Source organism: Cololabis saira, chromosome 20 (assembly GCF_033807715.1).
Source record: "Cololabis saira isolate AMF1-May2022 chromosome 20, fColSai1.1, whole genome shotgun sequence".
Classification (NCBI taxonomy): domain Eukaryota; kingdom Metazoa; phylum Chordata; class Actinopteri; order Beloniformes; family Belonidae; genus Cololabis; species Cololabis saira.
This window is the reverse complement of record NC_084606.1, coordinates 33,805,689-34,062,360: the sequence shown is the minus strand read 5'-3', so window position 1 is coordinate 34,062,360 and position 256,672 is coordinate 33,805,689. Positions and strand designations below refer to the sequence as shown.

Genomic DNA, 256,672 nt, shown 5'->3' with positions numbered 1-256,672 from the left:
CTAAAAAAATTTGAATATATTATGAAATCATTAAACAATTCAATCATCAAAATTATAACAAATAAAGGATTAACATATATTGCTTTGCCTGTAATGAGACTATGTACTGTAATGTACATGTATTACGCGGTCTGATAACCATCTCCCGACGAATATTTAATTCTCTGCGCATTAATGCTGCACCTTCATCAATTGTGTCTTCATCAAAAGGACATGCCATGTTCGTGACAATGGACTTCTAATATATATACTGACTCTGGTTTTAATGACAGACGGCAGAACTTCGCCAAAACTCGCCTGCTGACTGAATGAATGAGGAAATCAAATGTGCGTGCGGCTCTGAAAGAGGCGGAGACGCAGAGAAACTCCAGGTTCATTGAGATAAACCTGGTCCCGACCAGGTTAGATTCAGAGAGTCTGTTACTACGATAACTGACCGAGAGCTTAAGTTAATTCTCTTTGTGAAACAGGCTAGAGTTACTCCTCTTTCTCTGGTTTGAGTTACCTCCCTTTGTGAAACGGAAAACTCAGAGTTTCCCTCATTTCAGGGTTAACAGACTCAGAGTTTTCACTAAACCTGCTTTGTGAAACGGACCCCTGGTCTCCAAGCTCAGGGTGAAGTTAGGATTCTTCTTTCGAAACAAAGCCTGCTTCTCCCTCAGTGCCTCTCCTGGATTATGGTGATGTGTTGTATATGGATGCATCTGCCCAGTGTCTGCGGTCACTTGACACTGTGTATCATTGTGCCTTGAGATTTGTCACTGGCTGTAAACATCTTACCCACCACTGTACCTTGTATGCCAAATCCGCTTGGGCATCTTTATATGTACGCAGGCGTAGGCATTGGTTGCGCATTATTTATAAAACCCTTCTTGGATTGGTCCCTGCTTACCTATGTACATATCTCCATAGAAGCCAAAGCCATTATGGCCTGCGCTCACATGATGCTTTGCACTTCATTATTCCGCGTGTTCGCACTGAGCTGGGAAAAAGAGCTTTTAAATTCGCTGCCCCCTTTGCTTGGAACTCCTTTCAGAAAGACTTTAAACTGACTGACCTGGGCCGCTCGGTGGGCAGTGGGTTAAGCAGCGGCTCATATACTGAGGCTACAGTCCTCCTGCAGCGGTCGCAGGTTTGAATCCCGGCCTGCGCACCTTTACTGCATGTCATCCCCGATCTCTCTCTCTACCCCCTTTCATATCTGCAGCTTGAATAAAGGGCCACTAGAGCCCAAGAAAAATCTTTAAAAAAAAAAAAAACTGACTGACCTGATATCCTTCAATGACTTTGGTTCGATCTTGAAGGACCTAGAGCGTGAAAGCATTGGACAGTGTCTCTGTACCTGATGGTAGTTATGTCTTCCTCAACATCTGCACTTTATATGATTGATGTGGTTACCTACTGTTAACTGGCTGTGACCTCCCATGCATCTGCACTTTATAAAACGTTGTTTTATCATTTTATTGCTACTTTGTTCCTCTGTTATTGTTTTGTATTCTGTCTTTTAACCTTGTGATTTTATTTGTTTTGACGTGCGCTGCTGCCTTCCTGGCCAGGTCACCCTTGTGAAAGACATCCTTGATCTCAATGGGCTACTACCTGGTTAAATAAAGGTTAAATAAAGGTTAAATAAAATAAAAACTTCTCTCAACTGGACATGTGCACGAAGATAAGCATTAGACTACGGCTTATAAATGTTGAGAAATTAGTCAGGTACAAAGTACTTTGTAGTGGAGGAGGACTGATAACGACCTTTATGAGGTTGTTGAGCTTGACCTTTTTCCTCACGTCACGTTTCTGCATCGTGATTTCATGCGGCTGGTTGGTGGTCTCACCTTGGCCCTCAGATCCGCGATGGTTTCGAAGTGCTTGCTGTAGTCGCTCCCCTCCATCGGGCCACTCTTCTCGATGGCCTCCCTGATATTGATCTCCAGCATATCGTTGGCCTTCTCTAGCGTCTTCACCTTCTCCAGGTAGCTGGACAGGCGGTCGTTCAGATGCTGCATGACGATCTTCTCATTCCCGATGGTCATGGCGGGCCTAGTCATACCGCCGGGCTGGTAGTCGTAGAAGCCGGCGCCGGCGCCCAGGCCGATGCCGCTGCGTTGGCCGTAGGACGTGGTAGACATCCGGATGCTGTTGCCGACCTGGCCGACGTCGGAGGCGGGGTAGATCTTGATGTCGCCGCTGCTGAAGCCGCGGCAGTAGGAGCGGCAATCGCCTTGATCGTCCCTGAAGCCGCCTACATTGTAGCTCTTCGAAGGTCGGTTCTGTAACCGGGGGGAGGCGGAGACGGTCCTGATGGTGTGGCTTGTCGACTTACAATTCATGGTGAAGGAAGTTGTGCTGGTCTATCAGAGGAGGACGTGTTGGAGCTGAGACTGGAAGACTGGGTGACTGGTTGACCCAGGACGAGTTCAAGTTCTTATATACGACGCTGGAGACCAGCACTCCTCCCTGCCACTCCTCTCCTATCTATATTGCATTCTCACCTTTACCCCGTCTGCTTAGACATTAGATAATCGATTGGTCAAAAGGCACAAAAAGGTGTGGTGACGCCTTCATTTAGAAGGGGGGGGACGACTCTGTTTTAGAAAGGTCAAATAATTGGAGGACAGATAATCGCAGTAGCCTAGTCGTGATTCAGTTTTAGAGACCTGGGGCCTCATGTACAAAGAGTGCATGGATTTCAACGTGAATACATGCGTGGAATTCTTGCGTATGCAAAAAAAATTCAGATTCTCAAAACTGCGTTTCTTTGAATATCTTTGAACATCACAATCAACGTGGAGCACACATGTCGGAGCACAAAATCCGCCCTGTCTCCTCCCTCAAGTAAATATATTTGAATATGATAATGAAGATAATTATCCATTAAAAACCACTCATGTTAACAAGGTACTTGCAAAAACAAGTAAAACAAATAAAAAAAACATCGGCTGTGAGCTGGAGACAGTCCTGTCAAAAGTTGAGGCCTGGAAAAAATAATTTATTTGGGGGCATTTCTTCCGATTTAAGCTGCATTGCATTATGGGTAATGTTGTTCTTTGCTTTGTGTTGCATTCCGTGAAGAGTTGTGGTTTTATTATGATCGTAAGGATTTGTGAATGTTATTGGCCCGGTTTCCCAGATCAGTTAAGTAGCTCTTAACAGCGAAAGACTTCTTTCAAACCTTCTTAAGGAGCCTGTGAAAGAAAATCGCGTTTCCCAGAGTTGCTCTTAGCTTAAGAATCTCTTTCATTAAGAAGGAAATGAAAGATGCTGCTGACCCAGTCTTTCCAACCATCTTAGTGAACAAAGACTCACAGATCCAGCCGCGTCAGGCAAATCAATATCACACAAAGCAATGAGATATTAAAACAATGCAGCCCGCACAAATTTTGATTTATTTTATACTTTAGATTTATATTGTTTAGCATTCATTGGTGACAGCAAAGGGGGAAAAAAAAGAAAAATAAGGAATAACAAGTGTGTTCCTGTATATGTTTTATGCATTACGCAAAAATAAAAGGATCATCATTTACCATAATTTGTCTGCACACATCCCACATCTGCGTGCACATATGAGATAATGTACCACACTGAAAAATGCTTCAGGGCACATCAAAAACACATCCAGCCTCCCTCCAAACTTGCCACATTTAACACATCAGGCAACTGACAGGTGTAATTGAGTTCAGTTGGAACCTCATTAAGGGAGACTTTATCCACTGCTCCATAAAAAGGCGTTGCAAAATCACATGTGTGAGATACCATGGCTGCTATAGCATATTCTCGCTGCAAATCAACCGCGTCGCCATACGCCGTCGCAAAGTCACGGTTCCGTTGTATCCATCGTTCATCGGGGGGGCTGCGCCTGTCACCTGCCAAGAGTTGTGGTGTCATCGTAGTCACCGCCATGGCTGTGCGCACTGGAGCAGATGAGCCGCCTCCCTTGGATGAGGACGAGGATTCTGAAGACGACGATGCCCGACCTCTGGTCCCCGGACCTCCGGTCCCTGGACCTCCGAACGATGCCCGAGCAGCACTCCACCAAGCCGGTCTCCACAGAGGACAGGAGCTCATCGACCTGTTTTTCTGATTTCACTTCCCTTTCACCAGTCACCAAGCAGTCAGCTGAGCACCAACCAACTCCCCTAATCCCCAAACATTAAGAAAAAAAAAACAGCAATAAACCCACTATCACCACACCACCCATAACTGTCTAAAAACTACTAAACTCCGCCACTAACTTTCAAGAATACTTTATTGCTGCAATGTTTCAGTGTTTTTTCAGTGCTTTGAAGGTGTAGCATTGGACATTAAAGCGAAGTATTCTTGAAAGTGTTCGGGAGTTTACATGTGGTTTTGGCTGGAAGAGGCGCGTGTGTCATGCGTAAAGCGTACATTACGCACACACTTATCCATGGCCTGAGTACTCTTGGAGTAAATTAATAAAATGGTCAATTCACAGGGACCCTCTGTGTAATTTTGAAACCCCTATGAATCACACATTACAAGGGGATACTAACTAACTAACTGGGTTAGTAAGGCGGGAAGGAAACTGGCGTGATCCCTTACCACCGGTACCTCTATCGTTCTGTTTCCCACTCAGGAGCCAGTGTGTGGAACGAAATCCACCACACTCGCTTTAAGCTTTAGATGGGGAAAACTGAGCACAAACTTCTTCGGTAGTGAGGGAACACGTTATATATGAGTACACTTACATGGGCCCGTAACAATATAATACAAATGTAACGGCCGTCGGTCCGCTTGAGACTGTCAGTGCGTTACACAGTAATAAGCGAACAAAACAGCAAACACACTATTTTCACATAGGGAGTGGCCTCCGTCTATTATGTAAATTCCATTGTTACATCCCCTCTAGTGATCCGGAGGAGTGCTGGGTGTAGCAGCCCAAATCTTATGTCGGGAAGCACGGACTTTGGCTGTGCATGTAGTGAAACCCGGGAAAATGGAGATAGTTAAATCCTTCACCTTGATCTGCCGCTGGGTGGTCCTAGCACTTTGTACGATGTCGGCAGTCTGTATAATAGTGTAAACGTGCTTTTATGGGACGAGGGCGCTTGCCAGATTTTAGCTTCGGCTGTAGGGATCGATGGTCGTCCACCACTGGCTCTTTTCTCAAGCTGAAAGCATCCTTCAGTAGGCTGGAAACTGCGGTCACGAAAAAGTGTAATAGAAGCGCAAATTCTGGGGCTGTTAATGCACTGTCTCTGCACGCAGGTGCTCTGGTTCATTAAATATCTCTAGCACTGGAAGGCCAGTTGTGCTGGAAACAGTGGGGCAAAATCTTTATGAACACCTTGGATTGGGCCGGAGCTTCGGGAGCTGCGTGCTGGCTTGCGGTCCCCACCCCTGGTCATCCCGTTGCTGGCCCCCCCTTCTCCTCCCTTTTCTCTCTTTTGTCCTGCAGGTGGTCGTGGGTGGCTTGTAGCTTGCATTACGGAGCACAAGTCTTTCCCTGACCCTGCACCCCAACCTGGGACTTGCTGATTGGGCCGGAGCTTCGGGAGCTGCGTGCTGGCCTGCGGTCCCCACCCCTGGTCATCCCGTTGCTGCTTCCACCTGCCTGCTGTGCTGTTGCCGTCCCTGACCCACCAGTCTGGCCCTCGGCAGGAGGGTCCCCCCTGATGAGCCTGGTCCTGCTCAAGGTTTCTTCCCTCCTAAAGGGGAGTTTTTCCTTGCCACTGTTTGGCTTAAGGTTTTTCTCCCACTAGGGGAGTTTTTACCTGCCATTGTTTATGTAATAACTGCTCGGGGGTCATGTTCTGGGTATGGGTCTCTGTAAAGCGTCTAGAGACAACTCTGTTGTATTAGACGCTATATAAATAAAATTGAATTGAATTGAATTGATTTGTAGAACAGGGTACCTCCACTTGCGTTGACAACCACCATTTTTTCAATACACCTTTTATTTGCTCTATAACAGTCTGAGTGCCTGTGTAGGTGTCTGGCAATAAAATAAAGTTGATGTAACCTACTGACATTTTGGGTAACACAATCTTGGAGTTTAAATATACAAAATGTCCATATATTAAGATGTTATATTTCTCATTTGTACCAATGTTTAAAAAAAAACATGTCTGAAAGTTATCAGAATGTTTTGACATTTGCAGCCCATAAAAGACAATGTAAAATCTGAGAAAGACCAGCAAATATTTGTGTGCAGTCCTTATTTACAGAAGATTCACATGGTTGCAAGCAGTAACAGATTGTTGTACCAATAAAAGTTTCAGATTTACTAATATTTTCATCAACGGCAAAATACATGTAAAATTTACTTTGCAAAGCAGTTTACACAGCAATTCAATCTGCTCATGTTTCACAAATGAAGCTGATGAGGCGTTCAGAACCGTGCTGCAGCATCTGTGCCCACAGTTACTTTTAAGAACTGAGACAGCTTTTAATATATTTTGCTGAGGCTGAATTTTAAAATTAAAGGTTACTCAAACCTTTTTTACTCAAAATAAGGAAGAAACTCTTCAGAATCCTCTCATAGACATGAAGTGTGATGATTTTATTAGCTGCACCTGTGCTCTGACAAATCCCAGTGACTTGATTCACACCTGCATGCACCTGTGTAGCTGCTGATCAGTTGTAAAGGAAATGGGCTCATAAGAGCTGGTGTGCAAGACAATGTCACATGGTCCCTGTTTGGTCAGGACCAAGTGCTTCAGTTGAGCTTGTGTTGGTTACTAAGTGTAGTTTGCTAGCAGTGGGCTAGCTTTAGACACTGACAACACATTAGCAGCTATGGCTTACAAGTTTAGCTTTGGGTATGTTGTGATTATTTGTGACCGTCAAAGCAGATTATTCCACAGCTAGTTAATATTTGTCACCTGTTCCTCTGTTACAGTGTGGTATTTATCCTGTCTATGTGGTCAGTTGCAAGATGTGGTGATCTTTTGGAAGGTTGGTAAACATCTGTGGTGTAAAATAATTTAGTAGAAAGACTTAGTTATAGAACTTATTTGTCCTCAGGAGTTCTTCAAATGGAGTGTCATGATCGTTACTTCATGATAGCTGTTGATCTCGCCGTCACTGGAGAAGATCCTCACTTTGAGGCTGTTGGTGAGTCACAATTTGTGAAGGCATTGTTATATTCTTGATGTAATGATTCTCGAGGTGCTTAACTTGTGACGTGCTCTCAGACAGGACAGGTGTGTACGCCCTCACTGCACCATATGCAGCAGCGTGTGGCTACACCCTCAGCGTTCTGACTTTCCTGGGCCTTGTGGAGCTCAGAGCCTCTTACTTCAGCTGTCACACAGAAAAGGAAGTACGTATAAACATGGAGATGCATTAATTTTGGCAGCCTTGTGTAGTTGGCCAGAAAACCTCCTCTATGCTTCTATTGACAGGATGATGGGTACACATTCAGTTTTAACCTGATCACAACCCTTAATGGGGAGGACACCCGCTTTGGATTGAACAGGACCTGTTTTCCCCAACTCCCCTGGTCTCCCAGGGAGGTTTCTTGTGAGGTCAACTACATGGAAGTAAGTTTGGGGGATAACCATCAAACTTTAATGTGCCAGTTCATGAGTGTCTTAACATGGTCTTCTCTGCAGGTTTCTGTGCAGGGTGAAGTTGGGTGCTTTGCAGGGATGAGTGACTGGAACCTTCTCAGACCTGTATGTATCAATTCCATTTCGTGAAGACTTTAAGTCTTTATAGGGCAATCAAAGATTTCAGTTGTAAAGATATCTGGATGGTATTGCAGCTTAAGATTTGGTTACCATTGTATGTTTACTGAAGTTACCCTTCCCCATCAGATGAGCAGCTCCTCCTCAGACTGGCAGGTGATCTTTCAAAAACCAGATGAGCAGGTGTTGCCCATGAACTTGTCTAAGGCTTATGAGCAGGGTTACATTTTTGACATGAAGCATGAGCGGATCGTATTTCGTACACCGTATGGACAACCTGACTCGTACAGTACTGAGGTAAAATGTCCAGTGTTTTACTATGGGCCAAGCATCAGTTTCAAATGGGCTTGAAGTAATATGTCTGTGCAGGTGAATGGTGTTCCAGTAGAGGTGGTCCATGCCAGTGTGTTCTCCAGACAAAGCTGGGTTGTCCTCATGGTTGATCTAGTGGCTGCTTGCTCTACATGTACGTGACCCTGATTCTAGCTGAGCTTGTGCAACCCCAGTTTTCTTCATGAAGATGTGAACTTTTCTGAACAGATGAAGCTTCACACGATGGTGGCTACATGACATGGGAGACCCCAGAAGCTCTGTATCCCAGTCTTGGTGGCTCACAGATCAGTGTGGGACTAAATGGTGACATTGTGGAGCAGGCAGCTACAGAGCAGAGAGGCTTCATCATGAAGAAACACAACACCACAATCCACATTGGTATCCCATATAATGCTGAGGGAGGGTACAAGAAGGTAATGGAGGTGACGTGTAGCTGTTACACCTGTCTAACCTCCCCTTCAATCTTTTTCCTCAATGCTGTCCATGTGTTTCAGAGCTTTGTGAAGGGTGCCATCTTCGAGTTCTACATCTTCCATTTCTACTTCAAGCAAGTGTTGATAGATGAAGATTACAAAGAGACCGTTATCAGATGTCACAGGATTGTGGTTACTCCGCTACTGCCCTGTGAGCTTGTCATTGAAGACAAAACCATCCTGGAAGAGGGAATTTTCACCATCTACCTTGGGCATATCCCTGTAGATGTGGCGTTGACCTCAGTCCAGTTGAATGGGAATGACTTTAGTGTGCCCTTCAGCAATGAAAGCATCGTCCTCACAGAAGCAGCTGAACCAAACAACACCCACAGCTACACTCTGAAGGTGCCCTTTGACGACCCAGTTGTCGTACAGGAGGTAACTGTCTTTGGACACTTATGCTGTGACATCCTTTTGCTATCATGCTGGTTCACCCTATGTCCCCTCTCAGTTCTCCAGGGAACATGCAGCTATGTTGCACAAGCTGGACATCAACTACACGCTGACTGTGCCTGGAAGTGAATCTTACTACCACACAGCATCATCTGTGGCACTACTGGATGTCTGTAAGTCTTGAGCCTGTATTTAAAGATGGCTGCTCTAGTTATGGCTTTACCCATTAATCACCATGCTGTATTGGATAGCTCCTCCGGCCTTTGAAAGCAACTGCACATCGTCTGGCATCAGCTTCAAGCTTGACTACCGGCCTTTTGACTACCTGTGGGAGATCAGCATCGGTTCTGACCTGCTAACGTCAGCACTGGCGGCTGAGCGTGGCTACATCATGACCAACAATAGCCAGAGGCTGCTGCTTGATGTTCCCCTCTTCACTCGTGGCTATGAATACAGGGTGAGGGCAATAGACCTGCAAGGTGTGTGCCCTCATTGCTGATAGAAATTAAATGAGGTGGGTTTTTTTTTTTTTGCAGAATCTTACTTTGGAGAGCTTCCTTGGCACATTTGAGATCCTTATGAGGGATGGAGAGACATCAGCGATCCAGGCATCCAGTGTCAAGACATGTTCTTTCCCATCCAGAGAATTCATCAGTAAGGATATACTGTAGTTTGTGCAATGAGGTAGGGACCTTGCAGGTAGGTCACAGAGGCTTAAATTGATCTTCTCTGCAGTGTGCTCCACTGATGGGACGATGACTGTGGTGGCTGACCTGTCCACAATCATCCCAAGTGGACGGATCCCAGCAAGTTTCCACCTCAGAAACGAACACTGTCAAGCCAAAGAAAGTAATGGTAGCAGGGTGCTCTTCTCTTTCCCAGTCAACAGCTGTGGTGCCGTAGTCAAGGTAGGGCTTGTCCAAAATGCAAATGAACATGAGCGTTCTTTGTTTCACGTGGCCTCAACTAGGCTCTCCACTTTTTCCAGCTTATCAAGGGCAATGTGACATACCATAATAAGATTTTCTACAGCCTCAACACGATTGCTTTTGCTTCTGAGAATGTTACTGAGGGGTATGTACTCGCTTGCAAGTTCTTAAGCTGGTTCTGTTTTGCAAAATGATGCTGCTTAATGTCTTGCAGGGTGACTGTACAGTGCACATATCCTCTGGCTGGTCTCCACCGCCTGTTCTCGGTATACACATTTGAATCTGACATGGAAGGTGTTGGCACCATCACCCACAATGTGCAGCCCACAGCAGGTACTGTGTTCTTGCCCTGTGCCTCACCCATATTGGGATGCAATATAACTGGCCTTCTCTCCCAGGGCCACCAAGTCCTGAGCCCACTACAGAACTTCAGACAACAGCTTCTCCCCAAAGAACTAGAATGCCCGTCATGCACCTGCCTGCTTACTTCCCAGCAACTCGCTACATCAAGGTCTCAAGAGTTTATAATCCTGGTGGTCCTTCTGGGAAAGGTGAGCATTTACAGTTTAGCTTTGAGATGTTTACAGTTTAGCTTTGACATGTTTGTGCTCTATTAACCCTTGTTTCTGTCCCTCGCAGGCACTAAAGGACACATGCAAGTTAAGAAAACTACTGTCCTGGGTTGAGTGGGAGACTTGACTTTTAAATAGAACTGAAGAATTTAATAAAGCTGGTTTTTCTTAAAGTTGTTGGCCTGGTGTGTATTTTGTAGGATAGACACTGCCTAACTATTGACCAACTGGACTCAAAACAGACTTGTGCACTACGGCGGTATAGACCACGATAATTCCCTTTGGTCGGCCTCCCTGCATGCTCGGTTAAACCTCTCCTGCAGCACGTCTGGTCTTCAAGCAGCCCAAGAGAGCTCCATGTCACTCACTGTTCTCTCTCTGCACTGGCTTCCAGTTGCAGCGCGTATCAAGTTCGAAGCTCTGCTTCTGGCTTATCAAACAATTATCCATATGGATCCTTCTTGTTGTGCCACAAAAAGGGAGTGGTGGTTCAGTTATCAATTGTCTTACCATAGTTAATAAAGATGACTTATCGAAACGGGGCACCACCTGACTTGATCAGGAAATACTAAACAGCAAAATCAGTCTCAAAGTGGCTGTTATTCCATACGTGCCAGCCTGTTGCCAGGGCTGGTGTTACAGAATAACAGTAAGGAGTCCGGGCACAGACCTTTGCAACCGGCTCCTGCTTGTCTTCATCAGAGTTATGATCAGCCCGTGAAAGATGGCTGGAGATTCCAACGTGGCATGAATCAGTTGCTAGACTTTCCTCCTCCATTGTTCCCCAATGTGGAATGACCTACCATACCAGTATGTAAATGTAAATGCCTCATTACTCGACATTTGAGAACACGGCATGCACTTATGCACAGATATGATGCTGAATTTTAAGGGAAGTTTATTTGTATAACATAATTCAAAGTGCTTTAGACAAGTTTTTATTTTAATCAAGATAAAAATCAAGTCACAGTGGAGGTTAGAGTTTTACTTGAATGCAGCTGAGAACAGGTGAGTCTTCAACCTGGATCTAAATACTCAGTACGTTTACATGTACTAACAGTCAATCGAATTGTTGCCTTAATCCAACTGAGATTGACATTTTTAAAAGCCATGTATACACCTTAGCTGGGCTGTAGTTGAACCGAACTAAAGCTCTTGAGATTGAGCTTTTAATGCCAGATAATGCGGTCCTAATTCGAGTTATTTCGGCACGTATACGCAACCCACGCTTATCCAAGTTAGTGACTGCCCCGAGACGCCCCCTTCTGAGAGTAACATAGCGAAAGCCAGAATATCAACACATTAGGTAAAGAACGGGAAGAATGCCAACGCAAAAGTTCCTGTGGCGCCACCTAGTACGGCATAGTCGAACGCACCTTACTCAATAGATTTTCTTACGCTTGGATTGCTTGGGAACTCCGGTTTAATCCTTGGGTAGATTGTTGCCAATAGCTGTATTTAGATGTGCATGTAACCACACTGAACATTTCAGCTGATCTAAGGCTTTCTGGGAGTTGTTCCAGACATGTGGGGCATAGAAACTGAATGCAGCTTCTCCATGTCTGGTTCTGACTCTGGGAACTGATAAAAAAAAACCTGATTCAGATGACCTGAGGGGTCTGGAAGGTTCATACTGGGTGAAAAAGTAACTGATTTTAAAACCTAGTCTTGCTGTATAAAGGGACTAGGTCAGAAAGGGAAAAAAATCCCTAGCACTAGCATGGCAGCGCTTGTGTCCAACTGGACTCACAGCAGTCTGACCAGCACTTATCCATGCTGTATCCTCCTGTGTGATTTTCTTGTGGTCTCTCAGATGTAAGCACTTTGGATAAAAACATCTGCTAAATGACAGTAGTAGGTCTTACACTAGCTGCTGTAATACTTCAATCCTTCCCAAGGGTTGGATCCTGTTTTGACCCAACAAGAAATTGGTGGTTGGTTGCTAGCCCATACCTGGTACTCACATGGGGCAAATGATGCCCTTTGGGAAAAACTCCATCTGTAGTGCGTTGCTGTTTTTGTGAAGTTGGGGGGAAAAAGGTGGAGGCTTGTCTCAATGTAGGAGGGAGAAAACCAAGTGATAAAGATTCAACATAAAAAGAGAGAAGTAATGGAGTAAGTTTGGCCTGAAAAGCTTTAAAAGATTTGACCGGAAACCTGGTCGGGTCCTGGGGCTTTATTATTTTGCATACTTTGCAGAGCTGAGTAGACTAATTAATCAGATCTAGGTTTATGAAAGGAAAGTTAAGTCCATCTAAAACGCCTGAACCTGTTTTGGCCTTTGTAAAACGGATGAAGCCAGGATGAACTGATGGTGCTATGTCAAGCCTGGATTTATCTCTTATCCTGGATTCCTACTTTTAAAGCCATCTGGTCCTGCAAGATTTCAAAATGAAAAAACCTCACTGCTGAAGATGGATGAATCAAGTTTCCAGCTGTTTTTTGGGTGTCATTACGATGTGGTTGTGCTGAAATACTAGTTAAACATTATCCATTATCGCATTACATAAGTGGTTCGTCTTTGAATGGTTTTCCCCTGCCTTAATCTATTTTTTTCAACAATGGTATCATTCTTCTAAGTTTGTCCGTCTTCAACTTTGAGATTTTCTTTCTATCATTGTTTTGAAGAGAAGTCTCACAGTACGGGATATGGAGTTACGCTTATTGGAAAAACACTGTTCAATGGAAATTACCCCCTGTAGCGCTGTCTTTATCGCACAATTTTCTTTTGCAAAAAAGTGTAATGGAAAAGCAACTACTGAGGGTGTTTAACTGGCTCTGCAGGCAGGTGCTCTGGTTCATTAAGAATCTCTAGCACTGAAAGACTTATATACAAAATGTTCATGTATTAAGATATTAATCCTTTAACCACAGGTTTTCAAAGTTGCAGTAATTAAACCTTTACTTAAAAAACCTTCTCTGTTGACCCAGACATCTTAGCTAATTATAGACCAATTTCCAACCTTCCATTTGTATCTAAAATTCTGGAAAAGGTAGTTTCAAGCCACTTATGTGACTATTTGTATAGAAATGATCTGTTTGAAGTCTTTCAGTCAGGGTTCAGAATGCATCATAGCACAGATACAGCACTGGTTCGAGTCACGAATTACATTCTTATGGGCTCAGATAAGGGATTAGTGTCCATACTGGTTCTACTGGACCTCAGATAAGGGATTAGTGTCCATACTGGTTCTACTGGACCTCAGTGCTGCTTTTGACACTGTAGATCATGGCATCTTACTGCACAGGTTAGAGCATGTTCTTGGGATTAAAGGGACAGCTCTACGTTGGTTTAAATCATCTATCTGACAGGTTCCAGTTTGTTCATGTGCATGAAGTTTCTTCAGAACAGTCTCTTATGGTGTTCCGCAGGGTTCAGTGCTAGGGCCAATCTTGTTCAGTTTATACATGCAGCCATTGGGAAGTATAATCCAGAATCACGGCATACACTTTCATTGTTATGCTGATTATACGCAGCTCTATTTGTCTATGAAGCCGGATGAAACAGAACCGTTAGTTAAACTTCAGGCATGTCTTAGGAACATCAAGGACTGGATGGATGTCAGGAAATTTCTTGCTTCTAAATTCAGATAAAACAGAGGTTATCATTCTTGGTCCAGAGCATTTTAGGAAGGGATTAGATGGTGTTGCGATGGCTTCCAGGGCAACTGTGAGAAACCTTGGTGTTGTTTTCGATCAGGATTTGTCGTTTAAACCATATGTTAATCAGGTTTGTAAAATAGCATTTTTCCATCTCCGTAATATTGCAAAGATTAGGAAAATCCTCTCGCAGAGTGATGCAGAAAAACTAGTTCATGCGTTTGTATCTTCTAGACTAGATTACTGTAATGTGTTATTAGTAGGGTGTCCAAGTAATTTGCTGAATAGGCTCCAGCTGATCCAAAATGCAGCAGCGCCAGTGCTGACAGGAATCAGCCGGAGAGACCACGTCTCTCCAGTGTTAGCGTCGCTCCATTGGTTACCTGTAAAATTCAGAATCCAATTTAAAATGTTATTAAATGCGTATAAAGCCCAAAACGGCTTAGCTCCGCATTATTTGCAAGACCTGATAGTGCCATATGTTCCTGGCAGAGCTCTCCATTCTCGGAGAGCTCTGCCAACTACTCGTAGTTCCTAGAGTATCCAAATGTAGATTTGGAGGGCGGGCGTTCTGCTATCAGGCACCAGTACTATGGAACCAACTTCCAATCTGGGTTAAGGAGGCTGACACCACCTCCACCTTTAAAACTAAACTTAAAACCTTTCTGTTTAGTAAAGCCTATAGTTAGTGTTAAATAAACCTCTAGCTGGTGTTGGTAAATCTCTAGGTAGTGTAAACTCTAGTGTCTTAGAGTCAGTAGTCATAGTTGCAGCTATAGAACAAGACTATAATAGTTAGTCTCAAATATAGCCCCGTGGTAGATATGCTGCTATAGGCCTATGCTGCAGGGGGGGCACCGACATGATCCACTGGGCTCTCACCCTTCTTCTCCTCTCCTCTTCCCTTCCTCTCTTGTCCATTTCCATTTTTATTTACCATAAGTATCTCATAGCCATCATTTTTGTCCATCATTCCTGTAGTTTCTTGTGCCCTTTTTTTTTCTCTTTTGTGCATGTTTGCAGGCCGGAGCTTCTGGAGCTGCGTGCTTGCCGGCCGCCCCCCCTATGATCATCCCGCTGCTGCTTCCACCTGCCTGCTGTGTGATGCAGGCAGGGGGGTCCCCCCCTTATTAGCCTGGTCCTGATCAAGGTTTCTTCCCTCCTAAAGGGGAGTTTTTCTTGCCACTGTTTGGCTTAAGGCTTTACTCCCACTAGGGGAGTTTTTACCTGCCATTGTTTTTGTAATAATGCTCGGGGGTTTATGTTCATGTTCTGGGTCTCTGGAAAGCGTCTAGAGACAACATCTGTTGTATTACCGTACACGCTATACAAATAAAATTGAATTGAATTGAATATTATATTTCTAATTTTGTTCTAATGTTTTAAAAAAAAACATGTCTGAAAGTTATCAGAATGTTTTGATATTTGCAGCCCATAAAAGACAATGTAAGAAGAAAGACCACCAATATTTCTGTGCAGTCCTCATATACAGAAGATCCACATGGTTGGAGGCAGGGACAGATTGTTGTACAAATAAAAGTTTCAGATTTACTAATATTTTCATCAACGGCAAAACACATGTAAAATTGACTCTGCAAAGTAGTTTATGCAGAAGATTCAATCTGCTCATGTTTCACAAATGAAGCTGATGAGGCGTTCAGAACCGTGCTGCGGCATCTGTGCCCAGAGTTACTTTTAAGAACTGAGACATCTTTCAATATATTTTGCTGAGGCTGAATTGTAAAATGAAAGGTTACTCAACCGTTTTTTTCTCCAAATAAGGAAGAAACTCTTCAAGGTCCTCTCATAGACATGAAGTGTGATGATTTTATTAGCTGCACCTGTGCTCTGACAAATCCCAGTGCCTGAATTCACACCAGCATGCACCTGTGTAGCTGCTGGTCAGATGTAAAGGAAATGGGCTCATAAGAGCTGGTGTGTAAGACAATGTCACATGGTCCCTGTTTGGTCAGGACCAAGTTTGTCAGTTGAGCTTGTGTTGGTTACTAAGTGTAGTTTGCTAGCAGCTGGGCTAGCTTTAGACACTGACCACACATCAGCAGCTATGGCTTACAAGTTTAGCTTTGGGTATGTTGTGATGATTTGTGACCGTCAAAGCAGATTATTCCACAGCTAGTTAATGATATTTGTTCCTCTGTTACAGTGTGGTATTTATCGTGTCTATGTGGTCAGTTGCAAGATGTGGTGATTTTGCAGAAGGTTGGTAAACATCTGTGGTGTAAAATAACTTAGTAGAGTTCTTAGTTATAGAACTTATCTGTCCTCAGCAGTTCTTCAAATGGAGTGTCATGATCGTTACTTCATGATGGCTGTTGATCTCGCCATCACTGGAGAAGATCCGCACTTTGAGGCTGTTGGTGAGTCACAATTTGTGATGATCTTGATGTAACTGGAGAGGTGCTTAACTTGTGACGTGCTCTCAGACAGGACAGGTGTGTATGCCCTCACTGCACAGTATGCAGCAGCGTGTGGCTACACCCTCAGCATTCTGACTTTCCTGGGCCTTGTGGAGCTCAGAGCCTCTTACTTCAGCTGTCACACAGAAAAGGAAGTATGTATAAACATGGAGATGCATTAATTTTGGCAGCCTCGTGAAGTTGGCCAGAAAACCTCCTATAATTCTATTGACAGGATGATGGGTACACATTCAGTTTTAACCTGATCACAACTCTTAATGGGGAGGACACCAGCTTTGGATTGAACAGGACCTGTTTTCCACAACTCCCCTGGTCTCCCAGGGAGGTTTCCTGTGAGGTCAACTACATGGAAGTAAGTTTGGGGGATAACCATCAAACTTTAATGTGCCAGTTCATGAGTGTCTTAACATGGTCTTCTCTGCAGGTTTCTGTGCAGGGTGAAGTTGGGTGCTTTGCAGGGATGAGTGACTGGAACCTTCTCAGACCTGTATGTATCAATTGCACTATGTGAAGACATTAACTCTTTATAGGGCACTCAAAAAGATTGCCGTTGTAAATATATCTAGATGGTATTGCAGCTTAAGACTTGTATGTTTACTGAAATTGCCTTTCCCCAACAGATGAGCAGCTCCTCCTCAGACTGGCAAGTGATCTTTCAAAAACCAGATGAGCAGGTGTTGCCCATGAACTTGTCTAAGGCTTATGAGCAGGGTTACATTTTTGACATGAAGCATGAGCGGATCGTATTTCGTACACCGTATGGACAACCTGACTCGTACAGCACTGAGGTAAAATGGCGAGTGTCTTACTATTGGCTAAGCATCAGTTTTGACTAGGAATTATATAATGCATCTATCCAGGTGAATGGTGTTCCAGTAGAGGTGGTCCATGCCAGTGTGTTCTCCAGACAAAGCTGGGTTGTCCTCATGGTTGACCTAGTGGCTGCTTGCTCTACATGTACGTGACCCTGATTCTAGCTGAGCTTGTGCAACTCCAGTTTTCTTCATGAAGATGTGAACTTGCTTTCTGAACAGATGAGGCATCACACGATGGTGGCTACATGGCATGGGAGACCCCAGAAGCTCTGTATCCCAGTCTTGGTGGCTCACAGATCAGTGTTGGACTTAATGGTGATGATGTGGAGCAGGCAGTTGCAGACCAGAGTGGCTTCATCACAGAGAAGCGCAACACCACAATCCACATTGGTATCCCATATAATGCTGAGGGAGGGTACAGGAAGGTGAGGTAGAACCATGGAAACTTAAACGGGAACCAGACGATGGCCCACCACTTTGTCCCCAACTGCTGTTCCTGTTTTAAGCTGTACATGTGTTTCAGAGCTTTGTGAAGGGTGCCATCTTCGAGTTCTACATCTTCCATTTCTACTTCAAGCAAGTGTTGGTGGATGAAGATTACAAGGAGACCGTGATCAGATGTCACAGGATAGTAGTTACTCCACTACTGCTGTGTGAGATTGTCAGTAAAGACAAAACTGTCCTGGAAGAGGGCATTTTCACCATCTACCTTGGGCATATCCCTGTAGATGTGGAGTTGTCCTCAGTCCAATTAAATGGAAATGACTTCAGTGTGCCCTTCAGCAATGATGGCATCATCCTCACAGAAGCAGCTGAACCCAACAACACCCACAGCTACACTCTGAATGTGCCCTTTGACGACCCAGTTGTCATACAGGAGGTAACTGTCTTTGGACACTTGTCCTGTGACATCCTTTTGCTATCATGCTGGTTCACCCTATATCCCCTCTCAGTTCTCCAGGGAACATGCAGCCATGTTGCACAAGCTGGACATCAACTACATGCTGACTATGCCTGGAAGTGAACCTTACTATCACACAGCATCATCTGTGGCACTACTGGATGTCTGTAAGTCTTGAGCCTGTATTTAAAGATGCCTTGTTGTAGTTATTTACCAGGTACTCACACTACTGTATTTGATAGCTCCTCCAGTCTTTGAAAGCAACTGCACATCATCTGGCATCAGCTTCAAGCTTGACTACCGGCCTTTTGACTACCTGTGGGAGATCAGCATTGGTTCTGACCTGCTAACGTCAGCACTGGCGGCTGAGCGTGGCTACATCATGACCAACAATAGCCAGCGGCTGCTACTTGATGTTCCACTCTTCACTCGTGGCTATGAATACAGGGTGAGGGCAATAGACCTTGGGGGTGTGTGCACTGTTTTCTCATGAAAGGTGAGAGGTGTAGTGTTTTTGGTTTTTTCAAATTATTTTTAGCATGTCACTTTGGAGGGCTTCCTCGGCACATTTGAGATCCTTATGAGGGATGGAGAGACATCAGAGGTCCAGGCATCCAGTGTCAAGACATGTTCTTTCCCATCCAGAGAATTAATAAGTAAGGACGTTTGTGCAATGAGGTAGGGCCCTGGCATATAGTCTAAGGAGGCTTAAATGAATCTTCCTTCCAAATTTTGCAGTGTGTTCAGCTAATGGGTGGATGACTGTGGTGGCTGACCTATCCACAATCATTCCAAGTGGGCAGATCTCAGCAACTTTCCACCTCAGAAACAAACTCTGCCAACCCAATGATGTCAATGGCACTATGGTGCTCTTCTCTTTCCCAATAAACAGCTGTGGTGCCATAGTAAAGGTAACATATCAATGTTATATTTTGTGTGAATTTCAATAGTTTGCCTCATGATTGGTGTATGCACCTTCTCAGCTCAAGAATGGCAACATTGCCTATCGAAACAAGATTTTGTTCAGCCCCAACACAAACCACTTTGACTCTGGCAATGATACAGGGGGGTATGTACCCCGCTCCCATTTTGCTCCAAGTTTTACCTAAACTTTCTGTCTTGTAGTAAAAAAAAAAAAAATTCTCCCCCCTTGCTGTGTGTGTTTTTTGCAGGGTGACTGTACAGTGCACATATCCTCTGGCTAGTCTCCACCGCCTGTTCTCTGTATACACATTTGAATCTGACATGGAAGGTGTTGGCACCATCATCCACACTGTGCAGCCCACAGCAGGTACTGTGATCTTACCCTGGGCCTCACCCATATTGGGATGCAATATAACTAACTTGCTACACCAAGGGTTCATAATGTTGGTGGTCCTTCTAGGAAAGTGAGTTTTTACAGTTTACCTAAGATGTTTGGGCTCTATTAACCTTGTTTATGTCCCTTGCAGGCACTAAAGAACACATGCAAGTTAAGGAACCTGCTGTCCTGGTATGAGAGAGACTTGGCTTTTAAATAGAAGAATTTAATAAAGCTTTTTTCTTAAGGTTGTTGGCCTGGTGTGTTTTTAGGGTAGACATAATGCTATGGGGACTGCGGTGCGTGGCATTTTAAACACTCCTGGTGTAAAATGCAATGTTTGCAGCTGTCCAAACCAAGCTCTTCCCAGCATTGCATAATTTTGTAATCCACTGCTTCTTTGACAACCATGGGGAAAAACTGCAACCAAGGACCAGTTCTGGTCACTGGCAATGTCTGACTCTGGAAGCCAAGTTGCCACGGGTAAAAAGACATCCCAGTCTGGAATGAAGACCTAATGGAGAAGTTGTGGTAAACTCTTGGTCTTTGTAAATCTGAGGTGTTGAACCACCCTTTGCACAAAAATTTGCCACCCACAATATAAAACGGTACATTTCATAACTTAATGTCGCAGGCACACACATCAGCCACTTTATCCAGTACACCTGATCACTTCTCAATAATAAAAGTTGCGGGTTTTTTTTGTTTTTTTTCCCAAAGATATAATCCTGAACCAGTGGCGTAGCCAGAAAAGAGACTTTGGGTGTGCACCAGCAAAGACTGGGTGTGCCAAATTTTTTTTTTCAACAACTAGATGTTACACCTCCACAAACATTCAAAAAGCATGTATATCCAACATTAACAGTGCAAAACATATCCACATGTTGTGTGTGCTCAATATATAATAAGTAATAACCACACTTTAAAGGAGCCGTCTGTAAGAAATGGCCAAAACTGGTACTGCAGTCACTTTCAAAATATTGTTGAGCGGCGTGTACCCTCCCCCTCCTCCCCCCGACCAGAGGTTGCCAGGTAGGCTGCAGAATGCAGCAGGAACGTAGGCTGCCATGGCTGCGATAATTAGAGTCGAGCTGGAAACCCGGATGCTGAAACAATACTGACTTGGTGATTGGGAGTGAGTGGAGGGTGGAGCTTCAGAAACAATACTGACTTGGTGATTGGGAGATAGGTGGAGGGTGGAGCTTCAGAAACAATACTGACTTGGTGATTGGGAGATAGGTGGAGGGTGGAGCTTCAGGCCAAAACAAAAAATGACAAACATCAGTTGAGGGCTGCAACTCCTTTTTAAACTGGAATATCCTGGCTTGAGTGCTGTTGTCAGTGACAAGTATTTGAAATGAACATGATTTTTAAATGTCTGACATATCGGGGTCATTTTATGATTAGTTTTATTATTGCTCTTACATACAGCTCCTTTAAGCATGTCCTAAAAAAAAACATCACAAAAACATAACCACACACACACATAGCTGCCCAATGAAGCAAACATAGTGAAATATAACACTCATGCACTCAGAGCCATAACGTATCCACATTACGCATGATCAACAAAGCTATTTAACCAGAGGCAGTGGCAGTGGCAAGTTTCTTTCTGCAAGGAGCAGTCAATCACTCGAGTCAACACACTTCTCCAGGGTGCCTTTTCAGGGGCCATGGCTCTCTGCAATTCACTAACAATAGTTATACCTAGGCGTAAGCGAGATACCAATTCTTTCCACATAACATAAGATATGCATTTATGTGATAACCATTGGTTTCCTGATGCTTCAGTGTTTTTGAAAGACACCAAACCTCACCAAAAGGCATGTGTCAGCAACTAGCTTCACCAAAAAGTTTACATGCAAAACAATAAACTCTGTTAGTACTTTTTTGAGTACAATAACCAATCCCGCTCCAGTTTCTTTCCATTGGACTGTACACGAAAACACTTTGGAAAAACACCTTTTACTCTTATCTGATCTTGAATTTGGCCCATCACAACATTTCTGTGGGCCATTCTCAACTATGTACTGTCTCAATGAGTCCCTCATTTCGTGCAGTGAAGGCCATTCAGATGGATCTAAGGCCTTGTCCCGGCTCTCTCCTCTGCACCTCTCTGTGTTCCAGCTCCTCTTCATCATCATCATCTGCACCTCTCTGTTCTTCTCCCTCATCTTCAACTCTCTGTTCCACATTCCTCTCTGTGGTGATTGACTTGCCATGTCCGCCTGCACTAATTTTCCCAAAAGGACAGGTTGGTCAGCAGAAATTCAAACCATACTGGGCATCTAGGTTTTTGTGCAACAAGCATTTTTAATAGCTTTGAACAAATTGCAAATCTTGCTTATGCAATTTTTCAATATAAATCATATTTAGATATTAATCACTTAGTATCAAGTGGCTCTTCCTACACTTCCACCTAATATTAGACCACCAACCTGTTGGCTTCCCCTGCCTGTCCTGATTCTTTCTCTCTCTTCCTCTCTTCTTTTTTTCTACCTCTCCATAAAGTTACCGTCAATCCAAAACACTCGCGCCCCAGCGCGTGCTCGAGGGGGCGCGCATTGGAGCTGTAGCCTCATACTAGTGTGTGTGTGTCGGGGAGGAGAGAGGGGGGGTGGAGGAGCAGAGGGAGAAGGTCCTCGCTGCAGCACCGCGGAAGGGGGCGGTGCGTCGGACATCACAGGGGCGGGGCGTAGGACATCACAGGGGATGGATGGATTGTTTTTTAAATGTTTTTTAAATGTTAAAACATTTTAAAAACTCTGTGGAAAGTGTGTGGGGAGCTTTTGGGCGGAAAAGTTGCAACTGAACCTAGTACCCCTCGCTGCAGCACCGCGGAAGGGGGCGGGGCGTCGGACATCACAGGGGCGGGGCGTCGGACATCACAGGGGCGGGGCGTGATATCAAAATGACACAGCACCATCTGGTGACCATTTCCAAGAATTACAAATGCAAATTTATATTCAAAGTCATCATTATACAGATGAATCTCAGAAAATAAGAATACCGTGCAAAAGTTAATTTGTTTCAGTAATTAAACTCAAAAGGTGACACTAATATATATATACTCATAATATGCAAAGATAGATATTATATAAGATTATAAAACATACTTGTAATATAATTATTATGTTTAATATTACATAATTATAATAAAAATATATAGATTGTCATTGGGTATTGAGTGTGATGAGTAGGCTAGCACTAAAAATCATTGGTAGTAATGATTCCATATATACAAATTACATTTTTTCAACAAACAAAAGAGGGACAAGGACAACAAAAGCAGGTGTTTTGTGTTAATGTGTTTATTCATTCAGCGAGTCAGCAGTGAGGAGACGCTGCCCAGAGAGTTGGAAAACTCAAGAGATGACTCCATTTATACCAGTGGCTCACAGTGAATTCAGTAGCAGGACTTCAGTTCAGTTGCAACTTTTCCGCCCAAAAGCTCCCCACACACTTTCCACAGAGTTTTTAAAATGTTTTAACATTTAAAAAACATTTAAAAAACAATCCATCCATCCCCTGTGATGTCCGACGCCCCGCCCCCTTCCGCGGTGCTGCAGCGAGGGGTACTAGAGCAGAGGGGCGCCTAATCAATGACGTGCTGCTGTTATTAATCATATAAATTAAGCCGGGCATACACTGTGCGATTATCGGCTCGTTTTGAGCCGATTTTCCAGTCGTGCGACTTTTTTTTGATCGGGCCCGATTTTGACCCAATCGTTGCTCGTGCCTCGTGCAGTGTACGTGGGGTAACGACGAGAGATTAACACCTCACGACGAGCTCCCGATCACAAATCGTGAGGTCGCAAGAAAATCCAGCATGTTTGAAATCCAGGTCGCTCCTCGTGAAGGCATCGCACAGTTGAAGCCGTGCTGCGACCAGATTTACCTCATCCTTTCACAGAGAGCATGCGCAATCTCTGATGTCACCTCAAAAACTATTATTTGTAGTTTAAGTGTTGCAAATTCACACTGCAACATGTTTTAATAGCAGAAAAAGACCGCATTTCCACGTTCGGTGCGTGTCGCCGCGTACCCTGAGCCGTAGGCTCTGCGTTGGTGTAACGCGGAACCATAAATCAGCCTTCAGTGTGTGCGCTGTCTGCTGTAGGCCGTCAGGTCACCCACCTTTTCGTTTCATCTCGTTCCCACCTCCTGCGTGTAAATTCTTTTCACTTTAAAAAAAAGAGCTATTTATGTTAAGCATAGGATAAAAGTTTGAACTCGGATTTTTGGGAAGTATTTTCAAGATCGTTATTTTAATAGCGGGACTATTTCCAGCGGCGCCTGTGTCAAGGAGCGCTTCGGACGCGTCACGTGATCGTGCTGGACCAATAACAGCGGCCCCTGATGTAAACAAACCTGACGTCATACAATGTGCGCAACCTCGTCTTCCAAAATATGTAGAAAAATACAATATAATGAGCCAAAAAGTGCACAAAAATGACTAAAACAGTGTTATATGATGCCACAATGAAGATGAATTATAAACTAAAGTGAAATAATAAAAATCGCCCATAATGTGATTTCGTTTTTATAATTGTGCTGTACTGTTCGGAACAACTCTTTTTTCTCTTCTCATTTTGCTGGGACGTCGGGTTCCTCCGCGAGACACAACTTTTTGCAATAGTATACGGCTGCAGACCCGGAGGCAGCAGATCTGAGCAGCAGATCTGAACCGCAGTTCTAGACGTCACAGAGCCCCCTACTGGATGACTGTAGAACTGCAACTAGTAGAACTGCACTGCAACTAAATCAGCGTTCCACCTTAATAAATATATGAAGATTTAATTGATAATGAGGCATGGAGCTTAAATATGAAGATTTAATTGATAATGAGGCTCAATATATGAAGATTTAATTGATAATGAGGATGGAGCTTATAATTAAAGAACTTACTTCCAGGGTAAACGGCAGGGATTCGTAGCTCATTCAGCACTATTTCAGATGTCATTTGTAGAGCATAGGTCTTTGCTGGAAGGCTCTTTTTTTTGTGGCAAGAGATTTAGATCACAGGCAACACCAGTAGGTGCAGTTAAGACTGTTATCAAATTAAGGTGAAATTTTAAATTATTTCTTTAAATCATGAATGAGGCAATATAAAAAAATTAGTCTTTACTTGTTTTTAGCCTAATGACAATAAATATATATTTAAACACTGAGCAACCATAAACATCATAGATAATGTCGTGATTGAGGCTTGGTATTTTACCATGTCTCTGCAGGACTGTTATATGCACAGAATTATAAAGGTGTTGCAATTGCGTGAATATGAAAAGAGACTGGGACAGAGAAGATGACAACTGTCTTGCCACTGACAGAGAGGACTAAGATGTGGCGTTTAGTGGGATATATTACAGAGAAGATGACAACTGTCTTGAACAAAACTTGAACAGCATTGATCAAACCCACTACAACATAGTGTATTTGGGTGTCAAGTCCTCACTTTTGTTGTAGTAATTGTTAAAAAAAGAAATAAAGAAATAAAAACACTTTGATATACTGAAATGGTAAGTATGGTAGTATTAAGTCCAAAATTCCCAAACAGAACAATATAACATTTATTTAACAATATAACTTGGGGTAAACAATTGTCTCATCTTGATTAAATGTACAGTATATAATATATATTCAGTGCAGGTGCAGTCACATCCCACATTAAGGAGATCTGCAGAGAAAAAAAACAGCTGAAAAAACACTCAGGTGGTTGGTGCCTGGGGGGTGGTGGTGGTTGGTGGGACTGTAGGGTTGGAACCTGGTTTCTTCTTGCACCAATGTATATGTTTAATAAAATCGTCTTTCCGTTTTATTGTTGAACTGCAGTATGGACAGTGATAATGCAGCTGCGGCCGACATCCCAGTCCACATCTGTGAATGGTGTATTCTTAAACATAAGCACATAGATATAAATATTATTATATAATCAGTTTTCCATTACAAATTGTCACTTAAAAATACAAATCCTGCATCAACAATGAAGTTCCAGCATGCACTATATGCACACACACAGGGAGAATGTTTTCAAACTTTACCTTCATGGCTAACAGCTCTGTTAAAATGAAGATCCATGTGTATCTGACATTTGTTCAACGGGGAGGGGTAGTAAACTGTAGGGCTGCAGAATGGACAGTGGTAGTTATTGCAGCATGATGTGCATCTGTGAAGTTGGGGCAAGGCCCTTCCTTTCTGGATTGTTATGTGTACCTAAAAAAGAGTGTTCAATTAGTCCAAGTTAATATTTTTACACTGTTTTACAGACAAAACTGGGCCAAAACCTAATAACGGACAAATATACATTTTCATCTTATGCACTGGATTAGCTAAATTTCTGTCCACAAAATATCTAAATATAGGCTATATAGTGATATAAATGTGAATAGTTATATAAACACACATAATGTATAATATGAATAAAAAGATAAGTTAAGATATTTCTTCAATTGTCCCACAATGGGGAAATCCACAGTTACAGCAGCAACTGCACAGTTGATTGAAGAGTAGCAATAACAAACAATATATGAACAATGAATTATTGGGACGAAAAAAATAACAACCCTAACAATAATAGTAAAAATATATGATCAATATAATAACCATGACATTATTTACAAGATTAATCTTGGTAATGATTGGTAATATACCAGAGATCATGTTCTTATTGCACATAATAAATGAAACATATATATTGCAGACAATAGAAATTGTGTTCTCTGTCAAATTTAACTTAACAATATAGTTTGTGGATCATGTTAGGCATTTCACTGATTGATTAAATCACTTTTGCAGATCAATTAAGTGCCAATATATCTTGAAAAGAATACACAAAAAATGTGATTCACGGTAATAGACGAATCCGGCGAAACCCGGAAGTCGAGCGGGCCGCCATTACTGCGGTGGCGGCTCCGCTCCTCCGCTCCAGCCCATAGACATATATACGTATGGATCTATTACTCCGCTCCCTGCCAGGCTCTCTTAATGTATTTGTATCATCGGAAAACTCCTGTCCCGTCACGTGCATTTGTTTTGATAGTGAATGAAGACGGGACGGACTGTCAAAACCACTTTTCTGTTTCACCAAGTGAACAGACGGAACGCAAAAAAAAGATGTTAAACTGCTGGAAAGGAACTGGAATTTACCTGGATACCTTAAACAAGGAAGCCAGGGAGCGGTATATGGAGAAAATAATGATTATTAACGGTTTGATCCATATGAAATCACTACTAGTGGAGCTCCGATGAGGATTTACTGCCGCAGTTCTGCACAACCCACGTCTTACTACCTTGTTTAGTGTTTGACAGCTGCTTTGGTAGATGTTTGACTCGCCATGTGTTTCAATAAATTAGTATAATAGTACAACATACAGTACATCTTTTTTATTACTCTTACTTCTCTTTTCTTTTTTTTTATGCTGAAGAGGCTCCGAGACATGAGCAATATTTTTGTTTTCCTCGTGAGATTATTTTTTTCTTCTGCAGCTACAAATAGAGTTAATATTTTTTCCTCAACAAACTAGTTTTATCTGCAGATTGGGGTTATGTATGCATGTATTCTGTATCATCCGGAGCTGAGATAGTTCTGCCCTTCAATTAGAGACCTGTAATTGCGTTTTTTTTCGTCATCGGACGCCAGGCGATCAATAAAATATTATTGGATACCTAAAATTAAACAAAACATACACAGGTAATATTTAATTGTGCAGACATGCCTCGTAAGGAGAGGAGGTGGAGAGAGCTATATTACAGTGTTTAATCATACACTCCCTTATCTCCCTATTCCTCTATTCTTTCCTGCTTATCGCTCAAACAAATCATTATTTATAAATTAACATCAGCATTAATTTAAGATACCTTCATTATTTATGGAAGGCCACTGTCTAACATCATCAATCCAGCTATAATGATGCTGTAGAGCGTCATGTTACAATAACAGCGCTGCGGTGGCAGATTGTCACCTGCCACCGCAGCAATGGCGCCGCCGCAAGATGGCGGCGCACACAAACCGGTCGCCGGATTAGTCTATACTCACACTCCGGTCGTCATCCATCTTGAGAAAAGGAGAAAAGAGCACGCTGATGGAAAAAAACGAGAAGTCTCGATCTGAACTGTTGATTTAGTTGCAGTTATAAAGTAATCCAGTAGGGGGCTCTGTGACGTCTAGAACTGCGGTTCAGATCTGCTGCTCAGATCTGCTGCCTCCGGGTCTGCAGCCATACCCTTCTCACTTTTTGCGGTATGTGTCCATCGTTATGTCTAAAAATGATGCGCAGTGACCACCCAACCAGAAACGGTACAGATATTTTGGGATTTTTTAAATATATAAAAAAATAAAATTATAAAAAAAATAAAGGATCCCATAACCTTTGATCAGGTGGGCAGGACGCACGTTTGGGCTGGAACAGCCTACCCGTGCCCCAGAACCGGCCTCGAGTTCCAGTACACAGAGGTCCGACGGGAGGATTATGATCGTATAGTGTCAGCAGACGGGTCGCATCCGAGCATCGGCTCGTACAGTGTGAGAACATAAATCGTGGGCTCTGAACTTTTGAACTCCGCGATCTAGTCATGCAGTGTGAGATGGGGCAGTCTCATACGATTCAAAATATCGCACAGTGTATTCCCGACAAACGCTGTTAATACAGAAAATGCACACTTCAAATCAAAATTTTCTGGTTTTAAAAGGAGTAACCCAGGGGTCATATTCGAGTTTTTAAAAACCCGAATATGAGCAAATTTCGGTTATTCAAAGGGGTTATTGGTGTTTACATGTTGCTAATATTTGGGTTTTAAAAGGGTTATTGACTGCATTTAAACGCAGTCAATGAGCTGACTACCATAACTGGAAACATACCTTACCCCCTGACCTGACTCCATCCCAAATAAATCAATAAAAACAAACATTTCAGCTACGGGAAAAGCTAGGGATGCTTCCTTCCACCCTGCCTGCCACATCTTTCTTTTTTAATGACCTCACACATTCCAAAACACACATATTCAAAATGAAGAAAACCAGATAAATTTGACCGGGATGGAGGAGGGCTGGCTGTTCGGGCCTTGTTCTGCCTGGGGGGGGGTCCAGGGTCGTCGGTGTGTGTCGGATGTCAGATCCTCGCCTGCAGTGGGGACATCAAGGGGTATATGTGAGGCTGAGGCTCACGCATCTGGTGCAGGATTTGGTGCTTGTGGTGGCCCTGGGGGTAATTTCTTGCGGTGGTGTGGTGGCTTGTTGCGGTCTAATCCATCCTGGTGTGTGGGGCAGTGCCGCACATCTGTCATGGTGTCACCTTAGGTTGCACCTTTTTGTTTGTCGCTTAGATCTTATAGATTTGCATCCATCTCTTAAACTTATCTATTCATCACTCATGTTTATGTTGACCAGTCTTACTGCAACACATTTCAACACTAAGAAAAACATTACAGCTGTCATAACAGTCTTCCTTTCGTGTTTCGCTTTAATATGGAATCCAAATAGAATGTTAGAGTAGGCTAACAATTCTATTTAGCCTAGTCTAAGTCATTATCCAAGGCATGGATAATGGTTTTTACCAAGTCATAGTACTAACATATGCAGACAGCTTTACTTTGGGAAAAAAATTTATAAAACAATTCCTCATCCCTGGTTACCAGTGCTCATACCTATGCCCCAACACCTTCCAGGATGTTTAGCCAAACAGCTACTTAGCTGTGCCCATTTGGCTCATGGCCAAATTGGAGGCATAGCTGTGGAACAGGTAAGATGGAGCTACAGTAGTCATCGTCAGAGAGCCTTAAGAGTGGCATCTGAAACATTGGGATGGACAGAGGCGAAAAATCTGTTAAAAATTGAAAAATGTTATGGCAAGTCGTTTAGCCATTTTAATTTGGTTTAGTAGTTAAGGTATCTGATGTAAGGTTGCAGCTTCCAAACATTTTAACTTCCAGATCAAAGCCAACCAGGTGCAGTTCCTAGACTGAGCACAAAATAAAACCACACACCAAGTTAAAGGACAAGCTTTGTTAAATTCAGAGTTCTATTTAAAAGTGAAGTCCCCCCACCCTCAACCCAGGGCAGCAGTTTCCTTAACTTGCATGTGTCCTTTAGTACCTACAAGGGACAGAAACAAGGGTTAATAGAGCACAAACATCTCAAAGTTGAACTGTAAATTCTCACCTTTTCCAGAAGGACCACCAGGATTATAAACCCTTGAGACCTTGATGTAACGAGGGAAGTAAGCAGGCAGGTGCATGACGGGCATTCTAGTTCTTTGGGGAGAAGCTGTTGTCTGTTCTGTAGTGGGCTCAGGACTTGGTGGCCCTGGGAGAGAAGGCCAGTTATATTGCATCCCAATATGGGTGAGGCACAGGGCAAGATCACAGTACCTGCTGTAGGCTTCACATTGTGGGTGACGGTGCCAACGCCTCCCATGTCATTTATTTTTATTTCAGTAACTTACTGATTACATTCTTTCCTTTTATTATTTTTTGATAACTTGATTACATGATTGATGCCTAAACAAAGGAATTTCTCAGCTTCCCAGTCAATCCATAAATTAAAAAATCAACAGTCAAAAATCCCGATAGGCTCTCTAATAATAGCATTAAAAAGCATTAAATTAATTTCTAATATGATTGATTGTCAGTTGGTTCAACCAATGGCTAACCACTATCACCTTCTCATCCATAATTGTCATGCAACCACACTAGCTAAGTGTGATTAAGGTCACATTAAACTGATAATGTACTGTAAACAACAATGCAAAAAAATTGGATTTCGGTAAAAATATCGGTAAAAACCTACAGTGTGAACGTGGCCAGAGTCTTCAAGCATTTAAGAATCCTCAGTTAATACCACAAGCTTCATGTCCACTGGGAAAATTTTAATATGAGATATATCCTTTAATGTGAATCTGAAAATGACATAGAAAGTTGCAGATCCGAAGTCTATCTTTTTGTACCCAATAAGTCACTGCTGTTTCGATTCAAAGCAGACGAATAGAAAGAAAATATAATCATTTTAGCAGTAATGCTACTGACACACAGTGCTAATTTACAATGGGCAGCACCTGTGTAGCTGCTGGTGGGTTGGTTAATGAGGGAATGTGCTCATAAAAGCTGGTGTGTAAGACTGTGCTACATGGTGCCTGTCTGGTCAGGAACAAGTGCTTTACTTGAGCTTGTGGTGGTCAGTAGCTGTAGTTTGCTAGCATCTAGACTAGCTTTAGACACTGGCTACACATCAGCAGCTATGGCTTTCAAGTTTAGCTTTGGGTATGTTGTCATTTGCATGTTGTAAAAGGAAAAAAAAGACACAAAAGAATATTGATTAATCTTTGTCATGCTTGTTTTACTCTAGTCTGACTTTACTCTTGTCTGTGTGGTCAACTGCTGAATGTGACTTCAATGTAGAAGGTAAGTTTAAAAAAAAAAAAAATAAATTTTTGCAGAGCTGAAAAAAACTAGTGGGTATCCTACGTACTGTGTCTTATTTATTTTAACCATGACAGAAGAACTTCAAATGGAGTGTCATGATCGTTACTTCATGGTAGCCGTTGATATTGCTGTTGCTGGAGAAGATCCTCGCTTTGAGGCTGTTGGTGAGTCCTTGTGGAAACCACAAGCCGTGGGGAGTATTTACAGCCGCTTGTGTGACATAATGGGGCTTCTATACCTGTGACGTGCTTTCAGACAGGACAGGTGTGTATGTCCTCACTGAGTCGTATGCAGCAGAATGTGGCTATACACTCGGTGTTCTTCCCTTCCTGGGTCTTGTGGAGCTCAGAGCCTCTTACTTCAGCTGTCACACAGAAAAGGAGGTATGTTTTGTGTATGTAGTTTTTAAAACCTCCACCCCAGCTTAACTGCTGATGCTAACACCACATTCTCTTTTACACACTTGCCCCTTTAGGATGATGGGTACACATTCAGTTTTAATCTGCTCACAACCCTTAATGGAGAGGAAACGCACTATGCATTGAAAAGGACCTGTGTTCCCCAACTTCCCTGGTCTATCAGAGAAGTTTCTTGTGAGGTCAATTACATGGAAGTAAGTTTGGGGAGGAGACAAAAGTTTAACATGTCAGTTTTGTTTCTTAACGCATGTTCTTTGCAGGTGTCTGTGGAGGGTGACATTGGCTGCCATTCTGGGATGAGTGATGACTGGAATTCTCTTAAGCCTGTATGTTCCCTCGCCTCAACTCTCTTCTCATTGGTGTCCACCAATTGAAGACTTGTCAAACACTCTTCTCTAGGTGTATAGCTCATCCACATCAGATTGGCAGGTGATCCTTCAAAGTCCAGATGAGCAGCTGCCACCCATGAACTTCTCTGAGGCCCGTGAACGTGGCTATGTGTTTGCTGTGACGGATGAGCGAATTGTGTTTCGTACACCATATGGACAACATGACTCGTACACCACTGAGGTAACATTACGATGGCTTGCTGGCAATGTTTAAGCCCTAACCTGGGTTTGAGTAATGTGTCTGTGCAGGTGAATGGTGTTCCGGTAGAGGTGGTCCATGCCAGTGTGTTCTCCAGACAAAGCTGGGTTGTCCTCATGGTTGACCTAGTGGCTGCTTGCTCTACATGTAAGTGACCCCTGTCTCTTAGCTGAGCTTGTGCAACTCCAGTTTTCTTCATGAAGATGTGAACATGATTTCTGAACAGATGAGGCATCACATGATGGTGGCTACATGACATGGGAGACCCCAGAAGCTCTGTACCCCAGTCTTGGTGGCTCACAGATCAGTGTTGGACTTAATGGTGATGATGTGGAGCAGGCAGTTGCAGACCAGAGTGGCTTCATCACAGAGAAGCGCAACACCACAATCCACATTGGTGTTCCCTATAATGCAAAGGGAGGGTACAGGAAGGTGAGGTAGAACCATGGAAACACCTCGCCAACTTGGCCTTAACTTCTAGCCTAAAACCTGGCAATGTGTTTCAGAGCTTTGTGAAGGGTGCCATCTTTGAGTTCTACGTCTTCAATTTCTACTTCAAGCAAGTGTTGATGGATGAGGATTACAAGGAGACCGTGATCAGATGTCACAGGATTGTGGTTACTCCACTACTGCCGTGTGAGCTTGTCATTGAAGACAAAACTGTCCTGGAAGAGGGAATTTTCACCATCTACCTTGGGCATATCCCTGTAGATGTGGACTTGACCTCAGTCCAGTTGAATGGGCATGACTTTAGTGTGCCCTTCAGCAATGATGGCATCATCCTCACAAAAGCAACTGAACCCAACAACACCCACAGCTACACTCTGAAGGTGCCCTTTGACGACCCAGTTGTCATACAGGAGGTAACTGTCTTTGGACACTTGTGCTGTGACATCCTTTTGCTATCATGCTGGTTCACCCTATATCCCCTCTCAGTTCTCCAGGGAACATGCAGCTATGTTGCACACGCTGGACATCAACTACATGCTGACTATGCCTGGAAGTGAACCTTACTACCACACAGCATCATCTGTGGCACTACTGGATGTCTGTAAGTCTTGAGCCTGTATTTGAAGATGCCTTGTTCTAGTTATTTACCAGGTACTCACACTGCTGTATTGGATAGCTCCTCCAGCCTTTGAAAGCAACTGCACATCATCTTGCATCAGCTTCAAGCTTGACTACCGGCCTTTTGACTACCTGTGGGAGATCAGCATTGGTTCTGACCTGCTAACGTCAGCACTGGCGGCTGAGCGTGGCTACATCATGACCAACAATAGCCAGAGGCTGCTGCTTGATGTTCCACTCTTCACTCGTGGCTATGAATACAGGGTGAGAACATTTGGGGTCTCAGTCTGCACCCCATCCGCCCCCAGCTCATGCCACTGTTTGTCTTGCAGGATGTTACTTTGGAGGGGTTTCTTGGTACATTTGAGATCCTTGTGAGGAACCATGTGACATCAGAGGTCCAAGCATCCAGTGTCAAGAAATGTCACTTCAGTTCCAGAGAACTAATTTGTAAGAGTTTCTTGCTTCAAGCAAGTTGAATCTGTCAAAGTGTGTGTGTGCGCTTACACCACCTCTCCAAATTCTGTAGTGTGTTCCACTGATGGAAGGATGACTGTGGTAGCTGACTTGTCTACAATCATCCCAACTGGGCAGACTCCAGCAACCTTCCACCTCAGGAATGAACACTGTCAACCCAAAGAAATCAGTGGTGCTGCAGTGCTCTTCTCTTTTCCAGTCAACAGCTGTGGAGCCATAGTCAAGGTAATGCCATGCAGAGTTAAAATTACATGGAACTTGTGTTCTACCTGGCCTTCCAATTTGTTTTTTTTTAAAATAAAGCTCATCAAGGAAAATGTGACGTATCAAAACAAGATTTTCTACAGCTCTGACGACAACTTTGCTTCTGACAATGCTACAGAGGGGTATGTACTTCCAACCAGTCTTTCAGGATGGCTGGCTTTGAGTCCAACAAAATTATCTTTTTTAAATCCCTGTGTAGGGTGACTGTACAGTGCACATATCCTCTGGCTGGTCTCAACCGTCTCTTCTCCGTGTATACATTTGAGTCTGACACGGAAGGCTTTGGCAGCATCATGCACACTGTGCAGCCCACAACAGGTACAGTGGGTTCTTGGCCAGGTGGTAAGTGCCAATCCTATTGGAGTGTATTGTAGGATTCCTAATGGGTTTCGGTCTTTCAGGTCCAAGTCCCACTGCGCCCACTACAAGACATCAGACCACAGCTGCTACCCAAAGAACTAGACTGGTATACATGCCTGCCTACCACCCAACTGCTCGCTACATCAAGGTCTCAAGTGGTCATAAACTTGCTGCTGCCAGGGGTCATAAACTTGCTGCTGCCAGGAAAGGTGACGGTTCAAGCCTGATGTATCTGTAAGATGGCTGGATCATTACTGACTTGCATTTCCATATATTTACAGGGACTAATGGATATGTTCAAGAAAAGACTTTCTCTTAAGGCTTCCCCCTTTGTTGGTTGTGTGTATTTTTTAAATGTACAAAATTTAATAAATCTTGTTCTTGACATTGCAATTGTGCAGGTTCTTAACTACTGTGCTCTAAAGAAAATGGGGTTGGGGGGGCAGCAGCAGGAAAAGTGCAAAAGTTGTCTATGTAAAGTGCAAGAAATGCACTCTATTTCCAAAAAGCTATCCCAGACATCAAGACCAGAATCTTATTAATGTTAATGAAGCACTCAAACAGAAAATGCTGAGGGTTGTCTGTGTGCAGTGAGTGCATGGAGCATTGTGAACTAAGTCTGGAGAGCTGGCTCTCAGGTTTAGCATCAACTCGAGGAAACGGGATGGTCTTGGACATGATGTACAATCAGAACACTTCCTGAAAGTGGTCAAAAGAGGGGTCATTTAAATATTCACTGACGCCAAGGTGTACAATACAGCAGCCATTTAAGCGCTTGGGAGTGTGTTTTCTGGATAAATCATTTTGTTGCAATGATAGTACTGGACCTCAATCACAAATGCATGTTTATATTCCTTACTCACATTGCACGCCACTGGGTTACTGCGCCCTCTACTGGAAAAGAACTGGTATTGCTGTTGCATAGGGGACAAGATTATAAAAATATGCATATGTTGACAAACTCGGATTCCTTTTACAATAACCAGTGTGAAACCTGGTGAAGTTTGAGGAAGCACTTTCACAGCTTCACCCCTTCAATTTTTTTTTTTTTTTTTTTTTTATTCTTGGGTGTACAAACTATTCAGTGCACGGGGTTTCTCCAGGGAACTAAGAAGGGTGTCGCACTTTACTAACTTTTCCCTTCCCGAAGTGAGTGACGATGCAGGGACGTGAAAACCCGTTATTGGTAAGTTGATACCTGTTCGTTTTATTAACTTTAAACGTGCAGTCAGATGCGTGTTATATAGCGTTTTAATTCACTTCTGCCAGAGACCCGAGCAGACGGTCCTGCCTAACATCTCCAGCAGGACGCTCCTCCATCCCTCCTTCATGTCTCTGTTCACGCACACAGGCTGCACGCATGACCAAGGCAGCCAAACAGGTGTGCCACTTTCCTGTGTTTTATTGGTTTTAAGGGTTTATTTTAAAATAAGGTACATGTCACGGCTCATTTTCTCTTTAGTCCGTCCACTCATTCCCGCAGAAGTCTTCTACAGTGACCCTCTTGGCTGCAGGAGGATCCCTAATAAACTCACTGGAATGAGGGTAGGCTTTCAAACATTCATTCAGAAAATATTTCCTATGGAAAAACTCTAACATGGATGGGATGAAACTGGGTTAAATGGTCATTGACTTTTAGAAATCCATCTTGATAAACAGAACTGACTCAAACACAAAGCCAGTTAATACTGATTAAACCCTGCACTCATATTTAGATATTTTTTAAGTTCACATTATATAAAATGGGCCTAAAGGACTCAATCACAACAACCAACAGGATCAAAAGTGCAGCACTGTCCAGCAGCTTAATTATTACAATATACTATATATATATATATATATATATATGTATATACAGGACTGTCTCAGAAAATTAGAATATTGTGATAAAGTTCTTTTCTGTAATGCAATTTAAAAAAAACCAATGTTATACATTCTGGATTCATTACAAATCAACGGAAATATTGCAAGCCTTTTATTATTTTAATATTGCTGATTATGGTTTACAGTTTAAGATTATAATATTCTAATTTTTTGAGATAGGATATTTGAGTTTTCTTAAACTAAGCCATGATCAACAATATTAAAATAAAAAGATGGCAATATTTCAGTTGATTTGTAATGAATCCAGAATGTATGACATTTTTGTTTTTGTAATACATACTGGAAAATAATGTGCAATATCATCCACTACAATTATGTAAATATCCGTCTGTTATCTTATTTGTATACCAGTATTTTTTATTATGTATATCAGTACTGTTTATAGTGTGTCATACTCTGTTATTATTATTGTATTATTATTTCTATTGATGCCTCTTGTTTTGCACTATCCCCTTTGCTGCTGTACACTGCGAATTTCCCCGCTGTGGGACTAATAAAGGAATATCTTATCTTATCTTGTAATTGCATTACAGAAAATCACAATATTCTAATTTTCTGAGACAGTCCTGTAGCTCAAGTTTGTATTTTCACACGGAGGTACTTTTTATGCAAAGGCGTCACACTTGTTTAAGTAAATCCTCTCTTTCAATCAGGAATCTGATTGCTCCAGGCTTAACACTCCACGGCCCATCATGTCCACTTCCTTAGTCTCCCCAAATTGTCCAGACCCATTCAGATTGGGACCGTACCCAACCAGAGACCTGGGCAGCTCCACCTGGAGGACGCACACCAGAAACCCTCCGCCGCGTCCAAAGAGGGTTATCCTTCAGCTTTCGGAAGAGGAGGACCAGGCTGTTTCCAACCTGCTGAAACTGCATCACCAAGAGGTCCCACAAACTCATCACATGATCTCTACTGCACAGATGGACCAGGACAGTGATCCAAATGACTCCCACTCAGATAAAGAAGCAAACAAGCACGTCTGGACTGGCCACCAGAATCTGAAGGAGTTGCATCAGGGAAGAGGCTGGTCAGGAGTAGAGCTTGAGGTGGCTAAGACTCTATCAAGTGGTTTTAACCAGAACCAGGACTTGCCCAGAACCCCAAAACAGTGTCAGTCCCCTACATCTCCACTAATGCACCAAAGCACTGCAACACCAGATGAATGTGAAACCTTACAGTATCAGCATAACTGACTTGTTGTGGCTGCACCCGAAATGGCTCCCCCTCCACGCATTTTAGCTGTGTCAGGGGAAAAAGCAGAGATTTGGTCTGAGGAGAACAGGATTGGATGCCAGTGGAGAATAAGCTTGATCACCACCTTCAGTTTCCTTGAATGTAAAGATGAGAAGCAGATCAACTGAATCAATGTGCACTGATTCGGAGGGAGATGCTTCAGAGCCTCAAGGATGTGGTAACTTTTGATATTTTGCAGTGATTGTGTTAAAACCGTGTATACAGGACTGTCTCAGAAAATTGGAATATTGTGATAAAGTTTATTTTCTGTAATGCAATTAAAAGAAACAAAAATGTCATACATTCTGGATTCATTTCAAATCAACTGAAATATTGCAAGCCTTTTATTATTTTAATATTGCTGATTATGGCTTACAGTTTAAGATTCAAATTCCCAGAATATTCTAATTTTTTGAGATAGAATATTTGAGTTTTCTTAAGCTGTAAGCCATGATCAGCAATATTAAAATAATAAAAGTCTTGTAATATTTCAGTTGATTTGTAATGAATCCAGAATGTATGACGTTTTTGTAATTGCATTACAGAAAATCACAATATTCTAATTTTCTGAGACAGTCCTGTATGTTAATGGAAACCACAGGTTGAGTAAATTGTTTCAGTTTTAAGTTAAAATGTTGACCTTCTTTTACAAAGAAACAGCAGACTAAGAAGACAAAGGACTTTTATTAAAATGACTACCACTGTTTAGGAGAGAGCATCCTCTCTTAATTTACAAGATATTGTACATTTACAGTGCATCCACAAGGAGTATTGATTGATCACAAGCTCCAGGGGGAGCTAGAGCGTCGTTTTTTTTTTGTTTTTTTTTTTTAATACAATGGCTCCTGACATAAATAAACACTATCTGTAAAACACAATGGCCCGGCCTACCTTTACTTCACTTCCAAAGCTCTTGTGCTTTCACATAGAAGTGTGTAGTTTGAGTTCAGTCAAAGGCACTTCCTGATTGAATGTAGACAGCTTCATTTTCTTGTGGGATTAAGCGAAGTATCCGTACAAATTCCTGCTCTTCTCTCTTCCTGGCAACTCCGGTGAAACTCCACAGGTTGTTTGCGTGGCAGGTATGACAGGACCTGCAGAATTACTGTGGTGCCAGACGTGTTTACAGTAACTCCCGACTCTTAGGAATGACATTTGAACGTTCTGCCCGCGCGGTGACTACCATGATTGGCATGTGGCTTTGGCAGTTTCTCAGACGTGATGAAAGGGAACACAGTTTCCTTCAGCAGTAAAAAGGTCTGTTGCCAATTCCTGAGGATCCTGAAGATCCTGAACTCCAAAGAGTTTTAGTTGACTGCTATAAATAAGCAATGATTTACATGATGTCTCATGATAGTCACCTGTATCTCAGTTATTTCCTGGATGCTAGAAACAAGTGCTGAATAATCTGTGTTGAATTGTCTTTGCAGCAGTTATTCAGTGTAAACATTTCCATAATTCTGCAGATCCTACTGCAGGGTGCGTGTCTTGATGTTGGTGACCCAACCAGCAGCCTGGATGACCCTGTAGCGTTCTCGGAGGTTTCTCCTCCTCACATGCTCGTTGGTGATCTCTATGACGTTTGCAATGGGGAACCAGCCCTTCTGGCCGTCAGACAGGCGAGTCCCCTCATACCAGCCTTCAGGGGGGCAAAAAAAAGGGGGTGAGGGGGCAGGGGGCGAAGGACAAACAAGGGAAGAGTGGAGGTTTCTGTGTGGTTCATGCATTAAAGTAAAAAATAACTCAATATACTGCTAAATTGACGGGATGTGGAGTGATGCAGGATTCATCAACAGAATCAAGGGAGGAAGCATGCCGATACAAAATCATGTCAGTAAACATGGCTTTCTTTTTAATTGGAAACCTGTCTTACTGTACATTTTACACCATCTTAATCTGTACAGATGAGACTGTCAATAAATGTTGCAAGTAGAATCAGTATTGACTCGGAAACGTCTCCATTCTTCTGTGAAATCCCTTTTCACACATTCTTACCTTCATTGGTTTTGCGGATGATGTTGACGATCTCGGAGGGCTCCAGGGTGAGCTCATCTGTTTGCTGGGCCAAGTACTGATCCACACACTGCACCTGAGGGCAGTCTGAGACACACTTTACTGTCAGCATGTATGAACATACAACACGGTATCTAGTCCACGGGCCAGAGCCAGAAATTTCACTTGTCAGCACCACTCAAGGTGACCAAACTTGCTTATGATTTTTGAAAAGATCCATGTCTGTAGATGATATTCTGGTACAATAACCTTCCTGAGTGGCAGCTGGATCAGAGTTATCAGCTCATGAAGTTCAGAAAATTACATTTTAGATGCTGCTGCATATCCTGGTTTAGACTCATGTACAGGAAATCTGTCAATGTTTCACTATATTGTCTTTGGTATCATTTTAAACGGGACCTTTTAAGCATTCATTCAAGCTAAGATGTGAATCTTTCTGACCAACATAGAGGTCACTGCAGCTCTTTAAACTCTAAACAACACACATTTTGACAATTTTCGCCTAAATGATATACTATATTTTAGCCCTGTGTCATCTAGGAACAACAGAGACATAAAATACAAAAACTGGAATACTCACAGGACCATAAGGATTCAGGAAATGTATAATATCCCCCTACTATATCATTGTTACAGGTCATTGTGAGCCTTAAACTAGAAGAGCATCATTAGGCTCCTATGAAACTATAACAGCCACTAATGTCACAAACTGGTCTTTATCTGCAAATACACGACATAAAGGACATAACGATGAGATAAGGAACCAGCTTAGTTTTATAAACAGAACACAAAATACAAAAAATACAAAAAAAATAAATACAAAAACTGGAATACTCACAGGACCATAAGGATTCAGGAAATGTATAATATACCCAATTTAGAATCATCAATGAACCTGAAGGGGCTGGTAACTTCATGAGATGATAACTCTGATCCAGCTGCCACTCAGGAAAGGTTATCAGACCAAAATATCATCTACAGACATGGATCTTTTCAAAAATCATAAGTAAGTTTGGTCACCTTGAGTGGTGCTGATATCTAGTCTGGCCCATGGACTAATCTGTTTGTGGGCAGTGTGTGCGCTCCTCACCCCAGTCCTCGTAAATCACTTCATCGTCATTTCCTTCGATGTTGGTTGGATTGGGGAAAGCTGCCAACCACCTGTCCATGTCAGACCTGTAGACAGAAACCAGCTTTGAGTGCATAAGTAAACCAGGCCTCGTATTAACGACACATCCTTGAGACATGGGAGGATGTCACGTTACATTTTTAATTCAAGTTTGTTTAAGATCGTGGTTTAAGTAATCCTCTCAAACTGACACCCAAAGACCGATGTGAGTGTCTCCTTTGGTGGTAATTGTTTGGGTATCTAGGGGAGGAAAAAATGCAGAAAACTACTCTAGGGATACAAGTAAATGTACAAAAGTTTGAGCAGGCCTTCCCCAGATCCCACTCTCTTTTTTTTTCTCATGTTTCTTTATTGGGTAGTCGATGTAATGCATATTACACAATAAACATTTTTAAAAGGTTTCTACAAATTACCCCGTTTTATATTTTACCACACACACACACACACACACACACACACACAAAGTAAATAAATAAAGACAAAACTTAACATAACAAACCCCCCAAAACACACACACACTATAAAATACATAATTATAAACAAGTCCCAAAGTAAGTACCAATTACCAATCAAACTCTGACTGAAGACAATAATAGGAAAAATAAAGTAATAAAATAAAATACAGGACACACAAAACAACAAAAATAATTAAAAAAAATGAAATGAAATAAATAGAAAATAATAAAAAATAAAATAAACAGACATAAGAGGAACCCTAAATAAAAATAGAATAGAAATGGTTAGCAATATCATACTTCCCTATAATTACATTAAATCAAATTAAATTAATCTTCCAAGGATGCCAAAGAATTAACAAGAGAAAGAATAGGTTCCCAAATATGAGAAAACTTATCAGAGCAACCCCTAATACCGTATTTAATTTTCTCTAAATATAAAAAGGACATCAGGTCTTTCAACCAAGAATTGGGATCCCATTCTCTTTGGAGAAACAATCCTGACCCAAAGGATCTGCTGCGGACATCTAACTCTCAAATAGATAATGCTTTATCCATCACAACACTAATCACAGCTGGGGGACACAATGTCAGGCCAGTTAGTGTACTGTATGCGCAGAGCTTTGCAACTACTCACTGGGACGGAGCTTTGAGGAGCCGCTCCATCATGCGACCCTGGTGGTTTTCCAGCAGGGTGAGGTTGAAGCAGTGCTCGTACGGACAGCTGCCGGTCCCCTCTTCATCTAACGGCTTCGCCTGCACCAGAGAGCGATGTGCGTGGTCCAGCACCACAAAACGCTCTGCACTGTTCACCACCAAAGAAATAAATAACAGAATGTAAAATGCAGTTGCAAAGTACGGGTGAAATAAAATGTACCTAAGGGAATTCATGAGAAATGTGTTGTAAGTTCTGTGTTTTCTCTGTCCCCCTGCCCGTAACCCAGGGGGTATCACTTCCTCTCACATTTCAGGAAGCTGGGATTCATTTGGTTAGTTGTGACATTAGGACCCAGTTTTGTTTGTGGTCACATGCTTCACTCTTTAGGCTGTATTATGACAGCTTGCTGGAGGACACAGCTGGGAACATTGTTCAAAACATCTGGCTTTAATGTCAGTTGTTGAGCCGCAGCAGAAACACTGAATGGAACAATCCCTCCCTCCCATCCCCTGATCATGCCAAACAAGGATAATGATAAAAGTGGACTTTTGAATGTGAAGTTTATTGTATAATTTAAAGGATAAACCTGTCTTACACAATAGAGTAAAAGGAGAAAGCTTTTATATGCATGTGTTGATTTACGGGCCTTTAATGTTTCCTCTGGCTCATCAAAGACTGTGTTTCCATGCATCAATAACCCTTTTAAAACCCGAATATTAGCAATAACCTGAATTTGCACGGCCATGTAAACACCAATAACTCCTTTGAATAACATATTCCGGTTTTTAAAAACCCCAATATGACCCCTGGGTTACTCCTTTTAAAACCTGAATATTTGGTCATGTAAACGCCAAACGGAATATCCCCATCAAACGGAACATGAATTTGTTTTCTGCTCATGTTCTGTTCACAAGGAATCCTGGTCTTTTGAGTCCAGGAAGTTCTTATAAACACGGAGAAACACAAGACCAGGAGGAGACTAATCACTTCATAAATGTAATGAAGGATATGAACATTTCTGCATTTGTAGACGGTAGAAAGTACCGGGATAGAAGATTTACAAGAAGTGAGCGGAAAGTTGCGCAAAGCAGCATTTGTTTTGGATTTGGATACAGGAAGAAGAAGCAGAAATGACGGGAATTGCGTCATGACGTTCTCCGCGCATCGCTGGTTTGATCCAGATATCCCAAATGATTAATTACCATGTAAACGGAATATTCCCAATGTTTCATTAACCGGAATATTAGCAATAACCCGAATTTTGACTGCATGTAAACTTAGTCAAAGACTACTGTCTTCCTTTAGTAATAATTCTTGATTTTGAATAGCAATGTGAATTGAAAACAATAAAATGATTCATATTAATAACTATGGTTTATGCCATTGTGGTATATAATGTTAAGTGGTGATATGACTCAGTATTAATGTTTATAATGCATGATCCGTGCATCCATCCAGTTTCTATCTATAATAATCTATAATGAGCCTATCCCAGCTCATTACAGGCGAGAGGCAGTGATTCACCCTGGACAGGTCTATAATGCATGATGCACATTTTTAATTGATTAATTTTTTTAAATAATGATAATACATCGATTGTGCCTACCCCTTCTTGGCAGCAATGATGAGCAGATCATTGAAAAGGAAGAAGTAAACCGGAGTGAACTTCCCCCTCATGTTGAACAGAGTAGCTCCTTTGGACATTTCCTGGAGCTCCCCCTTCTTCTCCAGGTATCGGTTTGTGGAGATGATTGGAATGGCCTGTTGAGGAGAAGGCAAGAGTTGTCTACCACTTTCAAAATGAACAGATTGCACAAATCAAATACTGCTTTCACATGATCAAACGTCCACGTTCCAGCTTACCTTGAGCTTGTCAAACTCCAGCGTTTTAGAGACATGAATCAACTCCTCCATCTGCCTCATTTTTCCAACCTCGGTGTTACACTCGTCAATGATCTGTGAACGAGTTAAAACAGAAGAAAAATCAAACTCTCCCTCATGCTGCTCTCAGTGAGCTGAAACATTCACAATAACAGAGCTCATTCAGCAGGAAATCTGTCACTCAGACAACAGCTCACATCATTCCTGGGTTATGTGGAACACTTGAGGGTCAAATTATGATGAGTGGCCTGCAGAAAGGATGATGAAGAGTGAGAGGTGTTTACCTTCGAAACAGAATCCAAAGCCTTGGAGGCAATCTGCTCCTCCTTTGTCCCCTCTTTTGTTCTTTTCAGGATGTTCTGAAAGCACAAACAACACCTGTCTTTTTCTGCAACATTGCTGCGGTACATACAGGACTGTCTCAGAAAATTAGAATATTGTGATAAAGTCCTTTATTTTCTGTAATGCAAAAATGTCATACATTCTGGATTCATTACAAATCAACTGAAATATTTCAAGCCTTTTATTATTTTAATATTGCTGATCATGGCTTACAGTTTAAGAAAACTCAAATATCCTATCTCAAAAAATTAGAATATTCTGGGAATCTTAATCTTAAACTGTAAGCCATAATCAGCCATATTAAAGTAATAAAAGGCTGGAAATATTTCAGTTGATTTGTAATGAATCCAGAATGTATGACATTTTTGTTTTTTTAATTGCATTACAGAAAATAAAGAACTTTATTACAATATTCAAATTTTCTGAGACAGTCCTGTATTTGCATCTGGATGCAAACCAGGTCGTAAAGTTGAGCCAAAGTCCATAAATGTACTTATAAGTGAGAATGTAGAGATGAGTGTGCGAGGAAAAGATTACACTTGAAAGAGGATGTTCAACACAGTCACATGCTGTGATGAACTCATATTACTTTCAATTGCCATAAGATGGAAAAGTCAAACAACACTTCTGCACTGGCCTTTTGTGAGAAACCTAGGGGTGGAGGGGGCTTAAAAAATCTACTTAATAGCTGTCATCCTCCAGTAACATTCCTGCAGTTTCACTAGAAGCAAACATGCATATTTTTACTTTGCTGATAAAATACAGTACCTGCAAAGTGAGTAAAAAACCTTTAATTGCACGTTCAGTTCAGTCTGATAGCCATTCTTACTTGACCATGCCCCCAGGAGGGACTAAAATTAGGGGGATCCAATAAGTGTTCATTCTGATTAATTATTTACAGGTATATTTAGTGTGTTATGTTTTTTTATCGCTTAATCTATTATTTATTCTCTAATTTTACTTTTTCTGTTTGCGAGTTGCCTTTATTTTCAAATCTGTGTTTGTGCTGTGTGCTTGTTGTGGACAGGTATGGGGGGGGGGGGGGTGAGTAGCGGAATAGAGAGGTGATAATGGAGGAGCATGTGAAAGTTGTGGGTCAGGTGAATGGAGAATTCACATTTCTAAAATGCCCCAATGGCACCTTTGATAAAGGTAGAGTGATATGTCTTTGTGGAAAGGACTTTGCTCACCACCGAAGCAGCTCAAGTTTAACCACATAAATGCAAAGCACCCGGTCGCGGGTGCAGCCGCAGATAACGTTAGCAGCAACGATGTTGCCACAGCAACGATGTTGCCACAGCAACGCTCTTCTCCAACTACACTGGAGGAGAGAACCTCACGCATGCTCACGTCTGTGACCGAGAGGCTGGCGAATGTTTTGGCCAGTGGATGTAAATGGCTAGGACTGCATCTGTTCAAGTCTGTTAAAAAAATAAATAAATTACTTTTTTTTTTTGTTATATATCAATCTTTTGATCTGCCAGAATAATGTAATGAATTTAAAGGAAAACACTTCAAGTTGAGGGCTTTTCTCAGCAATGTTTAGGTGAGATAAAAAAATAGTTGAATTAGATAAATTAATTAAGATCTTAATTGTAAATATTATCCGTTTTGTTATGTTTACTATTTTCTTTCTCTTGTACATTACAAATTTTTCTACAAATTTTTCTCTTTTTTATTATTTAGCTATTTATTGGTTATTTCTATTTTAATTTTTTGTATAAACCATTGAGCGTGTGTGTGTTTGGCTGCTGCACGATTGAACGATTGACGATTGAATTTCTCCTCTGGGAGATCAATAAAGTCTTCTATTCTTCTATTCTATTCTATTCTATTCTAATTAATTAATCGCTCAATTTTTTTAATCACTTGACAGCACTAACTAAAATATTATTTTTACACAAATACTTTTGACTTAGAGTCAATGTGCATGCACAACTTTCTCACAAATGCATAAAGAGAGCCGCTGCTCAGGTTTTCCACCTTGATAACTAGCAGGCTGGGTTACATTTTAATATTCCTAGTAACCTTCGTCCAAAGAGACTTCTGTCTTGAAATTCAGTATCTCATTAATCAACATTCATTTTATTATAGTCACCCGTCTCAAATTAAAATATTTAATATATGGCTTAATAATTGAAAACTTTTTTCTAATGACCTTAATCCTCGTTGTTCAACTCTTTTGATGTATCCCACTGTAGCTTATTAAGCAATGCCGTGCATGTTTCTGAGCTTTCTACGTGCCGGGGACATTAAAATGACTCTGGCAGGCTGCCATCTTTGCTTTGATGTGGAAAAACATCCACAGCTTGGAAATGAAGCTGAAAATACATTTCTTCAGATGGATTTTCCCTTTCTCCATCTGAGCAATACCCTGAGAACAATTTGTTAAGTGTATTTGAAAGACGTTCTAGTTTCTTTTTCTCATGTGGCCAGTATGGATGCTGATACACGGCGGGGATCAACTGCATATAGATCAGAAACAGAACTGGGAGTGTGTTTTCCTTCGTTCAATCTTCCAGTTGTATTTGGCAGCAAAACTGACAAAAATGAGTAAAGATGCACACCTCAATAAGCATTTTGATGCGTGTTATTCGCTGGAAGGGCAGCAATAGGAAGGACATGAAAGGCAGCCGCTGGCACTGAGGTGACTCTTGGAGACGAGTGATGACTGCAGCAAACTGTGAGTTGTTCTTCCTGCAGAGGCACAGATTACGTTATCATCTTTATCATCATTTATATGTTCTCTTAAGTGAGCACAGTCAAGACAGACTGCATTCCATAGTCTCCCAAAGTGTTATCTGCTCCTCTTTCTTACATGAGTGTCGTATATATCTTGTCCTGGTAGATCTGGTTCCGGACGTAGTCGATGTAGGCGGGGAAGTTGTGCTGGGCGTGGTACTGGATAATATCGCAAATGTCAGAGAAGACGTGGTCCTTGAATATACGGTCCTCCAGGTCTCTCAAGAACCTGCAGCATCCAACGGAAAATATTTGTGTTCAAGTCAAAAGTAATATCCCCATTTCCCTTTTCCCTCATATATCCTCATTCGTCCTGCTGCCACTTCTCACCTCTCGCTGACCTCGCGCACCCTCAGGATGTTGGAGAAGAGGGTTTTCCTGTCTCTGATGATCATTGTCTCCTCCAGCTCCCTGTTCTCCAGGAAGTGTTCGGTCAGAACGTGCAGGGATCGCAGGTAAGAGGCCTCAGAGGTCAGCACCTCAAACATACTCTAGGAGAGACAAGAGTGTGGGATACATTTTACACATAAAGTAGTAAGAAATACAAACATTTTCCTCTTTATCACATTTAAGTATCACAACCTTTACTTAAAGGTATAGTCAGTAATGTTGGAGAGCTAGCAAGATTTGAAAGTGGCACCTCCTCTAAGCCCCGCCCCCTCATCTAAGCGCCGCCCCTCCTCCCCCTCCCGTCAGCACTCCGTCCAAAGCCACGCCCCCACAAACTTTGGGGAACACGCATTTACAGGAGTCCAGTTTTCCAGGACATTTTGGACAGCACATTTTCAACAAAACTACCCCATGTCTCATTCACCTGTAAGCGAGGCCGGTTTTAGGGGGGGGCAGGGGTGAGCTATGCCCTCCCAAACGTGCGTCCTGCCCACCCAATCAAAGTTATGGGGATCCTTAATTTTTTTATAATTAAATTTTTTTATAAATATAAAAAAATATCACAGAATATCTGTACCGTTTCTGATTGGGTGGGCTCTGCGCATCATTTTTAGACACAAGAGGGCCGATACCGCAAAAGTTGTGTCTCAGCGGAGTGACCCGACATCCCAGCAAAATGAGAAACAGAGAAGTTCAGAACAGCACACAGAGCACACACTGAAGGCCGATTTATGGTTCCGCGTTACACCAACGCAGAATGGTGCGCGTTGCCGCGTACCCTACGCCGTAGGCTACGCTGTACCCTACGGCGTAGCCGTGGCAACAGAGCCTGCACGGCACCGCGGCGCACCGCCACCTGCACCGGCGCTCTCCGCCCTCGCCGGGATGGAGACGCCTCCATCCCCACCCCCAGACCCCCAATAGTGGACAACCTGCACCGCAGAATCGCACTTTGGCTTTCTTTTTTCAGCCTTTTTAGCAGGGCGAGCCGTTACATTCGACGCGACGAGTGTGCGCATGGGACAGAGGGGGCGTGGGCGGGACTTAAAAGGAAGGCATCTGATTGGTTCTTTCCCCCCTGCCAATCCTATGGTGCTCTGACCAATCCGTGCCATTCGGTGCGCAAAAAACAGATTGGTCAGAGTTTTTACAGGATTAAAGCTGTCAGAGAGGTCGGATGTTTTTCTTTCCTTTTTCTGAACACATTATTCACTGGCTACTCTCAGGATGGAAGGACCATTTCACCCAGTATAACAATAAATGTTTTTGAATACGATTACAGACTATACCTTTAAAAGAAGTTGTTCCACTCTTACTAATGTTGGAGACTTAAAACCGTAACTGTAAAAGCTTTTATAAAGTCCATTTAGGGTGAATCAATATAAAGCTACAGCAGTAAATTATATACGGCAGTTAGACAAGAGTGCACTTTAATCCACATAAAAGGTCACATTATCAACTTAAAATGCGATTTAAAAATTGATCCTGCATCTCTTGTTTCTCCTTTCTGCCTTATTGATTTCTCTTGATGGAACTTTCCCCTGCACATTTATTTCTGTCTCTTCACCTCCTGGTACTTGCACTGTTCGGGGGTGAGCTGCTCCAGCACTCCGCTGTCCCGCACCGTCGGCAGCTCCTGCCACAAGGTGCTCTGGCCTGACGGCGGCAAAGTGTTTCCAGCCGCCAGCCCGGATCCGTTCCCCTGGCGACGGGCCGTCCAGTCCATGGCATAATCCACGCTGGTTTTGCTGATGTTGCGGCAAACTGTCTGCCGACGGATCTCCTTTGTGATGACGGTGGCCCGGTACGTCTGGTAGAGCGGCTCTGAGGGGAAACGAGTGAAAACATTCCTGAAACCTGTGTATGTGGCCACTGAACATGCTGCTCCCAACCAGAGGTGGGTAGAGGAGCCAAAAATTGTACTCAAGTAAAAGTACTGTTACTTCAGAATAATATGACTCAAGTAAAAGTAAAAAGTAGTCATCCAAATAATTACTTGAGTAAAAGTAAAAAAGTACTTTGTGAAAAAACTACTCAAGTACTGAGTAACTGTTGAGTAACGTCTGATTTATTTTTTTTAACACAACCATTCAAACAGACAAAAGTACAAAACAATCATCTTTCGGCAAATTAAATTAATAAAATTAATTAAAATTAATAAAAAATAGCTTAAAGTAAAATAATCTTAAAGTAAATTCAAGTACTTTAATAAATAATAAAATAAATATAATAATAACAGAATAAAAAAATAAATTAAGCACAAGTAGCACAAAATTTCAAGCATTTGTACTTTTCTTTTTTAACCAGGCAGAACTAGAACAAACATGAACTCATAGAAACTCTGTGTGTGTTTGAGTCTGTGTAAATGTGACAAAACATGCAAAAACAAACATTTTTCCCAAAGAATCACCCAGTGATGTCATGAGATTGACGCGTACGCGGATAAAAGGGATACAATAAAAGTAACAGCTCAACGTAGCCTAATGTAGTGGAGTAAGAGGAACAGTTTCTTCTTCACAAATCTACTCAAGTAAAAGTAAAAATTATAGTGATTCAAAACTACTCCTAAAAGTACAAAAATTCCCAAAACTTACTCAAGTAAATGTAACAGAGTAAATGTAACTCGTTACTACCCCCCTCTGCTCCCAACATATGAGACAGAACGCTACATGGAATTGAAAGTGCAAACGTCACATGTGTATTTATAGAATAACAACCACAATGCGGTTCTGATGAGTTGATGCTACTAATATGTCACGTATGGGTGTGGTTTAGGTAGCAGATTATGTTGTTCTCTAATTGCAGGGTTGATGGTTCTTCACATGCACAAGAGTACATGGGTAACAAAGTGTGCACATCTAACACACCTATGTCCTGCCCTATTGAACGGATCACTGTGACACTGAGCTGGCAATGTTTTATCTTACCGTTCTGCAGGCGGGCGTCCAAAAGGAACGCAATCTCCCTTTTGAGAGAGTTTCTACTCATTGGAGACCTGAAACGGGATTGAGAAGTAAGGCACGACACAGTTAGTGATCTTTGATGCTCCCAGAAACATCTACAGCAGGGGTGTCAAATGTGCGGCCCGAGAGAGATTTTCATGCGGCCCGCGAGAAGTTTCCAACGCAAAAAAACAAAATGTTAACTTACTAAAAAGGAAGGCATAAATAATTGAATGAATCGCAGCACATCCGATAATATATTTCTTCTACAAATCCATCGTTATTCCACAAAGAGAGCAGTTTTCAACATTTTTTTAGTTTTCTAGAATGCATTTGCAGATTTTATTTCTTTTTAGACGGTCGTTTATTTTTATTAACTGACTACTATTATATATTTTCGCAGGAAAAATATCACTGCTAAAAAAGATGATAGAAGATATTTATTCGGAGAATTTCAGTTTTGAATACCAGGATAGTTACAAAGTAAAACAGTTAAAAGAGAAGTGCTGACTTTTTCGGCACACTGGCGTAAATATACACGCCAATTTTTAAAAATAAATACATTTAATTGTACTGGAAAAATCTCTAAATCACAAAGAAACACTTTCGGATGTAATAAGAAAGATTTTGCTTTTAATTAAATTACCTAAAAAAAAAAGCAAAATATAAAAAAAACATACTTGTTTCTGTTTATCTTTGTAAAATTATATTAAAAGTATCTTACATAATTTGAAAAAAAAACGAGAAATTTCAAGAAAAGATCCTGAAGAAATATATTTTACATAGAGTGTAAACAAAGTGCATATTTCCTTTAAAATTAACTAAACTGATATTGGATTAGATAACAATAGTAAAAAAAATAATTTTTTTTTAAATTTGTTCCCACCGTTTTTGTTATTTTGAGCGGGCGGCCCGCGAGAAAAAAATTTGGCCCGCCAAGCAAAATGAGTTTGACACCCCTGATCTACAGCAACTTCAAGGATTGGACAAGTCATGCCAAATGAACATGTTAAATCAACACAGTCTGTTGTAGCCTAAAGCCTCTAAACTTAAACAAAATATTTCTCTGGGATTTTATAATTTTAGTAAACAGGATCTTTTTTTTTTTACACACGAGCATTTTACAAGGTAATGCTGATTGATGACAGAAAATGTAAAAATATTGAATTCATTAAATAAAGTGACTGCTCACATGTCCGTGTCTTCTTTCTCTCCATCATTCTCTCCATTCTCCTCTTCTATTTAAAAAAAAAGAAAAGTAGGCAGGTCATATTTGACATTTTTGAAGTATATTAACACACCAATCGTTAATATACCGTATTTTCTGGACCATAAGCCGCATCCGCTCTATTTCTAAAAAAAATAATAAAAAAGATATACAAGCTGCAGATATTTATGTTGTTATATTAGATATTTACTACATGTACAGAAGGATTTTGAACTGTAAATGATGTACATGTTTGTACCTAAATAGTTCCTTTCCTAACAGGGTCTTTTAACACGGCAGCAACTTTGCTGATTAAAACGGGACAGAACCAAGAGAAAATAACCACTATTTATTTATCTATTTATCTGTTTGAAATCTGCTTCTACTTCTATCTGCTAAAGAAGAAGTAGCGTATTCTTCTTTGCATTTATTTTGTCTTAGTTTTGATTCTAATTCCGGTTAGAGCCAGGGTTATAATAGTTTTGAATTTTTCATTTTAGTTTAGTTTTATTTCGTTTTGACTTTTTCTCCTTCAATTCAGTTAGTTTTAATTTGTTTTTAGTGTGGGTTTGCTAGTTTTTATTAGTTTTTATTTTTTCAAAAATGCTTAGTTTTAGTTTAGTTTTTATAAGTCTTAGTTTTATTTTTAGTTTTGACGTCACGGACCGTGAGGCGTTTAGGTGCCTTAGCTGCCAGTTGGAGATAAACGGCCAGAGCGGAATAAATTGATCATACCAAGAGGCTTATATTGACAAGGACGAAAACGGAGGAAATTATATCTATAATTATTATAATAATACTATAAAGTTTGTTTTAGTTAGTTTTCTAAACACGCAATATAGTTTCAGTTAGTTATCGTTTTTGTCTTTTAATTTTCGTTTTTATTTAGTTCAGTTAACGAAATTGTTTTTTAAATTTTAGTTTTCGTTATTTCGTTCGTTTTCGTGAACGATAATAACTCTGGTTAGAGCGCCCCGAGCGGTGGAAGAAAAACCCACAGAATAGAACCTTTGTATAAGCCGCACGGTTGAAAACCTATGAAAAAAGTAGCGGCTTATAGTCCAGAAAATACGGTAATTGAGCGCTGTGTAAAAACCTTTTCTCTGAGAGAGGAATTGCAGCGAGGCAGCGCTGAGCCTCCGTGGATCCGTCTTTGGTGGTGGAGGCGGGGGTCTGTTGGGCCCGAGGGGGATGCTGGAGGGCGGAGAGATGGTTCGTTGGGGGCTCAGCGTGCTGGTGGTGGAGCTGCTGGGAGAGGAGGATAGCAGGGAGCGCCGCTCCTCCACTGCGGGCGGGGAGACCGGCGCCCCGCCCTGGTGCGTCGGCGTGAGGCTGCGGCTGTCCGTGATTATGGGGATCCTCGGCGGGATGGCGGGCGGAAGGTCGTCGGGGCTCGAGATGGAATTTGTGACGTCCTCAAACTCAGATGCGGGGTCTGAGACGCTGGAGGAAAGTTTACTCCGACGTGTCGGTTTTCGTATTTTTATTTTCGGAGTATCCAGCTGCTCCTTGGACTGAGGTTTGCTTTTGCTAGCAGAAAAGTCCACCGCTGGAAGGGTGATCTCATAAATATCTTCTTCATCTTGGGAGAACTGGCGGACTGGTGGTGATCGTCCACGTTTTGGAGGAACGGGGGGAGATTGACAGCGAGAGATGGCAAGGGAGGTGAGGACAGAGTGAGGACCTGGGTCTGATCGCCTCCTGTGACCCTCAGCCAGCAACACATTTAAAGACTGATGGAACTCTGGCTTTCCCTTTTTCTCATCAAGCAAAGAAGTACTGTCCATCTCATTCCCCCCCTCACTGCCGCTTTCGCCTCCTTGATCAGCCGTCTCCCACTCCTCCCCCTCTTCCCCGTCCTCCGGCTCTTCTACATCACCCTGCTCTCCATCTTCTGAATTCACGGGTACCCATATTAGTTTCATGCCGGGGCGCTGGCGGTGACACAGGCAGCTGCAGCTCGGGTTGCAGTAAGGACTGAGGGGGCCGTCCGGACTGTATTCAGCCTCCACTTCACCTACGCCAGTCAGATGAACCTCCACTTCCTTTCCATCAGGGGCTGCATCAAAAAGAGAAGATAAACTGTAATGTTTCTCCCCAACTCATCTTCCCTTGTTTGAACTACGTTAATGGGTGTGAACAGTACTCGAGTTGTAAAAAGAAATCAGGGGGATGGTGGATTTTATCATATGGGGACAGATAATTTGTGCTGATTATAAATAATATAATATATTACAAATAATAGCTGTGACCAAAACACCTGCAGAAATACTGCAGGAATGACATAGCAGCAGTTAAATGCAGCCTTCTGTAAGCTTTAAATATCCACTGGGCTTACATCTAATACAGGACTGTCTCCGAAAATTAGAATATTGTGATTTTCTGTAATGCAATTACGAAAAAAAAAAGTCATACATTCTGGATTCATTACAAATCAACTGAAATATTGCAAGCCTTTTATTATTTTAATATTGCTGATCATGGGTCACAGCTTAAGGAATCTTAATCTTAAACTGTAAGCCATAATCAGCAATATTAAAATAATAAAAGGCTTGCAATATTTCAGTTGATTTGTAATGAATCCAGAATGTATGACATTTTTGTCTTTTTAATTGCATTACAGAAAATAAAGAACTTTATCACAATATTCTAATACAGTATATTTCTAGTACATCAAAACACAAAAATAAAAAACAGTTTTCTGAACTTATAAATATGCCTCTGTCCTTCACAGGATAAGTAAAACAACTCAAAATCTTCAAAAGAATATTTGTCTTATTTCTAGTTAAAATGTCTCATTTTAGTAAGAAAATCCCATTACACTTAAAACAAGACTCATCCCTGGAAAAAACAACAATTTTCACCTGTTTAAAGTAGATTTTCACTTAAAATAAGTAGAAAAATCTGCCAGTGGAACAAGATTTTTTTGCTTGTAATAAGAAGATAAATCTTGTCCCACTGGCAGATTTTCCTACTTATTTCAAGTGAAAATTGACTTGAAACAGGTGAAAATTGTCAAATAAGTTATTTTTCTGGTGATGACTCTAAATGTTGAAATAGCAGTAAAACCACATTCATTGATGAAATGACATAAGGGATGGAAAGGGGGGATGGCAGTTTTACAGGGGGGATGATTTTTACCGTTTTTGTTTCAGGGGGGATGCCATCCCCCCTCATCCCCCCTCAACTCCAGTACTGGGTGTAAATGAGTTGTTTCCCAGCATGCACGTGCACAGACAGGGCAGATCCCTTTTATAAAGAGCTCGTTTTGCTCACAACAGCTCCACATGTTGTTCTTTGAACTCAGCAAATCATCGTAATGTAAATATACCCTGATGTATATTATAAGTTGTTTCTTTAAATGTTTATGGGATGTTTGCAGCGTTTGTTTGCAAGAAAAATCGAACATTGACAAAAGGAAATGGAAAAGATGAAGTTGAAGAAGATAGAAAGCAGTGAATAAGGATGAAAGTAAAATAGATTTTACATTATTTTATTTTTTTTCTTGTTGGAAAACCTGATCAGGACCAGATATTTTTATGTTATTATGTCTCGATGAATGAATACCTCAGAACTGAAAGATTGGTGACTTTTCTGCAGGATGATACAGAATCTATTGCCCTGCACAAAACCTTTCTGTTTCTAATGTGGAACTAAAACAAGGGAAGTTAAAGTATGTGTAATTGAGATGGGAATATCCACCAACGTATGAATTATGACAAAAAATAAACTGTCGCCCTTCTTGGGTTTCTTTTTGTTGATGCAGGACAAAGCTGATCATTGTCACGCAGAAGCCGTGTGCATGAACTAAAGATCCAATCCAAACTATAGCTTACAACTGTTAACTTCATCAAGATGATTTCAGAAATAAGTTTTATTTCATTTAAAAAATGTGTTTTCATGCATCTTGATGTCCAGCTCTGCCACAAGATTGTTTAAAATATAATCTAGGTGCGATGAACCTGAAAAACTTGAATGTCATACCGATCAGTGTCATTTCTAACTGCAAGTCAACATGTCGAGTCTTTTGAGCTGCTGCTTTGAAAATCTCATGAAACCATTGCATGAGAATACAATATCATCTGATAACAAAGCTCTGAATTGCATTTTAACCGTAGCTTTAACATTTTCATTTTCATTTTCAAGAAATCCTCTGACATATGATGCTTAATGTAACAAGATATATTATTATCACGAAACACAAACCTAACTCGAATCTGTGCATCTTTAAAAATATTTGGCTCGATTTTTCTCAACTTTATTTAGCTCTTATAGTTCATTTTTTGTGTGAAATTTGTCCATTTTGTCTGCACCATGATTATGCAAAAACTGGTTACGAGTTTTGAAAGATAATGGAGAACTGGAGTAAATGAAAACCCCATCAGAACTGCTGGGAATCTGGGCCATTTTCTAGAAAAGGACATTGGCTTAGACAGAGGATGCACTCTTTGACTGTCTTCTTTCTATTTTAAAACTTACTATCATGAAAAAAATGTAATTTCCAGAAAAAATAATAGGGTTCATACACATTTTAACCAACACATTTACATGACTTTTCCATGACTTGGCAGCCAGTTTCCATGACTATACATGACCTCTAAAACATCAATGTATGAATGAAATATAGTAATAAAACTATGTTAAAAGTCACCACAGTAGAGATCTAATGACAATTATGGTTTTATACAAAATAAACATGTTTAAACTAACACTGATATATACCAGCACTAGAAATGGGCGATATTTTACCGTTCACGATAAACCGTCAAAAAAATTCCCCACGGTAAGAATTTGTCATCTCGCGGTAAAAAAACGATGAAAGAAAGAAAGAAAGAAAGAAAGAAAGAAAGAAAGAAAGAAAGAAAGAAAGAAAGAAAGAAAGAAAGAAAGAAAGAAAGATAAATTCCCGTTGATGAGGTTTTTGTGTAACAAACATGGCGGATCTGAGTAATTACAGTTTTGCAGTACAGGTGTAACTCATTTAATTGGTTTTTATTAATTAAATTTAATTGGTGTAGTTTAGTAGCATTTAGTATCTTTTAGAGCAGTGATTTGGGGGCTCCAAAGACTGAATGTGGTGATATATTTATAGTTAAAAAGATGGAGTTGAATTGGTATTTTTTTTAACGTCATTTTTATCATTATCGGGATAAATGCCAGAAATTATCGTGATACATTTTTTAGTCCATACCGCGCATCCCTAACCAGCACTATGTTGTAGAACATGTTGTATAGTAATCTAATATAACTTTAATAACTGTAATAATAACCGATCTGCATGATGCGCAAGATGCTCGGCACGTCACACGTGAGAACACGCAAGACTTTTCTATACGAAATATTTATTGATCAATTTCAAATCTTACCTTATAGGCTGTTATTACTAAATGTTATCATTAAGTGAGAAAAATAAATGCCATGACTTTTCCAAAACTTTTCCAGGCCTTGAAAATGACATTTTCAAATTCCATGACTTTTCCAGGTTTTTTCAAAACGTATGAACCCTGTACGATCTTGAATGACAGTCCAAGTTTTAGCGTCAACTGTACCTGATCGACCTCCTTCCACGTTCAGGCTGTCACCTTCGTCTCCTCCCAGACTGTCCGTGTGTTTCTTGGGGATGCGGCTGCGTTTCTTGGGGAGCGGGGGTGCCTGCTCTGGCCCGGCCAGTAGGGGCAGGCTGGGGCGGCCCGGCTTGGGCTTTATCGTGGGTGCCCTTTTGAACTTCTTACTCTCTGCTGTGCCATTAGCCGTCTGCTCTCCTGCTTCGCAGGACTCCTGCTTGCTAAACCTGTCCACTATCTTCTTGACCTTTCCTCCAGAAGGGCCTGAAGTGCAGCTCCCGTCTGCAGGGAGAGGCGATGGTTTGGGAGCAATCTCCGGCCTGGGCTTGACCTCGGGCTTGAGGGGTGAAGGAGAGGTGGAGCCTTCTTGGACAGACATGTTAGCGGGAGGACGCCTTTTCTTATTTTGTGTTTCGCTCTCCACCTCAGCTAGTCACAAGCAAGACTTTGAGGACGGGCGGCAATGCAAGCATGCCATCCTCACCTGATAAGCAAACAGAAAGGAAAACATTTTTTTTTAAACATGCCACTGAAATAAACTTTTATATCTACAAAATACACATTACATCACTGAGTACAACCAGTAATAATGTGACAGACTTTGATCTCTGAGCTATAAATCCTTTGCCGGTAATGAACTTTACACTTGAAGGACCCCCCTCCTTTCCACTCAGGACATTTCAACATAACAAACATTATACTATGAATCCATCTTTATTACCTGGAGCTGATACAGCATTTGCTAAATCCATCTCTGGCTGCAGATGGTCCATTTTTCTAAGTCAGGTTCCCTCATCTCTTTGTACAAAACCTTACACCATTTATGATTGTGTTGATTCATTTATTCATTTAAAGGCCGTGCTATGTCTTTTATATTTGATATAAAAATGTCTCAAAGCTCTGTTTAGGTTGTACATGAACTGTAAATTAGCAATCGTAAACTGTTTCATTTTCTTCTTTTGTTCATCATACCAAACACTCCATTGGGTGGATTTAATCAGTTTCAGCATGGTAGTGAATTTAAAATAATTAACTACATGATTGATTAAATTAAATGATTAATTCATCTTGATTTCCCTTAAGTGGACAAAACGATTTTGACTTTACATTTTGATTTACTTGTTTAGACTCATTTTGAACAGTAAACAATTCAAAAGTTTAAAAATGGGGTTTAAAAGTTTACGGATTTAACTTTAAAAATAATACCTGTTTGAGTTAGTTGAATTTATTTGAACTTTTTTTTTTTGTAAATACCTGTACATATTGTATTTTCATTGTTAAAGGAGCTTGAGGCCGGATTGAGGCAGGATTTATGAAAGAAATCCGTATACGTTTTAAGTTTTCTAGTAATAATGTCAGATGAAGCGTTCCAAACCCAAACGAATGAGCCCTCTAGTGTATCTCTCCGTTGCCTTGAACAGGCTGTGTGCTGCAAAATGTGCTGCAAAATGTGCTGCAATTCGGGCCCAAATTTCCCGCGCTGGGCTGCGGATGTGACGTCACATGACGCTGCATGCACGTTCTCCCCGTTCTCCCGTGCAGGCTTCACTGTTGGCTGCAGTACCCCCAACGGCCGTCGTGGTGAAGGGTGGCGCTAGAGAGTCTCATTTCTTAAAAGGAGCCTCATGCTCCTTTAACACTTATTTCTTTGTTTTCGAAGGTTAACAACCTGATTACTATTTGAAGATCAACTGAATAGAAACCAACCAAGCCTAAAAGTTGGATAAATAAAGTTGATCAATTGGAAATCCGAGTTGTCCTGGTGTCCTTTTCGGAGTCAACTAAGTGGAACTTGACACTTTTCTTATGTTATGTAACATTCTGTCATTCATGGGATTATATGATACACGGTTGTTCAGTACAGTTAATAGTTAACAACAGTTTCAATAGAAGTGCGGTTTAACAACCACTCCACCCTCTACTGTCCTGCGCTGACAGGATGAATAACTTTAAATGCTGCAGGAATGTGCACCACCACATCCCTCTTGGGTTGATATACAAGTTTGATGTTGAGGTGTTTTGTTGCAGATAATCATAATAAATCTTCCACATGCGTTACTAAACTTAAATGAGTCTGTAATGGTTTACTTAGGGGACCCTAAACTGTTAAGCTTGGTCAGTCATAGCCATATACTTGGAGTGAATTCTCTCTAATGAAATGTGTCTGGTATCCCTCTCATCCTTCCACTGGTGCACACCGTACCAAACCAATCGCAATGGTGCACGGGTGGGCTTTATATGATAATTCATATAGGAGTCATCAAAGAGCAACAATAAAACTAAACAAAAAACTTTAAGATGCATGCAGAACTGCTTAGAAGACGTTGAATAAACAAGTTTCTACTAGAGCTGCTCCTCCCCTGCTCTCCATTTTTGATGCCTTTTCCTCATACTTGTCTGGTTGTCGTCTGGCTGTGACACATGCTTTGTTTCTCTAAGCTATTTGTTTTTGTTTTGTGTTTTTAAGCCTGTGGTATTGCCCATGAAAATCAAAGTCAAATCCATATGAACCTTGAAGAAGAAAAGGATTAGGATGGCCGGCCGGGTTAAAAATGTTGCACTCAAACACAGAAACCCTAAACTGTTCATGCTGGCGATTCAATCTGCACAGATTAAAGTCTTTTAAAGTGAAACACAGAAATGTCAATACTTTGAGCGCTCTTGTAATTTACTCTGAGAAGCCACACCAAACTCTCCTCACTGTACAACCATGTCTGCAAATAGAAGCATGATGACAATAATGGGATCCCTGAAGTTTCCACTCGGGCTGGATGGCCAAATGGCCACGCTGCAAATTCTCCTCACCATATGTTTATTTGATGCGTCTGCAGCAGCTGATGTAATACCAACCCATATCAGAGTAAGCCATCCCCTCAGTCGTGAAGAACGAGGTTTCTCAGCTCTGCTTTGTGAGATTCTTTGTTAAATACATGTAACATGGGGCTGCAAACATTTAAGATACTATAGATATTATAGCACTTGACAGAGGCAGCAACGGCGACGACGCTCCCTGAGGCTGATGTCACCCAATCACACTACAATGTTGATCTTTATTCTATCATTAGTCCCCAAACATTACCGAAGTTTGATCAACAGAGTACTGTTTCATTCATAAATGCAGGCTGATCTTCTTCCTCGCAAAGTTCAACCAAATTCCTAGGAAGCCATTAGGAAACTGATAAAAAAAAAATGTATTGACAGTAGGATTGGGCGATATTTTACCGTTCACGATATACCGTCAAAAAAATTCCCCACGGTAAGAATTTGTCGTACAACGTACGTGAAGGAAGGAAGGAAGGAAGGAAGGAAGGAAGGAAGGAAGGAAGGAAGAAAAAAATGAGCCAGAAAGAAAGAAAGAAAGAAAGAAAGAAAGAAAGAAAGAAATGAGCCAGAAAGAAAGAAAGAAAGAAAGAAAGAAAGAAAGAAAGAAAGAAAGAAAGAAAGAAAGAAATGAGCCAGAAAGAAAGAATGAAAGAAAGAAAGAAAGAAAGAAAGAAAGAAAGAAAGAAAGAAAGAAAGAAATGAGCCAGAAAGAAAGAAAGAAAGAAAGAAAGAAAGAAAGAAAGAAAGAAAGAAAGAAATGAGCCAGAAAGAAAGAAAGAAAGAAAGAAAGAAAGAAAGAAAGAAATGAGCCAGAATGAAAGAAAGAAAGAAAGAAAGAAAGAAATGAGCCAGAAAGAAAGAAAGAAAGAAAGAAAGAAAGAAAGAAAGAAAGAAAGAAAGAAATGAGCCAGAAAGAAAGAAAGAAAGAAAGAAAGAAAGAAAGAAAGAAATGAGCCAGAAAGAAAGAAAGAAAGAAAGAAAGAAAGAAAGAAAGAAAGAAAGAAAGAAAGAAAGAAAGAAAGAAAGAAAGAAAGAAAGAATGAGCCAGAATGAAAGAAAGAAATGAGCCAGAAAGAAAGAAAGAAAGAAAGAAATGAGCCAGAAAGAAAGAAAGAAAGAAAGAAAGAAATGAGCCAGAAAGAAAGAAAGAAAGAAAGAAAGAAAGAAAGAAAGAAAGAAATGAGCCAGAAAGAAAGAAAGAAAGAAAGAAAGAAAGAAATGAGCCAGAATGAAAGAAAGAAAGAAAGAAAGAAAGAAAGAAAGAAAGAAATGAGCCAGAAAGAAAGAAAGAAAGAAAGAAAGAAAGAAAGAAAGAAAGAAAGAAATGAGCCAGAAAGAAAGAAAGAAAGAAAGAAAGAAAGAAAGAAAGAAAGAAAGAAAGAAAGAAAGAAAGAAAGAAAGAAATGAGCCAGAAAGAAAGAAAGAAAGAAAGAAAGAAAGAAAGAAAGAAATGAGCCAGAAAGAAAGAAAGAAAGAAAGAAAGAAATGAGCCAGAATGAAAGAAAGAAATGAGCCAGAAAGAAAGAAAGAAAGAAAGAAAGAAATGAGCCAGAATGAAAGAAAGAAAGAAAGAAAGAAAGAAAGAAATGAGCCAGAAAGAAAGAAAGAAAGAAAGAAAGAAAGAAAGAAAGAAAGAAAGAAATGAGCCAGAAAGAAAGAAAGAAAGAAAGAAAGAAAGAAATGAGCCAGAAAGAAAGAAAGAAAGAAAGAAAGAAAGAAAAAGAAAGAAAGAAAGAAAGAAAGAAATGAGCCAGAAAGATAGAAAGAAAGAAAGAAAGAAATGAGCCAGAAAGAAAGAAAGAAAGAAAGAAAGAAAGAAAGAAAGAAAGAAAGAAAGAAAGAAAGAAAGAAAGAAAGAAAGAAAGAAAGAAAGAAAGAAAGAAAGAAAGAAAGAAAGAAAGAAAGAAAGATAAATTCCGGTTGATACGTGTTTGTGTAACAAACATGGAGGATCTGAGTCATTCCAGTTTTTGCAGTACAGGTGTAACTCATTTAATTGGTTTTTATTAATTAAATGTAATTGGTGTAGTTTAGTAGCATTTAGCATCTTTTAGAGCAGTGTTTTGGGGGCTCCAAAGACTGAATGTGGTGATAGATTTATAGTTACAAAGGTGGAGTTGAATTGGTATTTTTTTTTATCGTCATTTTTATCATTATCGGGATAAATGCCAGAAATGATCGTGATAAATGTATTAGTCCATACCGCCCATCCCTAATTGACAGGAGATATTAAGCATTGCAGCCATAAAACCATTTGAACAGATTCCTGACTAGAAAACAGCCGGGATTGGAAAAAGGCGCGACCAGTAACTGAAAAGAACTGCACCAGCTGGTCAGACCAGTTTCCACGGACGCACATACAACTAATAAAGAGGCCGACAGAGATTCACATTTCAGACCGATAGGGAAATGCCTCTGGGCTGCAACACAGATTTGTAGAAAAGACTTCTTAAATAACACAATTGTGGAGAACTTCATGAAACGTACTCTCAGACATCAGGAAACACAACTCGAGTGCAGCGGTGGGTGACGCAGGTCTCTCAAGGTTTCAGTTTTGTCCTTCTGGTTATTGTGGACTGACATATAAATTCCCAGCATAAATCCTCTGATCATGTGTCAATGCACTTTAAAAGAGCTGCTTGAGGTTGCACCCCCCCCCCCCCAAACACACTCTCTTTCAGCCATCCCAACCAGACTTCATCTCTTTTGTCTCCTCTACTCTATTGACCTCTTTAGTTCAATAGCTGTATTCTCGTGTTTACAAGTGATCTGGACCCTGAACACACTCGGACTGGGTCAGTGGGCCACTCATCCATCTCTGTTGTAGTATTTGGGTTGATACATCCAATATTAAGGTACGGTGCAATGCCTTAAACCACAACAGCTTCAGAACAATACACAAGTGCTTAAGGAGACCATTAACACAATGCCCTGTGTTAGGAATGGGCGATAAAATTCCCCACGGTAAGAATTTGTCATCTCGTGGTAAAAACGATAAATTCCCGTTGATGACGTTTTTGTGTAAAGCTGATTTATGGTTCTGTGTTAAATCCACGCACAACGTACGTGAAGGAAGGAAGGAAGGAAGGAAGGAAGGAAGGAAGGAAGGAAGGAAGGAAGGAAGGAAGGAAGGAAGGAAGGAAGGAAGGAAGGAAGGAAGGAAGGAAGGAAGGAAGGAAAGAAAGAAAGAAAGAGGAAGGTAGAAAAGAGGAAGGGAGGAAGGAAGGAGAGAGCAGGAGGAAATAAGGAAGGAAGGAAGGAAGGAAGGAAGGAAGGAAGGAAGGAAGGAAGGAAGGAAGGAAGGAAGGAAGAAAAGAGGAAGGGAGGAAGGAAGGAGAGAGCAGGAGGAAGGAAGGAAGGAAGGAAGGAAGGAAGGAAGGAAGGAAGGAAGGAAGGAAGGAAGGAAGGAAGGAAAGAGGAAGGGAGGACGGAAGGAAGGAGAGAGCAGGAGGAAAGAAGGAAGGAAGGAAGGAAGGAAGGAAGGAAGGAAAGAAAGGGGAAGGTAGAAAAGAGGAAGGAAGGAAGGAAGGAAGGAAGGAAGGAAGGAAGGAAGGAAGGAAGGAAGGAAGGAAGGAAGGAAGGAAGGAAGGAAGGAAGGAAGGAAGGAAGGAAGGGGAAGGGAGAAAATAAGGAAAGAAGGAAGGGAGAAAAGAGGAAGGGAAGAAGGAAGGAGAGAGCTGGAGGAAATAAGGAAGGAAGGAAGGGAGGAAATGAGCCAGAAAGAAAGAAAGAAAGAAAGAAAGAAAGAAAGAAAGAAAGAAAGAAAGAAAGAAAGAAAGAAAGAAAGAAAGAAAGAAAGAAAGAAAGAAAGAAAGAAAGAAAGAAAGAAAGAAAGAAGGATAAATTCCCATTGATGAGGTGTTTGTGTAACAAACATGGCAGATCTGAGTCATTCCAGTTTTGCAGTACAGATGTACTAATTTAATTGGTTTTAATCGATTCAATTTAATTGGTGTAGTTTAGTAGTATTTAGTATCTTTTAGAGCAGTGATTTGGGGGCTCCAAAGACTGAATGTGGTGATAGATTTATAGTTGAAAAGGTGGAGTTGAATTGGTATTTTTTTATCGTCATTTTTATGTTAGTTATCTGGATAAATGCCAGGAATTATGGTGATACATTTTTTAGTCCATACCGCCCATCCCTAATCTGGACCCTGAACACACTCGGACTGGGTCAGTGGGCCACTCATTCATCTCTGTCGTAGTATTTGGGTTGATACATCCAATATTAAGGTATGGTGCAATGCCTTAAACCACAACAGGTTCAGAACAATACACAAGTGCTTAAGGAGACCATTAACACAATGCCCTGTGTGTTTGTGTTTGCATGTGTGTGTGTGCAGTGGGTTGTGTCTCCTTTGGAGTCTAATGGCTTTACTGTGTGTACATAATAAAGGGAGAAAGGCTTTCAGAGTGCTACTATCAAACAGTGCAACCCATGTGATGACTGTGCGAGCTCCACGCTGGCCAGGAAGGCGGAAGAGGAATCTCAGGAAGATGGAAAAGGCATGAGTACACAAGGGAAGGAAATACATGGAAAAGGTGGATACACTGATGATGACGTGGGTGGTCCTAGAAGGAGATTTTCAGATGTTGATTAAGTCTAAATATAATGGGTTTGCAATGACATGGCACATTTAAGGCATCAAAAGCACCCAGGGATTTCTACCCTGTTGGGAAGTATGACGTTAAAGGTACATAGCACATTTATAAAAACCATAAACGGATTAAAATCAAAAGGATGTTATATTAATGTAATGTATCACAGTAATAACTGTTTTTTTAATGTAAAATAACTCCCACTGAAGCACTTCATAAATAGAATAATATATTTTATTAAAACAAAAGTCTGTATAATTTTTTTATTTTGTAATTTTCTTTTTTCTAAATGTCTCAATGAGGAACAGGTGCTCCAGCTCCACCAGTTTGACCCGCTAAACTGTCGGTCATTAACTTTTACTTCTTCAACACATGAAATACAAACTTACCAGCATAAAGCAGACATATCCTGCGTGATTCTTTCCGGCGTTTGGGCTTGAAGTCCCAAGACACTGCACTTGCCAAGTAATAATGCCTCAGAGTTGAACTGGTCCTACATGAGTAAACTTTAAACTTTAGTTATCGCGATGGTATAAGGAGAAAAATAACAGGAGAAAAATTGAAGTATCCAGTAAAACAAAAAAAAGGTTCAATTCCTACTGTGTGACAGGGTTGTTGTGTGTGTACCCATCACCCCTCCGTTGTTGCTGGTCTTTGTTACAGCAGCAGCAGCAGCAGCAGCTGAGCTGGGAGAGAGGGGGGGGGAGGAGCCACGGGGGGGTCCCTGAGGTGACGTCACTAATCACCCGGCAGCATCCAGCTTCCGCTTGGTTGATTTCAAAATAAAAGAACTCAACTGGTCAACTGCATGCGTGTGGTTTTCTATAAAATGTTCTGGAAAATCACTGCCCTGGATTTGTGTTTACTGCTTGCAAAAAGAGTCATAGCACCAGTACTGGAGTTGAGGGGGTATGAGGGGGGATGGCATCCCCCCCTGAAATAAAAACGGTCCAAATCATCCCCCCTGTAAAACTGCCATCCCCCCTTTCCATCCCTTATGTCATTTCATCAATGAATGTGGTTTTACTGTTATTTCAACATTTAGAGTCATCACCAGAAAAATAACTTATTTGACAATTTTTACCTGTTTCAAGTACATTTTCACTTGAAATAAGTAGGACAATCTGCCAGTGGGACAAGATTTATCTTCTCATTACAAGTAAAAAAATCTTGTTCCACTGGCAGATGTTTTTACTTATTTCAAGTGAAAATCTTTTTTTTACTAAAATGAGACATTTTAACTAGAAATAAGACAAATATTCTTGTTAAGATTTTGAGTTTTTGCAGTGATCCATTTTACTTATCCTGTGAAGGACAGAGTCATATTGATAAGTTCAGAAAAGTGTTTTTTATTGTTGTGTTTTGATGTATTTGATGTAAGCCCAGTGGATATTTAAAGCTTACAGAAGGCTGCATTTAACTGCTGCTATGTCATTCCTGCAGTATTTCTGCAGCTGTTTTGGTCAGTGCTATTATTTGTGATATATTATATTATTTGTAATCAGCACAAATTATCTGTCCCCATATGATAAAATCCACCATCCCCCCTGATTCTTTTTACAACTCGAGTACTGCATAGCACTCTCATGGAAGAGTACCAATAAACCAAAATTCAATAACTGGATTGAGGAATTGTCTACAACTTTACCTATGGAAAAGATCACTTATATTATAAAGGGCAAACTATCATTGTTTCAAAACATTTGTGTGTGGATTTAAGCGGTGTGGGGAGTGGGGTGGATGAGGCGTAGATACTAGTGATCCTCTGCAGGGTTTAAAATCATTTCCTTTCTTTTGATACTTGATTTCTTTATTGTGTGAATTGTATATTTGAGTTTATATTTCTGAATTAAGCACAACTGTGAAATACTTTGGGCTTACCCTTGGAAAACAGAGAAACGTTTGTTGTTTTGATTTGTGTTACTTTTTTGTTTTGTTTGGGGTGTTATTCATTTATTTTTTTCTTTCTTTTTCTTTTTCATTTTCTCATTTAAACCTAAATTGAGTGTTGCTTTATGATATCTCATAAATATCTGAGTTGTAAGGAAATATGATTCGATTGCTGGACAATAATTCAGCGGCCCTTGATGTTTTCTTTTATGTAAGAGCACTCTTATTTTTGTGTCATTGGAAAGATTTTGAAAACCAAATAAAGATATTGTTGAAAAAAAATGTTATGGAAAAAAAGGGAGAAAGTATCCAGCTATGAAAGGTGTTATCAAATTCCTTAGCCATGACATTAATACAATTAAATTAACTTATTATTTTTAGTGTGGAATGTGAGAATGAATTAATAATTGGGACCGACCTCCCATCTATCCAGGACCTGTACCGGTCCAGGACCAGGAAACGGGGCAGGTAGCATCTCTGCAGACCCCTCACACCCAGGACCAGGACCAGGACCAGGACCAGGACCAGGACCAGGACCAGGACCAGGACCAGGACCAGGACCAGGACCAGGAAACGGGCAGGTAACATCTCTGCAGACCCCTCACACCCAGTCTGTTTGCAGAGGTGTCAAGTAACGAAGTACAAATACTTTGTTACCTTACTTAAGTAGATATTTTGGTTATCTATACTTCACTGGAGTAATTATTTTTCAGACGACTTTTTACTTTTACTCCTTACATTTTCACACAATTATCTGTCCTTTTTACTCCTTACATTTTAAAAACAGCCTCATTACTCTATTTCATTTTGGCCTTTAATAAAAAACTATCCAGTTAAATTGCTCCATCCGGATAGAGTGAATTTGGTTGTGGTTGTTTCAGATGTTCTTGTCCAGTTTTGTTCTTACATCCGTTCCCTCAGATTCCTGCAACTAAACTTGGATGTACATTCCAATAAAGGTTAGGATAAATGATAACATGCCTCTGAAGTTTGACTTTTTGCACCATTACAATACTTATAGGCAACTAGTCATCATATCTGCTGCTCTCTGAAACACATGTTAATGCTCAATAGTACACATATATGGTTCTTTAATATATTTGCATTATACTAAGATACATTCATTTTCAATGGCTTTTGTCCTTAATGGCTTTTTCCCCCTTACATTACTTTTACTTTTATACTTTAAGTAGTTTTGAAACCAGTACTTTTATACTTTTACTTGAGTAAAAAACTTGAGTTGATACTTCAACTTCTACAGGAGTATTTTTAAACTCTAGTATCTATACTTCTACCTGAGTAATGAATGTGAATACTGAAGACACCTCTGCACTGCAGTGAGCATTTGGATTATTGAAAATTGATTCAAATTTGACAGTCATTTTTCATATTTTCAGCCGTTCTAAAATTGCTACTTTTAAATATGAAGAAGTAATAAACAAACATCTAAATGTGTTCTCATGTTCTCTCAAGTTATTTGACACATAGGCCTACTGTCAGAGCAAAAATATCCATACTCACAAAATTAAAAAACTAAAACAACAAACGATGACAACATAGAAACAAAAACAACAAAACTTAATTTTGTACTGTGTCTTATTATAATCAAAATGACTGAAATTTTTAGGGTAAAACATGCAGGAACATGCAAAAATGTTTAATTGGTCTGCAGATTCTTCAGGCTATTATTTTGAAAGCCCGGTTATTATATTTCCGTCCATTTCTATGTTTTTATTGTAAACTTTGGTCATCAAATCCACTTAGACCATAAAAGCGAAGATAATCCTCTAGTTATTTGAGTTGTTGTTTTGTGTCCCTCATAGCATGTGGCACAACAGGAGGTGTCCCGTTGTGTGTCGTCTGTTCACAGTCTTACTTTGTCTCCCCTACCCATAATGTTTTATTGGCACGTAGTGAGCATTTAATACAAAAATTAATTATTTTCGGGCTACATTAAGGATATAAATGAGAGATGTTTTGAGAGATATAAAAAAATAATTAATTAAGGATGTAAAAGCAGACTTAAACTTTATATAAATATACACAATATATAAATAGTTTGGGAAATCAACAATTTATCAACATTTCCCACATTTGCTTACTTTTAGCCTAAAACTTTTTATCCATTGTATAATTTGACTTAAATTTTAAATCTTCATAGCAGAAGATGGACCATGTCATAACCGAAATTTCAATTAACTACTGAGTCTGAAACATCACTGTATCATTTTACCATAAACCAAGTTTCTTGCAAAACTATAATGTTTTATAATTAATATAAAACATATGTAATATAATGACTGCAAAAGCCAACTTTGACTAATATATGTATAGGTACAGTGGACTAAGATAAAAGTTTAGACCAGCTGTCATTTCGAGTTATTTTCAAAAATTTGGACTTTACATCACATCTTTTTACTTCAGTGAACGACACTTTATTTAAATAACGTTTTTTCCTCATATCTTATCATAAATATATTACAATGCATACTTCCTTTTTCCATTTGCAGGAATATTAGCGCATATTAGTGAAAATATATGATGAGCCTTCTGGCCATTATGAATGAGAAGTAGTGAAACATCACTGTATCATTTTACCATAAGTTTCTTGTAAAACTATAATGTTTTATAATTTTGACTGCAAAAGTCAACTTTGACTAATATATGTTTGGGTAATGACAACTAAGATAAAAGTTTGACTTATGTTTGAAATTAATTAAATCAAAATGTAATTAAACAGAACTTAAAATTATAATTACTCTGCTTTATTTCTGCTTTATCATAAATATATTACAATGCATAATTCCTTTTTCCATTTGCAGGAATATTAGCGCATATTAGTGAAAATATATGATGAGCCTTCTGGCCATTATGAATGAGAAGTAGATCCGGTCAGTTTGATGACTGTGAGGAGCAGCGACAGTTTTGTTATCTCTCGATACATGGTCAAACTTTCAGATAATAGAAAACGTGTCAGGGCACAAACTCCAATTATTTCCGGCTACATATTACTTCTAAGTGAGAATAGTGAGAACGATAGCGCGAGGATCTATTTCACTCGCCTTCCGCGCAAAGATACTGCGGCATTTGCTTTCTACTTTGAGGCCGCGGTGCGGGGCGGTATCGCTCCGCGGGCGGAGGAAACGCTGCTCGACCAATCACGTGTGTGTTTACACCATCACCTGTCAAACACACCTCTGCTACATTTCTCTCTGAAAGGTAGGATTTATCCATCGATTCCATCCTCTCTTTTTGTTATTCAGACTTAAACACAGCGGATGCTGCAAGAACGGGGCTGCAGAGGCGCTAAAAGCCAGTGAGATAGGAGGAGGAGAGAGATAAAGAGCAGCGGAGGGGTTAGCACCCCGGGAGCTAACGGGCTAGAGCTGGTTATCAGGCTGGTAGGCTTGTTTTTTAGCCGATTATCGGGAAGTCCTTGCGCCTAATCATCTCTTGCTGAGGTCGGTGTTAGCTTAGAGACCGACGGACTGGACGACGGGATGAAAGTGCGTGTGTGTTTAGCAGCAGCCGTCTGGACCAGTCTGTATCACACACAGCAGCCTTTAGGATCAATCCTCGCATAAAACACGGGGTTTCTCATTCATCTGCTGGGAATTAGACCTGGACGGTCTAATGGTAATACCTGCCAAGTGTGCATGTAATTACTCGACCCCAGGTTCCCTTTCCTGGCTGCTCTTACTCCAGTGATTAGTTAACCAAGATTGTATCAGGAGATAATGACCCTAAATTATCTGATGTTTACTATTTCAAGGCCATGGAAGAAATTAATCCGTAGGAATAAAGCAGAGTAATTATAATTTTAAGTTCTATTTAATTACATTTTAATTTAATTAATTTCAAACATAAGTCAAACTTTTATCTTAGTTGTATTTACCTAAACATTACCTAAACATTTGCAATCAAAATTATAAAACATTATAGTTTTGCAAGAAACTTATGTTAAAATGATACAGTGATGTTTCACTACTTCTCATTCATAATGGCCAGAAGGCTCATCATATATTTTCACTAATATGCGCTAATATTCCTGCAAATGGAAAAAGGAATGATGCATTGTAATATATTCATGTTAAGATATGAGGAAAAAACGTTATTTAAATAAAGTGTCATTCACTGAAGTAAAAAGATGTGATGTAAAGTCAAAATTTTTGAAAATAACTCGAAATGAAAGCGGGTCTAAACTTTTATCTTAGTCCACTGTACCTATAAATATATTAGTCAAAGTTGGCTTTTGCATTCATTATATTACATATGTTTTATATTAATTATAAAACATTATAGTTTTGCAAGAAACTTTGTTTATGGTAAAATGATACAGTGATGTTTCAGACTCTGTGGTTGTATAGAATTGAAATTTCGGTTATGGCATGGTCCATCTTCTTAAAGATTTAAAATTTAAGTCAAATTATACAATGGCTAAAAGTAAGGGGTGCTGGTTAAGTGCCCCCCGCCCCCCACAGTGATAATCCTGTAATGTAAAGATGATCCACTATAAGAGAATGCATGACTCTTAAAATGTGTTGCTGTTGAGGGAGGAAGTGAAGCCAATTGTTCTCAAAATATATCAACACTAATTATGCTTGCACAACATCCAGAATTAACTGTTGGATTAAAGTATCGTTAGTCGAGTTATATTTGATTCAGACGTAGTTACGTTTGTTTGTCGTCTGTAGTGAAGTACACACCGACTAGTCACGGCAGTGATACTTGATTATCTTGTTAGATTGCAAATCTTAAGCAGGAAATAAACAATAATTTCTAAAAAATGTTACGTCACGAGCTGACAAAAACGGTCGAGAAAAAGAATTTGACGGATTTTGACAAGGTGGCAGATTGTTATGATGAGTCGGAGCATCTTAGGTCAGCAGAATTTACCTATGAGAAGTTTTACCTGTCATTGTAAGTCACCCATCTTTACATCACAATGTTTAATAACAATGGACAGTGTAGACTAAGAACGGGGGAATTCAGATTGTTTTATCTCTTTGGTAACTAAAATAAACACCACAGCTCCAGTCTATGTTTTCTGCTTCTGACATTCTGCTACTCGAAGTTTGTGTTTGTAGCCGTTCTCTGTTCAGGTGACAGAGACACCGGAGTTAGATTTGAGTCATTAAGTTGAGCTGTCAGCTGAAGGACGGCATCTGTCATGCAAACGAGACACATGGTGAAACTTATCCTCTGCAGAGGAAGTTATCCCGGCCCGCTGCAGAACGGACAGCCTGCCACGGCTCGGTGATGCTGAGTTTGCACCTTCTGAACTGCACCTAATGTATCACTTTTATTTATTTATTTTGGCTATTCCTCTGTTAGATTATCCTTGTTGACTCAGAGCTTTTCAAGACTATACATTTACCTTTTTTTTTTAATTTCTTTTCCTTTTCCTTTTCCTTTTCTTTGATGTTAAACAAAAAAAATATTCTTAGTATTTTTTTCTGGCAGAACAAAAATGCAGTATTGTCTGTTTACTCTGGCCCTTTTGAATCTGGTAAATACCTTTCTGAGTAGACACATTTTTCTTTGAAAAATGTTGCAAGAAAATGTCTTTAAGTGCCTAGAAAAGCGCTATACAAATAAAATGCATTATTATTATTATAGCTGCTATACTGAGTCACACAAATATGGCGTGTGTAACAATTTTATGTCAATACAATGTTCTCAAACAAAAGCGGTTCCAGAAGTGGCGCAATTGTCATCTGTAGATGTACTTGATTGTATTGCATTTGAGCGTATTGTACAAGCGATGGAGGAAAAAGAAGAAGAAACTTATGAGTTTTTTGTTTGTTTCTCTCTCACTTTTTTTTGCGCTGCAGTGCATTATTTGGTTACATTCCCCTCAAATTTCTGCGGCTGCTGGATTTGTATATAAATCAGAAGTGGGATGATTGTGAGAGAGCTTTGCAGGGAGGAGGCTGGGAGAGGAGGGGAGTGAATCGTACTCACACGGTAAAAGGTGTGCAGCGGTGTGGATGTTTACGGGGTTAACTCAGCCTCCGTGCTGAAGAGCTCTTTGATTCACAGTGTTCACTTTCAGTCTCTTTGTTTTCCTCCCGTGCACGCAGGAGCTGAAACGCACACTCACACTGAAGCGCCCACGGTAGCCGCTAACTGGACGGACTCTCTGGTAATTGACCTTTTGCAGGTAAGCCTGAGCTCACTTTGCATTTTATAGTACATGCACACAAGGCTACTTCTGCTTTCTTGGTTCTTACACAACTTAAACGTATCGTTGCTGGTTCTATTTGAGACTTGAGCTTTCGTCATGTCCCCTTTTGATGTGCCATCTTGTTGTTGTGGTGAAAGCATAGGTTTTTGGTAAGGGTTAGGTCACATCATCTACCATCTCAGTCTGCATTTTCAATCAGGGCTGCTCGTGAGTGGAACTTCATACCAACTGAGATTAGAAACCAATCAAATTATGCTTCTTTTAAATTTTATCTAAAAAAGTGGTTAATTAGTGGCCAAGGCTGTCAACATTAAATTTTAGTGCTTAATTTTCCTGGCTCGCTGCCCTGCCTGTCGGTGTTTAACTGATGTCACCTGTCATGTTGCATATTAGTTTGTCTAGTTACACTGTTGCTTTTTGTGCATGGCTTTTTATTCTGTGTTTAGTGCTTTTGTCTTGTTTGTTTTTGGCCTGTTAGTGTGTTACTGTGTCTCGTGTTATTAATGTTGATGTTACTGTCGCTGCTTCATGTTGTTTCTGTTTTTGTTTGTAGCAATTGTCTGTTGTTGAGCTTATGTTAACCTGTGTGTGTGTGTATTTTACCTTAGTTTCTTACCTTTTAATCTATATTCTTATAAAGTCTTTTTATTTGGAAATGTTTTATTGATTGTATCTTAATAATTTTTCTTTTAGGTTGACTATTTTACACCAGTCCAGGGACAGCAGATGCAAAATAGCCTTTTTGGCTAATTCTGGCACATTTTACATTTGTTTAAATGTGTTATTAATGTGCATTGTCCCTGTTATCTAAACCTTTAATTAAATAAATAAATACCAGTGGAAATGTGTATTCCAGTTCTGAAATGATTGCTTTTCCAGAGGAATATTTACTGCTGGACCGCTTCCCAGACTGTAGATAATAATACAAAGTCACTGCTGTGCTTAACTGTCACACAGTAAAGGGATAGATTTACATGCATGATGGTGATTGAGGAAAAACAACCTGTATGTCAAAGATATTCAAGCCAAAATATTGTGCAGTATAATTTAAGACAACTCAGCAATTAAAAAACATTTTTTTTTTAAATTTAGTTATTCATCCTACAATTAGCCATCATACATGACTGTTTGTTGAACATTTTTTTTTATTTTATTTTTTAAACATGCTGTTAAAGGAGCGCTCGAGGATATGCAGGTTTCATTTCATGCATTGAGCTCCTCAGGGAAAAGTGGGTTGATCTATTGTTTTTATACGAGCAGCGATGGCGAATCACAAGAATGTCAGCAGGTTGTTTTTAGCCTCGGACGCGCTCCCGGTGTTTGACTTGTGATCAAAACCGTCCCCGAGGCTTTGTGGCATGGTGTGTTTTTCTGAGGCTTGTAGGGTGTTAATTGGAGCACCTCAGGTGTAGCTCACAGCACTGGTGCAGTGTTGCAATGCCACAGAGGCAGCGTTTTTCTTCAGGGGCTTGCAGAAAGCAATCCTACAGAGGCGCACGGCGCTTTCAAGGGACGGGAGAAGAGAAAATAAACTTTCTTTGTCAGTGGCCTTTGTGTTGTCTTGCAGTTATAGTGTCAAGTTTATTGATCTGAAAGCATGTGCAGACACTAATTAGCTCATCGGACTGGTTGTAAATGAACCTTTCTTTTCTGACTAATTTCTTTGTTTTAGTCGAATAGTGGAATAAGACTTTAACCATGAGCTCAGTGGCAGTGTTGACTCCAGAGAGCTTTGCCGAGCACCGCAGCGGTCTCAAGGATCAGAACTTAACAGGTAATTTCATTTATTCCAATTTTATATATATTTTTATAACATATAATTCTGAAGTAGAAAACTTTTAGCACACCAGATTAGGGCTGGGTATCGATTCAAATGTCAAGAATCGATTCGATTCCGATTCTTAATATTCAGAATCGATCATGATTCGATCCGATATTGATTTGGCTTAGTGTTATTTAAAATGTTTTTTGAGCTGTTGCCTGAATTATATGACTGTAAAATAACTAGTGAAATAATAATTTCACAATAATTATTGTGAAATAACTAAGAAATAAATAACTCAAACAGGCCTTTCAATATCCCTTTAAAGTGCAAAAAAGAAAGAAATTGCAACAGTTCATGCAGTAAACAAATCATTTTAGCTTATTTAATTTATTCTGTCACCACGCACACATATTGCCATGAAGCATCTGGCATTTTTCAGAAGTGTCATGACAAACTGTGTGTCCGACTACTGGGATTAAAGTTCACCTGGCGAAAATAATGGGGGAAAAAAGAAAAAATCTTTTGACATAAGAATCGATTTTTAGGAATTAATATGAAAATCGATTTAGAATCGGAAAATCGATTTTTTTTCAACACAGGCCTACACCAGATATGTAGAAAGGTGCGTCGGAGGAGGAAAGCTGCAGCCAGTTTTAAAAAGAAAACTCCTGCACACCTTATTCTCACCGTAGTTGTGTTTATTGGGCCAACGTTTCGGTCATAGACCTTTTTCAAGGCATCAAAAAAATGCCTTGAAAAAGGTCTATGACCGAAACGTCGGCCCAATAAACACGAGTACGGTGAGAAGAAGGTGTGCGGGAGTTTTCTTTTTATAACATATAATTCTACAATAGAATTCTCTCTTCGTATTCTATATAATCCTTTCCTCTTAGAGTTGTTTTTTGCCCGCTCACCTTTACCTTCTTTTGTCTTTCTCTTCATTCTCATCTTGGCCTCGCTGGAGCAGGCTGCGTCCCAGAAGATGAGGCCTACATCCCCACCTATCTGGAGGCCTTCCCTCCGCTGCCGGAGAAGGGGGCACCCGGGGAGAAGACCGGGGAGCCGGCGTCTGCGTGGGGCAGCAAGATCAGGCCCATCAAAGCCTCTGTTATCACCCAGGTCCACAAGCCGCTGTAGCAAAGATGCAGAGATTTTCACCTTTTGATTGATATTACCAGTACTCGAGTTGTAAAAAAAAAAATCAGGGGGGATGGTGGATTTTATCATATGGGGACAGATAATTTGTGCTGATTAGAAATAATATAATATATTACAAATAATAGCAGTGACCAAAACACCTGCAGAAATACTGCAGGAATGACATAGCAGCAGTTAAATGCAGCCTTCTGTAAGCTTTAGATATCCACTGGACTTACATCAAATACATCAAAACAACAATAAAAAACACTTTTCTGAACTTATCAATATGACTCTGTCCTTCACAGGATAAGTAGCATGGATCACTGCAAAAACTCAAAATCTTAACAAGAATATTTGTCTTATTTCTAGTTAAAATGTCTCATTTTAGTAAAAAAAATCTCATTACACTTAAAACAAGACTCATCATTGGAAAAAACAACAATTTTCACCTGTTTCAAGTAGATTTTCAGTTAAAATAAGTAGAAAAATCTGCCAGTGGAACAAGATTTTTCTTTGCTTGTAATGAGAAGATAAATCTTGTCCCACTGGCAGATTTTTCTACTTATTTCAAGTGAAAATTTACTTGAAACAGGTGAAAATGGTCAAATAAGTTATTTTTCTGGTGTTATTTTTCTGGTGATGACTCTAAATGTTGAAATAGCAGTAAAACCACATTCATTGATGAAACGACATAAGGGATGGAAAGGGGGGGTGGCAGTTTTACAGGGGGGATGATTTGGACCGTTTTTATTTCAGGAGGGATGCCATCCCCCCTCATCCCCCCTCAACTCCAGTACTGGTTGTTACACTAAAACATACCTTTTTTATTTTCATTCTCTCACTCACTCTTTTTTTCTTTTTCTTTCTTTTATTGTGTCAAATGTTAACAACCTCCATCCAGGTGTTCCACGTGCCCCTGGAGGAGCGGCGCTACAAGGACAACAGTCAGTTTGGAGAGGGAGAGGAGGCCAAAGTGTGCCTGGACATCATGCAGAGAACCGGTGCACACATTGAGCTGTCCCTCGCTAAGGACCAGGGTCTGTCCATCATGGTCACCGGCAAGCTGGACTCCGTCATGAAGGCTCGCAAGGAAATTGTAGCTCGCCTGCAGACACAGGTATGATTTCTTCTTTCTTTTCTGGCAATCTACATTTCCAGTGTGCAGGTGGGCAAACTAATACATTATTTTCAGTTAGTATTTCCAAACATAGCACTCGATGTCTAGTTAGGAGACTGTATGGAGTTCCTTATATAGTCTTTAGTGTCCTTCGACTTGGAGCAGACTAGACGCAGGAGACTGCAATCAAAGATCTGCAGCCCTGAAATGTCCTGAAACATAAAAAATATGTATTTAAAAAAAAAAGAAGTGTTTTTTTAAATATTCTGCTCAGTTTCAAAATAAATGTCTTATGATAGCGCAGTAACGATATGTTTACATGCTTTTTTTTTTTTTTTTTTCTTAAAAGGTTTTTTGTGGCACTAGGGGCCTTTTATTTAGGAAGTAGGTAGACAGGAAACAGGTAGGGGGGGCATTGCAGTATAGAGCGACAGGCCGGGACTCGAACCTGGAAAAGATTTGTTTCACTTTACCCAGTTCGGAAATTGCCAGTATATTGCCATTATTTTCTTCTTTTTAGAACTTGAAAGCTTTCTTTTTAATTTTTACTGCCTTTTTTATTTCCCTTATTTTTCAGGGAACTTTTCCTTTTCGGTGTTAACAAAACAATTAACACTGGCCAAAGATGTATATCTTAGTTTAATGTTTATGAGGAAGACTCCTAAGGAAAGGAAGGTTTTTTTCTGGAAACATTATATTTTCTCAGCCTCCAAAAAACTAGAACAATACTGAATCACAGTTTGTTAAGTAGAAACTGTTTTTTTTTAGTGTAAGCTTTTGACTTTGCTTTGCTTTGCTTGTGACTTAACTAGTTCGCATGAAGCTTGGTGGTTGGTGGTTGGGGACTGTAGTCTCGCAGCAACACGGTTCCTGGTTTCTGTGGGCAGTTTGCATGTTCTCCGGCTTCCACTAACGGTTCAAAAACATGCACGTAGGTGATTTTAAATTGCACATGGGAATGCATGCGAGTGTGCATTTTCTTTTAGTCCATATGTGTGGCCATGCGACAAACAGGTGACTCTTCCAAGGTTTACCCCGGCCTTTCCCCCAGAGCGAGCTGGGATATGCTCCAGCAGACTCCGGGACCGTAATTAGGAATAAGCAGTACTGGAGTTGAGGGGGGATGAGGGGGGATGGCATCTCCCCCTGAAATAAAAACAGTCAAAATCATCCCTCCTGTAAAACTGCCATCCCATATGTCATTTCATCAATGAATGTGGTTTTACTGCTATTTCAACATTTAGAGTCATCACCAGAAAAATAACACCAGAAAAAATAACTTATTTGACAATTTTCACCTGTTTCAAGTAAATTTTCACTTGAAATAAGTAGAAAAATCTGCCATTGGGACAAGATTTATCTTCTTGTTACAATCAAAAAAAATCTTGTTCCACTGGCAGATTTTTCTACTTATTTCAAGTGAAAATCTACTTGAAACAGGTGAAAATTGGTGTTTTTTCCAGTGATGGAACACTCGTTTTAAGTGTAATGAGATTTCTTTTTACTAAAATGAAGCATTTTAACTAGAAGTTTAGAAAAGTGTTTTTTATAGTTGTGTTTTGATGTATTTGATGTAAGCCCAGTGGATATTTAAAGCTTACAGAAGGCTGCATTTAACTGCTGCTATGTCATTCCTGCAGTATTTCTGCAGGTGTTTTGGTCACTGCTATTATTTGTAATATATTATATTATTTGTAATCAGCACAAATTATCTTTCCCCATATGATTAAATCCACCATCCCCCCTGATTTTCTTTTACAACTCAAGTACTGGGAATAAGGGAGTATAGCTAATGGAAGGATGGATGGAGGTTGTGTGTCTTAATAATGTTGATAAAATTCATGTCTTGCTACAGGTTTGATAATCTAAGAATACTAACTCAAGAATCTCCCAAAAATATCCCCTGCAGTTGAACTCTGAACGAATATCATCCAGATTTGTGATGCACTAAAACCTGTGGGAAATATAAATAACAGAAATGTAAATCTCACTCGTCAAAATGTAATATCGCAGAGGTTAATATTTGAAGGTAACTCAACCCAGGAGTACTCAGGAGTACTCGCTGCGGTTTGAAAAATCCAGTGTGCTGGCAGGTCAGCTAAGGACAAAAAGTTGAGTTAAAAATGTCTGTCAGCTCCCAGGAGTGTCCTTTCAAGGCTTCAGCAACAAACATGCTGATTTCCACTTCGGTTTGTGCACTGAGGCGGACCTGCTTAGCTGAGCTGCAGTTATTGATACAACTGTGCAGAAAAACATTATGTCCTCTTTGCACAGTTGAATGCTTTTCATTTTTTTTTCTCTTTTTTTTATGCCAAGTGAGAACTTGCATATTTGTGCATTTTTTTTTATATAACCTTTTACTGTGGTGCCTGAACTGTGTGTAGGTTTTAAATAATGCTTGTCAGGTCACGGTAATAAGCCCTCAATCAGCTCATTACTGGCTAATGCCACTAAAACTAATGCAGTTTCCCCTAAAACCCCTCCTGGCTCTCTCCTCAGGCATCGGCCACGGTCACCATCCCCAAGGAGCACCATCGTTTTGTCATCGGTAAAAACGGGGAGAAGCTGCAGGAGCTGGAGCTAAAGACTGCCACTAAGATTGCTATTCCCCGACCTGACGACCCCAGCACCAACATCCGTATCACTGGAACCAAGGAGGGCATCGAGAAGGCTCGCCATGAAATCCTTCTGATCTCGGCTGAGCAGGTCAGTCAGCAGGAGGATTGGTTTTCTAAAGCCGATTCAGTTTTCATCCCAAGTGCCAATCCATTCATTAAACATTTATTGGGCCATGTAATATTTCAGCAGCGTTTTTTCTAACATACAGGTGACATTAGCAGAGCAGTTACTGCTGCACTACTCTGATGTAGGGCTGGGCGATATGGACCAAAAGTCATATATTATATATATTATTTTCTAGCTGAATGGCGATACTCGATATATATCGATATTTTTTCTGTGCCATAATTGGGGTTTCCCCCAAAGCATTATAGCATAGCATCTCTGTTAGCTTCATTTTTTTCTGAGGCAAACCCTTAAAAAAACAGTCAGTTTTAATACAAAGCCTCGTGCCAAATGTCACACAGGTTCCTTTATTAACAGAGGTCTGCACAATATCAAAATGTATAAAACAAATGAAATAAAAATAAACTGCCTGCATATATAGAATAAAAATGCTTCTTGAATAAAATAAAACAAACATCCCTTTCCTGCATAACAATTAAATTAAAATACACTGTGCAATGAATACAATGTAGACAGTAACAGGCAGACTTTTCCACTGAGGTTGACAGTTGTGCAAATAACAAAACATTTGTGCAAATCTCAAATAAAACATTCAAGTCTATTTGTCACAAAATAAGCTACATCAAAATCATAAAAAAAAATAAATAAAAAAAATTAAATCGATATAAACGATATTGTCTCGTACCATATCGCGTTTGAAAATATATCGATATATATTAAAATCTCAATATATCGCCCTAACTCTGATGTCACTGCTCGTTTTGCCTATAGCGAATGTTAATTTAGTGAAACTCCAAACTTGAGGTTCATGTGCTTCTTTAGTGAATACACAATGCAAAAAGCAGTGGATGCAACTGCCAGTGAGCTTCTTTCTTTCTTTCTTTTTTCTAAATCGTACCTCAATGGAGTCTTATTATTTAGTTTTAGCAGCTTGTGGAAAAACAGCAATGCAGCATTTCTTATCTTTGTGCTCCACAACTAAGGATTATTTTCTATCAATATGGACCGATTTTGAAGTTATAGCAAAAGTCTTGAATCCTTATGTTTAATTAGGAGGATTGATTAAAGGATTGTGTAGGAGCTATTTGTCACTTTTGTATTATTTAATTCATTTATTATTTAGTTAGTTTTTGTGGTTTAGTTTTGGGAATACACTTTTAATTTGTTTATGATATTTAGTATTGATTAAGTTTATTTTGTTACTTAACCATGTTTTATTTTGAAAGTACTGGGTAGCTGGAGCGCACCAGGTGAGATTATATATATGGGTTGGCAGACACAGGTGAGCCAGGCACCTGGGAGGGCAGATGGTTTTTTACCAGGGCAAGAGAGGCGTCAAAGATCTTTGCTCGTTTGTTTGCCAGGAAAATAAACCATTGGAAACTTTATTTTTGCCTGGACAATGGACTTTCTGTATCCTGCGTAAATCCACTCCCTAGGTGTCTCAGTGGCCGTTTGATTATTATAGTTTGATACGTTGAGTTGAATATTTTGATTTATTTATTTACTTTGTTATAATTCACCTGGAGGACAAATAGCCACTACATCAAGTAAAAAACCCACCCTAAAGTGAAGATTTGGCGGATGAAATCTCTGGAACCTTGGATGTTGGATTGATGATCTATGAAAGAGGATTATTGGGCTGGAAAACGCTTTTCGTTTGGAGAGTCAATGGCCGACGGACATCTCACGAAACTACTCAAACAGCATCGGTGAGCAAAGGAATACAAACGGGCTGTATTGGAAAACGGCTTCACTATTGGAGTGTTTGGATTGTCGTTTCTTTGCACTGGATGTTTATTGGGAGCTTTGGAAGTTTGGACGACCCGCGTGTGCTGCGCAATACTACTATCGCATGGTAAGCCACGCCTCTTTTCATTCATAAAGCTCTGATGCGGAGCCGCGTGCCATAAAAGATATCCTTGTGTGAGTACTGCAAGTCAAAGTGTGGAAATTCAAGGATTGAAAAGGATTTGATTTGGAAAAATGTCAGAGGCTGCATCTAAAGAAAATGACTCTGCGTCTGTGCTCTCAAAAAGGAGTGTAAAGTTTACATTAAAGGGTCTGACATTTTATTTAAAGACATGCCAAGAAAAAAGGTCTTTGAAATGCAAGCAGGTTAAAAGGAGCATGGATAAAATGTGTGATTTGATGGTATCCATTGATAATGTGAAGTCGGTGCAAGCCCAGCTGAGTAAATGCATTACATGCTTTGAGGAAGCTAAAGATATGCATGAAGCCATTCTGAATCTGAATTTGCCAGAGGATGAAGTTGAACGGCAAAATACATATTTTCATGCAAAAGGTTTTGAGTTTTCAAATTTCATTGAGAAAGTAAAATGTTGGTTATCTGATGCTGGTTATCCATATGTGCAATCAAATGATGCTGCAGAACCTTCTGGTAACTCGAGTGTGGCTTCTGATGAGATTAATCCCGAAGACAGCGTTTCAAATGTTTCATGTCAAGAGGAAAAGCGTTCCAGAGCACATTCTAAGTCATCTAAGGCATCATCTACATCATCTGCAAGAATACAGGCAGAAGCAGACAAAGCAGCACTTATGGAGCGTATGGCTGCATTAGAAAGGAAACACGCGTTGGAAGCCAAAGAGGAAGAACTCAGAAAGGAGAAAGAACTGTTCACTTTGGAAACCGAACTTGCTGCCGCTAATGCAAAGCTGAATGTGTTGGAAATCAATTCAAAATGTGGCTCTAAAGGCTCGGACGCAATGAACTCATATTACAACAGGAACTTGACTGGTGCTCGAGAAACACGTCCGCTGAATATTCACGCGGATGATTTTGTTCCACAAAAGGATGCTGCAAATAACAGTCAAAGTAAAGCTCACAGGGAGGCTCGGGCTGTCACTGTCAGACCTGTAGATGCAACAACAACGCAAACTGACGTCAGGCCATCACTCACAACCAACACCCAAGTGAATGTCAGGCCTGGACCAGCAGCAACGACACAAGACACTGGCCCAGTAATAAGTCAAACTCAAACAACACAAATGTTTCCAAACACTTTTAATCTACCCCACAACAATAACCCCAGCATTGATATTATGGACATTATGCAAAGGCAAAATGATATCACTGCACTGTTGGTTCAGCAAAATTTAACATCTGCTTTGCCTGTGAGAAATATTCCTGTGTTTGATGGTGACCCTCTTCAGTTTAATTCCTTCATGAGATCTTTTGAAAACTGTGTAGAAGGAAAAACTAACAATGCCAGTGATTGCTTGTCGTTTTTGGAACAGTACACCAGGGGACCACCAAGAGACCTTATCAGGAGCTGTCAGCATTTGCCCCCAAGCGTGGGTTATCAGAGGGCCAAATTCCTGCTGATGGAGCATTTTGGCAATGAACATAAAATCGCTTCTGCTTACATGGAAAAAATTCTGAATTGGCCCCCCATTAAAACAGAGGATGTACCAGCACTGCAATCTTTTTCCCTGTTTCTTCGAGGTTGCTCCAACTTAACACAGCAGATAATGTACATGAAGGAGTTGGATATGCCCTCCAATCTCATAATCATTGTGATGAAGCTTCCTTACAAGCTACGGGAGAAGTGGAGGAGCGTTGCATGTGATCTGCAGGAGCAAAATGGATGTAGAGTAATGTTCACTGACCTCGTGACATTTGTGGAAAAACAAGTCAAAATCCTCTCTGACCCATTTTTTGGTAATATTCAAGATCTGTCACCTGTCAGCCGCAGCAAAGCCCCCAATGCCAGTCACACAAAGCAAAGGAGAAATGGAAGCGCTTTTGCCACCAGTGTCTGCGCAGTAAAGGAAAACAACAAGATCGACATGGACAGTAACATCAAGTCTTCCTCTGCCCAAAACTATAGCAAATGTTGTCTATTTTGCAAACTTAACAGTCACTCTCTGGATAAATGCTCACAGTTCAAGTTAAAGATGCATCGGGACAAGATAAGTTTCATACAGGAAAATGGAATTTGTTTTGGTTGCCTGAGAGTTGGTCACAGAAGCAAAGACTGCAGGAGTCGTTTGGTCTGTATTGTGTGTAACCAGAAGCATCCATCAGTCCTTCACATTCAGGAAAAGGATAAAGGTACATCCTTAAAGGACGCACAAGCTGTGAGCTCTCCACCGAGTGTTTCACATGGATCTTCTCAGACATGTGGAGCTATAGGGGCCGGTGATGAGGATGATGCTGTCTTCTCCATTGTTGCAGTAAAGGTGAAATGTCAGATGAGCAATGAGGTTGTGCGAACTTATGCTTTTTTGGATCCTGGGAGTTCAGGTACATTTTGCACTGTCAGTCTGGCAAGGAGACTGGGCCTGAGAGGCAAACCAGCCAAATTTTTACTGAGAACCATGGCACAGAAGAAAATTGTGAGCACCACTGTTTTGTCTGGTGTGGAAGTGTCTGGCATGGACGTGGACGATTTTATTGAGTTACCAAATGTTATGACTCAAGAGACTATGCCAGTATCAAGACTTAACATTCCACAGCAAGAAGATATTGCGAAATGGTCTTATCTGAGGAACATAAAACTTCACCATCTGGATGCAGAGGTGGATCTGCTCATTGGGACAGACGCTCCTAAAGTGATGGAACCCTGGGAGCTGATTAACAGCCAGAGTGAAGGACCATACGCAGTCAGAACCAGAGTTGGCTGGGTAATTAATGGACCACTACGCAGTGGAAAAAGCAGTGGAGTCAAGATGGGCTGTTCCGTCGTCACGACGAATCGTATCTCTGTGGAACATCTGGAAGAGATGCTCATCAGTCACCATGATTTCAGTGAAAAGACATCAGTGGAACGAGAAGATGATCCTGCGTTACCAAACAATCGCTGTGTGGCAAAGCAGCGGCTTCAAGGCCTGAAGAGGAAAATTGAGAAAGATGTCAAGTACAAGGAGGAGTACACTTCATTTCTCAGTGGCATGTTGGATCAAGGTTATGCTGAGTTGGTACCCACGGAACAGCTGGAACAAGATGATGGAAAAGTGTGCTACATTCCCCATCACGGAGTACATCACCCTACCAAAGGAAAGTTGAGAGTTGTATTTGACTGTGGGGCCATGTATAAAGGAACTTCACTGAACCAGCATCTGTTGCAGGGACCAGACTTAACCAACTCTCTGACGGATGTTGGTCAGTGGAAGTATGTGAGCACGAAGATCAATCCTGCGGATGAAGAATCACGTGGATTGACTGTTGACGACCTTCTTACAAATGGAAGATGGATTAAAGGCCCAGAGTTCCTCCGTTTGTCAGCGAGTGAGTGGCCTGTGCCTGATTTTGAGCCAGCTTCGATTCCTGCTGACGACCCAGAGGATCCTGGATGATGGGCCGAGTTCTGAGTACCAAGTCTGAAGGGCAAAGGATTGGTCCGTTCTGTGTGCCTTCAAACTAAGACCAGTGTTTTGGAGCGGCCTGTAACGAAGATCTGCCTGCTCCTGGAGGCCACGGCTTAGGATCATGGACATTATTCTCTCTTTCTCCCTTACTTCTCTATCCTCTGTCTGGTTGTTTCGTTTACAGTATTCCAGAAGAAGACGGAAGAATCACCTCCCGTTAGAGTTAGGGAGAGATAAAGAAAATAGCTCCTTTTAGAAATTAATGTAATTGTGAGTTTACACTTTCCTCAATTAGGGGCCGGAGTGTAGGAGCTATTTGTCACTTTTGTATTATTTAATTCATTTATTATTTAGTTAGTTTTTGTGGTTTAGTTTTGGGAATACACTTTTAATTTGTTTATGATATTTAGTATTGATTAAGTTTATTTTGTTACTTAACCATGTTTTATTTTGAAAGTACTGGGTAGCTGGAGCGCACCAGGTGAGATTATATATATGGGTTGGCAGACACAGGTGAGCCAGGCACCTGGGAGGGCAGATGGTTTTTTACCAGGGCAAGAGAGGCGTCAAAGATCTTTGCTCGTTTGTTTGCCAGGAAAATAAACCATTGGAAACTTTATTTTTGCCTGGACAATGGACTTTCTGTATCCTGCGTAAATCCACTCCCTAGGTGTCTCAGTGGCCGTTTGATTATTATAGTTTGATACGTTGAGTTGAATATTTTGATTTATTTATTTACTTTGTTATAATTCACCTGGAGGACAAATAGCCACTACAGATTGTGTGGATCCAATACAAGTCTAGCTTAAAAGGAATCCTAACTAATGAGAGAAATTATAATCTACTAAAATACGTTGCTAAAACCACATGAAATGTATACCGTAGTAAAAAAAAACTCAGTTGCACAATGCATTCTGGGTGGATTATATCACCTGGACACGCTTTTACTGGTTAGCAGTATTGATCAAATGCCACATGCTCCTGCTTTTGGTTGCAGTATCCAGTTAAAAGGCGTCAGGGGAAATACAGCAAGTCGTCACAGTTTTTTTTTTTAAATGACAGAAAGAGCGAAGACGCTTTCCTAAAAAACTGCAGCTGTGGTCTTCCTGCAAATCAATGCTGACGTGTAAGAGCGCACTAGTGTCGAATTTTGTAATACGGTCCTATAATAAAATGCTGTCTCTATGATTATGCCCCAGTCTGTTTCCATGTATATCAGTCAGACAACTGAGAAGCGTAACCCAAACTGCAGCTCTGGTGATCCTGCTCATTGTGGTACGTACTAGTTTACAGGGTGAACAGCTGAGTGCTCTGTTTCCTGTGGCAGAGGTGCATAATCCAGGGCCATAAAGTAAAAACGCTGCCATGTTTCTGGATCAGCCCGTACATTTAGAACAGGGGTTTTCACTAAGGACCAGAGGTGTCTTCAGTATTCACATTCATTACTCAGGTAGAAGTATAGATACTAGAGTTTAAAAATACTCCTGTAGAAGTTGAAGTATCAACTCAAGTTTTTTACTCAAGTAAAAGTATAAAAGTACTGGTTTCAAAACTACTTAAAGTATAAAAGTAAAAGTAATGTAAGAGGAAAAAAAGCCATTAAGGACAAAAGCCTTTGAAAATGAATGCATCTTAGTATAATGTAAATATATTAAAGAAGCATATATGTGTACTATTGAGCATTAACATGTGTTTCAGAGAGCAGGAGATATGATGACTAGTTGCCTATAAGTATTGTAATGGTGCAAAAAGTCAAACTTCAGAGGCATGTTATCATTTATCCTAACCTTTATTGGAATGTACATCCAAGTTTAGTTGCAGGAATCTGAGGGAACGGATGTAAGAACAAAACTGGACAAGAACATCTGAAACAACCACAACCAAATTCACTCTATCCGGATGGAGCAATTTAACTGGATAGTTTTTATTAAAGGCCGTAATGAAATAGAGTAACGAGGCTGTTTTTAAAATGTAAGGAGTAAAAAGTACAGATAATTGCGTGAAAATGTAAGGAGTAAAAGTAAAAAGTCGTCTGAAAAATAATTACTCCAGTGAAGTATAGATAACCAAAATTTCTACTTAAGTAAGGTAACAAAGTATTTGTACTTCGTTACTTGACACCTCTGCTAACGACCTACCATCTACCTGCAGAGGAGCTGGTTTAGTGATTAGTTGGAACAACTGCTGGACAGGATTTTTACTTTATGCCACCTGGATTATACACCTCTGCGTGTGACACAACCGTATCCAAAACCCTGAGTCTGAGTCATTTCCATGAAACCTTGAAATCCAGAATGGAGTACAAAAACAACAAAACAAAACCTCCAGTTGCATCGCAAACGAGCAATTAGTACCAGAATTAAGAATCCATTGTTATTATCTGTTTTGTTGTGGATATCTGAACAAATATAATAGCAGTGATACATGTTTTTATTAGTTTTATCAATTACGTGCTTCGTAGCTCCAAAGGAGATATTTCTACAAGGGGGAGGAGTTAGCATCTCAACTTTCCTCCCTCTTCTGTAGATTTTGCCTCTTGAAATTGGTGTTGCACTTTTTTTGCCACCCATTTCAAAGGTACAGAAAATCTGGCACGATTGGAAGTTAGATGGAGACATAGATGAGGAAGGTGGATAATTTTACTGCAATCTGGTTCTGTGACATCATAATACTCTGCACATCTCGATCGCTCTGTTTTTTTCCCCCCGACCCTGAAACAAATTTGCAAAGCTGTGTCATCTCTTGGTCTTTAAGTTGGTTGCCTCTTGTGAGATACAAATATATGCACTCAACACATTATTTTTAGGGTTGGGCAACGATTAAAATTTTTAATCGCAATTAATCGCATGATTTTCCTGATTAATCGTGATTAATCACATTGTATATGCAAAATCAAATAATAAATTCAAAAGTTGTGTAAAGAGCACTTTTATTTATAAAGAACGAAAGTGCCATAACATTTGTTGTGCAAACATCTCAGCAAACATCAGCACTTGTCAGTAACACATATTTAGTGTAAAAATGTCAAATAAAATATAGCTTATTGCCACTGCCAGGGCTTTAATGTCATCCTGTTTTTTTATGAAAAATAAAAAAAGTCTACCAACAAAATCCTAATCCACAATCATGACATTAAAACAGGCAATTTCTGAGGAAACAGCAGAAACGTTTAACAGGGAGCAGCATTATTGTCTATATTCAGCACCAAATGTCCCTGTTGGAAAGTGTGAAGCACAAAAAAAAAAATCACTATTGAAATTTGCTTTACAGGGGTTGAATCCGCTGTCTGGGAGAACTTTAAAATTAAAATGTCCATGTAACCGTTCCGTAATTTTACCGCTCTCATGTCTGTTTTAGCTTTTCCGCATGTTTTTCCGCCAACTCTCTTCCGGTTCCGCAGCAGCTGGCAAAAGACTTTTCAAAACAAAAGCATGTGAGCAACATGCGTTAATGCGCGGTAAAATAAATGATGGCGTTAATAAATGAATGAGTTAACGCGATAACGCGTTAACTTGCCCAACCCTAATTATTTTATTATTTTTTTTATAATTCATCCTCCTTAATGAGCTGCCAACTAAAATGATAAAAAGAGGACGCTGCATCACATGTCAGTATTGATTTTTCTTTGCCTGTTGTATTACCTCTAATCATGGCATCATTGAGAAAACTACTGTATGAATCCCTTCCCCGTTTTCCAACTCACCCACCGGACAGGACAAGCGGGCCGTGGAGCGTCTGTCCCTGGAGAAAGCCTTCCACCCCTTCATCGCCGGCGCCCACAACAGGCTGGTCCAGGAGCTTAACCAGGAGACCGGCGCTCGCATCAGCATCCCCCCGCCCAGCCTGCCAAAGGATGAAATTGTCATCACCGGGGAGAAGGAGGCCGTCGCTCTGGCAGTCAACCGCATCCGAGCCATCTACGACGACAAGGTGAGCTTTAAAACAAAGACTTCTCTCAATTTGTTGTACTCCTCACCCGTTTACTGTTTAATTTAGCTTTTTTATCATAGCTTTTTTTTTTTTTTAAACCCTACTGTCCACTCTTTTGTTTCAGTAAACGCTAAAAACATATTCAGTCTATTTCAGAAGTTAATTAGGAATTGACCAAAATGGCAAAAAAAGAAATGCAAACAACCAATGAAAGGTAGTTAGGCCTCATTTGTTTACAGGACTGTCTCAGAAAATTAGAATATTGTGATTTTCTGTAATTCTGCAATTACAAAAACAAAAATGTCATACATTGTGGATTCATTACAAAGCAACTGAAATATTGCAAGCCTTTTATTATTTTAATATTGCTGATCATGGCTTACAGCTTAAGAAAACTCAAATATCCTATCTCAAAGAATTAGAATATTCTGGGAATCTTAATCTTAAACTGTAAACCATAATCAGCAATATTAAAATAATAAAAGGCTTGCAATATTTCAGTTGATTTGTAATGAATCCAGAATGTATGACATTTTTGTTTTTTTAATTGCATTACAGAAAATAAAGAACTTTATCACAATATTCTAATTTTCTGAGACAGTCCTGTACATTCCAGCTGTTTTCATTCAGGTGTCCTTCCACAGACACCCAGGGTTTGCTTCGTGTTGAGACAAGAGCTGTTATTTATCAAATCATTTACATTGCTGCAATGGTTTTATTTTATGGTGTAGCATGCACAAATGGTAATAAAAAGAAATATATATTAGATGGAAGGCTATAATACAGAGAAATGGTGTGTGCGTTTGATGTGCTGCTTTCACTGGCAAAATAGAGATGATGCAGAGAGGAAATTGGATTGCGCAAGAAAACAACAGGATGAGGAATCTAATTTAATTTAGTGCGTAATAGTGACGCACAAAACCAATTTTATCCTCTCGTGTCTTCAGCCATAGTCGCCCTCCTTTGCTTTTTTGCTCACTTCTTCCCCTCAGATATCCTCTTTTCCTTCTGCTAAAGTCTTTCTAGTCAGGCAATTCACCTTTCTCTTTGCTGTTGTATTCCCATCTATCGGTTTTCTTTTCTCCCTCCTCATCCCACTGTCCTTCCCCCCCCAACCATCTCTCCGTGCAATCTCATCAATTATAATTCTGTTTTCCACTCTGCAGAAGAGGAAAACCACGACTATTTCTGTGGAGGTGAAAAAGTCTCAGCACAAGTACATCATCGGTCCGAAGGGAAACACCCTGCAGGAGATCCTGGAGGCCACCGGAGTGTCGGTGGAAATGCCTCCTCTCGACTCCATTTCAGAAACAATTATCCTGAGAGGGGAGCCCGACAAACTGGGACCTGCACTCACGCAGGTCTATGCCAAGGTGAGGAGGGAAACAAGGTGCTAAATCATCTGGTCCAAACTGCCAATTTGGGACTTTAATGCCCAGCAGCGTGGACGCTCACATCGTTATCATTTAAACTGTAAACATCTACATCATATTATAGAAAAGGAGCTTGTTTCCAAGCGTTAAATGAAAACACTTTCACATAATCTTAAGTATGATTGATGCGTTATTGCTTTCTAAACCTTTAGAGCGGGGGAAAGGAATGGCTTGTAAAACTTTAGCTACCTTAAGGCAGTATCTCCACGAGACATGCTTTTAAATTGTACTCCACAAGGACGGAGTAGAAATAACTGCCGAGAGGCACAGCTATACACCCAGCATTTTTTTTTAAACAACACTCCCTTTTTGTGCAACAACTTTGAGGGCTGTTTTTCTCAGATAACCAGCATTTGGGGGGGGGTCGGGTCTTCATCTTGGTTGTTGTTTATTGAGATCCCCATTAGCTGCAGCAGAAACTGAAGCTGTTCTTGCTGGGGTCTTAACAAAATAATGCAATACAAAAGAAAACAAATAGAGAAAATAACTTAAAAAATAAAAAAATACAGAATAGGAGCAAGAAGAAAAATATATATACTGTATAAATATACAAAATCAAGATATTTTAAGATCAAGACAAGAACAGAAACCAAGTCAACTATATCATCCCCACATATACCTAATATATACATATATATAAATATCTATTATATAATACCCTATCATATCTGATATTCCAAGTCAATTCTAGAATAGAATAGAATAGAAGACTTTATTGATCTCCCAGAGGAGAAATTCAGTCGTGCAGCAGCCAGAACACACACACGCTCAAACGGTTTATACAAAAAATTTAAAATAGAAATAACCAATAAATAGTTAAATAATAAAAAAGAGCAATATAAAAAGTAGAAAAAGAGTATGTACAAGAGAAAAAAAAATAATAAACACCAAAAAAACGGATAATATTTACAAAATATTTACAAATATTTTCAAAAATATGTGAGGTATTTAGCAGTTATTGCACTTACAAAGAGACAGGCTTATTGCACACGGGTGGCTACAATTCTACATTATATTCACACACACACACATATATATATATATATATATATATATATATATATATATATACTCATACTCATATGTACCTATTATATAATAACACTATTATGCAATAATACCATTATATCTCATGTACCGTAACCAAAACAATCATATTACATACACAACTCTATTCCATACCGAAACCATTACTTGGATAGATGCTCTTTAAGTATATTCTGAATTGATTATTGTTAACAGAGAGTTTTACATGATTGGGTAAAGAATTCCATTCTTTCATTCCTCTATACAGGACTGTACGTTTGTAACGTTGGTAACCAGGAACATGCATGAAAAGCCTTTTCTCGCGGTGTTTATCTCCCCTGAGCTGCCTGCCACGTAAGACGGGAGGAAAAGTAAACAAAAAGAGAGAAAATTGTTGGAGCAGATCTTTTAGACGCTAACCGTTGATGGCTACATTGATCTCTGGAAGTGGAACCACGAATCCTCTGAAAGAAGTCATACGTCCACTTTCAACTCTCCATCAGGCCTGGAGCCAGGCTCCTTCTAATGCTACATTTCAACTCAATCATATTGATTTTATCGCTTTGACAACATCCTTGTAATGTGGTTGTCAGACTGAGCTGTAACAAGCTCATCCACTGAAAATACCAGGGCAGGCCTCTTCTGTTTGGTACTAATGGTGGAAAAAGAAATATGACAAATATATGCAACATAAAAAGGAAATGATTCCTCTTAATCTCCCTTCTGTGTATGGAGCGACACTTAAATGCCCCTTCTCCCCTGGACTGGTTTTGGAGCCAATTCAGAGCTTTACCTGTATGTTTTTGTTTTTTTAAAACAGGACATCTTTTATAGCTCTCATGTTAAGTGTGAGTTGAAAAAGATCAACCGTCCTTCCAGATATGTTCACATTTCTTTTCTTTTTTTTATCAGTCTTTTTATTAGTTTTTTAACATTATAACAGGAACATACAGTCAAACAGAAAAGAGAAACAAAAACAAACAAAAAAGACAACAAGAAAAATAACCCCCAAAAACCAGACGTAAAAAAAATAATGAAATAACATTATTGCCAGATAATTGTCAGACACAGGGCCAATATAAATGAAAATGAATGAAAACCTTTACATTATATTGTCAGCATCCATACCCTCCACAAAGTTCAGGAAAGGCTGCCAGATCCTATAAAATGTCTCAGTGGATCCCCGAACAGTGTACTTGATCTTTTCCAGTTTGAGATGAGCCATGACTTCCCTGATCCAGTGATTAGATGATGGTGGAGCAGAGTTTTTCCATTTAAACAAAATCAGTCTCCGAGCCAGGAGGGAACAAAAGGCCATCATGTTGGTTTCCCGCTGCATAAAATATGTTCACATTTCTATCTTTATCATTGGAAAGCAGCGCCAGAGGCGCCCGCTATGACCAAATTACACGCAGTAATCAGCTCCATCGTTACAGACTGACACTTGTCAGACTGAATAGACTTGTGAGAGTGAGTTAAAGGAAACCTTGTTTAAACTGTGTGTGTTTTTTTCCGTCTCTGCAGGCTAAGAGCGTGATGGTCGTGGAGGTCAGTGCTCCAGCTTGGCTGCATCGCTTCATCATTGGCAAGAAAGGGCAGAACATCGGGCGAATCACGCAGCAGCTGCCACGAGTAAGGAAACACTGCGGGGATGATGATGCCAGCTAGAAGCCACAAATTACATAGATCACAAATTAATGCCTCTCCCTGGACCAGAAGTATAAAATATGTGCTTTCAGTATACTGGATAAGTATCAATAGCAGTGTGAGGTCTTTGGCATCTTTAGGAAATAGGACCAATGAAAGAGACAATTATGCTGTAAAAAAAAATTGGCAAAAGGAGTTTGCAGTTTGGCATCATTTGAGAGGTGATTTGATAAACGGGGATAAAGAGGGAAGTCTCTGACTCTGCTGTGTTTGTGCGTGTTTGCAGGTTCACATCGAGTTTACGGACGGTGAGGATTGCATCAGTCTGGAAGGGCCAACGGAGGAGGTGGAGCAGGCCCAGGCCCAGATACAGGAGATCATCAAGGACCTGGTCGGTACCACGCTCTCTCCGTCCGTTCTTCCTCTCTCTCACACACATAAACATTTAGTTTAGTTTTAGTTTAGTTTTATTTAGCACATACAATAAAAATAACATCACACAAATAAGTGCAGTTAAAAGAAACGCCATAAACCAGTAGGCTTATGAGGAGCCCCCACCTAATAACATTTTACAATATAGTTATGAGGATACAAAATCATAAAATAAAAATAAATAATACATCATAAAAATTGCATGCAGAACATGAATGAAAATAAAAAATTACTGTTGACCTATAAATACATGATCATGAAAATATGAATATTATGCTATAACTACCCTCTACTGCCCTTATTTTTAACAGCTTGTGCTTTTTATTATTTTACTTCTTTTCTTATCATCTTATTCAATCGTATTTGTTATTCACTGTCTAATTATGTCTTGCTGCTTTTAATGTCAATGTAAAGCACTTTGAATTACCTTGTGTTGAATTGTGCTATATAAATAAATTTGCCTTGCCTTCAACAAGTGGCAACACAGAATATGAAGTACAAAAGAAACATTAACAGTGGGAAAAGCAAGAGCTTTCTTGGCTACACTGTTGAATTAAATGTTCTCTTGAGCAACTTCTGAGGATGTATAGGGACCTACAAGTGTTTGCAATCTGGTACCAACTATTCCAGACTTTGACACCTCTATAACTAAACAAAAATGGGCTTCTAGATTCCAGATATTTAGGCGGATGTAGGGCGAGGGCCTGCCGTGTTGAGTAGGAATGAAATTGAGAGTTTGTAGCAAAGTACTCTCACACACACAAACATTGACAGTTACATCCCTGAACCCTTACTTTTACACAACAACACACTATGTGATTTAGTTTTAATGTGCGGAGGAACATTTTTTCCTGTCGTAATATTTCAAACCACCCGAACAAGAACAAGAGCAGAGTCTGTAAAGTTTTAGCACACTGGCTGTTTTTCCAGAAGAACATAAGGTTTTAGGGGGCTGCTGTCAGAAAGTGCACATGTTTTCAAAGCTTGCATCTTTTTTTTTTCTTTTTTTTTTCCCCCAATATTTTGTGGCTCTAGTGGCCTTTATTCAAAGTGTAGACAGGAAGGGACTAGATCAGGGGTCGGCAACCCAAAATGTTGAAAGAGCCATATTGGACCAAAAACACAAAAAATAAATATGTCTGGAGCCGCAAAAAATGAAAAGTCTTGTATAAGCCTTAGAATGAAGGAAACAGATGCTGCATGTATCTTTATTAGTTATAACTGGGGGAAGATTTTTTTTTTTTCATTATGCACAAGTCGAAATGTCGAGAAAAAAGTTGAAATGTCAAGATTAATGTTGAAGTACAATCTTGAGAAAAAAGTTGAAATGTCAAGAAAAAAGTCAAAATGTGCAGGGTTTTGAGCTCTGAACTTTTACTTATGTAAGGCTGGTGTAGAGTTAAGCCTTATCTTCTTAAATGAAACCTTTTTCTGGTCGTGAATAGGATAAACACGGGGACAACTTGTGCTGAGTTCCAGTGTACTTTAATGTCCCTCAACAGTGTAGGATTTTAGAACATCAACACAGCACCTAGTGCCGTACTGTGGCGTATCACTCCGCCCAATCTAAAACAGACTAATCACTACAGATAAACTGACTAGTGTCATTATAGTCCCTGATTTACATCAGAATATAAAGAATATATTTATAAAATAATGAACCCTGAATTACCAAAATAACCTTCTTAACAAAAATAAATCTCCTCTTACACTTATAAGGTGAGCATGAATCAATCTTTTTTATGGTGTAAAATTGTATGTATTTATTTACTTTTATTTATTTATTTAATTTTAGTTATGTCAAGAAAAAAGTCAAAATGTCGAGAAAAAAGTCAGAATTTCGTGAAAAAAGTCGAAATGTCGAGATTAATGTTGAACTACAATCTCGAGAAAAAAGTCGAAATTTCAAGAAAAAAGTAGAAATGTCGAGATTAAAAAGGAAAGGAAAAAGGGAGAAAAAAAGGAAAAAAGTAGAGAAAAAAGAAATTAAAGAGAAAACATAAAAAAAGAAGAAAAAAGGAAAAGAAGAAAAAAAGGAAAAAAAAGGTCAAACATTTTTGAAAAAGCTCCAGGGAGCCACTAGGGCGGCGCTAAAGAAAGCCGCGGGTTGCCGAGCCCTGGGCTAGAGAGAGAGAGAATGGAGACGACATGCAGCAAAGGGCGCAGTCCGGGACTCAAACCTGCGACCTCTGCAGGAGGACTGTAGCCGCAGTACATGGGCCGCTTGCTTAAACCACTGTGCCACACAGCGGCCCAAAGCTTGCATCTTAAATGGATAAGTGAGAATATCACCGTCTGCAGTACAATAATAGACAACTATAAGGGGGTGAGCATTAAATAAGGTGATATAAATCGCAGCTTATGTGTTTCAAGGGAGTTGGATACTTCCACCCAAATAAACTTTGTTGCATCTGAGTTGGAAGTTGATCCCCATTAAGTCTGAAAGTTAAAGACCCTCGGAAAACTGAGACACTGGAGAAAAAAGAAAACAAGCCCACAAGAGAGTTGCACATTTGATAAGTGCTGTATTGTTTAAAACTGTTTCCGAACACAGTAAGACATTTCTCTGTGTGCAGCTGGTGAGGATGGACTACACTGAAGTCATGATTGATCAGCGTTTCCACAGACACCTCATTGGAAAGAACGGAGCCAACAGTGAGTAGATTTGTTTTTCTGCAGATTATAACAGAAAATCTTTGCTGGGGTTAAAAGTTTGAGTGCCGGAGCAACCGATCATACTGAAACGCGCGGCTGAATTGTGATGAACTTGGATGCATTTTTGCCTTTTCCACCTACAGAATTTGTCATATCTTTGTTCCAGCATCAAATAATGGTAATCATTCATAGTAAAGCTGTTATCTTTGATTTAATGCAGACTCAATTAGATAAAAGCAGGGACTGGCCACATTCTCCACATTGATAACACATTAGTGACAATAATCAGTTATAGAGGACTTCAGGCGACATAGTAGCATATCCGTCATCAGACAGTACACGCTGATCTACAGGACTGTCTCCGAAAATTAGAATATTGTGATAAAGTTCTTTATTTTCTGTAATGCAATTTAAAAAAAAAAAAAAAAAAAAAAAAAATGTCATACATTCTGGATTCATTACAAATCAACTGAAATATTGCAAGCCTTTTATTATTTTAATATTGCTGATCATGGCTTACAGTTTAAGATTAAGATTCCCAGAATATTCAAATTTTTTTGAAATAGGATATTTGAGTTTTCTTAAGCTGTAAACCATGATCAGCAATATTAAAATAATAAAAGGCTTGCAATATTTCAGTTGATTTGTAATGAATCCAGAATGTATGACATTTTTGCATTACAGAAAATAAAGGACTTTATCGCAATATTCAAATTTTTTGAGACAGTCCTGTATATAAATATTTAGTTGCTGTTTGTTTCTAGAGTAAGTCAAAAGTGTAAGAAATGACTTGTTACAAATATTTTGATGCATATTTATCATCACAAAACGTTTAAAAGGGATTGTTTCCACGTCCAGCAGCAGTAGGACCTGCATGATGCTGAAGTTACTGATGCATCTTTGAAGACAAACCAACCTCTTTCCCCCTTTTCTTCCTCTTCTGTCGCGCCAAATCCTTGGACTTCACCCTACAGTTAATCGTATCAAGGAGCAGTACAAAGTGTCGGTGAGGATCCCCCAGGACTCGGAGAGGAGCGGCCTGGTCCGCATCGAGGGAGACCCTAAAGGAGTGCAGCTGGCGCGGAGAGAGCTCATCGAGATGGTCCAGAGAATGGTGAGAACGGGGTCAAAGTTCACCTTCAGCCTGTTGTCGCTGTCGACACAAACTAAGGGATGTTCTTTTTGGTCATTTTACGTACGTGTTGTTCACATTTCTAGGAAAATGAACGCACCAAAGACTTGATTGTGGATCAGAAGTTCCATCGAACAATCATCGGACAGAAGGGAGAAAAGATCAAGGAAGTCCGGGACAAGTTTCCGGAGGTGAGACATCGTCCTGACAGATTATTAGGGCCCGAGCACTGACAGTGCGAAGGCCCTATTGTATCTGGAGGAAATGTTATCCTCGTTTTTTTTTTCCCGATGAAATGAGGGCCTTTTTTTCCCCCTAAACGTGCCCCAAATGTCACTAAATTTTAAATCGAACAGGAAGTTGGCTATTTTGAATTAATCGTGTAATTTTGGCGCAATTTATGCCATTTTCACGTGTCATACTTTAACGAACTCCTCCTAGCAGGATCGTCCGTTTGACATACAACTCTCTCAGGAGACACAAAAGACGTTAACGATGAAAAATTATCAAAATCGTGAGTTTACGTGAAATAGCGTGGCCGCAGCGCCACGTCAAACTTCAACGTTAAACAGGAAGTGATACTAGTAGCTGATTGGTCCATATTTAATAGTTCCTACTTTCTGCCATAACTTTTAAATGGTTTGACATAAAGAGTTGTGGGTGGTGTCATCTGACTTGGTTTTGAGTCCTTGACCATAATTTGTGCAAATTAGCCCAGCCCCTTCTTCTGATTGGTCGATATTTGATAGTTCCTACTTTCTGCCATAACTTTTGAATGGTTTGACATAAAGAGTCATGGGTGGTGTCATCGGACTTAGTTTAGAGTCCTTGACTTTTATTGGTGAAAATTGCACGCGCGAGGGCCCGTTCATCGCTGCTTGCAGCTTTAATTTCTCTTTACTATTACTGCGAAATGATTTAGTTTGACTAATTCTTATTTTCCTGGATTTTAGGTCATCATCAATTTCCCTGACCCGGCGCAGAAGAGCGATATCGTCCAGCTGAGAGGGCCAAAGAACGAGGTGGAGAAATGTGCAAAGTTCCTCCAGAAAATCATCGCAGAGCTGGTAGGACTCGCCACTTCCTGTTCCCGTCTCGTCGACCGTCTCCGTCTCTCTGTGCACGGCTCTCACCGCATCTTTCTCCCTTTCGTAGATTGAGAACAGCTTCTCCCTCTCCGTCCCCATCTTCAAGCAGTTTCACAAGAACATCATTGGAAAGGGCGGAGCAAACATAAAAAAGGTCAGACTTTTAAAATGTCATTAAAGCATTGACGGTACATCTAAGCTTCCATTATGTGTGCGACACAAAATAATAAATGTCTATGCCACCAGATCCGCGAGGAGACGAACACAAAGATCGACCTGCCAACAGAAAACAGTAACTCCGAGATGATCGTCATCACGGGCAAGAAGAGCAACTGTGAGGCTGCCAGAGATCGAGTTCTTGCCATCCAGAGAGAACTGGTGAGACAACTAACGGCCCGAGAGCTTGCTAATTTGTTGAACGCTTGCAAATTTATTATTCTGAGTCTCTGTATCTTGTCATGGATTCAGGCCAACATCAAGGAGGCAGAAGTGGCCATCCCGGCCAAGCTGCACAACTCTCTGATCGGCTCCAAGGGCTGCCTGGTGCGGTCCATCATGGAGGACTGCGGTGGCGTCCACATCCACTTCCCCTCAGAGGGTTCCGGCTCGGACAAGGTCACGATCAGAGGTCCCGCCGGGGAAGTGGAGAAAGCCAAGAAACAGCTGCTGCAGCTGGCCGAAGAGAAGGTTGGATAACGGTTACTGGGGATGGATTTATTGGGGAAACAGTGACTTGTCCTCATTTAGAAGTGGGTTAATGCAGCGGTCCCCAACCCCCGGGCCCCGGCCCGGTACCGGGTCGTGGGTCATCTGGTACCGGGCCACACAGAGAGAAAAGATCATTTCTGTAGCATCCCCTGATGATGGTTGACTCTCAAACTGATGGTTTTTATTCCTTGGATGTAAATACACTGCAAACACACCGTAAGAGCTATAAAGGAATACAATAAAATTAGTCTTTCTAGATTCATATAAGTTTCATTTAACTTAAATACAGACCGACACGGCTGCTGCTCGCAGCTACCGTTAACCACAATACATGAGTAACCATGGCAACCAAACTCAAGCTGGACAGAAATACGCCATAAAATTTGCAAAGAAAACAAATCCTCATCAGCAGGTGCTTTTTGTGTCAGTTAGGCTCCACTTTAGCATTCCCGACACTAGTTTAGTCTTTCAGACACACTTTCTACTGCCGTTAAACTTTTACCATTAAAGTCCGAAGCGCCGGATGTTTACAAGGTCTCGGTGAGACGCCTTCAAAATAAGAGCGCTAAATATCGGTCTCCTTAATATATAACAAATAAAATAAAAGCCTGGCTTTAAATAACGTTAATGAGAAAACAAACATAATAAAACATTGATAGAAATACTTATAATTTACAATTTCCATTTTTATTTTATTTTTTCGAAAATTACGTTTTATTATTATTATTATTATTATTATTATTGTTAATATTATTATTAATAATATTATTACAGTTTTATCACAGTTTTTAATGCCGATCTCATTTTATTTAGTTTCACAGCCGTGAAAATATTGTCAGACATTAAACCGCTCCGCGGTTCAGAAAAGGTTGGGGACCACTGGGTTAATGGACAGCACAAAATACTCACATCCCTTTCCTGCTCTGTCTCTGTCTTTCCTTCCTTCCTTCCTACACCCTTTAGCAAGTCAACAACTTCACTGTGGAGCTACAGGCCAAACCAGAGTACCACAAGTTCCTGATTGGACGCGGCGGGGCCAACATTCGGCGTGTTCGGGACAGGACGGGGGCTCGCATCATCTTCCCGTCACCCGATGACACAGAGCAGGAGCTGATCACCATCGTAGGGAAAGAGGAAGCCGTTCGGCAGGCTCAAAAAGAGCTGGAACTTCTGGTCAAAAACCTGGTAACTTCCTCCACACTGGATATACTGTTATTTTATTATTTCTTTTGATCTGTTACTTTTAGTCCGCTGTAGGAGATCCTTCCTGCCCGCAGCTATAACCGTCTGCAAGGACTTAAATACTGAATCTTACATCCTGACACATAATTTCCCTTCTGGGGTAAATCCTAAAATCATGTTACTTTTTTTTTTTTGAGGGTTATTTTTTACAGAAACGTAATACAGAAGCATTCACTTGAGAAAAAAAAAATCTGCTCTGTTTTTCTGAATTAACGAGATTATTATCTCAAAATTCTGAGAAAAGTTTTAATGAAAAAAAAATAATTCTGCTCTGTTTTTCTGAATTAACGAGATAATTATCTCAGAATTCCGAGAAAAGTTTTAATGAAAAAAAAAAAAAGATCTGCTGTTTTTTGAATTAACGACATAATTATCTCAGAATTCTGAGAAAAGTTTTAATGAAAAAAAATAATCCTCCTCTGTTTTTCTGAATTAACCAGATACCTCACAACTTACAAGAAGCTGTCATTCAATGAGAGCTGGATTTCATGGAAGCAAACATGTCCCGCCTGTCCAGTTTAATCCAGTTTTATTTTGATTTCGGTTTGAAACATTGGGAGATACTCTTGTCTTTAAGTTATATAGATGGTATTGTTAGATACCATAGTTATTAATTTGTCGACTTTGCACAGGCACCTCAGGACTTTGAGGTTGTTCAGACGGAAAGACGGAAAATGTTCTCAGAATTCTGAGATAATTATCTCGTTAATTCAGAAAAACAGAGCAGATTTTTTTTTCTCAAGTGAATGCAATACGCTTCTGTAATTTTTCAACGGTTGGCTTTTTTCTCTTCTTTTAAAACTTATTTCATTTATCAAATATGTAGTGTAAGCCTGAGGATATAAAACTCTAGACACCAAGAAGCAAAAGACCTCACCAGGTTTTTAAATCTTACTCAAGGTTGTAATTTTGAGTATATGTAACTCATATTCATGGCCAAGCCCCGAAGGAAGTCCTTTTCTCTACTTGAATAATCTCCTCTGATTGCAGTGTTGTTCCTCTCTTCCAGGATGACGTGGTGGAGGACAGCATGGAGGTGGATGTTCGCCACCACCGCCACTTCGTGTGCCGGAGAGGTCAGGTCCTGCGGGAGCTGGCAGAGGAGTACGGCGGCGTGGCCGTGAGTTTCCCTCGCACGGGAGCCAACAGCCAGAAGGTCACGCTGAAAGGAGCAAAAGACTGCGTCGACGCGGCAAAGAAACGGATCCAGGAGATCATAGAGGACCTGGTTAGAGACATAAGAGTTTTTACCCTTTTAGAGGGGTTACCCCTGGCGAGATATATCCCCTGTACAGATCAATAGCTGCACTCGAAAGTACATTTAAGTTAAAAAATTGAGCCATATTTAAGGTTTTAGAAATTGAGTTCACATCAAAACCTACAGTGTGTGTATATATATTATTTATAAGAACTGACTTTCGTGTGTAAAAAAAGGGCATGAGAAAAATGAATATATTGTATTGTGTTCAATGATTTAACTACTTGTAATGATGTGAATAGTCCTCCTAATAAAGATGTGTGTTGTCTGGAGCAGGAGTCTCAGGTGAGCATGGAGGTGGCCATCCCTCAGCGCTACCACCGCGCCATCATGGGACCTAAAGGCTGCCGCATCCAGCAAATCACCAGGGAGCACGAGGTCCAGATCAAGTTCCCTGAGAGAGACGACGGCACTGCAGGTTAGAAACAACACACAACATGCAGAAGACGTGCAGCTGCAGCTACAACACTAATGCTGTTATTATGTTGCTGCAATATACATGTATGTACAGGACTGTCTCAGAAAATTAGAATATTGTGATAAAGTTCTTTATTTTCTGTAATGCAATTAAAAAAAAAACAAAAATGTCATACATTCTGGATTCATTACAAATCAACTGAAATATTGCAAGCCTTTTATTATTTTAATATTTCTGATTATGGCTTACAGTTTAAGATTAAGATTCCCAGAATATTGTTTTGAGATAGGATATTTGAGTTTTCTTTAATGAATCCAGAATGTATGACATTTTTGTTTTTTTAATTGCATTATAGAAAATCACAATATTCTAATTTTCTGAGACAGTCCTGTGTATATATATAGATATTTGAACGATTATCGGTTCAGATTAAAATAAATGTTATCCTCCTACAAGCCAGTTTAATCGATAAATCTTGCCTAATTACTAGATGGTGGTCATCTAGTGGTCAATTCTTTTGTATCATTGAGAAAAGTCAATGCAATTGTTTCTCTTGTTTTTTTTCATCTAATTTCTGTGGTAAACTTGCAGGTCAGGAGCCTGGACAGCAGGAGAACGGTGAAGTCATTCCAGAGGCAGAGTTTGTTCCCCGCAAATGTGACACCATCACCATCTCTGGACGGGCAGAGAAGTGTGAACTGGCTAAAGCAGCCCTCCTGGTACAGACGCTTTTAGATCAGCTGAGACTCCGGAATTAACTCTCACCATCTTTCTAATGTCTTTTGTCTCTCTGACATCGTCCTCCTGCAGGCTTTGGTTCCCATAACGGAGGATGTTGAAGTGTCTTATGAGCTGCATCGCTACATCATCGGTCAGAAGGGCAGTGGAATCAGGAAGATGATGGAAGAATATGAGGTTTGCAGGCACTTTAGTTATTTTGTGATATCTGCTCATAAAATGATTTTTTTTTTTTTCAAATCAGTGGTTACCGGTTACTGTCTATGTTGTGGTTACAATCAACTAGTTCAGGGGTCGGCAACCCGCGGCTCTAGAGCCACATACAGCTCTTTAGCGCCGCCCTAGTGGCTCCTGGAGCTTTTTCAAAAATGTTTGACCTTTATTATCATTTTTTTCTTCTTTTTTTTCTCTTTTTTTTTCTTCTTTTTTCTTTTTTTCTCTTTTTTTCTTCCTTTTTCCTTTCCTTTTTAATCTCGACATTTCGACTTTTTTCTCGAAATTTTAACTTTTTTCTCGAGATTTTGACTTTTTTCTTGACATTTCGACTTTTTACACGAAATTTTGACTATTTCCTCGACATTTCGACTTGTTTCTCGACATTTCGACATTTTTCTCGACATTTCGACTTCTTTCTCGACATTTCGACTTTTTTCACGAAATTTTGACTATTTCCTCGACATTTCGACTTTTTTCTCGACATTTCGACTTTTTTCTCGAAATTTCAACTTTTTTCTCAAGATTGTACTTTAACATTAATCTCGACATTTCGACTTTTTTCTCGAAGTGCATAATGAAAAAAAAATCTTCCCCCAGTTATAACTAATATAAATACATGCAGCATGTGTTGCCTTCATTCTAAGGCTGATACAAGACTTTTCATTTTTTGCGGCTCCAGACATATTTGTTTTTTGTGTTTTTGATCCAATATGGCTCTTTCAACATTTTGGGTTGCCGACCCCTGAACTATTTTTTTTTTCTTTTAAGAAAAAGGGAAATGAACATGCTGAGTGTGCGTGTGTGCAGGTGAACATCTGGGTGCCGCAGCCGGAGAAACAGCTGGATGTGATCAAGGTCACAGGTCTGGTGGCCCATGTGGAGCGAGCCAAACAGGGTCTGCTGGAGAGAGTGAAAGAGCTGCAGGCCGAGCAGGAGGACAGGGTAAAAACACACCACCAGACGCACACGGCCACCATGGTTTCACATCAGGTTTTTACATGCTTTTTTTTGTAATGTTAAAATCATCCGGGTCTATTTTCTGTACCTCCCATTATTTCTGCTGGGTGAGGTCAAAGGTGGAGGAGCTAAGATGTTTCTAGGACTCTTCAGGACAGGAATCTCTGATGTTCCCAGAATTTGCCAGAGCCATTTTCTTATTTTTGGAGGGTTGGAGCAGGAACCCTCTCCGGGTCGGGGATCAGATCAGATCCTGGCCGGGGAGAGGAAGTCCCTGCTTAGGCTCACGACCTGACCTCGGATAACCCCAAGATGGATGGACCAAGTGCTTCCTTTGTACCTTTTGTTGTTATGTTGCTGTCATTTTGGGATCGCTACATACAGGGTGCGATTTGCCGGTGGGGATGGTGGGGATCCCCCCTCTGGTTTACACGTCCTACTCTCTGCTGAATTATTTTTATCCTCGGTGGGGACAAAATGTATCCCCCCCACCCAAAGTATTTTCACCATTACATCGTAATTATTAACAGTTAAGTAATAACAAACCAAAATACACAGAGTCCGTGTTCATTCTGCTTGTGCTGTGATTTTGATACCGGGAGCGAGTCAGAGGCATCCCGCCCACAGAAAGCACTTTTATTTTGAAAACCAACCTGATTTTCTTGCATTCCAAAAGTCCAACTTCCGGCCCGCCAAAATAAAAGATACAGTCAGTATAATGAATGAAAAAATTAAAAGAATCCAGAGCAGCATATCCTCATATTTTACAGGATCACAAGCAAAAATCCAGAGAAAAAATGCGACAGAAGATGAAACCAGATGTGACATTGCTGATGGGATGGTGGACAGCAGCATCTCCCCGGCTGAGGAGAGCTCCCATGTTTTCTGTTAAACTGATATCAAGAAAGAATTAAAACAATATTAATTTTGTTTATTTATTTTTATTTAGCACATTTAAAAACAATATTAGGAGAAAATATTTCTGTAAATGCAGTGGTTCAGTTCATGTTCAAAATAGGCCTACCGCCTACGTTATGTAGCTTAAGTGTAAGGTTTACACAAGAAACAAGTTTTCATATAGTCTATACTGTTGGGTGGTAATTTTTCTGAAAAAAAAATGTTTCTCAAAATGATCCCCCCTTCTGGTTTTTTCACAAATCGCAGCCCGGCTACATCTATCACCACTGTTTCCCTCGGGAGTTTGTCAACCACTACGATATCCCGTTGGTTCGTCATCACCAGTGCATTAGTCTGGATCTGGAAGTCCCACAGGAACTTTGCTCTTTCATTTTCCTGTTTTTTAATCTCGACTTCGGTACTCGCAACCCATAATGCCCTTGTACTCTACTGGTTATTGTATTCAATCTACCTGTCTGCTATCTACAACCTGCCTTTATGTGCTGTGTTGTCTCAGGACCTTCTCTGAACACCTGGGGCCTCATGTACAAAGAGTGAGTGGATTTCAACGTGAATCCGTGCGTGGAATTCTTTGTACAAAAAAATTCAGATGTTCAAAACTGTGCGTACGTCCGAATCCACGCAGGTTCCTTTGAACATCCTAATCAGCGTGGATTTGAGCACACATGCAGGAGCACAACACTCCGCCCTGTCTCCTCCCTCAAATACATACATTTGAATATGATAATTAAGATAATTATCCATTAAAAACCGCTCATCTCAACAAGAAATTTGCAAAAACAGGTAAAACAAATTAAAAAAAACATCGGCTTGAGCTGGAGACAGTCCTGTCAAAAGTTGAGGCCTGGAAAAAATAATTTATTTGGGGCATTTCTTCCGATTTCAGCTGCATTGCATTATGGGTATTGTTGTTCTTTACTTTGTGTTGCGTTCCGTGAAGAGTTGTGGTTTTATTATGATCGTAAGGGTTTGTGAATGTTTATGGGCAGCGTTAGTGCATCATTACACCCTGCTTTTCTTGTTTGTATTTTATGGTCGTGAACTTATTGTTGACGTCACGTTTCCTCATATTCTGCACTTCACTGCATCACCAGTGAGTGTCGCCAACGGACCAAACCTCAGAAAAGTGCGTACACCGGACATGATATGTGCGTGAAAGACCGCAACTTTCTACGTTCAAATCATTATATATCCGACCGTGAGCGTAGAAAGTGGCGTACGCACGTTTTCTGTGCGCTGCACGTGTTGTACATGAGGCCCCTGGAATCTTGTCTGGTTCCCTTTATTGCTGTTGTACTCAGGAGTTATGATCTGGGTCTCAGTGCTTTCACTACTGGTGGTACATGCCGAGTAGGGACATTTCTTTTTCGTCTTCCTCTTTGGGCCTTTGTCGTCTGAAACATTTGTTTGACAGCTAAAGGCTAGGATTCCTCTTCACAATGAGCTCAGAGTCGGCATGCATCGCTCTTCTGTGTCAGCTGCAGTCCTGGCAGAGTAAAAAAGTGTTGTTTCAGTCCAACAAATTCAAGTAAGGGTTGATTTTAAAAGATGTTGGAGCATCATAGCGGCTCGTGTCACCAATTTCCAAACCGATCTTTATTGAAGTGACATTCTAGCATGCCTTTCTTATTCTTTTGCATTCAAGATGATGATCAATGAGCAGTGTGTAAACGGTAAAGATGACATGGCTGTGACTCTCTCATCTCAGGTTCTGCGCAGTTTCAAGGTTACAATGTCTGTGGATCCCAAGTTTCATCCCAAGATTATTGGTCGCAAAGGAGCCGTCATTTCTCAGATCAGAAAAGACCACGATGTCAGTATCCAGTTCCCCGACAAAGGAGACGAGCAGCAGGTGTGTTTCACACACACACACACACACACACACACACACACACACACACACACACACACACACTCACACGAAAAAAAAATCTTTAGTATTTTCTTTAACCCTTGTGCTGTCTTTGGGTCAAGGAAGGAGGAAGAGAAGAAGGAAGGAAGGAAGGAAGGAAGGAAGGAAGGAAGGAAGGAAGGAAGGAAGGAAGGAAGGAAGGAAGGAAGGAAGGAAGGAAGGAAGGAAGGAAGGAAGGAAGGAAGGAAGGAAGGAAGGAAGGAAGGAAGGAAGGAAGGAAGGAAGGAAGGAAGGAAGGAAGGAAGGAAGGAAGGGAAGAAGGAAGGAAGGAAGGGAAGAAGGAAGGAGAGAGCAGGAGGAAGGAAGGAAGGGAAGAAGGAAGGAGAGAGCAGGAGGAAAGAAGGAAGGAAGGAAGGAAGGAAGGAAGGGAGAAAAGAAGGAAGGATGGAAGGAAGGAAGGAGAGAGCAGGAGGAAAGAAGGAAGGAAGGAAGGAAGGAAGGAAGGAAGGAAGGAAGGAAGGAAGGAAGGAAGGAAGGAAGGAAGGAAGGAAGGAAGGAAGGAAGGAAGGGAGGGAGAAAAGAAGGAAGGATGGAAGGAAGGGAAGAAGGAAGGAAGGGAAGAAGGCAGGAGAGAAGGAAGGAAGGAAGGAAGGAAGGAAGGAAGGAAGGAAGGAAGGAAGGAAGGAAGGAAGGAAGGAAGGAAGGAAGGAAGGAAGGAAGGAAGGAAGGAAGGAAGGAAGGAAGGAAGGAAGGAGAGAGCAGGAGGAAAGAAGGAAGGAAGGAAGGGAGAAAGAGAGCAGGAGGAAGGAAGGAAAGAAGGAAGGAAGGAAGGAAGGAAGGAAGGAGAGAGCAGGAGGAAAGAAGGAAGGAGAATTAGGTCATTTTGACCCGAAGACAGTACGAGGGTTAATGTTCTAAGTTTTCTGTTTCCTTCCCTTTCACCATCATCCACTTCATGTGTAATCCACCACTAGTCTGAATGAACCATAACCTTCACATTCATGTTTGTTGGTCTTCCGTCTCCTCCCAGGATCTGATCGTGATCCTGGGCTACGAGCGTAACGTAGAAGAGGCCCGTCAGACCGTCCAGCTGCTGGTGGCCGAGCTGCAGGAGATGGTGAGCCAGGACGTTCATCTGGACCCCAGAACTCACGCTCGCATCATCGGCGCCCGCGGCAAAGCCATCCGCAAACTCATGGAGGAGTTCAAGGTTGGACGTCACGCTGAATCTCAACCACTGACGCTTTTACGACGGAGGATAAAACCCATACTCATGTCAATCTGCCCTCCTGTTATCCAGGTGGATATCCGGTTCCCTCAGCCGGGATCTGACGAGCCCGACAAGGTGACGGTAACGGGTCTTCCTGACACGGTCAACGCTGCTATTGATCACCTGCTCAACCTGGAGGAGGAATATGTGAGTTCACAAGTTACAGTCTTCTAGTAATTACAGCGTTACAGCCAATGTTAACTGATCAACTGGACTAGGGTTGTCCCGATCAGGATTTTTTAGCTCCCGATCCGATCCCGACCACTTCAGTTTGAGTATCTGCCCATCCCGATTTTTTCCGATCCGATCACTTTTTTTGGATCCCAATACATTTACGATACTTTTTCCAGACCAGATACATTTTGGCAATGAATAAAAAAAAAAAGAGGACTAAAACTAAATGATCCCAAGTTTCTTTTCTTGTCCATTGGAGAACAACATGGACATATATTTCAACAAAGCTTATCAGCACTGGTGCCACAAAATGTAAAAACATGAAATTGTAAACTAAAACAAAAAGTGCAGAATAGTGCAATAACAAAAATAAATAAATTTAACTTCAAAAGAGGTAGTTGAATGTACGGAAGAGTATTAGGGCCAGGCAAGAGAAAAAAAAATTGAGAGTGGAAGATTTATTTTACTGTGCATTTTGAGAAAAAAGTCGAAATTTCGTGAATAAAGTCGAAAAATTTCGCCTTTTTTCTCAACATTTCAACTTTATTCACGAAATTTTGACTTTTTTCTCAACATTTTGACTTTTTTCTCGACATTTTGACTTTTTTCTCGAAATTGTACTTCAACATTGATCTCAACTTTTTTCTCAACATTTCAACTTTTTTCTCGACATTTCGACTTTTTTCTCAACATTTCAGCTTTTTTCTTGAAATTTCGACTTTTTTCTCAACATTTTGACTTTTTTCTCGAAATTGTACTTCAACATTAATCTCGACTTTTCAACTTTTTTCTCGACATTTCGACTTTTTTCTGCATAGTGCATAATGAAAAAAAAATCTTCCTCCTCTAAAATATTATTTTTATTTTTCTCCTGCCCGGCCCTAATACTCTTCCGTACGAATTACATCCAGTCAAAGTCACAAACACAAGAAAATTAAAATACTTTTTGGCTTAACCTTGGTGCAACATTCTGAATGGCATGAAATGAATAGCAGCAGCTTAATGCAACATGAACATATATAACATTTCACAATTCAAACATGTAAACCATGTTATTTTCGCTTACTGGCCGGAAGTGACGTTAAATGCAACGATAAATAAAACGATTTAATATATATTAAAAACATTAATAACTAGGTATGTCCCGATACTTTTTCTGGCCGATACCGATGTTTTGAAAATGCCATGATCGGGCCAACACTAAACTGGACACATTTTGATAGTGATAGATTTATAATCTTTGCTTTTTATATGCCTATATTTACAGATTATTTTACAGTATGTTGTTTCCAAGCAACACTTTACAAATGAAAATGCAAATCAGTCAATTGCAGACAGTTTTTACTTGAATTGATGAAGAAAAAGCCCAGATTTGCCTCTAAAACCTCTTTTTAGAGAATGGTTTAACTACTTTTCCTGCCCTGAAAATTGGGTTGAACACCCTCAAACTAAAGCAGGAAGTTTCCATTTTAACCTTGTGTTAATAATTACAATTGAAGCTGAAAATGGCAAATGGTTTCGATTTCGATGTTAAAATCCTATGTGGAGAGAATATGCAGAAAAGAAAAAAACCCTGTAGCGCTGTTGAAAGAGCAGCTTTCCTCTCGTCTCCCGCCTCTCTCTTAGATGCTCAGCGTGACGGAGACGGAGACCTTGGCAGCGTACATGAAGCCTCCGTCTCGTTACGGAGGGGGAGGCGGAGCAGGAGGGGAGGACAGCAGCGGGGGTCCGGCTAAGGGCTTTGTGGTGCGGGATGCCCCCTGGAACGCTTCAGGGAACAAGGTGGGATGTTCTGAATTTAAAAAAAAAAATATTATTTCATTTTTTTCACCCCTGATTTATTAATGTTTTGGAAAAAAAATAAGGATAGCGCTCCAAAGCAACATGAAAATATGTTAGGCATATTTATTAGGTTACTTAGGTTTGTTGAAGAGAGAGGTTATATAAGGTTATAGTCAGTACTGGAGTTGAGGGGGGGTGAGGGGGGATGGGGGGGGATCCCCCTGAAATAAAAACGGTCCAAATCATCCCCCCTGTAAAACTGCCATCCCCCCTTTCCATCCCTTATGTCATTTCATCAATGAATGTGTTTTTTTGTTGTTTTTTTTATACTTTTTATTTTGTCTCTTTCAAGTTATACAGAAAGGAAAGAGGAAAAAAAACAATAATAATAAAAATAAAAAATGATAGTAACAATCATAACATAACCTGGGGGAGATGTAATATTTTGCCATTCTTTTCTTTCCCTTCTTTAAGGGCATGGCTGGGATTTGACCTTAAATGTAGACAATTTTTGCCACTTTTGAGCAAAATCCCTTCCTCTAATTCTCAAACAAAAAGTCAATTTTTCCATGGCGTATATTTCTTCAACCATGTCTAGCCATTGTTTCAGCACTGGGGGATCACTTCTCATCCAGAGTCTTGTCAGAATGAATGTGGTTTTACTGCTATTTCAACATTTAGAGTCATCACCAGAAAAATAACACCAGAAAAATAACTTATTTGACAATTTTCACCTGTTTCAAGTAGATTTTTACTTGAAATAAGTAGCAAAATCTTCTTATTACAAGCAAAAAAAATCTTGTTCCACTGGCAGATTTTTCTACTTATTTCAAGTGAAAATCTACTTGAAACAGGTGAAAATTGGTGTTTTTTCCAGTGATGGAACAATTGTTTTAAGTGTAATGAGATTTCTTTTTTAATAAAATGAGACATTTTAACTAGAAGTTCAGAAAAGTGTTTTTTATTGTTGTGTTTTGATGTATTTGATGTAAGCCCAGTGGATATTTAAAGCTTACAGAAGGCTGCATTTAACTGCTGCTATGTCATTCCTGCAGTATTTCTGCAGCTGTTTTGGTCACTGCTATTATTTGTAATATATTATATTATTTGTAATCAGCACAAATTATCTGTCCCCATATGATCAAATCCACCATCCCCCTGATTTTTTTTTTTTTTTTTTTTTTTACAACTCGAGTACTGCTTATAAGATGAATCTTGTCTGTTCCAGGCTCCGGACATGAGCAGCGCAGAGGATTTCCCCACATTTGGGACAGGCGTGGCTCCGAAGCAAACGTCGGCCTGGGGCCCCAAGAAGTTCTGAAGCCGTTCGTGTGAAGAAAAACAAAACAAAAGAAACAAACAAAAAAAAAAATCCGTCCGTTAGGTAGATTGAGAGACAAAAACAGATCTTGAATCAAATTGCTGCTCGCCTTCCTCCTCTTTCTCCTCCTCGTCTCTTCAGTGTCCCTTTTGTCTCTTATTTGTACTGCTCTCCCACAACCAGCCACAAAGAATTCTGGGAGAAGTATCCCTCTGTTTTTTTTGTGTTTTTTTTATCCGTCTTGCTCCAGGTCCTTCTTCTTCTTCTCCTTGGAGTGGGGGAAAAAACCGAACAATGAGTCGTCTCTTCATAGTATTGCTGTACTGCTGTGCCCTTTGGTCGCAACCATCTCTGCCGGCCTCACCGAAGCATTTCAGAAATCATCCATTTTCCTCCTCAGACTGCCAAAACTGTCCCCTCAAACCCGATCACCTCACTGCATTACATAAGGAATATTTCAGTTGTTCAGAGTCTGCTGAATCAGGGAAGTAGAGCCAGAGACGACGGGGGAAATCTGAAGCGTGACGCTTTCAGGAAGGTTTAGGGGCGCCGATCCAGTTATGACAGCTAATTTATGGATTTTTAAGCTTAAAAATGTGAAAGTGAGTCTGTTTTTATAGTGTAAGAATAGTTTTGAAACAAAAAAAAAAAAAACCATCTCTCAAGGTTCTTTTCCTGTGGTTTATACAAGGTGGTTTTTCATTGGTTCACCTTTTCCTGTCACTTTTGCGCAGCAGGCGAGGTAACGAACTGTGTTTGTGCAACGAGAGTGGGTTAAAGAAAAGCTTTTTCACCCACTAGTGTTTTCTAGAAACACTTTTTAAAATGTATTTCCAAGCTGGGAATAAAAGCAGCTGCTGTAGTCAACTTTGTTTTTAACTCATGATAACTTGAAAAGATGTGGAAGTCCTGCTATGAAGGTTGTTTTGTTTTTGTTTTATTTATTCAAAAAGGAGCCATTTTATTTCAACTACTGTGATCATTTTGTTTTTATAAAAGCACTCACTGTAGCTTTGCAACGTTACGTTTGAGAGTGAATGCCGTGCAACAGGGTTTGGGATCATGTGTTACGTCCAAGTGTATAAAAAACCTTTTGCTATTTTTTTAAATGTGGGATTTTTTTTGTCGTTGTTGGTTTATGGAATACTTGACAGATTGTGTATGTATATATTTGTGTGTGTGTGCGTGCGTGTGGAAGTTAAGATGTATATTTGAATGAAGCTGAACCAAACTTTTACATCATCTTTGTCCATTTGTCTCTTGTCGGAGCTTTTTCTCAGAGCTCATGTAGAGGTTTCTACCTCTTCAGTTTGTCGTTCAAAGTTGCTGCTTAACATCTGATCTTTCCTGTCCAAAAAGAAGCTCACGGTCAAAGAGCCTTACTTTAGGTTTTCTCCTTGTTAATGATTTTTTGTAGCAAAAAACCTGGAATGCTCCTAATCCCTTTACTGAGTCTGAGAATTAACTTGTGTCCTGTTACTACCTTGTACAAATTGCCCCCCGATCTCAGTCAGTTCAGCTAAACCTGCTTTGTGCCTGGAGTTTCAAAGGAGGAGCAGCTGAACGCTGGCAAATATCCCCAGTAGCTTTCCTTGTGGGGATTAGATGAGAAGATCAATCAAAGGAGCATACACTTTAAAGTGCGGGGGGGAATTAAAGTGGGTATGTTATGCTAATTTACAGCCATCTTAGATTTTTGATAACCCTCCCATTCACAGCTATTTTTACTGAACCTACCGAACAAGTCGTAGTGGGGATTAATGCGATGATTCCTGCAGGAGCAGCCAAGAGACACCTGCAAAAACTCCAAATCTTACCAGGAATGTTTGTCTCATTTTTAGTCAAAAAATCTCATTACACTTAAAACAAGAGTCATTACCAGAATAATTACTTGTTATTTGACAATTTTCACCTGTTTCAAGTAAATTTTCACTTGAAATAAGTAGAAAAATCTGCCAGTGGGACAAGATTTATCTTCTTATTACAAGCAAAAAAATCTTGTTCCACTGGCAGATTTTTCTACTTATTTCAAGTGAAAATCTACTTGAAACAGGTGAAAATTGTTGTTTTTTCAAGTGATGAGTCTTGTTTTAAGAGTGATGAGATTTTTTTTACTAAAATGAGACATTTGAACTAGAAATAAGACAAATATTCTTGTTAAGATTTTGAGTTTTTGCAGTTTGATACCTGCAGAATTGCTAATAACACCTTTGGTCAACAAGGTTTTACTTTAGAAGTCATTCACTGGTGTTGCCGGTCCATTATACAGCATCTTAGACGTCTTTTGTTGATACTAATTCAATTTTATTTATCTAGCGCAGGGGTCGGCAACCCGCGGCTCTAGAGTCGCTCTTTAGCGGCGTCCTAGTGGCTCCTGGAGCTTTTTCAAAAATGTTTGACCTTTTTTATCCTTTATTTCTTTTTTTCTCTTTTTTTTCTTCTTTTTTCTCTTTTTTTCTTCCCTTTTCCTTTCCTTTTTAATCTCGACATTTTGATTTTTTTCTCGACATTTTGACTTTTTTCTCGACATTTCGACTTTTTTCTTGACATTTCGACTTTTTTCTCAACATTTCAACCTTTTTTTTCTTTTCTTCCCTTTTTTTCTCTTTTTTTTCTTTTTTCTTCCTTTTTCCTTTCCTTTTTTGATTTCGACATTTCGACTTTTTTCACGAAATTCTGACTGTTTCCTCGACATTTCGACTTTGTTCTCAACATTTTGACTTTTATCGACATTTCTACTTTATTCTCGAAATTTCAACTTTTTTCTCGACATTTTGACTTTTTTCTCAAGATTGTACTTCAACATTAATCTTGACATTTCAACTTTTTTCTCGAAATTTCAACTTTTTTCTTGAAAATTTTGACTTTTCTCGACATTTCCACTTTTTTGCCGACATTTCGCCTTTCGCCATTTGCCTTCATTCTAAGGCTTAAACATACAAGACTTTTCATTTTTTGCGGCTCCAGACATGTTTGTTTTTTGTGTTTTTGGTCCAACATTTTGGGTTGCCGACCCCTGCTCTAGCGTCTATTACAACAGAAGTTTTCTCTAGGCGCTTTCCAGAGGCCCTGAACATCTCATTGTCGCTCTTACTGCGCCCCATGGATTATGATTGGCTGAACGCTTAACTAATAGTGAACAGAGGCACTTTCTTCTGTATCCATTGACGCCCCCCAGAAATCAAGGTCAAATTCAGAGGAGTCAGACTAGTTTTTATTGAAGAAGAAAAGAATGAGGATGGCTGTGTTGGTCTGGTATCATTTCAAGCTTTGGCCTGGGTGCAGAAGATGAGAAGATTCTAACACAGGCAGCAGCCGTTTTGTCGTTTTTAAATGTCTTCTGACTGGTTGAATATCTGTAGGAATGTGCACTGCTTAGAGATCATGACCTCAAGTGGAAATTCTTCTCTACCTCACCCCAGACAAAGTCAGCAATCCTGCACATTTTTTGCAACCTACGGTCTGCAAGACTAAATGTTTACCTAGTTTCTTCAGCCAGTGGATGATCATTTATTGCTATAACTTTGTAGATTAGTCGAACATATTGAAAACCCTAATATGTTCCAACCAAGAGTGCTGAAGTATCTTTATCATTATCATGCCGTAGTCAGTCACAGACATGGTTGTGGTTTTGGTTTGGAAATGTGTGTTCACGATGGTGAAGGAGGAGCTCGCTCCTTTTCATTGATGTTTTGTTCAAATATCCACAAATGTAGTAATTCGTGAGCTTTATAGGTTTTGGCAGGTGTATCTCTTCAGTGTTCAGACGTGGCACTGATCTTCTCATCTAACTAGAAAACAATCAATTATTTACAGAAAATGATATTAAAGGGCAAGGCAGGAGTCATCAGAAAAGCAACAATATACAAATAATAATAAAAGAAAACCTCAGGGTCCAATTTATGAGTCAAAACTGGTGCAAAAATAAGTCCATACTGTTGAAGACGTAGGATAAGTAACTAAAGACTGACTATGCAACCCAACAGGATCACAGCACAGCTCATCTTTGGTACATTAACATACCCAGCTACTGTTCTGGTACCATTTCTACTCACTTTCCTAGTCTTATTGGCTGAAATCTTGGCAATTTCACAATATGTAGTGTGTGTGTGCGTGTGTGTGAGTGTGTGTTAATATGGAAAGACAAAGCTGCCCTTAAAGCAGTCACTATTTCTGTAAACAGCTATGAAAAAATCCCATTATTGGCCTTAATGAGTTATTATTCTACAACATTTTGAGCCAGTTGTGATTGAGTGCAACACTGCAATAACATGTCAGTGACCAGACCTTTCTTTTTCCTACTTTAAATAAAATCCAAAAGAAAAAACTTAAGACTTTCAGTAGGTTTGGTCTTTCTTCTTCTTTTTTTTTTTTTTTTTTTTAAAGGAGCTTGAGGCCGGATTGTGGCAAGATTTATGAAAAAAATCCGTATACATTTTAAGTTTTCTAGTAATAATGTCAGATGAAGCGTTCCAAACCTCCTTTTCCTTGAACAGGCTGTGTGCTGCAAAATGTGCTGCAATTCGGTCCCGAATTTCCCGCGCTGTCCTGTGGATTTGACGTCACATGACGCTGCATGCACGTTCTCCCCGTTCTCCCGTGCCGGCTTCACTGTTGGCTGCAGTACCCCCGACGGCCGTCGTGGTGAAGGGTGGCGCTAGAGAGTCTCATTTCTTAAAAGGAGCCTCATGCTCCTTTAAATAAAAAAAAAGCATCAACATAAAACCACACATCCTTCTGTGCATACTGTCGTTTTATTTTTTATAAATCCGGAAGATATGATTTGTTATGTAACAGCCTGTACAAAGCAACATACAGAAAAAAAAAAAAAAATCAAATAAAACAAAAATAAACAAATTAAAGTGTACAAAGCAGCACTGGGATGTAAATAACCCACGAAATAATATTTTTCACATTTTTATTTTCTTCCTCCTCTGCCAAAAAAATGACTGATCTCCCATCAGTGAAATCACAGCTGCTTTCAGAAGATTGAGCTTCTCTAGCTGTAATGTTTGAGTTTGACTCATGAAAACTGTGCCTTGAGAGGGGTTTTATGTTCTGTAGCAGGTTCAGCGAAGTAGAGCGATGGAAAGCTGTTCACATACAACCAGAGTCCATGTGTGTGACAGAATAAAACCCCCACGTATAAACATTTTGACATTTGTAAAATAAAATATGGAGTAAAAGAAGTGCAGAGCCATAATTAATAACATTCATATGTAAACACCAGCGCGGGTCGTGGGATGCAAATACAACTCACTAGTGATTGAGTAACTCCTCGCTGTCGGCCGCCGAGATCCTGATGAAGGTGACGGTTCAATGGACCGGGATGGAGCTACATGTGAATGGAGTGTAAACCAAAGACACACACATATATATATTTTTTTTTATATATATATATAATAAAATATATATATATATATATATATATATATATAATAAAATATATATATATATATATATATATATATATATAATAAAATATATATATATATATATATATAATAAAAAAAAAAAAAATATATATATATATATATATATATATATAAATATAAATATAAATAATACAATATATATATATATATATATATATATATATATATATTGTATTATTTATATATATATATATATATATATATATATATAAATAATACAATATATATATATATATATATATATATATATAAATAATACAATATATATATATATATATATATATATATATATATATATATATATATATATATATATAAAATTAAATATATATATATATATATATAAAATAAAATATATATATATAATAAAATATATATATATATATATAATAAAATATATATATATATATATAATAAAAAATATATATATATATATATATTTTTTTTTTTATATATATATATATATATACATATATATATATACACATATATATGTCTATGGTTAAAACCATGATGAAAAGCTGGATTTCAGATGGTGTGGAGAAATACTTGCACCTTTTTGTCCTCAGTTCACTTCTAAAACGAAAGTTAGATATCTTGGGGAAGGGGGGGGGGGGGGGTGACATATTTTCATTTAAATACTTGGACTGTTACCACACTTGTAATAGCTATAGTCCATGGTCCAGACCAGATATCAGCACCACTCAAGGTGACCAAACTTGCTTATGATTCTTGAAAAGATCCATGTCTGTAGATGACATTCTGGTATGAAAACCTTCCTGAGGCAGCTGGATCAGAGTTATCAGCTCATGAAGTTCAGAAAATTACATTTTAGATGCTGCTGCATATCCTGGTTTAGACTCATGTACAGGAAATCTGTTAATGTTTCACAATATTGTCTTTGGTATCATTTGAAGCATTCATTCAAGCTAAGATGTGAATCTTTATGGCCAACATAGAGGTCACTGCAGCTCTTTAAACTAGAAATACAAGTGAAGAGGGAAAACTCAGGTATTCACACATATTGTGTTGAAGGACAAGGTGTTTCTTCAAGCAAATGAAATGTGGTGTTTATAATTTAATTAAGCTGCTTATAATAGAGGGTTTAGTGAAGACGGGTCATTTTGACCCGGAGGACACAGGGTGTGCTGTATACAGAAAATGAGGGTGAGGAGGGTTAAACTCTAAACAATGCACATTTTTACACAATTTTCACCTAAATGATATACTATATTTTATCCCTGTGTCATCTAGGAACAACAGAGACACAAAATACAAAACTAGAATACTCACAGGACCATAAGGATTCAGGAAATGTATCACATCTTAGCTTGAATGAATGCTTCAAAGGTCTCCTTTAAAATGATACCAAAGACAATATAGTGAAACATTAACAGATATCCTGTACATGAGTCTAAACCAGGATATGCAGCAGCATCTAAAATGTAATTTTCTGAACTTCATGAGCTGATAACTATGATCCAGCTGCCACTCAGGAAGGTTATTATACCAAAAATATCATCTACAGACATGGATCTTTTCAAAAATCATAAGTTTTGTCACCTTGAGTGGTGCTGACAAGTTACATTTTGGGCTCTGGCCCCTGGAATACTAAGAGAAAAGCCAACGCCTGCCTTTAAAAATACTTCAAATGGGAGAAGGAAACATTAAGCCCTGCACTCAAAAGCAACGACGCTTTGGCGCGAGACTGCACCATGTTGCTAGGCAACCAGGAACGTTTCCACTACCAATAACTACTTAAATAACTCTCTTTGGGGGTAGCTTTATGTGGGGTTTCAACAAATAATGTGATATTTTAGTTGGCTGACAGACGTAATCGTTACTTACGAGTCAGTTAAGTAAGCGTTTCACCCGTTTACGGCGCTCCCACCACGTCACTGTCCCATCGCCCCAGACGCATCCAGATGGTTCCCATAGAAACGAGGAAAGGGCATAAATATGCACATTCCTATTTCTCAACCCTAGTTTTTTTTCCTTTCTTTTAAATGTATAAACTGTTAATTTAAAACAGTTAAAGTAAGGCATAGGTGTCACTTTTCTGCATCAGTTTTTACTGTCCTTCTCTCCTCTAAGGTAGCTGTTTGTGTGAGGGGTAGACGACCAGCCGGCGCAGCTTTGCTTCAGATTTAAAGTATAAATGTAGGAGTGGCTTAATCTTCAGAGCAAGAATTAGAACATGTGGATGAAGTAAAATTTGCCTATCATCATCTGGCAGCATTACAAAATTCCCTAAAAGGTGCTGTATCATTTTCCACTCCAGTTTACCCCCCGTGTTTAAAGCTTTAAAAGTGTTTTTTTCTCTATTTGACAAAATGAGTTAAGGGATGCTGAGACGGAAAAGAAAAGCAAGTTGAAGTGATGATTCAGACGGGTGATGTGTAGACATGAAGTGGGCAGCGACATACAGTGGTACATGTGTAAACATTCCCCCTCCAGTTTTTAAAATCTCCCCCTGAAAACAAGTCACAGTCACATTACACTCTAAAGTTCATTCTCAAATTTAAATGTCTGTTTTTTTTTCTTTTTTTAAATATCGTCTGAACATTGTCCCTCGTAATTTTTTTCTTTTTTTCTTCTTAAAACCACGTTTCGATAACTTTTAAATATCAGTTTGGTAACGTGCAGATTGGTAAGAAATAGCCTCTTCCAAAAACGAAAATAAACACTGACGAGACCAGAAGTGGTAAGAATTAAAGTAAGTGCCAAAAAGAATAAGAAAGAGGGTGAAAGAAGGGAAGTTGATTGGAAAATGAGAACTAAACGTGGCTTTAAAAATAATAAAAAAAAAGAAAAACAACCTTCATGTCATCACCAAATGTGTCATGTCAATGAAAAGATTAAATCGCCCACTAGTGTCCAAACATAAAGTGCAGGCAGTGTGTGTTCGCTGAAACTGCCGATGCCCCTGGCCGTTAAAAGAGTCCAAGAGCAAACAGCCAAAACAAAAAAAACAAAAATGCTGAATTGTCAACAATCCACAGTAGGACCAGCTGGATTCCAGAGGAGTCTTTCACTCAAGGCATGGGTTGGATTTGGTTATCAGTTTCGTTAAAGTATGAGAAGTGCCGGATGAGCCCTTCTTAGTCCACCCTTATGCCTCCTGTGTTGCTTTCGTTCACTCCACCCGAACGAGCAGTCCGTAGAGCAGCGTGCCGCCCTGCTCCTTCGTGATCCACTCGATCTCTGAGTTGCTGAACCGAGGGTCCGGGGACTCGCTGTGGCCGAGCGAGTGAGGTCCCACCTTGTAGGAGCCTGGACGCACGCACACCTGGAACCCCACCTGAGCCTGGTGACAGCGGTGAGAACGGGGGTCCTGAAATCTGTTGGAAGAGAAAAAACTGTCAGTGACTACGTTTCCATGCAGTCAGAATTCGGGTTATTGCTAATATTCCGGTTACTGAAACATTGGAATATTCAGTATACATGGTAATTAATCATTCGTGATATCTGGATCAAACCAGCGACGCGCGGAGAACGTGATGACGCAATTACCGCCATTTCCGCTTCTTCTTCCTGTATCCAAATCCAAAACAAATGCTGCTTCGAGCAACTTTTCGCTCACCTTCTTGTAAATCTCGCTATCCCTGTACTTTCTACCGCAGGGGTGTCAAACTCATTTTGCTTGGCGGGCCAGATTTGGCCAATTTTTTTCTCGCACGCTCAAAATAACAAAAACGGTGCAAAATTTATTTTTCTAATTCTTTTTTTTTTTACTATTGTTATCTAATCCAATATCAGTTTAGTTAATTTTAAAGGAAATATGCACTTTGTTTACACTCTAATTTTGTAAAATATATTTCTTCAGGATCTTTTCTTGAAATTTCTCGTTTTTTTTTCAAATAATGTAAGATACTTTTAATATCATTTTACAAAGATAAACAGAAACAAGTGTGTTTTTTTTATATTTCGCTTTTTTATAGGAAATTTAATTAAAAGCAAAATCTTTCTTATTACATCCGAGAGTGTTTCTTTGTGATTTAGAGATTTTTCCAGTACAATTAAGTGTATTTATTTGTAAAAATTGGCGCGGATATTTACGCCAGTGTGCCAAAAAAGTCAGCACTTCTCTTTTAACTGTTTTACTTTGTCACTATCCTCGTATTCAAAACTGAAATTCTCTGAATAAATATCTTCTATCATCTTTTTTAGCAGTGATATTTTTCCTGCGAAAATATATAATAGTAGTCAGTTAATAAAAATAAACGACCGTCTACAAATAAATAAAATCGGCAAATGCATTCTAGAAAACTAAAAAAATTTTGAAAAACTGCTCTCTTTGTGGAATAACGGTGGATTTGTAGAAGAAATATATTATCGGATATGCTGCGATTCATGGCAATTATTTATGCCTTCCTTTTTAGTAAATTAACATTTGGTTTTTTTGCGTTGGAAACTTCTCGCGGGCCGCACATTTGACACCCCTGTTCTACCGTCTACAAATGCCAAAATGTTCATATCCTTCATTGAATTTATGAAGTGATTAGTCTCCTCCTGGTCTTGGTTTCTCCGTGTTTAGAAGAACTTCCTGGACTCAAAAGACCAGGATTCCTTGTGAACAGAGCATGTGCAGAAAACAAATTCATGTTCCGTTTGATGGGGATATTCCGTTTGGTGTTTACATGACCCAATATTCGGGTTTTAGAACTAGTAACCCAGGGGTCATATACAGGTTTTTAAAAACCGGAATATGAGCACATTCTGGTTATTCAAAGGGGTTATTGGTGTTTACATGGCCGTGCAAATTCGGGTTATTGCCAATATTCGGGTTTTAAAAGGGTTATTGATGCATGGAAACGCAGTCAGTGTGTGCTCTCTCCAGCCTCACTGTTTGTTTCCACTCTGATAGATTACAGCACTGGTCTCCAACCTTTTCTGTACCAGGACCGGTTTAATGTCAATTTTCACGGCCCAATCTAAAGGTGTAACTGATAAAACCTAAATAAAATGACAAGATCGGCATTAAAAACTGGGGTATTTTCTCTATAGTAATAATGATAATAATAATAAAACATCATTTTCGAAAAAATAAAATAAAATTATGGAAATTGTAAATTACCTTTAATATGAGTAAATGTGTTTTTATGTTTGTTTTCTCATTAATGTTATTTAAAGCCAGGCTTTTATTTTTATTTGTTATATACAGGACTGTCTCAGAAAATTAGAACATTGTGATAAACTCCTTTATTTTCTGTAATGCAATTAAAAAAAACAAAAATGTCATAAATTCTGGATTCATTACAAATCAACTGAAATATTGCAAGCCTTTTATTATTTTAATATTGCTGATCATGGTTTACAGCTTAAGAAAACTCTAATATCCTATCTCAAAAAATTTGAATATTCTGGGAATCTTAATCTTAAACTGTAAACCATAATCAGCAATATTAAAATAATAAAAGGCTTGCAATATTTCAGTTGATTTGTAATGAATCCAGAATGTATGACATTTTTGTTTTTTTTAATTGCATTACAGAAAATAAAGAACTTTATCACAATATTCTAATTTTCTGAGACAGTCCTGTATTAAGGAGACCGATATTTAGCGCTCTTATTTTGAAGGCGTCTCACCGAGACCTTGTAAACATCCGGCGCTTCGGACTTTAATGGTAAAAGTTTAACGGCAGTAGAAAGTTAGTCTGAAAGACTAAACTAGTGTCAGGAATGCTAAAGTGGAGCCTAACTGACACAAAAAGCACCTGCTGATGAGGATTTGTTTTCTTTGCAAACTTTATGCCGTATTTATGTCCAGCTTGAGTTTGGTTGCCATGGTTACTCATGTATTGTGGTTAACGGTAGCCGAGCAGCTGCGTCGGTCTGTATTGAAGTTAAATGAAACTTATATGAATGTAGAAAGACTAACTCTATTTTATTTTATTCCTTTATAGCTCTTACGGTGTGTGTGCAGTGTATTTACTGTATTTACATCCAAGGAATAAAAACATTGTGAACCATCAGTTTGAGAGTCAACCATCATCAGTCGGTGATTCTACAGAAATTATTTTTTTCTCTCTGGATTACATGATAGCATGCATAAAATGAAAAACAGACGTACTGCACTTTGGGAGCAAAGAGCTCCAGCCCAGAGTAGCGCATGGTGGGGGAGAGCCGCACTCGGGGGACCTCCCTCCCGGGGGTGCTGTTCTCTTCTGGCTCGCTGTAGCCGTTCGGCCCCTCGGCCTTCACCGGAGACACGGAGAAGATTGACGACGTACCTGCAAACAGAGAGGGAGTCAAATTATTGAGATTTATCTTTAACTGTAGTCTTAAAACAAAATACAGCAAAAAAAATGATGAAACAGACAACACAATGTGTGTGACGATGCATTTTCATAAAAGGAAAGAAAAGAGGTGAGGAGTGATTTCTGTACCGGGGAGGAGCTGACTGTGGTCCAGTGTGCGTCGCAGGGATCCAACGCTGGTGCCGTGATACGCAATGTGCCATTTCTTTAGTGCATTAGAAACCTCACAGTGGGACTTGATCCTGCGCACAAAGAAAAAAAAAACTGAATTACAGCCAAACGTGCAGCACAGAAGGCCGAGCAGATGCTCGGCTGCCGCAGCAGATCAGCACGGCACACATATTGATTTGGGATCGGTTTTACATCAGATTAACAACTGGCTCCAAATTATTTGATAGGATTCATCTATTTTATACACCCAATGTTGCATCATGGCGCAACTTTGCAATGGACCGGTGCAGAGTGATGTATGCAGTTCCACTCTGAGCTAGTTTCATCATTTATGTGTGCCTTAGTAGCAAGAGACAACCCAGGTGGAAATTCAAGGTTACTACTGGCTGGTTGCTGGAAGACTGCGAGAGCCAGACGGTGCATTGTAAAAGCAAATAAATATTCCTCCAAGTGAAACTGAAACCGATACGTCAGTAAGAAAATAAAGTCTTTTGTGCTGCATAAATCCTGGTAGCATTAGAGCAGGGATATTCAACTTGCGGCCCCCTGGTCATATTTCATACCTAGTTATTCATGTTTTTTATATATATTAAATCGTTTTATATATCGTTGCATTTAATGTCGCTTCCGGCCGCCGGTTTACATATCGCATTTTGTTAATTAATAAAAGTTTAAGATGCTTGGTAGCCTTTTCAGTTGGTTAAGGATTAATTGGACAGTGTTTGTACATGTTAATCTCTGCTAGAGATGTTTTTTACTACTTCACATTTTTTGCCAGTTTTGCACAGTGATAATGTTTGTCACATTATTTGTTATTAACCTCCGTGTATAGAGGACTTGTTTACATCATTAGACTTCTAGGATTGGCCGGAAATTTTTTTTCATTTGAATCTCTAAATGAAGACTTTGCATTTCAAATAGAACTTCTAAACCTCCTATAATTTCATGCGATTGTTTTGTTTTGCTGATATAATGCACAGATGTGTCATAAATAAAGGAGTTTATGGTTAATATTTTGGTTGCTTATTTATAACATCAAACTGGCTACTATGGACTGAAATGCTTGTGCTCAATGTTTAATATAATATTCAAATAAGGAAATCTTGGTGGAAAGTGGTGCTTTGTCATTATGGCGTGTTTTATTAAAAGTAGGTCCATATTAACTTCATTAAGTTTGCACAATGCATGGTTTCAAAAATAATATTTCTTTATCTGAATATTATATATTAAACATTTACAATGACTAAATCTGGAGACAATTAATACATAATTCATATATAAACTAGACAGATATTCTCCTGCTCATTCCTGAGCACAAATTTATTATATATACATAAATCTTCATCTTTGAGTGCAAAATACATTTTGAAAACCCCCAAATTTTCCGCCTGTGTGCTTTGTGCGCACACGCAGTGCGGCCCTCTCCATACAGTCTTTTTGCAGATGTGGCCCCCGGCCTAATCTAGTTGAAGACCCCTGACTTAGAGGCTCATTTAGATGTTCGCTGACATGTCTGGTGAGCTACTCTGTAAAAGTTACCTTCCGCTTTAATATTTCATATCCTTAGCTTTTTCAGCTTTACTTTAGCTAAAGTATCAATACCAGAGTTATTATCGTTCACGACAACGAACGAAATAATGAAAACTAAAATTGAAAAAACAATTTCGTTAACTGAACTAAATAAAAACGAAAATTAAAAGACAAAAACGATAACTAACTGAAACTATATTGCGTGTTTAGAAAACTAACTAAAACGAACTGAAATGATAGATATAATTTCCTCCGTTTTCGTCCCTGTCAATATAAGCCTCTTGGTATGATTCATTTATTCCGCTCTGGCCGTTTATCTCCAACTGGCAGCTACGGCACCTGAACGCCTCACGGTCCGTGACGTCAAAACTAAAACTAATAAAAATTAAACTAAAACTAAGCATTTTTGAAAATATAAAAACTAATAAAAACTAGCAAACCCACACTAAAAACTAATTAAAACTAACTGAATTGAAGGAGAAAAAGTCAAAACGAAATAAAACCAAACTAAAATGAAAAATTAAAAACTATTATAACCCTGATCAATACATGTACCACTGATTTGATGAAGAGCTGCTGGTAAAACAGGTGTTTTTCTGATTTCTCCGAGCCGCCCACTTTTTAGCTTCCACACTTTCTTGCTGCTCATCTCCAGCAGGGAGGCCGTGGTCTCACCTGAGGGCGAAGCGGCACCATCCGAAGGGCAGGGCGTAGTCCCGGGGCGGTTCTCCCCTCTTGTAATACGCCTCGTCGCCCCGGAGCTTGTGACAGGACTCACAATAGCACAGGTTGTACTTTGCATCTTCGTTGAAGTAGCCATCTTCATGAACAACATTTGACAAGAAATAAGAGGGTTGCATGTCGATGGGAGACTTGCTGCAGAAAAGATGAGCCGGAGACGCGAGGACTCACCGGGCAGCGTGAGCAGGTCCTTGAAGCGGGAGCACAGCGCCTGGTACTCGCAGGTCTTGTTGGGGTTGACCTCTGGAGGGGGTGTCCAGCACACGCTCTCTTTGATTCCTGCTTGTGCAGACCAAGTTTTAAAAAAAAAACCATCTCAAGCCTCTGAAGACAGCAGTAGAATTGAAAATGAACAACAAAAAAACCTGATTTCACTTCATACCGTCAACCATGTCTGCCTTTTCCATATCTCCCTGACAGCGGGTTTCACCGCTCTCTGCACCCACAGCTGGCACGTTGTTGGTTACTATAGTAACCTGCAGTCATGACAACGTTTTATTAGTGCAATATCACCTTGTGTATCAATGCAGAGTGAGGTAAAGGGCCAGTCCCAATCCCCCCCTAGTCCTACTTTTCAGTCCTACCCCTACATTTTGCACGTTCTCGTGAGGGTAGTGGTGTCTTAATTCCTCTTTGCATGTAGGGGTAGTGGAAATAACGAGGGCTAGTGTGTACGAATCTAGCCCTTCACAGCGAGGGATTTCAGATGCTGACTAGCCGACGGAGGACCAGAAAAATTTCCCAGAATGCTTTTCGTCATTTGCGGACTGAATCAAACAAAAAAACATGGCGGACATTTCTTATTTTTTAGTGAATAAAATCAATATTTTGAGTTAGTTTCTGCATAAAAATGCGTTTTGATTACATTTCTAGCGAGAAATATATATTTTACTTTTTTTTTTAATTTTTAATTTATTTATTAACATACAGTGCAAACAACGACAAAAGACGACATCAGTTTGTGTGTGTGTGTGTGTGTGTGTGTGTGTGTGTGTGTAAATAAGGTGATGAAAGTAGATACATAAATTGACAATATTAATTCGAGAGTAAATAAGTTAAACAAATAAATAATTATCATATAGAGTGGTGTAGCACGATATAATATAAATATAGCATAATAAGATAGTAATACCCTAATATAACATAATTTTTATAAAATATTATAACATATAACCAAATGATATCACCATACCATTATATATAACAATATAATAATACTATAGTTTAACATCCCATGAGATTTCATAACTTAATATAATAATACACTATGAAACAATATATATTTTATTTACATATATATTTTACTTTCATAATATTCACTTAGTGAATGTACATAATCACTCGTTTGGTCGTTGTTGCGTTGTTTTTTCAGATCTCGCCAGAATAAAGGCTGATTTATGGTTCCGCGTTACACCAACGCAGAGCCTACGGCGTAACCTACGCCGTAGGCTCTGCGTCGATTTAACACAGAACCATAAATCAGCTCCCGAGCCGGCAGGCTGTTCATCCCAAAAACATCGGATCAAATTTCTTAACAGGCGTTATTTGGATAAACTGAGCCCAGTAGGGCCCAAAAATAAAATCTCGATTTTTTTCTCTCAAAATCCGATTTTCGATTACGATTATTTTGTGAATTGACAAAAGGCAAAGAAATGATTTCAAATATGCCGTTTTTATTATTGAACATTTGCCCCATTGGGCTTTAAGTGCAAACTTTGCTCTTATTAAACCAAAAATGAATGAATAAAGGGCAAAACTCTGTAAAATAAGTTGAAAAAAAGTTTTAAAAAATATAATAAAATATAAAGTTTTATTTGCTAAATCAGCAAATCAGCACTTGCAAACATACAGTAAGTTATATTTCCAATTAAATAAAACAAGACATTTTCTAATTAAACTAAACTGGGTCTTTGCATGCTAAATAATAATGCAACCCATGAAGGAGGTAGAGGTGTGTAATGTCAGTCATTACATTTGCTATTGACATTTGCAAGTTTTTTGCAAGGAACACGAGCCGGTCTACCGCATCTGGCTTGAGGGATGCCCGGTGGCATGTTCCAACGCCCCCTCCTACACTAAAGAGCCTCTCCCATGGGGCACTTGTCGCAGGTATTGAGAGGTATTTCCATCAATCATTAATATGGTATCAATCATTAATATGTGTGCAGACAAGGTAAAAATAAATAAATAAATAAATAAATAAATAAATAAATAAATAAATAAAAAGTCAAAAATCGATTTTACGATTTTCACGTTTTAACATCGTTCCAATTACATAATCGCGATTACGATTTAAAATCGATTAATCGAACAGCCCTAGAGCCCAGGTTGAGGATCTTAACGGTTACTTTTACGCCTGAAAAAATATTAAACTTAATAAAGTGGCATATTAACAGCGCTACAGCTGAAATTAAAACAGCTTTTATCTCTGGGCTTCCTGATATGGTGTGACGTATGTGCAAACGTAACTACGCAGTCGCTTACGTACCCGAACGTAAACCACGCAGTGACGTAGCAAGTGGTGTCCCAATCCCTAGGGAACATTACAAGGGCCCTACGGGTTTGTGGCTTCATTTTTAGGGCTAGTGGTAGAAAGTAGGGGGTGTATTGGGATTGGCCCAAAGCCTGGCTTCATTTATAGTTTAAGTTCTTCTAAAAATCTTCCAGAAAAACCAGCCGTCTGCACTGACCTGTTCACACTGGCCGTAGAGGTCGATGAAGAGGTAGCAGGGGGAAGGGATGTCCTGCGCAGCCACTCCCTGGTCCATGCCGTTGACGTAGAGGTGAAGACAGCTGTTGGCGTCCACCAGCAGACCCAACACTGTCCCCTCTGGGCAAGTATCAAGGTTAGGACCGTAGTTCTCACATATCTGAAGGCGAGAGATGTAAAGTGTTGGAAAGAGAGAAAGATGTCAGTACAGTTTAAAGGAGGAGTGAAGCAACAGAGGACGTATTTCTAGCTGGAAGGCGATTACAAAAGGGAGAGATCAATAACTGAAGGAGGTGGGAAGACAGTTTGTCCGTCTTGTGAGACAGAAATCAATAAGGTTTCCGACACGGCTGACTGATGTATGCTTGTACTTTTAGGGAGTTGTGGAAGACGGAGTCTCGCTGCAGCAGCCAGGCCGAGCGTTTCAGACAGCACGCTGTTGAGGGGAAGTTGAGCCGGTCCGGGGAGTGGCCGATCACCCCCAACGACAGCGACGACGTCCACGACGGGTTCAGACGGTCAATCTGAAACTAATGCCAGAAAACACAAGTCAACAGGGTGCTGAAAAGATGGAAATAATGATGTCTGAGCGTGTGTGGTACGTCGAAACTAACTTCTACACTGCAAAAACTCAAAATCTTAACAAGAATATTTGTCTTATTTCTAGTTAAAATGTCTAATTTTTAGACAAAATAAAATTCATTACACTTAAAACAAGACTCGTCACTGGAAACAAAACAACAATTTTCACCTGTTTCAAGTAAATTTTCACTTAAAATAAGTAGAAAAATCTGCCAGTGGAACAAGATGTCTTTGCTTGTAATGAGAAGATAAAGATTTTTCTACTTATTTCAAGTGAAAATGTACTTGAAACAGGTGAAAATGGTCAACTTTTCAGCTTTTATGTCTGTACACTGCAAAAACTCAAAATCTTACCAGGAATATTTGTCTTATGTCTAGTTAAAATGTCAAATTTTTAGTCAAAAAATCTGTTTACACTTAAAACGAAAATAAAAAAAATAACTTATTTGACAATTTTCACCTGTTTCAAGTAAATTTTCAGGGCAATCTGCCAGTGGGACAAGATTTATCTTCTCATTACAAGCAAAACAATATTGTTCCACTGGCAGATTTTTCTACTTATTTTAAGTGAAAATCTACTTGAAACAGGTGAAAAAAAATGTTGTTTTTTCTGGTGATGACTCTTGTTTTAAGTGTAATGAGATTTTTTGACTAAAAATTAGACATTTTAACTAGAAATAAGACAAATATTCCTGGTAAGATTTTGAGTTTTTACAGTGTACAGACATAAAAGCTGATAAGTTGACAATTTTCACCTATTTCAAGTAAATTTTCACTTGAAATAAGTAGAAAAATCTGCCAGATTTTGAGTTTTTGCAGTGTACAGACATAAAAGCTGCGATGAGCGACATAAACCAGCCCCTCCCAAACATGACAGTTACCTGAAACAGCTGCTGGCGAGCCAGCGGCTGGGCGGTGACCAGCAGACCCTGGTTGTAGCTCGACACTCGGGCTGCTGTCAGGTTCTGATTGGACAGCTGGATGTTTTTCCCATGGTTCTCCAGGAAGGCCATGGTCGTAGGCACCAGAGCGCACGGCTCGCTCTCAACCTGCACGCAGCAACGGGGGACGTCAACATTTCCTCTCAAACACCAAATTCTACAATCATCGACTGTTTTGAGTAAAGGTACACTAATCTCACGATACGATACACGATATTGAGGTCACAATAACGATACAATATTATATTATAGCAGTATTTTTTTAACAACCTTGAATGAGGAACATATGACTGGAAAAAATGGTCTTTTATTTGAAAGACACAAAATACAAAACAATGCTGCATGTTTGCCCTATTGTTACAGTTTGTAATGCTTTATAACTGTTTAAGTTTTAAAGAGAAAGCCAGGCCAACCATTTTCCACAAACTGAACTAAAAGTAAATGTCAGGTTTGCATTATGCATCTTCAGTTTCATACAAGTACAAATATTTAGCCACAAACTGAATAGTTTCTCTCATGTATGATTTGACTTTTTTCTTTTCCAGAAATTTAACAAGTAAAATTAAATAAATAAATAAAAGTAAATAAATACATACAATTTTACATCATCAAAAAGATTGATTCATGATCACCTTATAAGTGTAAGAGGAGATTTATTTTTGTTAAGAAGGTTATTTTGGTAATTCAGGGTTGATTATTTTATAAATATATTCTTTATATTCTGATGTAAATCAGGGACTATAATGACACTAGTCAGTTTATCTGTAGTGATTAGTCTGTTTTAGATTGGGCGGAGTGATACGCCACAGTACGGCACTAGGTGCTGTGTTGATGTTCTAAAATCCTACACTGTTGAGGGACATTAAAGTACACTGGAACTCAGCAGAAGTTGTCCCCGTGTTTATCCTACTCACGACCCCAAAAAGTTTTAATTTAATAAGGTAAGGCTTAACTCTACACCAGACTTAAAAGTTCAGAGCTCAAAACCCCCAAGAGTCCCGTGATCGGGACCAAAACGGTACTAGTTTCTTCTGAGAGGAGGAAGATTTTGGTCCGCGGGTCGAGGCGCGGTCGGCACGTATCGTGACGTTTTTGTAGCGCAAAATTTCGTGGCACGATATAATGTTATACCCCTAGTTTTGAGTGTAGTACCTCTCTGATGGGGCTGACGTCCTCTTCTCCTTCGCTGCAACTCTCCGAGGAGAGCGACGGAGCCTTCAGGCTCTCCGTGTCCTCCATCAGCGATGAGCTGACGATGGAGACGGCAGTTATCCGTCCGTACAGGTCCAAAACCGCATAAACATTCTGCAAGCAGCAAGAAAGAGGCAGTGCTGACTGGTAGACACAGAACTGTGCTCTCCTGCAGCATTTTGGAGCGTGCGTGACGGTGCATACCTTGGCTACCGCGGTAGCGGCCGGTCCCATGTCTTCCCCGTCGATGAAGATGTGCATCGTGTCATCGTTGCACCTTTTCACACCCACGCGGTTCCCAACCTGGAAAAACATGTTCAGTCTTAATGCTCCCTGCCTGACGTCGACTCACACTTTCACACACTGAAAGTCAGTTAATACCAGCACTGGAGTTGAGGGGGGATGAGGGGGATGGCATCCCCCCTGAAATAAAAACAGTCAAAATCATCCCCCCCTGAAATAAAAACGGTCAAAATCCTCCCCCCTGTAAAACTGCCATCCCCCCTTTCCATCCCTTATGTCATTTCATCAATGAATGTGGTTTTACTGCTATTTCAACATTTAGAGTCATCACCAGAAAAATAACACCAGAAAAATAACTTATTTGACAATTTTCACCTGTTTCAAGTAAATTTTCACTTGAAATAAGGAAAATCTGCCAGTGGGACAAGATTTATCTTCTTATTACAAGCAAAAAAATCTTGTTCCACTGGCAGATTTTTCTACTTATTTTAAGTGAAAATCTACTTGAAACAGGTGAAAATTGTTGTTTTTTTCCAGTGACGAGTCTTGTTTTAAGTGTAATGAGATTTTTTTTACTAAAATTAGACATTTTAACTAGAAATAAGACAAATATTCTTGTTAAGATTTTGAGTTTTTGCAGTGATCCATTTTACTTATCCTGTGAAGGACAGAGTCATATTGATAAGTTCAGAAAACTGTTTTTAATTGTTGTGTTTTGATGTATTTGATGTAAGCCCAGTGGATATTTAAAGCTTACAAAAGGCTGCATTTAACTGCTGCTATGTCATTCCTGCAGTATTTCTGCAGGTGTTTTGGTCACTGCTATTATTTGTAATATATTATATTATTTGTACAAATTATCTGTCCCCATATGATACAATCCACCATCCCCCCTGATTTCTTTTTACAACTCAAGTACTGATTAATACAGAGTAGTAACGTCAAGGTCAAGGTCATGTGATGTGAAGATGGAAATTCTTTCCACTGGCTACTAGATTCTGAAAAAAAAATGTTCCTCTTAACTTATATTAAAATATAAACTAGTCAGTTATATGTACCAAATGCTAAAGTTCACTGTTATTGCTTTGACTACATTTTTCTCTGTATCTCAGCATCATTAATTGTCCGTGAAATGATGTGCAACAGATTTTAAAAGGTCATTTTCAATTTCATAAGACTAAAAGGAGATCTTCCACAAAGACAGATTCCCTACTGAACTTCGTTTGCACTCTTTAACGATCTAAAAACAGATTGTGTCACTGCGTGACTAGCTGAAGCACCGTTCGTATCATGTTTAAAATGCTGCAACTCAGCTAGTGTCTCTTTAAGTGCCACTCAAAGGGCTCAGCTTCTTTTAGAAGATCAAAACCAGTTATACAAGACATACAGCTGCTGATTCTATCTACGGAGAGGGCAAAATGCAAATGTGTTGCATGGTGATGTACAGAAGGGCTGAACTACATACAAAACATTGGTGACATATGCAACCCCTTGGTATGGACTTGTTGCTTTCCAAACATTTAATATGCGAATTAACCCGTATAGCATAGTAAATGTATGGAAAACCTCTTATAAAAAAAAAAAAAAAAAATTGAAAAAAGAAAGAAAAAAGGGGGGGAAATCTTCACTACATACTGGGCCTGTGTTGAAAAAAATCGATTTCCCAATTATAAATCGATTCTCATATTAATTCCTAAAAATCGATTCATATGTCTAAAGATCGATTATTTTTTGGGGGGGGGGGTTTTATTCATTTTTTTTTCCTTTTTCTTTTATTTATTTATGTATTTTTTTTTTCATCATTACATTACAACTTTTGTTATTTTTTTGTTTATCCCCAAAAAAGGAATGTTTTGTTGGACACGAGAATAACTGGTGCCATGTTTTTGCCTTTAAATATGTTTAAAGGTATGAAAACATTAAAGTGTTAGGTTATAATTGCATAAATTGTCTATATTTCATTACTTTATATACTGTCTTGGGGTTACATTTGCAAAAAATGCTAAAAACCAAATGCTCAAAAATTAAAAACTAGGCTCTATGGCATTTTACTGCACAGGTTAGAGCATGTTGTTGGGATTAAAGGGACAGCTCTACGTTGGTTTAAATCATATCTATCTGACAGGTTCCAGTTTGTTCATGTACATGAGGTTTCTTCAGAACAGTCAAGGGTCTGTTATGGTGTTCCGCAGGGTTCAGTGCTAGGGCCAATCTTGTTCAGTTTATACATGCAGCCATTGGGAAGTATAATCCAGAATCACGGCATACACTTTCATTGCTATGCTGATGATACGCAGCTCTACTTGTCTATGAAGCCGGATGAAACAGAACCGTTAGTTAAACTTCAGGCATGTCTTAGGGACATCAAGGACTGGATGTCCAGAAATTTCCTGCTTCTAAATTCAGATAAAACAGAGGTTATCATTCTTGGTCCAGAGCATCTTAGGAAGGGATTAGATGGTGTTGCGATGGCTTCCAGTGCAACTGTGAGAAACCTTGGTGTTATTTTCGATCAGGATTTGTCGTTTAAACCATATGTCAATCAGGTTTGTAAAATAGCCTTTTTCCATCTCCGTAATATTGCAAAGATTAGGAAAATCCTCTCGCAGAGTGATGCAGAAAAACTAGTTCATGCGTTTGTATCTTCTAGACTAGATTACTGTAATGTGTTGTTAGCAGGATGTCCAAGTAATTTGCTGAATAGGCTCCAGCTGATCCAAAATGCAGCAGCACGAGTACTGACAGGAATTAGCAGGAGAGACCACGTCTCTCCAGTGTTAGCGTCGCTCCATTGGTTACCCGTAAAATTCAGAATCCAATTTAAAATTTCATTACTTGCGTATAAAGCCCAAAACGGCTTAGCTCCGCATTATTTGCAAGACCTGATAGTGCCTTATGTTCCTGTCAGAGCTCTCCGTTCTCAGAGTGCAGGTTTACTTGTAGTTCCTAGAGTATCTAAATGTAGATTTGGAGGGCGGGCGTTCTGCTATCAGGCACCACTACTATGGAACCAACTTCCAATCTGGGTTAAGGGGGCTGACACCACCTCCACCTTTAAAACTAAACTTAAAACATTTCTGTTTAGTAAAGCCTATAGTTAGTGTTTAGTAAACCTCTAGCTGGTGTTGGTAAATCTCTAGGTAGTGTAAACTTTAGTGTGTCAGAGTCGCTCCTGTAGTTTCTTGTGCTGGCCCCCCCTTCTCCTCCCTTTTCTCTCTTTTGTCCATGTTGCAGCATCCTTTGCCGGACACCGGAACCTGCAGGTGGTCGTGGGTGGCTTGTAGCTTGCATTACGGAGCACAAGTCTTTCCCCGACCCTGCACCCCAAACTGGGACTTGCTGATTGGGCCGGAGCTTCGGGAGCTGCATGCTGGCCTGCGGTCCCCACCCCTGGTCATCCCGTTGCTGGCCCCCCCCCCTCTCCTCCCTTTTCTCTCTTTTGTCCTGCAGGTGGTCGTGGGTGGCTTGTAGCTTGCATTACGGAGCACAAGTCTTTCCCCGACCCTGCACCCCAACCTGGGACTTGCTGATTGGGCCGGAGCTTCGGGAGCTGCGTGCTGGCCTGCGGTCCCCACCCCCGGTCATCCCGTTGCTGCTTCCACCTGCCTGCTGTGCTGTTGCCGTCCCTGACCCACCAGTCTGGCCCTCGGCAGGAGTGTCCCCCCTTATGAGCCTGGTCCTGCTCAAGGTTTCTTCCCTCCTAAAGGGGAGTTTTTCCTTGCCACTGTTTGGCTTAAGGTTTTTCTCCCACTAGGGGAGTTTTTACCTGCCATTGTTTATGTAATAACTGCTCGGGGGTCATGTTCTGGGCATGGGTCTCTGTAAAGCGTCTAGAGACAACTCTGTTGTATTAGACGCTATATAAATAAAATTGAATTGAATTGAATTGAATTAAAAACCAAAATAGACCGAAAATGGAACAAATAAAAACAGAATGTGGGAAAAAATAAAACCGATTTCATCCGTCTCTGTTTCCTCCCTGGATCTGTTTGGTAATTCTGACCCACGATGTTTCTGAAAGCAGTTCTATCAGCATTCTGGGAGCTGATTGGTCCTTACAGCATCATTAGCTGCAATACTTGCTGTTTAATCCCAATATAATACTAGTATTCATATGTTGCAGAACTACAGTCATATAATTCATGCAACAGCTCAAAAAACTGTTTTAATAACACTAACCCAAATCAATATTGGAATCAAATCGGATCTTGATAATCGATTCTGAATCTTAAGAATCGGAATCGAATCGATTCTTGACATTTGAATCGATCCCCAGCCCTACTACATACTGGACAAAAGTGCTAAGGGCTGGTCCTTACATTTTCAAGATTTTGATTTTGATGAGTTTTAAATTATAACAGACTCTTAAAAGATGAAAATTTGAGACTGAAGGATGAAATCTGGTCAAAAAAACATTACAACGCCAGATCACATGCCAACATTTGACAGGTTTTTGCTTCTGAGGAAGCCTTTTAGCCAAATCTAACAGGTGACTCCTGACGCGTTCATCCCCGACCTCAGGGCAGGAGTGCAACTCACCATGAGCCGGTCCAGCGAGCAGCCGTAGTTCTGCCGCTGCAGGACGCCGTTGCGACGGACCTCGGCGCCGCAGAGCAGCCAGGTGACCTTGGTGCGGAGCTGCGGGAGTGTGGGGGAGAGGCCCGACAGCGGGCAGGACGGCAGGTCCGGAGGAGCCATGGTGGTCAGGCCGATGTGCAGCGAACCGCACCACTGCTCGTCCACCTCGTCCACCCTCACCTGGAAAAGCAGAGACGCACGCGTGAGAGGGAAAGCACCATGGTACTCAGTACTGGAGTTGAGGGGGGATGAGGGGGGATGGCATCCCCCCTGAAATAAAAACGGTCCAAATCATCCCTCCTGTAAAACTGCCATCCCCCCTTTCTATCCCTTATGTCATTTCATCAATGAATGTGGTTTTACTGCTATTTCAACATTTAGAGTCATCACCAGAAAAATAACTTATTTGACAATTTTCACCTGTTTCAATTAAATTTTCACTTGAAATAAGTAGAAAAATCTGCCAGTGGGACAAGATTTATCTTCTTATTACAAGCAAAGCACTGGCAGATTTTTCTACTTATTTCAAGTGAAAATCTACTTGAAACAGGTGAAAATTGTTGTTTTTTCCAGTGATGAGTCTTGTTTTAAGTGTAATGAGATTTTTTTTTTACTAAAATGAGACATTTTAACAAATAAATAAAATAAATAAAACAAATATTCTTGTTAAGATTGTGAGTTTTTGCAGTGATCCATGTTACTTATCCTGTGAAGGACAGAGTCATATAAACTGTTTTTTATTGTTGTGTTTTGATGTATTTGATGTAAGCCCAGTGGATATTTAAAGCTTACAGAAGGCTGCATTTAACTGCTGCTATGTCATTCCTGCAGTATTTCTGCAGGTGTTTTGGTCACTGCTATTATTTGTAATATATTATATTATTTGTAATCAGCACAAATTATCTGTCCCCATATGATAAAATCCACCATCCCCCCTGATTTTTTTTTTTACAACTTGAGTACTGTACATTTTCAGGTGTGAACCTTTACATACCTCAAACAACTCATCGGCTCGGAGTTCCTTCCCGCTGAATACGATGCCGTGAGCGTAACCTCCGACTCTGACGGCCTGGCAGCCCTCGCCGAGTAGCACCACGTTTTTACCGTGTTTGTTGTGGAGCCGATGGGCAACGCCAGCGACTACAGACACAGCCAGGGGGAGAAATACTCATCAGAACCACGGACAACATTGGGCCAGTCCCAATCCCCCCCTAGTCCTACTTTTCATCCCTACCCCTAAATTTTGCACGTTCCCGTGAGGGTAGTGGTGTCCCAATTCCTCTTTGCATGTAGGGCTAGTGGGCATATCGAGGGCTAGTGTGTGTGAATCTAGCCCTTCACAGCGAGGGATTTCAGATGTTGACTCACTGACCGAGGGACTGAGAAAATTTCCCAGAATGCTTTACGTCATCATTTGCAGACTGAATCAAACAAAAAAACATGGCGGACATTTCTTATTTTTTAGTGAATAAAATCAATATTTTGAGTTAGTTTCTGCATAAAAATGCATTTTGATTAAATTTCTAGCGGGAAATATATATTTTACTTTCATAATATTCACTCAGTGAATGTACATAATCACTCGCTTGCCCGTTGTTGCGAAGTCTTTTCAGATCTCGCCAGAATAAAGGCTGATTTATGGTTCCGCGTTACACCAACGCAGAGCCTACGGCGTAGGTTCTGCGTCAATTTAACGCGGAACCATAAATCAGTTCCCGAGCCGGCGGCTCTTCTCATCCCCGAAAATATCGGATCAAATTTCTTAACAGGCGTTATTTGGATAAACTGAGCCCAGGTTGGGGATCTTAACGGTTACTTTTACACCTGAAAAAATATTAAAACTTAATAAAGTGGCGTATTAACAGCGCTACAGCGGAAATTAAAACAGCTTCTAGCTCTGGGCTTCCTGATATGGTGTGACGTTTGTGCAAACGTAACTACGCAGTCGCTTATGTACCCGAACGTAGCAAGTGGTGTCCCAATCCCTAGGGAACATTACAAGGCCCTACCCAAGTGGCTTCATTTTAGGGCTAGTGGTAGAAAGTCGGGGGTGTATTGGGATTGGCCCATTGGCTACAGGAAATACCTAATGTTTCCCCAGACATGTACCTGGCGAGTGGATTGGGAAGCTCTTCTCGGTGATGTTGCTGGTACACAGGCTGTTGTCTAGCGGGCCGGAGGAGCTGGTGATGGACACCTGAACACACTGGCCGTACAGGTCGATCACAGCAAACACCTCTGGAAGAGACACACGCAGACACGCACGTTGAACCGGACGCTCGTAGATCAGGATGTGACGAGTCTGCTCCGGGACGCTCCCGTACCTGGTGGGAGGCCCGAGCAGGCCACGCCCTGATCCACACCGTTGATGTAATAGTGCAGGTCGCCGCTGGCCGAACGCATCATGCCGATCCGGGAGCCCGTGGTCAGAGAGTCCAGGTCACAGCCGTAATTGTTGCGCATTGTGTTGCCGTCCTGCATGATGGCGGTGCCACTGTGGCGAAAGAAATTTCATTCAAATTTAGACGAACATTTTGCAGCAGCAACTATTCTTGAGCATCATCTCACCGTTACCTCTCTAGAACAGATTATTGGCTTCATAAAATATAAAAAGTGCTACACTTTTCATCTGGGGCTTTAAGTAAAATGGATAAATTATGAAAGAGTTCATACTGTAAAACTATTTAGTTAAGAAATAAATCTTTGAAGCATTAATACCTCAGCATCCACGTGTCATAATCGATATCAGTCATAGTGTTTGGAAACTCAAGCTCTTCTGGTCTGATGGCCGTCACTCCTGGACGCACACACGTCAGGAGAGACGGTTAATGTGGAGTTTAAGAGAATGATGTTGCAGCTACATGTAGAGCAACGCTGAGAAAACAGCTGGTTTCTAAGTGGACACGAGACAAACCTGCTTCTATTGAACCTGACCAGCGGTCCACCATCTTCTGAATGACGATTTCAAACAGCTCCCCATCCCGAAGGCACCTGCATCACGGGAATTACAGGTTCAAATAGGAAAAACTGATTCTAACTGTTTTAAGTCAGGGGAGTCCAATGCTGGTCCTTGAGGGCCGCTGTCCTGCGTGTTCTAGACGTTTCCCCGCTCAAACACTCCTGATCGGATCACTATCGTTGCTCAGTAGTCTGGTGGTTAGGAATGGGCGATATTTTACCCTTCACGATAAACCGTCAAAAAAATTCCCCACGGTAAGAATTTGTCATCTCGTGGTAAAAACGATAAATTCCCGTTGATGATGTTTTTGTGTAAAACTGATTTATGGTTCTGTGTTAAATCCACGCACAACGTGAAGGAAGGAAGGAAGGAAGGAAGGAAGGAAGGAAGGAAGGAAGGAAGGAAGGAAGGAAGGAAGGAAGGAAGGAAGGAAGGAAGGAAGGAAGGAAGGATATGAGCTTGAAAGAAAGAAAGAAAGAAAGAAAGAAAGAAAGAAAGAAAGAAAGAAAGAAAGAAAGAAATGAGCCAGAAAAAGAAAGAAAGAAAGAAAGAAAGAAAGAAAGAAAGAAAGAAAGAAAGAAAGAAAGAAATGAGCCAGAAAAAAAGAAAGAAAGAAAGAAAGAAATGAGCCAGAAAGAAAGAAAGAAAGAAAGAAATGAGCCAGAAAGAAAGAATGAAATGAGGCAGAAAGAAAGAAAGAAAGAAAGAAAGAAAGAAAGAAAGAAAGAAAGAAATGAGCCAGAAAGAAAGAATGAAAGAAATGAGGCAGAAAGAAAGAAAGAAAGAAAGAAAGAAAGAAAGAAATGAGGCAGAAAGAAAGAAAGGAGCCAGAAAGAAAGAAAGAAAGAAAGAAAGAAATGAGCCAGAAAGAAAGAAAGAAATGAGGCAGAAAGAAAGAAAGAAATGAGGCAGAAAGAAAGAAAGAAAGAAAGAAAGAAAGAAAGAAAGAAAGAAAGAAAGAAAGAAAGAAAGAAATGAGCCAGAAAGAAAGAAAGAAATGAGGCAGAAAGAAAGAAAGAAAGAAATGAGGCAGAAAGAAAGAAAGAAATGAGGCAGAAAGAAAGAAAGAAAGAAAGAAAGAAAGAAAGAAATGAGGCAGAAAGAAAGAAAGAAAGAAAGAAAGAAAGAAAGAAATGAGCCAGAAAGAAAGAAAGAAATGAGGCAGAAAGAAAGAAAGAAAGAAAGAAAGAAAGAAAGAAATGAGGCAGAAAGAAAGAAAGAAAGAAAGAAATGAGCAAGAAAGAAAGAAAGAAAGAAAGAAAGAAAGAAAGAAAGAAAGAAAGAAAGAAAGAAAGAAAGAAAGAAAGAAAGAAAGAAAGAAAGAAAGAAAGAAAGAAAGAAAGAAAGAAAGAAAGAAAGAAGAATAAATTCCTGTTGATACGTGTTTGTGTAACAAACATGGCGGATCTGAGTCATTCCAGTTTTGTAGTACAGGTGTAACTTATTTAATTGGTTTTTATCAATTTAATTGGTGTAGTTTAGTAGCATTTAGTATTTTTTAGAGCAGTGTTTTGGGGGCTCCAAAGACTGAATGTGGAGATAGATTTATAGTTACAAAGGTGGAGTTGAATTGGTATTTTTTTTATCGCCATTTTTATCGTTATCGGGATAAATGCCAGAAAAGATGGTGATACATTTTTTAGTCCATACCGCCCATCCCTACTGGTGGTTTGAGTTTGGGAAACATCTAAAACACGCAGGCCCTGGCCCTCAAGGACACCCCTGGTTTAAGCAGTTAATCAGGATAGATGAACTTTAGACCTGCTTGTTAGTCCATCTGTAAAAACCTTGTTGTTACCAAGGATTTAGTTTGTGTTTGGAGTTTCTTTGAAGTAAATTTTGATACAAATAAAAATCTGCAGTGGACTTAATTCAATGTCAATTTGATCCTCAAACTGCTCCTCTGCTAATGTTCTGTTCTTGAGAAGGTCGACTGTCTGACATCCACATGTTCATTAACCCCCGTTAATATGCTAGTAACTGTGTTTGATTATCAGCATTTATTTCAACTTCAAGTTACTTTATCGTCGCTGCGTTTCACCTGTTGGAAATGACGATGGCGTCGTTAAACTCGCTCCGGCAGTTCTGTCGCAGTGCGGTGCGCCCCCCGTTGGTGATGACGGCGTTGGTGCCGTGCAGCTGGTGGAAACGCAGGTCGGTGGTGGTGGCGGCCCCGGCCGCGGAGCAGGGGCTCCCCGGGGACATGGCCGTGGGGCCGTCCGAGCTGTCCTCTGGAAGAGGCGGGAGGTCTGGAGCAGAGGAGAGAGGGCGTGAACGCGGTGCTCAGACCTCCCTCCGGAGCTCTGATCTCAGGGTTGCTGCTCTGGCTCTCACCCATGTCGTCCATGATGGTGGCTTGCGCCGCCTGACCGTAGAGGTCGACCACGGCGTAGACGCTGGGGGGGACGTTCCAGGCCGCCGGGCCCTGCGCCACACCGTTCACAAAGAAGTGGAGGCTGCAGTCCTCTTTCCTCACCACCCCGACCGTGTCGCCTGCCTGCAGGCGGAGAAGTGGAGGGAACGGGTTGAAAACTCACAGAGCATAACGAGCAGGGGCGGGCGTTTTTACAAGACCTGATAGTGCCTTATGTTCCTGGCAGAGCTCTCCGTTCTCAGAGTGCAGGTTTACTCGTAGTTCCTAGAGTAACTAAATGTAGATTTGGAGGGCGGGCGTTCTGCTATCAGGCACCATTACTATGGAACCAACTTCCAATCTGGGTTAAGGAGGCTGACACCACCTCCACCTTTAAAACTAAACTTAAAACCTTTCTGTTTAGTAAAGCCTATAGTTAGTGTTTAGTAAACCTCTAGCTGGTGTTGGTAAATCTCTAGGTAGTGTAAACTCTAGTGCAGGGGTCGGCAACCCAAAATGTTGAAAGAGCCGTATTGGACCAAAAACACAAAAAACAAATATGTCTGGAGCCGCAAAAAATGAAAAGTCTTGTATCAGCCTTAGAATGAAGACAACACATGCTGCATGTTTTTATATTAGTTAGAACTGGGGGAGATTTATTTTTTCATTATGCACTTTGAAAAAAAAAAGTTGAAATTTCGAGAAAAAAGTCGAAATGTCAAGATTAATATTGAAGTACAATCTTGAGAAAAAAGTCGAAATGTTGAGCTTAATGTTGAAGTACAATCTCGAGAAAAAAGTCTAAATGTCGAGGAAATAGACAAAAATTAAATGAAAAAAGTAAAAATTTCGAGAAAAAAGTCTAAATGTTGAGATTGAAAAGGAAAAGAAAAAGGAAGAAAAAAAGAGAAAAAAAGGGAAAAAAAAAGAAGAAAAAAGGGGAAAAAAAAGGTTAAACATTTTTGAAAAAGCTCCAGGAGCCACCAGGGCGGCGCTAAAGAGCCGCGGGTTGCCGACCCCTGCTCTAGTGTGTTAGAGTCAGCAGTCATAGTTGCAGCTATAGAACAAAACTATAATAGTTAGTCTCAAATATAGCTTCGCGGTAGATATACTGTTATAGGCTTATGCTGCAGGGGGCACCGACATGATCCGCTGGGCGGTGCCTCTCACCCTTCTTCTCCTCTCCTTTTCCCCTCCTCTCTTCTCCATTACCATTTTTATTTATTATAAATATCTCATAGCTATCATTTTTATCCATCGTTCCTGTAGTTTCTTGTGCTAGCCCCCTTTTTTCTCTTTTGTGCATGTTTGCAGGCTGGAGCTTCGGGAGCTGCCTGCTGGCCTGTGGTTCCCCCCCTCTGGTCATCCCGTTGCTGCTTCCACCTGCCTGCTGTGCTGTTGACGTCCCCGACCCCCAGTCTGGCCCTCAGCAGGAGGGTCCCCCCTGATGAGCCTGGTCCTGCTCAAGGTTTCTTCCCTCCTAAAGGGGAGTTTTTCCTTGCCACTGTTTGGCTTAAGGTTTTTCTCCCACTAGGGGAGTTTTTACCTGCCATTGTTTATGTAATAACTGCTCGGGGGTTTATGTTCTGCGTCTAGAGACAACATCTGTTGTATTAGATGCTATACAAATAAAATTGAATTGAATTGAGCAAAACAACAAAACAAAGAAAAAAAAAAGCACTTACTTTAAGGCGATCCAGGTTGTGTCCATACTCATCCAGTATTGTCGTTCCATTGTGCATCACACCATTCCCCGTCATCATCCACGTCCCTGGAAAACACCCCTGTACGGATCAGACCTCTTGATAGAAGGGAAAGAAACATCTACAAAGCTGTTTGACGTTAACTTACCTGAGCGCAAGTTGGTCATGGTGGAGGGAAGCTGCAGGAAGGCAGGATTGTGCGTCGTAACACCGATTTCAATGGAGCCAGCCCACTTGTCAACCATTTTATCAATGCGAACCTGGAATACCTCGTTGGAGCGCAGAGGCCGGCTGCTCAGGACCACGCCGTGGTTAAAGTCATCAGTCGCGCTGCAGAGAACACCACTGTTAACCCGTATAACTAGTTCAAATGCCAGAAGACGTGCTTAATATTCTCTAAATCTGCTTTCATGCAAAGTACGGTGATGTAAATCTGTGTCTGATTGTGACTTCTGATTTGCATTTAAAGTGAATTTTCCTGGAAAGTGTTTCCATCCAGTCAGATTTCTGATTATAACCAGGAAAAGAAATGGCTCACTGTGGCCGCAGCGCTGTCCTGCCGTCACAAATGATGGCGGCCTTCTGACCGCAGTTGGGGTGAAAGAGCAAGCGGTCGGGGGCCTCGCTGTCCGGAGTGATGGAGAGGGAGGGCCGGGATCGGCCCACGTCGGGAGACAGAGCCCTCATGATGGCGTTGTTACGTCTGAGGCGGTCGCTGTGGTTGTGGTTGTGGACGATGGTGACTTTGACGGCCATGCCGTAGAGGTCAACTACCCCGTAGACGACGCCGGGGGTCTGGGCCGCTGCTACACCTGGAAACAGACATGAAGTGGTTGGGAACAGAAGTCCAGGTACTTCAATGGTGCAACATTAATGACGGCATCCAATCTTTCTGCGTGCTGATTGGTTAGTTCAGGGATATTCAACTTGCGGCCCGCCAGAAGCTTTTATGTGGCCCCTGGTCATATTTAAAAAAAAAAAGGGGGGGGAAGTAGTGTTGTCCCGATCGATCGGCCGCCCGATCGTCGGCAGCCGGCGTCACTTCCGGCCGGCAAGCGAAACTAACATGGTTTACATATCGCATTTTGTTAATTAATAAAAGTTTCAGATGCTTGATAGCCTTTTCAGTTGGTTAATGATTCATTGGACAGTGTTTGTGCATGTTAATCTCTGCTAGAGATGTTTTTTACTACTTCAGATTTTTTGCCAGTGTTGCACAGTGATAATGTTTGTCACATTATTTGTTATTAACCTCCGTTTATAGAGGACTTGTTTACATCATTAGGCTTCTAGGATTGACCTGAAATCTTTTTCATTTGAATCTCTTAATGAGGAATGACTTTGCATTTCAGACGGACTTCTAAACCTCCTATAATTTCATGTGATTGTTTTGTTTTGCTGATATAATGCACAGATGTGTCATAAATAAAGGAGCTTATGGTTAATATTTTCGTTCCTTATTTATAACATCAAACTGGCTACTATGGACTGAAATGCTTGTGCTCAATACTTAATATAATATTCAAATAAGGAAATCTTGGTGGAAAGCGGTGCTTTGTCATTATGGCGTGTTTTATTAAAAGTAGGTCAATATCAACTTCATTAAGTTTGCACAATGCATGGTTTCAAAATGAACTTGCATTCAAAATAATATTTCTTTATCTGAATATTATATTTAACATTCACAATGACTAAATCTGGAGACAATCAATACATAATTATTATGTAAACTAGACAAGATATTCTCCTGTTCATTCCTGTGCACAAATGTATTATATATACATAAATCTTCATCTTTGAGTGCAAAATACACTTTGAAAACCCCCAAATTTTCCGCCACGCAGTGCGGCCCTCTCCATACAGTCTTTTGCAGATGTGGCCCCCTGTCTAATCCAGTTGAATATCCCTGGGTTAGTTGCTTCTTCGTCCCTCACAAATGTACACAGCACACACACGTTAGACCCCAGGACGATGCACCTCACCTTGATCGATGCCGTTGATGTAGAAGTGGAGCGCACCGCTGGCTTTTCGCATTAACCCGATGTGATCCCCTTCCTACGATTGGACGACAAAAAAAACATAAAAACGCAATTAGTCCACAGTCCGGGACAAACTGCGACGCGTGTGTCTGCTCAGCCACTGACCTGAAGTTCATCCAGGCTGAATTCACAGTATTCCCTGCGGGTCCCTTTCCCGTTTGTTAGTATCCCACAGCCACTCATCATGATTGTACCTGGTAAGGAAGCCGGAGAAACATCATTTAGCCTCGTTTGAGGTTTTGTTTAACACAAGCTCTCTGTGTTTTCAGACGTAGGTCACCTGAGCGCAGATTGGTCATTGTTGCAGGATAGTCCAGGTTGTTGGGGTTGTGTGTGGTCACGCCGATCTCGATGGAGCCCGACCACTTGTCAACCAGCTTATCGATGCGGATCTGAATATAGAGAAGTCCCCGATTAGGTCGTCAGTCCAAACCCCCGTGCACGCTCACTTTAACCGACAATTAGTTTAGTTTTAGTTTATTTATTTAGCAAAATAAGACAAATTAAACAAAAAATGAAAAACAATGAAATAATATGCAAGGAAAGGAAGACGCCTGGTGGTTTATATAGAATCCTTTCCATATATGACTAAAAAACAAAAACAAAAGCTACACACGGGGGAGTAAAAAAACAAAAAAAACACAAAAGAAAATGTAACTCAGATCAAATAATGAACATTACAAAGATGAAACAATAAGAAAGTTCTTTAAATGTTTTTTGAATATTGGCAAGGATGGTGATGATTTAAGAGATTTATTGAGTGAATTCCACAAGTGGGGGCCTCTGTAAATGATGAAAGATTGATGTTTCCATGTTCTACAAAACGGTCAATTAAAATCATCTTTGTGCCTTGTGGCACAAGAATGAATATCGGAATTAACACAAAAGAAATTATGAAAAGAAGAAGGAAGATCTTGTATATAATTTTCAATTTTGAACGTAAATAAACATGTTTGAAAAATGTTAATTTTATTGACGGATAATAATGAATATTTAATGAAAAGGGGAGCAGATGGCTCATATCTGTTTGCGTGTGATATCATTCTCAGAAACCTTTTTTGAATTATCAATAATTTATCAATATATGTTGAATGTGTCGAAGCACAAACAATGTTGCAGTAATTAAGATGAGGGAAGATTAAGCTATAATAGAGTTAAATGAGAGGAAGGAAGAACAAAAGGACAAACTTTTTTCTCAAAATACCAATTACTGTCATGAATCTGCGTTTCTGGATGAACGGGCGGCGAAGTGAAATGGTGCAAATACCTCAAACATTTCGTTGTGTCGAAGCGGCCGGTTTGTCATCACGACGCCGTTGTTGAACTCGTCCAGCGGTCTTCGTCGCTCCGCCGTTTTGTTGTTGTTGCTCAGTTTGATCAGCGTGCCGCACTTTTCGTGGAACAGCAGGGCATCGTTGGTGGTCATGCCCCCTGTCCCAGGTCCCAGTCCCACCCCTCCGTTCCCAGCGGGGCTGTTTGAATTCCCCCCATCTCCACCAGTACCACCCCCTCCTCCTCCTACTGCCTCTCCTCCTCCTCCTCCTTCTCCTGAGACGTTGTCCCCGTTTGTTGCTCCTCCTCCAGTGCTGCCCCCCCTGCCGTTTCTGGGGGAGGAATCAGTTCCCAAAGTTCCTCCTTCTCCTCCTCCTTCCACGCCGCCGCCGCCTCCTCCTCCGCCGTCTTCCCCTCCGCCCTCATCCTCGGAGCGATAAAAGGATACTATTGCATTGTTGAAGACGTCGAAGAGCTGGTGCTCCGTCAGAACTGGGAGAGACGGGGCAGGAAGAATCGTTAGCGGTGCCGCTCATGCTGCCTATCGTAATATCTGGGACGGCTCTTCTTACCGGTCTCGGGTTCAAGGTTGTTGGGGAACTTGTCGGGTCTGCTGTGATTGCAGCTAAGGTCAGGCACTGGTAGAGTCAAAATGAGATGGAAACAAATGTAAAACTCCCAGACAAAGATTTTGAATAAACAAAAACTAACAGGATTGAAAAGGATTGTAGCACCCTATAATGTACTAATTTCCTGAAAATGTAATAACGCCTGAAAATGTGATAAAATTTGCACTTAACTCAAAAATGTAATAAAATCCAATAATGTAATAACTTCACCAATAATGTAATAAAATATCCTGACTGATATTGTAATAACATTTTTACCGATAATGTAATACCTTATTACATTATTGGGAATTTATTACATTTTCAGGTGGGTCTTTTTTTTTCTCCCAAAACTGATAATGTAATACTTGACAGATAATGTAATATATAGGCTATGTTCATTTTCAGTCCTGAGTTCTACATTTTGTGTTTTAAGTATCTAAGAATGTTATATACGCTGGATTGAAACACCAGAATGACTATTGGGTTAAATTGCAGACTTTGAGTACCAAGTAATAAATTCCCAATAATGTAATAAGGTATTACATTATCGGTAAAAATGTTATTACAATATCTGTCAGGATATTTTATTACATTATTGGGGAAGTTATTTCATTATTGGGTTTTATTACATGTTTGATTGAGTTAAGTGCAAATTTGATTACATTTTCAGGTGTTATTACATTTTCAGGAAATTATTACATTATAGGGTGTAGAGCTGGGGATCGATTCAAATGTCAAGAATCAATTCGATTCCGATTCTTAAGATTCAGAATCGATTATCACCATTTGATTCGATTTGATATTGATTTGGGTTAGTGTTGCCTGGATTATATGACTGTAAAATAACTATTGAAATAATAATTTCACAATAATTATTGTGAAATAACTAAGAAATAAATAACTCAAATAGGCATTTCAATATCCATTTAAAGTGCAAAAAAAGAAAGAAATTGCAACAGCTCAAGCAGTGAACAAATTATTTTAGCTTGTCTGATTTATTCTGTCACCAGACACACAGCTTGCCATGAAGCACCCGGCATTTTTCAGGTATTTCATGACAAACCGTGTCCGATAACAGAGAAACCAAACAAGCTATAGTAAATATAGATAATATGAACTTCATTGAACTAATAACATTTAGAAATTTAAGATGAAATGTCCAGCATTTTCTCTAAAGAAAAGTTCATTTAGTTCAGGAGTTTTCAAAACTACTGGGACTACTGGGATTAAAGTTCACCAGGCAAAAATGTAATGATGAAAAAAAAAAAAAAAAAAAAAAAAAAAAAAAAAAAAATTTCATCAAAAAAAAAAAATTCGATCTTTAGACATACAAATCAATTTTTAGGAATTAATGTGAGAATCGATTTAGAATCAGAAAATCGATTTTTTTCAACACAGGCTTAATAGGGTGCTACAAGGATCCTTACCTTCGACGCCATTCATCATTTCATTCATTGCTGCCACATTCATCAGCGCTGCAATCCCCCCATCTTCCCGACCTCCGTGTACTATGACTTCTTCCTCCTCCTCTTCCTCCTCCTCCTCGTCGTCCTCCTCCTCCTCCTCGTCCTGCTCTATTGTCTCTCTCTCCCTCTCTGCAGAGGCCGGCGGCGGCGGCTCACAGCTGACCACCGTCACTTGAGTGCACTTGCCGTAGAGATCGACCACGGCCCAGAGTTTGTGCGGCAGGCCGCTGGCGGCGGCTCCGCAGTCCTGCCCATTCACCCAGAGGTGCAGCTCCCCGCGCGAGCTGCGCTGGATGCCCACGCGGTCGCCCTCTGCTAGCTGGTCAAGGTCGCGGCCGTACTCCTCCAACACGGAGCGGCCGTCTCGCAGCACGGAGCAGCCCGACACGATCCAGGAGCCCCCTTTAAGGCCCGTGGCGCTGCTGGGGAAATCCAGGCCCGCGGGGTCCAACGCTGTCACGCCAATTTCTATTGAACCGCTCCACGAGTTCACCTGGCAGGAAAAAAGGACAGATGTATGTGATTTATGTCACCAATGAGCATCTAATATTTCAAAAGGGATCACGTTAAAAAAATGTGCTTGAGAGCAATTTTTCAGGAGCCTTAAAGGGGACCTATTAGGGATGGGCGGTATGGACTAATACATTTATCACGATCATTTCTGGCATTTATCCCGATAACGATAAAAATGACGATAGAAAAAATACCAATTCAACTCCACCTTTGTAACTATAAATCTATCACCACATTCAGTCTTTGGAGCCCCCAAATCACTGCTCTAAAAGATACTAAATGCTACTAAACTACACCAATTAAATTGAATTAATAAAAACCAATTAAATGAGTTACATCTGTACTGAAAAACTGGAATGACTCAGATCCGCCATGTTTGTTACACAAACACGTATCAACGGGAATTTATCCTTCCTTCCTTCCTTCCTTCCTTCCTTCCTTCCTTCCTTCCTTCCTTCCTTCCTTCCTTCCTTCCTTCCTTCCTTCCTTCCTTCCTTCCTTCCTTCCTTCCTTCCTTCCTTCCTTCCTTCCTTCCTTCCTTCCTTCCTTCCTTCCTTCCTTCCTTCCTTCCTTCCTTCCTTCCTTCCTTCCTTCCTTCCTTCCTTCCTTCCTTCCTTCCTTCCTTCCTTCCTTCCTTCCTTCCTTCACGTACGTTGTGCGTGGATTTAACACAGAACCATAAATCAGCTTTACAAAAAAACGTAATCAACGGGAATTTATCGTTTTTACAGCGAGATGATAAATTCTTATTGTGGGGAATTTTTTTGACGGTAAATCGTGAACGGTAAAATATCGCCCATTCCTAGGACCTATTATGGCATCTAATACCTATTTTAAACAGGCCTTGAATGTCTTAAAAACAAGCTTTTGATTGTTTTTGCTAAATAAATTAGAAATTCAGCCTCTGAGCCATGTCTTTAACTTCCCATGCTCTAACCTCATTATCTATGCAGGATTCTGAGTGGGCGGGGCTATGATAATGAGGCTCTGTGCTGATTGGCTGCCTGAATGACGCGATACACCGCTACCAAAAAATGTCAGAAGCTCCGGCCGGTGGAGTAAGTTGTGGGCGTGGTTTCACGCATCGCTCCCGTCGTTACGTAACGACGGGAGCAGAATCTTATTGGCTCGTAGATCCACATCACACTGGACGGCTCATCCGGGCGGCTGTACAGACACTGCAGAATTTAGTTGCTTTCCTCCTTCTCTGAGTTGCTGAGGGGAGACCACTTTATATATGTAAAAGCAAGAAAAAACTGTTTTTCATAATAGTAAATAATAAATGACTATCAACTAACATTTCAACACACCATAACCCCCTTCACTTTGTTGAAACCATCCAAACGTCAATCCTCCAAGTGAGAACCACAAAATACCCATTTAGTTCAACGACTTTCACCGTAAGATGATGGTCTGGCGAGCAAATTGCGGACTCAGCAGTGCGTGAAGCTCTCACACCAGGTAGACCAGGGGTCGGCAACCCGCATGCTCTATAGCCGCATGCGGCTCTTTAGCGCCGCCCTAGTGGCTCCTGGAGCTTTTTCAAAAAATTTTAACCTTTTTTTTCTTCTTCTTTTTTTTACCTTTTTTTCTTCTTTTTTCTTCCTTTTTCCTTTCCTTTTTAATCTCAACATTTCAACTTTTTTCCCGAAATTTTGACATTTTTCTCAACGTTTCGACTTTTTTCTCAAGATTGTACTTCAACATTAATCTTGACATTTCAACTTTTTTCTTGAAATTTCGACTTTTTTCTCGAAAATTCAGACTTTTTACTCGACATTTCGACTTTTTTCTCGACATTTCGACTTTCGACACTTGCCTTCATTCTAAGGCTTATACAAGACTTTTCATTTTTTGCAGCTCCAGACATATTTGTTTTTTGTGTTTTTGGTCCAATATGGCTCTTTCAACATTTTGGGTTGACGACCCCTGAGGTAGACGTTCAAAACCAGACTCAACTCCGGCTGCTGCTCACTGTAAAGTTTACCAGCACACCTAAGAGACACGAGGCACAAAAAGTATCCACCAGGATGATCATTTCTACGCTGAAAGTAAACACTGAACCAGTTGCCTTGGAAACAGAGCTCCTTCACAAACCTGAAGTTATCAGACCCGAGTCTTATACTCACAGTTCCCTCTTCGTTCCTGCAACTCTCATTCTTTCTCTAGTCCGTCCTTCCTCCGGCAACACTCGTATCGGCGTTATCCTAACAGCCAGTTAAAAGTGAACACCAGCTGGCCGCTGTGCTAGTGCCGTTTCTAAATAATCCAGGCCTTAACCAAGATGGAGCTGCTAATCCCTAAAACCAGCAGCTCTGAACTGAGATATAAAGACATAGCTGAATAAGCCTTGTGTGTCTGAGATCATCTCACAGACGTTTCATTAGAATATCAAGAAATCAGGTCCAAAAAAAAATGTTTAAAAACCCAAAACACTGTTATTTATGAATATGAATACAATACAGGACTGTCTCAGAAAATTAGAATATTGTGATAAAGTTATTTATTTTCTGTAATGCAATTAAAAAAACAAAAAGGTCATACATTCTGGATTCATTACAAATCAACTGAAATATTGCAAGCCTTTTATTATTTTAATATTCCTGATTATGGCTTACAGTTTAAGATTAAGATTCCCAGAATATTCTAATTTTTTGAGATAGGATATTTGAGTTTTCTTAAGCTGTAAGCCATGATCAGCAATATTATTATTAATAATTAATAGTACGATTATTATTATTATTTTAATATTATATTATTATTATAATATAATAATAATATATTATAATATTATTATATTATTATAATGGGAATTTGGGACTAATAAAGGAATATCTTATCTTATCTTATCTTATTAAAATAATAAAAGGCTTGCAATATTTCAGTTGATTTGTAATGAATCCAAAATGTATGACGTTTTTGTAATTGCATTACAGAAAATCACAATATTCTAATTTTCTGAGACAGCCCTGTATACTGAAAACACGCATCAATAATACATCCAGGGAGAGACAACAGAAAAATGAAAAGAAAGAAAAATCAGCTGTCAGCAGCTGCCGCTGTGATCATGAAAGGACTCGTGTGGACGTGTTAACGCTCTGATGTGGGAGCTGGAGTTAAAATGTTGTAGGTCTGAGCTAAAAACTGCAGCGAGATCCAAACAAAGTTATTTTTAGCGATTCTGCCTGCCCAGGGAGCACTATGCACGCCTTTGAAAACAAAAAAAGGACACTGAATGCAGCAAAAAATAGAAAATGTGTATCTGTGTTAACGATTAGCTGCCAGAATTACTTGCAGTGACTGTTGGTAAAAGCAAGGAGCAGAAAAAAATAAATAAATTCAATTACTCGTCAGCAGTTGGGCTCTTTAAAGACCAAAGTACAGCCGCTGTATCATCACTTCTGTAACATCAGCATCCACCCTTCCAAATTGGGAAATTACAAATGCATTGATCCTGTTCTATATTTAGACCGAGCAAGTAGTAAGACTAAAAGCAAGACGTCCTGATGCCATCACAGCCAAATGTGATTAAATAATAGCATTGGTATAAACAGGGGTCCACATAGCGGGTCCTGCAGGTTTAAGATGTTTCCCTGCTTCCACACACACGTGTCTTTAACACTTTCCAGACCTTGATGAGCTGCTGATGATGACGCTTGATTAGAATCAGGTGTGTTGAAACAGGGAAACATCTAAAACCTGCAGGACATCTATGTACTATAGAGATGGGCGGTAGTGTCCGACCGATCAGCCTTTTTTTCGATTATTTCGATCACAGATTAGGGGGAAATCAAAAAGACCGATAGCCGATATCAGCCGATACGATTATTACCCTTTTTTACCTTTTTGGGAGAAAACAAATTTCAATACAAGAATTCATTTAAATGAATGGTGAGCAATTTATTGCTTTAACTAGGAAGGACAGCAATATTCACTTTGCACGGCTCACACATCAAAAGTGCAAATTATGGAACATCAAACAAAACAAGCAGCATTTCAGTTATTAAAAATAACATTAAGTGAATTTTCTCTTTACATAAAATAAAAAAGCTGCCTATAAAAAATAACAAATTAAGAGGAATAACAGCCTCAATTTTAGAACAGTCAGGCACAATACTCCCAATTCCCAGACCCAAACCACAGCAAGTGCCTACTTGGAGGTAGAAACAGTAAGCTAACTAGTACACATGACAAACAACCAAACAGTACAGGTTGTGAAAATGGCTACACACGTTGTTTTTTTAAGTGCAAATATTTACTTAAGTTTACTTAAGTTTGAGCATGTTGAACATTCTTAATACAAAAAGAAAATGCAGTATTTCAGTAAATTTCTTAATTTTTCTTTAAAAAATTTTTTTTTTTCGATTTTTTTTTGGGGGGGGGGGGGGGGCCGATACAGATTATTAATAAAATTATGAATATCGAATTCATTCATTCACTAATGGGCGGTATGGACTAAAGAATTTATCATGATAATTTCTGGCATTTATCCTGATAACGATAAAAAAAGAAATACCAATTCAACTCCATCTACAGTATAAATCTCGCTCTCAGATCCGCCTTCCGCCATGTTTGTTACACAAAAACGTCATCAACGGGAATCTTTTTCCTTCCTTCCTTCCTTCCTTCCTTCCTTCCTTGCTTCCTTGCTTCCTTCCTTGCTTCCTTGCTTCCTTGCTTCCTTCCTTCCTTCCTTCCTTCCTTCCTTCCTTCCTTCCTTCCTTCCTTCCTTCGGGAATTTTTTTGACGGTTAATCGTGGAACGGTAAAATATCACCCATTCTATTCTAATAAAGCTCATTAAGATAATCATTTTGAAATATGATTTATGAAACACCAATGAAGGCTGCAGGCACAAGTTGGTGTGCAAGAGATATCTATAACTTTACAAAAGAAAAAAGCTGCCCAAGTGCTTTACTGTACGCGATTAATGAACCAGTGCTCACAAAAAAAACATGCAATCTTCACCTCAAGGATCAAATCTTCCACCAAAATTCCACCAGACTCCGTTTCCTCCATCACAAAGCTGTTTCACAGGAAAATATTTGATGCGTTTGCACAACATTGGACTCGTATCACCTTACGAGCAGCACAAGATCCATTTCTCTCCCAGAAACACTGAGGTCACCATGAGCCGACAACTATGTGATACTCTATTGATTTCCAAGGATGAACTATTTTCTCATCATAGCTGTTTAAGATCCAGGATTGTGGACGAGAGGCTGCAGAGTCGAGATTCACAAGATCTTGCTCAGGGACCCTTCGGCAACGCGGGGACCGAGAGTTCATGTCCCACCACTGATAGTTGATCTCGTGGCTCGCTGCACTCTGCCATAAGAAAGGGGCATCAGATGAAAAACTACGAAGGAATTAGATAAAACTCGTTACACGATCCGTCTGTAACCACCGAAGCCTTCAAAAAGGGACGCTGAAGTCCAAGCAGCTCCTGAGATGTTTGCACGCATCTTCTTGCATCTGAATGATTTCTCCAGGGTGGTATTATTTCACAAATGCAGCCAGCCTCCTCTCCTTCATCCGTTGCTCCTCGGCTACCCTGCCAGCAGCGATGTAAGGCACTGTGCTACGACCGCCCATGAATCTGGGTTAACAGATTTAGTAGTAGAAGACCGTGCCACCGTGTGGAGGACAGACACACATCTCCTTCCCTCCCTCCTTTATGCAACCTGCCTGTGGGTGTTTGCTTCTCAGCCTCTCACTCTCCCTGCTCAGACAACTGGATGATGTCAAGAAGAGTCACTGAGCTGAGCAGCTTTTAAAAATGATGAAAAACTCATATTACTCACATTAATTTACGAGGAACGTATGAGAAACAAGGCTAAGCTGAGGCTGAGCTCTAAGCCCTTAATTCAATAAGATGCCACAGCTAGGACTGAAATAGTTTACACAGTTTTGCATCATTTGCAAGTTAATTAAGGATTTAATAACACAACTGATGTCCAATAGAAATAAATCAGCTGTTGAAGTGAGCCACGAGAGAGCACTGCACTCCTTTAAAGATTCAACTACTGATACGTTATCTACTTCAGAGATGCATTATGGTCCATATAATATGTTTAATTCACAAAAGCTTTTTTACCCCCTAACAGTTCATAACGGTAAAATGTTCCATGTAGCAGCATCAGCATGAAACTATAATACCGTTAACAGCCTCTCATCTTTTAAAACCAACATTACCATTTAAACATGCTGGATTTGAAACTTTTGGTTTTTTTTTTGTTTTTTTCCAGACCACAACAGCTAGACAACACTTTCTAAAACTAATCAAAGAGTCTGTTTGCACCAAGCAGTGCAGTTGGTACACAAATATCCGTTTCCACGGTTAAACCTTGTGCACTGTAACTGTGACGGCTTTTGGGACCGTTCCGCTGGAGTACCAAAACCAAAACCAATGCTACGGTACACGTGGAATGGATCTAGAAACGCTGTCAGAGAACCGTGTCCTCCCTGTGACGTGGATAAATACAAAACGCACAAATTTGAAGTTTTTTCTCAAACAAACTTCAGCTTCTACTCGCCAATAAGAAAGAATGGATGCCCTTGGACGTCACCCTCTTCTTCCTTACGTTTACTGACTAGAAACACCATGTCCCATGGGTCTGATGTCACGCTGTTAAGCTACAGTCGTCCCTCAAACACTCCTGGTGGTGGAAACACAAGCCTGATCAGTTCTGTTGTTCCAGACTGTACTGTACCGTACCAACCCAACCTGAGCGGCACCATTGTTTTGAAGATGTAGATAACACATTTTTTTGCTGAATTAACATCGGAAAAAGAAACTATTAAAAACAGAGCAGTTTTAAGCCGAGGACACATCAACCCGACGTTGCCCGCTGTCGGCCGACCGCTGTGTCGCCTCGCGTCGCCTGTGTCGGGCTGGGTCGGGCTCAAAAAGAAGCACTAGACACACCGCAAAGACGACACCCAACGGCCGACTAGCACGTACGTTTTGCTCAGTCTGCGTTTCAATTTGCTGTGATGTTTTCGGAGAAGAGCCGCCGGTCCGGGGCGCAGCAGCAGCAGCTCACGTACAGACGTGATCGCCAGGTCAACCTGCCGTCGTCCCGGGGAGAAACCTGCAGCTCTGTGGAGAATTACTGCTGGCTGATAATAGATGAAATCTAACAGTTGTAGCTACGCCTGTTAAGAAATTTGCTCCGAAAATTTCGGGATTTCTGCCTGCCGGCTCGGGAGCTGATTTATGGTTCCACGTTAAATCGACACAGAGCCTACGGCGTAGGGTACGGCGTACGCCGCGCGTTGCCGCGTAACCTACGCCGTAGGCTCTGCGTTGGTGTAACGCAGAACCATAAATCAGCGTTTATTCTGGCGAGGTTTGAAAAAGACTTCGCAACAACGGGAAAGCTAGTGATTATATACATTCACTGAGTGAATGTTATGAAAGTAAAATATATATTTCTCGCTAAAAATGTAATCAAAACGCATATTTATGCAGAAACTAACTCAAAATATTGATTTTATTCACTAAAAAAATAAGAAATGTCCGCCATGTTTTTTTTTTTTTATTCAGTCCGCAAATGACGACGAAAAGCCTTCTGGGAAATTCTGGGAACAGCCAATCACAGAGTGAGCTGTTTGACCGACCGCCGACGCCGATTTGTCATGTCGAATCGGCTGAAAAGCTGCCGACGGGCGGCCGACGGGCGGCCGACGGGCGGCCGACCTGTGGCGACGTGCGGGACACACCGGGGAAACTAGCCCAACAGACGCACCGACGCTCATCGACGGCCCGAAGGCCGACAGTCGGTTGTCAGATGGTGTCAGTTGCTGTGTCAGGGCCTTTAGAGTTGTATTTCTCACCTGGGAAAACCACCACAGCTGCAGATGTTCCATTACCAACAGGTGTGGGGAGTATCTGAGAGTACTTCCGATACTGGTATCAGAAATACTCTGATTAATATTCCTTCAAATGTAATTGGAGCTAATGTTTTAACAAGAAAAAAAATGTTTGTACTGCTTTAAAAATTGTGATCGTACAAATAAAAATAACAAACTGTGCATTGTTTTTCCGACAAAAATATATTCTTTCTGCTGCATCTCTTCATGTTCCACAGGGCCATTTATTCTTCCTGGTTTATATAGACACCCCAAACAAATCAGTCCTCTACTTGTAGTGACCTTTATCGCCAATAAATTCCTTAATTTCCTCTGTTGTGTTCGTTTCCCAACTTCCCCTGTAGCTTGGAGACTGTCGGCCATCAGCAGACAGGATTTGCAGTCGAGCCAGTGGCTGCTCCGTGATGGAAAAAGTATTGATTTTCAAGCGCTCGTGATAAAGTGTGATGCCGTTTATGACGACTCTTATCAGACAGAGAGTGCCATAAGGGATGCATCATCATTTACATAAAGTGGGCAGGTGCCATTAAGATGTTTAGCTTTACTGGCACACGTGCCGCTCGGCTGCCGCCCGGTAGCATCTCTGAACAGCCTCTCTTCAAGTCTTGGCTCGGAACACTGTCATTTTAAGAATGCGCGTGGCCCGGCTGACATTGGCACAGTCCGCAGAGCTGCCATGTTGTTGACGAGCCCTGTTGGGTGGCAGACTGCAGAGGTGGAAGCCTTTACAAACGGAGAAGCTTTTTCCACACCGACGCTGTCATGGTTTTACTATAACACTGGGAGTAAAAGTAAAAGAAACGTCCGTCCGTCCATCCATCCCTCTATCATTGCTCTAAACTGTAATTAAACAGGAAGCAAGGTAAACCTTGGACAGATGGCCAACAAGGCCACGCAGAAACAAACAAATACACTCGTACTTATCGCCAAGGTTCAAACAAGGCACACCATCCAGCAACCTATGTAAGTAAGGTATATTGGCTTTAACAGACATTAATAAGTTATATATCAGTTTGATGACTGCACGGACAAATTTATGTTAATAATTCCACCAAATTGGGTCTATATGTGGTATCTTTCAGGGCATTTTTTGATTGAATTTTGCATGATGGTATAAAAGTATCTTATTTATAGTTTGTGTTCGTATCAGAAGCATTAAGATTTAGAAATATGCATCACTTGTTTGGAGAGTTACAACTATAAGAAGACTTGCATTTAAACAGCTGATGTAAATGTGCAACACACTCGGTGCGTCTGAAATGCCATACTAAAAAGTATACTTAAGTTCGGCACACTTTTGAGTAAATATCAGTAGTATGCATTAATTGGGACGTACTATTAAGAGCGTACACGTCACTTCCTGCCGTTGGGAGGAAGTGACGTGTCACAGCAGCAGTAGCAGCTGTTACCATGGTAACAGCAGCAGTATCAGCACCGCTCCGCTATTTCCCGTTTATTCTGGCCTAAATCAGATGACATTATATAATATTATTATTTATGAACATTATAATATTATTATTATATAATAATATTATTATACTTAATATTATACTTATAACATATACGTATCACTTAGCAACCAAACGCTGCTGCATTGCATTGTGGGAAGTTTCTGCTCGGCTAGTGTCCATCAATCCACACTAAAAAATTTCTCCGGAATGAGTAATGATAGAGCATACTATTGAGTACGTTCTAATGTTTCGGACGCACTAAAAAAATCTCACATACTCATTTTGCATACTCATTAGGGTGGAAGTGTGGGATTTCGGACTCAGCCACTGTATTTGACAAATAAAATCGTAGCTGAACTCAGAGATTTCTCACAAAAAAAAAGAAAAAATAAATTAAAGAAAATAAGATCAACCAGATTACCTCTCTGTAGACCATGGACAACCAAAACAACGTGATATGAATAAATAAACTATGGGAAATAATTTAGATTGGAGTCAGAAACTGATACCTGGCTTGATTTCCCTTATCTTAGTCTGAACATTATAATCACCTCGAAACAATCAATATTTGTAGTAATTAATGAGTAATAATGTGAGTTTTTCTTGCCACTGTTTGGCTTAAGGCTTTTCTCCCACTAGGGGAGTTTTTACCTGCCATTGTTAATAATTGCTCGGGGTTTTATGTTCTGAGTGTCTGGAAAGATCCTAGAGACAACTTCTGTTGTATTAGACGCTATACAAATAAAATAAATTGAAAATTGAAATCTGGCTGATGAAGGGGGTCAAACTCTGGACATTATGCAGGACAAGGGCCAGGGAAGCAGCTCTGGTACCATCAGCAGTGGTTCCTGAAGGCGCCATCACTGGTACCAGCAGTGGTGCGTTCAGGCACCACTGCTGGTACCATCACTGGTACCATCATTGGTTCCTGAACGCACCACTGCTGGTACCATCATTGGTTCCTGAACGCACCACTGCTGGTACCATCACTGGAACCATCATTGGTTCCTGAACGCACCACTGGTACCATCACTGGAACCAGCAGTGGTTCCTGAACGCACCACTGCTGGTACCATCACTGGAACCAGCAGTGGTTCCTGAACGCACCACTGCTGGTACCATCACTGGTACCATCATTGGTTCCTGAACGCACCACTGCTGGTACCATCACTGGAACCAGCAGTGGTTCCTGAACGCACCACTGCTGGTACCATCACTGGAACCAGCAATGGTGCGTTCAGGAACCACTGATGGAACCATCACTGGAACCAGCGGTGGTGCGTTCAGGAACCACTGATGGAACCATCACTGGAACCAGCAGTGGTGCGTTCAGGAACCGCTGCCAGGGAGCTGACAAGCCGCGACTGCTCGTAAACAAAACCCCCCTGAGCTCCATTAGAGAGAGAACCGGACCCTGCCATGCAGATATGACACCAGCTCCAGCAGCAGCTCCTCCTCGGGAGCAGACTAGTCTCCTGCAGCCCCCGGCGGGTAGGTTTCCGTCCTGTTTCACCTCTGTTTCCCCCGCTAGGAGCGCAGCTCCTGCTGCCTTCACGGCCGCGGCCAGCGGGCCCGCAGCTTGTTTACCTTCTTGTCGATGCGCACGGTGAAGACATCCCGGTCCCGCAGCGGCTCTTTGCTCAGCACCAGGCCGTGGTTGAACTCCTGCACTGGCTGGTTGCGCCGGGCGGTCCGGTTGGAGTTGGACAGGCCGATCAGCTTTCCGCTGCGCGGATGCAGCTCCGCCGCCATGTTCCTGGGCGGCCAGTGATCACGACACTCGCCCGCGGTTTGCGACACTGACGTCACGGACAGGCAGGTTTTCTGTTTATTTTTATTTTTTTTAAGTCTTCTTTTCCCCTTTTAACCATAGGATCGCGGTAGTTACAGTGACTACGTAAAAAATACCGAAATATTAATATTTATTTAGTCACCTCTATGGCTTGACGATGTGATGACGTCATTCATTAACCATCATTTAACGTGATCTCTGATCCTCCACTAGAGGGCGCAATTTAATCACTGAATCCCTCAGTCCGAGCGTAAATGACCTTAATAACGCTGTCCTTACAAACACAAGTGAAGTAATTATTTCACTTCCTCTCTTTTTTAAATTTACATCTAAAGTTTATCACTAAATCTGCCTATTACTTAGTAGTTATAGCCAGTACTCGAGTTGTAAAAGAAAATCAGGGGGGATGGTGGAGTTTATCATATGGGGACAGATAATTTGTGCTGATTACAAATAATATAATATATTACAAATAATAGCACTGACCAAAACACCTGCAGAAATACTGCAGGAATGACATAGCAGCAGTTAAATGAAGCCTTCTGTAAGCTTTAAATATCCACTGGGCTTACATCAAATACATCAAAACACAACAATAAAAAACACTTTTCGGAACTTATCAATATGACTCTGTCCTTCACAGGATAAGTAAAATGGATCACTGCAAAAACTCACAATCTTAACAAGAATATTTGTCTTATTTCTAGTTAAAATGTCTCATTTTAGTAAAAAAAATCTCATTACACTTAAAACAAGACTCATCACTGGAAAAAACAACAATTTTCACCTGTTTCAAGTAGATTTTCACTTGAAATAAGTAGAAAAATCTGCCAGTGGAACAAGATTTTTTTGCTTGTAATAAGAAGATAAATCTTGTCCCACTAGCAGATTTTCCTACTTATTTCAAGGGAAAATGTACTTGAAACAGGTGAAAATTGTCAAATAAGTTATTTTTCTGGTGATGACTCTAAATGTTGAAATAGCAGTAAAACCACATTCATTGATGAAATGACATAAGGGATGGAAAGGGGGGATGGCAGTTTTACAGGGGGGATGATTTGGACCGTTTTTATTTCAGGGGGGGGTGCCATCCCCCCTCATCCCCCCTCATCCCCCCTCATCCCCCCTCATCTCCAGTACTGGTTATAGCCTGAGATCAAATGATGCTATCCTGTTGTCCATATCAAGTCTTCAGCTGTTCTGCCCCACTTGCTTGGAATATCCTCCAAAAAGACCTGAAGCTAAACACATTAGTGTCCTTGTCTGATTTTAAAGCTCTTACAAATGCATTTTTAAATTACTCTGTTGGTACATGTCACTGTCCTTAAGTATTGTAACTTATTTACTGGCACTGTTTTGTGATGTATTTTGCATTGTCCTTCTATTTCTGTTATTGTTGATTTGTTGTTTTGTCTGTAACTTTTAAGGCTGCCATTTTTGGCCAGGTCTCCCTTGAAAAAGAGATCCTCGATCTCAATGGGACTAACCTGGTAAAATAAAGGTAAAATTAAAAAAAAATTACCACCTAAAAAACATTGCAAGAATTAAGAGGTTTCTGTCTAAACAAGACATGGAAAAACTTATTCATGCATTCATTTTCAGTAGGTTGGATTATTGCAATGGCATCTTTACAGGCCTGAACAAGAAATCAATCAGGCAGCTGCAGCTGATCCAGAACGCTGATCCAGAGTCCTTACAAACACCAGGAAACTGGACCATATTACACCGGTCATGAAATCACTACACTGGCTTCCAGTGAGTCAAAGGATAGAGTTTAAAATCTTACTGCTGGTCTACAAAGACCTGAATGGTCTTGGACCAAAATACATGGTTGATCTGTTAGTTCCTATGAAGCTCCCAGACCCCTGAGCTTCATCTGGATCTGTTAGTTCCTATGAAGCTCCCAGACCCCTGAGGTTCATCTGGATCTGGTTTGTTGTGGTTCCAGAACCAGAACCAACCAAGGTGAGGCAGCGTTCAGTTATTCTGACTAGAATATTGCTCCAATAAAGCAGGTCTCATAATTTTATTTTGAACACTGCCAAAACTCAAAAGCTTATGAAGATTTTAACTTAAAACTTAACTAGAACTTAAAATTTGCTTGACACAAATGAAAGTTCAATTGAAACACGTGGGAAAAACACTTAACCTTTTAAGTTATGTGTATTATCAGGTGCAATGGCATTTTTAGGTTAGAAATAAGAAAACTTCTCGGTAAGATCCTTAGTTTTTTGAGTGAAGGCAGTGAGAGAACAAATTGTAATGTTCAAACAAATCCTGTTTCTGATTTGTATTTTTCTTTATTTTTTATAATTTATTTATTGTTCTGACAGCTCAGGTCCCTTTTAAACAAAGTATACCTCTTTTGTGCACTTTATTTTTATATATTTGGCAGATGTAAAGCATACATGTGTATGTTTTCTGTGTTAGTCCATTTAGTTTTTTTTTTTTTTTAAATCAATACTTTAAAAGCTCAGGGATGTTCAAGGAGCAACCTGTTTGTGAACTTTCTGAAGATTATCTGCACTGGGAATTTGCACTGTCAGTTCTGTTTTCAAATAAATGGTTGGAATTTAACGTTTTTTTTTTTGTTTTTTTTTATCCGATTCATCGATTAATCAAAAAAATAATCAACAGATTAATCGATTATTAAAATAATCGTTAGTTGCAGCCCTAGTGCTATACAAATAAACTTGCCTTTCCTTAATAAGAGTAGAATACATTAGCAATTCATCAATTTTCATCAATAACAAATTGTTATTGGAAACATTGCATTTGTTTTTATCAAGGTTACAATGTCTGACGTGAATCTGTACATTCTGTCACATTGGGAGACTTAAATATATACCTTTAAGTATATTATGATTTTGGGAGTGAATTATATTACTACTACTACTACTTTAGCAGATGCTTTTATCCAAAGCGACTTACATCTGAGAGAACAAACACACTATATCGCCCGGGGAGCAATTAGGGTTAAAGGCCAAAGATGGTTCATCTCGGTTGCCATTCCGGGGGCTTGAACCTGGTCCTCCTTTATGCATATTTCTGAGGTTAATTGCTCCAATGATCTCAGTTGACTTTGCATTGAGTAGTTTAAACGTTGGTGGACTGATGGATGGAAAAATATATTATGCATGAAACAATTTTTTGGTCTCCTCAGCTTTTGCTCTTTTGGCGTATTTAATGACCTCTCCAAACACACGTGTCTCATACAGTTTACTATGTTTTAACATTGTATTGATATGTCACCCGGGCCCACAGGCAGCGAAGTAAAGGCATCAACTTCCAGCATCCAATCCGTGTACGGTGATTGTGTGCCTTAGTTGTTTATGCAGGGCAGCTGTGAGAGGAAACTGACATGTGTTTCACAGCTAAATCCAGATCCAAATCTCTTCCTTGGACTTGGATCTTCTCCAGACATCCTGTCAAGAAATGGGAGCCGACACTATCTTCACCGTCACCTGAAAGTGAAAAAGAGGAAGAAGAAAGTATTTGTTTTCCCCTTTTTCTGTCTGCAACAAACTTAGGTGTTAGTCATGGTTTCAGTGTCTGTTGTCATCTACTATTGCTCTGAAAAACATGTTTTTTTTTCTTTTACTGCTGTAACACTTGGAATTGTAAATATAATTAAAGCTGCAAGCAGCGATGAACGGGCCCTCGCGCGTGCAATTTGCACCAATTATGGTCAAGGACTCAATACCGAGTCCGATGACACCACCCATGACTCTTTATGTCAAACCATTCAAAAGTTATGGTTAAGAAAAGTATTCTAGGGGGCGCTGTTGAGCCATTTTGCCGCGCCCATTAATGCAAACCATGAAATATCAAATTTATCACCAGGCCTGGCTTGCATGCAGAATTTGGTGACTTTTGGGGAACTATCAAATATGGACCAATCAGATGAAGGGAGGGTGCGCTTTTTGGCGTCTAGCGTCGCCACGGTAACACTTTTGAAAGAGAAAAGTAATGCGCATAGTGGCAGGATGGAGACGCACATTTTGATGTATAACACACCTGGGTGCACGTTACGGTTCGGGCCGTATTAATTGCCGAAGGAATGGCATAAATTGCGCCAAAATTACACGATTAATTCAAAATGTTCAAAATGGCCGACTTCCTGTTCGGTTTTGGCCATGGCGCCAAGAGACTTTTCTTTAAGTTGTGACATGATACAGGTGTGTACCGATTTTCGTTCATGTACGTCAAACCGTATTGTGGGGCTTGAGGCACAAAGTTTTTTCTGTCTGAACCAACCAGATGAAGGGTGAGCGCGCTTTTTGGCGTCTAGCGTCACCATGGTAACACTTTTGAAAGAGAAAAGTAATGCGTGTTGTCCATGGATCTATTATAAAACTGGATGGGAAATTGAAAATGGCCGCCCATTCATTTCAATGCATTCTGCTCAGCCAGCGCATACGCCGAAAAAATCTCTGACTTCCGGGTTTACTTCCGCATACAGCAGCCCATAGAGCATGCGCAGTTGAGTCACCTCCCATGATGCTCTGGGGCCTCCCATCATGCCCCGGGGCAATGACACGAATATTAATATAATATGTATTAATATAATATATGAATTAATGTATATTGTTACATGTATAGTATTACATATATTATTAATGTATTAATATAATATAATTACATAATATATATTAATATAAACATCCGTGGAATGCACGGACACGGCTGTGACGTCAGCCGTGACGTCACGCCCAGAAAGAGACTTTTCTTTGACTTTTCTGGCCGTTATAAAACATTTTTGACGGATATAAAGTCCATGAATTAAAAATATAGAATACAAAGATTAGTAATTGCCGGTGATTACAGCTGGAGGTTCCTGTGAACAGTTTTAGAGGCTTCTCTTTTACTATTGCGGTCTATGGGAAAAAAGCTTTCTGGGCCACATGGGATTTTTTGTTGTAGTACCGCGGCTGGCCACTGGGAAAAATCGGCGCGCCTTCTGACTGCCAGACCCGGGGGCTGGTGTTGTCGCAGGATGGAGACGCACATTTTGATGTATAACACACCTGGGTGCACGTTACGGTTCGGGCCGTATTAATTGCCGAAGGAATGGCATAAATTTCGCCAAAATGACACGATTAATTCAAAATAGCCGACTTCCGGTTCGGTTTTGGCCATGGCGCCAAGAGACTTTTCTTTAAGTTGCGCCATGATACAGGTGTGTACCGATTTTCGTGCATGTAGGTCAAACCATATCGTGGGGCTTGAGGCACAAAGTTTTCCGGGGGGCGCTGTTGAGCCATTTTGCCACCAGCTTCTCAAAAAATATTCAAGAATGCACACATAAACACTACTCTTACCCAGCAGACCTCCAATGGCGAGACGACCGCCTGTCCATGTTGCCAAGTAACCGGGGTGGCTCGCTGGACTGACAGGTAACGTAATAGTTTTTGATTCATCTTCATCTTGATGCACTTTGAGTAAATCCTTCAGGAAGGTAATCAGCACTCTGTTGAAAGTGTTTTTCACAACAATTTTTTCTTCCCTAAAAGTGAGTTCAACCTCCTGAAAGTCAGAAAAGAGAGACATGGTAAATACATAAAGGTCTCCCATCTGAATTTTCATGGAACACAGTTGTTGTAAGCTCTGACGCGAGGCTTTATGCAGTTGTAGAGCAGTTTGAGGCAGATGCAGATTCAATTTGACCTGTGACAGATTTACGTGCATACCTTTGTGTTATTATTGGCTACGACGGTAAACATCAGTTCTTCCTTTGAAGGTTTGATGCTCAGAACGGTTCCGTCCATCAGACTGAAGTCGCCCCATAATTCAATCCTGAATCCAAGATCTTCCTTGACTGCGAACGCTGCAAACAGACAAAACAAATCATGAGATTACTAAAGCCGTGAGTGTAAAGCACCTGGGTTTATTGCTTATTAACATGTTAAATCTTATAACAGATTACTGATGGCGCAACAGTAATGAAACAAAATATTGCTAGCCAACGTTTCCTGTCATGCAAAAATGAGCAATCCGTACCAGTTGGAAGAGCAAGTGACGTTAACACTTCCATGCATTGTATAACTTAGTCCTGCATCCCCACCTGAGGTGTTGAAAATGGCAAATCCAGTGCCGGGGAAGAAGCTGCCAGGTTTAATGTTTTGATAGCAGGGCCACAACACCTCTGCTGCCGCCTCCCAGGGGACGCTGAGGTTCAGCCAGCTCCCTCCCCTCACGCAGCCGTCCATCTGCGGCTCAAACTGCAGCAGGGAACGCAACGAAGCATTCAGAGGACTAAATCGTGACTGGAGACAGAATCTTTAAAGCTCTAACAACAATAATCCTCATTTTCTGTAAATGCCAGAGGTGTCAAGTAACGAAGTACAAATACTTCGTTAGCTTACTTAAGTAGAAATTCTGGTTATCTATACTTCACTGGAGTAATTATTTTTCAGACGACTTTTTACTTTTACTCCTTAAATTTTCACACAATTATCTGTACTTTTTACTCCTTACATTTTAAAAACAGCCTCGTTACTCTATTTCATTTCGGCCTTTAAATAAAACTATCCAGTTAAATTGCTCCATCCGGATAGAGTGAATTTGGTTGTGGTTGTTTCAGATGTTCTTGTCCAGTTTTGTTCTTACATCCGTTCCCTCAGATTCCTGCAACTAAACTTGGATGTACATTCCAATAAAGGTTAGGATAAATGATAACAGGCCTCTGAAGTTTGACTTTTTGCACCATTACAATACTTATAGGCAACTAGTCATCATATCTCCTGCTCTCTGAAACACATGTTAATGCTCAATAGTACACATGTATGGTTCTTTAATATATTTGCATTATACTAAGATGCATTCATTTTCAATCACTTTTGTCCTTAAGGGTTTTTTTCCCCCTTAAATTACTTTTATACTTTAAGTAGTTTTGAAACCAGTACTTTTATACTTTTACTTGAGTAAAAAACTTGAGTTGATACTTCAACTTCTACAGGAGTATTTTTAAACTCTAGTATCTATACTTCTACCTGAGTAATGAATGTGAATACTGAAGACACCCCTAGTAAATGCAGATGCAAAAGGAAATAAAATTAAATACGACTGGCCAATGTGGGTGAATGATCTCAATCAATCAGTGTAAAAGTGTTGCAGGGTGGACAAACACAGGGCACCTGAACAATCATCTGGTCTGTGTGGATCAGGATCCCACCCAGGGCCAGGCGTAGTTGTCCATAAAGCACCTCCTCCATCTGGTTGGACTGCATCCCCACCACCAGCCCTGGTGAGCCGTCCACCTCCAGGGTCACAAACTTCCCCTGGTTGCTCACTTCCAGCTTAAAGTTGCATCAAGAAAAACAAACAACACCATTGTGTTTTTCGAGATAATATAAAATATATAAAAGAATTGAGTTTTTCCTTTTTTTCTATAGTTGCACTATAGTGATGTCCTGGCTTCAGGAAATGTTCTTGTTACCGAGATGGGGCTGGACTCACAGTGTGCCATTTCCCGTCGTTGAGCTTGGGCCCACCCGCCACACTGACAAGCACATCTTCTTTGCGGATCTGCATCAGGGGGAATCCATCTTTAAGGGATAAAACAAACCAGTCCGCTCCATTTTTGGTGTCTCCGTAGAAAACTACACCTTCAGGGTCAAACGTCCGGAACTGGAAGGAAGACTTGATACTGTGTGGACAGAATAACGGTACAGCAGGAAAGTCAAGTCATTTTAATTCATGTTAATTTATATAATTTATATATATATATATATATATATGCACATATGCATATATAAATATAAATATAAATATATATATCCAGTACTGGAGTTGAGGGGGGATGAGGGGGGATGGCATCCCTCCTGAAATAAAAACGGTCCAAATCATCCCCCCTGTAAAACTGCCATCCCCCCTTTCCATCCCTTATGTCATTTCATCAATGAATGTGGTTTTACTGCTATTTCAACATTTAGAGTCATCACCAGAAAAATAACTCACGCCGGTGGAACAATATTGTTTTGCTCGTAATAAGAAGATAAATCTTGTCCCACTGGCAGATTTTCCTACCTATTTCAAGTGAAAATTTACTTGAAACAGGTGAAAATTGTCAAATAAGTTATTTTTCTGGTTTTGACTTGTTTTAAGTGTAATGAGATTTTTTTACTAAAAATTAGACAATTTAACTAGAAATAAGACAAATATTCCTGGTAAGATTTTGAGTTTTTGCAGTGTACAGACATAAAAGCTGAAAAGTTGGCAATTTTCACCTGTTTCAAGTACATTTTCACTTGAAATAAGTAGAAAAATCTGCCAGTGGGACAAGATTTATCTTCTCATTACAAGCAAAAAAAACCTTGTTCCACTGGCAGATTTTTCTACTTATTTCAAGTGAAAATCTACTTGAAACAGGTGAAAATTGTTGTTTTTTCCAGTGATGAGTCTTGTTTTAAGTGTAATGAATTTTTTTTACTTAAATGAGACATTTTAACTAGAAATAAGACAAATATTCTTATTAAGATTTTGAGTTTTTGCAGTGATCCATTTTACTTATCCTGTGAAGGACAGAGTCATATTGATAAGTTCAGAAAAGTGTTTTTTATTGTTGTGTTTTGATGTATTTGATGTAAGTCCAGTGGATATTTAAAGTTTACAGAAGGCTGCATTTAACTGCTGCTATGTCATTCCTGCAGTATTTCTGCAGGTGTTTTGGTCACTGCTATTATTTGTAATATATTATATTATTTGTAATCAGCACAAATGATCTGTCCCAGTATGATAAAATCCACCATCCCCCTGATTTTTTTTACAACTCGAGTACTGTATATATATATATATATGTATATATATATATATATATATATATATATATATATATATATATATATATATATATATATATATATATATATATATAGTTTTGTACTCTTGTTCTGGACCGATGTAGCCCAAAAGTACTGTTTAATATTCACACTGGCCTTTCAGCATCAGGTGGACCAAAAGACGAAACATGAGAAACATAAGAAACCTGACTGGACAGATTTTTTAGTCCATCTGAAAGTGGATCAAAGTCCAAAACCTTTCCGCAGGGTACCGATTCACTTGTTAGGCGTGTAACCTGCTTTAGGTAGCAGTGTTCACTCAGAAGGAAACTGCCCCGGAGGCTGAGCTGGTAACTGGTGGTTATAGAGCTCATTTAGATCTCTGAAGAACAGATTAATGATTTATTTCAAAACTTCAGAATTTCTCTTTGCAGAGAAAAGATTTCCCAAGTGTGCACATGTTCCCTTTTCCCACAGATTTTCTGCAGAAGTTTTTCAAAGGGGCATTGAAACGGGCCTGCTCACCTCCTGATCTCGGTGAGGTTGACCCGTGTGTGCATCAGCGGCCTCCACGGCTCTCTGTGCTGACCCAGGTGGACGGTGGAGTCGCCGGAGACTTCCTTCTACAACAACGTGATAATGCACTCATTTAACAGTACGCCATTAGCTCTTCATTATGCACCGTGCAGATTCATTGAACGCAGCCTTTTGTATTTCGCAGTCAGATATCTTGATTGGGGTAGTGGTTCAAAGCGTATTGATCCGACTTTAAGCATAATTACTGCGTAACAGAGGAAGTGTGGTCAAATTCTTAGGCAGTAATGAAGCGCAAAATCAATTGTAATGGCACTTAAGTATTGCAAATACTTGTGTGGCATTAAAATATGAATTTAATGGTAAAAAAAAAAAAAATCAGTTTGGGAAGAACAGCTGTAGGGCTGATTTGTCCACAAACGGAGCAAAGTCCGAGGTCTCAATTGGCATCTGAATTCTGCACGGGACAAGTTGCTTTTTCACTTTTTAAGTTTTCATGCTGCATTTTAGGAAAAACCCTTGTTAAGTTAGATATCTCCAAATTAAATGGCCCAAATTCTCCAATTAGAAGAAATAATACATGTAAAAGAAACTATGTATGCAAGTTATTAGATTTATTAACTTGTATTTGTCACTTCACTGCAAAACTGCAGTGAAAATAGTTCATATTGGAACATCTGAAAATGTGCTTATACTCTTTATAACCTATAACAGTGTTTCCCAACCCTGGTCCTCGCGGCCCACTGTCCTGCATGTTTTAGATGTTTCCTGCTCCAGCACACCGTGATACAAGTGGCTGTGTCATCAACAGAGTTGTGCAGGCCTGGATGACAAGCTAATGAGGACCATTAATTAGAATCAGGTGTGATGATAAAGGGAAACATCTAAAACATGCAGGACAGGGGCCTTGAGCAGAGGTGTCAAGTAACAAAGTACAAATACTTCGTTACCTTACTTAAGTAGAAATTTTGGTTATCTATACTTTACTGGAGTAATTATTTTTCAGACTACTTTTTACTTTTACTCCTTACATTTTCACGCAATTATCTGTACTTTTTACTCCTTACATTTTAAAAACAGCCTCGTTACTCTATTTCATTTCGGCCTTTAATAAAAACTATCCAGTTAAATTGCTCCATCCGGATAGAGTGAATTTGGTTGTGGTTGTTTCAGATGTTCTTGTCCAGTTTTGTTCTTACATCCGTTCCCTCAGATTCCTGCAACTAAACTTGGATGTACATTCCAATAAAGGTTAGGATAAATGATAACATGCCTCTGAAGTTTGACTTTTTGCACCATTACAATACTTATAGGCAACTAGTCATCATATCTGCTGCTCTCTGAAACACATGTTAATGCTCAATAGTACCAGAGCTGGATAGTAACGACTTACATTTACTCCGTTACATTTACTTGAGTAAGTTTTGGGAAATGTTGTACTTTTAGGAGTAGTTTTCAATCACTATACTTTTTACTTTTACTTGAGTAGATTTGTGAAGAAGAAACTGTTCCTCTTACTCCGCTACATTAGGTTACGTTGAGCTGTTACTTTTCTTTTATCCCTTTTATCCACGTACACGTCAATCTCATGACATCACTGGGTGATTCTTTGGGAAAAATGTTTGTTTTTGCATGTTTTGTCACATTTACACAGACTCAAACACACACAGAGTTTCTATGAGTTCATGTTTGTTCTAGTTCTGCCTGGTTAAAAAAGAAAAGTATAAAGCCTTGAAATTTTGTGCTACTTGTGCTTAATTAATTTTTTTATTCTGTTATTTTATTTATTTTATTGTTTATTAAAGTACTTTAATTTCCGTTAAGCTTTGTGCTATTTTTTATTTTTTATTCATTTTAATTTATTTTATTATTTTATTGATTTAATTTGCCTGAAGATGATTGTTTTGTACTTTTGTCTGTTTGAATGGTTGTGTTAAAAAAATTAATCAGACGTTACTCAACAGTTACTCAGTACTTGAGTAGTTTTTTCACCAAGTACTTTTTTACTTTTACTCAAGTAATTATTTGGATGACTACTTTTTACTTCTACTTGAGTCATATTATTCTGAAGTAACAGTACTTTTACTTGAGTACAGTTTTTGGCTCCTCTACCCACCTCTGAATAGTACACATATATGGTTCTTTAATATATTTGCATTATACTAAGATGCATTCATTTTCAATGGCCTTTGGCCTTAATGGCTTTTTTCCCCCTTACATTACTTTTAGTTTTATACTTTAAGTAGTTTTGAAACCAGTACTTTTATACTTTTACTTGAGTAAAAAACTTGAGTTGATACTTCAACTTCTACAGGAGTATTTTTAAACTCTAGTATCTATACTTCTACCTGAGTAATGAATGTGAATACTGAAGACACCTCTGGCCTTGAGGACCAGGGTTGGGAAACACTGACCTATAAAAATCATATAGATTCACAAATGCTCATTTTGCAGCACGATGTAGAGCGTTCACCTACCTTATCCCGCCCGTTCCCCTGGCCCTCGGCTCTCCACGGCAGTAAGATCACAGCGAGGAGCAGTCCACCTGCCGCTGCTTTCCAAAACACGGCCATCCTTCGGCGCGTTCACCCACCCAGGCCTCCCAGCGTGCACTCTCCCGAGCCCTTGGGTGGTCCGGGTTTTCTTAAGGCGTCAACGGTGTAGATGAGGAGCAGGGAGAGAGATATTCTGCCCCCAGAGTGTGTGTGGAGCGTAGGTGTGAGCTGGCACACCGTTCTGGGGTCCAGAGGGCAAGTGGAGCATGGTCAGCGCGGGTTATTGATCCCTGGGAGGAAGTGCTCCATGGCTGCGGGGCTGTGACTGATGGGGTGTTTGTGAAAACGTAGGTGGGTGGAAGAAACACGGTGGGCAGTGGGAAAACAAGAAAATAGACGCAAGAAAAGAGTGAAAGGAAGATGAATCTACCTCAGTGTGCTTCTTTTCACATTTTCTATTGATTTCAATTAAAAGGATCTAAAATCAGTCTGTCAGTAAGGCACGTTCATGGATATTTATGTAGCAGTGACAGGACTGTAGGCCGGGTCAATGGCCCGGCCAGAGTACTGCTGTTTACCCATGACACAGGAACCTTGATTCACCGCTGCTGGCTGTGAGTCAGCAGGCATGTGTGTGTGTGTTTGTGTGTGTACTTCAGATAAACAGGAGAAAGAAACAAGAACTGTGCTTCAAGTCCCAGAGCTCTCTTTCTCTTGGGTTGGCTGCGTTCCCCCCCGACATGATCTCCTTCCAGGAAGGCGGGGATGACTGGGAAATACGGGGAAAAGAGCATCGCGCACATACACGCAGGAAGAGGCTGCAATCTGTTAATCAGCTGCCGAAGGATTAGGAGTTAATCTGAAATGTCAAATCAAACCAGAACATGAAATTGCTCTTACTCCTTTGTGCACCCTCGCAGCGGGACGTCTATTAATGGATTTCTTATTTCGCCGAGTGTCACAATAGGTGACGCTGCAGGTGTAAATGATAGGAATATTGACGGATGCGTTCCGTTTGTGTTCCCGTTCTGTGTACTCTGGCCTGCTGTGACACTTGAACAGAAAAAGAGCTTTCATTGACGGTGTTAGCAGCCTCTGTGCTTTTCCTGTGACGAAAGGTCACAAATTACTGCTTCGCTTGGCCTTAAAATTGAATGATCTATTTATATTTGCAGCCCTTCACATCAAAGTATTTAAAATACCCCTTAATCTTTTTTCCCCCACTATTCACATCTCATGTTTAATGCTTCGAGAGGTGAATTAAATTACAATCATTTTTAACGTCTACAGAATAAATTTGTGTTACATCATTTAAATTTAAAAAAAGCAACTTTTTTCTCGAGTGCAAATTTTCAGTCACCAAACTGATGGTTCCTGTTTAAACCACAGAGTGTCACTAGTGGGAACGTGCGTTGCCAGTGAGGAGGTCAGTTCCTAATTCTGCCCGGAAAAAAACTTTAATCAGCCTCAGGTTTATTCATCATGAGGAGTGCTGTTTATTTGATGTTATCTTTTATCAAAATTGGAGAGCAAACATGAGGACTTTGGCTACAGATACATGAAAAGCATAATGAAAGACATTTTTTGAGGTGGAAATTAAAATATATCACTTTGTCATTGACAAAAAAGTTGAAATGCAGTCATTTGAAAACAATTTAAAAGCCCCAGACTTGATATTACACTGCAAAAACTCAAAATCTTACCAGGAATATTTGTCTTATTTCTAATTAAAATGTCTCATTTTTAGTCAAAAAAATCTCATTACACTTAAAACAAGAGTCATTACCAGAAAAAATAACTTATTTGACAATTTTCACCTGTTTCAAATACATTTTCACTTGAAATAAGTAGAAAAATCTGCCAGTGGGACAAGATTTATCTTCTCATTACAAGCAAAAAAATCTTGTTCCACTGGCAGATTTTCTACTTATTTTAAGTGAAAATCTACTTGAAACAGGTGAAAATTGTTGTGTTTTCCAGTGAGTTTTTGCAGTGTACAAAGGGAGAAGATCAGATTGGGAAAAATTGAAATTTTGCTCTTTGGGATTTTTTCTTTTTTTTTTTTTTACATGTCAGAATAAAAAAAGAGGATGGAAATATATATAATATATATATATATATATATATATATATATATATATATATATATATATTATATATAAATGCTGAAAATCTCACAACCAACAAGGTTAGTATGCACAGTATTGGTGACATGATTGTTTGTAAATTGAGCCTCCTCTTACAGAACAGGTTTGCGAGTCAGCGTAAAAGACGTGACCTTCATGTCCTCACGGTTGTAACAACAAACATGGAACAAGCGAAGGTTCAGATCCAGCATTTGTGATGGTGCGAGAATAGATGACACATGACGCTCTGACGCTGTGAAAACTACATTAACACTGAATGATGTCTGATGTCTGTCTAGGTTTTGGAGAAACATAAACTGCCTATATGATTTAATTTTTTTATTTGCACAAGATACTAAACCACAGTGTGATTAAGAACTGGAAAACATTTCAGATTGAAATGAACCGAAATGTATCCAAAACGCTTCAGGAGTGTTTTTAAAAGAGGAAGTGATGTAACATGGGGATAAAGATGTAAAAAAAATGTAAATGATGGAACTATACTGTAGCAGCTCACTAAATATTAATGTACAGGAGAACATCACAGCGTAAAGTCTCGGCATTCAACAACTTTGACACATGCTTTATACGAGGAACTGTTTCACAACTTGTAAAGATACAGAACATTAAAAAAATAAATAAAAAAGAGAAAGAAACCAGACAAGAGCGGATTTAATTGGGTCATCAGGTTAATACTTTATTTTGTTTGCAGCAAAGAGAAAGAAAGGGAGATAGAAACAAGGAGAGAAGGAGACGAGAAGAATGTTGGAAAAGGAGACTACAGACTTTGGGAGAGCTGTGGCTACAAGCCTTTGTATCAAATCTAAAGACAAAGTCATCAGGCAACATTAAAACATCTTTTAAAAATAACATTAACATATTCTGTGGGCTCTATATGGCACAGTATTACCCTAGACATGTACACAATACCAAAACAGTTTAGCCACACTCCTACATCTATTAACATCTCCATAGCAAACAAAGCCATGAAATCTATCTCCGAGTCGTACTTTTTATTTCTCAAGAAAACACTCTTATACTGAAATTTCTTATGCCATAACAAGGCACCTTAACAGTTGAAATCTGGCAGATCCGCATCTCACTATAGATAATTATTTAAATATCAAAGCAGAGGCACATTCATTTGAACTAAAACATACAGTAAATAGTTGTATATTACCACCAGATTCCAGTCCAGTCACTACAATATGTCGATTTTGCATGCTTTTGGTCTGTATGACAACCATAATGGCAAAGTATGGCATAAGAAATGGTCCAAAAACATTGACATGTCATCTACAGGAATGGCTTGAGAGAGTGTACTGGAGACAGCGAGGCTTCTTTTTTTTCTCTTTTTCTTTTTTCTTTAACACAGAAACTAACCCACAGAAACATGTCCACCCACCCCCGAAAAAAAAAACAAAGAGGAAAAAAAAAAACAAAAATAAAAAAAAAAAAAAAAAAGAAAACAGGTGGCCCATGTAACTGCCAAGGGATACTCTGCTCAGGCAGATTTATTTTGGTTTTTCCTATTCACGCAATCACTCACTCTTACACGTATATCCCAAACACGCAAAAGGCTTGTAACCACACCCGAGGGGATGCTTATGTGCCCCTGCAGCCAGTCACGCTCGGATTTAACACCCCTGCCAGAACGGAAAGGTGCCCCAGTACCATCACACACATGCGCGCACACACGGAAACACATGTAGTTCATTCAGAGGAGGTGCAGCAAGCCAGAGTACGCTTGAGGGAAATGGGACAATTAAACAGCTCCTAAATGTGACACATAGATGTGGCTGCTAATTTTGAGTTGTTGTTGTAGTTGGTATTTTTTTTTATTTTCCTTTTTTTTTTTAAATTTTGTTTTTTTTTCTTTTCTTGTTTTTTTTTTTTTTTGTTTAACAGTAACAAATGAAATTTTACAGAGATATGGAAGATTAAAAGACCTGAAACTATAAAAGGAAATAAAAGAAAAGCTGTGTGCACAATGCCAGATTTGCTGAGGATATAAACGGTTAGGTTAGTGTTGCACATGCTTTGTGGATACAGAACCCAAGTTTACTGACATGTTCCTAGAACTACTGTATATATGCTTACCAGACGTTATATGGTTCTTTAACAAGCTATTTGTGTCAAAACAAACGAACAAACAAAAAAAAAGAACTGAAACCAACTCTACCATTAATGCAGCTGTACTTCATTAACCTCATGACTAAATTTACATTCATATATTTAAATTTACTCCCCTCCCTCTTTTCACTGACCCCATTTCCATCTGGTAAGAGGGATAAACAACAAAAGCAACAACATAGTTTAACAAAACAGTCATAAAGACAACATTAGACACAACAAAAAGGACCCAGGAGGGCATCTGAAAGGTTTCGGCCCACCGCTTTGGCTGTTAAGCTCAGCCTTTTCCTATCTCTTGGTAAATGATACCGGGCAGAACGGGAAACGGATCAGACTTTTCCCCCAAACTTTCCCTCATTTGTGGATTTTTTTTCTCCTTTTTTTTATTTTTTAAATTTTCATCTAAAGCATAATTTCTGTGGAGCCATCTGATTCAGAGTCCAACAGTTTGTCCCCATATATTTCTTTTTGTATCCAAAATGACTAAATACCCTGAAAACGATTTTCTTTTTCCATCTTTGCTGTTTGCCTTCTTCTTCCTGGCTTAGGAAATGGGGCCTTGTCCTCTTCCAATTTGAGAGGAAAAAGCTAAACAAATGAAGGCTGACTTTAAAAAAAACTTCTTTTCCTTTTTTTTTCTATTTCAAAGGAAATGAGATGAAAAATGGAAGTGCAATGGTCTACCAGCCTTTAATTCTTACCCAGTGGCCAGCTACATTTCACAGCAGCTACATATGTCCTCTTTAAGTGACCATTACTTTTCTATTTTGTGCACAAAAGGTATAAACTATGGTGAATGCTATACAGTTTCTACAGTATCATCTGACCACAAAGATGCCAGGTTTGTCAACACTTAATGGAGCGCAGATGATCTGTCATTGTCATACACACATCCGCTCACAGATCTGACTTCTTAATGATTTGGATATGAAGACTCACTTCTAAATGCACTTCTACACTTTGACCTAAAGTAGCTTTTCCAACTGCAGTAGGAATCCTGTGTGCCTCTCATGGAATGATCTAGACATTCACGCGCATATTCAGTCGCTCGCAGACACAGACACACACTTCACGCTTACGCAGAGACACCCAGCTTAAACCTATCGCTGCATCCACATATCCCTAACATACATGTGCATGTACATGCTCATATACAACCTTCATGGACAATATGACAACAGGATGCACCTGCTCATCCCTTGCTAATACAAAAATACTCAACGTTTGAGTTGCTTAATGCTCCACTTCCAACTGTGTTGAGTGAGGACTCCGGCCTCATCCCTTATCCAAGCCCTCACAAGCCTTCCCTGAAGAGCGTTTATCCTCGTTATGCATGGACTATAAAGGGAAGTAGACTGAACTAATTTTTTCACAAAACGCACACCCTGTTAACAGTTGTTATTCTTATATTACAGAGTAGTATAATGAGTCAGATAGGAAGATTAACCTAGCTCTAGAACTACACCACACTACAGGAAGACAGGAAAGATGCGGAGAAAGAAGAGCTGGAGTAAAGACGAGGGAGCAGTGAGTCGTCACTACAACGTTGGCTTCTCCTCCCCGTTTCTTTACTCCTTCTCCTCCCTTTCCATCTACTCCTGTAATGTCTAGCGCTGATCTCTGGAGAATAAAAAGGGATGAGGGGGATAGGGGATACTGTGCAAGCATACTGAGTGAGCCAGTGAGCATGCACCCCTTTCCTTTCTCAGCCGAAACAGACGAGGCTGTCCCTTTTTGAACTAGACTCTTCATAGTGCATTTGTGTCCTACTGTTTGCTGCTGTTGTCTTGTTGCTTTTTGCTGCTGCCGCTGCTGCTGCTGTAGAGGCTGGGATTTGCCGAGAGGGGGTGAGGAGCTGCGCCCATGTAGGGCCCAGGCGTGGCTGCGTAGTTGAAGATGGCAGGGAGGAACGGCAGAGGCTCCACCTTGTCCCCCCGAGGTCCCATCATGTTCAGAGCCACAGGAAGTGCTGCCAAGTTATAGGGATAGGCCAGAAGCTGGGGCCCGTAGAACAGCTGGTAAGGGTCCGGATAGAAAGGCAGCTTGGCCAGATCGCCGCCGTTGGGTACTATCACTTTCCCCAGCGGGTCGAAGGGAAGGGCCCCCGGCGGATACGAGGAGATGAGAAGGTTCTCGTCCTGCTTCTTGGCGGTGCGGTAGCCGTCCGGCACGATGAGCGGAAGTGGGTAATCCTGGGCAGGGTAGCCGACTAAGGTGGCATCCCGTTCCTGCAATTCTCTGGAAGAAACGGTGTCCTGGTGGTCTGGCTCAGGCGGCTGGGGGGCCCGGGGGAGAAGCAGCGCGTGTGCAGAGGGGCGGTCGGCAGCACCAGCTGCTCCAGTGGGTTGTGTCAGCCTGTCATGTCCTTGTGAACTGGAGTGAACCTGCCGGCTGGCTTGAGCTAACAGTCCAATGGTTGAGGGGGACTGGCAGGGGGTCTTTGGAGTCTGCCTGTGTGAAGAGGATCCATTCATAGTGGTTTGAGGGGGAATATGCTGGGGAGACGGTACGGGACTCAAGGGCTCCTCTTTAGGAACCAGGAGTCCAATCTGGTCTTGCGGGGTGTGAGCAACTCTACTGATTTGCTGAGCTCTTGCCATCTCCTTTTCACGTTCTTTTTCAATTTCTTTGTTCCTCTCCTGTTCCCTCTGTCTTTCGAGCTCCCTCTCCGCTTCTCTTTGCCTCTCTATCTCCCTCTCTCGAGCGAGCATGGAGGACATGGTCAGGTCTTGTGCTTCGTTGGGAGAGGGACTCCTGGACAGGGACTGGACTCGGAGATCTTGGACCACGGTTGACTCCTTGTAACCCAAATGTAGATACGCGCCACTCCCACTCTGCCTCTCTCTGTCCATAATGACCCCTTCTCGTCTCAGGAACTCCCCTTCGGAGATGGGAGCCGTTGTCATGGAAACAGGAGGAGCAGCGGTGGTTATTCTGGTCTGTGATGTCATGGGCACATTTGGAGAGGTGTTGGCGGATGTCACAAAGTGCAAAGGGCTGGATATTCTGTGAATCTGGCTGTCTAAGTTCTTTTTGCCAGGGGTGCGGTAGTCAAGACAGTCAGGTCCATTCATGACTAACACACTCTGGAGAGTGGGGTGTGTGGCAGGTACGATTTCAGGTTTCGTTGGTGTAAGGTTAACGGAAATATCTAATGGAGGGTCTGCAATATTTGGTCTGGGCTCCGTCTCCGGAGCTGGATGTGTGTATTCTGTTAGTTCAGGTTTTTCACTGGAATCTGGCGTCAGATGTTCATCTGTGATTTCACTTAAACGGTTTTCGTGCTGCTGTGATGTCAAACATTCACCACTGCTGGGCGGCTCTGGTGCTGAATAGCTGATAACTGAAACAGAGAGTGCACTAGGAATCTGTCCTTTATCCGTCTCCGAATCTTTGCTAAGATTGTTCACAAATGTCTCTGATGTTTTTGGCTCTCGGTCATTGTCTTCCTTTTCCCTCTCTGGAGAACTGCTCAGCTCATGGCGCCGGATATGACGAGTTAGTGCCGAAGATGTCTTGCACACCTTGTGGCACTGTGGACAGGTGTGTCGCGAAAGCGCCCTTCTGCTTAGTGGACTCGGACTGCAGTTATTCACTCCTAAGCCTCCTTGTCCCCCTTTATCTTCATCGTATTTTGAGAGCTCAGGCACAGATTTGGTACCAGCCCCTAAGATTTGTTCACCCCCTTTAAGGGCGACCGAGGTTGCCTCAGTAGGCTTAGGATGCTTGGCTTTCTGGTGGTCTTCCAACTTGTCCCTTGACGGAAAAGTGGCTCGACAGAAGAGGCACACAAACTCGAGCAGATGGTTCAGTTCATGTTTGTCTCGCTTCCTGGGGCTTGAGAACCAGCAGCCACACGTACTACACTCTGCTGCGTTACCGTTAGTCCAAGGCCGCGGCTTTATTCCTGTGTGTGCCACTGAGGTAGACAGAGAGGGTTTTCGAGAGTGCACAGGTGGGGTGGAAACTTCGCGCCTGTCCTCTTTAACCTGTTTTTCAGAATCTTTGTGTTTCTCCTTTAAAGGTGCTGAAAAGGGATCTTTCTTTTTCTCTTCTTGTTTATCTTTGTTAGTTTTTAAGAGTTTCTCGGCGTCCTCAGCTGTTCTGTCGTCGTCCTCATCTTGCGATTTCTCCGTTTGCTTATGCAGGATGTTTTTAAGTCTCTCTGCCCTCTTCTTCAGTCGGATGGAGCGTTTGTACTTAAGTTTCCGTTGCCATATCTTCACCCTTTGTAGATGCGCTTGGGCCTTTCTTTTAGGCTTGTAAGAGTAGTAAGGTCGCCATAAATTATCCTCTAGGTCGTTGTCGCTGTCCTGCTCACGCACTTCCTTACGGAAGTAGTACTCCCTCACTTTATGGGGGAATTTGGTTCTCTTTTTTCTGCCCTGCTCCTCCTCCTCCTCCTCATCCTCGTCGTCCTCCTCCTCTTCCTCCTCTTCTTCCTCCTCCTCCTTTTCCTCTTCCTCCTCCTCCTCCTCCTCCTCCTCACAGTCTCCTGTTTCCTTATCATCCTCTGTTTCGTGGCTGGCCCGGCTGTGGAGGCGGTTTTTGTGGCGATGGTGGTGAGACTGAGATTGGCGGGGTTCCTTGGCTTCCCGCCCGGATGATTTTTCACTGTGTTTGATTTTCGGAGGAGACAGGCCATTGTCTCTCCTAAGGTCTGTCTCAGAGATGCTGCGCTTCACTATGGCCTCCTCACCAATGCGGACAGTAATCTGGCACAGTGGCCCTGCCTCTTTGACCTGCGACCCCACGGATGCTGACAGCTGCTTTGAGATTGAGATATTACTCTTGCTGTGGGACTTGCGTGATTTGTGAAATAATCTGCCTGGGTCTGTTTCCTGTCTGCCTCTTGAACCCTCCTCTGTCGTATCCGAACTGTCTCTTGACCTCTTTTTATAATTCTCTGTACTATCCCTTTGCTTTTTGATTGGACGAGGACTGCCCTTGAGTAAAGTCTGATTGTAATTTGTTTCAGGGGACGGGCTGTTCACTGGGCTTTTTTCGCTACCAGAGGTAACCTGGTTGCTATGCACAATGACAGAGGATGACACTGCTGTTCCATGCACTATGACGGAGGGTTTTGCATGGCCGTAGGTTATCACGGAAGTCATGCTTGTCTCTGTCCCTCTACCATTCTTCGGGGTTTTGGTTTTGCTGTTATTCGATATTTTGAAGCTGCCACTACTTCTCCCCTGTTCTGACTCTAGGACCTCGCTTTCACGTTTTCTAACTTGGGACGCATCGGTCAGCGGGAGGTGTGTCAAGGCAGAGAGGTCCCTGTGCTCAGCAGCGATAGAAACAGGAAAACCGTCAGGGAAGGCATCGGGATCTGGCTTTACACCCTGAGGGGGGGCTCCTGCGATGAGGCTTTCTAGGTCCCCTGGGCCCAAAGCACAACCCAGGCCGGGGAGGGAGAGGGAAGGTGTTTCAGCTGATGGCAGGAGAAGGCCATTGTGCAAGCTGTCACTGTAGGTCTTGTAGGGTCTCTTCTGGGAGCGCATGGGGAGAAGGCGGTAGAGCTTGAGGGCATTAGCTTTCTGCTTATAGCCCCCATTAGCTGTCTTTTCACTGGAGATGAGACTCGGATTAATCCCGTGAATGGTCTTTTGGTGAGTTTTTAGATTGTAGTAGGTGGCGAAGGCGTCCCAACAGAAGATGCACTGGTATCGCCGCTCTCCCGTGTGCCACACCTCGTGCTTTGTGCGGTACTCGGCCAGGGCAAAAACCTTGTCGCAATAATGACATGGATATTTGCGCCGCCACGAATGTACGTTAGAATGACGCTTCAGGCTGGACAAGGTCATGTAGGAGCGCTCGCACACGGAGCAGAAGTAAATGACATTGCCATCCACCACCTTCACAAAATGGTTCTCATCACCCGCCAGCAGCTCTGTGCCTGCTGCATCATCACCTTGGATACGGGCCAGGAGGCTTCGTGCTTTCTTCCCAGGCCGCGCCTTACTGCTGTCTGTTTCTCCCACAATCACTCCTCCTTCCACTCTCACCTCACCCTCCTCCAGTGGCTCCTCCTTTGGCTGCACGGAGAGAGAAGGAGGGCACAGGCTGCTGGGGGACAGGCCTGCCACCCTGCAGGAGGCCTCGTGGGATTGCAGTCTCTTGCTGTGAATGAACACTTTGCCACAGTAGCGGCAGCTGAGGGCGCGGCTGCCACGATGCAGCCGCATGTGGACTGTGAGGGAGGAGGCTGAGCTGAAGAGACGATGGCACACCCCGCAAATCAGCTCCGGCTTCAGGTTGTTGGTAGGGGAGTAGGAGGAAGAGTGGGGGGGTGCGGTGAGACCCTCGGAAGGAGGGGGAGGCGGTGGAGGTAAGGGAGGAGGGAGATGGAGGGTGGGAGGATGAAGACTCGGTCTGTGGGGGCTTCCCGCTTTCCCAGCTGGCCTTCCTGTCAGCTTCTCTCTCCTCTCTGCATCCCCGCCTCTCTGATAGGCTGACGTGCCCAGACTGAAGAGAATCTGAGCAGTCTGAGAGGGCGACGCTGTACCGTTGGCCATCCTGTGCCTCTCGTCCCATTCGTCTCCGCCAAAAGTTCCCCCCAAAGGTCCACCGGAGGTTCTCTGGGGCGACCTGTGAATCTGAGTCTCTGAATTAAGTTTGGGGCATTTAAGAGGAGGCGGAGATTTGATATCCTTCCTAATGAATGCAGGGACAGTCATGGGAGAGGAGGAGGAGGGCGAAGTGGACGGAGAGCTGTCGTGCCTTGGGGGTTTAAAGGGTCTGTGCTTTACATCTGTGGTGGCATCCAGTTTCCACAGCGAGCCCTTGTCTGAGCTCTTGGAGGATTGTCGCCGACGGTGGGGGGAGCGGGAGGGCGAGGAAGAGCTGTGACAGTGGTTCGGTGAGGTCAGAGACGTTGGGAGCGGGGCCGCGCTAAGTGGGAAGCTTAGGGTGATTTTTGCATTCTTAGGTCCATCGCCCATTTCCTCCAGTTTGTCCTCCAATGTGGCGTCTCCACGGCTTCCGAGCCTTTTTCCCTTCATGTCCAGCCGTTCCGCTTCCTCGTTCTCCTCCTCTGCAGACTGAAAGGCCACAGCGGTCTTACCCAGGGCGCACGAACCCGCAGGTGGATGTAGATGCGATGAGGCCGGGTGAAGGGGGTTGAGAGCCACCGGCGGCAGAGACGGGGAAGACAAAGGCGACGGCCGCTGACTTTGGTGGAGTGTGGCGTCGTTAGCTGCGATACTTGATGGGTCGCTGAGGGGTGGCAGGCCGGTAGCCAGGTGTTGCTCTCTCAGATGTGGTTGGATAAGGCCCGCATGGTGGGGGTCCCACACCTTCTCACCGGACACCATGACCTGCCCCTGAAATCTGAAGAAAAAAAGCCAGAAAGAGACAATTATTACAAACATCCACAATAAAGGGAACCACGTGTACATTTGCATTAAAAAATCAATTGAATAACCGACCAGCGCTCATAACTTTTGCACAAAGCCGTTTTGACCCTGAGGGAATGCTTTTGGGAAACGGCAAAGCAAACTAAATGCCCGAGCAATGCTGAACTCCAACAGCTCCGCCAGGAATGGTGAGAGAGAGGAGGGAGAGGGCAGGGGGAAGGAATGAATCCGCAGCGGTGCTGGTTTAGATTTCAGCGTGCCAAAGCCAAGCTTTCAGAAACGCATTCCAGAGATCCATCTCACTCGGCTGTGACACAACATTCCCTTTGCCTAATTGGAAGACGTTAAGATTTAATCAAGATTCCCTTCAGAAAAAAGAGTGCTGACTTAGATCTGTGGTCCTAACACACATAAAAATAGTCCCGCTCGCCCACTGTTTGAACAAGAGCCTTTTTAGTCGTTTCTGGCAGAGCCTAAAATGTGCCAGGCATGATTCTACCCATTTATTCGTGAAGGTGGTGGGAGGGAAAGAAGTGAAGGGAAGAAGGGAGGGATATTGCATGCATGTGCACAGAGACGGGGGTATTTTTCGGCACTTTGCATCTGTTACAATCTCACCTAAGCTGTAGGAGACGAGCGAGACTCTCCTCATTTCCATTCTGATTCGGCTGGTGCGTTAGCGGAGGCCGCGCCGGTGTAATTTCACGTAGCAAAGCTGCAGTCGCACGTAAAAAAAAAAAAAGAGTCCGCCTGGTTCTATCCTTTGAAATGGGCCCGATTTGTTTAGCCCGACGGATCGGGGGGGGAGAAGAGCGGAGACGCTATAAGGCCATAATGATGCGACAAGAAGAAAAATCCTCAGTCATGCTTTTCTGCCTTCGTTTTCAGGCAGCAAGGCAGCCAGGAAGGCAGGCCGCTGTAAAATTCCACAGGCGGCCCTGAACAGGCAGAAACTAGGTCAGCACTGTTATTGCAGAGGAAAGAGGAGGGAGAGAGAGTGCGAGAGGGAGAAAGAGGGCGAGGAACAGGGAGTGTGAAAGGGTGACAGAAAGAGAAAGAGGGTGAGGGTTAGTGAGGGAGCAGAGACAGGGGGCACTGAAACAGGAACAGTCAGACACACCACGCTGTCAGACAGACAGACAGACGGACGGGAGCTGCACATACTGCACATACTGCACATGCACTGTTCGTACCATCTCACCGGCTTGCAAGCCACACAGGTATAAACAAAGTAGTTCAACATGGACGGGCTCGTTTGTAAATGATATTCAAAGCTGGAAGGTGAATCTGAGGGCAGCAGAGGGGTCTGCTACTGGACTGCAGCTGGACTGATGTATCGCCAACAAGGGCAGAACACAAGCGACTCTTCATCACAGACTCATTGCATAAAGCAGTTCCTTCTTACGCAAGATCTATTTGTAAAACCGAGCTAAGTCTCACTAGGTTCGGTGCATTTTTCTGTTCAGTATCGACACAGGCCTTCATTGTCGCCGACATCTGCTGTGTGTGATAGATGCTGGGTAGGAAATCCCTCACGACCAGCGCCGTCCCTGGAAGGTGAAACACCGAGACAAGATGCCGAGGCTAAAAAATTTTACATTCTCATCTGATGCTTGTTCCGCGGACAGGAAAATACGTATGACGCCCCCTCGTTTTTTTCTCTTTATCTCCCTGTGACGCACAGAGCCACTGCACAGGCAGAGGCTGCACGACACGCTGTCTGACTGTGACAGCCTGCTTTTAGCACGCTTCAGATGTACCGGATTTACTCACATACACGTAGAACATGCAGAAAACACGCTTAAAACCTCTTTCTCTTTTGTGCAAACGAACGAACGCGCGCATTTATCTGTGGGTTCGACTCACAGCCACACAAATGCAAAGAAATAAAAAAAAATAAACAGTCGCCCTGTTCTCCGCGACGTCTCTGCAACAGGATGTTCTGCACAAATAAACACGGCGGTTGGTTTACGAAGTGTGCATCTATTAAAGCTTGTGGCTCTGCAAAATGGCATAACACGAGCAGGTGCTCAGCTGGTGCAGGACAAATTACAAACTAGACTCATGTAAATAAAGTACATCATGCCAAACTTGTTAGCTTTCATATGACAGGCCCTTCGCTGACGGGGTGCTGGAACAGAGGCACACATTTAGCACTCACTGATTTGATTTGTATATTAAATCAAAAGGTAAACATGAGGAAAAAGTGACCTCTGCCAACTTTTAATTATTTCAACTCTCAGTCAAAACTTCTTAAATCATAAAGAAAAATAAAACAAATATTCCGATAAGTCTTTCTTTTTCAGCACAGGTTAATTTGTTTTTACTGATAATTACTCTTTTGGACTGAAAATATCTATTTTGGCTAATTAATATTTAAATGTTTGGATTTTTAAACGTATTAAAAAGTTATGATTTCCCGCTGAGATACACTGCAAAAAACCCTCCAGAAATAGGCCTAATATTCCTAACTATAGTCAAAATGGTCTTATTTTAAGAAAAAATATCTAAGAAAAATGATCTTGACTATCTTTAAAACTAACAAAACAGTCTAATTTCCTTGTAACAAGGCAATCTAATTTCCTTCTAAATACTTTTTTTGCAGTGTATCTCTCCACTGGATCCTTAGACCTGAATCTGCGGCCACTAAAGCCGCCGGAGTGCAATATAGCGGCCTTAAACAGAGAATCTGTCACCAGGAGCGCCGTCGCTGGACTTTCAGAACAGAGAGCAGGACACTGGAGGAGTTTGGCTGGTACGCCAGCTCAAGGCCTTGAACTAGACATTGAGCAATCTGTTTATTCCTCACAGAAAAATGGTGCTTTGTTGAAACGCTGTTCCGAGTCTTTTTCTTTTTTTGGCATTTTTCCATCTCAAAAGGGAATTGTGCAGAAGTCGAACCGCAGGGATCGTGTTTTTCTTTGGTACTTCAAAGAGTTGTGTACTAAGACAAACTGTTTTGAACTGGTTTGTCCAATACTTCTTATAACAGGATTAATGACCTGATAATAGCAAATTATATGTTAATATGGTTTCAAAGCCTCTTAATGTGCTTCACTATAAATATCTAACACGTGTCTATTACTCATTATAACATTTCAAATAGATTACTGCTCCAAGGACTAAATCACATCTACTGCTTTTATTTTCACAATTTTATCCATCTTTGTACTCAAAAGAAAGAATCTCCTGAGGTCTTGCAAAACAGGATCTCTACAAGAAAATATGGCGCTGCAAAGAGCGTTGGCACCGCAGCAGTCACCGTCTGCAAACGAGCCAGCAGTCCAGTGATGATCTTAATCACTTTATTTTAAGTTGAAAGTGAAACAGTTTTTTTTTCTTCACATGTGCAGCTCGGTGCTTTTGATCAAAAAGTACGTAGCAAAACACTGAACCGCTGCGATCAGACGCAGACTCCACTTTCTCAGCTTCGCCAGCTTCACAGTACAAAGTCTGTGCGGTGTCGGACCGGGGCCCCCAGTGAGAAAAGGAGCAGGTAACTGGCTGCAAATCAAGTGGTCAAGTCGGCATTATGTTCTGCCTCCTGAACGCTCTAACCAGGCGCCACCCTGGCCTAAACCAAACAGAGCATTTCCAGCCGTGAGGACATGTCTGACATGAACAATCACCTGCTATGTGCTACAGGTGAAGAGAAAAAAAAAAAAACTTCAAATGAAGTCTGGATCTGAGTTTTCTGACATCTTGACACACAGCCGACGTGTCTTCATGTATCACGCACTGCTGACGAACCCGGCTAAATTGAACGCTGGGAGGGGTGGGGGGGTAGGGTGTTCATAGCAGAACCAAGCAACGGTTTTGCAGAAAAGAAATATTTCTTATTGGAATTTTTTTCAGTAATTTTACAAATTTATACAGTGAAGATGTTATAACATCCATATATTCATTTAATTAAATATTTTGGCAGTTAAATAATAGTTAAGTGTAATAATAGGTATTTTTAGTCGACATTAGTGTACGTAAAATACCAGCAAAGGCCTCTTGGGAAGAGTTTTTGGTCGTTTTTACTTCCTGTTTGAGGGAATGATGTTATAACTTCTTTATTATCCACCATTTATTAACTTAATTAAATAATTTCGCAGTTAAATAATAGTTAAGTGTAATAATAGGCATATTTAGTCGACGTTAGATCCGTCAAATACCAGCAAAGGCCTCTTGGGAAGAGTTTTTGGTCATTTTTACTTCCTGTTTGATGGAATGATGTTATAACGTCTTTATTATCCACCATTTATTAACTTAATTAAATAATTTTGCAGGTAAATAATAGTTAAGTGTAATAATAGGCATATTTAGTCGACGTTAGTATCCGTCAAATACCAGCAAAAGCCCTTTGGGAAGAGTTTTTAGTCGTTTTTACTCCCTGTTGGACACCTCGTTTTGAAACCATGAGTTAGGGAGACGATGTCAGAGTAAAAGTGCCTGGTTGAAAGGCGTTAAGGGGAGGGGGTGGTTGGGTCCTCAGCCTTCCAGCAGGTGAGCCAGCGGCAAGGAACATTTGGGAAGAGGGAGGTGTTAGCTGGGCTTTCTCTCTACCGGGAAACCAGAAGGGCCCAACTATCAGGGCAGCAGTTTATGTGTATGGACAACTCTACGTATGTGTGTGTGTGTGTGTGTGTGCCTGTGATTGTGGGTGTGTAGCTTGGAGTGGGGGGGGGGGGGGGGTTGTTAGCAACAGCAGCAACTGAACTCTTCACAACCCCCAGGCCAAGAGAGCGTGTTGGAGCCAGCCAGATGGGATAGAAGGAGGGAGGAGGTGAGGGGAAGTTGGTATGGGCCGAGGAGTGGTTGTGGTGGCTGAGGTGGCGTGAGCGGGGGATGCAAGGGGACTTCAAACACATCTATCTCATGCTCACATTTTATGGTTTCCTTGTCTTTCAGATCCCCCCGTCAGAGTGACAAGCTCCCTGCACTCGATTGGTGTGTGAACCGTTGTGTCGTGGTGCGTTTGAATGGCGGGCCACACACCAGCAACCCTGCCCATGTCTAAAACGATGTACTCTGCACGCTCCGTTAGCGCTCGGCTCGGCACCTAACTCCCATAATTCCGCTCGCTGCAACAGAGTCACGAGAGCCGCGAGAGGACACATTTAAACCCCATAAGAAAATAAAGAAAAGAAAAGAAAAAAAAAAAACAACAACAACATCACACTGGAGAGCAGCGGCACAATACCGGTGACCTTTTTGAGGTAATTTCCCCCAAATCATTTTCAATTTACGCCTGTGCTCTCCACTGAAGGAGGCATGAAAGCTCGCTGGAACTCGCAGTCTCGGACGAGGGAAAAACATTTAGTACGAGCAAAGCCGACGCAAAAGTGTGACAACGGTCACCGTGAACTGAAAGTACAACTGTGGTAGGGGAGAGAAGCGGAGAGCTGCAGCAGCTTCCTTAATGTGTCTGCATCCTTTACGCTTGGAACAAAAAGACTTGTAATCAGAGTCAACCAACTCAAAAGGTGACAAGTGTCACGACTTCCATGTCCCGGGGAAATAAATCCCCCCAAAAAAGTACATATTTTTATATAATCTCAAATAAATACCTAAATGAAATTGCTATGCCAACATCATCTTTTTTTGTCACCTCCGCGTGATGAGACGCTATACTTCCTCCGGTCTGACCTATGACCCCCAACCCTATGGAAGCGCAGGTCATATTTTCCGTACGCGGAGCAGAGGCAGCTGGCATCCCTGGAAACCAGGAATGTGGAGTAGCTGGCAGCAGATGCTCGGCTGTTTTGAAAAAGAAATAAAAGGCTTCAGGCGGCAACAACAGGGTTCGGGACGCGAACGTGCCCCCTCCGTTGCTGCACACGAGGAAACCAGCGGAAAAACAACAGGCTGGTAAAATGGAGGACAAACTGGCCCCAAAACTGAAATAAGAGACGGAACCGGGGCGATGGGAGCGGGGATGTTTTCAACCCCGCCGATATTTAACTTTTCTCCTCCCGACACACTTCCTCTGATGTTGTTGGTGTAAGTTCACAGGCAGCGGAGGGGGCGGAGGGGAGGGGGGTGGGGGGGGGGCGACTGGCCCACCATTTTTAGAAGACGAATCTTAAAATCCAAAACAAACCTCCCGTCATGTCCATCGCATGTTCCCCGTGCGTGCACGCCGCCGTCGCCCCCCCCCTCCCGCCGTCGCCCTCCCTCCCATCCCACCTGCGGTAAATCACCAAGACGCAAGAGGCTTTGATAAATTAAAAGTTTCATCACAATCTCGGAACGAGTCATCGCTCTTGAAAAAGAACTGCGTGGTGCGTCAGCAACAGAGGGGAGGATGAGGGAGACGAGGCCTATTACTGGTACACACACACACACACACACACACACGCACGCACGCACAGACAGACTCGCCACACGCACACACACCAGCATACACACTCATAAATGCGCTTCCACAAACACACAGAGCATATATACACGCACTCAACAACACTCACACCCCCCGACACGCGCAGAGTAAAATAAAAACCTTTTCCTCCTCTTCATGCACGGAGCCACCGCCGCCTCAGCAGAGGAGTGGAGCAGAAAAACAAGCAGGAGAAAACGACAGAATTCAGCCTCTCGTCCTCCTAATTCTCTCGGTCTCTCAGGACGGCAAGCATACAAGAGAACGTACCTCGGAAAACCTCCTGCTGCATCTCTGCTGCGATGTGTTCTCTCCCCTCACACTCCCTCTCTCCCCCTCGGTCTGTGTGTGCGCACGTCTAGAGTGTGTGTGAGGGGAGAGGGAGAGCACAGGGAGAGGCGGTGCACCGACACACACATGCACACACATACAGGCAGCAGTGTGTGAAGACAGAGGGCAGGAGCGATTCTCACACTCGAACTTGCTCGCTCTCCTTCACTCACTCCCCTTTTCTTGCTCTCCGTCTGTCTTTCTCTTCTCTCGCACCAGTTTTTGCCTCAGAAACACGATTCTTGGTGTTTTTGCTCTTTTTTTTTTTCCGGCAAGTGAATCCCCCCCCACACCCCCACCAGCCCCTGCACTCCCTCCACTGACACCCCCACTGAATCCAATCTTCTTTTTATTTGGAAGTGTTGTTCCCCTCTCTCTGACACGCACATTCGCACATGCACACACACACACACACACACACACACACACACACACACACACACACACAGACACTACTTTATATACACAAAGCCCAGTGATAGGGAAAGGGAGGGAGAGGCAGAGGGAGACAGAGTGGGAGAGCAAGCAAGCAAGAGGACGCCATTTAAGCAGTTTGTTACGAGCGCTGCAAGTCCCCAAAATGGCTGAAAACAAACAGGAACCACGCCAACTCAAAAAACCTGGGCACAAGGACAGACCGACCGACCGACCGACAGACAGACAGCGAGGGGAGTGAGAGAGGAGTGAGCAGAGGAGACAGCGGGAAAGTGAGACAGGGAGAGGACAAACTGGCGGGCAGTCAAATGGCGGATGGAAGCACTCTGCGAAACAAGTGAAGTTGGTGGAAAATTGGAGGCATTAAAAAGGGACGCTCCGGCAGTTTTAGCGCTGCACTTCGATAAAAAAGTTTCAGCCTTGACGAGAGCTGCGTTATAAAAAGACCGGTGAAAGTCCATCCCACAGAGGGCCAAGACGCCCTGACTCACAAGTCCCTGTTTTGGCTCGGGCTTTAGACAGCAAACACCGGACTCCACACTTCCTGTAGCTGGCCTGATACCCGCTCATTACCATGTGTCTTAAAACAATGTGTCCAATGGGCACGGGCAGAGGACTGACGACAAGCCCAAGCCAAGGCGTGGCTTCTGGCTGCCAGGGACACGCTTCCTCGTGGACTCCCAAACCCCACAAACACGGGAACATGGCTGCACGTATGTGGCATCTACACATTATTTCATGCTCCGGCACACGAGTCCAGCGGCTCTCTAGTGCAGCGGCCTCCGACTCCAGTCCTCGAAGGCCGCGGTCCTGCGTGTTTTAGACGTTTCCCTGCTTCAACACACCCCGATACAAACGACTGCGTGATTAACAGACTTGTTCAGACCTTGAAGACAAGCCGATGGTGATCCATTAATTTGAATCATGTGTGTCGACGGAAGGAAACATCTAAAAAACGCGCGGGACGGCGGGCGGCCCTCAAGAACTGAAGGTCAAGACAACCGGTCTGGTAACTGATTAATCAAAATTTGAATCGCATCCCGTCCGAGGTCAGCACGACTCCGGAAACCTGAGACATTTCCAGACGCAAGCCCCGGAAGATTCCAGCGAACGTGCTGAAAATCTGGTCCAGACTTTCTCCACAGTTGTTGAGAAGATACCGCCCCTAAGAGATGGAGCTTCTCAGCTAGAGCAGGTTTCCTGCAGCTGGAAACACTCTTGAACTGTGTTGAACGCAGGGACCATTGTGAATACATCACTGCGTTGTCTTTACAGTAAATTGAGAGTAGTTGGTGAGGCTCCCTGACGACTGTTTCTGTGTTGATATCAATAACATGTGTATTTGAAGATCAGCAGCATGAGGAAAGCAACATAAAAGGTGGACAGAGTACGAAGCAGCAGATCTTAGCAGGGGACGGTAACAGCGTGGTGATGCGTCACTCTGCACAACTACGTAAAACTTCATTGGTCCCTAAATTAGTCTCATAACATAATATTGTCACTAAAATTTACATATGAAACCAACAAATAGGCAACTATTGATGCCAATTAATCTGTGTGTGTGGGGCGGGGTAATTATTGTAGACAACTGTGATAAAACCTAGAGCAAGAAAAAGTTGGGGCAAATGTATTTCTTTACTGTCAGAATCTGCAGGATTTCTCCAAACAGTTAATCAGATATCGTCCAAATGAAGCTGCCGTGACTGCGTGCATCTGCTTGTTCATGTGACTTTGGTGTCGTTACGTCTGACCGTTCTAAAAGTCTTTCAAAACGAGACGCCAACACTTTCAGTTGCCACCAGATTAATGGTAAGCAGCACACGTCTGAAAGGGGCTTAAGTAGCATAATGAGCAGAATGCCTTGTTAAAAAAAAAAGAGTGTGGGGGGGGGGGGAGACGTGGGCCGTGGAGCAGGGCCGGGACACTCATCACCTGTCCAGACCCTTAGCTAAAAGGGTTCAAGTGCTACCGGTGACGGTGTCGCTTATGTCAATTAACTGCTTTCAGGTCGGTGGGTTTATTTCAGGCCGCGCCGGAGCGGCTGAGGGATCCCGGTCTGTTCATGCAGAGCGGCTTCGACATTGCCCGCCCCTGCCGCCGCCGTCGTTTTTCTGATTCAATTGTTTCCTGCCAAACGCTTCACAACAAAAAAGCCCCCGCCATCCTGGCTGCTCGTGGCCGCGGATGTCACGATCAGTGGAAATTCCATATATCTCAGCCACGAGTCACACCGCAGGCTCAGACCAGGAAGCGTCCGCTCAGCTGACGTGAGAGCAGCGAATACCAGCCCAAGAATGTTCGAGTCCTGTTGTGCTACAGCAACACCACACTTCCCACTGTCCTTTTGAGTGGGGACTGCCCCGTCCACACTGCCCCCCCCCCCCAGCAACTCTCCCACAAGTACACACCAACTGAACCTTGACGCCAGCAACCTGCCCTCCACCTACCCCCCCCCCCCCCCTTTGCCCTTTCCCTCTCTCCCTGTCTTTCATCACTCTCCCTCTCACCCTCCTCATTGTACGTTGCCACTCTGGTCTCCATGGGAACTGCTCTGGGATTGGGTGTTGTTCCTGTGACCTCTTTGGCTCGTGGAGTTGGACAAACTTTTCTTTTTTTTTTCTTTTTTTTCTTCTTCCCGCCTGGCCGTCCTCTCTTATGCGCTCCTGCACGTCTTCAAAGCACGCACGGTTGAGTGTGAATGAGAAAAATGAAAACTGGAAGTAAAACTATGTCGGTGCAAAGCAAAACGGTTTTCTCGGGTGTGTGAAACGTGTGCGTTTGTGTGTGTGTGTATCGCAGGCGGGCAGCCGCCCAGTCCACACATGTGCGCCGGCATTGTTCCTCGGCTGCAGCCAGCCACCAATTCCGCATTCGGAGACACCCCGTCGTCCATCTATGCCTATTCACTGATGTTTGGCTAAATGTGGTCACAGCTTTTCATGCTGTGCTATTAACAGGAGGATGTAGGAACTAAAGAAACCATCTTGGTGGAAACTCTTAGCCATTATCTCATCAAAACTTACTTAACCGTTTTTTCATGGCAGAAAGAAAAGAAAAACACTTGCAAAAATCGGAGTTAAAGTGTGGGAAAGTCACGAGGTTCGTATAAAGACTGTAGCCTAAATAGATTTATCTGCAAGATTAAAATTGATTCGATTTATCTAAAAGGTTATGTCCAGAGGACAGGTTTATGGGTTCATCGCCCCGACTGAGCACCTATGATGAACGGCGTTCTGGAGTAGAGACGATCACTTTACGCAGACAAACTCCTAACTAACTCGGGCTATTAAAGGACCTTGCAGGGTTTGCTCATTGGTTTGCCATGCGGAAAAGATTTTCATAAGAGGTTCCTTGTTTGAGTCTCAACATCTGATATCACATAGACATGTACATTTGAGGACATTTTAATCCACGTGGGCAGTAACAGTGGTCCAGTCTACAAACAGTCACAATGCAGCATTCAAATAACTTAAAAGAGCAACTCTCAGACTGCAGTTTTCACTAAAGCATTACATTTATACCTTAAATGTCGTAGATGCCAGTGCCTACATTTGCAAAACACTCAGAGATGTTCATACTCACTCTTCCAAATAGATTTGAATGACTAAAAAACCTGAAATGCATATGTTCAGACATGCGTTTTAGAAGGATGAAGGCAAGTAACCCGAGAACACCCACGCAGGTGAAACGTAAACGCAAGCCAGAAAGGCCCCAACAGTTGTCTGAACAATTGTCAGTAAGGCCTCAGTGCTCACGACCGAGCCTCTGCCACGATTAATACATCTTCATTGCATCCTTATATGCAGAAAAACGGGTTCTTGAAATTATTTTTTTCCGTCCATCATTATAAGACGTCATATGATGGGTTTTTCCCATCCGTGCAATGTTTTGCAGAGTGCAGTAGGAGGTGGTAGCTAGCCGAAGCGGTTTGCCATGTGGTGAGCTGATCTACTTGCTAACTTTACCTCAGATTTATCATCATGATTAATTTCTGGGTTTTTGTCCCAGTTAGATGCAACATATCATGACTACGAGCTCCTGCTTTTGTTCCTCGTAGCGTGTCTGCACTTTCTTTGATGTTTAGTCTAAAACGTGGCTACACTTGGTGGTAATTTCAAAGAGGAGATAAAAGAAAGTCTCAGATAGGAAGCCTCTGTTTGGTTTCAGGTACTGCAAAGTCAGTCACACATGCGGCTTTATGACAATACAAACTATTAATCATTAGCGGTTCTCAAACTCTCGATGAACCTCAAGTGGCTCTTTAAAAAGTAACATGAGAATATTTACAACTATAAAACTGTATGTTAAACATATGATGTTTTTTTTCCAGCAACATGATAAATATCACAATGACTCAAGCTCTAATGCAACTTCAGCTTTTTTGGGGGTTTTATGCCTCAGTTAACGTGTTGGATAAATTGTTAATACAGAGTTTTAGCTCTTGTAAGGGAGATAATTAGGTTATAGTAAATCTTACAAGATTTAACCCAGAAATATCTTTTACACAATAAACCACGTGCAGTGCCTTTGTGGTTTTATTTGTTTTTTTTTTAACATGAAAATGAAATGCATTAAAAAAAGCTTGCAGAACGGCCTTGTGGCATTTAGATTGATTTCCTTATTATGCCTCTACTCTTCATAACACACAGACACACACACACACAGCAGATAGTGTCAGTGGAGCCAGTGAGGCCAGTTGAAATGAAAGTTAACACTCTTTAAGATATGATACGAACGACCCTCATTACTGACAGTTCAGATAAAACCATCACAAGTGGGAGGACAGTGAGGGAGAAAACACACAACCACCTGCTTAACAAGCTGGACCTGTACACGCACGCACGCACGCACGCACGCACGCACGCACGCACGCACGCACGCACGCACGCACGCACGCACGCACGCACGCACGCACGCACGCACGCACACACAATAATGCATGTAATAGTGCCTTTAAAGTCTTGTTGACCACACTTTTATGTAGACAAACGCTATCCCTTGAATGTTTCAGATTCATCGAATGTAAAGTGCATTATAAATTAAATTCATTATTATTATTATTATTTCCACCACATATATACATTTTGACCAATTTGCACAACTTTTAGGCTTAATTTTTTTATCACTTCCCTTATGTATTATAATCCCTGTTACATATAGGCTGCGCCCTCTAAGAGCTGTCGATATTGGGTAATGCCCCCGCACATGCAGTCTTGAATAAATCTTTAGCGCCTTGTGCATCGCAGTGGCCTCAATGATGTCCACCCACATGAATGTGTCATTTACAGGCTTGTGCAGACCTTGATGACAGGCTCATGGTAAGTCTTACATTTGAATCGGGTGTGTCGAAGCAGGAAAAGATGTAAAACAGGCATGAAAGCAGCTCTCGAGGAGCGGACCTGGACAACACTGGCCCACACGGAGTATAAATACACTGACTGACAAGAGTTCTGCTTCCGTTTTTTCTTCAGCATCGAGTCCTTAAAAGCAAGAATCAAAGCAAAGAGATCTACCCACTGTCCGTATCTTTCCCTCCTGCAAAACAGGATGCATTATGGACTTTGACCTCCACCCTTACTCTGACTGCCTGTCTTGGCCATGAACTCATCGACCTTGCCCTAACACCTAAGGCTGCGTGCCCTCACTGTGCAAATCTCCCTCAGGTGGAGAAGCCGCGTCATGCAGCTGCTGTTGGAGGACGGTGGTGACGTCAACTCCTGGACGAGGCGAGACAACTCCTTGGAGGCAGGCAGAGGTGCTGGACATCTCAGATCCTCCCAGCCCAGAGAGTGAAGCCCATGTAGGGAAAAAGCCCCCCCCCCCCCCGACTCTGCTCCCTCCATTGCAGCTCCTAGTTCTCCGGGGCAGAGGCCCGACTGGCCCCACCGGTCTCAGCCGAGGAGAAGCCAGGCTAACTGGGAGCAAGACTTGGTGTTTTCATTTACTGTGCAGGTGCACTTAAGAGAGGACATTGCGATGCACAAGGCGCAACAGTATTCCTCGGGACTGAATATGCGTGACGAGATTACCCAAGAGCAACAGCTCTTAGATTGCAAGCCGTTTTCATCGAAGAAGCTTTGCATCACTTGATTGATCACTGCATCAATGCATCACTTGATGCATTGTTTATTTTGCAGATGGTAAATATCATCTGAGGCAAACTGACAGCACGTTCACAAATCGATAAAGCTATTTATGTTACTTATCCAATGTTTATGCCTCTTACTTGATAGGAAGTATTGTTTAAACGTCACAATCAGAGCAACCACAGCGAAGAGCGTCACAGTGAAATTATATATATATATATATATATATATAACAGTACAGACCAAAAGTTTGGACACAACTTTTGGTCCGTACTGTATATACAGGACTGTCTCAGAAAATTAGAATATTGTGATAAAGTTCTTTATTTTCTGTAATGCAATTTAAAAAAAAAAAAAAAAAGATGTCATACATTCTGGATTAATTACAAATCAACTGAAATATTGCAAGCCTTTTATATTTTAATATTGCTGATCATGGCTTACAGAAAACTCAAATATCCTATCTCAAAATATTAGAATATTCTGGGAATCTTAATCTTAAACTGTAAGCCATAATCAGCAATATTAAAATAATAAAAGGCTTGCAATATTTCAGTTGATTTGTAATGAATCCAGAATGTATGACATTTTTGTTTTTTAATTGCATTACAGAAAATAAAAAACTTTATCACAATATTCTAATTTTCTGAGACAGTCCTGTATATACACAAATATATATAATCTATTCCTCTCTCCTTAGATGAAACAATTTTATCAGGACTCTGAATAAATACACTGCTTATAGCAACTCTAAAGAAACATAATGGATTTCTGCAGAAACTTTTTGACTACAATCAAAGCAGTACAAGGTGCCTTTAATTTAATAAGGTCTCAAACCGGCTGTACTGACCTGCAGTCTGGGCTTTGCTGCTCCAGCAAAAACGCTGCATGATTCAGCCGTGTCGTAGCTGACAAGGAAGGAAAAGTTCACCATCCCCCGCCAGTTCCCAAAACGCGCAGCCACACCTGCAGTCAGGCTGTTTTAGTTTGAGTGCACTGAAGCATTGGATGTGTTAAATCCTTCCCAAGCACAGTTTCTCTCCCATGCATATTACACATCAAACTTCCAATCCAGGGTATATAATGTGGAGGTTCTTCTGTCCCCTCCTTTGCACGGGTGTATCCTAAAAGCATGTTCAAGTGTTAGTAAACATCCTCAAGTCATCTCAAGGAAGGGATGACTAACCTGCTCTCCAGCTGACTTGGACCGAGATCAAAGTGGGAAGTCAAACAACATTGGAGGAGTTCAAATGTCGGTGGCTTCTTAAAGAGGAAGCGGCAGCTTTTACGAGGCGGACGCAGCTCGAGTCATGTGTCTGTGGCCTGGCTGCGCCGAGACAGACGCATGAGGGGACGGAAACGCACGGTGACACTAGGCGACTGACACTTGCTTTGCAAGAGCGCGGAGAGCAGAGCAGATGTTTACATGTGACGTCTGACGGGCGCGGGGGTTGCGTCCCTCCGCGTTGTCTCGCAGACGCAGCAGGGTGTTGTGAGTAACTTGAGCACCGGTCGGTGGTGGGGGGGGGGGGGGGGGGGGCGGGGGGGGGGGGCGTGCTGGAGCTTGTCCTCAGCTCACACTTGGCTGCTGTTTACTAAAAAACCTATATCAGCCCAGTGACGTGGAGCAGGAAATCTAGGAAACTAATAGATGCCAGGCTCATGCTTCTGGTCTTATATCTTAATATATTATATCTTAAGTGTTATGTAATAATATAGGATTAAAAAAACAAAATGATCATAGTAAATATAAATAATTTATGTGGAAGATAAAAAGCTTTTTTTAACAGAGGTGTCAAGTAACGAAGTACAAATACTTCGTTACCTTACTTAAGTAGAAATTTTGGTTATCTATACTTCACTGGAGTAATTATTTTTCAGACGACTTTTTACTTTTACTCCTTACATTTTCACGCAATTATCTGTACTTTTTACTCCTTACATTTTAAAAACAGCCTCGTTACTCTATTTCATTTCGGCCTTTAAAAAAAACTATCCAGTTAAATTGCTCCATCCGGATAGAGTGAATTTGGTTGTGGTTGTTTCAGATGTTCTTGTCCAGTTTTGTTCTTACATCCGTTCCCTCAGATTCCTGCAACTAAACTTGGATGTACATTCCAATAAAGGTTAGGATAAATGATAACATGCCTCTGAAGTTTGACTTTTTGCACCATTACAATACTTATAGGCAACTAGTCATCATATCTGCTGCTCTCTGAAACACATGTTAATGCTCAATAGTACACATATATGCTTCTTTAATATATTTGCATTCATTTTCAATGGCTTTTGTCCTTAATGGCTTTTCCCCCCCTTACATTACTTTTACTTTTATACTTTAAGTAGTTTTGAAACCAGTACTTTTATACTTTTACTTGAGTAAAAAACTTGAGTTGATACTTCAACTTCTACTAGTATTTTTAAACTCTAGTATCTATACTTCTACCTGAGTAATGAATGTGAATACTGAAGACACCTCTGCTTTTTAAGAAAAGCTCATCCAGATGTGTATTTGGAGCTGGGTAGAGTAGCCAAAAGTTGTACTCAAGTAAAAGTACTGTTACTTCAGAATAATATGACTCAAGTAGAAGTAAAAAGTAGTCATCCAAATAATTACTTGAGTAAAAGTAAAAAAAAGTACTTGGTGAAAAAACTACTCAAGTACTGAGTAACTGTTGAGTAACGTCGGATTTATTTTTTTAACACGACCATTCAAACAGACAAAAGTACAAAATAATCATCTTCAGGCAAATTAAATGAATAAAATAAATTAAAATTAATAAAAAATAGCTTAAATTAAAATAATCTTAAAGTAACTTCAAGTACTTTAATAAATAATAAAATAAATAAAATAAATAACATAGAATAAAAAAATAAATTAAGCACAAGTAGCACAAAATGTCAAGCCTTTGTACTTTTCTTTTTTAACCAGGCAGAACTAGAACAAACATGAACTCATAGAAACTCTGTGTGTTTGAGTCTGTGTAAATGTGACAAAACATGCAATAACAAACATTTTTCCCCAAAGAATCACCCAGTGATGTCATGAGATTGACGTGTACGTGGATAAAAGGAATAAAAGAAAAGTAACAGCTCAACGTAGCCTAATGTAGCGGAGTAAGAGGAACAGTTTCTTCTTCACAAATCTACTCAAGTAAAAGTAAAAAGTATAGTGATTCAAAACTACTCCTAAAAGTACAACATTTCCCAAAATTTACTCAAGTAAATGTAACAGAGTAAATGTAACTCGTTACTACCCACCTCTGATTTGGACGCAAGTCAAGTGAAAGTGGGATCATCTTCTCATTACTGCTTAGTGAAACTGTCATACTCGCATAAAGCATTACGATTTGTTTGGATGAATATTTATCATATACAGACCAATGTGGGTTAACTAAAAATTGTCAGATGGCTAGAGCAATACCTCAAACAAATCACTTTCATTTCCTCTTATAGGATTTACACACGGAAATGATCAGATCAGTGTTTGTTTTTATCTTTTTTGTGTGTGTGTGTTTGTTTTTTTGAGGCAGTCACATGAACACCACAACCCATGAATGTTTAGTTTTTTCTTTCTTTACTTTCACTTCTTGCATGCATCAGGTTGTATTTAAGGAAGAACATTATTAGCCACCTAAAGACATGGAAGAGTATTCATTTGCTTTGTCAGATGTGCTGTGAGAATTTATTCTATTTCACTTAAACGGTCCAAAAGATTATTATTTAGTTACTGTTAATAATTTGCAGGTGTCATAACTTTCAATCTCCCACGGTAAACTAGAGTGCAGGGACACAGTTGAAGAAAAAGAAAATTGCATTTGATCACATGTCGTTGCTCCTGTTTATAATGCGTTTACTATTGGCAAATCACGCTGTTCCCTGATGCTCAAGCATTGACATTATTCCTTTGCTTGTTGCACTTCTGACTGTTATTTTTCCTGTCTTTTAAAAGGAAGTTTATCATAACAAAAAAAAAAAAATGCCAGGCTCATCAGAGATAATTTGCTTATTTTCTACTTTAAACTATATTTAGGATTACACCTGATTATTTTTTTCATTGATAAATCACATCCTCTCCTGACATATTGCAGGAGTGGTAAAAAGAGGTGGATGTGAAAGTATTTTACACTAAGTTCAGAAGAAAGATGACTTTTTGTTAAAGATATTTATGTACTTTGCACACTTACTTATATTGAACTTTTACTTCACTTATACTTTTATTGTATATTGTTAAAAATGTTTTAGTAGATTGTTTATCTCTTCTATACAGGGTATGTTGTAATATTTTTGCTGCTGTGACAAGTGAATTTCCCTGTTGTGGGATCAATAAAGTAGAATCTAATCTGATCTTAGTTGAAATTTGAGCGTATATAACTTAGTATCTAGCGTGTAAATCATAAAATTATATCATTTGTTTTCCAGTAGATGTTAACCGATGAAAACAATGCAACGCAGCAGGCATTAAATAAATGTATTTTAGATATAAAAGCAGGTTCAGAAATGTGTTTTTTTAATTATTTTATTGAGAATAAAAACATTTTAAAAGGATACATTTTTTTATTCATGAATGACTGGGTAAGCTTAATTTAAAAGGGGAAAAAAAAGAATTCCCTCTACTGATTTACATTTAACCTGAATCCAGAATCAAACAAATACTCAAAGGCATAACAAAAGTAAGAAAATAATTGGTGATCAGAGACATATTTTGAGACCTTAAGAAAACAAGATGAATTAGAGTTGTGTTGAGATCCCAAAGTAATTTTTTTTTTTTTAATACGACTGCACAAAAACGAAGCAGGAAGATTTTTCAGCATTTTAAACCAGATTTTAAAAGGAAACTTTAAAAATTGGGAATGCATGAAAATTGGGAGAGGAGCCAACTAACTGAACACTGCATTGCTCCTCTACTGCAAGATGGGCCTGAAACACACACACACACACACACACTCACAGGCCTTCATCAGCAGATGTCCTCGACCTGCAATGTATGAAGGTTGCAAATATGTCCCATCAGCATAATGAAAAAACAGGGATTTTTTTTTCCCTCCAGATATTTCAGAGGAGATGCTTGATAGCGTAGCCGAGTTAGAACTAGGTGATGGATTTAACTCAAGAGGCGACGTGTCAAATGACACAAACCGAGTTTCATCCCCTGACGTCTGACAGGCCTACTTTATCATCGCAGACGCGGTGAGCTATAACAAGCGTGTTTGTCTGAGGGTTAGAACGCTGCTGAGTCACACAAACTCTCTGTGGGTGCGTGAGAGACGACATGTTGGCCGGTTCGGCGGCCGGCAACGTAGGAGCCGCAGCTGGCCCCTCGGTTTTTAAAAAACGAGTTGGAAGCGTGTTGGAGCCACTGGCAAAAAATATGGTTTTGTAACAGGAAAGAAAACAGCCGAGCAGGAGAGGAAGGGAAGGTTTGGGAGCGCAGACGTTTCCAAAAGGAGACGAGAAAGGATAGGTGGAAAATTATCTGGGAGGGGTGCTTGATATGGCGTGGACTGGAGGAGGGTGGAAGGTGGGGTGGACGGCTGGTTTTTCCACTGCCTGACAGAGAGGGAAGGAGAGAAGGAGAGACAGAGAACAGCTAAATCAAATTAATTAGCTCCTCCATCTCCAGGCAGCTACTCAGGCATGTTGAACTGGCAAGGGGAGACGGTAGGCATAAGAGAACGGGAGAAAGCATGATAGGACACTGTGGAGAGCTGAAAAGCCTGCTGTGTATGTGCGCCATTCAGGAGGACAGACAGCCGAGGGGAGGGGGGGAAGAATTCTCTGATAAGCATGAGGGTTGTTTTGCTGGAGCTGCAGCTCAGCCATGAGGAGGAGGAGGAGGAGGAAGTGGCTACATGTTGGCTGAGGGTCGCTGTGCTTCTGGGCGATGGTACTTCCTGTTTCTAGACAGCCTGTGTTTTGAGGGCACTGTAAACAACCCTGCTTTTCTGCGTGCCTCTTTAAATAGCACACAGGCGCTTCACTAAGAACAGCCCGGAAAGACAAGCAAAGCTCGCAAAGGAAGAAAAAAAAAAAAAAGGAAGGAACTGAGAGATAAAAAGGGCATATGTGTTATGACAAAACTGTAAACAAGAATCTTGTCATAAATCACGAAACTGCTGCACTGACATCAGAGGGAAACGGCAAAAAGGAAAGCAGGGAAATGAGGACGTAGGGCAGATGGTCAGAGCATCACGATGGGGGAAACATCAGAGCAAACTCAATAAAAAACACGAGTACTGAGATATGTCCGGGAGAGGGTCATTGGAGACAACATGTGGCCATCTCAGAGGCGCACTGAGAGGGGAGGAGGAAATGGAATAAAAATGAAAAGATGAGAAAATGGAAGAGGGGGTCAGAGAAAGCACAGAGAGCGCTCGAGTTGTCCAGGCAGTCAGAGAAACATTTATTCAAGGGGAGGAAAAGTTTTGTCTGTATAGAAGGAGGTAAATATGTCAGCTTATTCGCAATGACAAGCATAAAAAAACGAAGCTTCCCCGGTTGCTTTATGAAAGCGACGTGAATGATAGTGGAAAAAGCGGGTGTATGGGAAAAGGGGCACATGAAAGACACTGCCAGGGGTTAAAGCCTTAGAAGAAGAGAGCACAGCACAGCTCAGAGCAGCAGCGTTGCCCAGACGAGAGTTGGCTGCACTATGAGAGCCCAAGATTAGCACTAAGCCGATTGCAGCGCGACGTGGGATCAGGAGCAATTAATTTAGCACCCAGATAGTTCCAGGAAGGGTCTGAAAGAACCTCGCCGAAAAATAGAGATAACCCACAAAAAAAACCTGCTATTTCTAATGTCGTCCAACACTAACTCACTTAACATTCCTACCTTCGTCTTCTATTTTCTGCAAAAAAAAAAGAGTGGCCTAAACAAGAATCCTTGCATAAAAGACAGTAGCTGAGAACATGGAAGGCTTCAAAGAGTGTTTGGACAATGAAGGGAAGGATGAAAGAAAGATGAAGATGCTTGGCAGGGGCTGACATCAGCCAAAACAAACATCCAAAGAACAGGACATTCTCTTGTGGACAAAAATGGGCTGGCCTGTTCCAACGAGCTCCCAGAGCAAGCCTCCCACCCTGCGTCACCCAGCTTTTATTGCAAATGGCATTCTGGTGCATAACTTAAATGGAAATATACCCTTTGAAAGGATTTCTGATTGTAAGATATAGACACATAAAATTCATAACTGAACAAAACTCACGTTTTGGTCTTTTTTTCCGCCTTTAAATTACGGCATATATGAGTTAAGATACTGAATGTGAACATATTTTGACAGGAGGACGTCCCTTAGTCTTTTTCTCAAGCTCATGAGATATGTGGAACGCTTTTACGGTTTATCTAAAAGGCTCTGTTATACCTGTTCATTTAGGTTTTTTTTGTTTTAAATTATGCATGGTTTCTGATGGGCAGTCCTTTTGAAAGGGTAGTTTATTCATCTACTACATCTAGTAAAGTCTTGCTAAAGTTTCACCTTCTTGCTTATGAATTGGATTGAAAAATGAATGTCTGCTCCTCCTACCATGCTCTGCATCTGCTCGCCTGCCTCTCTCCCTCCCTGCTCGGTGACTTTATTGTGCTTCAAAGCAGCTCCTCCTCCTCCGACTTTTCACCAGCCCATGAAAACACACACAGGCTGTCGGGCTGACATCACCAGACAAGAGCTCCCCCTAGATCCGTGAATCCTCTACAAGAGAGAGACACATGGCACTGCACCGACACCAGCCAACAACCATCTAATACAAACGGATGTAAAAAAAGAAATATTTTTAAAATTAAAATGAATTAGTCTTTGCATGAACGCACACTTATTCTTCACTGATATACTGTCTCTAAAAGAAGACATGACATGTCTAAGGTGTCCGTCACCAATCATCATCCAGTCTTAAGAAATCATACAATACTTCTTAAACTGGATAATCTGTTAAAGTTAAACAATTGAGGGTTTTTTCTTCACTTTTATACAATTCAGACAAGAAAATATGCCTAATAAAATTGCCAAAGAAAATTAATTGCAATAACTGTAAACATGCCAGTTGTCAAAACTAAATGCATCATTTTCTATACAGTTTAAGCTAAATTTTAAATATGAAAATTACTATAAATTAAACTTTAAGGTTTCCTTGGTGCTTGCAAACATCAAGCAAACTATATGAAGTTCAAAATTAACTCTTAAACATTTATTAAAGTAGGAAGAGTCCACATAGATCACATATTGTGACAATACATTCAAGTGCATTAAAAAGGCCTACATAAAAACACTTATCAAAAAGATTCACATGCAAATTACCATTATGAAAATTAAGTTCCAAGACTTCTCTTGGAAAAATTATTGTTCTGAATATTTTATCTGAACTATATAGAACTGATATCTAATAGATGCATTAAGCACATTTTAGCAGTATGATGTTAACCAGTGTTTGATCGTCATTACCGTTTTCTGAGTAAAAACAAATCTCTGATGTAATTTTAGAGATGAAATTTTCTAACTGGAAAAATATAAGCTACAACTATGCATATATATATATATATATATATATATATATATATTTATTTATTTTTTTATAAAAAAATATATATATATATATGTATACACATGCATACAAGAAGGTGCAATATTTCCAAAGGTACTTGCAGCCGTTGTACTGACACTTTGTGGGTATACTTTGGAGGCAGTGCAGCAACAAGTATATTTCACAACTGTTGTCACCTGCTTGAATTCCCCTGAGCTTACATACCTGACACCAGCAGGCCTCTGCACCGACCACCTTTGAGCAGTAGAGGGGGTGTTTGGAAACCTCCTGGGTCTGAATCGAAAATATAGTTGTGCAATATAGCGGCCATTCTCCCTGCAAACCAGAGGAGGGAGCCAACTGGTCAACAAGGAATCCTTTGTATAGTCATGGTATGGCATGGTACACGTTAGAACAAAGTGATTTACTGTCACACTGGTCTTTGCATTTCATATGGCAGCCAGGTTATGAATGCATCAATTGTTGAAACACCTTGTACAGAACATGGTCCGGCTACATATGGATATTTTAAGATGTGTCATGTTACTTCACATATTCAATTGTGCTTTTGTTATTGGAACCTCCTAAAAAAATGACATAAATAAAACAAACATGGGACTCTGAGTTAACACTTTTCTGTCCCATTTAGAAACATTAACATGCATATCGTATTTTAATTTGGATCTGATGACGAAAAGGGGGGAGAAAAATGCAGTTGATCTCCAAAGCATTAAACACATGTCCCATCATGTTTCTTTAGTGTCTTTATTTCAACAAAAGGCTGTTAACAAGTGTATTACAAACGTGACAATGTGCACAACAGCAGTTAAGACAAAATACTAAACCAAACTGAGATTATGCAGTCACAACAATGAGGAAATTCAATGGATTTTTATTTCTACTTCCTTTTTAGAAGAATGAGTGCAGAATACACTTTTATACACACACAGTTGTTTCAGTACCTTATAGCAAACAAACTGCCACTACTTTACCATAAAAACTATGATTTACAGTTTACAAAATAGCTTAAATTGAAAGATTATGTGTGTTTATATATATAGAAGATAGATAGATAAGTATTATATATAGATATATAGATAGTAGTAGTAGTATAATAGCTATAGATATATATATGATCCAGAGACAGCCAAATGTTTAGTCTCTTACTTTACTAACAGTACATTGCATAACAAGCAAAAGGCATTTCCTACTCATCACAACTAATACTATTACTGTACAGTCAAACTAATACCTAATCTAGCACCTACTACAGTGATAATCTGGTTTTCTTTTAGTTAGTTATGTGGGAACACAGCCCCAAACTGATTAGTCGTTTCCAATAAAAATGTCAACATGTCTCTACTTAGCAAACAAAATGGCTTCGAGTTTCTATCTGAATCTGAAGGACCTGAAACTGTGGGAGCAGATTTCCGCGCAGATTCGACGTTTTATCGACTATTAAGTACACGTGGGCGGATTACAATACGTACCTGGTTCTGTGTGGTTCTGCCTCTGACCTGGGCCGTTTGTTCGGCTCGTTAAAGCCGTATAGTTAGTCAGAGGGAATAATCCCGGGTCCATCATCTTTCGTCTTCACAACAAGGAGCTGAGCGCCGAGCGCCGCCATGTTGGCTGCTAGCGGCGAGCTGGCGAGCAGCGCTTACCTGAAACCCGGCTTCCCCTCGCTCCAGACCGCTATAAAAGTGCTCTAAAGACGACACAAGTGCTGGTTAACACAAGCAGTTAGTTAGTTTTCTGTGGATAAACCGTATAAACGGTACAGGGATTACTCTAGACCATTTTGAGCACCAAGATGTTTTTACAAGCCGAATAAAATACAACCACTCGTAAAATATGTGTGTGATATAACTAATATGGACACATTGGCAACGAAACAGGAGGAAACGTAACAAAAATACTTGTTACACCAGTGGATGTTAAGCTACAAGAAAATCAAACACCATAAAAATAACTTAATAAATACATAACCGGCCGATCTGTGAGTGAATCGTAAAAATAACATTTTTAGTTATATTTAAGTAGGTTTCGAATGACATGAATCGTCCATTAGTGAAAATGAGCCGCCAAAACCGGCTCATTTTCAGTCCTCTGTTGAAACGTGGCCTGGAAAAGTGTTGTCCATTAAAGAGGAAAAAAAGGGAGAAAAACATTGAAAACAGGGTTGCGAGTAGACAACACAGTCCGAGGAAAGATCCAAACCCAACATCTTCTCAAAATGGTCAAAATCCGTCCAAAAAGAATCGTGAAATAAAGATCGGAGGCTTCCCCCGGAATTTCCTGAGCCGCATGCCGAAAATCCAGCCGGTCGGTCGGCCACCCGCAGCACTCAAGGTCGATGCTTGCAATTCAGTTCCAGAAATCCAAAAAGGTATTCAAGTAAAAACCAAAAAAACTATTGTGTATTATAAATAGCGGCGAAATATTCCGGAGTACAAAGTTTTGAGATTAAATCAATATGTTTTTTGACTATTTTCCCCAGTTTCATCCATGGTTTGACCAGGCCTCAGCTCGGAGGCTCTTTTCTTAGAGCACAGGCTGATCCGGAGCGAGACGAACCAGGGAAGAGATTTTTTTTTATTTTTGCTCTGAGGGAAGAAAGTTACATCGGCCATACTCGGCAAACATCGGAATCAGGGTGGGTTTTGTTGAAAATATTCCAATAAGGGTAATTCCTTCACTGCCATTGGCTGTCTCTTTCGCAACACTACATATTAATATCGACAAAGGCCAATCCGGAGAGTTTGGATTGAATATTTATAGTTTTCATGCAAAATATATCAAGTCCCGCCTACTGATTTTCAGCAGAGCCAATGAGAATCAGCTAAGATTAAATCAACGTACGCCTTTAGCTGTGATTGGTCGACGGAGTCGACGTGCGCTCTGATGGGCTGTGCGTCAAGCCGAATTAATTATTTATATATCTGCCTTGAATGGCCAATGAGAGTTTTACTACGGGTTTCTATGTCCCACCTACCGGAGAGTCGGTCCCTGTCTTTCTGAGTGGGAAACCCCGTAGTAGGCACACTGTCTATAAAAGCAAGCGTTGGGCACTTCAACGCTCAGAAGCGCTCAGAGCGCTCCAGAGTACAGATCAAAAAAGGGGAGGGGGACAGAAGGAGTTTAGTGTGAGTGGGTCCAAAACGTAAAAATATCAACTCTAGAGGCAAGCGACAGTTGAGGTCCCTGGAATATCGCCTTCGGAGACTCTCCGGTCACCGTTGGCGGCCTGACCAGAGTCGTGGTGACCAATTTCAAGGCTGTTCCTGCTCACAAAGCAGCGTGCAGAGGAAGGACGCGTCTCTTTGAATAGACGGGATGCACGGACCGCCCTCCGGTGACAGCGCATGCCCACTGCGCACGATCAAGAGAGTTCAGTTCGGCATCATCAGCCCAGATGAGCTTGTAGGTTTCTGTTCGGGGGGTGGGATATTTTAAACTCATTTTACCGACGGATCACACATTTCTCTAAGAGTTACCGGTTAATCGAGTAGTGTAACATGTAAGGCAAAGACATGGTTCTGTTTGCAACTGAGAAGCATTGCTGTTAGCCTAGCCTAGCTAGTTGTTTCAGGCTGGAGCTTGAGCTAACTAGCATGTTGCAGTAACTTCTGAAACTTAAAGCACAACATTTTAGAATAGGATACATGCGATCACATGAATTAAACTCATTATTTATCCATGCAATGTGACATTTAGGGCCATTAGAAGGTTCAAGTTTTGGTTACTCGACTTATTTTTGTGGTCATTACGTGTTGCATTTCATTATGTGTCTCGATGTGCATATGATCTTTTTTCGTACAATGAATTAATAAAAACTAACTTAATAAAAACTAACTAATACATTCAGAAATCCATGTTTTAATTATTTTGAAAATACTTAAATTCAATTTAAGAATAAATACTTACTTAAATTAGTGTATGTTTATAGTAAAACTTAGCTTACAGAAAGTCATTTTGCCCACAATCAACAGTTGATTTGACATTTTGATTTGTTAAATGAAATATTTATGACTGATCTGTCGTGGTTTATTGTAAATATGATAATTTGGGAAACTAAATCAGTTATTCATCTCCCATCTGCACTATTAAATGGTATACTTTAATCAGGCATTGGCCTACATTGTTTTTCTCTCCAGAAACGGATGTCGGTTACAGAAGGGGGGATTAAATACCCCGAGACGACGGAAGGAGGACGCCCGAAACTTGGGGGCCTTATGGACCCAAGACAAGGCGTTATCGAACGCAGTGGGAGATGTCAGACATGTGCAGGTACATCATCCTGTTACCATTTGTTGATATAAGTTGCTCTGGGACCATTGTCTTTATCTGAGGTTATTGACTCGTTATTTCTTTTTTCCATTTGTCCCTTTAGGTAACATGACAGAATGCCCGGGCCACTTCGGGCACATAGAACTGGCAAAGCCAGTGTTTCATGTCGGCTTCGTAAATAAGATTATGAAGGTCCTTCGATGTGTCTGCTTCTTTTGCTCCAAGCTATTAGTGGATTCAGTAAGTAATTCCATCAAAATATAATACATGCTAGGGCTGGGCGATATGGACCAAAATTAATATCTCGATATTTTCTAGCTGAATGGCGATACTCGATATATATCGATATTTTTTCTGTGCCATAATTGGGGTTTCCCCCAAAGCATTATAGCATAGCATCTCTGTTAGCTTCATTTTTTTCTGAGGCAAACCCTTAAAAAAACAGTCAGTTTTAATACAAAGCCTCGTGCCAAATATCACACGGGTACATTTATTAACAGAGGTCTGCACAATATCAAAATGTATAAAACTAATGAAATAAAAATAAACTGCCCGCATATATAGAATAAAAATGCTTCTTGAATAAAATAAAACAAAATCCCTTTCCTGCATAACAATTAAATTAAAATACACTGTGCAATTAATACAATGTAGACAGTAACAGGCAGACTTTTCCACTGAGGTTGACAGTTGTGCAAATAACAAAACATTTGTTCAAATCTCAAATAAAACATTCAAGTCAATTTGTCACAAAATAAGCTATATCAAAATCATTAAAAAAAAAAAAAGAAGCTATATCGATATAAACGATATTCTCTCGTACCATATCGCGTTTGAAAATATATCGATATATATTAAAATCTCAATATATCGCCCAGCCCTAATACATGCTTATTAAAACTGTATATCATGAATATCCAATTGCAGCTCCTCTGTTGCTTTTTTTTTTTAACTTGATGCTTACATTTTTCAATTATGCTTACCTTCAGAACAATCCCAAGATCAAGGACATTCTGATAAAATCTAAAGGGCAACCTCGGAAGCGTTTAACCCATGTCTATGAGCTGTGCAAGGGCAAAAATATCTGTGAAGGAGGGGAGGAAATGGACAACAAATTTGGAATGGAGCAGCAGGAAACTGAGGAGGACATCACCAAGGAGAAGGTATTTACATGGGTTCCCCTTTTTGTCAGTTGAAGTGTCAGCATTGCAGCCGTGGGAAGGCTAATCAAATTTTCTCACATTCAACTCTTAACACAGGGCCATGGTGGCTGTGGACGCTACCAGCCACGCATCAGACGCTCCGGCTTGGAGCTGTACGCCGAGTGGAAGCATGTTAACGAGGATTCACAGGAGAAGAAAATCTTGCTGAGTCCCGAGCGCGTGCATGAGATCTTCAAGCGCATCTCTGATGAGGAAGACGTCATCTTGGGCATGGACCCCAAGTTTGCCCGACCAGAATGGATGATTGTAACCGTGTTGCCTGTGCCTCCGCTGGCTGTGAGACCTGCTGTTGTCATGCAGGGCTCTGCTCGCAACCAGGTAAAGTAATATCCTCCCATACTGAGTGCTTTATGTTTTAATTATGCTATTTCTCTGTGTGTAAAATACACGTTTTGTGTATAATAAGATATCGATGGCTGACTTTTTTTTTTTTTCCATCTCTTCTGTTTCAAAGGATGATTTGACCCACAAGTTGGCTGACATTGTGAAGATCAACAACCAGCTGAGAAGAAATGAACAGAGTGGTGCGGCCGCCCACGTCATTGCTGAAGATGTGAAGCTGCTTCAGTTTCACGTGGCGACTATGATCGACAATGAACTGCCAGGCTTGCCAAGGGTATGTTTAATCGTAGATTTAAGTTTTCTTCTCCTAGTGGGAGCTACGTGTAAGCTGTGACAACTGCTAATTATTCTCTGCTTTCTCAGGCAATGCAAAAGTCCGGCCGCCCTCTAAAATCCATAAAGCAGCGCCTAAAGGGAAAGGAGGGGCGAGTGAGAGGTAACCTGATGGGCAAACGTGTGGACTTCTCAGCTCGAACCGTCATCACCCCCGACCCCAACCTCCACATCGACCAAGTCGGCGTACCGCGATCCATCGCAGCCAACATGACCTTCCCAGAAATAGTGACACCCTTTAATATTGACAGGTAATGGGTTGACAAAGCAACGTTTTTCTAATTTGTTATAATGTATGTTTTTAATGGCGCTCATAAATTTCAAACTGCAGTGTAAACTAATTTATTTTTATGAAATTTATCAGGTTGCAAGAGCTGGTACGAAGAGGCAACAGCCAGTATCCTGGGGCCAAATATATCATCCGTGACAACGGAGACAGAATCGACCTCCGGTTCCACCCCAAACCAAGTGATCTTCATCTACAAATTGGTTACAAGGTAAGATAAAAAATATAGAATAAAGTGTGTTTCTATAATAAAAAGCAGAGGTGTCTTCAGAAGGTGTCAGTAGAAGTATAGATACTAGAGTTTAAAAATACTCCTGTAGAAGTTGAAGTATCAACTCAAGTTTTTTACTCAAGTAAAAGTATAAAAGTACTGGTTTCAAAACTACTTAAAATATAAAAGTAAAAGTAATGTAAGGGGGAAAAAAGCCATTAAGGACAAAAGCCATTGAAAATGAATGCATCTTAGTATAATGTAAATATATTAAAGAAGCATATATGTGTACTATTGAGCATTAACATGTGTTTCAGAGAGCATAAGATATGATGACTAGCTGCCTATAAGTATTGTAATGGTGCAAAAAGTCAAACTTCAGAGACATGTTATCATTTATCCTAACCTTTATTGGAATGTACATCCAAGTTTAGTTGCAGGAATCTGAGGGAACGGATGTAAGAACAAAACTGGACAAGAACATCTGAAACAACCACAACCAAATTCAGGCCCCGTTTACACGTAGCCGGGTATTTACAAAAACGGAGGCGTTTTCATGCGTTTTGGCCGTTCGTTTACACGTAAACGCAGCTCAAAGCCCCCAAAAACGATCATTTCTGAAAACTCCGGCCAAAGTGGAGATTTTCAAAAACTCCGTTTTCCCGTTTGCGTCTAAACGGAGGAAAACGGAGGAAAACGGAGATTTAAGCTTCAGAACGTCACATTATGCACCAGAAACTCACCAGCGTCATGTGTGCGACCTGTGTTTACAATTAGTTTGGCCACCGTCAATATTTTCTTGTATTTTACCTGTTTAATATTCTAAAGTCACACTTAAAAGTAACTCCCCCCCGTCCAGCCTCCTGCTCATTCAAGCCTGTGAGCGCGTCAGCCAGCAGCATGAAGCCTGAATTACGGTTCCGCGTTAAATCGACGGCGTAGGGTACGCGGCGACGCGCAAGGTACGTGCGCGTCGCCGCGTACCCTACGCCGTAGGTTCTGCGTTAATGTAACGCGGAACCATAAATCAGCCTTAACTGGAAGTTACACACGCGTCATTTGTTGATGTTTTTCCAGGATTCTGATTGGCTTGCATGACGTTAAGAGCGTTTTCATGCGGGTCCGTGTAAACGAGGATTTTTTTGAAAACGTAGAGGGGAAAATATCCGTTTTTGTAAATACCCGGCTACGTGTAAACGTGGCCTCACTCTATCCGGATGGAGCAATTTAACTGGATAGTTTTTATGAAAGGCCCAAATGAAATAGAGGCTGTTTTTAAAATGTAAGGAGTAAAAAGTACAGATAATTGCGTGAAAATGTAAGGAGTAAAAGTAAAAAGTCGTCTGAAAAATAATTACTCCAGTGAAGTATAGATAACAAAAATTTGTACTTAAGTAAGGTAACAAAGTATTTGTACTTCGTTACTTGACACCTCTGATAAAATGAAATGTCGTGTCTGACATTGCCTTTTGCTCTTTTAGGTGGAAAGACACATGTGCGACGGCGACATTGTCATCTTCAACCGACAGCCTACACTACATAAAATGTCTATGATGGGGCACAGAGTTCGGATTCTGCCCTGGTCAACATTTCGACTCAACCTCAGGTACCAGCTTCAGACCTCACTGGCTTTTATTGACTGTTACTTATAAATTGACAGCAATTTTAGTGTGAACTAACTTTAGTGTGATGGATGCAATGTTTATGTAATAACTGAGGGTAAGATTTATGTCTTTAATTTTGTCTGAAATCCCTTACGTGTCATATAAAATCCCAGTTTTTAGTCTGGATATTACTAGGCTTAATGCCAGCCCTCATCACTGTTTCATTGTCTTTTTCTATCTAATTAAATGTCATAAATGTGATGTATCATCTCTAATACCCCTTCCTTTTATCTGTATCCAGTGTCACCACCCCTTACAATGCTGACTTTGACGGGGATGAGATGAACCTCCACCTGCCTCAGTCCCTGGAGACGAGGGCAGAGATTCAGGAGCTGGCCATGGTGCCGCGTATGATCGTCACTCCCCAGTCCAACAGACCCGTCATGGGTATCGTGCAGGATACACTCACAGCTGTCCGTAAATTCACAAAGAGAGATGTGTTCTTAGAAAGGGTAAGGAGGTTGTGACGACACCAGCAGATGTTGTATTTCCTTGTACAGCACAGTCTCAGAAAATTAGAATATTGTGATAAAGTTCTTTATTTTCTGTAATGCAATTATCTATCGTTACAAATCAACTGAAATATTGCAAGCCTTTTATTATTTTGATATTGCTGATCATGGCTTACAGTTTAAGATTAAGATTCCCAGAATATTCAAATTTTTTGAGATAGGATATTTGAGTTTTCTTAAGCTGTAAACCATGATCAGCAATATTAAAATAATAAAAGGCTTGCAATATTTCAGTTGATTTGTAATGAATCCAGAATGTATGACATTTTTGCATTACAGAAAATAAAGGACTTTATCACAATATTCTAATTTTCTGAGACAGTCCGGTATAGAGGTCCATTAAATTCTCAGTAACGTTACATTTCTTGTGGATTTCCCCACCATCACAGGGTGAAGTGATGAACCTCCTTATGTTCCTCTCCACTTGGGATGGGAAAATGCCCCAGCCCGCTATCCTCAAACCCCGTCCTTTGTGGACAGGAAAGCAGGTGTTCAGTCTCATCATTCCAGGGCACATTAATGTGATCCGCACACACAGCACCCACCCCGACGAGGAGGACAGCGGGCCGTACAAACACATCTCACCAGGCGACACCAAGGTACAGACCCACCTTTTTTTTTTTATATGTGTAGATTAAAGGAAATTGATTTACAAAGTTTTTAACGTGAACACGAATCCTCTCGTAGGTCATAGTGGAGGACGGAGAGTTGATCATGGGAATCCTGTGTAAGAAATCTCTGGGAACCTCAGCTGGATCCCTCGTCCACATTTCCTACTTGGAGATGGGACACGACATCACCAGACTCTTCTATTCCAACATTCAGACGGTGGTCAACAACTGGCTGCTCATCGAGGGTAAGAAATCTGAAGTGAAAATAACTTAATGGCTGTATGAACATCAGACAATGTATCAGATGGGGATGAATGTATGCACGTGTGTAAATATGAACATCTTGATGCTGTTAAGCCAGATAGGCCATGCAGGAGAAAAAATATTTTGAGAGGGGAAGATTTTTTTTTATTGTGCACTTCGAGAAAAAAAGTCGAAATGTCGAGAATAAAGTTGAAATTTCGCCTTTTTTTTCAACGTTTCAACTTTATTCACGAAATTTAGGCTTTTTTTCTCAACATTTAGACTTTTTTCTCAATTATATTTCAACATTAATATCGACATTTCGACTTTTTTCTCAGCATTTCGACTTTTTTCTTGAAATTATACTTCAACATTAATCTCTGCATTTCGACTTTTTTCACAACATTTCAACTTTTTTCTCTATTTCGACTTTTTTCTCAACATTTCAACTTTATTCACAAAATTTTGACTTTTTTCTCAACAATTCGACTTTTTTCTTGAAATTGTACTTCAACATTAATCTCGACATTTCGACTTTTTTCTCAAAGTGCATAATGAAAATAAAATCTTCCTCCTCTAAAATATTTTTTTTTCCCTCCTGTCTGGCCCTAATACTCTTCCGTACTTTCTTTCTCTAATATATATATATATATATATATATATATTTATTATTATTATTATTATTATTATTATTATTATTTATTTATTTATTTTTTTTCATGTAGTTTTGTTTTTTCAAATCTTGCACTATGGCGGGACGTTGACATTGTGTTAAAAGGGTAGACAAAATAAGCTTGGGCTTCAGTCTACACCTTTTGGTCCTTGCTTGATCTACATGCAAAAAACTTTGTATTGACTACTGACTTCTACAACGTGACCAAATAAACATATCAAACAAACAAGCTGATTGTTGTTTAAAAATGCCTTTGTTGATTATTCTTGACTCAAATGTTGTTTTTTTTTTGTTGTCAATAGGTCATTCTATCGGTATTGGAGACTCCATTGCTGATGCCAAGACATATCTCGACATTCAGAATACCATCAAAAAAGCCAAACAGGATGTGATAGAAGTAAGAAATATTTAGTTTATTCACAAACATCTCTGGAAGCACATGATTATTTAAGTAATGGTAGGAAAAGTTTTATATTTCTCTGCTTTTTATCCGTCAGGTCATTGAAAAAGCTCACAACAACGAGCTGGAGCCAACTCCCGGTAACACGCTGAGGCAGACCTTTGAAAACCAGGTGAATCGTATCCTCAACGATGCTCGTGACAAAACGGGATCCTCTGCCCAGAAATCGCTCTCTGAGTACAACAACTTCAAGTCCATGGTGGTGGCCGGGTCCAAGGGCTCAAAGATTAACATCTCGCAGGTTAGCCTCCTCCTTTTATCTTTACACAAGATCAAACCTGAGTCTGAGCTAGGGCTGGGCGATATGGACCAAAAGTCATATCTCGATATTTTCTATCTAAAAGGCGACACTCGATATATATCGATATTTTTTCTGTGACATAATTGGGGTTTCCCCCAAAGCATTATAGCATAGCATCTCTGTTAGCATCTCTGTTAGCTTCATTTTTTTCTGAGGCAGTCAGAAAAAAGAAACAGTCAGTTTTTTTTTGTTTTTTTTTTTAAATCAATAGCCAAAGTAACAATGGTACATACATCTTCATAACTATTTCGAAGAAAGAAAAAAAACAATAGAAAGATCACTACATTCAGTGACCGTAGTGTACCTAGTATCACTAAAAGAAAATCACAAGTCAAAGATTTTTTTCCCCTTTTTTTTTAACCCCTCCAACATAAAAATAAAATAAAAATAAATGGATATAAAATTATAGCAGGATAAGAATTAATTACGCAACAGTCAGTTTTAATACAAAGCCACGCGCCAAATGTCACACAGGTACCTTTATTAACAGAGGTCTGCACAATATCAAAATGTATAAAACAAATGAAATAAAAATAAACTGCCTGGCCTGAATATATAGAATAAAAATGCTTCTTGAATAAAATAAAACAAGTTTCCCTTTCCTGCATAACAATTAAATTAAAATAACAAAACATTTGGTCAAATCTCAAATAAAACATGAAAACAGATATTGCATCTCTTTGAGCAAATCTCAAATAATTACAACAAGTCAACTACTGTACATTTTACAGATTTTGTGCCAGGAAAACTAACCTGTCAACACTGTCAGGTTTCAGAACACAAAGGTACTTTTTGCCAGCGCGAAGGGTCAGTGTTGATGTACAGTCAATTTGTCACAAAATAAGCTTTATCGATATAAACGATATGGTCTCGTACCATATCTCGTTTGAAAATATATCGATATATATTAAAATCTGGATATATCGCCCAGCCCTGGTCTGAGTTGACATCGCCTGACTCCATCTCTGTCTGTCGTGCAGGTCATTGCTGTGGTGGGGCAGCAGAACGTGGAGGGTAAACGAATCCCTTTCGGCTTCAAACACCGAACGCTGCCTCACTTCATCAAGGATGACTACGGCCCTGAGAGCAGAGGCTTCGTGGAGAACTCCTACCTGGCCGGACTGACACCCACAGAGTTCTTCTTCCACGCCATGGGAGGCAGAGAGGGTCTGATCGACACAGCTGTCAAGACAGCTGAGACTGGTAAGCGCAGACTTCAGCAACATGGACAAAGAGTGCAGAGTAGGGCTGCAACTAAAGATTATTTTAATAATCGATTAATTGATGAAAAAAAAAAAGCATTAAATTCCAACCATTCGAAAACAGAACTGACAGTGCAAATTCACAGTGCAGATAATCTTCAGAAAGTTCACAAACAGGTTGCTCCTTGAACATCCCTGAGCTTTTAGAGTATTGATAAAAAAAAAAAAACTAAATGGACTAACACAGAAAACATACACATGTATGCTTTACATCTGTCAAATATATAAAAATAAAGTGCACAAAAGAGGTATACTTTGTTTAAAAGGGACCTGAGCTGTCAGAACAATAAATACATTATAAAAAATAAAGAAAAATACAAATCAAAAACAGGATTTGTTTGAACATTACAATTTGTTCTCTCACTGCCTTCACTCAAAAAACTAAGGATCTTACCAAGAAGTTTTCTTATTTCTAACCTAAAAATGCCATTACACCTGATAACACACATAACTTAAAAGGTTAGGTGTTTTTCCCACGTGTTTCAATTGAACTTTCATTTGTGTCAAGCAAATTTTAAGTTCTACTTAAGTTTTAAGTTAAAGTCTTGATAAGATTTTGAGTTTTGGCAGTGTTCAAAATAAAATTATGAGACCTGCTGTATTGGAGCACATTTTCTTTTAGTTAAAACTGTAGCGGGAACAGATGTTTAGAGGAACCTATGTATGTACCGGGTTAGAGGGGGAACATATAGGAGAACGGACCACAAGAATATAGCGTGGATTAAAAATAAAAGTTAAGCACTGAGCTACATGTGTCAACGCTTTTAATAATCGATTTTTATCGATTTTATCCATTCGTTGTTGCAGCCCTAGTGCAGAGTACATTTTATTGAGAATTGTTATCGGACAGGACACGAAGACATTTCCGTCTTTTACTTCCAGGTTATATCCAGCGTCGTCTGATCAAATCTATGGAGTCGGTGATGGTGAAATATGACGCCACAGTGAGAAACTCCATCAACCAGGTGGTGCAGCTGCGTTACGGCGAGGACGGTCTGGCTGGAGAGAATGTGGAGTTCCAGAATCTGGCTACGTTGAAACCTTCGCACAAGGCTTTTGAGAAGAAGTAAGCATCGCGCCGAGATGCCGCACGAACACCGTGGTTTTTTTTTTTTTTTTCTCCTTCGAATCAGCAGTTCAACCAACCTCGTCTGATCTGTCCAGGTTCAAGTTCGACTGCACAAATGAGCGAGCGCTGAGGCGGATCCTGCAGGAGGACGTGGTGAAAGACGTGCAGACAAACGCGCACGTGCAGAGCGTTCTTGAGAGGGAGTTTGAGAAGATGAGGGAGGACAGGGACATCCTGCGAGCCATTTTCCCCACCGGGGACAGCAAGGTGTGTGTGAGAAGTCAAAAATACACACACATTTCTGCACTTGCATATATGTAAAACCTGAAACAGAAAGACTTTGACAGGTCAAAACAAGTCTAGTGTTTGGTTGCTCCTGCCTTAGGTTCATTTTTCACATTTTTCAGGGAGAGGGAGTTAATAGCTGACTGATTAAAGGGTTGCACAAGTTCAATAGTTTGCAGTGTGGGTGCAATTGTTTTATTTTTTAGAAATAACAGCTCTCTTTAGCGGACAGTATGCAGTGCTTTGTGAAGATGGTCATGTAAAGTAAATGACAGCTCCGCAGAGATGGGTAGAGGAGCCAAAAATTCTACTCAAGTAAAAGTACTGTTACTTCAGAATAATATGACTCAAGTAGAAGTAAAAAGTAGTCACCCAAATAATTACTTGAGTAAAAGTAAAAAAGTACTTGGTGAAAAAACTACTCAAGTACTGAGTAACTGTTGAGTAATGTCTGATTTATTTATTTAACACAACCATTCAAACAGACAAAAGTACAAAATAATCATCTTCAGGCAAATTAAATCAATAAAATTAATTAAAATGAATAAAAATAGCTTAAATTAAAATAAACTTAAAGTAAATTCAAGTACTTTAATAAATAATAACATAATAAAAAAATAAATTAAGCACAAGTAGCACAAAATGTCAAGCCTTTGTACTTTTCTTTTTTAACCAGAACTAGAACAAGCCCATGAACTCATAGAAACTCTGTGTGTGTTTGAGTGTGTAAATGTCACAAAACAAAAACAAAGATTCTTCCCAAAGAATCACCCAGTGATGTCATGAGATTGACGCGTACGCGGATAAAAGAAAAGTAACAGCTCAACGTAGCCTAATGTAGCGGAGTAAGAGGAACAGTTTCTTCTTCACAAATCTACTCAAAGTAAAAGTAAAAAGTATAGTGATTCAAAACTACTCCTAAAAGTACAACATTTCCCAAAACGTACTCAAGTAAATGTAACGGAGTAAATGTAACTCGTTACTACCCAGCTCTGCAGCTCCGTCCCTCAGTGCTCACTGCTTGCAATTCTCCTTTTCGCCTGCAGGTGGTGCTGCCATGCAACCTGGCCAGGATGATCTGGAACGCTCAGAAGATCTTCCGAATCAACATACGAACCCCGACAGACCTGAATCCTCTAAGGGTGGTGGAGGGTAAGCGCAAAATGATCAGGAGCCGTGCTTCTTTATGAGAGAAAAGTCACTCACTCAGTTTGTAGTTAAAAGGTCATGACCCGACCTCAGATGTCGCACAAAAGGCACAGTCATTAGCGAGGCTTTACGTAGCAAGCACAGGTCAATTTAAGTCTGGTTTTGCTGCCGATGGATTATCACTAACGGCTCTGACAGAGGCGGTGATTACATGTTCCTCACTATCTGAAGCGCTACGTGACTGTCAACACGTGTTGTTTTTGTTCGTCCCCAGGTGTTCACGACCTTAGTAAGAAGCTGGTGATTGTGAACGGTGAGGATCCTCTAAGCAGGCAGGCCCAGGAGAACGCCACGCTGCTCTTTAACATCCACCTGCGCTCCACTCTGTGCTCTAAACGGATGACGGAGGAGTTCCGCCTTTCCACCGAAGCCTTCGACTGGCTGCTGGGAGAGATAGAGACCAAATTCAACCAATCCATTGTATGTTTAGCACATGTGTTTAAGAGTTGTATCCGTTTTGTTTGAGGTAAATGTTTAATAAAAGACCTGCGTCTCTCCTCCAGGCTCACCCAGGTGAAATGGTTGGCGCCCTCGCAGCTCAGTCGCTGGGAGAACCAGCCACTCAGATGACACTGAACACTTTCCACTACGCCGGTGTGTCGGCCAAGAACGTAACGCTTGGTGTTCCTCGTCTAAAGGAGTTGATCAACATTTCAAAGAGGCCTAAGACCCCCTCGCTGACAGTCTTCCTGCTGGGTCAGGCGGCACGAGACGCCGAGAGGGCCAAGGACATCCTTTGTCGACTGGAGCACACCACACTGCGCAAAGTGAGTCAAGTTCCTTCACAGTTTTTAAGTGAATCCACTTGTCATTAGGAATGGGCGATATTTTACCGTTCACAATATATCGTCCAAAAAATTCCCCACGGTAAGAATTTGTCATCTCGCGGAAAAAACAAATTATCGTTGATGACGTTTTTGTGTAAAACTGATTTATGGTTCTGTGTTAAATCCACGCACAACGTACGTGAAGGAAGGAAGGAAGGAAGGAAGGAAGGAAGGAAGGAAGGAAGGAAGGAAGGAAGGAAGGAAGGAAGGAAGGAAGGAAGGAAGGAAGGAAGGAAGGAAGGAAGGAAGGAAGGAAGGAAGGAAGGAAGGAAGGAAGGAAGGAAGGAAGGAAGGAAGGAAGGAAGGAAGGAAGGAAGGAAGGAAGGAAGGAAGGAAGGAAGGAAGGAAGGAAGGAAGGAAGGAAGGAAGGAAGGAAGGAAGGAAGGAAGGAAGGAAGGAAGGAAGGAAGGAAGGAAGGAAGGAAGGAAGGAAGGAAGGAAGGAAGGAAGGAAGGAAGGAAGGAAGGAAGGAAGGAAGGAAGGAAGGAAGGAAGTGGGCCTGAAGGAAGGAAATGGGCCTGAAGGAAGGAAATGGGCCTGAAGGAAGGAAATGGGCCTGAAGGAAGGAAATGGGCCTGAAGGAAGGAAATGGGCCTGAAGGAAGGAAATGGGCCTGAAGGAAGGAAATGGGCCTGAAGGAAGGAAATGGGCCTGAAGGAAGGAAATGGGCCTGAAGGAAGGAAATGGGCCTGAAGGAAGGAAATGGGCCTGAAGGAAGGAAATGGGCCTGAAGGAAGGAAATGGGCCTGAAGGAAGGAAATGGGCCTGAAGGAAGGAAATGGGCCTGAAGGAAGGAAATGGGCCTGAAGGAAGGAAATGGGCCTGAAGGAAGGAAATGGGCCTGAAGGAAGGAAATGGGCCTGAAGGAAGGAAATGGGCCTGAAGGAAGGAAATGGGCCTGAAGGAAGGAAATGGGCCTGAAGGAAGGAAATGGGCCTGAAGGAAGGAAATGGGCCTGAAGGAAGGAAATGGGCCTGAAGGAAGGAAATGGGCCTGAAGGAAGGAAATGGGCCTGAAGGAAGGAAATGGGCCTGAAGGAAGGAAATGGGCCTGAAGGAAGGAAATGGGCCTGAAGGAAGGAAATGGGCCTGAAGGAAGGAAATGGGCCTGAAGGAAGGAAATGGGCCTGAAGGAAGGAAATGGGCCTGAAGGAAGGAAATGGGCCTGAAGGAAGGAAATGGGCCTGAAGGAAGGAAATGGGCCTGAAGGAAGGAAATGGGCCTGAAGGAAGGAAATGGGCCTGAAGGAAGGAAATGGGCCTGAAGGAAGGAAATGGGCCTGAAGGAAGGAAATGGGCCTGAAGGAAGGAAATGGGCCTGAAGGAAGGAAATGGGCCTGAAGGAAGGAAATGGGCCTGAAGGAAGGAAATGGGCCTGAAGGAAGGAAATGGGCCTGAAGGAAGGAAATGGGCCTGAAGGAAGGAAATGGGCCTGAAGGAAGGAAATGGGCCTGAAGGAAGGAAATGGGCCTGAAGGAAGGAAATGGGCCTGAAGGAAGGAAATGGGCCTGAAGGAAGGAAATGGGCCTGAAGGAAGGAAGGAAGGAAATGGGCCTGAAGGAAGGAAGGAAGGAAATGGGCCTGAAGGAAGGAAGGAAGGAAGGAAGGAAGGAAGGAAGGAAGGAAGGAAGGAAGGAAGGAAGGAAATGAGCCTGAAGGAAGGAAGGAAATGGGCCTGAAGGAAGGAAGGAAGGAAACGGGCCTGAAGGAAGGAAGGAAGGAAGGAAGGAAATGGGCCTGAAGGAAGGAAGGAAGGAAATGGGCCGGAAGGAAGGAAGGAAGGAAGGAAGGAAGGAAGGAAGGAAGGAAGGAAGGAAGGAAGGAAGGAAGGAAGGAAGGAAGGAAGGAAGGAAGGAAGGAAGGAAGGAAGGAAGGAAGGAAGGAAGGATATGAGCCTGAAGGAAGGAAGGAAGGATATGAGCCTGAAGGAAGGAAGGAAGGAAATGAGCCTGAAGGAAGGAAGGAAGGAAATGAGCCTGAAGGAAGGAAGGAAGGAAGGATATGAGCCTGAAGGAAGGAAGGAAGGAAGGAAGGATATGAGCCTGAAGGAAGGAAGGAAGGAAGGAAGGATATGAGCCTGAAGGAAGGAAGGAAGGAAGGAAGGAAGGATATGAGCCTGAAGGAAGGAAGGAAGGATATGAGCCTGAAGGAAGGAAGGAAGGATATGAGCCTGAAGGAAGGAAGGAAGGATATGAGCCTGAAGGAAGGAAGGAAGGATATGAGCCTGAAGGAAGGAAGGAAGGATATGAGCCTGAAGGAAGGAAGGAAGGATATGAGCCTGAAGGAAGGAAGGAAGGAAGGAAGGAAGGAAGGAAGGAAGGAAGGAAGGAAGGAAGGAAGGAAGGAAGGAAGGAAGGAAGGAAGGAAGGAAGGAAGGAAGGAAGGAAGGAAGGAAGGAAGGAAGGAAGGAAGGAAGGAAATAAATAAATGAGCCTGAAGGAAGGAAGGAAGGAAGGAAGGAAGGAAGGAAGGAAGTGAGCCTGAAGGAAGGAAGGAAGGAAGGAAATGAGCCTGAAGGAAAGAAGGAAGGAAGGAAATGAGCCTGAAGGAAAGAAGGAAGGAAATTAGCTTGAAGGAAGGAAGGAAGGAAGGAAGGAAGGAAGGAAGGAAGGAAGGAAGGAAATGGGAAGGAAGGAAGGAAATGGGAAGGAAGGAAATGGGAAGGAAGGAAATGGGAAGGAAGGAAATGAGCCTGAAGGAAAGAAGGAAGGAAATGAGCCTGAAGGAAAGAAGGAAGGAAATGAGCCTGAAGGAAAGAAGGAAGGAAATGAGCCTGAAGGAAAGAAGGAAGGAAATGAGCCTGAAGGAAAGAAGGAAGGAAATGAGCCTGAAGGAAAGAAGGAAGGAAATGAGCCTGAAGGAAAGAAGGAAGGAAATGAGCCTGAAATTTTTTTTATCGTAATTTCGAATTTACGTTATCGGGATAATGCCAGAAATTATTGTGATACATTTTTTAGTCCATACCGCCCATCCCTACTTGTCATACTTACGGTATTAAATCAAAATGACCCCTTTTTTCCAAGGTGACCGCCAACACTGCCATCTACTACGACCCTAACCCGCAAAACACGGTCGTGGCCGAGGACCAGGAGTGGGTCAACGTCTACTACGAGATGCCCGACTTTGACGTGACGCGAATTTCACCGTGGCTGCTGCGTATCGAGCTGGACCGCAAGCACATGACCGATCGCAAACTGACCATGGAGCAAATTGCAGAGAAGATAAACGCTGGTGGGTGATTGTAACAGTTGTATTCATGGTTTTACTTACAGAAAGGACTGTCTCTTCCCCTGATTAACACTGAGGTTTCCTTCCAAGGTTTTGGAGATGACCTGAACTGCATCTTCAACGACGACAATGCCGAGAAGCTTGTGCTGCGAATCCGGATCATGAACAGCGACGAGAACAAGTTCCAAGAAGTGAGCGGCGGGGATGTGTTCAGTGACGCGTGTGCGCTGTGGTCTGTTTTCATTTCCATTTACAAGAAACCTTTTGCTTGTCCAGGATGAAGAGGTGGTGGACAAAATGGACGACGACGTGTTCTTGAGGTGCATCGAGTCCAACATGCTGACGGACATGACCCTGCAGGGCATTGAGCAGATCAGCAAGGTAATGGAGAGAATGTGAACACGTGCTGGGACTGCTGGTGTTCACCAGTTAGAGGACCTGGCTGATGTGTGCGACGTCTCCCTCCTGCAGGTGTACATGCATCTGCCTCAGACGGACAACAAGAAGAAGATCATCATCACCGAGGACGGAGAGTTCAAGGCGCTCCAGGAGTGGATTCTGGAGACGGACGGAGTGAGCCTCATGAGGGTCCTCAGTGAGAAGGATGTGGATCCAGTCAGAACAACCTCCAACGACATCGTGGAGATCTTCACGGTACAAAAGAATTTACTTCTTTTTTTTTTTTTTTCTTTCCAGCTGTGAATTATATTTTTCCTGTAAATGCTATAAAACCTCATGTGCTGTGAAGGTCTTGGGGATTGAAGCTGTGCGAAAGGCGCTGGAGAGGGAGTTGTACCACGTCATCTCCTTTGATGGTTCCTACGTCAACTACCGTCACTTGGCGCTGCTCTGTGACACCATGACCTGCCGCGGTCACCTGATGGCCATCACACGTCACGGCATCAACCGGCAAGACACCGGACCGCTCATGAAATGTTCCTTTGAGGAGACGGTACAAGGATTATTTTTATCTTTTCCTTCAAATCATAAATCGTTATTTCTCTGCTGTTATTTTTAGCAAACAGACTTTTTTTTTTTTTTTTTTTGAAAGAGGGGACTATCCTGTTTCTGATGTCTCTGTTTCCTGTTTTCTGGTTCCCAGGTGGATGTGTTGATGGAGGCGTCGTCCCACGGCGAGAGCGACCCCATGAAGGGCGTGTCTGAAAACATCATGCTCGGCCAGCTAGCGCCAGCAGGAACGGGCTGTTTTGATCTGCTGCTGGATGCTGAGAAGTGCAAATACGGGATGGAGATCCCCACCAACATACCTGGCATCAGTGTGGCTGGACGTGAGTGGAGGCGAAACACGTTGAATCTGATGAAAGCTTAATTTGTATAGTACAGGGGTCGGCAACCCGCGGCTCTAGAGCCACATGTGGCTCTTTAGCGCCGCCCTAGTGGCTCCTGGAGCTTTTTCAAAAATGTTTGACCTTTTTATCTTCTTTTTTTCCTTTTTTTTCTCTTTTTTTCTTCCTTTTTCCTTTCCTTTTTAATCTCAACATTTCGACTTTTTTATCGACACTTCGACTTTTTTCTCGAAATTCTGACTATTTCCTTGACATTCCGATTTTTTTCTCAAAATTTTGACTTTTTTCTCAACATTTCGACTTTTTTCTCAACATTTCGACTTTTTTCTCAACATTTCGACTTTTTTCTCGACATTTCACAGTTCGCCATTTGCCTTTATTCTAATACAAGACTTTTCATATTTTTGCGGCTCCAGACATATTTGTTTTTTGTGTTTTTGGTCCAATATGCCTCTTTCAACATTTTGGGTTGCCGACCCCTGGTATAGTAGATATGGTGCAGGTATGTGGATTTATTTTATTTAACCCCTTTTTTTTTTTTCTTTAAACAGCCACAGGAATGTTCTTTGGCTCAGTGCCGAGTCCCATGAGCGGCATGTCCCCTGCCATGACTCCCTGGAATACGGGAGCCACCCCGGCCTATGGCGCCTGGTCGCCCAGCGTCGGTGAGTGTGTACACCAGCATTGCCTTGTTGTTTATTTCTTTCCAGCCGCTTACATTTGTCACCTCTATTTTTGTGTCTCCAGGAAGCGGCATGACGCCCGGAGCTGCAGGCTTCTCGCCCAGTGCTGCATCAGACGCCAGCGGCTTCTCTCCGGGTTACTCCCCAGCCTGGTCTCCCACCCCTGGGTCTCCAGGGTCTCCGGGACCCGTCAGCCCCTACATCCCATCTCCAGGTTAGAAACATGTCTAACACACTGCAGAGGCTAAGGATCTTACCGTGTCCGTGTACTTCGCGGCCATCCGTTTTTTGTTTTGAAATTACAAAATAAAAATGGAGAAATAATCCGTTTCCCATATTTTGTTTTGATAATAAAAAACGGAAAACGGATCGTTATCCATTATCCGTTATCAGATTTCATTAATGTGTTTGAAAATCGAAATTGGGAATTAAAACAGCGAGTGGAAAACTCTTTTCTCTATTTCCTATTCGTTTCCAAGTATACTGAAAACAAGGATTGGACAAATGGGGGGATTGCACATGCGCAGTAGTAAATGAAGAAAGTTGTTTCTGGTTCTTTTGTTGATCTGATTGAAAATTAACAGTTTTCGATTTTTTTTAATGTTGAAACAGAAAATAAATCAAATATGAAACCTGGGAGTGAAACATGACTTTAATCTGTAATCTGTCTTCACTCCGTCATGAAACTGCAGTGATGTTGTGAAAGTCCGTTCAGCTGCAGCGTAAAAAAAAAACAGCGTCCAATCAATAACATGTACTGAACTCTAACATACAGCACCCCCCCCCGTTGGAAATGAATAGGAAACAGAGAAAAGAGTTTTCCACTTGCTGTTTTAATTCCCAATTACGATTTTCAAACACATCAATGATAACGGATAACGGATTATGGATAACGATCCATTTTCAATTAATTTCAATTAAATTTTATTTATATACTGTTTAATACAACAGATGTTGTCTCTAGACGCTTTCCAGAGATCCAGGACATGAACATAAACATAAATATAATTATAAATATAAACATAAACATAAATACCCGAGCAATTATTACTTAAACAATGGCAGGTAAAAACTCCCATAGTGGGAGAAAAGCCTTAAGCCAAACAGTGGCCAGAACGCAGCTCCCGGGGCTCCGGCCTGCAAACATGCACAAAAAAGAGATAAGGGGGGCCAGCACAAGAAACTACAGGAGCGATGGACAAAACGATAGCTATGAGACATTTATAAAAATGGAAATGGAAAAGAGAGGAAGGGAAAGGGAGAGGAGAAGAAGGGTGAGAGGCACCGCCCAGTGGATCATGTCGGTGCCCCCCTGCAGCATAAGCCTATAGACGAATCCGGCGAAACCCGGAAGTCGAGCGGGCCGCCATTACTGCGGTGGCGGCTCCGCTCCTCCGCTCCAACCCATAGACATATATACGTATGGATCTATTACTCCGCTCCCTGCCAGGCTCTCTTAATGTATTTGTATCATCGGAACACTCCTGTCCCGTCACGTGCATTTGTTTTGATAGTGAATGAAGACGGGACGGACTTTCAAAACTACTTTTCTGTTTCACCAAGTGAACAGACGGAACGCAAAAAAAGATGTTAAACTGCTGGAAAGGAACTGGAATTTACCTGGATACCTTAAACAAGGAAGCCAGGGAGCGGTATATGGAGAAAATAATGATTATTAACGGTTTGGATCCATATGAAATCCCTAAAGAATGGAGCTCCGATGAGGATTTACTGCCGCAGTTCTGCACAACCCACGTCTTACTACCTTGTTTAGTGTTTGGCAGCTGCTTTGGTAAATGTTTGACTCGCCATGTGTTTCAATAAATTAGTATAATATAACAACATACAGTAGCCTACATCTTTTTTATTACTCTTACTTCTCTTTTCTTTTTTTTTATGCTGAAGAGGCTCCGATGGCGTGAGCAATATTTTTCTTTTCCTTGTGAGATTATTTTTTTCTTCTGCAGCTACAAATAGAGTTGATATTTTTTCCTCAACAAACTAGTTTTATCTGCAGATTGGGGTTATGTATGTATGTATTCTGTATCATCGGGAGCTGAGATAGTTCTGCCCTTCAATTAGAGACCTGTAATTGCGTTTTTTTTCGTCATCGGACGCCAGGCGATCAATAAAATATTCTTGGATACCTAAAATAAAACAAAACATAAACAGGTAATATTTAATTGTGCAGACGTGCCTCGTAAGGAGAGGAGGTGGAGAGAGCTATATTACAGTGTTTAATCATACACTCCCTTATCTCCCTATTCCTCTCTTCTTTCCTGCTTATCGCTCAAACAAATCATTATTTATAAATTAACATCAGCATTAATTTAAGATACCTTCATTATTTATGGAAGGCCACTGTCTAACATCATCAATCCAGCTATAATGATGCTGTAGAGCGTCAGGTTACAATAACAGCGCTGCGGTGGCAGATTGACACCTGCCACCGCAGCAATGGCGCCGCCGCAAGATGGCGGCGCACACAAACCGGTCGCCGGATTCGTCTATAGCAGCATATCTACCACGAAGCTATATTTGAGACTAACTATTATAGTCTTGTTCTAAAGCTGCAACTATGACTACTGACTCTTACACACTAGAGTTTACACTACCTAGAGATTTACCAACACCAGCTAAAGGTTTACTAAACACTATCTATAGGCTTTACTAAACAGAAAGGTTTTAAGTTTAGTTTTTTAAAGGTGGAGGTGGTGTCAGCCTCCTTAACCCAGATTGGAAGTTGGTTCCATAGTAATGGTGCCTGATAGCAGAACGCCCACCCTCCAAATCTACATTTAGATACTCTAGGAACTACGAGTAAACCTGCACTCTGAGAGCGGAGAGCTCTGCCAGGAACATAAGGCACTATCAGGTCTTGTAAATACTGCGGAGCTGAGCCGTTTTGGGCTTTATATGCAAGTAATAACATTTTAAATTGGATTCTGAATTTTTTTGTTTTTGTTTTTTCTTATCAAAACAAAAGATGGGAAACTGATTATTTTGGATTATTTTGTCATTTCAAAACAAAAAACGGATGGCCGTACATCGGAGTACACGGACCCTACAGTTTGCTCCTGGTCTTGTTTGATTGATGAGATGTGATATTACGGTTCTGATCCTTTCTTTCTTTGTGAAAGTTGAAATCAAACATAATGACAAATGCATTTCGAGAAGAGAAGGGTGTTAAAACTATCTTGGAGGCTTTTTGGGACTTATTTTTATTGGTTTTAAGTTCGAACATCGAGTAAATCATCACAACGCCTCAGTTTTTTATTCGTTTATTCTTTGTTGTTTGTCATTCTGTTAAATGCTGGTATTTTACCCCTGTTTTTTGTTTTTTTCTCCTCAGGTGGCGCAATGTCACCCAACTATTCTCCCACGTCTCCGGCCTACGAGCCACGCTCCCCGGGCGGCTACACTCCCCAGAGCCCCGGCTACTCGCCCACCTCCCCCTCGTACTCCCCCACCTCCCCCTCTTACTCCCCCACCAGCCCCAACTACAGCCCCACGTCTCCTTCCTACTCGCCCACCTCGCCCAGTTACTCCCCGACGTCTCCTTCCTACTCGCCCACATCCCCCTCCTACTCCCCCACCTCCCCGTCCTACTCCCCCACCTCCCCGTCCTACTCCCCGACGTCTCCCTCCTACTCCCCCACCTCGCCGAGCTACAGCCCCACGTCCCCGAGCTACAGCCCCACCTCGCCCAGCTACTCGCCCACCTCCCCCTCCTACTCGCCCACCTCTCCGTCGTACTCCCCCACGTCTCCGTCCTACTCCCCCACCTCCCCGTCCTACTCCCCCACCTCCCCCTCCTACTCCCCGACCAGTCCCAGCTACAGCCCCACGTCGCCCAACTACACTCCGACGTCGCCTAGCTACTCCCCCACCTCCCCCTCCTACTCTCCAACATCCCCCTCTTACTCCCCGACCTCCCCCAACTACACCCCAACCAGCCCAAACTACTCCCCCACCTCCCCCTCGTACTCCCCCACCTCTCCGTCCTACTCCCCCTCCAGTCCGCGGTACACCCCGCAGTCGCCGACCTACACCCCCAGCTCGCCCTCGTACAGCCCCAGCTCCCCGTCCTACTCCCCCACCTCTCCCAAATACACCCCCACCTCGCCGTCGTACAGCCCCAGTTCCCCGGAGTACACCCCCACCTCCCCCAAATACTCCCCCACCTCACCAAAGTACTCCCCGACCTCGCCCAAGTACTCGCCCACGTCTCCCACGTACTCCCCGACCACTCCCAAGTACAGCCCCACCTCTCCCACCTACTCCCCCACTTCCCCCACCTACACCCCCACCTCCCCCAAATACTCCCCCACGTCCCCCACCTACTCTCCCACTTCGCCCAAGTACTCCCCCACGTCCCCCACGTACTCGCCCACTAGTCCCAAAGGCTCCACGTACAGCCCCACGTCCCCGGGCTACAGCCCCACCTCGCCCACCTACAGCCCGGCCATCAGCCCCGACGACAGCGACGAGGAGAACAACTGAGGCGGAGGAGAGGAGGAGACGGGGGGGCAGCTGAAGAACGAGCATCCCCTTTAACCAGCCGCCGGTGGCGAAGCCTCGCCCGCCTCGCAAACACGAAAATCTCCACTCTGCTTCCTGTTGGGAAAGCTGCCTCTCCTTTCCGCCGGTCGCATCGCCCTCCCCTCCCTATCGTGTTCAAAACTGTTATGTGAAAGACTTGAACTGCTTTGCCTGAAGGAAAAAAAAAAGGTTGCCTTTAGATTTTTTTTTTTTTTTTGTCTTTTTTTCTTTTTAAAAACATGGGGTGTTGAAACAAAAACTGAGAATCCCCAGAGGGAATGAACAAGAGCGGAAAATGTGAACATTTAAGGGAATAAACAAAAAAAATCCCTTTTTTTTTAATTTACAGTCCTGCATCCAGTCTCTCATTCTCTAAATGTTGGTTGTTTAGTTGTTCCCGGACAACGTATATATGTTTCCAAAAGCCTTTCTGAGAAATTAAGTAGATTGTATTTATCACTAAGACATAAGCTGTCGAGAAGTTAAGGTTTAGACTTTTATTTTACTGCATCTTTCACAAAGGTTTTTCTTGTTAGACCTTTGACTGTTTTTGTACAAAAAAAAAACTAAAAACAGTTGCTGCCAGTTTTGGGGTTGTTATGGATGAGTGTGACTAAAAACATTCGAGTCATATCGTGTTCATCTATCAACGGCAGAAATGCACATAAAGGAAGAGAGGAACTGGTTTGCGAGGGAGGAAACTTTTTTTTTAAGACGTCGGTACCATCACCCCGGCCCTCTTCCTCCTTTACGCCCCAAAGATGTGAAAGATGTCACAAAAGGAAAAAAAAAAACGCAAACAAAAAAAAAAAATCCCTTTTGGAGACTTGTTCATCAAAAGCATGAAAAAAAGGACAAAAAAAAAACACTCGTTCAGATGTGAACTTTCGATTCACTCTGGAATTTAAAAAGTTTCTAATGAGAAATAGTTTCCTTCATTCTGTCTTGGTTTTGGATCTCGGAGGAAATGGGGAACTGCCGGTGAGGGATACTAGTTTCGGCTTTGCTGCTTTTGTTGTCGTTTTGCAGAAGTAGCACATGTTTGATATGTTTTAAAACATCCCTCGCATATTTTACTAATCTGTGCCCCATTTCTGATGAGCTGAATTGTACACAGTTTTATTCGGGCGACTCAGTTAAACTGCTTATTATTATTATTATTATGAATATGAATCGAGAAAAATTATGAAGTCAATTTTTTTTTCTCTCCTCTTTTGGTGACGATGTATACTTGTTTGTAGGAGGCTCATGTTTATATACTGTGGATGAAGGGGTAGGGGACTGAGAAGGGGGGAGGGTTTTTTCCACCCCCCCTGAAGTTTTTGCTACGATGGCATCTGCTCTTTCATGCACAGTTCAACATTTTTGCATGGTGTTACCAAGTTTTTGACCTCGCTTCAGTTAAACGTTAGAGAGCAGAAAGGCTCTGCCTTATTATTTTTCCTTTTCTCTTTGAAACAAGCAGAGGTTTTCCAAAGAAACATCGCTTTTGGCTTCTCTCTTCAAACTTTACCCACTACATTAGTGAGAACGTTTGCATCTGACGAATTGTGAAGAGTTTTTCTTTTCCTTTCCTACTACTCGTTTGAATCATTCAGCACGGTTTCTTGAACCCGCCGACTCTCCTCCCTCTTCATCCACAGCTGATCCTCGTTTCAGAAATCAGTGTTTCCTTGTATTTTTCTACTAGTGTGTGTACCTGTGATGAGGTGAATCCTGGGGCTGGGGAAGGGAGTACATATTGACTGGGAGTCCTGCAGAGATTAAGAAAAAATACAAACCCATCCAAGTAATCTTTATGGCTATGTCCTGAAAGCTTCAAACCATCTGATTCGTTGGAGGAAAAAAAACGCTTCTTGTTTTGATTTCAATCGGAAGAAAAGCATCTGTCATTCAATGCAAAGCGGGTTTGGTAATTGCACTTATTTTGGTGGGCGTCATTCCCGGATACCGTCACATTTTGTTCTGTTTGCATCCAGCCCTGTTGTCTTAACTGTGTGCCATTCTGTCAGCTGTGGACATCAGGACTCCCAGGGGGAATGAATGATCTGAGTGAGTGCGTGTGTGTCTGTCTGTCTGTCAGAAGGCAATGCAGGGTTTCAAACTCGAATAAAGGCTTCATGTCTGGGTAAAAGAAGGTTTAACTTAAAGTTGCCACTGTACAGAAGTCAAGTTGTTATCTCATTCTCTGTATCTGTTTTTTGCCTTGGTAAAAATCTGAATAAAAGTTTTACTATATGTGTTTTTGATTTTGAACCGTAGTTATTGACACATTCAGTGTTTTGTGCGACATCACTGCCTATGTTTGTATCAGTGATGTAAATTAGCTGAACAAAGGGTCCATAGGATTGGGTTTGATTCACAACCCCATTTAAGTCTCAGGCCTTGCTTAAAAATGTTTGCTCAGATTTTGCACCAATTAGGAGAAAATTACACATGGTAGTACAGTAATGTGGTTGCTCATAAACACCTTTTGTGGACTGCAATTAAGGACAGTTTTGACGTGATCTCATTATTGAATATTAAGGCAACTGTGGTTGTTTTTAGAGCTCTGTTTACTTTTTTTTAAATGATTTTTTTAAGTGCAATAATACAATTTCCTAACATAAAATACCTCTATGAGTCCCCTTGTCAAATATGTGTAATTGGTAATGGGCATGTTTTATTTATTTATTTTCCAACAGTATCTTTATTTGTTTTTCAAAATCTTTCCAATGACACAAAAATAAGAGTGCTCTTACATAAAAGGAAACATCAAGGGCCGCTGAATTATTGTCTAGCAATTGAATCATATTTCCTTACAACTCAGATATTTATAAGATACCATAAAGCAACATTCAATTTAGGTTTAAATGAGAAAAGGAAAGGGAAAAAGAAAGAAAAAAAATAGAAAAATTAAACCCCAAACAAAACAAAAAAGAAAAAATCAAAACAACAAAGGTTTCTCTGTTTTTGAAGGGTTAGCTCAAAGTATTTCACCGTTGTACTTAATTCAGAAATATAAACTCAAATATAATAAAGAAATCAAGTATCAAAGCATGTTTTAATTTTAAAGCTAATTTAGCAGACACTCTTCGTCACATGAGCATTAAATAACTTGTATAATGAGGGAAAACTCCATCACTTGACAGAATCAGAGTTAAAACCGTGGACTTTTTTTTTTTATGTAGTCCGTAAAAAGTGTTGGGACCGGTGATGTTGCGGTGGACGGTAGTTGTAGTGACACACACCGTCCTCTCGGGGGCGCGCTGAACCCGCTGCCTGTGAGCTCCAGCGCCCCCCCGACCGGAAGTGAGGTCATGAATCACCTGTGGAGGTCCAGAGCGATGGATAAAACAGAGTGGCGACCATGGATGTATTATAAAACGGTGGCGACACTTCCATAGGACTCCGTTGTAACCCGCACTTCAGTGTAATTTTCTAACACATTGTGGTTTTTAAAGAGAAAACTTTACACTGCAAAAAACAGAGTGTTGTTGTTTTATCCACTGCTCTGTGGAGGTCCAATCAGAGCCCGCCCCCAATCTGGAACGTGTGCAGGTAATCTCGCGAGAGTGGATGTTGACTGCAGTGTAAAGTTTTCTCTTTAAAAACCACAATGTGTTAGAAAATTACAGTTAAAAGTGTATATTTGTTGAATATCCGCTATGACTGTATTTGGCAGGTATGAATGCAATTAATATTGGAAATTTAGCAATACTTTGAGCTGCCTTTAACATATATAACCTCAATTAGATGATCGTGCTTGTTGTGGCCTACATGGGATCTCTGTTAAGTACTTTTTTTAATGTGAGTTTTCTAAAACTACAGGACTGTCTCAGAAAATTAGAATATTGTGATAAAGTCCTTTATTTTCTGTAATGCAAAAATGTCATACATTCTGGATTCATTACAAATCAACTGAAATATTGCAAGCCTTTTATTATTTTAATATTGCTGATCATGGCTTACAGCTTAAGAAAACTCAAATATCCTATCTCAAAAAATTAGAATAGTCTGATAATCTTAATCTTAAAATGTAAACCATAATCAGCAATATTAAAATAATAAAAGGCTTGCAATATTTCAGTTGATTTGTAATGAATCCAGAATGTATGACATTTTTGTTTTTTTAATTGCATTACAGAAAATAAAGAACTTTATCACAATATTCTAATTTTCTGAGACAGTCCTGTATATGGGGAGAATACATTTCCCTCCCCATGTTTATCCCTTTTGGGACACAGTAACAATCTCCCTAGACGGTTCTTCAAGTACCGTTCCAATCAGGCTCCGGTCTGTCTGGCAGGCATTCCTCTTAACAATGATAATAATAATAATAATGAATTTAACTTGTAATGCACTTTACATTCAATGAATCTCAAAGTGCCACACTTAGACCATTATTCATTCATACACATTCTCACCAGTGGTGGTCTTACTGCCATGCTTCCTTATAATCAGCTGGAAAAAACCCTGTTTATTGGTTTGCAACTGTTTCCCTGTTTCATTTCCTACATATCACTGAGCCAGAAGCTGCTTCACGACTTCCTCTAAGCTAGGAAGGATATTACAGCAGCACCAGATGTGTAGTGTGTTCAGAACAGGAAGCTTCTGCTTCACAAGTTTCTTGTTCTTCTCATGTTCTTACTGTCTTACCCAGCCTCACTTGCATATCATTTCTGCTCATCATCAATGGGACACAGTAATAATAAAAGGCCAGTTGTCCCATTCAAGCTATTCCCACTTCCCATCAAAGTGAACCAGTTCTATAAAACCCCTTTAAGTCAGGTGGGACCTAAATGGGCATGCTGGGAAAATACCAAAAGGATTTGGGTTTAGTTTTAACTAAGGGATAAGAGAAATCATTAATGAAAGTGTTGTTGAATAACTGTTTTTGAATTGATGGCTTGGCATTCTTTATTCTTTATTCGGATCTCCATTAGCTTCCGCTGCAGCGGTTGCTAATCTTCCTGGGGTCCACAGAAACGTAAAGGCCATGAGACGTAAAGGCCGTAAAGTCACAAATCTGAAGGTTGCACAACCGTTATGCAACTGTCACTGATCAACCACAAAGCGTTGCTTCCTGAGAGCCGCCTCACCACACGTTATGTAAAGGTGATTCAGGAATTACACTGGGCCCACTTTTCTTCATAAATAGAATCACCATAGCATGTTAGTTAGTAGTTTCAGATGTCTTTTGAATATTTGAATTCCTCTGAATTTTTCAAATACAGGCTATTCTGTGTCCTGTGCAGAATATATTTGAATATCAGCGTGATAGTTGCTGAATTTTTCAAATATATTCTGTGTCCTGAGCAGAGTTGTAGCTGTGTGTGAATGTTGTCGCTTTGAAAGCTGAGTGAATGTCCTCCCACCAGGGAGACGTTTATTTTGACTACCTGAAGCTATTTAGAAAAAGTAATTCAAGCTACTAAAATCAATTTAGTTGATAATTTAACTAAAAAAGTTACAAAAAAACACCAAAATACCCAATAGCAAGAGGGAAAGTACATAAACTTGTCAACTTTGTTGTCACAAATTACAATAATGCTGCAGATTTTAATGCCTGACATATAAAATAATACACAGAACATCCTAATTTGTGTTATTTGAAGTGTTTATTCTATATTGAAATTAAAAAAAGACTCCCAATTTTGTCTATGATAGAAATAAAATATTTGATGTTAGTATCATTATGAATACATTGGTGTAATTTTATGTACTTTTTTATTTGATGATGTATTCTTATTTTGTTTATAGTATAAAACTTTTTTTTTTGTTTTGATTATGGGGTGGTAGAGAATTCTTAGAAATTCATGAATCAATTAGGATACATCTATCGTTATAGGGTTAACCGTCTGGGCTCATCCTAAGACCTGAGCTCTTTTATTTCTTGTTGCCATTTAAGCTTATTGGGACCCGATAAGTATAAAAACTAGGCATCGTCTTTTGACGTGGCGTAGTTGTCCATGTATGAAGACTTCGGGCCCCTGTTAAGTATAATTAAGTAGAAAACCTAAGATGTGTGGATGCCAAGCATCAGGACGTTTGAAAGTAGCTCGCGGGTTGCTGTGATGCCAGTAAGCGTCATGTATTTGCATTAAGTGCAAACGTGTTACTTCTTGTTAAGGCTGGCATTAGGGAGGTTTCCTCCAGCGATGGCGTTGCTGCACGATCATGAGACAGAGCCCAACCTTTCACACTTCACAAAGGTCTTAACATGCATTTGCCAGTAATAAAGTTAAAAAAAAAGAAGAGAGATACTTAACAGGACCTGTGAAAATAGACATGTCATTCACTGCTCTCCGCCACATATACGTGCGTAAGAACAGGGCGAAGGCCGTGAAATATACACATTAGTCAGACATTCCTCCTGATTTCCTTTTTTTTTGCTCTTACTTCTGTGCAGATAGAGGTAAGAGGTGATTCCTAGTTGAGAAGAAATCCCTGAACCCCACCCTTTACGTGTGGAAGTCCTGACTCACAGGGTTTCCTACCTAATACAGAAACTGTGCAGGAGGTCACGCTGCCTGCAGTGACGTGTGTCGTATAGGAAGCTGGGAGCAGCCATGGATGACTAAAGCTGCGTGGGACTGGTTGCCATGGAGATATTTATTAACTGATGAGGTATAGTTGTTGAATCATGGGTTAAGTTTCTTTTATTGAGTGTCAAAGCCATAAAGAGACAAATATTTGTAGTTTGTATATTTCCATTGTTTTTTTTTCAATAAATCTTAATTTTTTTTCAAGTACTTTGTTTAATTATAACTTGAATATTATCTGGTTTAAAATACATGATTCACAACTTTTCTTTCCTTGAAGACTTGGTGCAGTTGGGTTTCCGTACTTTTTTTTTAGTTTAGTTTTTGTGGTAAAGTCACAGGGCTGGGCTAAGGGTGCCACAGAGCAAGGCAGGAAATATTTGGGTGTGTGGGTGTGCATTTGTGTGTTTAGGGACGTGTTTCTTCTTGCATCACTGCTTTCTTTCCCACCCTGAGACTGCTATCAGCCTACGACCAACTCCCTTTCCAAGGTAAGCCCTAACACTACTTTCCTTCCTTTTGCACTCTTATACATATGATCCCAGATTTTGTCGTGACTTTTCTTCCTTCGTCTTTTTTTACTTTTTCTCCCACTAACCCTTTTTTTGTTCCTACGCTTGCTCAGCACATTCCTTCTGCTGAAAGCGCCTGAACAATCTCCCTCTATAAGACAACGGTTCTTCAGTACCGTTCCAATCAGGCTCCGGTCTGTCTGGCAGGCATTCCTCTCACTGCCATGCTTCCTTATAATCAGCTGGAAAAAACCCTGTTTATTGGTTTGCAAATGTTTCATTTCCTACATATCACTGAGCCAGAAGCTGCTTCACGACTTCCTCTAAGCTAGGAAGCTTAGAGGAAGCTACAGCAGCAGCAGATGTGTAGTGTGTTCAGAACAGGAAGCTTCTGCTTCACATGGTCTTTTTGAACTCGTGGAAGTGTATTTTAGCATAAATATGACATTATATCCCTCTTTTGTTTCTTGTTCTTCTCATGTTCTTACCGTCTTACCCAGGCTCACACGCATATCATTTCTGCTCATCATCAATTTGATGGATTGATCTCAGGTCTCTGCGCGGCCGGATATTGTCTGCTCTCATATTTCTGTCTGCTCACCAAGCTCATTGACCCTGGCAGCGTATCAGTGCCCCCGTTTGCTCACCTTAACCCTCCTTGACACTGGTTTCTTCTCCATCTAACCAGACACCACTTCACCCTCCAATAATCAAGTTCAAGTGTTGTTCAAGTGACCCCTCTGGTGACTTTATTAAAAGCTCATCTTCAGACTCTGTGTTTATTTCATTTTAATCAGCGAACTCCAGAGATGAATGAGAATAATGACTAGATTAGTCTTCAGCATGTAAATCAGTAAAAAATAGGCTCCACATGAGAATATTCACCTATAATTCTCAAGCTAGTAATAAAACAGAGGCAATGGAGCATTTGTGGAAAACATAAAGCAGCATGGAAAACAAGATAGGTATACTATTATTAGTGTGTAATAGTTCTGAAGCCCACTTCATGACATTTTGACTTAAAGGAGCTTGAGGCAGGATTTATGAAAAAAATTCGTATATGTTTTAAGTTTTCTAGTAATAAGGTCAGATGAAGCGTTCCAAACCCAAAAGAATGAGCCCTCTAGTGTATCTCTCCGTTGCCTTGAACAGGCTGTGTGCTGCAAAATGTGCTGCAATTGTGGGTCCGAATTTCCCGCGCTGTCCTGCGGATGTGAGCTGCATGCACGTTCTCCCCGTTCTCCCGTGCCGGCTTCACTGTTGGCTGCAGTACCCCCGGCGCTAGAGAGTCTCATTTCTTAAAAGGAGCCTCATGCTCCTTTAAGAGCGAGCCCGGACAACGATGAGCCTCCTTGTAGAAGGGCCCATGAATGCCATATAATTTTACATCATTAAAGCCACTATAAGCTACTTCTGACTCCATGGCGGCATGTGGATCCGCTGAGTTGATAAGAGCCACTGGAAATACTTGGCTAATGAATGGGGACATAATACCACTCTGTCCCAGTAGAAGTGCATTTGTAGTTTCTTATTCTGATACATGGCCTATGTTCAAAATACCACACAGTGTACACTGTATTCTTAATAGCACAGTGTCTGAGGCCCCGTTTCCACGTAGCAAAAACGGTGGCGTTTTCATGCGTTTTGGCCGTTCGTTTACACGAAAACGAAGCTCAGTCACCAAAAATGATCATTTCTGAAAACTCCGGCCAAAGTGGAGATTTTCAAAAACTCTGTTTTCACGTTTGCTTGTAAACGGAGAGAAACGGAGATTTAAGCTTCAGAACGTCACATTATGCAACAGAAACGTCACCAGCATCATTTGTGCGACCTGTGTTTACAATTAGTTTGGCCACTGTCAATATTTTCTTGTATTTTACCTGTTTTATATTCTAAAGTCACACTTAAAAGTAACTCCACTTCTCTGTCACTCCAAACGAAAGACTCTCGCTCCGTCTTGGAAGTAACTGGCAGTCAAGGCTGATTTAGGCTACGCGGCTACGCGCACAGTACGTAGGCTACGCCGTCGATTTAACGCAGAACCATATTATTCAGGCTTCACATGTCATTTGTTGACGTTTTTTCCAGGATTCTGATTGGCTAGCATGACTTTATGCTTCCCGTTACACTGCCCCCTGCAGGTTTGGATGCTCATAGCACCTTAACAGCGTATTCATGCGGGTTCGTGTAAACAAGGGTATTTTTCAAAACGTAGAGGGGGAAATATCCGTTTTTGTAAATACCCGGCTATGTGGAAACGTGGCCTGAGTGTTGTCCCTCTGTGTAAGCGCCAATATGCAAAAAAGATGATGCAAACATTCTCCTTTGGGTGCTTCCCCCGAGTAACCACCAAGGCTTGTCTTTGACCACACATTCCAAATAAAATGACCCAGATTTGTCTTGTCGTCGTTACCTCTCCCCTCTTTGGTGAGATATTAACGTTGGTGCAATCTGCATTTTTTTTCTGAAGGCAGTTATTGAGCAGCTGCTGAAAGATTTGTATTACCACTGAGCAAATGACCCTGCACCTCTGGTAATTTGATATCAAAGTAAATGTTTTATCGGTTTATGGCCTCAGATAATCATTTCATGTCGGCTTCATTACAGGATGATTCACATTTCATAAATTATAGTGCAATTTAATTGTAAGATAGATAGTAACGCAATACCCGGTTTAGGGCTGAGCTACGTGAGAAAAGCTTCAAGCTTCAAAATAAAGTCCACAAATTGATATCAGTGTGTCTGTATTATTTTCGTGCCATCTGTGGGTAAACTGTAGCTCTTGGATAACTCTTGTAATGATATAGAGGACATTAAAGGAACTGCTTTCAGCCACACAATTGGATGGAGCGCTGGTTGACTGGAAGGAAGAGAGGGGCCATGACTTTCTGTTGAATATCTTCCATCAGGACCAGGTGCCAGTTCTGACATGGTGCCTTTTAAAAAAAACGGTCTGCAGGCTGAAATGTTGACATGTTATCATGTGTTGGTTTTTAGCAATGTACCTGCATTTGCTCATCTATTTAAATCAAATGGGTTGTGGATTTGTCGTAGCAGCCGCTCCCAAAGCCACGGTTGTCAGTAACGACCTGGGGCCTCATTTATAAAAGAGTGCGTAGGATTCATACTAAAAGTGTACGTGCGCTCAAAAGCCGAAAATGGCGTGCGCACAAAAAAATCCTGATTTATAAAACCGTGTGCACGCACATCTGCACGCAATGTTCGCTTTATAAATCACATTCCAGCAGGAAGGTTGCGCAGGTGAATTTGCCTCATATCCCGCCCTCTACACGCCCACTTCATACCATAAATGGGCAATGCAAAGTAGTTCATGACTGTATTTGCATATAAATGAGCCTGCTGATCATGCGCATCGCCACCTGCAGTCTGCTGGGCGTCAGGATGAATGAACGTGTCGAGCCACCGTGCCACTAAATTTCACGGAGACTGAGATCGAGATGTTGTGGATGAGGTGGAGGCAGGAAAACCACATTATTTGGTGGTCACAGTAGTGGCATCACTAACAAAAATAAAGTGAGTGGCAGCATGTTGTTGCTGCGCTAAACGCCTTTGTCGTGCCAAAAACTGATTGCCTGCCAGAATCTAATTTCTCCCCTGAAAATGGGTCTTTTTACCTGCCAAAAATTGATTGAAGGCCAAATACAGTTAATGAAAAGTTGTTTCTACCTAAATATGATTTGATCTCATTCTTGAGCTTCATAATCTGAAAATCTGACGTTTTAGCACTATCACTCAACGGGCTGCTGTGCGCGCTCCCACAGCCAGAAATCAGATTCTTGCCGCGGGAGCCACTTTTTGGCACGACACCGGCACGGCGTGTCCTGCACCGCAGCTGCAGAACCAGCAGCACCAGAGCGATCCAAGCGCATGGCGCAGCTGGAAGTGGCCGACTGACTGATGCTAAGCTTCAAACACAGAGGGACACGATCAGCGCTATTATATTATAAGTCTGATATGTGATGACATTAAAAGTATGACATGAATCTGGCTTCATTTCACCACCTCACCGCCTGCGTCACCAGTTCCCCATATCTTCAGACTGTTCGTGCGCTAGGATCAAAGTTTGCGTAAAGATACGCACATTTTCCCGCTAGTTTTTTTTTTTAAATCCCGACCTTTGCATAGAAGGTGGCGTGCGCATCTTTCAAGCCCTGTTTTGTGCGCACGCAAGCTTTATAAATGAGGCCCCTGCACTTTAATGGAGGTATGCCAATGTTGGCTGTTTGGCACCAAAGTCAAACATGTTCTATTAAATCATGAGTACACGCCTCTACATGAGGCACCTTGTCAGTGGAAGAGGCCAGATTTGAAAACAGTATTTGCTGTTTTTGTGCATAAAGTGAGTGGATCAGGGCAGAGTAGACGATGGAGGTCTTGAGTTATAGGAAACAGCTTTCATGGTAGTCATCGGCCCGGCGTTTAGCAGACGTCAGGCACCAGGAACCCAGCTTCACCCTCCACTGCACAGCGCCCTGTCCGCGGACCACAGGTAGGCTTTCATCACCGCGGCTCCAGTTTCCTCCTACATATAAACTAACCAGGCCAGTGAGCTCAAACACTCCTCCAAGGGCAGGCCTTTCAATATCTTACAACAACACACACACACACACTCCAGTGGGCCCGCAGAATGGAGCCGGACCCAGACAGCATGCCGGAGGTACCGGAGGAGATCTTACAGTTAAGTGGACTGTTTTCCTGTAATCTTGGAGCATCTTTTCCAAACACTGTAACCCTAACCTGGCAGCCCTGGCGTGCGCTGCCTGAGGCCTTCTCTCCATCTCTTTACTCTCCTATCTCCCGGCCGCTACGCCAACATACTGCATGCGTTCAAGTATTCACTTTACAGCACTATCGCCCTCTCTATCTCGTTTGTTTTGGTCCGCTGAGGGGGGAGCGGCTGCAGTGACATCTTGTTGTTTTCTGAGCTCATGCTGATAAGCGGCACTAATGCTCTCAGTAACTTTGCTGTTTTTCCTGAGGAGTTATTTTCTACCAGTACTGGCAGCTGGTTGGTTGTACGCTGTCTTTAGTTGTCTCCAGTCATCGTTATACGCTGAATATTAGTTTTCCAGTCCTCTCTAAATCACTTTTGTTTGACGCCTGTGGCTTTTTGAGAAACAAAACTTGAAAGATGAATTACCGGCTTACATAACGATTGATATCTAAGTAAAGAGTTTATTGCAAGTGTCACGACCTCAGTGAATCTGCACGGCTTATGTAGCTTATCTATAGAAAGGAAACATGAACGGTTTTATGGACTACGCCGCGATCGTGATGATAAGGTTTCAATTTTTATCGCACGCAGATAAAGCCTAGTGATTTTATCAGAAGAAGCAAAACTACAAATGTCTGTCTATCATTAAGCAACATTTCGTCTTGGATTTAGTGCTGAAGGCACTGGGTTTAAGTTCTTCAAAACGTTAAAAGTTTTGTCTTTTAAACTACATTTCTTAGTTTAATTTATGCGTTTGAGGACCAAGTTTCAAAAGCACCGGTTCACGGCAAAGATAATCTTTTACTGACAAAGTTCATCAGTTCATCTGTCCATTAACTTCCGTCTAGTAGGGTTTGAGTAACAAAGCCCAGACCTCCCTGTCCCTGTCCCCTCTCACCTCCTCCACGTCCTCCGGGAGGATGGCGAACTGTTGCCGAGGCGTTGCCGGGCCGGTCTCTCCAGCATGTCTTGGTTTCTGCCTCAGGGCCTTCTCCCTAATCACTTCCCAAGGAAGCCGTTCAGGATGTTTCCTGAGCAGATCCCCAAAGGAGATCTGCTCTACTGCTGCTCCACTCTTTCGCTGGGCGCAAAAAACAATTTCAGTAATTGAATTTCCAAGTTATTACAATCTATTTCAATCAAATACAATGTAATTGTAATAAACGATGTTACAATGAAGCTGAATCAGATAGGCACTGGCACTCTTTCTTTGTATAATAGACTCAAACAAAGAACTGCGGTTACATGTTGATCCGCAGGCAGGTGGAAGCAGCAGTGGGATGACCGGGGGGGCCGCAGGCCAGCACGCAGCTCCCGAAGCTCCGGCCTGCAAACATGCACAAAAGTGAAAAAAAAGGGGGCCAGCACAAGAAACTACAGGAACGATGGACAAAAATGATAGCTATGGGATACTTATAATAAATAAAAATGGAAATGGAGAAGAGAGGAAGGGAAGAGGAGAGGAAAAGAAGGGTGAGAGGCACCGCCCAGTGGATCATGTCGGTGCCCCCCTGCAGCATAGACCTATAGCAGCAAACATAGCATAAGCTATGTTTGAGACTAACTATTATAGTCTTGTTCTACAGCTGCAGCTATGAAACTGACTCTAACACACTAGAGTTTACACTAACTAGAGATTTACCAACACCAGCTAGAGGTTTACTAAACACTAACTATAGTCTTTACTAAACAGAAAGGTTTTAAGTTTCGTTTTAAACTTTGCAGCAGGAAGAACGTATTAAGAAAAGTAGCAGCATTTTTCTGATTTCTCTCTTTTTGTGTGACCAGTCCCACAAACTATAGCAAAACCTGCATTCACTGAACCTAAAAATGTTTAATTTCATGAACCTGTCATGTAATCTTTTGGGACGGCAAAGTGGGGCAGTGAGTAATAATGAAAGGCAGCTTGAAAAAACACAGACAGGAAGAAGCAGGCTTGTGGTTGGCGGGTACATTCTCGAACATCTGAAAATGTTATTTTATTTTTAATCTTTGTTTTCTGTTCGGAAGCGTGCTACAAGCGGCAGAAAGGGCGTCGTGCTTCTCTGGGTCTCAGCTCAGAGTTGGGATGCAGCTTGTTTTTAACCACACCTGCTTTTCTGCTGTTACACCTGTATCTGTTGTTAGCGTGACCTACCCGGTGTTGTGTTGCATAAAAGTGATGTAGCGGGCATTAAGCAGAAACTCAACCCCTCGTTTTGTGCCAATGGTGCTCATTATCGCCTTCCTTTACTCTGTGTCTGTTTTTTATTTTTTTTGGAACTTAATTTTTATTTAGTTTTCAACAACAATACACCACATACATTTTCTTCTTTCTTTTTTCTTTTTCAGCTGCATACCACATTTGTACACATTATACTTAAGTATTAAGCAAATAAATCAAGAGAAAACAACAACATAATTATTAACTCCAAAATATACGTATATATTAACAAACCCATGAATTAAAAAAAAATAATTGTAAAATCAATAATAATAATTGTCCACTCCAAGGTAGAACGGTGTGTATAGAAAAGCAGGCACCATATTTACTCTAGGAGAAATTGGCATGTGTATAAAATATGTTTATAGAGGGAATTCAGTAAGAATTAGGCAGGTGGGCCGAGCAACATTGGGTAATAAACCTCATTGTATTAATAAAGCCATGACAGGATCCACCGCTTAATAAAGGTGGATTTTTGGAGCCTTAATGAGTAAGTGATTTGCTCCATTTGATAGAGATCCCATACTTTTTGGATCCATATATTGTATGTGGGAGGGTCTGGTTTCATCTGATAGTTATGCACTTCAAGGCTGCAGTAAATAATATATTTAAAAGGTATTTCTTGGCCCTCCCTTCCAGGCTTTTGGGTATTACTCCCAGCAGTGCCACTGTAGGGTCTTGTGGAATATCCTGTTGAAAAAGTTCTTTGAGGGCATCAAATACCTCTCTCCAGAATACACCTAAAGGAGCATGGGGCTCCTTTTAAGAAATGAGACTCTCTAGCGCCACCCTTCACCACGACGGCCGTCGGGGGTACTGCAGCCAACAGTGAAGCCGGCACGGGAGAACGGGGAGAACGTGCATGCAGCGTCATGTGACGTCACATCCGCAGGACAGCGCGGGAAATTCGGGCCCAGAATTGCAGCACATTTTGCAGAACACAGCCTGTTCAAGGCAAAGGAGAGATACACTAGAGGAATCATTCTTTTGGGTTTGGAACGCTTCATCTGACATTATTACTAGAAAACTTAAAACGTATACTAATTTTGTTCATAAATCCTGCCTCAATCCTGCCTCATGCTCCTTTAATTTAGGACATAGCCAGAATATATGGGGGTGATTGGCAATGTGTGTCCCACAGTTCCTCCAGCACGAGCTGGGATGTGTCGGGCCCATTTTGGATATTATTTCTGGCGTTCTGAAGAATCTAGTGATTATTTTCCATTTAAATTCCCTCCATGTATTTGAATTTGTGAGCAGGTGTGCCTCAGTACACACCTCCTTCCAGGTGTCCTGTGATATGACCATGTTCGTTTCCGCTTCCCATCTCTGCTTAATCTGTAGGGAGTTGTGTAAATTCATCTCTGTCTCTCTTTTGAAAGAGTGGGGATAATTAAACAGCTTATCTACGTCTCCAGGGATCTACTTCTGATGACTGCATGTGTCTGTCACTGAGGGAAGTTGAGTAAAAATCATGTTCGACCCATTCAAAGTTTTACTTCTTCTTTCACTTCTATTTATTCCTCTGTCTGGAGCATCTGCTTCTAGACGCGTACAGTTATCCCTCATTTACGTGACCTGTTTGGGCCCAACTTCCCCTCGTGGGGTGGGAGGATTTGTGTGACTCAGACATCACATGAGGGTTTTCCATCGTGGAATAAAATCACCAGCTTTCACGTTCCCTTTATTCTTTCTCACCAGTTTGTTCTCCTCTCTTCTCTCCGTGCAGTATGCTCCCCTTCCAGGCAACACCGGGTCAGTTCGGCCCCGAGGTCCAGCAGCCGGGCCTGTGGGTGTGGCGGGTGGAGAAGATGAAGGCCGTGCGGCTGGATCGCTCCGAGCTGGGGGCTTTCTTTAACGGGGACTCCTACCTGGTGCTGGACAACCGTGGAGACCAGGGAGCCGACCTCCACATGTGGATAGGTGAGGGGCTTTTGTCGCTTGTTTGTGTCATGATCAATCAAAAGGATTATTAAGACCAGTACTGGGGTTGAGGGGGGATGAGGGGGGATGAGGGGGGATGGCATCCCTCCTGAAATAAAAACGGTCCAAATCATCCCCCCTGTAAAACTGCCATCCCCCCTTTCCATCCCTTATGTCATTTCATCAATGAATGTGGTTTTACTGCTATTTCAACATTTAGAGTCATTACCAGAAAAATAACACCAGAAAAACAACTTATTTGACAATTTTCACATGTTTTAAGTAAATTTTCACTTGAAATAAGTAGGAAAATCTGCCAGTGGGACAAGATTTATCTTCTTATTCTAGCAAAAAAATCTTGTTCCACTGGCAGATTTTTTCCACTTATTTCAAGTGAAAATCTACTTGAAAAAGGTGAAAATTGTTGTTTTTTCCAGTGATGAGTCTTGTTTTAAGTGTAATGAGATTTTCTTACTAAAATGAGACATTTTAACTAGAAATAAGACAAATATTCTTGTTAAGATTGTGAGTTTTTGCAGTGATCCATTTTACTTATCCTGTGAAGGACAGAGTCATATTGATAAGTTCAGAAAAGTGTTTTTTATTGTTGTGTTTTGATGTATTTGATGTAAGCCCAGTGGATATTTAAAGCTTACAGAAGGCTGCATTTAACTGCTGCTATGTCATTCCTGCAGTATTTCTGCAGGTGTTTTGGTCACTGCTATTATTTGTAATATATTATATTATTTCTAATCAGCACAAATTATCTGTCCCCATATGATCAAATCCACCATCCCCCCTGATTCTTTTTTTTTACAACTCGAGTACTGATTAAGACTATTTTGGGGATTAGCAGTCTGAATGAAAAGGCTCTTACATAAAAAAGTGTCACATGAGTCATGCAGTAAGCTGCAATGTCTGTTGGTTGGAGGCTGAATGTTTCTTTTTTTTCTGCCAGAATACAAACGGGGAATCATCTATATTTCAGGAAATAAAATAATACGATTAAAGCAGAGGTGATATGAGTCAAAACCTTTGGACCTGAACGTGGATGTTTCTATCATTTCTGTTTTACTCCAGTGCCGTGTGGTGCTGACTACACGCTTAACCCCGGCCAAGTGCTGCGGCTGAATAGCTAATAACGCCGCCAATAATGGTGATGACACGTGAGCCGCAGCGCTGACCCTCTGCAGCATTGTCACGAGGGAAGAGGGGGCATAGGGAGGGATGGAGTGGTGATGGGAGAGAGAAAGAAAGAGAGAGAGAAAGAAGTGCTTTTTTTCTTTTGAAAAGGTCCCATTAAAAATGCAGGAGGATTATTACGGTACTCAAATGTGGCCATTGTCTCCAGCATGTATCTGGTGCTTAGATAACACTAAGCTGCCTGTCACGGTTTGAGGAGCGCTCCTTTTGTCCGAGCGGTGAACCGTTCTCCTCCACTCGGCTCCAGGTGATGAACCCTGCGGGCTCTAGGTGCGTTTCCTGGTTTGCTTTTCATCCCTCGCTCTGAACTTGAGGGTTTTGCGGAGTATTTTTGTTGTTCCAAGGACTGCGCTTAGGGTGGCCACCTTTAAGAAATAGAATTAAGGAACGCCCCATTTCAGCAGCGCAGGCACCAAAAAAAGGGACATCCCCAAAACTTCTAAAATACATAGAAATGTATTTATTTTATATTAAAAAAACAAAATGCGTTGATTTAAAGTTTAAAGTGCTTTAATAGCATTGAACTTGCATAGCCTGTGCTCTTATGCTATGTATGTTCACATCAGCCCAGATGTATAATATACATACAGGTGAAGGTTGGAAAATTAGAATATGGTGTAAAAGTTAATCTATATTCAACTTAAAGGAGCATGAGGCAGGATTGAGGCAGGATTTATGAAAAAAATTCGCAAACGTTTTAAGTTTTCTAGTAATAATGTCAGATGAAGCGTTCCAAACCAAAAAGAATGAGCCCTCTAGTGTATCTCTCCGAGTTTCCCGCGCTGTCCTGCGGATGTGACGTCACATGACGCTGCATGCGCGTTCTCCCCGTTCTCCCGTGCCGGCTTCACTGTTGGCTGCAGTACCCCCGACGGCCGTCGTGGCGAAGGGTGGCGCTAGAGAGTCTCATTTCTTAAAAGGAGCCTCATGCTCCTTGAAAAGGTGAAACTCATATATTACATAGTCTCATTATATGCAAAGCAAGATATTTTAAGCCTTTATTTGTTATAATTTTGATGATTGAATTGTTTGATTTCATAAAACATTCAAATTTTTTTAGATTTTTTTATTTGGGGTTTTCATAAACTGTGAGCCATAATCACCAAAATTATAACAAATAAAGGCTTGAAATATCTCACTTTTCATGTAGTGGGAAATAATACATTTGTTTTGCAATGTATTCAAATTTTCCAACCTTCACCTGTATAGTATGGCATAAATAAATAAGAGCATAATATGTGTCTGTATTGGTTCAATACGGAACGCAACTTTTAATTCCCAATTATGGAAGAATTCCGTATTTCAAGGGACGGGTGGCAACCCTAACTGCGCTCCTCTGGACCTCTGATCTTATTCCCGGAGGTCGGCCGGAGTCTCTCTCTCCCAGCTCGGAGGTCAAAACTGCTCCGACGACCAAAGTCTCTTCCTTCAACCCTCGGTATTTCTCCAGCTTCTTGGGATTGCTGCATCTGTCTCTTCTGCTTTTCTTCTGTCGTCATCCACCACAGTTTCCGGGTGGTTACCCATCTGCAGTTTATCAGTTAGACTTTGGCTCTGCCTCTGGCGGATGTTTTTATTGAGGTGTAAAACACAACACCACCAACGTTGAAGCAGCCGCTCACAGGATGAGCTTAATGTTCACTGGATTGAATTAGTAAATATGTATCATAATTGTTTGAGGGCTATATGTGCAAAAACATCACTCATTTTAGTCACACGCTCTGGATATATTTTAAGAACAGCTGACAGGAGAAGGTTGGAGGTTGGCTGCTACTCTGATCGTTGGACGTTATTATAGTTGAGAATTACATTTATTTTAAAGTACCACAACACAGCAACATTACACTCATCGTAATAACTGGATCTATTTTAGACATTTTGTTATTAGTTCTGATTTACTTTGAAAGTGGACAAGTCCGACTTTCTGATTAGATTTCTTTGAATTAATTGGATGAATGAATTAATTTATTTATTTCGACATGTATATAAAAAATAAAAAGAAACAGTAACATCTTCATATGCACACAGGTTCGAAAAAGGAGTAGAAAGAAGTATACACTTTTTCCTAGTTCCTACCCCTTTATAACTCTATGAATTTACATTATTGCTATTACTATATCTACACAATATCCATATGAATATAGTCTATATAAATACTACTTAAACATGCCTATTACTACATAATTATCCATATAAGTAATCAACAAAATAGTAAATTAAAAATTGCATGTACATATGAGAACACATGCCAGCATCCAAGAGAAGAGAAAGAAGGAAAAAGACAAATAATAAAATAATTCTGGACACAATAAGGAAACACATCTAACACACACGTAGACAGGATAACAATGACTTGACTCAGTAAATCAGTGGATTTATTCTACTATTCTTTGTTCTCTGACCGTATTATTCTTCTCCGTTGCAGGGGAGAAGTCCTCTCGAGACGAGCAGGTAGCATGTGCCATGCTGGCCACGACGCTGGACAACTTTCTTGGCGGTGACCCCGTCCAGCACCGGCAGGTTCAGGGATTCGAGTCCCCGGAGTTCATGGAGCTTTTCCCCAGAGGGGTCAGCTACAAGGTGAGGGCTGTTTGAGACATTTACAGGGTTTACAGGAGGGAAAAAAGCAGACAGAAATGAGTAAAAGTAAGGCCCGAGAGCCAAAAAGTCAGAGAGGGACTAAGAATTTTGTGAAACCTCGTGGCGAAGGGGAAGATGGGAATGAAATAACCCACTTAGCACTTACTTGACATCCTCTTTATTGCATTTTTGTTCTTAATTCGTGGTTACAAAAATTAAGAGCCACATTTAAATATCGAAAGCCAATTTGTAAAGGTTATGTAATTCAGTTATGAGGTTTCCCGTCTATGTTTTTATGGCTGGATCGTATCAGCACCCATCATGTTATGACTTCAGTGACAAAGTGCACTCACCATGCTCTTTACAGCCATTTCGCTTTGTTCAAACATACAATAATGCAGAAGCCGAAATCACATTTAATAACAAAAAAAAGCCCAAAAACTTAAAATGAGAAGAAATAATGAAGACCAGAACAGTTTTGAGTGACGTCCTCCTCCCCTGGCAGGAAGGCGGAGTGGAGTCGGGCTTCAGGAGGCCTCAGGGCAGCGGGACGGTCCACAGGCTGTACCAGATCAAAGGGAAGCGCAACATCCGTGCCAAAGAGGTGGAACTGTCTTGGAAAAGCTTCAACAAAGGCGACTGCTTCATTCTTGACCTTGGGGAGGTGAGATAATTCACCTGAAATCCAGGTCAGGAGGGTTAGAGGATTGTGTTGGAGGTGATGGCCCACAGCACTGCAGAGTGACTTGTGACAGTTATTAGTTGTAGAGTTCAAGCAGATGTTGTCTCTAGACGCTTTCCAGAGATCAAGAACATGAACATAAACATAGGCATAAACCCCTGAGCAATTATTACATAAACAATGGCAGGTAAAAACTCCCATAGTGGGAGAAAAGCCTTAAGTCAAACAGTGGCAAGAAAAACTCCCCTTTAGGAGGAAAGAAACCTTGAGCAGGACCAGGCTCATAAGGGGGGAAGCTCCTGCCGAAGAAGATTCTAGAAGAGAATTGAAAGCTTTCAACATCCATATGAATATTAAAATCACCCACTATGATGAATTTATCTGTACTGATCAATAATCCAGAAAGGAAATCTGAAAATTCAGACAGAAACTCTAGGTAAGCACCAGCAGGGGGCCGGTACACTACCACTAACACAACTGGTTTCTCTGATTTCCAGCTCGGAAATTTCAGACTAAGCGTGAGGCTTTCAAATGTATTATAATTGCACTTAGGTTCAATATTTGTTTGGAGACTGGAGTTATAAATTGCTGCGACTCCTCCGCCTCGGCCCGTGTTTCTAGGAATGTGATGATTAACATCAGGTGTCTCTGCTGCTGGTTGAACTGATGCTGCTGACTTTGCTGCTCTGCAGACGATTGTGTCGTGGATCGGATCACAGGCCAACATCTTTGAGAAGCAGAAAGTGCGCGAGATCGCATCGCTAATCCGAGACACGGACAGACATGGCAAAGCCCGTATCGTGGACAGCACAGAGGGGGAAGAACCAGAAGAGATGCTCAAGGTAATAAGGATGTAAAATCAGGTCAATCAGATTGTGAGGGTTCAGGAGAAGGATACATTTCTATAATGAAATAATGTCAGAAAATGCTCAGATTTGGAAGCCTGTGGTGTTTCTGAGCAGGTCCTGGGACAGATGCCGGCGCTGGCAGAGAGCACGCCAGAGGAGGACAGCAAAGCTGACGCTTCCAACTCTGCCTCCCTCTACAAGGTCAATTCCACCCCAGAACTCGCCACTTCTACCAATATGTGTTGTTTTCTTTTCTCCTCCTACATGGAAAGCAAAGACTGTCTGTTTACGGCAGGGGTGTCAAATGTGAGGCCTGTGGGCCGCATGCGGCCCGAGAGATTTTCATGCGGCCCGCGAGAAGTTTCCAACACAAAAAACGAAATGTTAATTTACTAGAAAGGAAGGCATAAATAATTGCCATGAATAGCAGCATATCCGATAATATATTTCTTCTACAAATCCATCGTTATTCCACAAATAGAGCAGTTTTCGAAATTTTTTTAGTTTTCTAGAATGCATTTGACGATTTTATTTCTTTGTAGACGGTCGTTTATTTTTATTAACTGACTACTATTATATATTTTCGCAGGAAAAATATCACTGCTAAAAAAGATGATAGAAGATATTTATTCGGAGAGTTTCAGTTTTGAATACGAGGATAGTGACAAAGTAAAACAGTTAAAAGAGAAGTGCTGACTTTTTCGGCACTTTTTCGGGTCGTAAATATCCGCGCCAATTTTTAAAAATAAATACACTTAATTGTACTGGAAAAATCTCTTAAATCACAAAAAAACATACTTTTTTCTGTTTATCTTTGTAACTCACTCACTCATCTTCTCCCGCTTTATCTGTTACCGGGTCGCGGGGGCAGCAGGGTATCTTTGTAAAATGATATTAAAAGTATTTTACATAATTTGAAAAAAAACGAGAAATTTCAAGAAAAGATCCTGAAGAAATATATTTTACATAATTAGAGTGTAAACAAAGTGCATATTTTCTTTAAAATTAACTAAACTGATATTGGATTAGATAACAATAGTAAAAAAAAAGAATTAGAAAAAAATAATTTTGCACCGTTTTTGTTATTTTGAGCGTGTGGCCCGCGAGAAAAAAATTGGTCAAATCCGGCCCGCCAAGCAAAATGAGTTTGACACCCCTGGTTTACGCTCTGCAGGTCTCTGATGCGACAGGTTCCATGACGATGACCAAAGTGTCGGAGAAGAGCCCGTTTGCCAAGGAGCTGCTGGTCCGTGACGACTGCTTCATCCTGGACATCGGCGCAAATGGGAAAATCATTGTCTGGAAAGGTGAGGAGACATGATGTGGCCCTGAACCAGCAAACATGCTCCTCCTGGAATGCAGATTATACTGATGTGGTCTTTCAGTATCTGATTTAATTCAAATGTAATAACTTAATATCCAGTTTCAAATGAAGTTCTGTCTGAGATTTCTCTTTGATATGATGAGTAAAAGCATTTCTTCAAGCATGACATCATGATCTAAACTATTGACAGCTCCATTGTCCTCACAAAGAAGTAGACTATTTCAGGTTGCAGAATATCAGATTTTAAGCTGAGCTGTTATATGCAAAATGCCTTTGAAATGATACCTGAACTGATTTGAAAAGACAAAAATGGTTTCAGATTTGTTTTCTGTTCAGTGTAAATGATTTACAACACCTTGAGAGCAGAAATGCTGACTGGAGCCTCAAGCCTGGTCCAGTAGGCACGTTCTCACGCCAGGTATCTGCAGAGATACCTGAGATAAACGCCCTGTTTACAGTATATTGTGTTGTTCATCATTCTGATGGCATCTGCTTATCTGCATTTTATGGAGTTTATATTTTTCACATATTTTTGTATGTTTTTCTTTAGATAAGTGCACATTTGGGTAGTTAAAATAAATAAAATAAATAAATAAATGTAGATAAACCAGTGTTGCTAATAAAAATGTTTTAACTTAAAAAAACAGGAAGATTTATCATGTAAATTGAATATTTGAAATAAAAATACAAATGTAAAGTGCACCCATGACAACACATTGTATCTGATTACTTACTAAGGTATGCAATTCTATAATTTTTTTTTTAAATGATAAAGACAAAATACATAACTCCAAAGTCTACAACACAGCTTGTGTGAAAAACACAAATATATCTCCACGAGCAAAGGTCACTAATTACACCACTGTTGAAGGAAGAGGCAAAAAAGGCAAAAAAAATGTTTCCACAAACTTTAATGTAACTAGTAGACTCTTTAGAATTGTGGTCTGTTGACACCTAAAACCACAGGTGAGCTCATCGGGATACAGAGCATCAGTTTTATTTCATTTGATAAAAGTCTGTAGGGAGTAAGAACCCTACATGGCGGAGGCTCTAAATGATGATCTGATGTAGACTTTGCTCACTTTCATGTAACAAAGAAATATGGTGATGTCGATAGATTATTTAAAAGGATAATGACTCAAAGAGCACAATATGCAGCATGAAACAACGACAAGAATAAAGAAAGATGCAGGGTTTTAGACTGGCCTGCAATATTTAGTTGCCTAAATTTTAGTCTCAAGTCATGGAAAACTCAAACAAACTACCTATAGACAGGTGAAAGAAGCTTCTATGTTGCTTGAATAAATGTTTACAGATGTGGTAAAAATGTTATTAGTGAAAGGTGTTGGCTGTGGTAATGGGATGGTTTATACTTTTCTTTTTTCCCATCATTTATTTTACACATATCAGCCACATATCCACATTATCTGGTTTATTTGTTTTTATGTTTTTTTTTTAATATTGTCTCAGTCTTTCTGATAACAAATGTGTCTCGCGTCTTTAACTGTACTCAAAAAAGAGCCCGTCTTTGTCGTATCTCACTTTGGAAAGCTGTTTGTCCTTCAGCCTGGTCTAGATCAGGACTCGGCAACCCGTGGCTCCAGAGCCGCATGAGGCTCTATAGCGCCGCCCTAGTGGCTCCTGGAGCTTTTTCAAAAATGTTTGACCTTTTTTCTTCTTTTTTTTTCTTTTTCTTTTTTCTCTCTTTTTTTCTCCTTTTTTTCTCTTTTTTTCCTCTTTTTTCTTCTTTTTTTCCTTTTTTTCTTCCTTTTTACTTTCTTTTTTAATCTCAACATTTTTACTTTTTTCTCGAAATTTCCACTTTTTTTCTTGACATTTCCACTTTTTTCTCGAGATTGTACGTCAACATTAATCTTGACATTTCCACTTTTTTCTCGGCATTTCGACTTTTTTCTCGAAATTTTGACTTTTTTCTCAACATTTCGACTTTTTCTCGACATTTCGACTTTTTTCTCGAAGTGCATAATGAAAAAAATAATCTTCCCCCAGTTATAACTAATATAGAAACATGCAGCATGTGTTGTCTTCATTCTAAGGCTTATACAAGACTTTTCATTTTTTGCGGCTCCAGACACATTTGTTTTTTTAGGTTTTTTGGTCCAATATGGCTCTTTCTACATTTCTGGTTGCCGACTCCTGGTCTAGAGACTCAACACACCGAGTCACATTGGGCATTATGGCTCTTCATCGTTCATATTTTGGAGTCATGCACTGTGACAGGATGAAAGCTCACCCTTTACTTTTAAACTAACCATTTAATCCATGTAAATGGCATGAAAAGATTACGAATAAGCAACATGTTGTTGACACACATTGCCATGGGGTCAAGCTTGGAAAGGATCGCTTTCATCTGGGACTGCACTGTCCGTATATGTTAGACCATCTTTGAGAAATTCAAAATCTAACGAGCTAATAATGATTATAATCATCCATTAGGTAACGGAGCCAATGCTGAGGAGAAGAGGGTGGCTCTGCAGATGGCGGACAGTTTCATCGAACAAATGAACTATCCCAGAATGAAAACACAGGTCAGGCTTTATCATCTTGCTGAGATTAAAAACTACAAACCTCGTTATTTTTCTGTTTTGCAGAGAGGAAACACTCTCACATCACGTGAATGTCACGGTGATGGTTTTATCTCAATAAACTCAAAGTCATATATCATAGTCATAGTCATAACGCAACAAGCAGTAAAGCTCCGTGTTTGTTTTGCTGCAGGTGGAGATTCTGCCGCAGGGGAAGGAGACCATCATCTTCAAACAGTTCTTCAAGAACTGGAACTAAACATCTCACTGGAACCTCTGACGAATCCTACAACTCAGAACAAGCTGCACATCTGAAATAAAACTTAGCTTTTTATATGCGTTTACTGTTATTTATATGTTTGACAGTCAGCATGCAGACAGAGCGCGCTGCAGCTAGCTTTGGCTTTTGATAGAATCAGACATGCGATGCCACTTTTATAAACGCAGAATAGTTTTTTCCTGTGGTAAGACTGTAAAGATGTAAAGATCATTTCAAAAAGACCATCCAGTAGATATTTAACATTTTATATTTGCTTCATAGTGTCACAGATCTTCCTGCATAAGAAAAATAAATCTGAAACTGCTTGCTAATTGTGAAGTGGTTTTTGTTTTTTACGTGATTAAGCGTTACCAGGTGGTTTCCAGTTAACTCAGAGACGTGCTGACAGTCAAGACTCGTGTCTCCACCCACAGCGCTGTTTATGTAACCTTAGTTAAACTATGCCCTGCATGCAACCACGGCAGTTATTGCCAGCAATAAAAATCATCTCTGTCATTATAAAACTGACTGACAGTTTCCTGATACAGTTTTCAGGAAAAGAGTTCAATCAAGGTATCAAATAAAACGCAGTTTGAATTGTAGTCAATTGCTTCAATCCGCTTCACATGTAAAGTGCCAGTTTACAACAAAATAATAGCACAAACAAAGAACAAAAGGTTTACACAGCTATATAAGGTCCACATTATAACACAACTCAGCCCAATTCATTGTACTGCAGGTATGAGTGCTGACCATCAAATTAACAGAATTAAAACAAGAAAAATTAAAGCTGCAAGCAGCGATGAACGGGCCCTCGCACCCTTGTGCACGTTCAGGCTGCAGTGGAAGCTTGTATGACTTGCATGTAGATTCTTCAGGCCTGGACATTTAGCGGATGACACCACCCACGACTCTCTATATCAAACCATTCAAAAGTTATGGCAGAAAGTAGGAACTATCACATATGGACCAATCAGATGAAGGGGGGTGCGCTTTTTGGCGTCTAGCGTCACCACAGTAACACTTTTGACTGAGAAAAGTAATGCACATCGTCGCACGATGGAGACGCACATTTTGAGGTATAACACACCTGGGTGCACGTTACGGTTCGGGCCGTATTAACTGCCAAAGGAATGGCATAAATTGCGACAAAATTACACGATTTATTTAAAATGGCCGACTTCCTGATCAGTTTTAGCCATGGCGCCAAGAGACTTTTCTTTAAGTTGCGCCATGATACAGGTGTGTAGTGATTTTCGTGCATGTACGTCAAACCGTATCGTGGGGCTTGAGGCACAAAATTTTCCGGGGGGCGCTGTTGAGCCATTTTGCCACGCCCATTAATGCAAACCATTAAATATCACATTTTTCGCCAGGCCTGGCTTGCATGCAAAATTTGGTGACTTTTGGGGCACTTTTAGGGGGGCAAAAAGGCCCTCATTTCGTCAGAAAAAGAATAAAGAAAAATTCCTACAGATACAATAGGGCCTTCGCACTGTAAGTGCTCGGGCCCTAATCAAATCTCCCTGTTAAGTCAGACTCGGGGAGACCGATCAGCTGCATCAATCGGTTGGAGGTCTGATGAAAAGAAAAAGAGTCCAAAAGTCACAGAGGTCGGGTCAGGCCAGCGGTTTCTGTCTGTGAGCAGATATCCCTGGACTGCTTCATAAACTACGATTAAAAACTGGTTCAGATAGAAGTTTACAGACAAATCAATGCTGTAACATATTTGCAACATGCTAAGCACTAAAATAAGCATTCAGGATGATTGATTTCTGAGCTTTCGATCTCAGCTGGGTCTCATGCAGATCTGAGATGATCTGAGTAAAAACCCATGCAGATTATTATTATAAATAATTATAATAATAATGATTGTAGTGCAAAGGTTTAACTGAACTTCAATTTTTCTGATTCGCTTGGAGGATTTAATGCAAATATAGAGCATTTTTATCTGCTGTTTGAGTTTAATTCA

At 41.0% G+C, this 256,672-nt stretch overlaps 9 protein-coding genes across 17 annotated transcripts in view; 4 read left to right on the top strand and 5 right to left on the bottom strand.

Annotated features, from left to right (window-relative positions):
* Window positions 1-2,330, bottom strand: part of LOC133420516 (keratin, type I cytoskeletal 18-like) — a 12,116-nt gene extending 9,786 nt beyond the window's left edge. The window contains exon 1 of the mRNA XM_061710210.1: window positions 1,836-2,330. Within this exon, the coding sequence (XP_061566194.1) occupies window positions 1,836-2,330 (495 nt within the window). The remainder of the gene's footprint in view (window positions 1-1,835) is intronic.
* Window positions 2,331-3,898: 1,568 nt separating this feature from the next.
* LOC133420514 (uncharacterized) lies at window positions 3,899-9,502 on the top strand. The gene is made up of 12 exons (XM_061710209.1): window positions 3,899-4,071; window positions 6,860-6,915; window positions 6,985-7,074; window positions 7,155-7,282; window positions 7,365-7,502; window positions 7,575-7,637; window positions 7,779-7,946; window positions 8,019-8,115; window positions 8,190-8,395; window positions 8,477-8,833; window positions 8,907-9,021; window positions 9,385-9,502. Coding segments are annotated over exons 1-12 (1,593 nt in total). The 3' UTR covers window positions 9,387-9,502.
* Window positions 9,503-37,937: 28,435 nt separating this feature from the next.
* Window positions 37,938-64,501, bottom strand: arhgef15b (Rho guanine nucleotide exchange factor 15b). Its single transcript, XM_061709571.1, has 16 exons — window positions 64,249-64,501; window positions 56,423-56,921; window positions 51,970-52,932; window positions 50,859-50,904; window positions 49,652-49,719; window positions 48,292-48,548; window positions 46,665-46,825; window positions 46,411-46,563; window positions 46,160-46,289; window positions 43,535-43,609; window positions 43,233-43,325; window positions 42,976-43,130; window positions 41,349-41,516; window positions 40,218-40,303; window positions 39,110-39,214; window positions 37,938-38,753 (listed from the first exon to the last, which is right to left on the bottom strand). Exons 2-16 carry the CDS (start codon window positions 56,814-56,816, stop codon window positions 38,584-38,586), a joined length of 3,024 nt encoding a protein of 1,007 aa, XP_061565555.1. The 5' UTR covers window positions 56,817-56,921; window positions 64,249-64,501; the 3' UTR covers window positions 37,938-38,583.
* A 4,383-nt stretch (window positions 64,502-68,884) lies between these two features.
* Window positions 68,885-112,019, top strand: hdlbpb (high density lipoprotein binding protein b). 2 transcript variants are annotated; one of them, XM_061709532.1, is made up of 28 exons: window positions 68,885-68,968; window positions 71,833-71,912; window positions 73,609-73,710; window positions 74,669-74,820; window positions 75,743-75,958; window positions 78,458-78,664; window positions 87,749-87,964; window positions 89,131-89,337; window positions 91,948-92,055; window positions 92,357-92,461; window positions 95,079-95,157; window positions 96,132-96,271; window positions 96,376-96,480; window positions 97,243-97,356; window positions 97,445-97,531; window positions 97,624-97,755; window positions 97,846-98,064; window positions 99,049-99,270; window positions 100,337-100,555; window positions 100,862-101,003; window positions 101,595-101,722; window positions 101,814-101,918; window positions 102,765-102,899; window positions 105,541-105,684; window positions 106,715-106,894; window positions 106,985-107,101; window positions 108,755-108,910; window positions 110,139-112,019. In XM_061709532.1, exons 3-28 carry the CDS (start codon window positions 73,635-73,637, stop codon window positions 110,229-110,231), a joined length of 3,804 nt encoding a protein of 1,267 aa, XP_061565516.1. In that variant the 5' UTR covers window positions 68,885-68,968; window positions 71,833-71,912; window positions 73,609-73,634; the 3' UTR covers window positions 110,232-112,019. The 2 variants fall into 2 exon arrangements, with proteins under 2 accessions (XP_061565516.1, XP_061565517.1); XM_061709533.1 differs by lacking the exon at window positions 68,885-68,968 and adding an exon at window positions 71,664-71,723.
* Window positions 112,020-117,184: 5,165 nt separating this feature from the next.
* Window positions 117,185-158,609, bottom strand: neurl4 (neuralized E3 ubiquitin protein ligase 4). The gene is made up of 29 exons (XM_061709570.1): window positions 158,442-158,609; window positions 146,978-147,509; window positions 145,512-145,577; window positions 144,935-145,431; window positions 143,948-144,059; window positions 143,773-143,861; window positions 143,611-143,683; window positions 142,167-142,440; window positions 141,777-141,958; window positions 141,611-141,696; window positions 139,907-140,069; window positions 139,614-139,821; window positions 137,528-137,604; window positions 137,332-137,410; window positions 136,938-137,107; window positions 136,723-136,851; window positions 135,608-135,753; window positions 134,575-134,793; window positions 129,997-130,095; window positions 129,754-129,906; window positions 128,542-128,709; window positions 127,450-127,608; window positions 127,059-127,238; window positions 124,751-124,844; window positions 124,540-124,647; window positions 124,303-124,447; window positions 122,056-122,168; window positions 121,740-121,899; window positions 117,185-119,007 (listed from the first exon to the last, which is right to left on the bottom strand). Exons 1-29 carry the CDS (start codon window positions 158,604-158,606, stop codon window positions 118,803-118,805), a joined length of 4,851 nt encoding a protein of 1,616 aa, XP_061565554.1. The 5' UTR covers window positions 158,607-158,609; the 3' UTR covers window positions 117,185-118,802.
* A 2,685-nt stretch (window positions 158,610-161,294) lies between these two features.
* Window positions 161,295-170,694, bottom strand: shbg (sex hormone-binding globulin). Its single transcript, XM_061709554.1, has 8 exons — window positions 170,438-170,694; window positions 167,952-168,049; window positions 166,105-166,294; window positions 165,783-165,944; window positions 164,711-164,867; window positions 164,337-164,473; window positions 163,968-164,172; window positions 161,295-162,110 (listed from the first exon to the last, which is right to left on the bottom strand). Exons 1-8 carry the CDS (start codon window positions 170,531-170,533, stop codon window positions 161,977-161,979), a joined length of 1,179 nt encoding a protein of 392 aa, XP_061565538.1. The 5' UTR covers window positions 170,534-170,694; the 3' UTR covers window positions 161,295-161,976.
* A 2,558-nt stretch (window positions 170,695-173,252) lies between these two features.
* On the bottom strand, window positions 173,253-204,282 carry zbtb4 (zinc finger and BTB domain containing 4). Of its 8 annotated transcripts, none has more exons than XM_061709518.1 (2): window positions 204,029-204,282; window positions 173,253-182,046 (listed from the first exon to the last, which is right to left on the bottom strand). In XM_061709518.1, exons 1-2 carry the CDS (start codon window positions 204,202-204,204, stop codon window positions 176,481-176,483), a joined length of 5,742 nt encoding a protein of 1,913 aa, XP_061565502.1. In that variant the 5' UTR covers window positions 204,205-204,282; the 3' UTR covers window positions 173,253-176,480. The 8 variants fall into 8 exon arrangements, with proteins under 8 accessions (XP_061565502.1, XP_061565508.1, XP_061565507.1 ...); XM_061709524.1 differs by lacking the exon at window positions 204,029-204,282 and adding an exon at window positions 202,813-202,976; XM_061709523.1 differs by lacking the exon at window positions 204,029-204,282 and adding an exon at window positions 196,474-196,642.
* Window positions 204,283-206,899: 2,617 nt separating this feature from the next.
* On the top strand, window positions 206,900-231,599 carry polr2a (RNA polymerase II subunit A). Its single transcript, XM_061709517.1, has 29 exons — window positions 206,900-207,226; window positions 207,961-208,093; window positions 208,197-208,333; window positions 209,083-209,256; window positions 209,353-209,634; window positions 209,771-209,932; window positions 210,022-210,242; window positions 210,356-210,488; window positions 211,970-212,094; window positions 212,394-212,604; window positions 213,054-213,263; window positions 213,352-213,520; window positions 214,494-214,588; window positions 214,689-214,892; window positions 215,933-216,155; window positions 217,097-217,280; window positions 217,379-217,550; window positions 218,615-218,720; window positions 218,992-219,197; window positions 219,281-219,544; window positions 222,625-222,832; window positions 222,920-223,020; window positions 223,106-223,210; window positions 223,301-223,483; window positions 223,578-223,781; window positions 223,932-224,118; window positions 224,688-224,801; window positions 224,884-225,033; window positions 228,172-231,599. The coding sequence occupies exons 1-29, from the start codon at window positions 207,140-207,142 to the stop codon at window positions 229,320-229,322; spliced, it is 5,901 nt and encodes a 1,966-aa protein (XP_061565501.1). The 5' UTR covers window positions 206,900-207,139; the 3' UTR covers window positions 229,323-231,599.
* A 4,626-nt stretch (window positions 231,600-236,225) lies between these two features.
* capgb (capping protein (actin filament), gelsolin-like b) lies at window positions 236,226-255,032 on the top strand. Its single transcript, XM_061709557.1, has 9 exons — window positions 236,226-236,376; window positions 245,065-245,258; window positions 248,887-249,041; window positions 249,547-249,705; window positions 250,416-250,565; window positions 250,686-250,772; window positions 251,746-251,878; window positions 254,353-254,444; window positions 254,635-255,032. The coding sequence occupies exons 2-9, from the start codon at window positions 245,066-245,068 to the stop codon at window positions 254,698-254,700; spliced, it is 1,035 nt and encodes a 344-aa protein (XP_061565541.1). The 5' UTR covers window positions 236,226-236,376; window position 245,065; the 3' UTR covers window positions 254,701-255,032.
* The last annotated feature ends 1,640 nt before the right edge of the window (window positions 255,033-256,672 follow it).

Excerpts from the sequence above, each read along its gene's own strand:
- LOC133420514 (XM_061710209.1), top strand. The coding sequence starts at position 3,899 with ATGGCTGTGCGCACTGGAGCAGATGAGCCGCCTCCCTTGGATGAGGAC. Across the intron at positions 7,283-7,364 it reads GCTGTCACACAGAAAAGGAA|GATGATGGGTACACATTCAG; the intron begins GTACGTATAAAC and ends TTCTATTGACAG. Across the intron at positions 7,947-8,018 it reads CTGACTCGTACAGTACTGAG|GTGAATGGTGTTCCAGTAGA; the intron begins GTAAAATGTCCA and ends ATGTCTGTGCAG.
- arhgef15b (XM_061709571.1), bottom strand. The coding sequence starts at position 56,816 with ATGTCTGTCCAAGAAGGCTCCACCTCTCCTTCACCCCTCAAGCCCGAG. Across the intron at positions 48,549-49,651 it reads GGACGCCCGCCTGCAGAACG|AGCCGCTCTACCAGACGTAC; the intron begins GTAAGATAAAAC and ends GTTTCCCCTCAG. Across the intron at positions 43,326-43,534 it reads CTTTGGATTCTGTTTCGAAG|ATCATTGACGAGTGTAACAC; the intron begins GTAAACACCTCT and ends ACTCGTTCACAG.
- hdlbpb (XM_061709532.1), top strand. The coding sequence starts at position 73,635 with ATGAGCTCAGTGGCAGTGTTGACTCCAGAGAGCTTTGCCGAGCACCGC. Across the intron at positions 74,821-75,742 it reads AAGCCTCTGTTATCACCCAG|GTGTTCCACGTGCCCCTGGA; the intron begins GTCCACAAGCCG and ends ACCTCCATCCAG. Across the intron at positions 107,102-108,754 it reads TCAACCTGGAGGAGGAATAT|ATGCTCAGCGTGACGGAGAC; the intron begins GTGAGTTCACAA and ends CCTCTCTCTTAG.
- neurl4 (XM_061709570.1), bottom strand. The coding sequence starts at position 158,606 with ATGGCGGCGGAGCTGCATCCGCGCAGCGGAAAGCTGATCGGCCTGTCC. Across the intron at positions 145,578-146,977 it reads AATGATGAATGGCGTCGAAG|TGCCTGACCTTAGCTGCAAT; the intron begins GTAAGGATCCTT and ends TGACTCTACCAG. Across the intron at positions 137,411-137,527 it reads GTCAGGTTCAATAGAAGCAG|GAGTGACGGCCATCAGACCA; the intron begins GTTTGTCTCGTG and ends GTGTGCGTCCAG.
- shbg (XM_061709554.1), bottom strand. The coding sequence starts at position 170,533 with ATGGCCGTGTTTTGGAAAGCAGCGGCAGGTGGACTGCTCCTCGCTGTG. Across the intron at positions 166,295-167,951 it reads AACCTCACCGAGATCAGGAG|TATCAAGTCTTCCTTCCAGT; the intron begins GTGAGCAGGCCC and ends CTGTCCACACAG. Across the intron at positions 164,868-165,782 it reads CAGACCAGATGATTGTTCAG|TTTGAGCCGCAGATGGACGG; the intron begins GTGCCCTGTGTT and ends TCCCTGCTGCAG.
- zbtb4 (XM_061709518.1), bottom strand. The coding sequence starts at position 204,204 with ATGCCATACCATGACTATACAAAGGATTCCTTGTTGACCAGTTGGCTC. Across the intron at positions 182,047-204,028 it reads CAGAGGCCTGCTGGTGTCAG|ATTTCAGGGGCAGGTCATGG; the intron begins GTATGTAAGCTC and ends TTTTTTCTTCAG.
- polr2a (XM_061709517.1), top strand. The coding sequence starts at position 207,140 with ATGCACGGACCGCCCTCCGGTGACAGCGCATGCCCACTGCGCACGATC. Across the intron at positions 209,635-209,770 it reads AGGGCTCTGCTCGCAACCAG|GATGATTTGACCCACAAGTT; the intron begins GTAAAGTAATAT and ends TCTGTTTCAAAG. Across the intron at positions 219,198-219,280 it reads CCAAATTCAACCAATCCATT|GCTCACCCAGGTGAAATGGT; the intron begins GTATGTTTAGCA and ends TCTCTCCTCCAG.
- capgb (XM_061709557.1), top strand. The coding sequence starts at position 245,066 with ATGCTCCCCTTCCAGGCAACACCGGGTCAGTTCGGCCCCGAGGTCCAG. Across the intron at positions 245,259-248,886 it reads CGACCTCCACATGTGGATAG|GGGAGAAGTCCTCTCGAGAC; the intron begins GTGAGGGGCTTT and ends TCTCCGTTGCAG. Across the intron at positions 249,042-249,546 it reads CCAGAGGGGTCAGCTACAAG|GAAGGCGGAGTGGAGTCGGG; the intron begins GTGAGGGCTGTT and ends CTCCCCTGGCAG.